The sequence below is a fragment of the Bombus flavifrons genome, chromosome 10 (assembly GCF_040668555.2).
Source record: "Bombus flavifrons isolate JBK064 chromosome 10, iyBomFlav1_principal, whole genome shotgun sequence".
Classification (NCBI taxonomy): domain Eukaryota; kingdom Metazoa; phylum Arthropoda; class Insecta; order Hymenoptera; family Apidae; genus Bombus; species Bombus flavifrons.
Genome location: NC_138451.1, coordinates 1,298,845 through 1,587,202, shown reverse-complemented (window position 1 = coordinate 1,587,202; position 288,358 = coordinate 1,298,845). Strand labels below are relative to the sequence as shown.

Genomic DNA, 288,358 nt, shown 5'->3' with positions numbered 1-288,358 from the left:
ATCCTGAGGTAAAAAATATCGGACGTTCGACTAATGGAGCGAGAAATGCTCCGTTCTTTTGAGTCGGTATGGGGTATACCTGTTCTATATCCCAGTCTGAGTCAGTTATTGTTGGGATTGAAATTTTAAAGAAGATCTTTTCGCTTTGGACAAACAGTGTGAGTGTAGAGATGTCTAAGATGTTTTGGAAGTTACCTTCCTCTGGTAAAAATTCTTTATTCATGTTGTGCTTTCCTAAAGCCTTAGCGTATTGTTTTAAGAAAGTGTGATGATTTATGATCTGGGGGCTATTCCTATATATACATTAACTTCCTCATTGTACAAATAGGCTTTAGATATTTTTTCGTGGAAAATTGCATTGTTTTCGATTGGTATTAATTTCAGGCCGAGCACGAGGGTTGTGCATGAGATAAGCATCCTGAAAAATAAGTTTTTAACCTATTACCGTGAATTTTCTTAATGACCTTATCGATTATTATTTCGTAATACGGTGTTTTGACTTGATGGATTTGATATGGCCCTAACCATTCAGTATCCAATTTGTCTTTTTTTGTGATCGTTGTGAACTAGTACGAAATCTCCTTCTTTGAAAATTGTTTGGGTTCGCACGATCTTTCTTTTTTGATCTCGAGCGTATCGTTTCTTACTATTTATTAGTGTTTGTCTAGCTAACTCCAAATATTTGTTTAACTGTTTTTGCCATAGAGAGAACATATCATTATACGTTAAGTTGGTGGTTTTTGCAATTGCGGACGGTAAATTAGCTTTTCTTCCGAACGTTAATTCAAAAGGGGTAAATCCTGTTCCCTCGTGAACTGCTGTATTATACCCTAAACATATAAAATTGAGTATCTCGTCCCATTCTTTACCGTCGTTATCCCGTAAGCTGGTACGAATTAGATCTTTAACTACTGCGTGAGTACGTTCTAACGATCCGTTGGATTGCGGATGAAAGCTAGTCGTCTTGATATGTTTAATCTTAAAAGCTTCGTCAAATTTCGTTACGAGTTCGCTAATAAAATTCTGTCCTTGGTCAGTAAGAATTGTCTTGGGTGCAGAGAATATATAAATATAGTGATTCAGTAGCGCGTTAATAATGGATTCGCTTTGTTGTGTCTTTAACGGGACTAGTATTAAGTATTTCGTTAACTCGTCATGGATCGAGAGAATGAATTGGTTTCCTCGCTTGGTTTTTGTCATTGGTCCTATAATGTCCATGGCTATTTTGTCGTTGGGGTTTAAAGGGGTGTCTGAAATTACCGGTTCTTCTTTAGGTCGTATCCTAACCAGTTTTTCCTTTTGGCAAACGTCGCAATTTTTAATAAGGTCTTCGATTCTACTCATTAAATTTGGGATCTTGTGTCGTTCTTTGATTCTTTGGTATGTCTTTTGGATTCCTAAATGTCCTATCGTACCGTTATGATTCTCCTGAATTATTTCTTCTATCTCTTTTTCGGTTAACTCTTGGATTGGGTCCCATGCAAAAGTGACAGGGTATCGGGTATCGTTGAAATATAAAAGCATAAGTTTGATCTGGTTCTTTTCTAATTCTGCAAACGTGTTGTCTCCTATGCCTATTTTCTTGTTATTTCGTAATATGTCGTTAATTTTCCGCAGCCATATTGCCTCGTCAAACTCTCCTAATTCTGCTTTAGTCAATTGATAGAAAGATTGGTCGTTAGGTTTCATTTCTAACCGTTTTGGGATTTCTGATTTCTTTTTCCATTTCGTAAAATGTTGTAAGAAATCTAGGGCTACTGTTCCTTCAGGGGTTTCTACCTTTTGAATGGCGTGAATTCTAGATAAGCTATCTGCGACTGGGTTGTCTTTGCCTTTAACATATTCGATTGTGTATTCGTACTCTTCTAGCCTTAGTTTCCATCGCATTAATCTAGACGATGGGTCCTTGCAATTATTCAACCATTTCAAAGCTTGGTGGTCCGTTCTAATAATAAATTTCCGTCCTAACACTGTCTATACGGTCTGTTTCGTTTTTCGTCTCGGTCATTTTAGGAACATGTGGTTGATTTTTTCGAATAGTGCTGGCACTAGCGTCTTCGGTTATAATAGAGTTGAATTCAGACGTAGCGATTGACTGAACTCCTAATCGTAGTTCAGCGTAATTCCTACCTAAGAGTTCGATTTCTTTAACGCGTTGTTGACTTTCGTCTTGTATTAATTTACGCAAATTATTAAAAGCTAGTTCGTTTCTTTCGTTCTGCTTCTGCATAGCGTCTAGTATGGCCCGAATATTTGGATCCATACCAGTAGCCATAGAGCTAACAGAAGATGTGTCTTCTGATTTTTTGCTCATAGTGGTTATTGAACTGTTGTTGGAGTCTGTACTAGCGAAGCTGTTGCGACGAGTACGATAATATTTAAAAGAATCCAGTTCTTTACCTGAATATTCTTCTTTTCGTGACCAGTTTCAGTTTTGGTGATGACCGTAGTCCGCTTTCCGTAGAAGTCGTTTTCACGCAAAGTGAGCTGATCTGCAGAGGTCCGCTGATCCCTCAATCTTCAATGATGCACGTATGCCGAAATGCGTAATTTCGTTTTCTCGAAGTTGATGGATCCTGGCAGGATCGCCAAAATGTCACGTAAAACGGATATTTGGGTCGCGAGAGAAAAGAAACCTGAGTCGTAGCCCAACTATTAATTCTCTTTTATCGAACTTTATTATGACTTTGGCACTTACAATAACGTTGAACAGAGAAAGGGATGTTGTACAAGAACAGCAACTGGCACGAGAACTCCCCGGGCTCGGCTTATATACACCCTGGCTTGGGGGTGTTGGGGGGTTTGGTGTGGATTCTAAGGAATCCGAAGGTCGGGGCTGGGGCCTTGTCTCTGGTGGGGACTAAGATGCGTCGCGGCGTTGGCGTCCGACAGTCGGGAGTCGATGTCTTTTCTCTGAGAGGTAATTGGTGTCACACGAGCGTCGAGCGGTTTCATTCATAATTCGAGTCGTTATTTCGTTTCCAACCGGCGCGTGCTCTCTTATACTCTTCTTAATTAATTGTAATTATTCCAGCACTTGACGGAAGGGAAGCTGGCGTTATGGAAGTATAGTGATCTCACGCGTCCATTGATATGGTAAGAGAACGAAATATCAGACGTATCTTACTTCTCTATGAAAAATGGCGGAACAGCGTGAACTTGTTCCCGTGACCAAGTAGAATCCCGAAGATCCGTGTCACAGTCTAACGGTTCTTCTCTACAAATCATCTTCTCGAGACACACCTTCCAATCGTGATCCGATCCAGTCGTGTTCCACGATTTCTCAGAGGACTCTATTCTGGATAACTCGAAGATCCTCCGGACCAGTGATTTTATTGATTCGTGAAATCTATAAAATAAAATCACTCTGCTTACTTAGCTTACTTATTGCATGTAATCGAAATTGGAAATGCAAATACTTCCATCCTGGACATTCTATATTTTCTAATACTTAGAAAATAGTAAAGTCAATGTTATATTTAACATTCATAAATATTAATTTATTTACGATAGAACGTAATCAAATTAACGTATCTACTGTATTTTCATAATTTGAAATACTCGAGTCTATTTTTTATTATCAAAAGTATAAGTGTAACGTGAAACGCAAACAAATACGATAGCGGATAAAATTCACGAATAACTGTACTCTCTCATCAATTATTTTGATTAGAATTTCTTATTCGACAACTGTAATAAGTTGCAGTTTTACTTGATACAGAAAAGCTCCTGTGACCATTCTGCTTCACCTTACAATTAGTTAAAACGCTTCGTCTAACATTTTGCTTATTTCTCAAGATATCTTAAAATATTCTGCGTTTTCTGCAGTTCTTTTTCTTTTTTTTTTCTTTTTTTTTTTTTTTTTTTGCTTTTAAGTATAGATATATTATACAGGTTGTTACGAAATAATGGCTAAATATTTTAAATTGAAGAAAGAAATACAGAAACCGTAGAAAAAAGTAATAAAACTTTAGTTTTCTCGAATGTTTCGATATGGTAGATCGAATATTTTAACTGCATAACGAGGGCAGCAATATTATGAGTCAGCATGCAGAAAAATTCACATGTTTCTGAATCAGCATTATGGATATAAGGACTATTAGGTACCAAGCAATAATTTATAGAGAAAAACGATAGAATTTGACGACAAAGGTCGATGAAAAAGAAAAAGAATTGAAAGTGAAATGTTATTGCGTTGACGCAACGTTGATTGATGAATCGTTAATTCTGGTAAAAAGAAAATGTGAAACTTGAAATCGAAAAAACGATGCAGGTGTTAAGACGTGCGTTCTACTTCCATTCTATTGTTGAATTTCGCATGAACAAAAGAGTTGTATCGTCATTAGATACTGTATTTAACAGGTTCTAACTACATATACGCTAAAGTTGAATTGTTTGCATTCTATCGATATTAGAATAGCTATTCGAGCGGGCAATTCTAAGCATCGCGGAGGCTCGAGTCGGTGAAAAATTTGGCGAGCGACAATGCTATAGAAAGCGTCGCGGGACACAGTATGCATACTGAGAGGAAGGTCCAACGGCTCGACGAAAATCGTAATACATATGGCACGGCTAGCACTTCCGAAGGCCATGCTAACAAGACAGTATGGCTCCGATTATACAAACCGGTGCCATAAGTGCGTAATTCTATCGAGTGGGACGCCCTCGATCATCCAATATCGTCACTGACGCCACAAAATTTATTAACTTCTTTTATTAAGGAATTCCACTTGACAACAACACGACTGTTAACGCAGCGACATTACCATGCACCACTCCTAATAATAATTAGAAGATGACGTTTCTAGAAAAATCGAGTTTTTTTTTTTTTATTTAATATTTCACATTCACAATTTGTTCAATTTGGACATTTGGTAAAATTTTTTAGCTGATTGATTATCACGTGAGTGGCTACCCCCAATGGGGTACCATCTTCGTGTTTGTTAAGATATATCCTTTATGAGATCTGCTGGGTGTTTCCTTTTTAGTCTTCTTTCTATGCTTGTGTTGATCGTTTCCGTTGATCGTTGCTATTCTTTCTCTGTACCTTCTTGCGCATCTGCTAATCTCTTCCTTGACCGTTGGTATTCCAAGGTCTTTCCGTATGTCCTCGTTTCTAACGTACCATGGGGCGTTTACTATTGTTCTGAGAATTTTTGCTTGGATTGTCTCTATTTTGGTTATATGGCTCATTGCTGCTGTTCCCCATAGTGGTATTCCGTACGTCCAGATTAGTTTTATGATCGTTTTGCAAATTTTTAATTTGTTTTCTATGCTTAGTTTGGATTTTCGACTTGTTAACCATTGCATTTGTCTCCTTGCTGTCTGTATTTTGTATATTATTGATTTAATATGTTGTTTCCATGTAAATCGTGTATCTAGGAGGAGTCCTAGGTATTTGACTTGCCTTGTTTGTGTTATTTGCGTGCCGTTAAGTATAATGCTTGGTGGTATCTGTTTTCGCAGTGTGAATGTAATATGGTTGCATTTACTGGGGGTTGCTTTAATTTGGTTAACTTGTAGCCACTTTTCTATTTTTGTGACATGTTCTTGTAGTAATGTGACTGCTGTTACAGGGTTAGTGTACCGGACTAGTACAGCTGTGTCATCCGCAAATGTCAGTACTTTACTATTGATGGTTGTTGGTATGTTGGCCGTGTATAGTGTGTATAGCATTGGTCCTAGGACGCTTCCTAGTGGAACCCCTGCCTTGATGTCTTTAACTTCATAGTATGTGTCTTTAATTTTTATTACATAGATTCTGCTGCTTAAGTATGATTTTAATAAATGGTATATTTGTTCCGGGAATTGTTTCCTGATTGTTTGTAGTAGGCATTCGTGGTTTATTTTGTCGAATGCCTTATCTATGTCCATAAAGAGGGCTGTGCAGCATTGTTTGCCTTCTAATTCTGTTATTATTTCATTAGTGAGTCTGTGTATTTGCTCTATCGTAGAGTGTTTGTTTCTGAATCCAAATTGGTGATCTGGTATTAATTTTTCCTTATCTATTATTGGTTTTAAGCAGGCGTAAATTATTTTTTCTAGTATTTTGGATAATACGGGAAGTAGTGTAATTGGCCTGTAAGATGCTATTTGGTGTGGGTCTTTACCTGGCTTAGGTAGCATTTTGATCTGTGCTAGTTTCCATAGTTTAGAATAGTATTGGATTCTTAATATTGCATTGTAAATTATTGTGATTAGTCGTAGTTTCCATAGTTTAGAATAGTATTGGATTCTTAATATTGCATTGTAAATTATTGTGATTAGTCGTACTGCTTTTGGAGGAAGGTTTTTTAGTATTTTGCCATTGATTAGGTCGATTCCTGGTGCTTTATTGTTTCTTGTTTTCTCGTTTATGTTTCTAATTTCTTGTGCTGTTGTTTTAGGTATGATGTAGTGTATGTCAGTTGAGGTACTAGTGGTTAACGCATCCTCGTCGGTATGACAACTGTGGTTGCTGTTATTGATATTATGTGGTGTAAATGTGTTGCTTAGATGGTTGGAAAATTCTTCAGTTTGTTCTTCGTTGCTTCTTGCCCATGTGTTATTTGCTTTTCTGATTGCTGGGACTAGTTTTATTGGCTTCTTTATTTTTTTATTGCTTTCCATAGGTAGTAGTTGGTGTTCTCGTGTGCGGATAGTGACTCTATGAATTTTGTGAACTCGTTGTTGTTGTGTTCTTTTATTTTGTTTTTTATTTCTTTTGCAAGTTTATTTAGGTGTTTTTTGTTTTCTTTTGATCTATGTTTTTGCCATTTTGCTTTCGCTTTTCTTTTTTCTTTAATTTTTTCGAGGATGTCTGGCGGAATTACTTTTGTTTGTCTATTTGTTGATTCGGGTATGGTGGTTGCCCGTGCTGCTTCCTGAATTGTTTCTGTAAGTGTTGTTACTGCTTGTTCGATGTGTTCAGGTGTTTTCAATGGGATGTTACAGTTGATTTTGCTCTCAATTATTTCTTTAAATGTTTGCCAATTGGTGGTTTTATTGCATAGTGTCTCGGAATTGTTATAAAGTATTGGTTTGTTTCTGTATGTAATTATTATGGGTGTATGATCGGAGCTAAGCTCGAGGCTGGGTGCTATACTTAGTTTATTTGCGTTTAGTCCCTTTGTAACTGCAAAATCAAGTACGTCAGGTATTTTGCTCAGGTCTGTCAGCCAGTATGTCGGTCTTCCTGTGGATAATATATTGAGGTTATTGTTTCTAATGTATTTTTCCAAAGTTCTACCTCGAGGTGTAGTGATTCTTGATCCCCATAGTGTATGCTTTGAGTTGTAGTCTCCAGCTGCGATATACTTGTCACCTAAGCGTTGAAAGTACTCTTCCCACATTTGTAATGTAATTTTGTGCCGCGGCGGTACATATACTGCTGACAACTGTAAATGGTTGCTGCTAGTTTGTACAGTGACGGTGGTTGATTATATATGTTCCTTACTGACTTGGCTGTGTAGGTGATATTTAATGTCGTTTTTTATTATTACTGCGGTCCCTCCGTGTGCTTTTCCTGAGGGATGCTTGGTATCATATATGGTGTAGTACGTTATTTTTATGTAACTTTTTGTAGTGAAGTGTGTTTCTGATACGAGTAGTATGTCGATATTATTGTTGTACAAGAATGTTTTGGTTTCTAGGGCCCTTTGTTGTAGGCTGTTGGAGTTCCAGGCTGCTATTTTAAGCATGTCCATTTTTATTTTTTGCTCAACATGTTTGTAAGTTCCGTTTGCTGTCTGAGGACTGCGTTTTGTTCGCTTATCATTTTTATTAGCATTTCGGTGTTTTTGATGGATTGTTTTAGTAGTTCTTTAATTTCTGTAGTGTCGTTGCTGTAATTGTTCTGATTTTGATTATCTAATGGTGTTGACTATTTGGCTACTTGCGCATAGCTTCGGCTACCAAAGAAGTTGGTATTATTATGGTTGATGTTCATTACATGCTGTCTCAGTTACTGTGCTATCCTGTTGTGTGTGGTAGTTATTGTACGTCCTGTTACGAAGCGGCGGAAAAAGTTTACTTTGAAGTTGCTTTCTGACTACACAGCCTTTGTAGCTGGCTGGGTGGTTTCTACCGCAGTTGTAGAATTTTACATCGTTTGTTTTTCCCGTGTATGGGCAGTTCGTTGTTAGATGCATTTCTGCGCATTTGGCACACGCCGGGTTTCTGTTGCAGTAATTCTTTGTATGTCCATATTGTTGACACCGCATACATTGCGGTATGTCTTTTTTGTGTCTGGGTGGCTCGACTGTAATTACTGTGTTTAGTACTTTTTTAACATCGAAAATTTCCTTGCTGTTGTTTTTGGGTTCGAGTTCTATTAGAAATAGCGGTAATGGTTGTTTGGTATCGTACCTGGTTATGTTGTTTATTGCTCTTACTTGATGCCCGATTTTAGCTAATTCCTCGCACATGTTATTTGTATTTGTTTTTGGGTATAATCCTTTGATTACTGCTTTATAACTTTTATCAGTTTTGAGTTCACACGACTGTGACAAAAAAGCGTCGCGCGTGTTCACCGCCCAGTCGCATTTGCATCTGGCATCTGGTTTTTGTGGGCGAGGTGTCTTGAGTCTTGAGTCTTGACTCTTGACAACCCTCGCTACTTCGTATTTTCCTCCCCTGCTCCACCCCATTCTACTGACGTCCATTGACGACTATCTCATTCATCCGTATGACGAGCTAATCATCTTCATTCCGATTGGTCACTTTCTTATGGTGCACCTGTTTTAGCCGATACGATCTGGTACCAGTGGTTCTCAGTTTGCAGAATTCCTCCCTTACGATATTTCGAGAGTTACTGAACGAAAATCGGTAATATCTAATGACAAATTAACTGGCTTCTTATTCCTTTAAGTGGCCATCGTTATACTTACTAGTTTTTTTAATTCCTTTTGTGGAGCGAATTTTTACTATCTAAATAAAGGGAGAAATACCTGGGATTTCTTAGAAATGTATTTCTTTCCATAACTGCACATATAAGGTTCCATTCACTTGAACAATTAACGGAACATTACTGTACTGCTTGACCAAGTAAAAGTCAAGTTATACTACGATTTATCATAGTACGTTCTTCAATATCGTTGCATAGCTTCTTTGCAGGTTATTACAGTTAACATCTTATAGAGATATATTCATTGGGGAATTAATGTTTGGTAAAATAGCTTTCCATTTCATATGTGTTACAAACTATAAATTGAATTTTGTTTTCCCCTAGATTTTGAGATTTTATGTACCTCTTCCGACTCGTCCCATGGATAAACCATGATTATATAAACAGATTTGCACACTCATTAGGGAAATCCGCCCGAAAACTGAGTCGTATCTAGCCGTGAAAAATCAATATTGAAAGATCAACAAAGTCCGCGTTCTTGCGAGACTGACAGAGATAAGTAGAACGTCTTTGTCTCCATTTAAGGCATTCATAGCATGTCACGCATGCACAGAACTTCTTCTTGTTTTCCACATTGACTTTTATAACTAGTCGAGATTTAATTTCCAGATTTTCCCTAGGCTTCGGTATATGAGTGTCGAGATCTTATATGACCGTGGAATAAATTATATAATAAATTCTTGTTTACGTTACCTTTCAGTTGAGGATCAGTGGCTTCAAGTCAAGTTCACAATGTTTTTTTTTTTTATTTATTAAAATTTACAATTAATTCTCGCATTGAGAATTTTCAGTAATTTTTTCTGGCGTGACGCAATGACATGGCTAATTATTTATAATAAGTTAATACTTATTATAGATAAGTATAATTTATAAGTAAGCATTATAAATAAGTAAATATTACTTAATTTAAATAACTAATTGAATCTAGCGTTTAGGTCTAGCGGGTAGTGTCTCTTCAGCCTGCGGATCTGGTCCGACGTATCAAGTAGTCCAGTGATTAGGGGGTTTCGGTGTTTGTTGACTCTTTTGCTATATCTGTCGCTATATTTTGCTATTTTCTCTTTGACTGTTGGTATCTTGAGGTCGCGATGTATTAGTTCGTTGGTGACATGCCAGGGTGTATTTATAATGGATCTTAGCGTTTTTGATTGGAAGCGTTGAAGTATTTCAATGTCAGAATTACTTGCTGTTCCCCATAGTTGGATTCCGTAGGTCCAGACAGGTTTTATTACGGTCTTGTAGAGGGTAATTTTATTCTGTACGTTTAGTTTGGAGCATCGGCCCGTGAGCCAATAGAATTTTTTTAGTTTGTCCTTTAGTTGCTTCGTTTTGTCTGTGATGTGGTTTTTCCATGTTAGTCTCCTGTCCAGGGTCATGCCCAGGCATCTGACTGAGTCCTTGCTAGGAATTGTTGTATTGTTGATGGTGACCTGGGGGCAGGTTTATTTTCGGAACGTAAAGGATACATGTGAGGATTTTTTTTCATTAATTTTGAAGCCCCATTTATGAAACCACTTTTAAATAGAGTCGAGACATCGCTGGAGAATGAATGAAGCAATTACCGGGTGTGCGTGGGAAGCTAATAGCGCTGTGTCGTCAGCAAATGTTGCTATCGTTATCTCAGTTGATATAGGTAAATCGGCAGTGTAGATGGAGAACAGCAGGGATCCGAGGACACTACCTTGGGGTATGCCAGATTCTATTGGGAATGTTGTGGAAGTGGCGTCTAAGCATTTAACCATGAATTGTCTATTGGTTAGGTAGGACTTTAGGATGGAATAGCAGGTGTGTGGTAGGATTTTTTTAAGTTTGTATAGTAACCCTTCATGCCATATTTTGTCGAATGCCTGTTGAATGTCTAGAAATACCGCTGAGCAATATTTTTTCTTTTCAAGGGTTTGGCTGATCATGTGGGTTATGCGATGGATTTGCTCTACTGTTGAATGTTGTTTCCCAAAGCCGAATTGATTGTCTATTAGGTCGTGCCCTGCTGCTTTCTTGAGATTTAGGCGACTGATTGATTCTATAATCTCTGCAGAAGTGAAGGGTTCAATAGAAGAAGACATTTGGAAGGGGGAGTGCAGGTATTCAGTAATGTCCGCGGCAGCTTTGGAGGAATGGGGTTTAAATACTTTAAACAAATATTTAGCAAACAGTTTGGCTTTTTCTATAGGGTTACGCGCCCATCCACCTTGCGGACGGCGGATTGGAGGGATTATTTGCGGGGGGCGCGTGAATTTTCTGGAAGCCTTCCATAGTGAGTAGTTGGAGTCAGCTGTGGGGACAAATAGACGAGATATTTATGAAAACAGTAATTTTTGTAATTTTTGATGATTTTGGTTAGCTTTCTAGTTGCGTTGTTTAGTTCGCGTTTGTCATCCAGTGTTTTATGGGTCTGCCGTACTCTTCTTAGTCTACGTTTTTCTGCTATTTTTTTTTTTTAATATGTAATAGGGATATTCACGTTTGCTGATAGAAGTCTTAATAGGTGTGGAGAAGCGGATAGCGTTTATCATGCTCACATTTAAGTATTCCGTGGCTGCTTCGATATCTTCATTAGTTTTTAGTGAAGTTAAAGCTGAAGTTGAGTGATTAAATACTTCTCTAAAGAGCTGCCAGTTGGTGAGTTTGTTATGAATAAAGCCATTAGGTGTATTCTCGGTAATTGTTGAACTGACTGTTGCTATCACGGGGGAGTGATCAGAAGAGAGATCAGCCGAGGAGTTGATTTGGACGTATCTTGACGAGATATTTTTTGTTATGAAGAAGTCAAGTAGGTCAGGTATTTTGTTAGTGTCAGTGGGCCAGTGTGTGAGTTCGTATGTGGTGAGGTAGTTGAGATTATTAGTTATTATGCTGTTTAAGAGATTTTGGCCTCTTACTGTGACCAGTTTGCTGCCCCATTGGGTATGTTTGGCGTTATAGTCTCCTCCAGCTATGAATCTACTGCCCAGGATGTCAAGGAAGTTATCAAAGTCTTCTTTGGCGATGGAGTGTCTGGAAGGGCAGTATACTGCTGAAGCGATGATTGTACCATGGCAGTCTTCTATTGCTACGTTTGTTGCTTGGAGGTAGTCTTTCTGGAATGATGGAAGTTCGTAATGCTTAAGGCTGGATTTGATTATGATTCCGGTGCCGCCGTGGGCCTTTCCACTGGGATGTTGGGTATGGTAGAAGTTATAACCATTTATTTTCAGATAGTTTTTGTCGGTGAAGTGGGTTTCAGATATGAACATTACGTCGATTTGCTGCAGTTTAAGGAAGAGTTCTAGTTCAAATTTGTATTGAGCTAGACCGTTGGCATTCCAAAGAACTATGCGTCTTGGCTTTATTTTGCGTCGGGGCGCATTAATTTATCCATAATGAGTGTCCAATAGTGATAGCAAATTATTTATTTGTTCAGATTGTTTTTCTATTAGCTTTTCAAGTCTAGAGACGTTGTCTGTGTTTGGTGAATTGGGGACACTATTTTGAGAATGGTCCCTGTGGCTATTCGGATTATTTTGGTTTCCCTGTACTGCTTGGGCATAGGAGATTAAAGTAGTGGTGAATTTAGGAGGACTGGGTATTTGATTGGTTAAGGAGATTGAAGTAGTAGTGAATTTAGGAGGACTGGGTATTTGATTGGTTATCTCTTTTGCTCTGGGTTTAGGGTACTTATTTATGTACAGGGTTTTGTAGGCTGAGCAGCCTTTGTAGTTAGCAGGATGGTCACCTTGACAGTGGATGCACTTCGCTGGGGTTTCCAGTGATTTAGTGCACTGGTCAGTGGTGTACCTGCACATTTAACGCAGCGGAAGGTATGGTTGCAGTATTTCTGCGTATGACCGTACCTTTGGCACCTTTTACATTGCACTATCTCTTTTTTAACAAGCGGTGGTTCGAATTTTACTATTGACTTCATTAGACGACTGATGTTGTATATTTCCTTATTGTTAGGCTTTTGTTTTATGCCAATAAAAAATAAGGATAACGGGTCTTTCGAGACTCTATGCCTTATGTTACTAACGTTGATAACTGCGTGGCCGTGTTTTAAGAGTTCGAATTTGAGTTCATCTATGTCTGCTGAGTGGTGGATGTTGCGTAGAACCACTCGGAAAGGTCTTTCGTGTTTGAGCTGGTATGTATGAAAGTTGGCGTTCATGATCTTTAGTAGTTTGGTGAGTCTTCTATATGCATCAGGGTTTGTCGGCAGGATTTTTACTTTGTTATTGTTAGTTTTTAGGTTGTAGTCCTCTTTAGAGATATCTCTCTCTCTATGGACTTAATCATCGTTTGTATGTCGATGACATCATCAACAAATATTGGTGGGGCGGGGAATTTCTTTGGGCGTGTTGGTTTGTTGGTGGGTCTGCAATTTCCATGGAGTTGTTTGTGTATTCCAATATGACGTATCTGTTGTATGTGTTTACTTTGTTTGTTGTCTGTTCGTTCTGGATGGCGTCTGTGTTTGTTTTTGATGCTTCTATTTTTCGCTTCTTAAAGTTTTTGGCGTCATTGGTACGGGGGATTTTTGCCACGGAGGAGGTAGCGCGGAGCAATTATGGATTTGCTCAGGAGAGTGTAACACCAATCTCATCCCAACCATAAGATATCGACCCCGAGTCTTAGACACATCACCACCTTATCATCATAGCGTACACCAAGGCTGTGACGCAGCTTAGTCCACATCACAGATAAAGGGTTCGACCCTTGACCTTCGAACACTTCTCCGACTACACAGAAGCTATGAGACACCTTAGTCTACATCATAGATAAGACATCGACCCCCGACCTTCGAACACTTCTCCACATCACAACCCACACCTAGCCCCTCAACATCCTAAAACCAAAATATATATAAACCGAGACTTCACCCAGCTCGGGCAGTTCTAGTTCTTGTTCTTGTTCTAGTGGCTGTACTCATACTACCTCTTTTCTCCGGTTCAGTGTCAGCTCTGTAAGTGTTGAGATTTATAATAAAGCTTTATAAAAGAAAACTAGTAGTTGGGTTACGACTCAAACTCCTTACTACATTCCAAGTACCCATTTTACGTGACAAGAGCCTGGTCGTGATTCCTGGGCCATCATCGAGTTAGTTAATTCAAATTGAATAACTAGTCGAGAGGCTATGAGGCTAGTATTCGGGTAGAGGTTAGGAGCGTAGGATTTTTTCTCTAAAAGATAGGAACACTTGGCTGTGTTCACTTTCGACGGATGGGCGACACGTGTTGTTTTACGAACTTCATAGAGCACTAGACACACGTCTGCACGCTTCGGCACTCAATAGCGAACTCAAGTTCACAATATGTAATACTTTTGTCTTTTCGTTCCATTTTCATTAAAAAAATGTTATATCTTTTACATTGGATTAAATGTTTTCTAAATTGTTTAAATTTAAATATGTGCTTTTTTTTATTGAAGATTCAAACAAAAATTAGTGTACATACATATAATTTCCTTAACAACATTTCAATTTATTTTATTCGTCAAATAACAGAGAAATAGTAACGATAATTAAGCCATAAATTAGTATTGTTCACAAATTATTAAAATAATTTAATGAAGTTTGTTGTAGAATACCATGTGTAGTAGAACTATTCTACTATAGAATGTAGGGGATTGGCAAACTACTCCACAGCCGCGGTAGTTTCGCATTTGTGAATATAAAACGTTTATAAGAGCGATGTTAAAAGTTGCGTAGAAGTTGTCGTAGTGGGGCCCGGTGTATCGCTTACACCGGTTCCCGGGCCCCTCTCGATCGCAGCCGGAACGGTCATCGTGGAGGTTTTAGTCGGTTGGAGTCCGGCACTACCACGCCGCTTTTCCCCAGAAGCGACCTGGTGTCCGTGCGGATTTCCTCCACGTTAATAATAAAAAAAAAAAGTTGTCGTAGTGAATAAACGAATTTGCAAAATATTTCTTGTTAATATTATCGCGTGTTTATCAATTACACAAAGTAAAGTGACAGGATGTCTACCACTAATCTTAATTCTGAACAAGAATACAAGAATTACCTCAAGTGAGTAATTCTAAATAATAAGTAATTCAGTTTCTAGAAACAATATAACCTACTCGATGAATATCATTCATTGTTTAACATATTATTGTATAAAAAATTCAGTTAATCTCAATTCAATTTGACTCGAAATATTGTTCAAAGTAGCGAAAGAAAATATTTTCTATTTTTATTTTTATTATGAAATAGATTAAATATTGCAATATAACAAAAGATAACTACGACTTTATATTATTTTCGTTCGATGTGAAAAAGTTCACAATTCACAATTTTTTATCGATGTAATTCTGTGATAAACTAAGGAAGTAGCTAAGTAGGTGATTTTCAAGGTCATGTTCGTTTGTCGTGTCAGGTCACAAGATCTTTCTGTCATTCATTTCTACGCATCCTGGGCCGATCAGTGTTCGCAAATAAATGATGTGATCGAAGAAATGAGCAAACTGGCCGAGTATCAGGGGGTTAGGTTCGCCAAGATTGAAGCTGAAAAAATACCTGATGTATCCTTGAAAGCTGGTATCAGTGCAGTACCAACAGTTGTTCTCACAAAAAATAACACCATAGTCGATAGAATCGATGGAGCTAATCCTGCAGTTATAACGGAAAAAATTAAGCGCCAATTATTGACCGATAAAGATTCTATTTCGTTTGATACATGTAAACCTAAAGAAAAACTCGAAGAAAGACTAAAGAAATTAATAAATCAAGCGCCCTGTATGCTTTTCATGAAAGGATCTCCTACCACTCCACGTTGCGGATTTTCTAGAACAATAGTCTCTATTTTAGACTCTTGTAAGACAGATTACCAGACGTTTAATATTTTACAAGATAATGATGTTAGAGAAGGACTTAAAAAATTTAGTGATTGGCCAACGTATCCTCAATTATATGTGAATGGAGAACTCATTGGAGGATTAGATATTGTAAAAGAAATGAACGAATCTGGACAGCTGGAAAGAATGTTGCCTAAGAAGAGCTAATGCAAAAGAAACGTGAGTTTCTGTTTACATAAATATTTAAATACTTTTAGCTTAATAGAAGTGCTTAATTATAGGATCTAATAATAATAATATAATTATTTGTAAGTTATTTTGTATCAGTTGTAAGGATTTCAATATTTGCTCTATGGAAATATGCAATAAATTAAACCATCTGTGTAAAAGGATCTTTTTGTAAGCGCTAATTTGTAGTCAACAGATTGCACAAGACAAATAAATAGTAATATAGGAATTCTTTTGCTCTATAACGAAGTCACTTTATTTTCAAACAATATGTCAATTTTCAAGTGTTTACCTGTTAATATATTAATCCACATATGTTATAAATCGTCACAGATTTTTAATTCAATGTCATTTCTTGTACATCTTTATATTATATATTTTATGTATGTACAAATTTATAGCCAGTGAAACCTAATCACAATTAGAGACTCATACCACAAAAGCATAATTTTTGAACATTTTTTTATGGTAATTTATACATTAGTTTTTCCTTTGCTTCATTCCAATTTTCGCACCTTTCTTCGCTCCTTTAATAATGTTCTGAAATTTACTCGCATTTTTCTTCTTTTTTCTAAAGATAAAAATGAATCAATTCAATGCGTATCTTCAATTTAAATCAAAATTCATGTTATCATTATTTACCTTTTGTTTAATGCTGCTCTTGACAGAGGTACATAAGCATATGGATCTGGTTTTCCTTTCCTTTTAACATCACCTCCAGCCTTTGATGCTTTATATTCCGCTCCTGGTATATATTCTGTTCTTGATTTTTTCAATGGTCGATGTATTCCAGACCCTCCTGCTATGGATACCAAAATTGTTATTAAACAACAGACCAAAATTTACTATAGATTATATATTACTATTATACCTTGATACTTCAATGTGGATCCACTCCTTACGCTAATGTTATCACAACTATCGCTATATTTACGTTTTTTATCCATTGCTTGCGACATGGCTACAGACTGAACATCATCTTCTGATCATGTAACATAAAAATTCATTGGCTTCGTTCACTTGTTTCTTTGAATTACTTTACATTTTGCTACAATTCCTAACCCCAAATCTAACCCTAATTCTTACCATAATCGTCTTCTGAATCACTGTGCAACAAAATTGCAGATTTCTTCTTTCTCTTGGGTTCTGGTTCATTATCTTTCTCATTATCTACTGTGATAATAAGACGGCCATCAGACGTAGTCTTAAATTCACGATCTTTCCGTTTTATAGCCGCTATTTTTGAATTTATAGCGACTGTAGGTTGCGTTGCTAAAAAATTATTTTGTGAATTTAATTCCAACTTCGACTAATCGAATTTTGAAAAATATCTAGACTTACTTGATATATTTCGAGCAGCCGCAGGATCAACGAGATCAACGATCTCTTCATTCTCATGAATCCAGGCTTCCTTTCGCGATGTTCTTTTCTTCCTTTTCCTTGACTCTTCATTGTCCATATCTTCAACGAACTCATCATCGCTATCCGCCAATATTTCTTCCATACTGAATTTTAATAAAGATTATAGAGTTGTTTCGGTTTAAGAAAAATTTCGATTAAAGTAAAATACAGTTACCTTTTAGGTTTTCTCTTTGCATTGAATTCAGTATCCTCGTCATTTTCTTGTTTTTTCAAGTTCCTCAATTCTCTTTTCTTTTTCTTCGCCTCTTCTGCCTTATTCATATTTCTTAATCTCTTATGTAACATCGCATTAGAAACTGGAATCATGCCAGAAATTGTTTCCATTCCGTATTTTCTTATTAACTTTACGAGAATATCTCGTACTTTTTGTCTGAAATGCCTATGGCAGTCATCGTTCATTGCACATAAAGCGTCTATCTGCAAATTCATTAATTCGTTTTTTTATTGAGCTATATGGGATTTCGTTACTAACCTTTTATTGTTATTAATTGAACGCCTTTGTTACTAACCAACAATTTTAAATTCAAAGCAGCAATATGAGATGGCATCACAGTAATATAGACTTTGATATATGCCAATGCAGCTTCTGCAATTTCTCTTGTCGGACTTGTAACAAAAATACAAGCTTGTCCCAAGATTTCTTTAACTGTCTCTATACCTAAACATCCTGTTGTAATATTTTTAATATGCTATTATTTATTTTCATACGAAATATTTATTTTAACTTTAGTTTGAAATAAACTGTACCGTTGTAATGATAAGTGATAGAAGAAAGTGCCAGCAAGGATGCGGTACAATACTTTTGTACATTTTCTATCGCACCACTCAAACCAACCATGAGCATATTAACATAATCTTTAAGATGTGTAGGATTTCCTAAAAATTTCTCGGCAATAGTGTTTAAAAGTTGATATGCAGAAGTTCGACATTTCGTATTTAAATCTTTTAAATAGATTACTGCTTCGGGCACAATGGCTTCTAAGAACTTAGTTTTCTCAAGTTGTGGATGAATTTTGATCAGATGAATTAAGCATCTTAATCGTGCCTAATTAAAAAAATGAGTAAGACTTATTTGTTAAAATTTTCATAAGAAATTGATATTATAGAGCAATGTTTGTAAGTTAGCACTTACTCCTCTGCTTGGTTTTGCGACTTCAGTAGCCGAGGATATTAATAATTTTTGTATCTCGCGTCTGTATTGAACTACAAACTCTTTACACGTTTCCTTCTCACTGCCACATATCTCTTCTAAAAACCTGAAAGAACATACAAGTAAAAAATAATTTTTGTTTTTGCAGAAAAAATAATTAAAATATTTAATTCCAAATATATTAAAAAGTTACCTATATGCTTTCTTCTGTTCCTTGGTTTTAGAAATTTCTTTAAGAAGTGGTACACACATATCGTAAAACGTCTTTAATCTATTAATGTCAGTATAATTAATAAATAATCTTATTATATCGTGAATACTTTCTTTGAAAAAATCGTCGATATCAGGTTCTTTCAACTTAAATAACGCACGATCGAATAATTCGTGTACCACTTCCTTATCCGTAATTGTAAGATACACCTGTAATTGTACAAAATATTAGTTAATCTCTTTAAAGAAAATTACTTCTTCTATTCACAAATTACTCTTATTGTATCATATGTAGCGAAGCGTTGTCCTTCTTCGTCAGTACCAACTGGCTTAGTAGTGTATAGATTTAAAAACAATGGTAAATAATTCTTTGCAAATCTAGCTAGTTCGTGTATATCTTCTTTTTTGTCGTCTTCGACTGCTTTCGTTATTAATCTTCGTAAGGCAGACATTATCGACATCCTTAAATTCTTTCTCTCGTTTAAATTTGTTCCTAACAGTTTAGCTATATTCTAAACAAGATAAAAGTTATCTCATGGATACTTGATACTATATCTTTTATATTTATCTCTGATATATACCTTGAAATTATCTTTCACATCGGTAGCGTTGTTGCATATACTTGGTAAAATAGCCCAGACTTGGCAAACGAGAAATTCGTAAGTTTTTCCGCCTACAGGTTCGGTTGCTTTTTTTCTAAAATTGAGTATAATTATCATTAAAAATATCAATATAAGATAATTTATACTCTTATAATAAAGATAGATTAAAATACTTACTCGCACAATGCAACGATAGGTAGCAATGTTTCCATGAAGAAAGTAAGTGACCCACCTAGCACACAATCTTTCAATAATGGTAGTAGCCAAGTTCTTTTTAAATTAATCGCATTGTCCGATACCTATAGAATAGAGATTTATATTACTGTAGTTATAAAATAAAGTTTTTCTTTCTAAGCATAATCCGGTTCATATAGAATTACTTGCTTTCAATGGAATCAAATTTAATACAGTCTCCGGTCCTAGCACTCTTATCGCAGCTCCAATAGCGTACTCAGCGTCATTTTTCGACGCAAAATTGTAAGAATCACGTAACTCAGCAAGACTTTTTAATATCTCTATTAATTGCGGACTTCTCGCTTTACCAGTTACCTGTAATAAAAGGGAACGTTGAATTGTACAACACTGACAAAAGGGTAAGAAGCAGAAAATCGATATTACCTGAAACAGTAGGGCTATTAAATGAAGAATATGATACCAAGCTTCCAAATATTGATAACCTAATGCTTGATGGATCATAAAAGTTATCTGATTGATAGTGTCCTTATATCTAAAAGTTTGATATAAATGATGAAATATAAATAATAGATACAAAGAATAATAATTAAATCTAATCTTACGTTTTCATTGATTCTTCGGTTTCACATATTTTACCGACGCAATCTTGTAATAAAATTTTTATCGTGTGCGAAGAACCAGATATAACTTCCGATTTGTCCGAAAGCCACAATTGCATGCATCTGTCCAAAATTCTTGGTAAAAGAACTGCGCATAAATTTAATGAATTGCTATAAAGGAAAAATACATTCAGCAATTACTATCTCTTCAATAAAATTGGATATAAGGAGTTTAAATATAAAAGTTTGTTTACTGCGCTAAATTTAAATACGCTTCTTGCATTACGGTTAGCCACGCTAAGGTTGGTTGTGTATCAGTTGCCGGAGGTTGATAATCATATAAGGCAGTAATGATTTGCCCATTTCTTTGTACTGGTAGAATAGCTTCTGATGGTCGAGAAACGAACAAACCATGAAAGGTTTGTAGACAACATGAAGTTACTAACACATTTTTCATAGTCATAAGCTTCAATAAAGATTCACTGATAGTCTGGAAAACAAAAGTTCGTAATAAAAGTTGTATAATATAAATATATGTATTTCCTTAACGAATGTTGACAAATACCTTCACATGAATCTTTGGTAAATGATGGAAAATGTCTTTTAGTAGTGTAAGGACATGAAGAACATTTGTAATACCATCGTACTCGGAGTCAAGTTGACCAATACAGAATTTTGCAATGTATGGAGTAGCTGGATGATATTGCGGTGGGTTTTCACCTTTCATGATATCACCTCCTATAATTATTAACATTGTAACATTAAAGTTTATCAAAAATTGATTTATTTGAAATTTATTTGAATAATTTCTTCATTCAAATTTGTGCTACCGTTTAATATGGCACATATTCCATGTTGTGCTGATTTTCTTAATTTTGGTTTATAGTGTATACTAAATGACAAAATAACATCCAACACTTGCATCGTAGATGAACTAGACCATGTGGCTGCTTCTTGTGCTCGAAGGAGCACAGATAAACAATGAATACACTGTGAAAAATGAAAAATACAGATAGTATGCCTTGGTGTAATATTTAAAATCATATAAAGAAATAGAATGAAAAACGATTTACATGTCGAAGTATTAAGTACTCTTCCGACGATGCATATCTAACAAGGATACGTAAGAATATTTCACTTGCAGCTCCAAATTGGATGTTTAGAATATTTTTTGGGACAGTTTTTAGGCCCATGCCTAATAACGAGAGCGTGGCTGCGATTGACGTATCCGATTCAATCGCTTCCAAAGTGCTCATCTAAGATATGAATATTTATAATTAGTTTGTCCATACCTTTCTTAACCCTTTGCGAACGAGTATCGGTATATAGCCGCCAGAGTCTGTTCACAGTTCCGGGTACTTATTTTGAGATGTCTGACGTACGTCTATTTTTCTGAGGGATAATCTTATGCGTACTTACACATGGGTATAGTAAACTAAACAGTGCTATGTTTTTAATGGGAGAAAATTATAGATCTTTAGAAATCTTATGTTCCGTTTAACGTAAACTCGCGATGCAGGATGATGGCCGAGTGAGAACGAATTTCAGTCTTTCAATGGCATTACCAGACGAATCGGCAAGCTTTTTATAAATTTTATATATTTTTTATAATACCTTATATGTACACAATGCCTAAAAGATTCAGAAAAGATTCGATAGTGACAGTAGTGATGACGAATATTATTTTGAACGTGACAAGATAGAAGACAACAACAGTGCTTCAGACATTGGAAATGAACTCTGTTCAATAAGGACATAGCTCAGACATTTCAATATTCCTAGTGATAGTCACGGCGATGATGAACTAAATATAAACCCTCAACAACGCAATCGTTCAATGTGTATATTTTCTCAACTGTGTGTGCCAATACCTCTTATCCACAGCGACATCCGCTCGTCGAGCAGCCCCGTCCGCAAAGGGTTAAAAAGTGTTTTGTAATACATACCAATGCAGCAAAATATTCTGTGCTAGACTCATTACCACCATGCTGTTTTATAATCTCTGTTACAGCGGACAACACAGCTAACATTTCCTTATGCAACAGTGATTTCGATTGAAAATGATTTAAAAACCTGTAAAATCATTATTCAATAATATTCAATTAATCGCTCAATTTAACATTTAATAATATCTTCGAATACATATTGCTGATATTTAAAACTAAGTTTGATTTAAGTACGATTATGTACTAACCTACTAAATGATATATTTGAACAATTACTATAATTGGTAGCAAAGGTATCAGCAGTGTTTTCTGTACATGTTTCCCAAGAGTAACCTTCGCTATCAGGTGTTTCTACCTGTGATTCAATCCCTTGAATAGCATTGTGTTTTTTTAAATTTTCCTCTGTTATACCAGGCTTCGCAGGGGCTAAGAGAATTACAAAATTTAATATAATATCAAAGACAAAAGAAAATTCATAAAAAAATTCTAATCATTGATATTTGTAAGTTTATACCTGTTGAATCTTTAAAGAACATCCAGGATGCCTGTTCCCGATGCTTTTTAGTTTGTGGATTAGAACTGGAGCTCTGACCCTTCGGCCAACGTTTCGCCTTTTTTCGGCTATTTAACCGCGGTCCCAATTTACCCATCTTCTCCTACCTAATTTTTGAATAATATATACTTGAAAGGTACGAAATTTATCAAGACAGATATTTCTTTCTTTTATCCACAACGATAGAGAGAGGTTAAATCCATACTGCACGTGCTACAAGTATTGTTACAACGCTATTGATGGCGTCGTATGGCAAAATGCTACGATATTCTAATGACTGTCGAAAGATGGCAGCATGTATGCACCATTGTGTAACTTAAATATAAGTGTGAGCCATCATATTCTATGCATGTACTTTTGACCTTTTGACAGATGTCATAGCAGACCAGCCAAATTAGCCTTCAAGGCAGAAAGACATCCAAGTTTCAAATTTCCAAGACCGTAAGCTTTTAAGTTTTATTTTCTCAAAATTGGAAATTTTCAAATTCTTAAGTTCGGAAATTTGTTAAGTTTCAAATCTATCTATCTAAGTTTGTTAAGTTTGTAGATCTATCAATAATAAAAATAACTTTATCTACAAATTAAAGGAGACTCGATCTTGGAAAGCAAATCGAGAATCAAGAATCTAAACGTCCGTTGCTCGGAATGATTATTCACGTTATGATCTTTATTGTAACTATCGATGATTAAGCGTGTAATTAGGACGGTCATAGTTTAGGCGATTTGCAGAGTAGCCAATCGAATACTGTTCTTCCTCGAGGCGACGCGAAAATTTTCAAATTTATTGTAAACTGTATATGACTTATGAGTCTAGATGAATCAACAGTCACGTTCTCGTTTGATGGAGATACATATGTTATTCGATCGTGAAGGAAACATTTGCCGGATGGAATCATTAACAGGTAGTAAAGAATAGATCCTCCTTGCATGAGGCCATGACCATCGTGAATGAATTGTCCGTTTCAAGAAGCGTTTGATATAGTATGTATTATTGTATTATCATTAATTATATTAAATATATTGTAATTATTGCATATTGCATATAGTATATTGTGCGTGATGGAAGAATAGAATGTGAATAATGGTATGTACCGATTTATGTCCTTGAACGTGTTAGATTGATTAGACCGCTGATTTTTATACAAATTCATATTCTTGACTTCATCTACTATATTTTGGATTTCGTATAGTTGCTTTGCTTTTATGGCGGGGCAACTCAAAAACTTTCGCATTTGCTTTTATTGCATACAAAGTTTACAGAATTTTTTTACCAGCATGTTCTATCATGTAAAGCAGCATATTTATAATGCTTCACGTCAGAGGGCAAAATTATTTCATATATCGTTATCAATTTGGCCTTACAACTATACGATAACATACGATAGTATGGCTATGGCTCAGGAAAATGTCTTTATAAATTTCAAAACACTTCCTCTTTAAAGTTTATATTTCTTGGATTGTGGCATTATTAAAACAAAGCAGAGATACGAGGAATACAGGCGAAAGATACACAGCGTAAAATACAAAAAACTCTACTTTCTTAAAGAGCGTAAAAATAACGTAGACCCGTTGCTCGTTATGCTATATCTCGGTTTCACGCGTCGAGTGATCAAAAATCCTCTCGATCTCTTTTCTAACATCCAGACCATCAATCTTCCAAACAGTCCGATCGATCAAACGATCTACTAGTGACAAATGCTCCAAACTGGGAAATTTTTCCAAAGAAGAATTTCCTGGAAGAATCACGTTTTCTTTTCAACTTCGATCCGAAAACTACGTTTGCGATTTAAGAAACCTTTCTCACCAGAGATCCACGAATGAATAGAGTGAAATTAAGGAAGAAGGGTACGATCTTGCTTGCCGTGGTAATTGAACGCGTGTTTTGTCAGTTGCAAACGACACCGTGCTCTTGGCAAATTGCATTAAAAGAACAAGTTCGACCCACAACGACATGGTACCCTCGTTTCCAGTAATTGAACACGGACAAGAAGCGATGGTGTCATTGGTGACGTTGGTGGTGAGCTGAGACTGGATGGCGTATTGATTCCGTGACGTCACGAAAACACGTCCCACGCAATAAGCGTGCCGCCGAATTCATGAGATTCCTCCTCGTTCCTAGCTAGCTTCCGGTTATCCAACCTTATCCAGGAATTTACGTTACTCGTAATTAAGGAATGGCTTTTTCGAACATTTTCGATCAATATTTGGTGGACGGGTCAGTTATTTTTTCGTGTCTCTTGTTTTTGAGATGTGGATTTTCGAAAGTTTATATCATCTCCTAGAGTTAAGATACCAAGATGGCTATGCTAATATTCAGAATACTTTGAAGATCGTTGTGATAGAAATACAACGATACAAGTTGATAGAATAATTAAAAAATTTATAGTGTTACAAAAATTCCCCTTAGCGAAGAACATTAAATTTTTTAAATAACTTTTAATTTGGATCTGTGATCTTAAAATATTTCGTAGGTCACGAGTTTCAAGTTAGAACTTGATACTAGTGCTGACTGTTTAATAATGCATAAATAACAATAAATTAATAATAAATAAAAGAATCTTTCTTTTTCTAAGCAAGCGGGCAACATTTTTACTTAGCAACGCAAACGAACAAGCTAAAAACAAGTTTCACATAATCACATCGAGGACAGTGATAAAATGCATCTTGCGTCGATCTTTCAATCATGTGCTGTAATGATCCGAGCGGCTATCGTAGAAGTATTGCGTTATCGTTTATTACACCTTGAGATACAAATCCTTCTTAATGCCAGAGGATTCTGTTGAACGAGGCCCGTTCCTTATGTTGCTACCAATTCGTACAATTAACATACCATAAATGCCAATTACATTTTTGCATCGTTAAGCCCACGTCTGCGGTGCGGAATTTCCAAATTCGGAAGTAAACTTGAAAAATTAATCGATCGATATTTCACGACGAAAGTTGCGTCACGCGGTATAGTTAATTCACGGTTTTACCAAGGAGATGTCACGTAAAATGGGTACTTGGAATGTAGTAAGGAGTTTGAGTCGTAACCCAACTACTAGTTTTCCTTTATAAAGCTTTATTATAAATCTTAACACTTACAGAGATGACACTGAACCGGAGAAAATAGGTAGTATGAGTACAGCCATTAGAACAAGAACAAGAATAAAAACTAGAACTAGGACTGCCCGAGATGGGTGAAGTCTCGGTTTATATATATTTTGGTTTTAGGATGTTGAGGGGCTAGGTGTGGGTTGTGATGTGGAGAAGTGTTCGAAGGTCGGGGGTCGAACCCTTTATCTGTGATGTGGACTAAGCTACGTGTAAGCCTTGGTGTAGGCTATGATGATAAGGTGGTGATGTGCCTAAGACTCGAGGTCGATATCCTATGGTTGGGATGAGATCGGTGTTACACACCCCCCTCTTTAGATTGATTTTGGTCCTCCAAAATCTTAGTGTTTCTTCAGTATGGAGCGATGGAATTGGACTCTGACTGGCTCAACTTGTACTTGTTCTTCGTCGTGGTATATTATGCTTTTGCTATTTCAACCTGTGAAGGTTGGCTGGTTAAATTTCGACCACGATTAATAGGGATAATTTGCGAAGTTTGACTAAATGCTGCAGTATCATGTGTTGAATCTTTTGTAGACTTTCCAGCAGCCTGTGATGTAGAATGAGTTAATGGTCTTTGAGTAATGATTTTATACTATCTTGTTGTTTCTTTATAGTTTGATTGTTATCCAGTTGTTCCTTTGATACTTGTATTTCTTTGTTTTGTTTAGCAACTTCTACAGCCTTTTCAGCATCTACAACTGGTTCTTTTTCCATACATGTAATTTTTTCTTCAACCAGTACAACTGTGCTTTCCTCTATAGTTCGTGTTTTGTGTCATTTAGTAAACTTTTCAATTCAATTTCCACAGTATCTGGAGCTTTAGATATCGACTGACTATCATCTTCTGCATTTTCAACACCCCAGTCACCAAAGATATCCTGAATTACAATTCTTTTGTTAGTTATGCGTACTTTATCTGCTTCACTTATAGATTTATTCCTTCCTTCTGTATTAGCAACATGTATAAGTACGACAATTTTATTATGAATAATTTTCTTTTCTACATTAATTTTATGTGAACTATCAAAAGATCAATCTTGCCATTTCCATTTATTGTTTCTTGTTATTCTTTTATTTAATATCAATGTCATCTGCAGTTTCTAGATCACTAATTACTCCTGAGGTAATAGGAGTTATAGAATCGTTTCTCGTCTTTGTATGATTTAATACGTCATAATTGTCATTCTGGCTACAATTTTCAGAAACTTCTTGAGCCACAATTTCTGTTGAGATTACTTCTATAATTGATTCATCACTTTCTTATGCATGATCTATCAAATTAAATTCTTCATTGGAATTTACAGCAGCATCCTTTTCATGTACAGTTAAAACAATATTTTCTTCTGTACTTTCATTCATATCATTAATAGTTTCTACAGTCAGTACCATTATTTCTAAACTACTATCAACTAGTTTAGACAAATCTGTGTCTGTATCCGTGACATGCAATGTTTGGTCTTTATCATTAAAAGTCTCACCAAGTGTTTTAATTAATGCTTGACACTAAGCGTTAGTATCACTAACTGTATCTATATTTAACACTGTACAAACGTTGTGTTTCTCAATGTTTTGTTCACCCTCATTTGTATTAAATATTTCAACATTGTTTGTACTTTCTTTATCTAAAAATGTGTCACCTGCATATCTTGAATGATCTCCAATCTCGGTTGTATTCTCTGCTTGCTCTTCTTGAAATTTCTCATCTTTTTTTACATTGTTCATCAATTTGTGGGTCCTTATTTATTATTTCTTGTTCTACTTCATTAATCGCAGCGTTCTTTATGCTCTCTGTGTTACTACTTTCCTTACTTTTAAAATTTTTTATTTAAATCTGTTACATCACATTTATTTACTACTAAAACATCTTGAATTATATTATCTGTACCTTCCTGTGACTTATTTTCTTGATTTTCTGGAATATCCTTCACATTCTTTATAATATCAGTCGTTGATTCTGATATTAGTGAAGAAGATACATCTACTTTTATCGATGATTCTACTTTATTAATGTCACTGTGCACTTCATCTAGTTGTTCCATAGTAAAACATCAAGATTGTTACAATTACATAAGAAGTCATGGATTGTCTATTTAAATATTTACTGCACTTTTCCATCAATGTAAGCCTTTATGGCAGTTTGACATTCTACAGAACGCCAATACTGTATCAGTTTATATTTTTCTTCATCATGAAGTTTTATTATATCATCTAATTCTTCCTGATGTTTTTCCCTTTTTTTTTTTTTTTTTTTTTTTGAATTTTCAAATAAGAGTGTATTTTCCATGTGAATCTTCTAATTCTTGGTTCGCCTCGCGTAAGCGATTATTAACATCTTTGGAAAGTTTTTGAACGTTTCTCAGTTCTTTTCTAAGAAAATTATTTTGTTCGTCCATATCTTTTACTTTACCTTGAATTTCTACCCTACGCAATATTTCAAATTCATTTTCATTGACAAGGATCATTTTTCTTCTTTTTCAAAATCCAGTTTCAATTTATTAGTTTCTTCTTCATATTTATATCCAAGATCATCCACTTTTTCCGAAACATTTTCAACAACTGTTTCATATTCACCCTTTAGTTCGTCTAGTTCACATCGTAGGGCACATTATTTGTCCTTGTGGTTCAAGAACTACATTTTGTCTCTTTTGCAACTTTAGCTCTAGCTTATCACGTTCCTCTATTAAATTACTAACACATGAATTAAGTTTGACCTTTTCTTGTTCCAGCAAGTCAACTTCATATTTGTGACTTATGTTATTTCTTCTAGTTTTATTGTTAGTTCTTCAATTTGTATTCCAAAAGATTGAACTCTTTTCAAACGCTCTTTTCAAGATTCAAGCGCTGCTATTCTTTTCTTTTATGTAACTCGCCGAGTTGCAATTCCAATTTTTACACTTCCTCCTTCATGTCCTCGTGTCGTCCTGTCTTTGTTGGAACATTCTACTTGAAGATCAGTGAGTTGATGCTCGGGATCGTAATTCAATTTTTGGTCGTTAGCAGTAATAAGCCCACGTGACTTCACTTTTGAACTTGATCTTGTTTTAAGCTTTGTGTTTCACTATATGATTTATTATTATTAACTACTTCAACATTATTTTCAGTAGATTTGTTTTTTCGCGTGATTTTTTACTTATTTAAATAATTTAACATGTGCAAATGTATCGTACGTCAGATATACCATTTTTAATAAATCGTCGCGTTTACTACAAATCGAGTTACCTCTAATATCCTGAATGAGTCGCATGATTGATCAATAAGCTATGAGTAATTATACAAATTCAGTTTCTTTTTTTCTCATCTATCTATCTGAATATTATAACAAATACTTTACATCGAATATTTTATTAAAAACTGTAAGTTTTTCATAAAGGCTTCAAAATCCACAGGCTATTGATCAATGCCTCTATCCTTCCTCTTTCTCCTCACTAAAATAGATAAATTCTTAATGCAGTTTGTGAAATTTTTTTTTTTTCTTCTTTTTTTTTTATAAAGTAAATCACATTTATCATCTGATATATTTTTTTGAAGTAATTTCTGTCTGTACATTTTCTTCTTTTCCCCTACTTCTTTTTCTCCTTCTAATGAATTCTTTTTATTCTGTAGAATAGTTTTTGTATCTTCAATTTTGTTAAGTGCAATTCTTATTTTTGATAACTTACTTTCATTAGATAATTCTCGTGAGTCTTCTACTACATCTTCCATATCATTTTGAGTGTGGCTCCTACCTTTAGTAAATTTAATATTTTGAACAGTATTATTAATTTCAATAGCTCTTTCGGTATTTAGTAAATCGCCCTTATTATCTAATATTCTTTTTGAATTGACTTCTGTCTCTACAGTTTCTTCTTTTGTATTTTCTTCGACTTTTCTTTGTTCTTCTAATCCACTCTTTTCATTTTGTAAGATTTTTCTCGTATCTTCATTTTTTTTAACTTCAACTTTACCCGATCTCCTAGGTCTGCCTCTATGTTTCGCTTCTCTCTTTGCAATACTAGCACCTTTGTCTTCTTCTGGTTGCTTTTTATCATCACAACTCTTCGATTACCGACTACGTGATAAGGGACTATCAAATACCATATTCATAAGTAAACGAGATATTTTATTCCTAGTACGTTGGCTTAAATTCGCTTCATCAATTGCTGTTATTCTCGTTACTGCATTATCATTTTCTACAGATTTACACCTATCGCTATCACTAGCTGTGTTTGTTAAAAGAACTTCCCTTCGTTAGCGAGCATCAGTTGTTTCGCTTTCACTATCTGAAATTAATTTTTGTTTAATACCTTTTTTTTTCTTTTAGTCAATTTATTTTCTACATTTTCCGTTGCTTTTTGTTTATTAATTATTTCAGACTAGTCTTCGATTAATTTCGTCTTTAAAGAGCTTCGCAAAATTTTATTTGTGTTTGACTGTCTTGTTTGATTGTAAACAATTTCTCCAAATTTTAGCGAAGTAGCAGACTTTATAGCAACATTATAACGGCTGCTCCGTTTACTACTATCTAACATAGATGGAGATAGACTTTTGTCTTCTTTATTTTCTAAAGACTTCTCCTGTGTATTAGTATCTAAATTTCTTGACATAAGATCTGCTGAAGTTTTTGGTTCTGCACTGTCACAAGCGTTTTTCGCTGTTATCATTTGGTCTCCTTCTATAAGCAAATTTTCATTACTGTAAGCATTATCTTTTGCCTTTTGTACGAATTCTAATGATATATTTTGTTCAACGTTGTCTGTTGGTTTTGTATCATTTTCAGCGGTTGATTTGCTAACTACCTCTAATTCCTGCATTTCAATTTTGTTTTCTTTATTTCCATCGTCGTCCAAAATATTTCTTATTGAAATATTATCCTTCTTGTTATGATCTTTCCCTGCTTCTTCTAAACTTTCACTTTTTTTATCAAACCATTCTTGTAAATTTTGAGTATCTTGTGACGAAGATTGTAACAAATCATTATACAATGCTGCAATATCTTCTTTCCTTCGTTTCAAAGGCTCTTTCTGGTATTCTGTCGAGCTATTGGCATCAAACATTAAGTCTGTTTTAACGAAAATATAATCCTGTGAAGCGGTGTCAATTGATACTTTCTTTTCGTAAGAATTTTCTACATTAGACTGCAATTCTTTTGAAAATTCTTTCAAAACCATCTCTTCATTTTCTACAGTAACTTCTTTTTTCTCCAAGCTTTTGTTCAAATTATTAGAAACTAATCTACCCTGATAACTCCAACTAGTGGGTTCTTTAATAGTCTTCTGTATTCTTAACTTGATTTCGGCAATTGTTTTTCGTAGAAATTCGATTTCTTTATCCCTTTGCTTGCTCTCTTCATCTGTTCGTTGAATTGAAAGGTCTATGCGTCTGTGTATTTGCGTGAGTTCTTCTTGTACTTGGCTTGGCATTTCAGTACTTTGTTCGTCTCTACCAGTGCATGCTTTACCTTTCGACATTGTTTCTAATTCTTTGTCTGAGTCTTGTTCAAAGCTAAATCGTCTGTCTTTATATGTAAAAATTTTACCTTGATTTGTTAGCTTCCGTAGATGCTTCCAATTCCAAAGGCCTTCTGATTTCGTGGATTAAGAATTCGTCGTCGAGGATGACCGTAGTCCAAGTTAGTCCTTCCCGTAGGTATGGATGTCCTTGTTTTCTAGACGAAGCGATGTTTCACAATCCTGCGATTTAGCGTCTGTAGATGTTTTATGCTTTACCAGTGTTTCTTCCGGTTTCGTTGATAGTTACTTCGTTGTCGCGGATGACCGTAGTCCCAAGTAATTCTATCTTCCGTAGATGATGAATGTCTTGGTTTCCGAACAAACAATTTTCACTATCCTGGCAGGATCGCCAAAATGTCACGTAAAATGGGTACTTGGAATGTAGTAAGGAGTTTGAGTCGTAATCCAACTACTAGTTTTCCTTTATAAAGCTTTATTATAAATCTTAACACTTACAGAGATGACACTGAACCGGAGAAAATAGGTAGTATGAGTACAGCCATTAGAACAAGAACAAGAACAAAAACTAGAACTAGGACTGCCCGAGATGGGTGAAGTCTCGGTTTATATATATTTTGGTTTTAGGATGTTGAGGGGCTAGGTGTGGGTTGTGATGTGGAGAAGTGTTCGAAGGTCGGGGGTCGATGTCTGATCTATGATCTAGACTAAGGTGTGTCATAGCTTCTGTGTAGTCGGAGAAGTGTTCGAAGGTCAGGGGTCGAACCCTTTATCTGTGATGTGGACTAAGCTACGTGTAAGCCTTGGTGTAGGCTATGATGATAAGGTGGTGATGTGCCTAAGACTCGAGGTCGATATCCTATGGTTGAGATGAGATTGGTGTTACAGGGACATGGTGACAGGACTACAAAAAATGCACCTGGCCTGACCTGGAACGGAGTTTCTATTCCAGACGATCTTGCACCCCTTTAAGCGAGATTGTACCCCTTTGTCTAGTCTCTGAAGTCTTTAGAACAGATCCAGCTGCTGGATCTTTTATGCCTCGACGAGTTTTCGCGTTCTAACTGGACACGTGCAACCTCGGGGTTCGTTTCCTTTTTTGTTTTTCTCATTGCTTCGTCGGAACTTGCGCGTTTTGAGGCGTTGCCTATAGTACTGGGCTTATTTGAAGACTTCTTTGAAGATTCGTCTTTTTAGACATAGATTTAATTTTTTTTAAATTGCCGAATCTTTTTATAGGAATTTTATAAGAATTGAAGTTGAAAGTTTTATATGGGAGTATTTAGATTCTCAAGTGCGCTATTGTATAATTGGTACATTCTATTATCATGATTGCATCGCCATTATTATTCTATTGATTTGCGCTTGTCAGAAATAATAATTTTTATCTTTTATTCTTTTTCAAGAATTAATACCTACTAATTTGTGTTTAGTTATTGTTACGTCGAGCGACACTCTACCTAGACCAGGCCACACACCGCGGGCAAGATGGTAACCAGATGTCCGCTCGTCCTCACTGCGTACCTTCAATAGTCTCAAGGACCCATCATAAATCTAAGGAATTTCCTAGTCGAGGTCCTTCAAACCGAACAGATATTCTTTCGCTGTATTGTTTCCTAAGGTTCATTGTCCACCATGGTTTGACACAGGAAAGTTAGTTTTTCTCACGTATGATGCTTCCCACCAGCAACTTTCTATGGAGGGCGGCTAAGGCCCTTCCTAGTCCACCAACCTTCTTATACCCAATCAGAAGCAATGTCTACTGCCCTCACTTTCCTAACCAAAATTGTCATCAACAAATCCGATGATCCCTTGCGTTAGACACACCCACGACTAGCTTTCCTCCGATACAACATCGTCACTTTACCTCACTTCTCCTACGACATTAGGAGAGTCAAATCAACTTCTACACGGCGAGAAAAGTCAACATGTCACTATCGGGCTTCTATACGTAAAACAATTACTTACTTAACTTGTACGTACGCATCAGTGTAATCATCTCTCTACAAAGTTGTTGGAATAAACATCAAGTTATACCTGTTAATTCAGTGTAACTACTCAATTAAACCACCTCTATTATCCTAACCGAAATAGGGGATCGATCATTTCGTAGCGTCGATTATCTAATCGTAACGGGAATTTACGACTCCCGTTGACGTGCTTCCTTGCGATCGCGTCTCCCCGCGAATGGTCCAAACAGTTATAACCAGTGTTCGTCGTTGCCGCACAGAGGCAAGATACGCTAGTGAACATTTTTACGGGCGTTTATGATTTTATGGAGGAAACATAACGTAAATTGAAAATTTCATATACTAGCACGCATAAATAAATAATTATTGTGCATAAACATCATGAAATCTGTGTTTAACGTTTGTGTTAATAAATCTTAGGAGCTTTATATTTTTATTTAGAATTGAATTATCTCTTCCGAAAAAATCTCAAATTTAGAAAAATTTAGAAAAAATTGGGTAACTGAATATTTTTATCGCTTTCCTTACGAAATTACGATACTCCGATTCTACACACGCATATCACACACAATACTCAATCGAATATAACAAAATACAGCTACTTCATACATTGCAAAATTCTGTATTGGTCAACTTGACTCCGAGTACGATGGTATTACAAATGTTCTTCATGTCCTTACACTACTAAAAGACATTTTCCATCATTTACCAAAGATTCATGTGAAGGTATTTGTCAACATTTGTTAAGGAAATACATATATTTATATTATACAATTACGAACTTTTATTTTCCAGACTATTAGTGAATCTTTATTGAAGCTTATGACTATGAAAAATGTGTTAGTAACTTCATGTTGTCTACAAACCTTTCATGGTTTGTTCGTTTCTCGACCATCAGAAGCTATTCTACCAGTACAAAGAAATGGGCAAATCATTACTGCCTTATATGATTATCAACCTCCAGTAACTGATACACAGAGATAGAAATCATCTTAAATAAATAAATAAGTATATAGTATGTTCAAAGTTAACTATATTTCACTATATATAATTCCTGCAAAAGTCATATTTTTGTCATAATTACAGAAATTTTCGGTCTGTTTATCTCCCAAGCTAAATTCAACAATTTGTTGTGTCAACTACGTTATTTATGTTTGTTGGAAAAAGAATACTTGAAATATTATGAAACTATAGTTACGCAAGACCTGAACTATATGGCAGTATAATGTATTATAATTAATTACTACGAAAGCTTTGGACACTGTTCTCAATTACCGCTGCTTTGGTAAACACGCGATTTCATTAACGGTAAGCATGAGAGGGTTAGGTAAGAAAGAGTAATTGAAGAAATAAGATTATGCAACTTGCAAATAGCTTATCGTGCCTTTGCATCGTATAAGGACTGAACGATCATCGATCGTATTTCCCTCATTGCACCAGAAGATCCTTACTTATTTGTGCAGTCTTAATCTCTCGAATTATTATCTAGCTGTTTTGAGAATGTATCGACAGACATCCTTTAAATGAATACTGGTTTCGTCGCTATCATTTCCTAATTTTTTCATATTTCATTATAAAATATCTTATGTATATTAAATGAATTATATAAATGTATAATTTTAGGACATTTGATGATGGGACTGTAGGAAGGTCGCCTACCCTACGATTTCTATGATTTTTTGCATATGTTGTAGAAATGTATGGGTATTTTCTACAACTTTCTTCTCCTTTGTGTACCGTAATGGGTGGACTCGCTTAGCTGGCGAGATATTCGCGAAAAACGGCCGGTACCACTGCAGTGTATTTTTGTCCATAGTTGTGCGTCCGTGGCAGCGTATGCGTCAGTATTGGTTGCCAGCTGCTTATCTTCAGTTTATAAACGAGGATTGGGCGAGCTTAAACGCCCCGTGTACAACGTGCATATGCATATGCGGGGCTGCGTCTGAGCTGCGAGAATGCAATTTGTTGCAACTATACAACTTATATTACTATTGCTTTGTTCAGTTTTGGGTCAGATTTTTCAATTCTGCCGCCACGAGGCGGCCGTAAACGTCCGCGTGAAATAACAACAAATTAATTATAAAAATTACGGACGAACGAATAAGTAATGTTATTTTATGAAATAAAATTATAGTTGTTATTTCGTGCAAGCGTTGCCAGGGTTACCTTGCTACGGTTGCATTGAAAAATCTGACCCAAACCTAAACCCAATACATTGATGATACTCGCTCTTAATCGAGTTATAACAGATACTTTTCGCAGTCTCGTATATGCAGTTGCGCCCGGGCTTCTTCGAGTTTTCTCATAGTTATAAAGTTATAAATATTTACTCGCATTTTTCTTCTTTTTTCTAAAGATAAAAATGAATCAATTCAATGCGTATCTTCAATTTAAATCAAAATTCATGTTATCATTATTTACCTTTTGTTTAATGCTGCTCTTGACAGAGGTACATAAGCATATGGATCTGGTTTTCCTTTCCTTTTAACATCACCTCCAGCCTTTGATGCTTTATATTCCGCTCCTGGTATATATTCTGTTCTTGATTTTTTCAATGGTCGATGTATTCCAGACCCTCCTGCTATGGATACCAAAATTGTTATTAAACAACAGACCAAAATTTACTATAGATTATATATTACTATTATACCTTGATACTTCAATGTGGATCCACTCCTTACGCTAATGTTATCACAACTATCGCTATATTTACGTTTTTTATCCATTGCTTGCGACATGGCTACAGACTGAACATCATCTTCTGATCATGTAACATAAAAATTCATTGGCTTCGTTCACTTGTTTCTTTGAATTACTTTACATTTTGCTACAATTCCTAACCCCAAATCTAACCCTAATTCTTACCATAATCGTCTTCTGAATCACTGTGCAACAAAATTGCAGATTTCTTCTTTCTCTTGGGTTCTGGTTCATTATCTTTCTCATTATCTACTGTGATAATAAGACGGCCATCAGACGTAGTCTTAAATTCACGATCTTTCCGTTTTATAGCCGCTATTTTTGAATTTATAGCGACTGTAGGTTGCGTTGCTAAAAAATTATTTTGTGAATTTAATTCCAACTTCGACTAATCGAATTTTGAAAAATATCTAGACTTACTTGATATATTTCGAGCAGCCGCAGGATCAACGAGATCAACGATCTCTTCATTCTCATGAATCCAGGCTTCCTTTCGCGATGTTCTTTTCTTCCTTTTCCTTGACTCTTCATTGTCCATATCTTCAACGAACTCATCATCGCTATCCGCCAATATTTCTTCCATACTGAATTTTAATAAAGATTATAGAGTTGTTTCGGTTTAAGAAAAATTTCGATTAAAGTAAAATACAGTTACCTTTTAGGTTTTCTCTTTGCATTGAATTCAGTATCCTCGTCATTTTCTTGTTTTTTCAAGTTCCTCAATTCTCTTTTCTTTTTCTTCGCCTCTTCTGCCTTATTCATATTTCTTAATCTCTTATGTAACATCGCATTAGAAACTGGAATCATGCCAGAAATTGTTTCCATTCCGTATTTTCTTATTAACTTTACGAGAATATCTCGTACTTTTTGTCTGAAATGCCTATGGCAGTCATCGTTCATTGCACATAAAGCGTCTATCTGCAAATTCATTAATTCGTTTTTTTATTGAGCTATATGGGATTTCGTTACTAACCTTTTATTGTTATTAATTGAACGCCTTTGTTACTAACCAACAATTTTAAATTCAAAGCAGCAATATGAGATGGCATCACAGTAATATAGACTTTGATATATGCCAATGCAGCTTCTGCAATTTCTCTTGTCGGACTTGTAACAAAAATACAAGCTTGTCCCAAGATTTCTTTAACTGTCTCTATACCTAAACATCCTGTTGTAATATTTTTAATATGCTATTATTTATTTTCATACGAAATATTTATTTTAACTTTAGTTTGAAATAAACTGTACCGTTGTAATGATAAGTGATAGAAGAAAGTGCCAGCAAGGATGCGGTACAATACTTTTGTACATTTTCTATCGCACCACTCAAACCAACCATGAGCATATTAACATAATCTTTAAGATGTGTAGGATTTCCTAAAAATTTCTCGGCAATAGTGTTTAAAAGTTGATATGCAGAAGTTCGACATTTCGTATTTAAATCTTTTAAATAGATTACTGCTTCGGGCACAATGGCTTCTAAGAACTTAGTTTTCTCAAGTTGTGGATGAATTTTGATCAGATGAATTAAGCATCTTAATCGTGCCTAATTAAAAAAATAAGTAAGACTTATTTGTTAAAATTTTCATAAGAAATTGATATTATAGAGCAATGTTTGTAAGTTAGCACTTACTCCTCTGCTTGGTTTTGCGACTTCAGTAGCCGAGGATATTAATAATTTTTGTATCTCGCGTCTGTATTGAACTACAAACTCTTTACACGTTTCCTTCTCACTGCCACATATCTCTTCTAAAAACCTGAAAGAACATACAAGTAAAAAATAATTTTTGTTTTTGCAGAAAAAATAATTAAAATATTTAATTCCAAATATATTAAAAAGTTACCTATATGCTTTCTTCTGTTCCTTGGTTTTAGAAATTTCTTTAAGAAGTGGTACACACATATCGTAAAACGTCTTTAATCTATTAATGTCAGTATAATTAATAAATAATCTTATTATATCGTGAATACTTTCTTTGAAAAAATCGTCGATATCAGGTTCTTTCAACTTAAATAACGCACGATCGAATAATTCGTGTACCACTTCCTTATCCGTAATTGTAAGATACACCTGTAATTGTACAAAATATTAGTTAATCTCTTTAAAGAAAATTACTTCTTCTATTCACAAATTACTCTTATTGTATCATATGTAGCGAAGCGTTGTCCTTCTTCGTCAGTACCAACTGGCTTAGTAGTGTATAGATTTAAAAACAATGGTAAATAATTCTTTGCAAATCTAGCTAGTTCGTGTATATCTTCTTTTTTGTCGTCTTCGACTGCTTTCGTTATTAATCTTCGTAAGGCAGACATTATCGACATCCTTAAATTCTTTCTCTCGTTTAAATTTGTTCCTAACAGTTTAGCTATATTCTAAACAAGATAAAAGTTATCTCATGGATACTTGATACTATATCTTTTATATTTATCTCTGATATATACCTTGAAATTATCTTTCACATCGGTAGCGTTGTTGCATATACTTGGTAAAATAGCCCAGACTTGGCAAACGAGAAATTCGTAAGTTTTTCCGCCTACAGGTTCGGTTGCTTTTTTTCTAAAATTGAGTATAATTATCATTAAAAATATCAATATAAGATAATTTATACTCTTATAATAAAGATAGATTAAAATACTTACTCGCACAATGCAACGATAGGTAGCAATGTTTCCATGAAGAAAGTAAGTGACCCACCTAGCACACAATCTTTCAATAATGGTAGTAGCCAAGTTCTTTTTAAATTAATCGCATTGTCCGATACCTATAGAATAGAGATTTATATTACTGTAGTTATAAAATAAAGTTTTTCTTTCTAAGCATAATCCGGTTCATATAGAATTACTTGCTTTCAATGGAATCAAATTTAATACAGTCTCCGGTCCTAGCACTCTTATCGCAGCTCCAATAGCGTACTCAGCGTCATTTTTCGACGCAAAATTGTAAGAATCACGTAACTCAGCAAGACTTTTTAATATCTCTATTAATTGCGGACTTCTCGCTTTACCAGTTACCTGTAATAAAAGGGAACGTTGAATTGTACAACACTGACAAAAGGGTAAGAAGCAGAAAATCGATATTACCTGAAACAGTAGGGCTATTAAATGAAGAATATGATACCAAGCTTCCAAATATTGATAACCTAATGCTTGATGGATCATAAAAGTTATCTGATTGATAGTGTCCTTATATCTAAAAGTTTGATATAAATGATGAAATATAAATAATAGATACAAAGAATAATAATTAAATCTAATCTTACGTTTTCATTGATTCTTCGGTTTCACATATTTTACCGACGCAATCTTGTAATAAAATTTTTATCGTGTGCGAAGAACCAGATATAACTTCCGATTTGTCCGAAAGCCACAATTGCATGCATCTGTCCAAAATTCTTGGTAAAAGAACTGCGCATAAATTTAATGAATTGCTATAAAGGAAAAATACATTCAGCAATTACTATCTCTTCAATAAAATTGGATATAAGGAGTTTAAATATAAAAGTTTGTTTACTGCGCTAAATTTAAATACGCTTCTTGCATTACGGTTAGCCACGCTAAGGTTGGTTGTGTATCAGTTGCCGGAGGTTGATAATCATATAAGGCAGTAATGATTTGCCCATTTCTTTGTACTGGTAGAATAGCTTCTGATGGTCGAGAAACGAACAAACCATGAAAGGTTTGTAGACAACATGAAGTTACTAACACATTTTTCATAGTCATAAGCTTCAATAAAGATTCACTGATAGTCTGGAAAACAAAAGTTCGTAATAAAAGTTGTATAATATAAATATATGTATTTCCTTAACGAATGTTGACAAATACCTTCACATGAATCTTTGGTAAATGATGGAAAATGTCTTTTAGTAGTGTAAGGACATGAAGAACATTTGTAATACCATCGTACTCGGAGTCAAGTTGACCAATACAGAATTTTGCAATGTATGGAGTAGCTGGATGATATTGCGGTGGGTTTTCACCTTTCATGATATCACCTCCTATAATTATTAACATTGTAACATTAAAGTTTATCAAAAATTGATTTATTTGAAATTTATTTGAATAATTTCTTCATTCAAATTTGTGCTACCGTTTAATATGGCACATATTCCATGTTGTGCTGATTTTCTTAATTTTGGTTTATAGTGTATACTAAATGACAAAATAACATCCAACACTTGCATCGTAGATGAACTAGACCATGTGGCTGCTTCTTGTGCTCGAAGGAGCACAGATAAACAATGAATACACTGTGAAAAATGAAAAATACAGATAGTATGCCTTGGTGTAATATTTAAAATCATATAAAGAAATAGAATGAAAAACGATTTACATGTCGAAGTATTAAGTACTCTTCCGACGATGCATATCTAACAAGGATACGTAAGAATATTTCACTTGCAGCTCCAAATTGGATGTTTAGAATATTTTTTGGGACAGTTTTTAGGCCCATGCCTAATAACGAGAGCGTGGCTGCGATTGACGTATCCGATTCAATCGCTTCCAAAGTGCTCATCTAAGATATGAATATTTATAATTAGTTTGTCCATACCTTTCTTAACCCTTTGCGAACGAGTATCGGTATATAGCCGCCAGAGTCTGTTCACAGTTCCGGGTACTTATTTTGAGATGTCTGACGTACGTCTATTTTTCTGAGGGATAATCTTATGCGTACTTACACATGGGTATAGTAAACTAAACAGTGCTATGTTTTTAATGGGAGAAAATTATAGATCTTTAGAAATCTTATGTTCCGTTTAACGTAAACTCGCGATGCAGGATGATGGCCGAGTGAGAACGAATTTCAGTCTTTCAATGGCATTACCAGACGAATCGGCAAGCTTTTTATAAATTTTATATATTTTTTATAATACCTTATATGTACACAATGCCTAAAAGATTCAGAAAAGATTCGATAGTGACAGTAGTGATGACGAATATTATTTTGAACGTGACAAGATAGAAGACAACAACAGTGCTTCAGACATTGGAAATGAACTCTGTTCAATAAGGACATAGCTCAGACATTTCAATATTCCTAGTGATAGTCACGGCGATGATGAACTAAATATAAACCCTCAACAACGCAATCGTTCAATGTGTATATTTTCTCAACTGTGTGTGCCAATACCTCTTATCCACAGCGACATCCGCTCGTCGAGCAGCCCCGTCCGCAAAGGGTTAAAAAGTGTTTTGTAATACATACCAATGCAGCAAAATATTCTGTGCTAGACTCATTACCACCATGCTGTTTTATAATCTCTGTTACAGCGGACAACACAGCTAACATTTCCTTATGCAACAGTGATTTCGATTGAAAATGATTTAAAAACCTGTAAAATCATTATTCAATAATATTCAATTAATCGCTCAATTTAACATTTAATAATATCTTCGAATACATATTGCTGATATTTAAAACTAAGTTTGATTTAAGTACGATTATGTACTAACCTACTAAATGATATATTTGAACAATTACTATAATTGGTAGCAAAGGTATCAGCAGTGTTTTCTGTACATGTTTCCCAAGAGTAACCTTCGCTATCAGGTGTTTCTACCTGTGATTCAATCCCTTGAATAGCATTGTGTTTTTTTAAATTTTCCTCTGTTATACCAGGCTTCGCAGGGGCTAAGAGAATTACAAAATTTAATATAATATCAAAGACAAAAGAAAATTCATAAAAAAATTCTAATCATTGATATTTGTAAGTTTATACCTGTTGAATCTTTAAAGAACATCCAGGATGCCTGTTCCCGATGCTTTTTAGTTTGTGGATTAGAACTGGAGCTCTGACCCTTCGGCCAACGTTTCGCCTTTTTTCGGCTATTTAACCGCGGTCCCAATTTACCCATCTTCTCCTACCTAATTTTTGAATAATATATACTTGAAAGGTACGAAATTTATCAAGACAGATATTTCTTTCTTTTATCCACAACGATAGAGAGAGGTTAAATCCATACTGCACGTGCTACAAGTATTGTTACAACGCTATTGATGGCGTCGTATGGCAAAATGCTACGATATTCTAATGACTGTCGAAAGATGGCAGCATGTATGCACCATTGTGTAACTTAAATATAAGTGTGAGCCATCATATTCTATGCATGTACTTTTGACCTTTTGACAGATGTCATAGCAGACCAGCCAAATTAGCCTTCAAGGCAGAAAGACATCCAAGTTTCAAATTTCCAAGACCGTAAGCTTTTAAGTTTTATTTTCTCAAAATTGGAAATTTTCAAATTCTTAAGTTCGGAAATTTGTTAAGTTTCAAATCTATCTATCTAAGTTTGTTAAGTTTGTAGATCTATCAATAATAAAAATAACTTTATCTACAAATTAAAGGAGACTCGATCTTGGAAAGCAAATCGAGAATCAAGAATCTAAACGTCCGTTGCTCGGAATGATTATTCACGTTATGATCTTTATTGTAACTATCGATGATTAAGCGTGTAATTAGGACGGTCATAGTTTAGGCGATTTGCAGAGTAGCCAATCGAATACTGTTCTTCCTCGAGGCGACGCGAAAATTTTCAAATTTATTGTAAACTGTATATGACTTATGAGTCTAGATGAATCAACAGTCACGTTCTCGTTTGATGGAGATACATATGTTATTCGATCGTGAAGGAAACATTTGCCGGATGGAATCATTAACAGGTAGTAAAGAATAGATCCTCCTTGCATGAGGCCATGACCATCGTGAATGAATTGTCCGTTTCAAGAAGCGTTTGATATAGTATGTATTATTGTATTATCATTAATTATATTAAATATATTGTAATTATTGCATATTGCATATAGTATATTGTGCGTGATGGAAGAATAGAATGTGAATAATGGTATGTACCGATTTATGTCCTTGAACGTGTTAGATTGATTAGACCGCTGATTTTTATACAAATTCATATTCTTGACTTCATCTACTATATTTTGGATTTCGTATAGTTGCTTTGCTTTTATGGCGGGGCAACTCAAAAACTTTCGCATTTGCTTTTATTGCATACAAAGTTTACAGAATTTTTTTACCAGCATGTTCTATCATGTAAAGCAGCATATTTATAATGCTTCACGTCAGAGGGCAAAATTATTTCATATATCGTTATCAATTTGGCCTTACAACTATACGATAACATACGATAGTATGGCTATGGCTCAGGAAAATGTCTTTATAAATTTCAAAACACTTCCTCTTTAAAGTTTATATTTCTTGGATTGTGGCATTATTAAAACAAAGCAGAGATACGAGGAATACAGGCGAAAGATACACAGCGTAAAATACAAAAAACTCTACTTTCTTAAAGAGCGTAAAAATAACGTAGACCCGTTGCTCGTTATGCTATATCTCGGTTTCACGCGTCGAGTGATCAAAAATCCTCTCGATCTCTTTTCTAACATCCAGACCATCAATCTTCCAAACAGTCCGATCGATCAAACGATCTACTAGTGACAAATGCTCCAAACTGGGAAATTTTTCCAAAGAAGAATTTCCTGGAAGAATCACGTTTCCTTTTTGTTGAGGTTATTCGATGTGTAATCAGAGAAAACCAGTGGATAAATTGTAAGGCAAAAAAAATATATAAATATAAGTGTAATTATAAATAAGAATACAATTTGAGCTGGTCCAGATCCGCACGCTAGCTGTGTTACCCAATAACTGAAAACTCCGAAACCAACGTCGCCTGTCTACTATTTATGGTCTGACTTTGTCGCAGTCTTTTGTCTACGCGCTGTCGATGGCTTCAGTGCTTGAGAAACTAAAAAGACCAGATGTAGAGTTCTCTTATAAGTGGTGACCACTTCAACATCCTCCCTAAAACTCTACATCTCCACAAACAATTATCTCAAATTTACAAATTATCTCTTAATATTTTTCTAACTCTTGTCGTAAATATCTGAAAATTAATTTGTCAATGCCTTCACAAGTACATTTGCCAGACGCCTTTCTCTTTTTCATTCAAATTAATTTATTACAAAAAAATACTAGAAGACTAAACAGATCATGTAGAGTTTTTCTTTTTTTTTTTTTTAGAAGTGACAACCACTTCGACACCCTCCCTAAAAACTCTACATGTCTACAAACAATTATCTCTTAATATCTTTTTTATTTTTCAAACCTAACTTTTGTCTTAAATATTCAAATCTTGGTTTTGTCAACGCCTTTGTACATATATTTGCCAGTTGCTCTTCGCTTGCTACATACGTCACATCAATTTCGCCTCTATTGTATAAATCTCGCAAGAAATGTTATCTTACGTCAATATGCTTACTTCTTTGATGGAATTCTGGATTCTTAATTAATTTCACGGCACTAGTATTGTCTACACATAGCATATACTTAAGGATCTCTATTTTACATTCAAGAAATATTTTCTTTAGCCATATAATTTCTTTCGCTCCTGAGGCTGCACTGACATACTCAGCTTCGGTCGTAGATAGAGCTATACATTGTTGTATACATTCGCATACTTACATACAACGCCTGATGTCGACTTTCTTGTTTCTTTGTCGCCTGCATAGTCAGCATCGCTAAAGGTTTCGAGACTGCCTGCTTTTGTATATAAGAGTCCCATGTCCGCGGTCCCTTTTATGTAGCGCAAAATTCGTTTGACTAATTTCCACTGACACTGGTTTGGATTCTCTAAATGTCTCGCTGCTATATTTATTGCAAAACTAATATCTGGCCTACTTACGGTTTGTAAAAACATTAAGTTCCCTACGGCTTCTCTGTATGGTGCGTTACAATCATTATCGCCTATGTTACTTTCGCTCTAATTAGTCTCGATAGGTGTAGAAACACTGTTTGCCTCATTCATATTAAATTTTTCTAATATGTTTTCGATATATCTACTCTGATGAATGAATATTGAACCATCTTTTAATCTATTAATTTCAAGTCCAAGAAAACTCTTGACTTCTTTCGAATTCGTAATTTTGAATTCTTTATTTAAATCATCGAAAAATTTATCAATTAGAGATTCGTCTGAAGCTGCTACCAGTCCATCGTCTACGTATATGGTCATCAACATTAATTTGCCGTCTTCTGTATAAATATAAAAACAAGGATCTGCGTTACTCTGATAAAATTTTAAGTATGAAATATATTTTGTGAAACGTCCCATCCAACATCTTGGAGACTGCTTTAAGCCATATAGGCTTTTTAGCAATTTACAAACGCGATTCGTACCATCATCATAACCTTTAGGTTGTTTCATATAAATATCTTCTTTCAGGCTTCCATATAAAAATGCGGTTTTAATGTCAAACTGTCCGAGGTGTAAATTATTTTTGGCTGCAATACTGAGCATTAATCTAATTGTATCAAACCAAGCAACAGGACTATAGGTATAAGGATATAATCTATGCCTTCTTTCTGTGAACACCCTTTTATTACAAGTCGCACTTTGTATCTCTTCGCTTCGTTAAAATCCACCAGTAATTTTTCCGCTACGTACGTTACTGGGCTACCAAAAAAGTCGGTTCGTTTGATCTTAGCTCTATCTCTCAATTGTCTCACATTGTCGCTAGTTCCAGGAGGTTGTTTTTCATGTTCACTCTCTGCACTTTCATACGTACATGCTCTATCGCTCTGCGCACACACATCTTCGCGCTCGACAATTTTCGGTAAACTTAAATTAATAAATTTCACACTTTCTAGTTCGGGCTTAAATATTACGTCACGGCTTAATATTACATTTCTTAGTGTCGGCATATACATTCGATACCCTCGTCCGTCATCTAGATAGCCTACCAAATATCCTTTGTTCGCCTTTTTGTCAAGTTTTCTCTTCTTCGCAGGTATGTGTGCAAAGCACTCAGTACCGAAAACCCTAAACTTTTCTAAATTTGGCGGTTTCCCGTACCACAGTTCATACGGTGTTTTCTTGTCTTGTCTCGTCGGCCCGGTCTTATTTATGACATGTACTGCTGTGTTCATGGCTTCGGCCCATAAAAACAGCGGTAGATTTGGTTTCGAATATAGCATCGATCGGCCTGCCTCTACTATTGTTCTATTTTCCCTTTCTGTGACACCATTCTGTTCAGGAGTGTATGGGACGTTAATTGTGTGCCTAATTCCCTGACTTCTTAAAAATTCTTTAACTTCTTTATTTTTGAATTCTTTCCCTCCATCACTATGAATTTCTTTAATCTTATCGTTGAATTGATTCTCAACTTCTAGGCAAAAAATTTTTAATTTTTCGATTACTTCTGACTTATGTCGTAAGAAGTAAATCTTTGTGAATTTTGAAAAATCATCCTTAAATATAAGAAAATACAGTTTCTTGCCTAGTGACTCGACTTCCATAGGTCCACATACATCCGTATAAATAATTTCGCGAGGTTTAGTCGCACGATTGATTTTCTCATGAAAACTCGATCTATGCTGTTTCCCGTATGCGCAACCTTCACAGATAAAGCTACTATCCTCCACGACTTTCATATTCGAATTCTTTAAAAACTCTTTAACATGTCTGATGTTTTGATGACATAGCCGTTCGTGCCATAACTGCAATGTGTCCGCGTTTGACTCTGCTCTATTGCTAAAATTACAAACTGACGGTATGATAACTCGCATATCTATTTTATACAAATTTCCGATAACAGAACCTTTTGCTATTATTTTCTGGTTTTGTAAAAACATACAATTGGTCCCTTCCTTTAAAACACAGAACATCGTTCATTGTACATGTTACCCATTTGCCGTCCACAAAAGTCTCTACTTTGATTTTTCCTTTGCCGCACGCATCCATGAACGTACCATCGCCGATCTCTATCTTCACCGTGTTATCGAATTCTTCAAAGACGCTGAACCATTCCCGTCGTCGTCGCTCCTGAGTCGATTATCCAAATATCAGGGTTTGCCGGTTGTATCGCTAAGGTGCTTCCTAATAGACCAATTCCGATGTGATCACGATTTTGATTTCTAGGTTCCTGGTTGTTTCTATTGTTGCTTCTTTTATTATTTTTAAAACAATTTTTACTGGTGTGGCCTTTCCTTTTGCATATAAAGCATCTAAAGCAATCCTTCTTTAGATGGCCAACTTTTCCACAACTGAAGCAGCTTGGTCCTTGTTTCTCGTATTCACATTTGCTTGACTGTTTCTGCTGTTCCCTTTTATAATTGTTACTCTTTGTTACCAGCGCCACCGATGTTTCCTGGTCGTCTTTCTTCCATCTGGTTTCTTCTGTCATCAGCCTGGTACTAAGCCTGTCTACGGTCTTCTTTCCTTCTTCCACCGAATCCCACGCACTGTCAAAATGGTCAAATTTGTTTGGTAACACCGATAAAAAGCGTGTTATCAGCATTTTCTCGCCAATTTCACTCCCAAGGGCTTTCATCTTCGCCGCTATCAATTCCAACTTTGATAGGTTGTAGGCGACATTTTCAGATTCTTCCCATTTAAAATCGAAGAACTGCTTCTGGACCATATTTAGATTCTCATCTGACTTCATGTCATATACTGTATTCAACTTTTTCCACATTTCATTTGCTGTTGTTCAACATAAAAGAAGATCCAACGGTTTCTTTCCTACTGAAGTCACGATTAATTTTCTCGCTAACCGATCTGCCTTCAAAAATCTTTCACGAGCGATTTCTTTCTCCGCGCTGTTACCTGGATGACACAGATTCCCTTCACACACGTTGATCAGGTCGTCATCTTCCTCCAAAAGTGTACGCATAACAAAACGCCACTGGAGCCAGTTTTCTTCGCCGCGTAACATCTCGATCTTCGCACTTGCTGATTCCATTTTAGCACTATCCCTTACTTTACTAAGCACGACACTTTAACAATTTATTCACTTTACGTTGCTGCCTTGCAATTTACATCTCTGGGCCCATAACCTGTTGAGGTTATTCGATGTGTAATCAGAGAAAACTAGTGGATAAATTGCAAGGCAGAAAATATATTTAAATATAAGTGTAATTATAAATAAGAATACAATTTGAGCTGGTCCAGATCCGCACGCTAGCTGTGTTACGCAATAACTGAAAAACCCCGAAGCCAACGTCACCTGTCTACTGTTTATGGTCTGACTTCGTCGCAGTCTTTTGTCCACGAGCTGTCGATGGCTTCAGTGCTTGAGAAACTAAAAAGACCAGATGTAGAGTTTTCTTATAAGTGGTGACCACTTCAACAATTACAATAATTTACAATGCAATATTAAGAATCCAATACTTTCCTAAACTATGGAAACTAGCACAGATCATAATGTTACCTAAACCAGGCAGAGACCCACACCAAACAGCATCTTACAGACCAATATCATTACTTTCCGTGTTTTCTAAAATACTAGAAAAAATAATTTACGCCCGCTTAAAACCAATAATAGAGAAGGAAAAATTAATACCAGATCACCAATTTGGATTCAGAAATAAACACTCCACGATAGAGCAAATGCACAGACTCACAAATGAAATAATACTAGCATTAGAAAACAAACAATACTGCGCAGCCCTCTTTATGGACATCGAGAAAGCATTTGACAAAATAAACCATGAAAGACTACTTCAATCAATCAGGAAACAATTCCCGGAGCAGATATACCATTTAATTAAATCTTACCTAAGCAGCAGAACCTTCGCAGTAAAAATTAAAGACACATACTCTGATGCTAAAGACATCAAGGCAGGGGTTCCGCAAGGAAGCGTCTTAGGGCCAATTCTATACACACTATACACGGCCAACATATCAACAACTAAAGCTATAAGGTTAAATTTTTCGGTAATGTGTTTTTGCTATAAATGAACGTGCTCCTTATCGATGTTATTGTATTGTAACACTAAGAGAGTAAGAATCTGAATCAGCATAAACTTATATATTATACTTATACCTTTATTTATTTCAGTATATTATTCTATTACAAATTCGTCCACTCGTTCTTCTATCAGTCAACCTCAACAGAATACAATATATTTTTGCCAGCGTGTCTTTCAGTCATTAACACATTTCTGAAAGCACTTTCTTCTATACTGTATAGTTCGCATAACGATTTTTGTTTTATTTTGTCATTCTGGAGAATAACAAATAATCGCAAGGGAGCGATCAGGTGAATATGGCGACTGTAAATGTTATTTTTTGCGAGAAACTGCCGAGTCAGTAGTGACGCATAAGCTGATGTGTTGTAGTAGTACAATTTCTACAAGTTATCGTGTCACAAATTCTTCGAATTGCTTCGCGCAATTCAAGTGAAACGCTCAAATAGAATAAATTTTCGGAGAGTTCAAATAAAAAGCAGAAAAGAATTATTTGTTATTTGGACAAGTTTAAAGACATTGTTTAATATAATGAGATTAATTGTTATTTACAAATACAATTTTGTTTTTTATATATTACTTTTATTTGTTATTTATGGGTCGTTCAACAGCATTGCAAATTTGTATAAGAAGTAGACTAGACATGATGAGGCTGAAAGGCTTTGAATCAAATTCATTTTTCACGGAATTTGAGAAAACGATAAATGAATTAAAGAGTGCTGGTGCAAAAGTAAGTGAACGTGAAAAACTCGACTACATGCTGAAAACACTACCAGAATCATTGAGCTATATTGGTGACTTAATCGGCTCAGTGAAAGAAAGTGATCGAACATGTGAATTTTTAAAAAATAAAATTACAATGCGTAGCAAGAGAGAAAGTGATAGGACAAGGTCAAATGCATTCACAGCTGAAAAAAGGGACATAAAGTGGCTATGGCTGTGGAAAGTACGGCCACGTGGTAAGAAATTGTACAAACACGTGCAGAGGCGGAAACAATGGTGGAAACAGCCGAAGAGCGCAATGGCAAGGAGGTGCGTATCAGCCGCAGCAGAACAGGGGTTGCGGCGAACGAGGTTTTGGCCAAAGAGGACGAGGATATGATCAACAAGGATTTTGCCAACGAGGACGAAGCAGAGGCTGGCAACAACGCTACAACGGGGCAAGTCAACACGACGCTAATTATTCACACAACGAGGGCTACGACGACCATGAAATTGGATCTTTTCTAACGAGAGTAGAGCGCGAAAATAGTAAGAATGAAATTACGGTATATAGTAGCGATATGCGAAAAATAGATTGGACATTAGATAGTGAATGTTCAGATCATATTGTAAATGATGACTCTTATTTTGTTGAATACGAAAATTAAGAAACCCGATAAATGTAAAGTTAGGAGACGGTAGAATTCTAAAAGGAACAAAAGTCGGAAAAATTTTTACTTACATTGAAGTAAATAAAAGGAGGATCAAAATTATAATGTCTAATGTACTTTATGCGAAAGAAATGAATAATAACTTGATTAGCTATGCGAGAGTAACGAATGAAAATAAGATAGTCTCAGCAGGAAATACTTCAAAGATATATAACAAATACAGGAAGTTGATAGGGATCGCATTCAAAGATGATGGTTTATATAAAATAAGTAGTTACATTGAAAGGCAAGAATCTCACGCTAAAAAAGTGAGAAAAGGAGGGACGCAGATAGAAACAGGAGAGGAGCAAGAAAGGATGACAGCAGGCCAAATTATAGAAGAAAGAAGAAAGAGAGAAACAGAAGAGAGGGAGAAAAGGATAAGGAAATCCAAGTATAATACACACTGCAGAAACATAGCCAAAGAAAAATGACCAAAGTACTTAGAAGGGAGGATGAAGTGGAAGGATAGAAGAATACTGGCAAGATTCAGATGCGGAGACGAGACCAACGCAAGGGAATACTGGAAAGAAAAGAAAGGGAAAAGAGCAAGAAAGAGAAAGGAGGGACTAGAAGAGGTGAGAAGGTCAGGACGGGAAAGAAAGAAACCCCAAAGATATGGCCAAACGAGCTCATATTTCATTTATGTGAATGTAGTTAGCGTAGACAGTCCTCAAACCTATGAAGAAGCTTTAAGTGGAGATGACAGCGTTTCATGGAAAAAAGCAAATGGATGTAGAAACAGCTTTCCTAAACGGATCTATAAAATCGGAAGCATTTGTAAAACAACCAATAGGTTACGATGATAAAAGCGGGGAAGTATGTAAATTATCAAAAGCGTTATATGGATTGCGTGAAAGTTCAAGAGCTTGGTATGAGTGTTTCGACGAGTATATAAAAAATTGTAGATTATTTTTAAGAATGGGTTGATTGACTTATAAAAGGAAATGAATATGCAGCACAAAAAATTAAGGAGGTGTGTTGAGATATGTATAATTTTCTGTGCTGGACTGAGTCAAATGCGTAGTAGAGATGCTTGTATGTGAGTGTCGGTATGTGGAGGTGTGTGTGTGCGCGGCGTCCCAAAAAAAACAGATGACTGTAAACTAGTCAGTCGGTTAAGAGTCGGTTAAGAGTCGGGTATGGAAAAAAGTGCTGAGACGCGTGTTGTACAGATTTTCGTAGTTTTCTAACCTTTACAATTTCTTACTTGGCAAGTTTTTCGTGATAATGTATCTGAACTTGGTGATAGTTTTATAGCATGATTTTCTTCCCACGATTCTGTATACTCAACAGCGAGCTCCGTAGCTAATTGGAACTAAAATTCCTCTCTTGAAATATTTTTATCTGTTGCTTCTTTATAGAAAATCCAGGCATTTATTCCAGCTAGGTCCAAAATGTTGAAAAATACCTGGAGGGGCCACCTACAAGATTTTGACTTTACGCTGTATTTCCTTGACATCTGATCCACTACATCTATTCCAAATTATGTATCATTATAAAATCTAATCGTTTCCGGTATACGTTTATTGCTTTTTTCAATTTCTATCGCTTTATGCATGGAACTTATCACAAACACTTTTTTTGTTGGTTTGCGTTTATACACCGTAAAAGAAATTTGATTCGAAATATAAAATTTGCTTGAAAACAGAGTCATTTTGTCCTTTCGATCTTTGACTATCTTTGGCAATTCCCGTTTATTTTCACGGATTATTCCAACGATTGTAGTTTTCTTTGCGAGTAGATTTTTAACCAGTAATGCACTCGTAAAAAAATTATCTGTTGTTAGGTTCCTTCCACATCCTGTGAATGGTTCCATCAGCTTCAGAGCAACGAATTCTCCAAGTGGAATTGAATTTTCTCTCTTCTCATCCTTTCCCAAATAGGGAAATCCATTTATTGTATACTTGCTATTGACATCACACGCCAACCAGAATTTTATGCCGAATTTGTCTGGTTTGTTCGGCATATACTGGGTAAATCTACACCTAGTCTTCGACGGAAACAACTGCTCACGGAAACAAACAGTAATATATGCACCAGGTTTATAACAATTTTGTGAATTCTCTATAAATCGGTCCCACACTGTAGATACCATTGCAAATTTATGCACGGAGAGCACGTTCGCGAACTCCCGGAAGACGTCGCCGTCGTTCGAGATCCCGAGACGGCTTTTGCTATTATCACGAGCTGTACCGCGAACGGGCGCAAAAATGTAGATCCCCGTGTCGGTGGAAGCAGGGAAACGGGTCCAGCCGTGCGTAAACGCGGCGAACGGTAACGGCTTGGGGACCCGCCGCATTTTCATACAGGATCAGCGAACCAATGTCGCTTACTTAATAGACACCGGTGCGGACACGTGCGTATTTCCGCGCAACAAGGTACGAGGACACGCGAGCAAAAGCGATTACGAGCTGTTCGCGACGAATGGAACCCGTATCGCGACCTATGGGACTATCACCTTGTCCCTCGATCTGGCTTTACGTCGAGATTTCAAATGGCGTTTTGTAATAGCCGACGTTAAAACGCCCATCATCGGCGTCGATTTCTTGAGCCACTATGGGTTACTCGTCGACCCGCGGAATAGACGACTACTGGACAAGACTACGCAACTGTCCACGAGGGGATTAGCAGCTGCGACTGACGTAGGATCCATAAAAACCATCGACGAGGAATCCCCGTACCATAAATTGTTAGCTGAATTCCCTGCCCTAACGCGACCACCCGTCTTTCGGCGAAGTTCTGTAAAGCACGGTATGCAGTATCATATCTGCACGACACCCGGAACTCCCGTCCACGCTAAACCACGCCTCCTAGCCCCCGATCGACTCAAGCAGGCGAATCAATTTCAGCAGGAAATCCAATTTCTCGGCTATACTGTTACCGCGGAGGGGATAAAACCTCTGGCTGAACGCGTTGACGCGATAATCAAAGTACCGCTACCCGCAACAGTTAAAGAACTGCGGAGATACCTCGGTATGATCAACTTTTATCGACGTTTCATACCGGGGGCCGCGCAAATTCTACAACCGCTCAACGACTTATTAAAAGGCACAACGAAGTGCAACGCGTCTATCAAGTGGACCGAGCATACCGAAAAGAGCTTCCATGAGTCGAAACGCGTCTTAGCTAACGCGATGATGTTAGCGCATCCGTTTCCAGGCGCGCCCGTTAGCCTCGTGGTCGACGCTTCTGATTACGCAATAGGAGCGGTACTCCAACAACGAGTCAACGATACCTGGCAGCCTCTAGGTTTCATGACGAAATCGCTATCCCTCGCGCAACCAAAGTACAGCGCGTACGACCGAGAACTACTCGCAATGTACACGGCGGTAAAACGATTCAGGCACGCTGTCGAAGGGAGAGATTTCGCGATATACACTGACCATAAACCCCTGGTATATGCGTTTGAGCAAAATCCTGACAAATGTTCGCCAAGACAGTTTAGACACTTGGACTACGTAGGACAATTTACAACCGACATCCGACATATTAAAGGGATAAATAATACCGTAGCCGATACCTTATCCCGAATAGAAGCGTTCGGGAAATCCGTCGATCATCAAACATTAGCCGCAGCGCAAGTGGATGATGCCGAGCTACGTCAAATTATTAAATCAGACTCTAGCGCGCTGAAATTGAAGAAAATACGATTTCCCGATCAGGATGTCGGAATATATTGCGATCTTACAAACGAAACCCCGCGACGGTACGTACCGGAGCCGTTGCGTCGCGCCGTATTTCAGTCATTGCATGGACTTTCCCATCCAGGAATACGTGCCACGCAAAAACTGGTGATAACACGTTTCATCTGGCCGTCCATCAATAAAGATTGTCGAACTTGGACGCCACAGTGTTTACCATGTCAACGATGTAAAAATCACCAGGCACGTATCCTCGAAAGTCGGAACTTTTAAAACGTCAGCTGGCCGGTTCGAACACGTACACATAGATATTATCGTTATGCCATATTCACAAGGGTATCGATATTGTCTAACGTGTATCGATCGTTTCTCGCGTTGGCCCGAAGCTATTCCCACAGTCAATATGGAAGCGACAACCGTTGCTTCGGCCCTCCTTACTACTTGGATAGCACGTTTTGGCGTACCCTTAAGAATCACGACCGACCAAGGACGCCAATTTGAATCGCGGTTGTTCGAAGAGTTATGCCGGTTGCTCGGCGCAAACATTTGCGCACGACCGCCTATCATCCTGCGTCCAACGGGATGGTGGAGCGTCTACACAGACAAATAAAAGCGGCGATAAAGTGCCACGACACGAGCAACTGGATCGAAATATTACCTATAGTGTTATTAGGCATTCGAACCGCGAGAAAGGAGGATGTTACGTCGCCTAAAACATCGGCGCTGCAGCTCTCGCGACCGGGCAGCCGATGGCCTGCGTAACGTCATTTCGACCCTCAATAAACCTGAGGACCAACCATAACTTTCTCTTTCATTGTGTACACATGTATCTTCAGGCGATCCGTTATCTTGAAAGATTTCTTAAGGCTAAAAATATTTTCGACGCACATCTGGTTTTTAGAGAAGTCCTTGGGTTTATTAGGCGCAATTAAAAACACGGAGAAAGCGGGTACGCGCCCATTAGGAAAAACCGAACATCTGTCTAATAGAACAGGCTGGGTTTTCCCATGCATAAGGTCACTCACGAACCACGTTGGTCGGAGGCTTCCTACTCATCACTTCTCCTACGACTCTAGGAGAGTCAAGTCGAACACTTCTCCTACGACTCTAGGAGGGTCAAGTCGCAGACTTCTCCTGCTACATCAGGAGGGTCAAATCAACTTATTTCGTCAACATCGCTAGGTCAAGTCAACTTTCTTCTTCTACATATTACAACGTCGAAATCTAACATCACAATCTCACATCTATCAAGTATCCTCAAGTGCTACGTCCACTAACATACGAAATTCGACTGTACGAACCTTGCTCTACTATTCATATCTATCTCGTCTTCGTGCGACAAGCTGTTATCGACGATTTGTATCTACTCAACAGTGTAGTTTAAGTGTTGGAAATATATATTTTATAATTCTGTGAATCACAGTGTTATATAAACTTAATCACCCCTATTATCTTAACGGAAATCAGGGGATCGATCAACTCGTGGTGTCGATTAGTATAATCGTAACGGGAATTTACGACTCCCGTTGACGTCTCTCCTCGCGATTGCGTCTCCCCGCGATTGGTCGAAATTACAGAGGACTTAAATGCAACGGCGGCCGAAATGATTTACGGCACCGGCATACGATTGCCGGCGAATTTTTTTATTGCAACCAAGCAGTAGGCCAACACGGAGTATGCGAACCGGCTTGAAGAACAGATGGGCAAGGTCAGGCCGCATCCGGCTACGCGTCATGACGCGATAGGGGGCCCTTTACAGCCCCAGTTCGACGGACTGTTCAAGGTTGTAAAAAGAGGCGAGAAGGATTTTATAATCAAAATAAACGATCGTGACGTAACAGTTTCCATAGATCGTTTAAAACCGGCGTTCGTAGTCCCAGACGACCTGGAAGAGAAGACCGCCGAACCTCGAAACATACTTATTCCGGTAGAGCAAGCGAATGCGCACGGTGAAAACAGCGCAAACAGCGAACGAACGGCAGATGGACGTAGAGTCTGTTTTCCCGACTGGTTCCAGGCAGGTCTCGATTAGGTGTCCTATCGGTATCGGCAATAAAATAGCGACAACAAGAGAAACTTCGCAGACATTTTAAAAGTTTAACTTAAACATTATCACTGGAAGGGGGGGTAATGTAACGGCACGCGAGCAGGACAATTCAAATCCTGTTGTTGTTTTGCTTCGGAGTAGCAAGACCGTTAGGTCACAAGTATTGTAAGGAGTAATGAACTCCGAGCAAAACAATGTCGCCGCTACATACAACCGTCAAACGCAGTCGAGTTCAAATTTTCCGGCTGTCCCCCGACCAATATAAATAAACAGACGCAATCACGACAGACAGAGTTCATCAAACAGAGCTAAAGAATACGGACGCATAAACAAGCATCGCAGTGATCTACGAAGTTTCTCCGAGTGTTACCGGGTATTTATTTCGTGACATACAATTTGTACCTACGGACTTCAATAATTAATTATTTATTTTGGAAATATATTATAACGGATTGCGACGGCAATAATTCGATTTCATTATTTCACTACACCAGAAATAGACCAATCCTCCACAGTTGTCTATGTAAGCGCTCTACCATCCCATTAGACGCGGGATGATAGGCCGACGTGCGTAAGTGAGTGACTCCGAGCAACCGGCATAACTCTTCAAATAGACGCGATTCGAATTGGCGATCGGTCGTTATTTTCAAGGGAATGCCGAAACGAGAAATCCAGGTCGAAAGGAGGGCCGAGGCAACGGTTGGCGCTTCCATATCGGCAATGGGAATGGCTTTAGGCCAACGCGAAAAACGTTCGATGCACGTTAGACAATATCGATAGCCTTGCGAGTATTGCATCACGATAATGTCTAAGAGTGTATGTTCGAACCGGCCTGCTAACGATTTGAACGTTCCAACTGGTGAGGATACGTGCCTGGTGACTTTATTGTGCTGGCACGGTATGCATTGCCGCGTTCACATTCGACAATCTTTGTTTACGGACGGCTAGACAAAACGCGTCGTCACCAGTTTTTGCGTGGTGCGCATCCTCGGATGGGAAAGTCCATGCAGGTGCGTCGTAGCGGTTCCGGTTACGAATGGTCTTCGGTCGAGAGATAAAAATATATTCCGACATCCTGATCGGGAAATCGCACCTTTATTAATTGCAACGCGCTAGAGCCAGACTTAATTATCTCGCGCAACTCGGTATCGTTCTGTTGCGCTGCGGCTAGCGTTTGATGATCAACTGATTTCCCGATCGCTTCGATCCGGGATAGAATATCGGCTACATTGTTGTCTATCCCTTTTATACGCCGGATATCGGTCGTAAATTGTCCGACGTAGTCAAGATGACGATGTCAAGATGTAACCGTCGAACTCCTGCCTGTTCACATTAGGGGAACAATATCCACTGATACACATAATGTCCTCGACGCTGATACCAACCACTCCTCTCTTGCTGATCAGCGTCTCACTAGACGCCTGTCGTTCATTAAGAAGAGTGACCCATAGCAATGCACGCCGGACCGTATCATTGTACCAATACGGTAATTGTTTTTACGGCTCGGATACGATCACTATGTCCACTCTGTTTTCGCACACACATTTAGCTAGAAGATCCTGCGCTAGCCTGCATCTATTCAGGTTAATCTGCAGGACCTTTATCCTCTTAGTCCCTAGTCTCCACCCTGACCATCGGGCAGGCCAGCGAGCTCATAACGTGCCTAATATTTGCACCTTCCTTTCTGGAGCACATCGCACATCTCGGCCCCTTCGTGCACTCCTTCATTGTGTGTTCTCCACCCCCACACCTCCTGTATAGCTCTCTACCAGGGCATACCACGGTGCATCTCGCCGCCGTATGTCCTAGCATATGGCACCCTTTTTCTTTTTTCTTTTTTTTTTTTTTTTGCGCGAGGAGGGGGAAATGCTGTTACGCATACCCAGAGACCTCTTCTCCGGGTTATGTAGGACTCGGCAGATGGCATCGCCATACCCACTAGAAATCCCTCCTCATTCTCCCTCTGCTACATGCTAATGTATGCTGCAGTATGCTAATCGGCCTATACGCCGAAGACGTTGCCGGGTCTCTATTTGGCTTGGATATGAGGACTACCTTAGCCACCTTCCATACCGCTAATATTCTTCCTCCATTATTAATACCGTTGAGCACGTCCAGGAACACCCTCGTTCTTCGCTCCGCCACTATCCTTCACAATACTTCTACGATAGCCGCTCGGATCATTACAGCACATGATTGAAAGATCGACGCAAGATGCATTTTATCACTGTCCTCGATGTGATTATGTGAAACTTGTTTTTAGCTTGTTCGTTTGCGTTGCTAAGTAAAAATGTTGCCCGCTTGCTTAGAAAAAGAAAGATTCTTTTATTTATTATTAATTTATTGTTATTTATGCATTATTAAACAGTCAGCACTAGTATCAAGTTCTAACTTGAAACTCGTGACCTACGAAATATTTTAAGATCACAGATCCAAATTAAAAGTTATTTAAAAAATTTAATGTTCTTCGCTCAGGGGAATTTTTGTAACACTATAAATTTTTTAATTATTCTATCAACTTGTATCGTTGTATTTCTATCACAACGATCTTCAAAGTATTCTGAATATTAGCATAGCCATCTTGGTATCTTAACTCTAGGAGATGATATAAACTTTCGAAAATCCACATCTCAAAAACAAGAGACACGAAAAAATAACTGACCCGTCCACCAAATATTGATCGAAAATGTTCGAAAAAGCCATTCCTTAATTACGAGTAACGTAAATTCCTGGATAAGGTTGGATAACCGGAAGCTAGCTAGGAACGAGGAGGAATCTCATGAATTCGGCGGCACGCTTATTGCGTGGGACGTGTTTTCGTGACGTCACGGAATCAATACGCCATCCAGTCTCAGCTCACCACCAACGTCACCAATGACACCATCGCTTCTTGTCCGTGTTCAATTACTGGAAACGAGGGTACCATGTCGTTGTGGGTCGAACTTGTTCTTTTAATGCAATTTGCCAAGAGCACGGTGTCGTTTGCAACTGACAAAACACGCGTTCAATTACCACGGCAAGCAAGATCGTACCCTTCTTCCCTAATTTCACTCTATTCATTCGTGGATCTCTGGTGAGAAAGGTTTCTTAAATCGCAAACGTAGTCTTCGGATTGAAGTTGAAAAGTGTTGAAGTGGTCACCACTTATAAGAAAACTCTACATCTGGTCTTTTTAGTTTCTCAAGCACTAAAGCCATCGACAGCTCGTGGACAAAAGACTGCGACGAAGTCAGACCATAAACAGTAGACAGGCGACGTTGGCTTCGGGGTTTTTCAGTTATTGCGTAACACAGCTAGCGTGCGGATCTGGACCAGCTCAAATTGTATTCTTATTTATAATTACACTTATATTTAAATATATTTTCTGCCTTGCAATTTATCCACTAGTTTTCTCTGATTACACATCGAATAACCTCAACAGGTTATGGGCCCAGAGATGTAAATTGCAAGGCAGTAACGTAAAGTGAATAAATTGTTAAAGTGTCGTGCTTAGTAAAGTAAGGGATAGTGCTAAAATGGAATCAGCAAGTGCGAAGATCGAGATGTTACGCGGCGAAGAAAACTGGCTCCAGTGGCGTTTTGTTATGCGTACACTTTTGGAGGAAGATGACGACCTGATCAACGTGTGTGAAGGGAATCTGTGTCATCCAGGTAACAGCGCGGAGAAAGAAATCGCTCGTGAAAGATTTTTGAAGGCAGATCGGTTAGCGAGAAAATTAATCGTGACTTCAGTAGGAAAGAAACCGTTGGATCTTCTTTTATGTTGAACAACAGCAAATGAAATGTGGAAAAAGTTGAATACAGTATATGACATGAAGTCAGATGAGAATCTAAATATGGTCCAGAAGCAGTTCTTCGATTTTAAATGGGAAGAATCTGAAAATGTCGCCTACAACCTATCAAAGTTGGAATTGATAGCGGCGAAGATGAAAGCCCTTGGGAGTGAAATTGGCGAGAAAATGCTGATAACACGCTTTTTATCGGTGTTACCAAACAAATTTGACCATTTTGACAGTGCGTGGGATTCGGTGGAAGAAGGAAAGAAGACCGTAGACAGGCTTAGTACCAGGCTGATGACAGAAGAAACCAGATGGAAGAAAGACGACCAGGAAACATCGGTGGCGCTGGTAACAAAGAGTAACAATTATAAAAGGGAACAGCAGAAACAGTCAAGCAAATGTGAATACGAGAAACAAGGACCAAGCTGCTTCAGTTGTGGAAAAGTTGGCCATCTAAAGAAGGGTTGCTTTAGATGCTTTATATGCAAAAGGAAAGGCCACACCAGTAAAAATTGTTTTAAAAATAATAAAAGAAGCAACAATAGAAACAACCAGGAACCTAGAAATCAAAATCGTGATCACATCGGAATTGGTCTATTAGGAAGCACCTTAGCGATACAACCGGCAAACCCTGATATTTGGATAATCGACTCAGGAGCGACGACGACGGGAATGGTTCAGCGTCTTTGAAGAATTCGATAACACGGTGAAGATAGAGATCGGCGATGGTACGTTCATGGATGCGTGCGGCAAAGGAAAAATCAAAGTAGAGACTTTTGTGGACGGCAAATGGGTAACATGTACAATGAACGATGTTCTGTGTTTTAAAGGAAGGGACCAATTGTATGTTTTTACAAAACCAGAAAATAATAGCAAAAGGTTCTGTTATCGGAAATTTGTATAAAATAGATATGCGAGTTATCATACCGTCAGTTTGTAATTTTAGCAATAGAGCAGAGTCAAACGCGGACACATTGCAGTTATGGCACGAACGGCTATGTCATCAAAACATCAGACATGTTAAAGAGTTTTTAAAGAATTCGAATATGAAAGTCGTGGAGGATAGTAGCTTTATCTGTGAAGGTTGCGCGTACGGGAAACAGCATAGATCGAGTTTTCATGAGAAAATCAATCGTGCGACTAAACCTCGCGAAATTATTTATACCAATTCCACGGTCAACGGGACAACTTTTTGAACATTTAGTTATAAGCTATTCTTGAAATGACGTTTGCTATGACGTTCGGTATCTTTTAGACTAATCGTTTGACGTTGTGTATCAACTCTCCAAGGTGATCATACAAATAAAAGACTGACACGATCACACTTGTCAATTGCATATTGATCAGGGTTATCAACAAAATTCCAGGCACCGTTACTAGGCTCGCGTAGAGCCGTTATTGCTCCCGCCTCGGGACTTGTTTGTTAATACAACGTGTGTCCCTCAACATTAGTACTTCTACGTTCATCCCGAGACCGTGGCTACGTTCGGTGACCGGCAGTGTCACCTCAACCTCAAGTCCACTGTTATAATACTATATTGAACAGCTTAAACAAACAGTTTAACCGAAAGTATTGGGAATCTTCCCAAAATTCCAAAAGAAAGGCCCGCCATCCCTACATCTCCGACATATACAACAATGTATAGCTCTATCTACGACCGAAGCTGAGTATGTCAGTGCAGCCTCAGGAGCGAAAGAAATTATGTGGCTAAAGAAAATATTTCTTGAATGTAAAATAGAGATCCTTAAGTATATGCTATGTGTAGACAATACTATTGCCGTGAAATTAATTAAGAATCCAGAATTCCATCAAAGAAGTAAGCATATTGACGTAAGATAACATTTCTTGCGAGATTTATACAATAGAGGCGAAATTGATGTGACGTATGTAGCAAGCGAAGAGCAACTGGCAAATATATGTACAAAGGCGTTGACAAAACCAAGATTTGAATATTTAAGACAAAAGTTAGGTTTGAAAAATAAAAAAGATATTAAGAGATAATTGTTTGTAGACATGTAGAGTTTTTAGGGAGGGTGTCGAAGTGGTTGTCACTTCTAAAAAAAAAAGAAAAACTCTACATGATCTGTTTAGTCTTCTAGTATTTTTTTGTAATAAATTAATTTGAATGAAAAAGAGAAAGGCGTCTGGCAAATGTACTTGTGAAGGCATTGACAAATTAATTTTCAGATATTTACGACAAGAGTTAGAAAAATATTAAGAGATAATTTGTAAATTTGAGATAATTGTTTGTGGAGATGTAGAGTTTTAGGGAGGATGTTGAAGTGGTCACCACTTATAAGAAAACTCTACATCTGGTCTTTTTAGTTTCTCAAGCACTGAAACCATCGACAGCGCGTAGACAAAAGACTGCGACGAAGTCAGACCATAAATAGTAGACAGGCGACGTTGGTTTCGGGGTTTTCAGTTATTGGGTAACACAGCTAGCGTGCGGATCTGGACCAGCTCAAATTGTATTCTTATTTATAATTACACTTATATTTATATATATTATCTGCCTTACAATTTATCCACTAGTTTTCTCTGATTACACATCGAATAACCTCAACAATAATTAGTTGTATCGCTTTTGGAGGAAGGTTTTCCAAGATTTTACCATTGATTAGGTCGATTCGTGGTGCTTTATTGTTTTTTGTTTTCTCGATTATGTTTCTAATTTCTTGTGCTGTTGTTTTAGGTATGATGTAGTGTTTGTCAGTTGAGGTATTAGTGGTTAACGCATCCTCGTCGGTATGACAATTGAGGTTACTGTTATTGATATTATGTGGTGTAAATGTGTTGCTTAGATGGTTGGAAAATTCTTCAGCTTGTTCTTCATTGCTTCTTGCCCATGTGTTATTTGCTTTTCTGATTGCTGGCACTAGTTTTATTGGCTTCTTTATTTTTTTTTATTGCTTTCCATAGGGAGTAGTTGGTGTTCTCGTGTGCGGATAGTGACTCTATGAATTTTGTGAACTCGTTGTTGTTGTGTTCTTTTATTTTGTTTTTTATTTCTTTTGCAAGTTTGTTTAGGTGTCTTTTGTTTTCTTTTGTTCTATGTTTTTGCCATTTTGCTTTCGCTTTTCTTTTTTCTCTAATTTTTTCGAGGATGTCTGGCGGAATTATTTTTGTTTGTCTATTTGTTGATTCGGGTATGGTGGTTGCCCATGCTGCTTCCTGAATAGTTTCTATAAGTGTTGTTACTGCTTGTTCCATGTGTTCAGGTGTTTTCAATGGGAGGTTGCAGTTGATTTTACTCTCAATTATTTCTTTAAATGTTTGCCAATTGGTTGTTTTGTCGCTTAGTGTCTCTGGATTGTTTTGTAGTTTTGGTTTTTTTCTATATGTAATTATTATGGGAGTATGGTCGGAGCTAAGGTCTGCTGGGTGCTATATTAAGTTTATTTGCGATTAGTCCCTTTGTAACTGCAAAATCAAGTAGGTCAGGTGTTTTGCTCAGGTCTGTCGGCCAGTATGTCGGTCTTCCTGTGGATAATATATTGAGGTTATTGTTTCTAATGTATTTTTCCAAGGTTCTACCTCGAGGTGTAGTGATTCTTGATCCCCATATCGTGTGCTTTGAATTGTAGTCTCCCGCTGCGATATACTTGTCACCTAAATGTTGAAAGTACTCTTCTCACATTTGTGATGTAATTTTATGTCGCGGTGGTACATATACTGCTGACAACTGTAAATGGTTGCTGCTAGTTTGTACTGTAACAGTGGTTGCTTGGATATATTCCTTACTAACTTGGCTGTGTAAAGGTGTTTAATGTCGTTTCTTATTATTACTGCGGTCCCTCCGTTTCCTGAGGGATGCTTGGTGTCATAAATGGTGTAGTACGGAATTTTTAAATAGCTTTTTGTAGTGAAGTGCGTTTCTGATACGAGTAGTATATCTATGTTGTTACTGTACAGGTATGTTTTGGTTTCTAGGGCCCTTTGTTGTAGGCCGTTAGGGTTCCAGGCTGTTATTTTAAGCGTGTCCATTTTTATTTCTTATTTTTTGCTCAGCATGTTTGTGAGTAGTTGTAGCATAAGTGTTATTTGTTCCGTTTGCTGTCTGAGGGTTGCGTTTTGTTCGATTATTATTTTTGTTAGCATTTTCGTGTTTTTGATGGATTGCTTTAACAATTCTTTGATTTCTGTAGCGTCGTTGATGTTATTGTTCTGGTTTTGGTTATCTAAGGATGTTGATTGTTTCGTTACTTGCGCGTAGCGGCTACCAAAGGTGTTGGTATTATTATGATTGATGTTCATTACATGCTGTACGTTTGTTGATGCTCAGTTACTGTGCTGTCCTCTTGTGTGTGAGAGTTATTGTATGTCCTGTTTCTGATTAAACAGCCTTTGTAGCTAGCTGGGTGGTTTCCACCGTAATTGTAGCATTTTACATCATTTATATTTGCCGTGTGTGGGCAGTTCATTGTTAGGTGCTTTCCTGCGCATTTGACACACGCCGGGTTTCTGTTGCAGTAATTTTTTGTGTGTCCATATTGTTGACACCGCATACATTGTGGTATGTCTTTTTTGTGTCTGGGTCGCTTGACTGTAATTATTGTGTTTAAAATTTTTTTAATTTCGAAAATTTCTTTGTTGTTATTTTTAGCTTCAAGCTCTATTAAAAATAGCGGTAATGGTTGTTTAGTATCATATTTGGTTATATTATTGATTGTTCTTACCTGATGTCCGATTTTGACTAATTCCTCGCATATGTTATTTGTATTTGCCTTAGGGTGTAAACCTCTGATTACTACTTTGTAGCTTTTATCAGTTTTGGGTTGGTAAGTATGATACCCAGCGTTCTTTTTTTTTAGTGCTTCTGTCACTTTCCAATAAATTTTTGGGGTATTAGTTTGTACTTTTACCTGATCCAATTTAAGTTGTTTAATGGTGTAATTTTCTTTTCCTGCCGTGATGTTTAGCAGATCAATGAGAGGGTCTATTATTTTAGCATCCATGTAGATAGGTGGTGGTTTGGGAATGTGTGTTATTGGTTTTTCAGCTGGGCCTAAATCCATCTCTTCTGGCAGTGAGCTGAAGGAGTTTTGTAGAGGAATTTCCTGTAGCCATTGTTGCCTTTCTGTTTCTATAGCCCTCCTAGCATTTGTGTTTGAAGTTATTTTCCGTTTTTTTGCTGGGAGTTACATTCTTCCAGCTTATGTTCTGATGTGGTAGATCATTGTTGATATTATTCTTTTCGTCATTATTTTGAATAATTTCCATTTCTATTTCATTAATAACTGAGCAATCCTGAACTTCGCTTGTTTGTTTATTTGGGTTTGTTTTATCTACAGCTCTGTTTATAGAATATGTTTCGCCTTTATTTAGAATTTTTATTGGTGGTATTTTTTGCATGCTTTCCATCATTTAGCGATTGGTTCTATTATATATCACTTTGTTTTCTCACTTGTCGCACTTACGGAAGCATTGATTCACACGACCGTGTAGCTCGACTGCTCGGGCAGAACTGTAAAGTAAAAAATGATATGCAGCTTAGTAGAGGTTCAGAAGAAAAGTCTGAGGAAATTGTCTGAAATAAAATGTGATGATTAAGAAAAGAGTGGGATATGAAACATGTTATATAAAATATACTTTATTTATTCTATTTTGGTTCATATATATAATATAAAAAATGTATATGTAATACAAAACGAGTGTAGAAGATAAGTATTAATGTTTAATCAGAGTTTCTGTAATTTTGATAGTTTTGTATCTTTTCATTTTTATATTTTCTATATTTTTTTGTACTTTTGTATTTTTTAACGTTTTCTATAATTCTATATTCAAGTAATTATATAAAAAGAAGAATACGAAAAGTGTGGAAGGACAACGCATGTAACGGTACGTGAATGTTACGTGTGCGCAAGACAACCAGGAGAGGTTGTATAGGAAACGAGAGTTCGTTGGACAAGGAGAACGTTTTTTTAGGAATACGTCATGTTTATGTAAACTATATACCAAAGAATTAAAAAATAAATAAATAAATAAATAAAATCGAGTAACTAATTAGTTACCTAATACCATACCATACCATAGCATAGTTAACTAATTAGAAGAGAAAAAGAAAAACATTCGCTAAACGAAATGGCGCGATCAACCTCCGCAAGCAAGGTTGCGATGGTGGCGTTAACAGTTGGGTCGCACGACACAAACAATTTAAAATTGGAGTTCAACCGCTAATCGTGACAAGGCCACGGTGATTTTTACTCTTTTCTATAAGCAGGCGGCACGTTATCAATAGAAATCTCACTCCGCTGGTCCGATGTTTTTAATTATATTTTTAATACACCGCTTATCGCATCGAGCAGCATCATGGCCATTTGTAAACATTCATTGGTAAAGACACGCAATACATCATTTAAGTCCGTCATAATAAAATGGAGAACGCATGATTACATGCATTTCGTAATAAAGATAATAAAAAAAGACTCGCCATACCAACCTAAGAGAAGATTTATAATGATTTACCTTACAGGAGAATAGGTTCAGTTGAATAACACGAAATCCGTACATTGGTTTCTGGAGATCCAAAGACTTTGAGCACCCTGAGAAATTAAAGCAAGTTAGATAAATGCAGAAATTAAAATTGAGACATGATTATTTTATAAGAGTATCATATTGAATTACATATTTGATGCATACAATTAGGTTACAATATTTTGTCATTATTTGTTTGAATTCCATCAAATGCTTTTAAATAAGAAAATTTTGATAAAAATTAATAACATAGTGTTAAAATATAAAATTGTATTATCTTTATAGCGTAATTTATTTATAAATTATAAATAAATTTATAGCTATAACATTCAGAATTTCGCAAAGTATTCTCAGGTATTTTCACTTGCTAAAACTTTTTAATGAATTGTTATCTAACATACATGATTAAAGCACACTCCTCAGTTAATCATTGATCAATGAAATTGGTCTTGATCTTAAAATCTTAACGAATTCCATAATCAATGTTTCACAATATATAGAAAAAAATAATTTTAAAGCGATCTGATCTACATAAAAAGAGAACATTCTCAAGTTTAACATTGCAATGTTGTAATATTTTTACACTTATAAAAGAAATGTTGACATATTTAAGCAAACTAATCCATCAGCGCTTCACATATTTTGGATTATTAAAATATAATTTCACTTGATACTTGATAAATAATTTTAAAGCGATCTGATCTACATAAAAAGAGAACATTCTCAAGTTTAACATTGCAATGTTGTAATATTTTTACACTTATAAAAGAAATGTTGACATATTTAAGCAAACTAATCCATCAGCGCTTCACATATTTTGGATTATTAAAATATAATTTCACTTGATACATTTGGCGTGTTAAAAGTTTTTACAATTCATGAAGGTGTACATTATTGTACATTTGATGATAATAATAATCGTACATATAAGTTATGACAAAGAGTAGAAAAGTAAATAAATGTTCAATAATTCAATGCTTGCTTATCATGTATTAATGTTAATACAAATAAAGATAGGTTTTAACATATATTAACGCATTGAAAAATTGTTGTTTGTATAGCATAAGTATGGTTTAAAATCTATGTACCAATATTAATGGTTTCCTGCCTGTTATTTCATATCTAATACAATTTTATATCTATACTCACAATTTAACTTATGAAAAGTAACAGTGATATATGATCAATATGGATGTCATTAACTACTGCTGAAATACATTTGAAACAGTCTTGGCAGTTCAATTTTCTGATTCCATAAGGATCTATACATACGTCTATATATGGGTGCTACCTTTATTACTTCTGCAACATAAACAAATTGATACTGTAATTTTACTGTGAAACTTTACAAGACCATGATATAAGAAGAGCATATAAACTTGTATATACATGTTTGCAAATATATACAATTTTCATATACACCTGAAATCTAGCTCATACCGCTTTCTGACTTTAAGCACTGTTTGAACGTATTTCCTGTTAATATAATATTTACATTGCGATGTCTTTTCATTTTTTATAGACAAGAAATTTTGTTGCTGTTACATAGTATGACGAAACGTGGTAAAAAGGTACTACGATAATATGGCAAATTTGTAACTTTTAATTAAAAAAGGAGGAAAAAGAAAATATTTTACATTTAAAAATGAAACTTTGAAACCTATTACCTTGTGCAATAAGGATAGAAATTAAACAAATTTCGTATATCGCATCGCAAACTGAACTATGAAAATTGCAAAGTTAAGCGTTATCGATCGTCACGTAGGCCCATACCAATAATCCCAAATAGGTATTTTATTGCTTAATTTTCATCAGTTCTGTACATATTCCTAGGTAGTCGTGTATTAGTATTAGATAAAAAAGTACGAACCTATCTACACAGTTAATAAAAATATAATTGAATTAAGAACTTTTAATACATATTCCACGTTTATTTCTCTTATCTACGATCTAGATCTATGTCTAGATCGTCTAGATCTACGATTTCTTCTATTTATCTTTAATACAGGGTGGTTGGTAACTGGTGGTACAAGCGGAAAGGGGGTGATTCTACGCGAAAGAAGAAGTCGAAAATATAGAATAAAAAAATTTTTTTTTTTTATTTTTTTTTTAATTTTTCCATCGAGACACCGATCTACAGTGAGATCCGTTATAACGAGACGTGATAAAGTGTACGCATACCGAGCGAAAATTCAAAGTCGATTTTCTCGAAAACAAAGCCTCAAACGAAAAATTTTTTCTACTACCAGTTACCAACCACCCTGTATATATGGTTTGATATGTTTGGTGTACCGCAATAATATATGTTAAATTATATAAAACGTATCTGTTTTATATAAGAATAACTTAAGTAAAATCTTTTATTGTATAAACATATATAAAATATTTACCTTAAATAAATCAATGGTCGATCAAGTGTTACATCTTTTGTATTTCTACATTCTCTTCTATCAAAATTTAGCAGATTAACTTTGTAATTCTTTGTTTAGCATTCATTACTAACTGATATATATCCACATTGTAGGCAACCTTGTAGGACTCGTGTCGGTCAACCGCTATTATTTAGAATTGCTTACAGTACTGCTCGTTGATTGGCTACAATTCAGCAGTGCAACATGGTACCTGCGCACATCCTTGCGCGATTATATAAGAATACAAATGTATAATATTTGTACTTTAAGAGTGATTAAATAGATATGTAATTACTGTTGAGAAAAGTTAGGTCGGCATGATTGCTAGTTACTACAAGCTAAGTTGGTACGACTTCTAATGACGCTCTTTTGTCTTAGAAGTCGACCACGTGTTAATTGACCAAGCGTATTCTGTGAGTTAAGACGTGTTGTACGAGGTGGAGAAATATATTGGAGAAAATCGAATCTGTGTGAATCGATTAATTATCAACCCTAAACCCACATCAAATAACAAGTACAATTTTAACAAGCCGTCTTAACAAGATCTTTATGAACACATCATACATCAAATATGATACATGCAAAGTATGTATAACATTTAAGATACATGTATGTATGTATAATGAAAAACAAAACTGTTCTTACAGTTGGAATGTAAAAATAAAAAGAGCAATATTTCCTACAGTATTCAAATATATGTACTTGTACACCATAAGAGACATTTATATAAATAATGTAATTGTATAATAAATGTATATAAAACATTGACATTATTTATTGTTAGGGAAAAATCGATATAAATTTCCTTTATATTGTCGCTTGTAATGATGGAGTTTATTTTGTTGACTAGTGACTCATCGGCTTATTCTGTTTTTGCCGAGCACACGCGTTTTTGTGTCTTGCCGGCAAACTCGACCTAGGCAGTTTTTGCATTACCTTGGTCTAGGCTTTAGAACACAGACTTACTCATACAAGAGCCCATCTGCTTTTGCTGATCGACTAAAAATCTTCAATTGTGTGTGAATACGGTTAATGCTTCTGAATCATTTTATCCTTCTCTCACCTACGAGTAGCCGCAAGTTCAGCTACTTTTACCCCACGGACGCTCTTCTATGACTGACTATGAAGGACGTGATTTTTCGCCGGTCCGACTCTGTAAATCTAACGACACATACGTTCATTAGTAATCAATTTTGTAATTTCGATCGCTATATTGTAATATCGTAAAATAGCTTCGATTGGAAATCGGCTGAAACTAGAAAAACACCGTGTACGTCGTCCTTTTGGTTTGTTTATATCTAAGAGCGCCTATCTGACTAAAGTGACCTAGTTCTTGCAGAGGTATGCAGAAAAACGATAAACAGCGTTAGAACAAAAAGGACGGTTTCGGGTTCAAGGAGCGATGACCGAGAGGTCAGAGTGTGCGAGTCGAAAAGCGAGTGTGTTGCGAAGGGCAGAGTTGATCGAGACGTCGAAGAGTAGAGTCGGAGTTGATCGAGACGTCGAAGAGTAGAGTCAGAGTTGATCGAGACGTCGAAGAGTAGAGTCGTGAGTTGATCGAGACGTCGAAGCATAGAGTCGTGAGAGTTGAGCTGTTAGTGTTGCAGAGTTGTTAGAGTTGCTAGTGAGAGAGAGAGAGAGAGAGAGTATTACCAAATAGCTGTCGAGTTATTTGATGCAAATACGAGCGTTGTATTTAGTTTTCCTGTTAATCAAACATCGTTTTCTGTCTAACTAATATCTGTAATTTCAATCCATTATTAATAAATTATAATAAATCGGACAAAACTATACCTTTAATATATTCCGATATTACAATATACTATAAACAGAAGATAAGGGATAATAAAAATTTAAGTTGGATCTTGCCAACCAATACTGATCTATACGCTGCAGTGGTTCCGACAATTTTTTACGAAGATCTCGGAAACTAAGGCAAACCACCGCACTGACTATATGTATAGGAAAAAGTAGAATATATATATACGAATTATATATATACAAAATAGAGAATTGGACACGAGTTACTGTGTTAGAGATGAAGGCATTTACACTGTCCCACGTTCAATAACGTCACACGCTCAGAAGCAATAATAGAGCAGAAGAAACATCCTGCACGCCACAGCTACCGAAACAATAACCAGATAGTAACGGATTAGCTGCCTTTGATATATACCCGACGATAACCCCTCCAGACGGACTAAAACCTCAGTATAAAAACCCTCCCAAATTAGCGTTTGACACCTTTTTGTTGCAACACTCTGAACCGTTACTCTGTCGGATTCGCATGATAAATTCTATTACTATATTTAAAGTTCAATATATTCACCTTATTCGTGAAACGTTCGAACTGCGACGCGAGGAGATCACCGGTGATCTCTCATTTTCGTGATTTCTTGTGTCTCCTTCGTGACAACAGCAATGCTACTAGAAATGGGAATTACAAAAAATCCAATATATGTTCGTATTGAACCAAAAATTCACGGAACATACCGTGGTTCCGAAAAATGTTTCCAAGAAACAGATTTCAACAAATTTTGAAATATTTTTGCCTGATTGAGAATTCTTTACGTTTCCTACCGGCTCACGAGAAAAACGATCCCTGTACAAAATTTGAGTCAATTGTTAGACACGCTAACAGAGTCTTCAAATTACATTATACACCACATAAAGAATCATCAATTGATGAATCGATAGTTGGAACGCTGTGTCAATCTAGCGTAATCCGATACTTGCAAAATAAGAAGCATCATCGCTGAGGCATAAAATTGTGGATGCTGCGCGATGCAGTTTCAAAGTATTGTTTGACGTTTTATTGCTACAAAGGCGCAAAATTAAAAACTGATAGCGATAGAAGAATATAGAAATAATGGATATGATGTCGTGGTAAATTTATTAAAAGACAGTAATTGTTTGAATAAGGGATATCACATTTTTTTCGATAACTTTTTTAGTAGCGTTGATTTTGTTAGATATTTATATTCTACGGAAAGCTATTTAACTGGAACTATTAGAAGAAGTAAAAGATGTATTCCCGATTACTTGAAAAAAGCTAATATAAATGAAGTAAAATAATTTCGAAACAATGAAGTGTTGTTCTGTGCGTATCGCGAAAGGAGGAGTGTAAAAAATCCTGTATTACTAATTTCAACGAAGATAGCGAATCAAAATGTGATGATAACAAAAAGACAACACGGTAGAAAAATGCATTTGACAAAAGCCGCTATTATTCAATCTTACAATACCTACATGGATGGTGTCGATGAATTAGATAAAATCCTGTGTACCTATCTCGATGAACCAAGAACAGTTAAATATTGGAAATAGGTGAGTTTTAGCATAATCAACCGCATGACTTTAAATGCATATATAACTTACGAGGAAAGAGTCAACGGTCAAGCAATGAATCGGTTAGATTTTATTTCGAATATTATTTTTGAAATTGAGTGTGATGAAGGAAAAGAAAGCACAAGTTTTTCAACGTGGTGATGTAAGAGAAAAAACAACTGGTTTAGTAAAGTTGCCACAACGTAACATGCGACAATGTATAATCTGTAGGACTAAAAATAGCTTAAAAAATCTCACTTCATTTGTGTACAATGTAAAACAGGATTTCATCGGATACGTTTTGATAAACACCCCTGTATCTAGTTGCGAGGGCTGAGTAGTTGCAAAGGATCAAGTATTGTTATCTTTGGTAACGGGTACTTTCCTTAGCGCAAATTTATCGCCATACAGTACCCGGGCACCCCTAGGGCCATAGGAGTTGGGGTTACGCCCAACCATCGCACAACGCACCTAATACCTTGCTACCTGGATTAGCAAAGCCTGGCAGGGGCTGTCGCTCGTCTCAGGGTCGAACGGGGCGTTTTCTAAGCCCTACCGTCTCTCCAGAACGGTTCCGGAGCAGGTGGGACGCTGCTCACCCGCCGAAGGCCATTCGAGGGAGACAAGTACCCCTTAAATCGGCCCTCTTGCCAGCATCTTGGCCATCAACCACTGCCACCACGAGTCCAAACCCATAATTGGTCGAGCAGAGGGGTCACTACCCCCTCCGGGCTTACACTCGACCCCCGTGGTACCATCCTAAGTCATTGGTGGGACTATCGTGTGGATGTACGATCACGTCACTGCCAGCTAGCGATCTACTAACAGTGCTCGGCAGTTCCAGATAGGACTCACATAAGCGGGGGCCTCAAGGTACAAAGTACCCAGGAACTTATCCCGACGGTCCCATCCTTGGCATCAAGATCGTGAGTGCGATACTATCTAAGGCCACGTAGAGAGAGTGTAACCCTACTTAAAGGCCTTACACTTCTGGCGACCTTCCCTGCGGTGTACATAGAGAACTCACGTAAGCGGGACGCTTGCCCAACGGTCCTCCCTGGCTGCGGGAACGTGGGTTTGCCAGCCCCCATAGACTTACATAAGCAAGTCCTCCCTGCGGGACCGTTTACAATGTCAGGCAGTTGGCGCCATATTGGGGTGATGAATTCCTCCATTATCACATAGCGACCTGCTGAGATATAGTCACCTTGCAGTAAGTTCCGCCGTTAAACTTTTTGAATCTGATATTGCCAAGATAGGATGAAACCTTTTAACACGTTCGTCGCCACGTCGCACATATCGGTGCTGTTACGTCGCCTAAAACATCGGCGCTGCAGCTCTCGCGACCGGGCAGCCGATGGCCTGCGTAACGTCATTTCGACCCTCAATAAACCTAAGGACCAACCACAACTTTTCTCTTTCATTGTGTATACATATGTCTTCATTCAATCCGTTGTCCTGAAAGATTTCATAAGGCTAAAAATATTTTCGACGCACATCTGGTTTTTAGAGAGGTCCTTGGGTTTATTAGGCGCAATTAAAGACACGGAGAAAGCGGGTACGCACCCATTAGGAAAAACCGAACATCTATCTAATAGGACAGGCTGGGTTTTCCCATGCACAAGGTCACTCACGAACCACGTTGGTAAGAGGCTTCCTACTCATCACTTCTCCTACGGCTCTAGGAGGGTCAAGTCATCACTTCTCCTGCTACATCAGGAGGGTCAAGTCAACTTATTTCGTCAACACCGCTAGGTCAAGTCAACTTACATCTTCTACATACTACAACGTCGAAGTCTAGCATCAAAATCTAACGTCTATCAAGTATTCTCTAGTGCTACGTCCATTAACATACGGAATTCGACTGTAAGAACCTTGCTCTACTATTCATATCTCATCTTCGTGCGACAAGTTGTCATCGACGATTTATATCTACTCAACAGTGTAGTTTAAGTGTTGGAAATATATATATTTTATAATTCTGTGAATCACAGTGTTATATAAACTTAATCACCCCTATTATCCTAACGGAAATCAGGGGATCGATCAACTCGTGGTGTCGATTAGTATAATCGTAACGGGAATTTACGACTCCCGTTGATGTCTCTCCTCGCGATTGCGTCTCCCCGCGATTGGTCGAAATTACAGGTGCGACGGGTATACTTCCGTGGGGGCCCCGTCACCAACTTATGGTGACGCTCTTCTTGTTCGAGTTAATTAAATATACGATATTATATATAGGATATACAACATAAAAATATTAAAAACACATTATACCATACTTTTTATTAATTTATATTCTGGATATTATATTATATTATTCTATATCGCATGATATTTGTTAAAACATTCCAAACACATTTGGGGTGATTTTGGGCACTTCGACCAATAGTTGTAGACTCCGTCATCACTACTTTCCTCACTATCAAATAGGGTGGTTGGTAACTGGTGGCACAAGCGGAAAGGGGGTGATTCTACGCGAAAGAAGAAGTCGAAAATAAAGAATAAAAAATTTTTTTTTAATTTTTTTTTTAATTTTTACATCAAGACAACGATCTACAGTGAGATCCGTTATAACGTACAGCACGCGTACGAACGAAAATTCAAAGTCGATTTTCTCGAAAACAAAGCCTCAAACGAAAAATTTTTATACTATATTTTCGACTTCTATTTTCACGTAGAATCACCCCCTTTCCGCCTGTACCAGCAGTTACCAACCACCCTGTATATTTTCATACTGTTAACTGAACATTTTGAGGATGAAAAAATCACTGATGTACGTCTCACAATTATGCTTCTCGACTAAATGAGAGATCTCAGGTATCTGCCATGAGACCCCTCGAAATACTTTAGCTTATTGCTTTCTCCATTTCAGAATTAAATAATCAGTTCCTTACAATGAATCGAAGGCAATAAACAATGAATCGAAGGCGATAAACAATGAATTACCGCTTGTCGCTCTTTTTACGTTCTGCGTACCGGCGGTCGGATTTGGGCCCCGCAGGAAACAGCCGAATCACGCTGGGCGACGAACGTGTTAAATAATGTTCGAGATGCCGGTGCTGGTATGGGCTGCAACTGACAAAACTGAGAGTTTTTATTTATGCTCATGCTAGTTGTTTAGCGTTACTTTGGTCACTGTACTGACTAACGTTATGTAATTTACTGTGTACTGAACGGGGCAGATTGCTGATGCGTACGATGGTTAAAAAAAATGTGAAACAGCATTAGTCTCGTCCGGTTTCGGCACGGTCGAACGATGCATAAAGGGCGTTGGAAGCTCGGTGGTGTGTTGAGTTTTTGGATCACGTAGGTGGAGGTTAGCACTCACTTGGCACGGTAGGTCTCCTTATCGTGAAAGCCAACGGTATTGTCACGTAAAATAACAAAATAAAACAAGAAATTTGAGGTAAAAAATAAAAAAAAGAAACTTTATTTTTTTCTAACAACAATCCACTTTACAATCCACTTCCGAACTCTAGGTATGACTTTCCAAGACTGAAACTCTTACAATTTGACTTTCGATCGGATCCGATTACTTTCTTTTGTCATCCCCACCATCCATGCATTTGCTAGGCGTCCGCGACCATTGCCACGTGCTCTTTCTTCTAGAACCTACGGTGGAAGGACTGTTGGGATGTTGATGGTTCATTAGGCACTTCAGCGATATACATTGTCGCCGAGTGCCGCTACATCTTTATGCCGGTCGTGACAGTATCAACGTAAAGAAACGCGCACGGGTCTGTCAGGCAATCGCCATCTTGGTATGGGTGCCCGGTTACTCAGGGCAGGGCTATAGAATCATCAGCCTGGTGCCGATATACGAATTGGTGGTGCCACGAATACGCTGTACGTACAAGTTACGATATGTAGTCTTAGACGAGTATACGGAACGTGCCGTGCCATCTGCGGATTATTGCTAATCACGACAGTTAGGTATTCGAGTACCGAGTGACACCTATGGAGCTGAGAGCGTATTACGGTCTATCGAGAGCCATATAACAAGCTGCATTGTTAAGAGTATTATTCTCTTCACTTTTTGTTATTGGCCTATCACCCTGTTATTTTCAGATTGGGAGAGTGAGTCCATTCCAATCACAAGGGTTAATAGCATGGAATAAATTGGAATAGGAGGAATTTACTAAGCGAAAGTTCCCGACAAAATGGCTGTTTGCCAAGTTTGGTTCTCGAGACGCCATGTCGCTATGTCTTCAGGCGCGATGCTCGAGTTCCACTCGCAACCTCGAGTAGAGGTCGTCACATTACGGATCACTTGTTTGTTGACAGAAATAGGAGCTGCTCTAAGTAAGTTCCATTGTTGGGCTGTTACTTTGGAGATGTTTTTTGGGGATTTCCGAATTTTTCTCGCGGTTCAAATCTATTTTAGATAATGCCTTATAGTGGCAGCTATCTACTTGCCAAGTCGTGTTCTAGGAAAAACCTGGAAGCACGGGTAATTACTTTGAACTCTGAGTCAGTTGGCCTGATATAGTCGGCTGCCCGAAAGTTCCATTATGATATTTCATTTATAAGGAGAGGCAAGTATTGTTTTCTCTTAAATTTTTTGGTTGATTTAAAACATTGTCAAGGAACAAGACATAGCTTAATAATGGATATACAGATGTAGCTTCCTATTGCGTATACATGGCTGTAGGATATGTTTAGAAATCTTGAATGCTGCGAGCGATGCTCTGTTCTTACTGTCGAGTTACTGGACTCGTCTAGGGGATCGTCGCCCTATTATTTAGTGAAGTGAGAGGAGCCGGTTCACTGTTGAGCTATGTTGCTGCGGTATAAACGTGAAGATTTCCACTATAAGTTTAGAGTTTGAGCTTTGTATTGTAGTATTTAGCCGTCTCTCCAAGGACAGCGTTAGGGTTGTGGTTCATATTTAGCCATCAGATATATCGCGATGAAATAAGAGAATACAGAGGTTAGGACAATTATCTAGTTTATTATTCGATGGAATTTGACTGCAAGTAATTTTTGAGTCACTTGTTTCACGAACGAATCGTATTCATTTGTTTCGCTCTTCGTTAATATTCCAAATTCTCTTTTGCCATCGCCTTTTTAACATTAACAATAAGTGTTGAGTGCAATCTTGATGTGAACAGAATGACCAAAATTTTTACGTGACACGCAACAAGGTTGATTTGTGTTATCCTCGCTTTCTTCGGTACAGGACTCTGGATCAATACTTGCATCTAGATCGTAATTCATCGTTGAATTTAAGGCTGCGGCAGTCTGTTGCAATTAGAAGCAACATGGCCTAAATGTTAGCAGGTCTTACATTGCATTTCGTTTTTCACATCTAATTTCTGGTGAAAAGTGGAAGGCAAAATACTGAAAATCAGCCGAAGATCAGGAATTGAAGAAAATTTCAGGCTGGCTTTTGACACTAATCTCACCAGGCCCGGTTAAATAACTGTTTAAAAGTTGAGAAATCAATTAATAGGAGAATATAAGAATTCACATAAAGCTAGATGAACAAATGAAATAACGATAAATGTACAACTTTAAATTAGATCTTTAAACCAGTCATTTGGCTAGCCCTGGTAAGGTTAGTTTTTATTAAATAGTTTAGTAGTCGTTGCGCGACATTTTGAATATTCATTCGTATAATAATTAGCAAAGTAACTTTCCTTCGTTGATTCCTCCGCCACAATTAATTTTCATTATTTACATCCTTCACTATACATTTCTTAATTCTCCGTATTCAAGATATTTCTAAGAATAAAAATCATTGGATTGGTTAAAATTTCAGATACTACGTCGTGATAATAAAAATGTTATAGAGAAAATATCAATGGACTTCAAATTCTCAACCATGCGAAAATTATTCTCTTACTACATTATTCGCTTAGTAATAAATGACGTTTCTCTTTCATTTTTTTTATATTAGTATTAAAAGTCAATACGCACTTAAAAAGCACTTAACCCTTCATCTGCATACTGGGTCATTGCCGACCAGTAGTTTTAAGCAATTTTTCATTTTCTCCATGCTGTTGTTTAAATCTTGCATTGTTTAACGAAATTAAGGTTATAAAGTAAGGCAAGTAAGGTAATAAGTTAGACAAATATATCTGTAATGTTGCCAGTAGGGCTACGAATTACTGTACGATGTTTGTAAATATCGATGTAGAGAAAGATTCGTGCTGCGCAATTCGAAAGATTCCTGCTGCGTAATTCGAAAGGAAGTGCTTCGTAGAAGATGAATGTTTTTGTTGATGTATACATTTCTTTGTCTAGTAACGTGTAATTGTTAACTGCGTAGCTGCTTGTGCCACCGGCTCATGTGTCCCCCCTTCTCTCACCACTTTGAAAGTTGCTATGCGAAACTAGGGTACAAGGAGTCGTTTAGTCGTCTCATTTCGTACCGATAACGTGGATAGCGTTGCGTCAGGTTTGTAACGTATTATAACCTATTTTTGGCGTCGGTTCTTTATTACTTCCATTAGTGTATTTTTCGCATTATTCATTACTATATTTTTTACCATCGTTTAACTTTGTAACTTATATTTTTTTTTGATAAAGGTGACGCGCAAGTAAACTCAAGTACTTCAAAGCAAGATTTCGCATGCGTTTCTGTAGCATTATTTAAGTATATTTAGTTGTGAACTTTCGAATTCTTGCAATTATTTTTCACTATTTATAACACGCGACTATAGTGTATTAGTGGAGTGTATATCTCACATTCTAGTAACGAACATTCATAGTATAATTCTTGCAAATGCCCGCATTGCATTCACGGTATTCGTAAACATTTGTTCGATATCGAGAAATATCTTATAATTTTAAATTAATATTTTTCATATGTAAAATAAAAGTAGCAATATTTTCTAAATAAACGTTTGATAGAGAAAAGAAGAAAAACATCAAAACAATATTTCGCTTCTTTTCTACTCCCCATCCCACCCCACCCATAAACAACTCTATTTTTAGGGAATATTTGTGACCGCGTGCAATGCGGTTTTTAGAGTCAGTGTTTGGTCCGCAAAAGTATTTTTCAATATTTTTAAATCATGGTCGTTTTGATTAAATCCAATTAAATAATCACAAGCGAAAGTAATACAATTTTATCAAACAATTTTGTATGCGACATCAGAGCTCTTGTTCGCCCGTTATAATTTTAGCGGTCTTGGTAATGTGGTCTTATTTTATATTATTTTGAACATTCTTTTTCAGTACTAGAGTCAGTGTATCAAGAGGACAAAGCCTTTGCAGGAGCTCAAGAATGTAAGTAGTTTTACATATTGTATTTCAATTTGTTCTATTTATTATATTTTGTTTGAAATATTGTTAATTATACAATAAAAATGATTGATAATTTAGGAAGCTGTAAATGTCTTTTTTAATTGAAATAAAGACTTAAAGTCTCAACATTTAAGTACAATAAAACTGTCTGATACGCACAAAAATTACTGCATTCTCAATGTTATGTTCCCAAACTTTTATGTTAGAGTTTCAATTTATATACTTATTAGAGTTTAGTCTTTATTATTGTTAAATTTCCATGTTTATTATTGTATATTAACGATATTAATGATATTTTCTGTTTTGTTATAGACATATCACAGCTTGAACTTCTTTGTCTTCTTTGGGAATGCTCCAACGATGGCTCAAAAGCCAAGAATGTAAGTAACTTTACATATCTTACTTGAATTACGTGTATTCTGTATATTTTGCTTTGAATACTATTGATTAAGAAATACAATTTGATTGAAAATTTCATAGGTTAGGGTTTTCTGAGTGGAAAAGATGGCGGCATGCAGAGAGAACTTGTTTAGGTCGCTCCGTACTTTGTAGACTAAATTATACTGAAAATAAGGAAAGGTGACAAAAAAGTGGACCGGAGTGTTGTACCAGTGCGTGTGTGCAAAGTGCGCAAGAAAATTGGCGAGGAAAGGACTGGATGGGACAGGGAAGCGAGAAAAAAAATTCAGCCTTGTCGACGAAGCAGTAAGGAAGACAGGTAAGGACGCTCACCGGCAGCGTCGCACTTAGACTGGGGTGTAGACCGGGAGCAGTTACGCCACAGGTGCGGAGGCATCGGTCATCAGGCCAAGAGCTGCCCTGCTTGCGCGCCCAGGTGCCCGCTCTGTGAGTCGCTTGGTGTGCCCACCACCCACAGAATGGGAGGGGCGGCATGCGTTCCGCCAAGAACTAAAGAGACGAGCCGAATTCGGGAGCCTGCTACGGACGGAAGGTAGGGTGACAACGCGAGAGATATACCGCAAGAAGAGGAAGGGATGACGAGTGTGGCAGATAGCTCAGGGGAGGACATGGATATGGACTTGGTAAACTAGATTTATGCGGCTCCCCCAGACTAACTTGGGGCGATCGTATACTAGCTCTATCGTATTCTAGACACCCTTAACTAGGTCGTAGACCTGGATGGTTTAGTCGCTATAACGTGGACGTCAGCACCGGGCATACTCGCCGCAAGCATCCTGTTCTAGCAGGGCAAGGGGTATGCCGCGATCGAGTTTGCCGGCCTGTGTTTGGACATAAGAGGAGAGGAGGTTGAGGTAGGAGCTCAGATGAAATGCTTGGACCTCATCATCGATAGAGATTGGACGTTCGGGCCGCACTTCAATTTCCTGGTTCACAAAATGACGAAGACAGCCAACGCTCTATGTGGTCTGCTGCCGAATATCGGTGGGGCAGAAGTCGGAGTGCGCCGACTGTATGTGGGAGTCGTCCATTCTTGGGCCTTGTACAGGACCCTGGTGTGGGCAGAGGATCTGATGACAAATTGACACAGTCTACTTTTGCTCAGGAGGCTTCATCGAGGAGGATCGTAAGCGGATGCCGGACGATGTCATATGCGTCGACGACTGTCCTGGCAGCGTCTCCTCCGTTCGAGCACCAGGCTTTAGCGCCCCGACGAGTGTACGAAGATCAGAGGAGCCGAAGCTCAGGCGGGGACTCTCCTCCCGCCGAGCAGGCGGCCCGAGACGTTCGGGGGGAAGTTAGAGGAGAGGCGTGGAAGCGGTGGCGCTCCCACCTAGTTATCGAAGACCAGATCTGGGACCACCGAGCCGGTAGATTGGTACTGCGAAACTGGGAGGCTTGGAGAGACCGCAGAGGGCTTCCACTGTCCTTCCGGATGACGCAGGTGCTCACGGGACATGGAGTATTCGGGGAATACCTGAAGAAAATCGGAAGAGAGATGACGAGTACCTGTCATCACTGCGGCGAGGGCGAGGACATGGTCCAGCCCACGTTAGAATTTTGTCCGACTTGGGAGGCCCCACGTCTTACTTTACGGCTGATGATTGGCGAAAGATAGACCCCTCGTTAGTTGTAAAAGCGATGCTGAGGGGGCGACAAGAGCTCCTCGCAGTACGCTCATATTGCGAAAGCGTAATACTCGTAAAGGAACGAACAGAGCGGAAGAGGGTGAGAACGTACCACCCTTGCAGGGTTCTGCGCCGAAGGACGGCCCTACGCCGTCCTAGGTGGTCATAGAGGCCGACACGACGTGGAGAATCTGAACCTTCTCAGACTTGCACGACGGCCCATGGGATAGCGTAGGGTCCCAATGCCAGAACTAATCAAGTAACGACTCCCTCAGACAGGAGAAGACGCAGGAGTGCTCCGGCAGTAATTCGAAAATTTTCTGGTTTCCTGGCATTCCAGCCAAGCGGGGGGTGGTCCATCGTGGAGTTTTAGTCGGTAAAGTCCGACACTACCCCGCCGCTTCCAAGCTGGGTGGTGTCCATGAGGATTTCTCCACGTATAAAAAAAAAGATTGGGGGTTTCTAAGACTATTCTTCTATTAAAATAAAAAAAGTTTTAAAACCAAATTATAAAACAAATGACTAATATATGTAGTAACTTATGGATCTTAGAGTAAGGATAAGTAATGATGATTTAATTAGAGTTTAGTGTAGTTTAATAAGCAATACTCAGTAACAAAAACCGATTACAACATCGTCGTACGTATCATTATCACACACGCCTTGACTTCCTGATTCACACTCCGTGACCTCTCAACTCAGACTACACTTCTCCACTCGCATTCTGTCCGTTCTAGCATCCCTTTGTCTTTTTCTAGGCCCACCATACGCGTGTTCCGCAGACGCTCGTGGTCAGGGTCACGTAGGCCTTTTCTACGAAACAACACTTGAAAAGACCGATGACACATTTATGGACCCGACGGCGCCTCGGCTCTCGCGACATTGTTCATGGTTAACTCGATGTTTATTAGGCCCTTTTCCCGATACTACATATATTTAAAAATCATTAGTTTCTTGATTTCTGGATTAAAAATTTTTTTATTAGAGTTTCAGTTTTTACATTTATGGATTTTTATTAGAATTTCAATCTTTATTATTACTAAAGTTACAAATGTAATAAATTTCATTTTTCATCTCCAATTTTCCAAATAATCAGTGATCATTTATCCTATTTTGATTTGTACCAGATTTTTCACAACCTTCATTTTCGCCATTGAATTTTCGACAGTTCCTGCCTGATGTTAGTCTTTGAAATGATATTTGTTGAGATAGTGCAATATCGATGGCAACGTTTTCCGTTTCTCCGCTTCTAATGGTTAGTCGCATGCATCTTTGTTCCTCCGGTCACTCAATCATGTCGTAGGATGAAAGGTCCGAATCGGCACGGGTGACTGGTTGTATTATGTATAATTTTTTGCGAGCATAGTGACCGCGGGTACTTTTTATACCCGTGAGTAGTAGCATTATTTTCATATCATTATTTATTAGTTCAGGATTGGTCTTCTTGCACATCGCGATTGTAATCAATTTTTTAATAATTAGTTTAAACATATAAATTTGAGAATATATTCGTGGAACTGACAAATATGTATAATAGTATTCGGTATAAATATTTGCAAAAGGCAAATATCTAGACGAATATACCTCTATGATATAAATACACTTAATCTTAAGCAATGAATTTTAGTATAAATAAGAGATACCGAAGCGTTGGAATGAAAGATGCAATTTTCACTCAATGATAATGCCGATACATGCAATACACGATACATACATTTTGTGGCAATATTAAGTCACATTCTTTTATTTGACTTCAGATATTATAAACGTAGGTAGAATTTAAAATATGAATTAAAATTCATTTTTTTTCCGTACAAGAATGTGTGAAATTTTATGTGTAAGAAGAAACTTCACGACAGGCAGATTTTTGAAACAAAGCAATGATTTTGGACACTGTTTCTGCATTTTCGGAAATGTGCTATGACGAAGAGGTTGTCGGAAATTATTTCTATCTTGGTAATACATTTAGAGACAATTATTCCATTTCATCGAGTCTTAGTCTTTTTATTAATGCTACTTTTTTGATAATATTAAAATTTCAGTAATTTATTAAATTAATAAAACAGAGTTATTATAATCCGAAACGAAGTAATAAAATGTAAAATCAAAGAATATTAGTCCGTTAAATACAAATGAGACAAACTAATCATGTTTTTAGATTAGGATTTCCAGATTTGACAATTTCCGTGCCCATTGTCAGGATCTCGTTCACGTGCCCAGGTGCTACTTGAATGGGAAAAAGAGATTGGGCACGATGACTATTGTATTTTCGACCAATCGCGGGGAGACGCAATCGCGAGAGGAGACGTCAACGGGAGTCGTAAATTCCCGTTACGATTATAATAATCAACACCACGAGTTGATCGATCCCCTGATTTCCGTTAAGATAATAGGGGTGATTCAGTTAGTATAACACTGTGGTTCACAGAGTTGTAAAATATATATATTTCCAACACTTAAACTACACTGTTGAGTAGATATAAATCGTCGATGACAACTTGTCGCACGAAGATGAGATAGATATGAATAGTAGAGCAAGGCTCTTACAGTCGAATTTCGTATGTTAGTGGACGTAGCACTAGAGGATACTTGATAGACGTTAGATTTTGATGCTAGACTTCGACGTTGTAGTATGTAGAAGAAGTAAGTTGACTTGACCTAGCGGTGTTGACGAAATAAGTTGACTTGACCCTCCTGATGTAGCAGGAGAAGTGATGACTTGACCCTCCTAGAGCCGTAGGAGAAGTGATGAGTAGGAAGCCTCTTACCAACGTGGTTCGTGAGTGACCTTGTGCATGGGAAAACCCAGCCTGTCCTATTAGATAGCTATTCGGTTTTTCCTAATGGGTGCGTACCCGCTTTCTCCGTGCTTTTAATTGCGTCTAATAAACCCAAGGACCTCTCTAAAAACCAGATGTGCGTCGAAAATATTTTTAGCCTTAAGAAATCTTTCAGGACAACGGATTGAATGAAGACACATGTGTACACAATGAAAGAGAAAAGTTATGGTTGGTCCTTAGGTTTATTGAGGGTCGAAATGACGTTACGCAGACCATCGGCTGCCCGGTCGAGAGAGCTGCAGCGCCGATGTTTTAGGCGACGTAACATAAAGCTTTAATGGATAATGCATTCTGTAATGTTATCAGTGCTAATGGCGCATTGCTGGTTTCCCTTTGAATCGTATTTTTACTTTAATCATTGACTATAATAGGATTCCATCTTTTCAAGCAAACGCGAGTACTTGGTAGGAAACTGTAAATGAATGCTTTCTGCTCCACTGTTTCATTAAGCATATGCGTTTTGAAATCGGAAATCGTAAATCCAATCGCATAATGCATAGTAAACTGCTTTAAATTGCCGGTTACGTGTATTACTATCGCACCGAGTCTCTAAAAATTCCAGAAGAGGTTTATGCAATTAGTGGAATACTCGATGAATATCTTTTTTTTTCTTTTTTTTTACGTGGACAAATCCTCATGGACACTCCGCTGCTGCAGTATTCGCGTAACAGCAGAGTAGTGTCGGACTCCTACCGACTAAAACTCCACGATGACCATCCTACGCGTGTGACAGGGGTGCTCCAGGAACCTCTTATGAATTAACTTCCGTTGCATCCCCTTCTCGCATCCTCTTGTTCGAGCCAGTCCTAATACCTCCCGGCTATTGAATTGGCGTTAAGGGGGGGGGGTCATTGCCCCCAGCGCTGTCGCTCCTTCTAGTTGTGGTCCGTTGGGTCGGCGATGGGGCGTCTCTAGGTCGTCTGACTGACATTCTTCTCTATCGTCTTATCCTGCAAGGGTGAGAGTTTTTCTTTCTCTCCCTTTCCGCTCGCTCCTTCGCAAGCATAACTCGCTCGCAGAAGAGGCGGACGGCCTCGTATTCCTGTGACCCTCTCAATATCGCTTCTACAATCGCTGAGGAAGTCAGCGATTCTCCTATGGCGTGCCGAAGAATGCAGCGGGGCAGTTCCCACGCCGGGCAGAGCTCCAGGGTGTGCTGCGCTGTGTCCCTGCCCTCTCCGCAGTGGTGGCAGATGTCTGTCGTCTCTCCGATTTTTCTTAGGAACTCGCCGAACACGCCGTGTCCGGTGAGCACCTGGGTCATCCTGAATGTGAGCGGGAGGTCGTGGCGGCTTCACCATGCCTCCCAGTTTGGGAGGACCGCCTCCGCGCCTGGATGTTCGCATCCCTCGTTGATCAGCTGGGATCGCTGTTACGTACTCGTTTAAAGTCAAATTCAAACTTTTGATTTTAATTTGATTTATTTTCTGTTTGGTTGAAATTTAATCTGAAGGGAAAGATTTAAATGATTTGATTGTATATGAAATATTGCTTACATGGTAGTTGCTGCCACCAGAAGCAGTCTGAGGACTGTTTCGAATAGAGAAATTTCTTTATACTTCTTTCCGAAATAATTTATTGATAAGTTAATTACTATGGGTAGCGTTGACTAGCGTTAGGCTACTGATAGATAATTTCCACGTTTTCGGCTAACCTGCTATATGCAGGGATACTGGCACGGGAGAGGATTAAAGTTGAGTAAAATAAATATTCGATTTCGTCGCACGGAATTTATTTAAACTTGAGTATGGAATTATTTAAATTGTTATATGTATATATATATATGTATATGTATGAATTGTTCGAGAAGAAGAAATTTTTATAAAATCAAGTTTCTTACCTTAAGGAGTAAGTACCGTCGGGGGCCATCACCTCGTCTGCGGTAATGATCGTCGGTGTGTTTATTATTGGATTTTATTATTCAACTCGAGTATAATTATTATTAAAACCTTTAGTTTTATTTATTTATTTTGATTAAAAATACACACTGAATAAAGCTTGCAGTTTATTATTCGGACTAATGTCGCGGATACAAATATATTTATTTATAAAGATATTTTGATCTCGCCAACGAAATCAACACTTAGAAGATTTCTAATTTAATTGTGACTTAGACTGAACAAGTAATGAGAGACGGTCGAAACGCAATGCACGATAGACGACAAAATAATAGCGTAACGTAGAATTGACGACAAAATAATCAGCCGAAACGTAACGTACAATTAATGACAAAATAATGAGCCGAAACGTAACGTACAATATAATGAGCCGAAACGTAACGTACAAAAAAATGAGCCGAAACGTAACGTACAATTAGCGACAAAATAATGGGCCGAAACGTAACGTACAATTAGCGACAAAATAATGAGCCGAAACGTAACGTACAAAATAATGAGCAGAAACGTAACGTACAAAATAATGAGCAGAAACGTAACGTATAAAATAATGACAAAATAATAAGCCGAAACGTAACGTACAATTATAATAAAAATATAACTTGTCTGTTAAAGTATAGTTTCGTATACGTATTTTTATTTTATTTATGTTTGTTAAGTTATGTATATGTGTATACATTTTTATTTTTTTATATATACATTTATATTCGTATTTCATAATGTAACTTCATATAGAATTTATTTAATTTTAAAATGTTTAGGTTTTGATAACATATATATGTATATATATGTATATATATATATATATGTATATATATATATATATATATATATATATATATATATATATATATATATATATATATATATATGTCGGAGTGGCGTTGCGGTTAGGATTGTGGGTGTTTGGTGAGTCTTCATTGAAATTAGCCATCGTTGCGATATAATAAAGACACAGTTTATTAGCACAGGCACGGATGATACAAGTTTAACAATCGACTATGGTGATTAGGCACCCGCGATACTAGTAACAATGGTCTCGGGTTCGATAACGAATCCGCGGTCAACGGGATGATGAACGAACGTGCTCGCGAGGTCTAAGTCTGAACAATAATAATTCGTAAAGACGTTACTCCTTTAGTCGATGAGATCGCGTGAAAGAATGCCTTTTCCGTCCCGATGATGCCACAGAGGAAAACTATATCGGGGTGTGTCTAAGGGCACGAGATCATCGGATTCGTCGAGGATAGTCTTCGTTCAGGGAGTAAGGGAAATTGGCGTTGCTGCTAATTGGTCAATTTCCATATCGGTGGTTAGAAAAGATGCTAGCCGCCCTCGAGGGAAAGTTGCTAGTGGGAGACGCCGTTCGTTGAAAGAAATAGATCTCCCCTATCTTCCCGTAGTTGGGACAAAGACTGTTTATCTGTTCGAAGGACTTTAGGTAACTAGATATTAGTGTTTATAACGGCCCTCGGGCTAGCTGGTCACGTACTGTGGAGAGACATCGACATCTGGCAATCATCTTTCTCGAAGAATAGGAACTGCGTGTGGCCACGGGACAGAGACCGTTGGAATGTTTACTGTCATGTGTCGCCAGAGATATTTCTTTTAAGGAGAGCTATAGAATTACTTCATACCTTTGTTAGGCAAAACGTTCATCCCTTGACCGCGGCTACGTTCGGCGACTGGCTATCGCCTCGAGCCCAAGCTCATTATCACAAATCTTGAACAAATACAATCGGATCGAAAGACGACAATTGTTTAATTACGCCTATGATAGAATCTAGACTACGGTGTTAAGGGATTTTCCCGGGGTTCCAAAGGGAGGACTCCGATGTCCTTTCATCTCCGACATATATATATATATATATATATGATTATATATATATATATATATATATGTTGGAGAGGGAAGAACACCGGAGCCTCTGGAACGCTGGATAATCCCGCAACATTGTAACCTAGAGCCTACTATAGCTGTAATTAAACAATTGTAGTTATTCAACCTAATTGTAATTGTCCGAGATTTGTGATAGTGAGCTTGGGCTCGAGGCGACAGTCGGTCGCCAACGTGCCCGCGGTCAAGGGATGAACGTTTTGTCTAACAAAGGTATGAAGTAATTCTATAGCTCTCCTTAAAAGAAATATCTCTGGCGACACACGACAGTAAACATTCCAACGGTCTCTGTCCCGTGGCCACACGCAGTTCCTATTCTTCGAGAAAGATGATTGCCAGATGTCGATGTCTCTCCACAGTACGTGACCAGCTAGCCCGAGGGCCGTTATAAACACTAATATCTAGTTACCTAAAGTCCTTCGAACAGATAAACAGTCTTTGTCCCAACTACGGGAAGATAGGGGAGATCTATTTCTTTCAACGAACGGCGTCTCCCACTAGCAACTTTCCCTCGAGGGCGGCTAGCATCTTTTCCAACCACCGATATGGAAATTGACCAATTAGCAGCAACGCCAATTTCCCTTACTCCCGGAACGAAGACTATCCTCGACGAATCCGATGATCTCGTGCCCTTAGACACACCCCGATATAGTTTTCCTCTGTGGCATCATCGGGGCGGAAAAGTCATTCTTTCACGCGATCTCGTCAACTGAAGGAAGTAACGTTCTTACGAATTATTGTGCGGACTTAGACTTCGCGAACACGTTCAACCATCATCCCTCTGACCGCGGTTTCGTTATCGAACCCGAGACCATTGTTACTAGTATCGCGGGTGCCTAATCACCACAGTCGATTGTTAAACTTGTATCATCCGTGCCTGTGCTAATAAACTGTGTCTTTATTATATCGCAACGATGGCTAATTTCAATGAAGACTCACCAAACACCCACAATCCTGACCCCAACGCTACTCCGACATCAGAAGTGGGATCAGAACCGTTTAAAGCGCTACAAGAGCAAATGGCCCTTATGCGCGAGTTAATTCAGACGCTAGCGCACAAACCGGGGGAGCAAAGACCGAGTGCGGAATCTAAGAATGCAACGTTACCACGTTTTGACCCCGAAGGCACAGGCGCCGATCCATCTGCGTGGTGCGCGCATGCTGATCTGATTTTGAAAGACCACCCGATGCAAGATAGTGCGTTACTCTCCGCTCTAAATCGCGCCCTAAAGGGTTCTGCTGCGCATTGGCTTTCGCAAGTGGTGCGCGGTGGAAAGCTTACCTGGCCAACGCTTAAGGAACAATTTCTCTCGCGTTTTGGTGGCAGAGAGACAGCCGCTTCGGCGTTAATAAGGATATCCAGAGAACGACCGTCGGAGACTGAATCTCCGGGAGCGTACGGTAGTCGCCTCCGCTCCATGCTGCAGATGAAGTTGCAAGATCTAACGATGCCCGAAGTGATCAACGCCCTCGCCCTTTATATACTGAGCTCACAAGATCAACGCTTTCAACGACTAACGCTCGCGAATAATATCAGGACGGAGGACCAATTTCATGATGAAATGAGGATTCTCCCTTACAACGATCAGCCGACATTTTCGTCAAGAAATCCACCGGCGGAACCCGAAGCCAAAAGACGCAAGCTGTCGGCCCACCACGTGAAGTGCCTCTACTGTGGTAAACAAGGACACAGAATAGCTGAGTGCCGCCGTAGGATGCAGAGAGAACAGCGAGGAAATACGCAACGCCCGGAAGGAAGACAACCGGCAACATCGCCCCAGGTGGTTTGCTTCAAGTGTAAGGCGGAGGGCCATATCGCACCAAACTGTCCGCAACAACAAGACGGAAAATCCAGCCCCAAGAACAAACTCCGAGTCGACGTCTGTGTGATGAAGCCGCCAGTTGGTAGTTTGAGTCATCTGGGTGAGTCGTTTCCGTTTTACTTCGATTCCGGAGCCGAGTGCTCATTAGTTAAAGAATCTGTAGCCTCGAAATTTTCCGGTAAGAGAACGACAGATGTAATAGAAATGCAAGGAATCGGAAATACCTGCGTTAAAAGTACGTCCCAGATTTTGTCCGTCGTACGTATTAGCGATTTTACATTGGAGATAGCTTTCCACGTCCTTGACGATAGTCATTTAAAGTACGATATTATGATTGGTCGCGAGATAGTAAGCCAAGGATTCGATGTAATCATTACGCCCAACGGCCTCGATATCCGCAAAACGAAGACAGTCAATGCTTGCCATAAAATCGTCGAAAATGGGATTGACTTTAATAAAGTAGACACCGAAGTATGTGGTAATGATAAGAGCCGATTGATTTCTATTCTCCAAAATTTTAAAGAGTCATTTATTACGGGCTTCCCGCGTACTCGCGTAAATACGGGCCAGTTAGAGATTCGATTAATTGATCCCAACATCACCGTACAAAGAAGTCCCTACAGACTCAGCGAGGAAGAACGAAGAACAGTGCGAGAGAGAATCAGCGAGTTAATCGAGGCAAAAATCATAAGGCCCAGTAGTTCGCCGTTCGCGAGCCCCATGATACTCGTGAAGAAAAAGGACGGCTCAGATAGACTGTGTGTAGATTTTCGAGCGCTAAACAAAAACACGGTCGCGGATCGGTATCCCCTACCCCTCATCGCGGATCAGATCGCGAGATTGCAAAAGGCGAGATACTTCATTAGCTTAGACATGGCCAGCGGGTTTCATCAGATTCCTATTCATCCTAATTCGACGGAGTATACGGCGTTCGTTACACCCGACGGACAGTACGAGTACCTAACCATGCCGTTCGGATTGAAAAATGCACCTTCCGTTTTTCAGAGGGCCATTCTCAACGCCTTAGGCGACCTTGCGTATTCATACGTTGTTGTCTACTTGGATGACGTTCTAATTATTGCCGACTCGATAGATCAAGCCCTAGAAAGATTGAACACCGTATTGGATACCCTCGTAAAAGCCGGATTCTCTTTCAACTTTTCAAAATGTTCTTTCCTAACGACCTCGGTACTTTATTTGGGGTATGTAATCCGTGACGGAGAAGTTCGCCCTAACCCGGGTAAAATACACGCCTTGAGCTCTTTACCTGCGCCAACGACCGTCACACAGCTCAGACAATTCATAGGGCTAGCCACTTACTTCCGAAAATTCGTCCCTAAATTCTCACAGATAATGAAACCCTTGTACGCGCTTACTTCCGGTAACAAAAGCATAGCTTGGACGGATAAACATGAAAAAATAAGGCAAAAGGTAATTTCCGTCCTGACCGAAGCACCGGTGTTAATGATATTCGACCCCAACTACCCGATAGAACTACATACCGACGCTAGTTCTGAAGGATATGGGGCCATTTTGATGCATAAGGTCGAAGGTCAAAATAGAGTAGTAGAATATTACAGTAAAAAGACTAGCCCCGCGGAATCCAGATACCATTCCTATGAACTGGAGACGTTGGCGGTTGTAAACGCCGTCAAACATTTCCGTCATTACCTACACGGACGAGAATTCCTCGTTGTCACTGATTGCAACTCCCTAAAGGCATCCAGTAATAAGGTACATTTAAGTGACAGGGTTTACAGATGGTGGGCCTACCTGCAAACTTTCACCTTCGACATTATGTATCGGGAAGGCAAACGAATGGCTCACGCCGACTTCTTTTCGCGGAACCCCGTAGACTCGGATCACCGTAAGATCGACAAAATCGCCGAAAAGGAAATCAATCTGGCCGAAATCTCCGACGATTGGCTCTTAGCGGAACAACGTCGCGACCCCCAAATCACCGAAATTGTTGATAAGTTGCGGAACGACGAGCTTGCGGAAGACATCGCGAACACCTACGAACTACGATCCGGCACCCTGTACCGTAAAATACAAAGAAGGGGCAGAACTCTCTGCTTGCCCATTGTCCCAAGGGGCTTTAGGTGGTCCGTGATCAGCCATGTACACCAGTCAATCATGCACTTAGGATGGGATAAAACGCTCGAGAAACTATACGAGTATTACTGGTTCGAAGGAATGGCGAAATACGTTCGCAAATTCGTTGAGAACTGTCATGCTTGTCGAGTTTCTAAGGCCAGTTCCGGCAAAATACAAGCCGAACTACACCCCATACCTAAGACCAGCATACCTTGGCACACGGTTCACATGGATATCACGGGCAAACTAAGCGGTAAAAACGACGCGAAGGAATATGTCATTGTGCTGGTCGACGCCTTCACCAAGTTCGTATACTTGCACCACACCCGTAAGATAGACTCCCTTAATACCATTAAAGCACTCAAGTCCGCTATATTCTTATTCGGCAGCCCCTGTCGGGTAATAGCGGACCAGGGAAGATGTTTTACGGGCAAAGAATTTCAAGACTTTTGTAGAGATAAAAATATTAAACTCCACTTAATAGCAACCGGTGCTAGCAGGGCCAATGGACAGGTAGAGCGTATCATGGGTACGCTAAAAAATACGTTCACAACAATAGAAACGACCGGACGGTCCTGGCAAGACGCGATCGGGGAAACACAACTGGCTTTAAATTGTACCCCCAACCGCGTGACTAAGTCGAGCCCATTGGAACTGTTAATCGGTAAAACAGCGAGACCCTACGGCTTGTCCGTACCCGACAATATCGAAGAAAGAGAAGTAGATATCTCCCACGTACGGCGACAGGCGATAAAAAATATAGAAGCAAGTGCCAAATACGATAAGGATAGGTTCGATAAAAATAAGGCTCAAGTAGTTAGGTTTAACCTTGGTGAGTTTGTGTTACGTAAAAACGAGGAAAGAAACCAAACGAAGCTAGATCCGAAATTCAGGGGTCCATTTAGGATAGCAGAGATTTTGGAAGGAGATAGGTACACCTTAGAAACCTTGGACGGCAAAAGATCATATAAGGACAGACATGACAGACTGAGGAAGATGCCAGACAGCAGCGTTCCCGCTGAGTTAGACGTCTACGATGATGACAACGACGGTGATAATAACGATGCAAGTTCACGGACCTCAGAGGATCATTAATACCACGTTGCGGCTGTGCATCCAGTGTGGTGCTCTGCGCCTTTGTAATACGTCCAGTGGGACATTCTGCGCCTTTGTAATACGTCCAGTGGGACATTCCGCGCCTTCGTAATACGTCCAGTGGGACATTCCGCGCCTTTGTAATACGTCCAGTGGGACATTCTGCGCCTTTGTAATACGTCCGGTGGGACACTCTGCGCCTTCGTAATACGCCCAACGTAGTAACACGATCCAACAATCTGAGACTCACCCGTGTACGGAATCGAAAATGATCTGTCGTGTCGTTACGGTCTGACTGATAACTCACGGAATGCAACTAGCACTTTGAATATAAATTATAACGCCACTAATTCTAGTTCTCTTTCATTTCCTTGCTTGTCAAACCCCTGAACAGAATCTCGTTGCCGAAATGGACCTTTGACTTATTTGGTACATGTAATTGAATGGTAAATAATATCAGCTACGTCGAGTCTAATGTAAAAAAAAATACAATATTTTAGCTACACACGAGGACGTGTGATAGTCAGGATGGCCGTGTCGGAGAGGGAAGAACACCGGAGCCTCTGGAACGCTGGATAATCCCGCAACATTGTAACCTAGAGCCTACTATAGCTGTAATTAAACAATTGTAGTTATTCAACCTAATTGTAATTGTCCGAGATTTGTGATAGTGAGCTTGGGCTCGAGGCGACAGTCGGTCGCCAACGTGCCCGCGGTCAAGGGATGAACGTTTTGTCTAACAAAGGTATGAAGTAATTCTATAGCTCTCCTTAAAAGAAATATCTCTGGCGACACACGACAGTAAACATTCCAACGGTCTCTGTCCCGTGGCCACACGCAGTTCCTATTCTTCGAGAAAGATGATTGCCAGATGTCGATGTCTCTCCACAGTACGTGACCAGCTAGCCCGAGGGCCGTTATAAACACTAATATCTAGTTACCTAAAGTCCTTCGAACAGATAAACAGTCTTTGTCCCAACTACGGGAAGATAGGGGAGATCTATTTCTTTCAACGAACGGCGTCTCCCACTAGCAACTTTCCCTCGAGGGCGGCTAGCATCTTTTCCAACCACCGATATGGAAATTGACCAATTAGCAGCAACGCCAATTTCCCTTACTCCCGGAACGAAGACTATCCTCGACGAATCCGATGATCTCGTGCCCTTAGACACACCCCGATATAGTTTTCCTCTGTGGCATCATCGGGGCGGAAAAGTCATTCTTTCACGCGATCTCGTCAACTGAAGGAAGTAACGTTCTTACGAATTATTGTGCGGACTTAGACTTCGCGAACACGTTCAACCATCATCCCTCTGACCGCGGTTTCGTTATCGAACCCGAGACCATTGTTACTAGTATCGCGGGTGCCTAATCACCACAGTCGATTGTTAAACTTGTATCATCCGTGCCTGTGCTAATAAACTGTGTCTTTATTATATCGCAACGATGGCTAATTTCAATGAAGACTCACCAAACACCCACAATCCTGACCCCAACGCTACTCCGACATATATATATATATGATTTTAAGTGTATCCAAATGTTGATTAGTTTCGGTAGTATAAGGTCGTGTATTTTATTTCTTTTATATTTGTTAAATATTTATGTTTGTATTTCATAGTGTAGTTTCATATGGAATTTATTCGATCTTCATCAAGTAATTTCATGTATTGTATTTTTCCTCTTTTTTCAATAGAGTGGTGTCGTGCATTTTATGTTTGTTAGGTTATGTATATACGTATACATTTATATATATAAATATATATATTTATTTTTGTATTTCATAATAGAATTTATTTAATTTTAAAATCTTAGTTAATGTTAATAGTGTGTTTTTATGATTTGTATTTTTATAATTACTAGGTTATTGAGTGTTCGATTCAATAATATAAAGCACACATATATACATATTTCTGACAGTGTAGTTTTCATATAAAATTCTTTAAGGTTATGCGAATGTTAGTTACTTTCAATAGTGTTATGTTGGGTGTTCTATTTCTTTTATGTTATTTAGATTATTAGTAGTTTGGTTTGAAATATAGATTTCATATACATGCATGTTTCGTAATATAGTTTTCATATATAATTCTTTGCTGGAATGTTGGCTAGTTTTAATTATGCATTTTATGTTTACTAGATTGTTAACTTGATTTAATAGTATAGAACACGCACACATATACATATTTCTGACAATGTGATTTTTATATAAGTTCTTTAATAATGTAGTATTGTGTATTTTAGGTTATGTATTCATTAGACTGTTAATTATTTGATTTCATATATGCATATATATTTGTAATTTGATAATCTTGGGTTTGTTACATAGTATTGAAAGTTTTGTTTCTAATTTTTACTAGGTTATTATGTGTTTAATGTGATTTACATATATGTTTATACTTGACGATGGAATTTCTGTATGTAATTCTCCAAGCTTGTTGCGGTGTTGATTGTTCTTAATCGCTTGATTCGTTAACAGGTTTACTTAGTCGGTAATATTTTATCCATTTTATTCCTTGTATTTGTTAATTAAAAATATGTATTCCTGTTGTTTCAATTATTTTCCTTCTGCTATTATGTCATATGTAGTCATTCTTATTTTGATTCATCAGGACAGTTTACGGCTCGTTCAGTTTATTAATTAGTTTCTTCAATCATTTTGTATATTTTATACTTGTAGATTAATTAAAATGTGTCCTCCTATTGTTCCATTTATTCTCCCTTACTATTATGGTGTATGTAATTGCTCTTATTTCTTGATTTATTTGTTCGGTTCGCGACTCGTTCAATTCATTAGTTAGTTTTATTCGATGATTTTATATTTTGTTTTGTATTTTACATATTCCATCTTCGTTAATTGATTGTAGTATATCTTCCTGTTGTTCCTTTTCCTTTATTTTGCTAATTTGTCGTATATAATCCTTCCTATTCTTGATTTATTTGATCGGTTCGTATCTAGTCCAGTTTATTAATTGATTTTATTTACTTTATTTTATACTGATTGTTATTGGTTAGATTTTCAAATCGTACTGCGACATTTCCATCAGTTTATTAATCGATTTTATTTATTTTATTTTATACTGATTGTTATTGGTTCGATTTTCAAATCGTACTGCGACATTTCCATCAGTTTATTAATCGATTTTATTTATTTTATTTTATACTGATTGTTATTGGTTAGATTTTCAAATCGTACTGCGACATTTCCATCAGTTTATTAATCGATTTTATTTATTTTATTTTATACTGATTGTTATTGGTTAGATTTTCAAATCGTATTGCGACATTTCCATCAGTTTATTAATCGATTTTATTTATTTTATTTTATACTGATTGTTATTGGTTAGATTTTTGAATCATAGTTTATTCTTCGTCGAGTTGTCGAATCATAGGTTATTCTTCCTTAATTGTAGTATTACATTATATGATATTGAGCCATAGGTTTCAAATCGCGAGTCGGTTATTGGTAGGTTTATTTAATGTTATATATATATATATTTTGTTTATTGGTTGATTTATATGATATTGAACCATAGGTTTTCAAATCGCGAGTCGGCTATTGGTAGTAGCGCGTGTTCATTTGTGTATTCGAATCCTTACTCGCGCGATGTGCATATAGTAGTTTTGTATCTTCATTACGCACGTGCGGAGCGCGGAACGTGACAATCGCCACAGGTCCCACGTGTCCTTCTCGGCGGTTCCTGGGTCGTTTGGAGCCGCCTGCTCTGTCAGATTCTCTCCCGGGTGTCATTCTCTCCGGTGGGTGTATCTCCTTTTGAGCGCCAGCGCCCGGAGCTCCCACGGGGGGGGGGGGGGGATGCGGCTAGAGTGGTCGCCGACGTGTGGAACACCGTCCGGTATCCCCTAATGATTCTGATGGCAGTTACCCTGTGCAGCCTCCTCAGGAGCAGGATGCTGCGACGTCTCGCCATCAGATCGTCCGCCCAAACCGGGGCCCCGTACATCACTCGGGACCGAACGACGCACCGCGTCTTCCGCCCCGCCGATGTTCGGTAACAGGCCGCACAAGGCATTAGCAGCCGCCGACAATTCGATTTCGGAATCAGGGAGTCGAAATGTGGCTCGAACGTCCACTGGCTGTCGATGATGAGACCCAGATATTTCATCTGCGATCCCACCCGGACGGTTTCGTCTGCCATGTTTATGCATAGACCGAGCGGCGGGGTCCCTCGCCTCTTCTTATCGTAGAACCAGATGGCCCCCGATTTCGCCGATGCGCAGCGTCTCATGCCAGCCACGACCCCCGACCAGGACCAGAGTGTCGTCCGCATAGCACACCATGGCCGCGCTTGGGGGCAGCGGGCATCGCAATACCTCGTCATACGCAACGTTCCACAGGGTCGGTCCCAACACCGAACCCTGCGGGACACCGCGCTCGACGGGTCGCCTTTCCTCCCCTTCCTTGCTGGCGTAACATATCCACCTGTCGTCGAGGTAGGCTCGGATCAGCCGGACGAGGTAGCTGGGAACCTCGAAGTGCTCCAGGGCCGTCACTCTTCTGTCCCATGGCATGGAGTTAAACGCGTTGACGATGTCCAAAGAAACCGCCAGCGCCACGCCGTTCCGAGAAACTATGTCCTCTGCAAGTGTCCGCACGCGTCTGACCGCGTCGATCGTCGAGCGTCCCTTCCGGAAGCCGTACTGGCTTTCGTGCCACTCTGGCACCTGACCCGTTATGTGTCGCTCCAAGCGGGTGGCGACTATCCTCTCGAGTTGTTTGCCGACCTCGTCTAGCAGGCATATCGGCCGGTACGCTGTCGGCGAGGTCGTCAGTCGGCTCTCTTTGCGGAGCAAGACCAGTCTCGCCGTTCGCCATGCCCGGGGGTAGGCTCCCTCTCTTAGACATCTTATGTAGAGGCGCCGAAGTCTGCGGGCCATGACCCCCATCACTTCCCCCCCAGATCCGACCCGAGATTCCGTCCGGGCCCGACGCCACGTCGCTGGAGGCCATTCTTCTGGTCGCCTCCCATATCTCTTCTTTCTTGACTTCCCAGTTGTCCCTCCAGCCGTGTCGTTTCCCGTGATCGTTCTGCCGCACTGTCTTCTTGTGGGGGGAAAAGCATCCCGATGATCCGCAGCAGCAGTGCAGGTTCCATCTCTCCCGTTGCCAGGGGTCCTTTTGCGGGAAGTTTTCGCGTCACCATCCTTTATGGCCTTCCCCATGGGTCAGACTCGACTGTTTCGACCAATTCGGACCAGGCACGGTCCTTCGCGTTTTTAATCTCCTTTTGCAGCGAGCGCCGTAGCACGCGGTAGCGCAATGGGACTTCTTCTCCGTCGCGTCGTCGCCAGCGGCGGGCCCTTAGGTACTGTTTTCGGGTCCGGACGCATCTCGTCCTCAGCTCCGCGATGTCAGGGTTCCACCAGTAGACTGCTCTGCTTCGCACCGTGCCTGGTGTGGCACGTGGCATGGATGCGTCGCAGATTGCTGTCATGGCCCGGCGAAGGTTCTCGGCCTCCTCTTCCACGTCTGTTTCGGTCGTCGTCGTCGAGGCCTCCCAGCTCCAAGCTGTTGCTATAGCAGCCGCCCGGAGTAGATCTCTGTTCATCTCCTTCAGCTTCCATCTTGGCGGTTGGCGCGCGCGTCCTTTCCTCGGCGGGTCGCGACCATCGCCTGCAGTCACCGTTCCAAGTCCAGGTGTGTCCACCTCCATGAGTACGTAGAGGTGGTCCGAAAGTGTCTCGACCCCTTCGCCTACTCTCCAGCCTGCGTTCCGCCTGAATGCATCGGGGGAGGCCCATGTGATGTCGACGATGGAGCTCCCGCTCCACGCCACGCAGATACTGGTCGAGCCCCTGTTCACCAGCAGGAGTCCAAGTCCCGCGGCCCAGTTTGACAGCGCGTGGCCGCGCGCGTTGGTCCTGGCGTTCCCCCATTCCGTGCAGTGCGCGTTGAAGTCTCCCAAGACGAGCACTTGCCGAGGAAGTCGTCGCCTGAAGCAGTCGCCAACCCCGTCCAAGAATCCTTCGAACGCTGCCCATCCGCTGTCAGGTGACACGTGTGTACACCCACCACCACCATCCCTGCCCACTCGACCGCGACATATCCGTTGCCGCGTTTCAGCAAGGCTCCGTGGGCGAACGCCCCCGGCGTTGATGTCCAGGTGACAGCAACCATTTCGACCGTATCTCCAGCCCCTTCCGGAGCATCCAGAACTCTGTATGGTTCTGCCCCCACTGCTAGGGCGACCGTGCTCTCCCGAATAACCATTCGAGGTAGAGCAGGTCTTGCGCTCGCCTTGACTTTCCCAGGTTAGTCTGGAGGATGCGCATTTTCAGTCCCCTAGTGTCGTCACTTCTCTGGCTTCCTCCGCGCCAGCTTCTTTGTTCGGAGGCTTAGGGTCGCCTTGCGACGGGGAGCCTTTCTCGTTGCCGCCTGCAACTGTGGATCTACGGGTGGCTCCCTTTGTTCCTTTCTTCGGGGGGGCCGCAGGCAGGTCCACCTATCCTGTGCACAGATGGTGCTCCAAGCGCCTCGCAGAGCAGGCATTTCGGGCTTGCGGCAGTGCATGCTTTCGATTGGTGCACTGGTTTGCCGCATCTGAAGCATGAGTACCGCTTGTCCTCCTTGGCGGTGCAAGACTTTCTTATGTGTCCCGTCTCCAGGCACCTGTAACACTGTAAAGGTCTTCGCTCGATGGCTTCGACCTTCGCTGTGGACCAACCTATGGCGACCTTGCCAGCCTGGGCCAGTTTCCTCATTGCACCGGCCGGGCCTCGTATCCACACAGATCCAAGGCCGTTTCGGGCGGGCGGATTTCTCCCAGTCGGACGTCCTCCGGCTTGCAACCGCTCTCCTTCGCCAGGGTGTTCTGGATTCCCTCTTTGGTGGCCGATATGTTTATCATGGACACCCTTGCTTCCGCGGCTCGGAAGGGTGTCGCTACGCGGACCTTGCTCGGATCCAAAGCCTGTGTCAGGCGTGCTGCGAGCGCTGCGGCCTTCTTCCTCTCCTGATCCTCGGGGACCTCCAGGATGACGCCTCCTGTGATGGTCTCCCGCATCCTTATCGTGTTGATGCCGACCTCAGCTAGGGAGACGCTGTCCCTGGCTGCAGCCAACACCTCCGCGTAGAATTGGCCCGAATTATCTTTCAGGGTAATCGTTATCGCCGACGTTCGTGGTGTATGTGGGAGGGGCATCTTGCTTCCCCCTCGTCGCGCGTTCTCCGATCTACTCTCTGGGGTTTTCCTCAGGCTCTTCGCCCCTGTTCCGGGGGTTAGTTCCGCCGGTTGTTTCTTCTCTGTCTCCTTCTTCCTTCTACTTTTTTTCTTTTCGACGGTCTGCCATTCCGTAGCAGCCGCTTGACCTTCATTGGTCACTGGAACGTTTGGAGCTCCAGGCTCTATCCTTTGTGTGCTCTCGTCAGGAACGACCTCCTTTTCTTCCCTCCTTTCTATCTTTTGAAGGCGTTCTTCCAGCCGGTGCAGCGAGGGTCTTATCTCCTCTATCTCGTGTTCGACTGCGGCGAGACGCGTCGTGTCACTGCTCTTCTCTGCGATGGGGCGCGAGGCCAACTCCTTTCGGAGCGTCTCAACCTCCGCCTCTAGTGTCGCTATGCGTCCTTGCGCCATAGCGAGGGCGCTGGCGGCGGGGTCTATTCTTTTCACCAACTCTGTTGTGCCCGCAGCGATAATCCTCGCCGCTTCTGTTAGTGCTTTCCTCTGCGTGCCCATGTAGTTACTAGATGTCTCGGCAGCCTTGGTCACCTCTGCGTCTCGTTGGATCAGTTCCGCTCCTATGTCCGCCGTGCGAGCTGTTCGCATCTCCTCGGCTAAGTCCTTTTCCTCTGTCGTTTCTTCCGTCCGTCGGTTCTCCGGGTCCAGTGTGGAGTGGAAGGACCCCTCTTTTGGCGGGGCCGCCTTCGTCATGCTCCTGGTGCTGACGTGTGACAGCTCAGCAACCAACTCCACTCCAGCCCCTCCTCTGGCGATTTCCTCTACCTCCTTATCTTTCGCCACGGTTGCGTCTTTTTTCCCCATTGGACGTAAAAATGGCCGCTTGCTCCGCACTTGTTACTCCACCAGTTATCGCCAATTTCGAATGGTCCGCGCGGCGCGCTTCGACGCACGTGCCAATATGGCTGCGTCCGTGTAGTTCCTCGGATATCTCGTGTAGGGGCGCTGTTGTCACGTGTCCTAATATGGCTACCCCACCGTCATAACCTCACACTCGGTTTAATTCAGTCTTTAACACCTTTCCAAACCAGATTTCATTGGTTTCTGCACCTGCTTTACTTTCACAGGCACTAATCCTTTACTCTGGTTCCTTTCCTTGCCTGAATTATCCAGTTTTCCGGAGATTTCGGTTACGCCCACGGCTCCGTCCTCTCTACGTCTGCTCCACGCCTAGCACCACCATGAACTCACTCGATGAATATGTAGAGATTTTGCTTTATTATTTAAAAAAAATGAAAAAGGTAGGATTAATTAATTTACCAATGAAAATAGAAATAGATGTATTATATATTCGTTAATTCTGTTATTAAACACGAAACTATTTGACAAATTTAATTAAAGGCTGTAAAGAATCATGTGTCGCAACCATGAAGTTTAGACGTGCATTGTTTCAGGAGTGCTTTAAGTGAGATAAAATAAGTCATAGATAGGATTATTTATCTAACGACAAAGTAGGTTAGCTTTATTCACAGAATCGTAGATTTTATAAATTCATTCTATAACACATCATGGTTGACATATGTGGTTCATTGTGTGTTGTCGCTTTAAATTTGGCGAGTCTCGAGCAATTTGGCTGTAAAAAGGAAGATTAGAAATATCAAGTTCGGATTAATTTTTAATATCGACTCTCTAATCGAACAAAATCAACTATCATAAAGAACGACATGCACGAATTTAGCAAATACATACGAATTTTCATTTGGCATCAGAAGTACATAGAATAAAATTCATCTGAAATCTTATTAAAGTCATACATCCTCTATTAACACGATACTTGGAGTGAGTAATTTTACCCGGATATTTACCAGGTTGCGAAGCAGTGTAGTAGGTGTGCATCAACGAGGTAAAGCATCCTGAACAGACGGACGTACTCGTACAATGAGCACTCGAATGTTTTTCCAGTGGTCCCTGAATAGGATCGCCTATCTCAAAGGGAAGAGCCTCGAATGCACGATAATTTCACTAAAATTTACATGAGAAAGGGGAAACGGTTAAAGCAGCCGCTAGAACTGCTCCTGTTCACATTCTCCTTGTTAGACCCTACTACAGTCATTGTAATACTATTTTGCCCTATGTTCGCGGTTCGCGGAACTTAGAGAGCGATGCAATCGCTTAATTTCTTTTAGAACCTTCGAAATCGGGTAGAAAACAACGTGCGAGCGATTAACAGCCCGCTCGGTTCGTTACGACACCGTTTCAACCCCTCCCTTTTTCCCTCCCACCCTGTCTGACACCCTTTGTAGTTGGTGAAAGGAACAGAAGTTTGAGCATCGTGACGTTCATTTTGCCGCGAGCGCGCGAAACATCTCGACCTTTGATCTCTACGGAAACGGAGACGGTGAACGTGGAATTGGACTTGATTTCTTCCCTCGCCTCTCCAGCTTTAGGAGCTGCTATATAATGATTCGCTTCTTTTTCTGCCTCGTATTTGTTGATCCAGTTTTGAAGATAATTGAGAAATTGAAGTTACGAAGAAATGAAGGTAAATGCCAAAAGTAAAAATTTTTAATAAAAACAAAAGCAGTGTTTCGATATCGATCTTCCTCTTTATCAGTTTTCAAACATAATGAAAGATTATCTAAGCCATTAAAATCTAAAGAACACGAAGAAGGGGCCAATAGCCGGCCCTATGGATTATTTTGATTTCAAAAAAATTACAGATTCTGTACGTGAAGCTGCGATATCTCGGATCGTGGCGGAAAAATTGAGATCCTAGTAGTTTAAGAAAATAGGGACTCCATGAGGCTGGTTAGAAAATAAAGAGAGGGTGCTGTTTAACGAGAAGGAAATAGCTATTTCGAAAGTAGATGCGTGATAAGAGCGGTACAAGCGGCCAAAAGTGCGGATATCTACTCGACGTGTCGTGAAAATTACGTCGGCTCGAGATCATGATAAGTTTCGAGAGCCTAATAACAATAGCAAGTTTGCCGATACTTCCGGGCTACGCTAAGGATAGTTTAGATTACCGTGGTTTGGTAGATAAGCTAGATTTATGCGCCGAATACAGAAATTTAGGTTTAAAATAGCTTAACTTTCGATTGATTATATTGGTACAATGCAATTACGTTTCCGGAGTTTCGGGTTGACCTGTACGTTCTATCTGTTATGTCGCGTAAGACATCTGCACTCCATCCCGCGTTGCTTCACAGTCAACGGTCCACGTACCGTCATTCCGACCCTCAATAAACCTATAAACCACCATAAAACTTTAACTTTTTAACTTCATTGTTTTAACACATGTTTTCCCGTTAATATACTTGTCCTGAAGGATTTTCTAATTCTAGAAATGTTTTCGGTTTATGGCTGGTTTTTAGAAAAGTCCTTGGGTTTATTATGCGCTCTTAAAAATTACGGAGAAAGCGGGTAGTGACGTAACGGAAAAAGCGGATATTTATCTAACGAAAAATCCGGTTTTTCCCTTAAACAATGACACCGACTAGCAACATTGGTAGGAGGTTTCCTTCCCCTCTCATCACTCATTAACATTGACTAGAACCAATGGACATCGCAGATCGTTGCCGTCACCTTACTAACGAAAAGTGTGAGCAACGAATCCGCTTTCTTCGTTCAAAAAACCACACTCACACCGAGCTTTCCTTCGTAATTGCATGAGAGCGGAACATCAGTCTATTCAATTGCTACTTCTGCTACGTCAAGAAAGTCACCTTCGTCTTATATTCAACTGTAAGAGCCTTGGTCTACTACGAAAGAACATTGTGTTCATCTATCGGAGTTTCATACGTCAAAGTATCGTCTACGATATTTATATCATATGTAACGGTGTAACTATTTACTGTATTAAGTTACTGGAAATATGAATTTTATAACCTTGTTGATCGCAGTGTTATACCACATCAATCACCCCTATTATCCCACAAGAAATAAGAGGATCGATCTGTTCGTGGTGTCGATTCTCATAATCGTAACGAGAATTTACGACTCCCGTTGAGGCGCTTCCTCGCGATCGCATCTCCCCGCGACAGATCGAAAATACATGGTCCTTCGAGCTGGATCACGTGCCATTGAAAAGTGCACTTGCCAGTGACCATACTGTGTCACGTGATATCAACATTTTATCGACTTAATCACCACACGAGCAGCCATCGGAAAGGAACTCCTTCCTCGCTAAGCATATACTCGATCCCACGCCGCACAATGACGAGTGGCAACCGATTCCCGGACCAACGTCCAGTTCTTCAAGATAAGCTCGTTCAATCTATCAAACTAAAACATGGCCCACGCTGAACAGATCAGTACATTGCGGCGGAGACGAAGCGCTTTAATCGGTCGATTGACAATCACGAAGTATCAACACGACGAATATCAAGAGGACGGCTAAGCAAGAACTACCTAATATCTTGCCGCAAATCGATGAAAATAATCGCGGTCCAAGACGAATTTGAAGCGTTAGACCAGGAAGAAGCTGGGCGTGTAGTATCTTTAGCGCAAGAATATAACAACGTTGACACACGAATACTAAAACTCCTTGACTAACTACAACCATCAACCCAGTCGATACTCAAAAAACGCGATTCCAGCAATGAGCTCGAACCGATATCGATTAAGTTACCGGAGATGCCCTTGACTAAGCTTGACGGCTTCATCGAAGAATGGGAATATTTTTACGACACATTCGTGTCTACAGTTGACTGCAATGTGAATCTAACATCGGTCCAAAAGTTCCAATCTTCGAGCATCCGTAACTGGAAGGGCCGCACGTAGCATTCCGGCATTGGAAGTCACAGATTCCAATTATTCGATCGCTCTTAACGTGCTGAAAGAAAAATTTGACTGTCACCGTCGAATCTGTATGCTGCACTGGGAGTTGCTACGAAACTATCCTAAAATAACGGAGGGAACACCAAAAGCCGTAGAAGACTTGCTTGAAACAGCTCAAGGTGAGTCTTAAAGCGCTAGAGAAATTGGGCGAGCCTATTACCTTAAACATAATACTCATCGAGTTGCTTTCATCGAAACTACCTTCGTCCATGACAGCGCACGTTGCCTAATAAAAGAATACCATCATACGCACATTTGATGGAGTTTCTTCAAACCCGGGCTAACGGTGATGACCTCCGATCGAAATCGAATAAAACCAAAAGGCATTCTACCAATCTCCCCGTCACCGAAAACACTTACCGCGAGGGCAAACATTCACCACAACAAACAGGACGTTGGTGTGTTCGACATGCCAAGGACCCCACGAAATCAAGCATTGCAAGGCCTTCAAAGCCAAATCGGCAACCAAACGCTTTGAACTTGTAAAAAGGGCATCACTCTGCACAAATTGCCTAGGCAGAGCACACTCTCTTACCTAATGTTCAGCTGTTTTGTGTCTCATATGTGTACACCGACACCACGTATATTTACATCGGGAACATACCAATGTCAGTTCCCGTGTATCGAGCGGTCGATCGTCGAGCGGACAGTCGTCGAGCGGTCGGTTGTCAAGCGGTCGGCCGTCGAACGACCCATCCCCTCACAGATGATCATCACCTGGATCGCTGATACCGCATTCTTCACATCGTTCGAGATGTACCACAGAACCTTCGCGAAAATCTCCTCCGTCATCTCCAAGGAGTCGGAAAACTCCTCAATATGAATCTCAGTCATCACGGACCAAATGCACCGACCAAAACTCCTCGTCCAAACCCCAATCGGGGAAAAGTTGACTAGCTAAACCAAAGACAAAAAAAAGGACCGAGTTGTAAATACCTCTCCAAACGTCACACTGCATTATGATCTGTTGGTCACAGCACAGATCAATATTTTATATAATAGAGCACAACCAATACGAGTCAGAGCTTTCCTAGACACTGGGTCTCGTATGAACTTGATGAACGAAAAGTTCGCAAACTCCCTCGGCATAAGGCAAAGGAGAAGTGCGGCCCCAATCGGCGCTCTCAATAACTTAATCACTACCGCGAAGCGCCACATCACAGTCACCCCTACTTCCATGGAGGGCACATATAAACGTACAGTGACATTTTTAATAATACCGACCATGTTACCATTGGTCCGAGATCAACCAATCGATCGTTCAACCATACAAGTACCCAGGAATCTACGATTAGCCGATCCAGCATTTCACAGGCCAAGCCCAATGAGCTCAGGACCAACCTTAGCCTCATTATGCGTCGGGTAGATCAAGATAATGTATTCTAATGATACCGAGTTGTGCTCGCACAAGATTCGATTCGGTTGTGTCAGCGGGGGGAGCCCAGCCGCTCAATCGACTATACATTCATTCCACGCAATCACGACAGATATACAAACGGATCTCGCCCGCTTTTGGGAAATCGTCGAGAGACCGCCTACCATACATCTCTCGGAATTGGAACAACTATGTGAGGAGCATTTCCGAAACCATGACTAACGCATCAAGGAAGGGCGATACATCGTCGCCCTGCCATTCAACGAGAAGCGTCCCACACTTGGGACGTCGAAGTCCGTTGCAGTGAGCAGGCTCGCCTTTCTTCATCGCCGATTCCAACGCGACAAACAATTTGAAACCGCGTATAGTACGGTGAGTCAAGAATATTTAGACTTGGGTCACATGACGAAGATCACGACTGATCACCCCTCAAGCAACTGGTATTATTTACCGCATCACGGCGTGATCAAGGAATCAAGCGATATTACCAAACTTAAGGTTGTGTTCGGCGGATCCGCACCCAGCACCACCGGAGTATCTCTACGATACTCTTCATACAGGATCGAAGTTACAAGAGGATCTATTCGACATTCTAATGAGATTCCGCTCACATCAATTTGTCCTAACGGGCGATATTGAGAAGATGTGTCGACAAATCCTAGTACGCCCAGAAGACTGGAAATATTAACTACTTCTATGGCGTAATTTCAACGGGGAGAAGAAACATATTAACTCAACACCGTGACGTTCAGACTATAAGCAGCCCCATACTTAGCCCTACGGTGCCGAAAACAGTTGTCAGACAACGAGGGACACCGATTCCCGCGAGCGTCATCGGTTTTACAGCGCGAATTCTATGTCAATGACGCCCTCACCGGAGCTGATACGAAGGAAGAGGTACTATCGATCAGACAAGAACTTACTGAACTTCTCCGATCGGTCGGCTTAAACGTCCGAGAATGGGCTTCTAACGATGAGGACATACCTCGAGGGCTACCCGAAAAGGACAGTAATCGAAGATTACAATTGGATGAGTCGCAAGCTCTAAAAACTCTCGGCATTTTTTGGTATTCCCATGATGATGCAATACTTTACTCGGTCGAAGCCAACGCCCACACCTCTCGTGTGACAAAGCGATCCATCAGTTCCGTGATCGCCAGAATCTATGATCCTCTAGGATTGCTCGCATCAGGGATTGTTAGAGCAAAGATCATACTTCAACGAATCTGGTCGTTGAAAGTCGACTGGGGTGAGTCCCTCCCGGGAAACTTGCATTCCGAGTGGAACCAATATTGTGCCAAATTGCCATTACTTAATGATATTCGGTTTCCTCGCAAAACAATAATAAAATCAGCCATTGAGATTGAGCTCCACGGCTTTTGCGACGTCAGCGAAAGGGCGTACGGAGCCTGTGTTTATCTACGTACATTCAATTCTGACGGAAACATCCAGACACGACTACTCACGGCGAAATCAAAGGTAGCTCCACTCAAATCGCAAACCATTCCACGACTTGAACTGAGTGGAGCCCTTCTACTCACATCTTTAACCTCAACAATACGATAAGCATTACCGGTCAAAATAAATCGGACAGTTTATTGGACGGATTCCAGTATTGTTCTCCATTGGCTCAATTCGTTACCACACACACTCAAAACCTTCGTTGCAAATCGTGCAGCAGAAATTCAAAATAAGACTAGCTACACCGATTGGCGTCATGCCCCACCAATGATAATCCTGCGGACCTAATTTTTTCGAGGACAATCACCCGAAGATTTTCTGCAGCCGAACATTTGGCAAACTGGACTACAGTGGCTGCAGCAATCTGAAGAGTGTTGGCCTATGCCCAACACCTTTGGCCAACATACCAGAACACAAAACAGTGATTTTTCTAGCCACAACTCCTGTCGACCTTAGTCTCCTAGACAGATTTTCATTCTGGCCTAAATTAATCCGAATTAGTGCTCGCTGTCTTCGGTGGAAACATAAACAAAACCGGTCGTCACCACTAACCACAGAGGAACTAAGTGTTTCCCACGACAAACTCATCAAACTATTGCAATCCAATCACTTTTCTGAAGAGATAGCAACACTCCGGAAGGATCGAAACATGCCAGTCAATAGGAAACTCCAACGACTCAACCCTTTCATTGACAAGGAAGGAATGTTGCCCGTCGGGGGCCGACTGAGTCAAGAGCCGATGGCCTTCGCCCAAAAACACCCGATCATATTGCCTAAATCTCCGGTTACATCACGAATAATAGATTACGAGCATAAGGTCAGTATGCATTCAGGGACACAGGCTACTCTATACGCAGTGAGACAACAATACTGGGCCATCGATGGCCGAAGTCAAGTATGGCGTACGATTAAAACTTGCGTCCGTTGCTGTCGTGCTCATCTACCACCAGTAGACTACATCATGGGTAATTTGCCGGAGGCTCGAGTAACGGAGTCTCGACCATTTACAAACGTCGGTGTCGATTATTGTGCTCCATTTTACATTAAGGTCAAGGTATACGTAGTGATCTTCGTATGCCTGGCAGTCAAGGCGGTGCACATTGAACTCGTTGGCGATCTCACACACGAAACACAAACACCACTTTAGACGCGTCGTCGGCAACGAATTACTTACCTTCGAACAATTTAACACACTCATCATCGAAATCGAATCAGTTCTTAACTCCCGACCACTCACTCTCATATCCGCGGATCTCAAAGATCTCCTCGTCCTTACTCCGGCCCATTTCCTCATTGGCGATTCATTGAGGAGTTTGCGGGAGCGAGATTTCAGGGACACTCCATCCAATTGGCTCTCCAGATGACAGCATATCCAACAAATCAAACAACATTTTTGGAACCGCCTGCATAAGGAATATCTCAATGAACTGATAAACTGCAGCAAGTGGAACAAGGGCGGACACAACATCCAAGAAGGCACAATCGTCATCCTCCGGAGGACAACGTTCCATCAATTCAATGGCCCTTATAATACGAACAGCTACTGTGCAGACATAATCGAGCCTCCCGGATCGCGGCGTCAAACGACTGGTCCCCCTACCATGTCAATCAGATCCAGATGAGTCCGGTCAATCAGGGATAGTTAAGGACGTGGATAAGACAAGTGTCTAACCCATATTTATAGAGTTATGATCGGGGTCCTCTCAACGGGGGGAGGATGTTACGTCGCGTGAAATGGTCCGTGCGACGTCCTTGATTGTGTGACCGTCAAGGCCCAAGCCCCCTTAGACAGACCCTCTATAAATCAAGGCCCCACCATAAACCGAATCTTATTAGCTTGCAGGAACCTTTAATCCTGCAAGTATTTTCGGTTTATAGCTGGTATTTAAAACAGTCCTTAGGTATACTGCACGCTCTTACAAACACGGAGAAAGCGGGTATTTACCTATTGGGAAAAACCGAATATTTGGCTAACGGAAATGCTGGTTTTTCCCATAAACATTGTCACCTACGCCACGTTGGTAGGAGGTTTCCTCCTCCTATCTTCATTTATTAACTTGGACTATAACCAATTGGCATTGCGGATCGTTACCGTCACTTTTCCTAAAGTAAAGTGTGAACAACTTATCCGCGTAGTTAGTTCAAAGGGACACAACCACACTGCCCTTTCCTCCGTAATAATACGAGAACACCTAGTGTTACGTCGCCTAAAACATCGGCGCTGCAGCTCTCGCGACCGGGCAGCCGATGGCCTGCGTAACGTCATTTCGTCCCTCAATAAACCTAAGGACCAACCATAACTTGTCTGTTTCTTTGTATTGTGTCAACATGGGTCTTCAGGCGATCCGTTATCTTGAAAGATTTCTTAAGGCTAAAAATATTTTCGACGCACATCTGGTTTTTAGAAAGGTCCTTGGGTTTATTAGGCGCAATTAAAAACACGGAAAAAGCGGGTACGCGCCCATTAGGAAAAACCGAACATCTGTCTAATAGAACAGGCTGGGTTTTCCCATGTACAAGGTCATTTATGAATCACGTCGGTAGGAGGCCTCCGACTCATTCCTTCAGGTTTCGGCATGGGTCACAGCCAATCGACATCGCGGATCGTTGCCCTCACTTTTCCTGACGAACAACGTGAATAACGAATCCGCGTTCTTCATGCAAAGGGCACACCCACACCGAGCTTTCTTCCGTGCTAGCCTAAGGGCGACAATTAGTAAGAAAAACAACGTCGAAGTCTAGCATCTAACTCTCCCGTCCACTAACATACGACATTCGACTGTACGAACCTTGCTCTACTATTCATATCTATCTCATCTTCGTGCGACAAGCTGTTACCGACGATTTGTATCTACTCAACAGTGTAGTCTAAGTGTTGGAAATATATATTTTATAATTCTGTGAATCACAGTGTTATATAAACTTAATCACCCCTATTATCTTAACGGAAATCAGGGGATCGATCAACTCGTGGTGTCGATTAGTATAATCGTAACGGGAATTTACGACTCCCGTTGACGTCTCTCCTCGCGATTGCGTCTCCCCGCGATTGGTCGAAATTACACCTAGACAGAAAAAACTACAAACTCTCATCAGTCAACATATCTTTACCTGTCTCTATCCTTGTAACAGTCACGTACTTAACGTATTAGTGTAACTAGGTTCTATATAACGTGGTTGGAGTGAATTGTGATTTATGTTAATTCAGTGTGTATTACATTGTGATTGCTGAATTCATAATAAAGTTTAATTAAAACAAAATTAATAGTTGTCTCACGACTCAGCTATTTTTTTTTTTTTTATTATCATCCAACCCCCGAGTTTACGTGACAAGGCAAATGTTTGCGATTCTGGAAATGATTCTGATTTGGGAATCGGCTTAGGGATCCTGTGTTTCGGAGGATGCCACGGTTGACAATTCTCGGCTGGGCCACGAAGATTTTAGACAAGGGTCGTATAGATCGTAACAAGGACACGGAGAATTTGGATGTAAGTAGAGGCTGAATGATTGACTGGTTTTGGGGAGAATATTCGGATTCGTGAATGGTAGATATTTCTTGAGAAACATAGAATCTGAGTTTGGAGAGTTTAGTTTCGCGTTAAAGTTTGCCTTTGAAGAATTTTATTCAGCTTTCTAGATTTTCTTTATCTAGATTTCATAGAAAATAATCAGGAGATATTTTTTTATAAAATGCAAGAGATTGTTACCAAATAATGTAGCTAAAGAATAAGGTAAAATAGGTTTGAAAGATGGAATAACAGTATAAAAAGGATCAAAGTATACAAAATACGGTAGCATGACTACTACTAAAAAGAAGAAAAATAACATTCAGTCTTATAAATAAAAGTCGGGCCATAACTAAAACTACGAATAAAGAATTGTCGTATGATTATTCGTTTTACATTCTTTGTCGGAAAGCAGCAGCAGGAGAAACCACGAGAGCACCACAAATTTATTACAGAGCACCACAAATTGCAGATTACAAGGTTATAATAAGAAATTACGAGCGTATAAATGCTCTCATTGTAGCAGTGTCAATTTAATAAAACAAATAAAGCTTTACACATTAATTTTACAAATTAGAAACCATCTTATTGTTCTATTTGCTGTAAAACAGCATAATTGTGCAATAGAAATTTATAACTTGGATACAATTTATCAATCCGTGAATAGTATTAGTTATTGTATAAGAGAGCCCACCATTGCATTATAATCCAAACAAACAAGGATGCTGAGTTGTTCAGATTCAATATACTGAAATAAACAATTATCCTTTCCCTATAAATTAATAAGGTAAGTATACAATACCTTTGGCGTTTATTTTCACAATATATATGAATAATCATCGCTAAGTTTTCGAGTAACTGATTCAAATAACGGGCTATCTCAAGTAACTCTATCGTTGGTTGATACAATTATTATCTGCGCAAGCAAAAAACCACAGAGTATCGAGTTCCCAATCGCCTTCCACGGTCCGAGAACAGAAAATCGTTCAATTATCGTAGAATTCGATCCTGCACGCAGTCTCGCTAAACCAACGCTAAGCAAGGCCGGAAATGAGTCTGCGATGTCGATCGTAGAAACACAAAACTCTAACTAACCGCTGCGCGATTCAAGTTTGGCAAATCGAACGACACGAAAACCTCGGGCTCGCGTCTGGTCGTCCCGCAGAATTCACCTGCGGGTCGTAGCCGTTCGTTGAACACTACGAACGTTGGCGGAGGAGAGGTGATCGATGGTCCAGAATGAGCGGTTGAAGAAAAGAGGAGGATGTCACGTCGGAGACACAAGAAATCACGAAACCGATAGATCGCCGGTGATCTCCTCGCGTCGCAGTTCAAACGTTTTACGAATAAGGTGAAGAAATTGAACTTCGTATATGATAATAGAATTTATTATGCGAATCCAACAGAGTGACGGTTCAAAGTGTTACAACAGAATGATTCAAAGTGATAAGAGACTGATTCAAAATGTTTTAACAGGCTGGGACGAGCTTATTTTGGAGGGTTTTTATACTGGGGTTTTAGTCCCTCTGGAGGGGTTATCGTCGGGTGTATATCAGAGGCGGCTATTCCGTTACTATATGGTTATTGTTTCGATAGCTGTGGCATGCAGGATGTTTCGTCTACCGTATTACTGCTTGTGAGCGTGTGACATTCTTGAGCGTGTGATACGCGCGTGTATATTTAACTTGCGCGCAGGGTGCCAGATATAACGCGAGCGTTGGGGTCGCTGAGGCAAACTTTTGTTTCATTCATGAACATTCCAATTTTTCGGACGTAAAGTGCAGATGGAAAATGTATACGGAATGTTTATGGAATTGTTTTACGTTGAATATGGATTTGGCTGGAGGGAATAAAATTGTTTTCCGTACCGTGCTATAGGTTTTCATATAGATACATTCCTCGTCAAAGAGATAGCCCATGTGAGCTATCTTCAATTTCTCAATGACGCGTGTAATGTTTTTCGTCTGTAACGTATAGTATCAAAACATTATAAGCTTAGGATATGCGGTTCGTTGAAAATAATTAAAAATATTATGAGATTTAGTGTGTAACAAAAAAAAAAAAAAAAAAAAATGAGTACATCCCCCTTAATTTTCTATTACTTCTATTGTACGATTTGCTATCGATTTATGTAGTTTCTGAATATAATTTTGACTCAATGTATCCCATTCGCGTACAATTGCATTTTTTAATTCTTGTACGTATTGTCACTGCTTTCCATTCGCGTATACGCCGTAAACAAGTTCTGCCCAGCAATTTTTAATAATATTAAGGTTCGGGGAGCGTGCTAGCCACGGCAAAACAAATATATATTTGCATTAAAGTATGATTGGACCAATCCTGATGTGTGTACAGGTGCATTATCTTGTTGAAAGATGTAATCAGGTCCAGAAACGCGTTCTGCATGATTATTTATTTGTTCGTTGATTAAATTTATGTACCGGCCACTATTCATTCTCCCATCGATGAACTTGATACATGTCTTGCCGAAATAACCAAAGCCGGCCCAAACCATCACGCTGCCTCCTCCCATTTGTCTTCGAATTGCCGACATTGTCTCTTTTCTTATGTCATGAAAATAATATTGGAACCCATCAGGACCATCCAAGTTGAATATTTTTCGCCTGAAAATAGTACTCTTCTTCATTTCTTTTCCAATGCATTCTTTCTTTTGCAACGCGTAAACGTTCTATTTTGTGTTTCGTTGTTAACGAAGGTCTCTTTTCCAACTTTAGCCTCTTAACATCTTTGTAGTATAGTAGAATTCGACGAACACTTGAAACACTGGCACTAACACTAGATTTTTCATTATTTGCGTCGTTGTTAACTGCGAGTTCCAACTTGCTACACGCAAAATTGTTCGCTTATCACGATCGGATAACGATGACGACCGACCAGTGCATTACTTTTGTTAGCATTAATTGCAGTTGCAGTGCATTAATTGTGTATTACTTCACGACTTCTTCTTATTACTTTCAATATTTTTGCTACTAATAATTGTTGCTGTTTTAGTTCAAGAATTTGCTTTTTTTCAGACTCGTTTAATTTTTTCCGCATCCCATACTTACAAATCTATATAATATTGTAGCGACACACGAGCTAGAGGACAAATCGAGCCACGTGTGGTCTTACCTCGGAGTATCAATAACGTTAGGACATACTGTAAGAATATGTAAACTTCGGGCAAAAGCAATGTCGCCGCTTCGTGGAACCGTCTAACAAACGCGAATGGAAATTTACCAGTACCCCCTCGACCAGCATAAATAAACGTACGCGATCGTAAGGTGACCAGTTTTATCAGTCTCAGTCACGTGCGATCTCTTTAGCGAGTTACACACAGTCTTAGCGAATTAGTACCGAGCGTCTTAGCGAACATTCTTTTAACGACCAGTATCGAGCAATCTACGGTTCTCTGTATTTATAATTACTTTAAAATATATTTGACGGTTTCAATATCGAGTAATCTCGTCATTAAACTACCACACGTTTTACAACATGTTCTTTTAATAAACATTGTGGGTTTTAATATTGTTTAAATGTTAGTGTTTTATTATTATTTATCGTTGTTCGTTATTAATGTTCTAATTTGTGACTATTAATCATTTATTAATTATTGATATGTTTCAGGTGCGTGCCATGATGCATCGATGTCCTGACGTTTTATGTAAGTAAATAAAATTTTATTATTGTAATTATTCTTGCAAAGTCATCGAAATACGTCATGGATATTCATTTGTTATAATTAATTTAACTTCTCGTGTTACTTTCATTCTCTGTATTGATGCGCCCGTCAACATGAGCGCTTGAGATAAGTTATCTCCGTTTCGGGTGTCGCTACAAAACTGTTTGTTATTTGGATTCTTGAATTTATTATTTTAATTCAGACTCGTGTCATTTGACTTGTATAATATACATGAGGTGGTGTTTGGTGTAAGGTGCCCAAGAAATACTCGGCGGTGTTCAACAACATAATTTATTTAATAATCAACAATCCTCGACTATCACTGACTTTCTTGCTTCTCGACTATGCTTTTATCACGTAATATTCGTGAGAAGAAAATAAAAAAAAGATGAGATGAGGAGGATCCCCAACTCTTATATTTTCTTTTACAATATTTATTGATCAAGTATAAGAACATGTATTTCAATTTCCTCTTTTGGCATAGCTATATATTGGTTTTCAGCTGTTAATGGAATGAAAGTTATAGGTTCGATTTTATAAACGGCAAATTTACAAATGTTTATTCTTTTGTTAAAGTTTATTATTTCTCACAAACTGTCGTGGATAGATTTCTTGTCATGTGTCGCTTGAGTTTGTTTGCACATTGTAATTCCTATTTTTATATTAGAATTATGATCGAGGTATTCATTATCAACGTTCATGTATGTATACTGTTGTGTAAAAAATATTGGATGTTCAAATACTGGTGCCAGAAATGCTTGGCCTTTTTTGGTTAATATGAGGTATACTCGCACTATATCACATGCCAAGCCCGTTAATAAGGGTACAGTTATTTTGAAGAAAACTTTGGTCTTGATAGCGAATACCGTCAATTTCGATATATCTAATGTGGTGGATGGAGTAGAGGATTGTAATATAGAATAACGAGAACGAGAGATTGCTGTCGCAACCCGTCAAATATATTTGGAATAAATTATATAAATTGATAAATATAAATACTGTCGAGAGATGCTCGTACAAACGTATTCGCAAAAACAGTGTATGATTGCTCGCGGATGATTCGATAACTCGTATAACTCCGTTAATTACCGTTAATAACTCGTGAAACTCGAATAATAACTGACTCGCTCGCGACTGCTTCCTCTTATTTATACTGGTCGGGCGAGAGTCGGAAAATTCGAATTCGTCTTTGATCGACGGTTGCACATACGGCGACATTATTTTGCCCGGAGTTTATTTATCGTTACGTTTCGTGCGTTAAGGAAGTGTCAACCTCCGTTTGGACTGTACGTTCGGAATGACTGTTAGTGTATACAATTATTCATCCAATATAGTAAATAAGTAAATAGTAAATAATAAATAAATAGTAAATAGTAATAAGTAAATAACTTCATAATATGTAACCTAATTACTAATCTTACAATCCACTCTTACTGTTGCTAATAAATCTAATAAGCCTAAACAATTTTATCTCTTATATTATTAATTTCACTCTGCTAAATGAATCACTAAACTACATATTTGATTCCAACTATCTTACTATTTTATCCATACTTATCATCAAATACTATATATAGGCACTCTCACCAACGATCCGACTTCCTATTATTAAAATTTCTACACTCTATGTTACGCCACGAGGCCTTCCATAGGCCGTATTCTTAATCGTCCCTCGCTGTCCTACAGAGTCGCAGGCAGATCGTCTCATTTGCCCGGCGGATCATATACAATGTATCGATAAGCGCATAGTTGTCGCCAAGCAGCGAGCTCTAGAAACGCCGAATTTTGTCCGTTACGTTTCCACACAAGAAGGTGACACGCGTGATCATGGCGTGATCAGTGGCATGACCCGAGCATAGTGGGGGTCATCTTCCAAACAAGACAAAGGAATGATCGAAAGGCGATCAGTCCCTTCTGACGAGTCGAACGATACATATCGAGAGATCTGACGAGCAAAATAAAAATCACAAAGTCTAACGAATTCATAGAAAGCTATTGTACAGTCGAATCAACTTTCTATGGTATATTACCTGATTCAGTGTAAAACAATTTGTGGCTTGTTCATTATATTATTGTTAAATATATTATTTTATGTTAACCTGTTAATACAGTGTTACATTCATTGAACCACCTCTGTTATCCTAATCGAAACAGAGGATCGACTATTTCGCGGCGTCGATTAACAGAATCGTAGCGAGAACTTACGCCTCTCGCTGACGTGTTTTCCTAGCGACCGCGTCTCTCCGCGAACGATCGTAACACTATATAAAACATCAAGTACTAACCATCGATCCTATTTACATTGAGCTCGATCCATCAATACTTAGCCAAAGTTCTCTATTAATAATTTAAAATTAAAAATACTATCAATTTCAAGTCATGCTATATATGAAAATCATCATACTATCTCATTATATTATTCGTCAACCTATATAAAGTTAATATAAGGCCGTCAATCAAACATAAATAGTTGCTCTTTTACTAAAAATCCTACAAAATATCTATCTACTTATAATTTTAAATTATAAATATAATGACTATGTAACTACCTCAATTAAAATGTACAATCTAATCAATTATTAATTCTATAGCCGCGCCCTCGCCGGTCAGTCCTCTCAGGGTGAGAGTACCGCACCCTCACCCTCTCCGCAACCTCTTTTCGAAGCATGACTTGTTCACAGAAGGAGGTCACGGCCCTCCTTCTTCTCTCGCTTACCAACAATGCCTCCAGGATCGCCGGCGGCGAAAGATCCCAACCGATTTCCACGATGAGGTCGTGGCGCGGCCGCACCCACGCCGGACAGTGTTCCAGCGTGTGCTGCGCCGAATCCATGCTCGCATCGCAGTGGTGGCAGCGCTCGGTCGCCTCCTTCCCGATTCGGTGTACTCACCGAAGCAACCGTGTCCGGTGAGCATCTGCGTCATCCTGTAGGTCAGGGGAGGCCCACCGCCGTCCAACCAAACGTCCCAGTTTGACTATCCCGAGGACCCTTATCCCCGGCGCACCCGCTCTCGTGTCGAGGCTGGCGCGCCATCTGTCGAGCAAAGCTCGCCGAGCCCGAACCCTGACGTCGCCCGCCCCGTCCGACAGACCCCGAGTGTGGAGATAAATCTCACGGCACCTCAGGGCCTGCAATTCGAACGGGGAAACCCGGCGAGCACCGCCGCTGCCGCCGCCGAAATGGTGCGGAAGCCCCTCACAACCCTGATGGTCACCGTCCTGTGCAGCCTCCTGACCACTAGGAGACTGCGACGATTGGTCATCAGGTCCTCCGCCCAGACCGGAGCCCCGTAGAGGATCCTCGATCGCACCACGCCGGCGTACAGCCGGCGCACTCCGACGTCGGGCCCGCCCAGCCGAGGCAGCAGGCGTCCTAACTAACGTATCTTTCCTGCCCCGATAGCTGCAGATCCATCGCCGCTGCCCGCTCCTCGCATGGATTTCCTTCCCGTGCGGGGGCGCACCGAAGGCCGAGCGGCCGCCTCCGCGAAAGTCCTTGCCCTCGTTCCACCACATCCGATCGCCGTCCCGGGCGCCAAGGCCCCTGTTCGCAATGTTGACGACGGAAAAGACGACGATACCCGTCCCTTGGTTCTTGCGTCCTCGGTCGGCGCATGGACCGTTGGAAGAGGTTGCACCGTGGTCTTCCTGTTTCGTGCTTGTACGGTTCTTGCGGCGACGCCAGTGTCCGTAGCCGGAGGGATCGCTCTCCCTGGCATTATTTCTCTCCGACACTCCTCCAACTTAGAGATCCTCTAGTGGATCTCGAGGTCCTGGACCACCGAATCTATCCGTTTTCTTTGTTTGTTTATTATTACTCCCCGACCCGTCGAACGGGTGTGTGGGGGAGGTGGGGGAGGGGGACCCATAATCGTTCCCGTTGGGGCCGCGGGAGCATTTTCTTTCGTCCTCCTCGTAGAGGTGATCTCCACCTCTTGTCCTTCACCGTCGTTGTTATCATCTTTGACTGCCCTTTCCGTGTATTCCTTGGTCAGCCGTTCCACCGTCTCTTGGAGACGACTGACCTCTCTCTCCAGAAAGCCCATCCTCCTTCGCAGGAATGCGACGTCCACCTCTTCCTGATCGTGGGTCGGTTCCGCGTCCTTCACGGTTACTCATTTGTCGACCGGTCCGATCCTCGTTTCGTCACTCCGCGTGTCGTCGCCGCCGTCGGCACCACCGCGGATGGTAGTCGGCGTCGGTGTCGGTGTCGGTAACCGTCCCGTCTTCTTCCTTTTATCGGGAATCGGCAGTAGCGCGGAGTCCGGATCCCCCGCGGACGCGTCCACCGCTGTGTGCGGCGTCCCGCGCCTACGCCGCGACCGTTGGCGCCCGGTAATCCTGCGGTACGACCGCTTGCCGAGCGTGCCCGCAACAGTCGAATAGGAAGAGCGCGACGACATTTCGTCGTCGGCCCCCCCCCCCCCCGGCGCCACGCCGCCACCGCATCCCACTCCACGAAGATCCCGGGCCTACGGTCATAACGTCGGGTTCCTCCGACTCTCTCCGAGACCCCCCAATTCGCGTGTCTCCTTCGCCAGACGCATGAGCGTGTCCGGGGGCCTGGCGGCCCACCCCCGGGTGGCCCCGGTTGCTCGATGACGACGCAGCGGGGCTTGCTTTACAACCCGCGTCTGCGCTGGTACTGGAGTATCCCTCCCCTGCACCGTAAATGATTCTTTGATTCGTTTTTCTATCCATTGTAATTCTAAGAAATCGCCGAGGTCGTTAACAAGGGTTTCCATCCTGGTGCCGCTCACTCTTTCGCCCACTGCGCCGGTCGAGGCTGGTGTAGGGTGACGGGTAGCCCTACAAGAAGGTGAGGTGAGTGTTCTTGGCAGATACGGGCCCACCAACTTCTCCGAGGTTCCCCGCACCGGATCGCCAAACTGGCGGGGGCCAAGGCGCAGACCAGTCACCATCCGGCTATAGGAGAATATCAGATTCATCGGGGTTTTCCAGGGCGTGGTCCTACGCCCTGAGAACCCGTAGTCGCCTCGTGCTCTCCATAGTCTTGTAGTAGCTGATACTTGTATAACAAGATATTATAGTATGGATGGTTTAGTCAGTAAATTTCATAAGTTTGACGTATAAATGTAATGGAACTTTACTATAGTTAATTTGTTAAGAGCAGGTTTATACTCTTAAGTAGGAGTTGTTACGCCGGGCGACACTCTACCTAGACCAGGCCACACACCGCGGGCAAGATGGTAACCAGACGTCCGCTCGTCCTTACTGCGTACCCTCAATATTCTCAAGTACCCTCCATAAATCTCAGCAATTTCCTAGTCGAGGTCCTTCGAACCTAACAAACATTCTTTCGCTGCATTGTCTCCTAAAGTTTATTGCCCACCACGGGTTGACACGGGAAAGTTTCTGTTTCTCACGTATGAGGCCTCCCACCAACGACTTTATCTTGAGGGCGGTGAGCATCCTTCCTCACCCACCACCATAGCAAATAACCAATTAACAACGAAGCCTATTTCCCTCACTCTATTAGCCAAAATCGTCACCAACAAATCCGATGATCCCGTGCGCTAGACACACCCATCCTTAGTTTTCCTCCGTCTCAGCTTCATCGTCGAAGCTCACTCTTTTTCTCTTCTTCAAACCGTCAACATCTTGTAACCGGGTTTTACACCGCAGATCAATCAACTATTAACTTGTACATTCGCATCAGTGTAATCATTTCTTTACGAAGTTGTTGAAATAAATATAAAGTTATACCTGTTGAATCAGTGTAACTACTCAATTAACCACCCCTATTATCCTAAACGAAATAGGGGATCGATCATTTCGTGGCGTCGATTATCTAATCGTAACGGGAATTTACGACTCCCGTTGACGTGCTTCTTCGCGATCGCGTCTCTCCGCGAGTGATCGAACATTTTTGGTCCTTCGAGTCGGATTACGTGTCTGTGTAAAGTGCACGCCAGTGACACCCACTACCATACAGTGCCACGTGAATCCAACATAACCAGCAGCGGAAGCGTTACCACTCCAGCGAAGTCAGTAACGCCAAGGGCCGCCACCTTTGAAGAGGCATAATTCGGTGGTTGAAACGCAACCAGGCAGCCTCCCGCCGCAACTGGACAATCGTCAACATAACGACATCCAACAACTTCGTTCTCACTACAAAACGCGTCACTTTAGAGAAGGATCACCTTCCTCACGAAACGTACGCCACAATACTTCGCTACACAGTGACGAGCGATTACCGCAGCCGGAACAACTCCGCATCGGGAATCCCAGATCGCAACATCACAAGTATCACCTTCGTCAACAGAAGTAAGTTCTAACCATTTCAGTCTCTATCATATAATAAATAATGGCAACCGGAAATGAACTTGCCGCCTTGCGTCGACGCCGAGGCCAGTGTATCAGTCACTTTACACGCTTATCAAAAAAGCTGGACGGAATCGAACAATCCAGCTGTCCGCAAGAGCACGAGTTAATCCAAATTAAAAATCGTCTGGAAACATATGAGACGGAATTCCGCGCCATTCAAAACGAGATTACAAGTATAGATGAAGAAGAGATCGCGCGCGGCCTTGAAATAGCAGACGAGTACGAAAGATTAGAGCTCCGAGTAATTCATCAATTAAACAATCTACGAGTAGTTACGCCGTCGCAATCGACAAACGGCGAATCAGCCGCTGTTCGCGAGGCTGCATCAATTAAATTACCGGAGATTCATGTGCCTATTTCGACGGTACCGTCGAGAATTGGCATTTATTTTACGACTGCTTCTTGTCCATCATAGATCGAAACGAGCGACTTACACCCGTGCAAAAGTTTCATTATCTCCAATCCTCCCTGACCGGAAAGGCCGCGCGAAGCATACAATCGCTAGACATCACAGAATTAAACTATTCAATTGCTATCGACATTCTTAAAGAAAAATTCGACTGCCACCGTCAAGTCTGCATGCGCCACTGGGACTTGATTTTTGACTATCCGAAAATAACTAAAGAAACACCCGAAGCCATAGATGATTTTCTCGAGACGGTCAAGGTAAACCTCCAAGCCTTAAAGAAACTCGGCGAACCAGTCGCATCAAACGTCGTTCTTCTCAAAATATTCACATTGAAGCTACCCGCAGCCATCATACGCAAATGGCACCGCACATTGCCAGACAAGAAAATGCCGTCCTACACGCACTTGGTAGAATTTCTGAAAACGCGTACGAACGGTGACAGAACAAATTCAGCATCAACCGTGATAAAACGGGGGTCCGATCGACATAACCGTCAGCAACCGAACGCCCCGCGAGTTCACGCATTCGCGACTACACACAAGCCGTCGATGTGTCCGAATTGCCGAGGACCACACGCAATATGAAATTGTGAAACCTTCAAGGCGCAGTCGCCCAAGGAACGTCTTGAAACGGCCAAAAGGACGTCGCTCTGTACCAATTGTCTAGGCAAGGGTCACACCCTTACTCAATGTTCCGCCGGTTCATGTCGCATCTGCAGACAGCGACACCATACATATCTGCACCGAGACCATGATCATCGCAAAATCCGAACACGTGTAGACCGAACATCGAGCGGTCGATCGTCGAGCGGTCGATCGTCGAACGGTCGATCGTCGAGCGGTCGATCGTCGAGCAGCCGGGCATCCAACGGTCGATCCTCGCCCAGTTCACCGACCCCGCGTTCGTCACATCGTTCGAGACGCGCATCTACGTCTCCCCGAACGTCCCCCCGAACATCTCCCCGAACATCTCCGCGAACATCTCCGAAACGCGAATCTCGGCTATCGCGAACGACGGGATCGGGACCAAATATATCACCCGGTTCTAAACAACAAAAAAAGCAATGACTTCATCAGACGACCTTGCTAGGGACCGAACCACAGAAAACAGACTCATTGACCTCGCTTCCCTCCGAACCATTGCAGCACGATTTGTTAGTCACAGCGCAGGTCAACATCTTGAATAATAAAATTCAACCATTCCGTTGTCGGGCTTTGCTAGACACCGGTTCTAGCATGAACTTTATTACAGAAAAGCTCGCTAATTCGTTAAAACTCAATCAACGGAAATGTTCGGTCCCAATCGGAACACTCAACACGTTATCGACGACCTCAAAACGCTACATCACGGCCACGATCACCTCCATTGACGGTAGATACGAACGCACCTTGACGTTCCTAATCATACCGACAATATCGTCTTGGATCCCAGATCAACCCATAGATCGCTCAACGATACAGATACCTCGGAATCTCCAACTAGCCGATCCAAGATTCCACATACCCGCTCCGATCGAAATATTGTTGAGCGCCGGGCCAACACTAGCATCACTCTGTGTCGGCCAGCTTGATATCAGTCAAGCAAACGGACCCGACTTGCGTCTGCAAAAAACGCAATTCGGATGGGTCATCGGGGGGAGCCCAACCTCGCAATCACCAGCACACGCATTTCACGCCTCCACGACGGCTTTACAGGCGGATCTCGCCCGGTTCTGGGAAATCGACGAAGGACCTCCCACTGTACACACTTCGGAAGTGGAACGACAGTGCGAGGAACACTTCCGAAACCACGTTCAGCGCAACAACGAAGGGCGATACATTGTCGCTCTCCCGTTTAACGAAACAACCCCTTCGCTTGGATCCTCTAAAGCCATGGCGATGAAGCGACTCACATCCCTATGCCGTCGGTTCCAACGGGACAAACAATTCGAAGCCGACTATCACGCCGTCATACAAGAGTACCTAGAATTAGGACACATGACTAAGATCACCACGGACCACTACACGGACGATGGATATTTTCTGCCACATCACGGCGTGATCAAAGAGTCCAGCCAAACTACGAAACTCCGAGTTGTGTTTGACGGATCTGCACCAACCACCACCGGAATTTCATTGAACGACGTACTTCATACGGGACCGAAATTACAAGACGATTTATTTTTCATTCTTCTAAGATTTCGCTCTCATCAATACGTCATTACAGGAGATGTTGAAAAAATGTACCGACAATTTCTTGTGCGTCCAGAGGATCGGAAATTCCAACAAATTTTGTGGCGCAACTCTGATGGAAGGGTTGACACTTATCAACTCAACACAGTGACATTCGGGCTGTCAGCGGCCCCTTATCTAGCCATTCGGTGCCTCAGACAACTGGCGGACGACGAGGGACATCGGTACCCTCGAGCGGCGACAGTCTTAAAGCGAGACTTCTACGTCGACGATCTTCTCACGGGAGTTGATACAAGGGGCGAGGCACGATCATTGAGAACAGAGCTCACAGAATTGCTCAAACTAGCCGGCTTAAACATTCGAAAATGGGCATCGAACGACCGGGAACTGCTACGAGGACTTTCCGAGCAGGACATAAACGATAAGCTGCTGCTAGGCGAATCGCAAACGTTCAAAACTCTGGGTGTTATCTGGAATTCCTTTGACGATTCGATCCTGTATTCCGTCAAAATCAACCCTACCGCCTCTCGAGTCACGAAAAGAACAATCAGCTCCGAAATCGCCAAGATCTACGACCCTCTTGGATTACTGGCACCAGTGATCGTTCGAGCTAAGATGCTGCTCCAAAGACTTTGGACATTAAAAATTGACTGGGACGAATCCCTACCGGCCGACTTACATACAGAGTGGAACAAATTTTATACACAGCTACCATTGTTAAACAACGTAAGGTTCCCACGTAAAACCATAATCAAGGCCGCAGCGGAAATTGAGTTACACGGGTTCTGTGACGCCAGCGAAAGGGCGTATGGAGCATGCATTTACCTTCGCACCATCACTCCGGATGGTCATGTCTGGACACGACTTCTCACTGCAAGGTCAAAGGTGGCTCCGCTCAAGTCACAAACCATTCCAAGGCTGGAACTGAGTGGAGCACTTCTTCTCACATCACTGGCCACCACAGTCCTTCAAGCTTTACCAAGCAACATTTCTAGGACTGTTTATTGGACTGACTCCACAATCGTTCTGCATTGGATTAATACATCACCCCATACGCTGAAAACCTTTGTCGCTAATCGAGTGACTGAAATTCAACAGAAGACTCACACCTCAGATTGGCGTCACATTCCCACTACCGACAACCCTGCAGATCTCATATCTCGAGGCCAATCGCCCGAAGACTTCCTACGACCAACCATTTGGCAACATGGACCGGTATGGCTCCAACATCCTGAAGAATACTGGCCGACGTGGAACCCAGTACCATTGACCGAAATTCCGGAGCAGAAGAAGGCAACCTGTCTGTCCGTGACTCCGGCTGACCACAGTCTACTGGAGCGATTTTCGTCTTGGCCCAAGCTGATGAGAATTACCGCTCGTTGTCTTAGATGGCGACAGAAACAGGATCGACGGGGACCTCTAACCACGCATGATTTAACCAATGCGCATAACAAATTGATCAAATTACTACAGTTCTGTTATTTTTCAGATGAAATCCATATTCTCCGAACAGACCGAAATTCTGCAATGAAGGGGAAATTACGACGACTCAACCCGTTTCTGGACAAGGTCGGGATATTGCGAGTCGGAGGTCGACTCGGTCACTCACCAATGCCCTTCAGTCAGAAGCATCCAATCATTCTACCGAAGTCCTCAGTTACAGCGCTCATAATCGAGCATGAACACCTCCTGAATCTCCACTCCGGAACTCAAGCCACCTTATATGCTCTAAGAAGAACTTATTGGCCTATCGACGGCCGTAGTCAAGTTTGGAGCACGCTGAAGAAGTGCGTCCGTTGCTGCCGAGCTAACCCACCTCCCGTGGACTACGTGATGGGTGACCTTCCAGCTGCACGGATAACGGAATCTCGGCCATTTACCAACGTCGGAATCGACTATTGCGGACCTTTCTACATCAAAGAACGAAAGGATCGCAACCGACGTAAAATCAAGACATATGTAGCAATCTTCGTATGTCTGGCAGTTAAAGCAGTCCACATCGAGCTGGTCAGCGACCTCACTAGCGAGGCCTTCATTGCTGCTCTGCGAAGATTCATCGCTCGCCGAGGATTCTGCGCAACAATTTACTCCGACAACGGTACCAACTTCGTTGGCGCCAACAACGAACTACGAGAGCTTCGAAACCTCCTGCAGGCCGACGATCATAAGGTAAAGGTTCAGTCCTTTTTGGTCGACCGACGGATCGAATGGCGCTTCATTCCTCCCAACTCACCTCACTTCGGCGGGTTGTGGGAGGCTGCAGTGAAATCCTTCAAACGACATCTCAGACGTGTCGCAGGTAACGAGCTCTTAACCTTCGAAAATTTCAACACACTAATCATTGAAATCGAGTCCATCCTGAACTCCCGTCCGCTGACTCCAATTTCATCCGACCCAAACGATCTCCTTGTCCTTACCCCCGGTCACTTCCTCATCGGAGATTCATTAACCAGCATTCGAGAACGAGATTTCAGGGACACTCCAACCAATCGTCTCTCCAGCTGGCAACATATTCAAAAACTCAAGCAGCATTTCTGGCGCCGCTGGCATCGGGAGTATCTGAACGAACTGAGCATCCGAAACAAATGGAACAAGGGCAATCACGACATACGAGAAGGCACCATCGTCATTCTCAGAGAAGATAACGTTCCACCGATGCACTGGCCCTTGGGCCGTGTAGTCAAGATCCATCCCGGAGCCGATGGTATCATTCGAACAGCGACGGTGCAGACATCATCGAGCCTCCTGGATCGCGGCGTCAAAAGACTGGTCCCCCTGCCATGTCAATCAGCCCGAGTCGAGTCCGGACAATCACCGACATCGAAGGAGGTGGATCACACACCCACCTGACCCACATCTAAGGTTGATCGGTGCCCTCTCAACGGGGGGAGGATGTTACGCCGGGCGACACTCTGCCTAGACCAGGCCACACACCGCGGGCAAGATGGTCACCAGATGTCCGCTCGTCCTTACTGCGTACCCTCAATATTCTCAAGTACCCTCCATAAATCTCAGCAATTTCCTAGTCGAGGTCCTTCGAACCTAACAAACTTTCTTTCGCTGCATTGTCTCCTAAAGTTTATTGCCCACCACGGGTTGACACGGGAAAGTTTCTGTTTCTCACGTATGAGGCCTCCCACCAACGACTTTATCTTGAGGGCGGTGAGCATCCTTCCTCACCCACCACCATAGCAAATAACCAATTAACAACGAAGCCTATTTCCCTCACTCTATTAGCCAAAATCGTCACCAACAAATCCGATGATCCCGTGCGCTAGACACACCCATCCTTAGTTTTCCTCCGTCACAGCTTCATCGTCGAAGCTCACTCTTTTTCTCTTCTTCAAACCGTCAACATCTTGTAATCGGGTTTTACACCGCAGATCAATCAACTATTAACTTGTACATTCGCATCAGTGTAATCATTTCTTTACGAAGTTGTTGAAATAAATATAAAGTTATACCTGTTGAATCAGTGTAACTACTCAATTAACCACCCCTATTATCCTAAACGAAATAGGGGATCGATCATTTCGTGGCGTCGATTATCTAATCGTAACGGGAATTTACGACTCCCGTTGACGTGCTTCTTCGCGATCGCGTCTCTCCGCGAGTGATCGAACAGGAGTAATTGATGGTAATATGTGGTAACTTGACATCTTGGGGCGTTAAACAGAGGTGATGGTATTATAATTGACTGAGTGGTAACTGTGAAGGTTTTTTAGGATGAAGAATGAAGGGGAATAGTAATTTAGATGTAGAGTTGACGTTATGACTTAATTGGATAGTTAAGTGCTTTAGGTTATAAGTATTTTTAGTATTTGTATGAGACTTGCTTAGGATACGAAGTGTCAAATTATAAATATGCAAATAAGTTATTTATATAAATATGTGTATTAATAGTGTTGAATTACTAATTTAGTATGTAAGTTTTAAGGCTAAGATGATGGATTGAAATTTGTAATTTAATTATAGATATAGTATTATAAGATGCATGATGGATGGTAGCTCACGTGCGTAAATTCAAATAATCATGTGTATCACGTACTCACGATTACGTCGATTGCAGTGCTCAATTGTTGTTCATAACTTCGTTTTTTACCAACCTTTTTACTCGTTCGCTGTCGGACTCGGACAGGCTTCGTATTAAGTCATCTTTTAGTTGGTCATATCGTCCGGTGGTCGAGGGATTCAATGCAATGTTGCCTATTAGTTCTAAATGTCCTGGGTCGAGGCACCCGAGAAGGGTGGTGGATTTTTCTTCGTCACCCGTGACGCCCGCCGCCGCGAGTTGTCTGTCGAATAAGGAGAGCCAGAACACGATCTTCTGCGTCTTCAGCGGAGGCACGTGGATCGTTTGACTAGTTGTAACCGTTGTGTTCTTGCTCAACATCGTTACCGCGCTCAGACTCACAATACTAAATTTCGCTAACTCAAATCACGTCAGGGTCACCAATGTGGAGAATTGGTCGATGATAGGTTGTGCGAAATAACGAGAGCGAAATATTGCTGTCGCAGTCTGTCAAATATGTTTCGAATAAATAAATAAATAAATTATTTACAGCCGAATACGTGAGTCGTTGGTACAAAATACAAGACGCTGGATAACTCGATAAATACTCGGAGATACTCTGTAGATAATATTCGATACTCTATATGTACCGTTCGATACTATTCGATACTTTTCAATACTCTTCGATACTCTTCCACACTAAAACGCACGCGATCGCGTCCGTTTATTTGTACTGGTCGGGGGAGAACCGGAAAAGTTTGACGGCTGTATGTAGCGGCGACATTGTTTTGTCCGGAGTTTATTTGTTCCTACATTACTTGGAACCTAATGGTCTTGATACTCCGAGGCAAAATAACAACATGATTTGAATTGTCTTCTGACTCATGTGCCGCTACAGTGATTACGGGAGAGAGTGTAGGGCGAGCGAAGAATGGTGGATAAGAATGGGAAACGGATTAGCCGAATGACTGGCAGTCGGAATAATAGGCCTGGGGGATTGTAAGTGCGCCGCATTTTCATGTCAAAAACAATGCACGTAGCACAAGGGTAAATAGAGAAACGACTTTATAAATGATTTTTTGTCTATTACACGCCTGTCAGATTTCTTTACGAGCAGAACTATAGCAAGTACTATTGTAGCAGAATACAAAAAAATGATGCGTGCCTATGTGGGTGTCACGTTTAACTGCAATTACGAAAATCTGAACTTTAGAAAAAGAACGTTGTTGTGGAAGTAATGATAAGTAAAGTGCTGGTGTTTGTGTAAATTCATATTTTTATAAATTGAAAAAATGAAATCTGAGTAGACGATTGTTTTATTATAAATGTTATAAGGAGTATTATATCTTGTATGTTTCATACTTCGTTCGGTCTAATACTTCATATATGAAACCTATAGTAGTCATTGTTATCTATATTTATTTAATTAATATTTATTCTTAATATTTATAATGAAACAATTTGTGTTTATGTCTATATATGAAGCATAAAAGTTTCAGCAACTATATGGTACGTGGCATTAGCATTATGATAAGCATTATTTTACATTAGTCTTTGATTCCCGCTCTCTCGCTTGCGTGAATGAGAAGGATTAGACTCTTACTTCGTTGGAATTGAAACTTATATAACTCAATTTAATATTCCTTCGAAATTACTTAACTTGTGACTTAGAGAGTACACGTAGATACCCCGACCATTACATTAAACGATTGTACGTGCCAGTTTATAAAATATGTACGTTGTCATTTACTATAAAAGATTTAAACCTGGCGACGTGGTAAATGTGAAGATTACAAATGTTGATAAAGTGAATGGTTTCGTGAATGTACAACTTGGTATATTTAATGGTCAAATTCCACCAGATCATATATCTGACGAAAGTTTAAGTGCCTTAAAAAAGCTGAAAGTAGAAGCAAGAGTCTTGTTCGTTCATGTAGGCAGAAAAAAAGTATATCTCACTTTGAAAAGGTCTTTAAAAACGAGTGACTTGCCCATTTTAGCAAACATACAAGACGCAAATATTGACTCGCAACACCATGCAACTATCGTTCAAATACATAAGCGTGGGATATTGGTAAAGTTCTTCTGGGATGTTAAAGGTTGGATTCAGCATACTGCCCTCGAGATGGAAACATCTAACGTAAATTGGAACTATTCAATTGGACAAACAATTTTGGTAAAAATTCAAACAGTGAACACAGATTCGGGAAAAATAACTCTGAATGTGGCTAATCAAGACATAAGGGTTGAAGAAGCAACATTCGATATTGGTGAAAAAGTAGAGGGCACAATAATAGAATCATCCACTCAGGGATTATATTTAAGAATCAGTAGATATAAAGGACAAACTGCTAGTACAGGATTTTTACCAGCTGGTCACATGTCACCTTGTATGGAGATTGCAGCTCTACTAGCATCAAAATATGTTCCTGGTCATACACTTTCAGTTCTTGTATTTGCTACAGTACCTAATTTAATTTTAACTAGGACTTTTGCAACTCAAGGAAGGTACAGGAATTTTGAAAAACTGAAAATAGGAGACTGTATACCTTGTACGATCAAAGATATGGGGACAGATGGTATAAGACTTATTTTACCAGTTGCAGAATGTACGCCATTCGGATATGTGTCCCATAGTAACGTTAGTAATTTTAATCTACTGCACACAAACCAAATTTTATTGGCAAAAATATTTTCTATTAACAGGAAAGAACAACAATTAGGACTAACATTGTCGCTAAAGAAAATATACGATGATGCATCCAATCCTAAAAGTAGAATAGTGGCAGCATTGGATCCATTGACCCTGTATTTTAATAAATTAGTAGAACTTTCAAGGAATTCATATTACAAAAACAGACCCATTGCATCTGTCAAATTAGGGCAGAGAGTTATTGGAAAGATTGACAAAATTACGCCTGATTGGTTGGTTGTTCAATTGCAGAATAACTTGCTAGGTATAGTGTCTAAGAATCATTACTCCGAGAATAAAAAATGGGAGACAAAATTTCTGGGACGATTATATGGAAAAATTACGTACACGAGCTTGTCGAATTGACCACGTTATCGTCAATAATGTAATATCGTAGAATAGCTTCGGTTGGAAATCGGCTGAAATTAGAAAAACACCGTGTACGTCGTCCTTTGTGGTTTGTTTACATCTAAGAGCGCCTATGTGACTAAAGTGACCTAGTTCTTGCAGAGGTATGAGAAAAACGATAAACAGCGTTAGAACAAAAGACGGTTTCGGTTTTCAAGGAGAGGTGACGGAGAGGTCAGAGTATGCGAGTCGAAAAGCGAGTGTGTTGCGAAGGGCAGAGTTGATCGAGACGTCGAAGCATAGAGTCGTTAGAATTGAGTTGTTAGTGTTGTAAAGTTGTTAGAGTTGCTAGTGAGAGAGAGAGAGAGAGAGAGAGAGAGAGAGTTACCAAATAGTTGTCAAGTTATTTGATGTAAATACGAGCGTTGTATTTAGTTTTCCTGTTAATCAAACATCGTTTTTCTGTCTAACTAATATCTGTATTTTCAATCCATTATTAATAAACTATAATTAATCGGACAAAACTATACCTTTAATATATTCCGATATTACAATAATGCATAAAATAAGTGCCAAATAAAATAAGCAAATACAATTTCCTGACGGTAAATTGCTACGTGGTAGAATCTTAATGGTGACAAATTGGTTTATCTTGATATTCCTTCAAGGTATTGGTAACGGAACTTTAGCTGCGATACCTCTACGTCGTCACATAAATAGTTTACTGCCAGATCTAACATCTTATACTATTCATTCTAAAATTAAATGTCACACCGCATTAAATTCCAAAAAATCCGATATTATGCCTCTCAGCGTCATAAAATCTGCATTTGAAAAGAAGTGTTGTGTGAGAGAGAAATCAGATGATAATAATAACTTAAAAAGAAAGAAACAAAATCAAGAGTACGTGGCACTCGCCAAAAAAATAAAAATTGAAAAGTTACGGGAAGACGAAACATGAAAAACAAAAGGAAACGAAACAGAGAAAAACCAGAGAAAGATTTAGAAAAGGAATATTCAAAGAGAATGTGTGTTGAACAAACAGGAGAAGAAAAGATTAAACTGGAAGATACCAAACCTTCCGAAAAAGATTTGAAATATGCTGACTCAACTCTCCTTCGGGATAAAGAGTCATCTTGCGATAGTGAAGATGAAATAGAAGAAAAACCAAATCTGAGAAATAAGAAATTATGTGCCGTTGAACGTCGAGAACAAAAAAGACAGGAGAAACGTGAACTACGTCAAAGAGAAGAAGCAAATTCTGTACATCAGTTCGACAGATTAGTTTTAGCTAGTCTAGACAGTTCAATAGTATGGTTACAGTATATGGCATATCATTTACAAACAACAGAAATCGAGAAAGCAAGAGCAGTTGAAGCAAGAGCGGTGAAAACGATTAATTTCAGGGAACAGAAGGAAAAATTAAACGTTTGGAAGGCTTAGTTGAATTTAGAGTCTAAATACGGAATTCTTAAAGCACTGAATGATGCTTTTCAAGAGGCAGTGAAGTCTAACGAATCACTGAAAGTATACAGTCATATGTTGACTGTTCATGTCGAGGCTAGCAGGCAGATGGAGCTAGAGGAAACAATTAATACCATGATTGGAAAATTTAACCATATTCCCGAGATGTGGTTTAATTGTGGAGAAGGGTTGCTAAAAATGGGTTTGAGGGACAAATCGAGGCATATTATGTAGAGAGCATTCCAATCTTTGCCGGCATTTGAACGTATGTACACAACAGAAATAAAGAGAGAGCAGTAACTCTGTTTGAGCAAATTCTAAGTTCTTATCCGAGTAGATATATGGTCTTGTCATGTTGATTCTCTAGTTAAATCTAATGATACTGATATAGCAAGGTAAAAATATTTTTTCAACTATATTTTGTCTTTGTAATTTCATAGAGAATTTACCTTCTAATAATTTGTATTTACAGGAAAGTTCTAGAGAGAGCAGTTGTTCAGACATTACCGCCTAGAAAGGTGAAGATTCTCTTTAAAAAGTTCATCAATTTTGAAGAACAGCATGGTACTGAGGAAGACGTGACTCGTGTTCAACAAATGGCTGTAGAATATGTAGAGAAGCAGTGTACAAAATGTTTAAAAATAATAAAACATTTTGACACATATGTGGCGGATCGGTATCAACAGGACGCCGACAGGTCGAGAGGCATCAATGCGGCGCAACACCTCCCGGGCGATTCGCGGGTACCAACCGCCAACACCAGAGGGCTACTACGACGACGAGTCTGTCTATCTCGTTAGCGGTCGAATATACGGGCGCACGATACAATGACCGCACCTAGCGAAACTCCCTGTACGTCTAAGGCAGGAACTACCGGTCATAGCCTTACTGACGAGTCCACCGGTAGTCCCGGGACGAAACGCTCATTCCCTTTTCACACGGCAGTGCCATAACATATTTCATTACATCATGCGAGCAAAACCTTTGTTACGTCGCGCAAAATGATCCGTGCGACGTCTTTCATTGTGGGACCGTTAAGGCCCAAGCACTATTAAACAGACCCTCAATAAACCTAAGGCCCCACCATAAAACTTTAACTTTTTAACGTCATTATTTTAACACATGTTTTAAGTTAATCCTTTGTCCTGAAGGACTTTTTAAGCCTAGAAAGGTTTTCAGTTTATAGAGGGTTATTGGAAAGGTCCTTAGGTCTATTAGGCGCTCTTAAAAATTACGGAGACTGCGGGTAGTGACCTAACGGAAAAAGTGGATATTTATCTAACGGAAAATCCGGTTCTATCCCGTAAACAATGACACCCCCTAGAAAGGTTGGTAGGAGGTTTCCTTCTCCTCCCACCACTCATTAACATGACTAGAACCAATAGGCATCGCATATCGTTACTCTCACCTTACTAACGAAAAGTGTGAGCAACGAATCCGCTTTTTTCGTTCAAGAAAATACACCCACACCGAGCTTTCCTCCGTAATTGCATGAGAGCGGAACATCAGTCTCCTCTATTGCTACGTCTATTGCTACGTCAACTACAACACAAACTCAACTGTAAGGGCCTTGCTCGATTACCAAAGAATATTGTGCATGTGTATCGCATCTTCATACGCCAAATCATCGTCTACGACATATATCATACGCAACGGCGAAAGTTAGTTGTATCAATTTGTTGAAAATATGTAGTTTATAACCCTATTAATCGCAGCGCTATACCACCTCAAGCACTCCTGTTATCTCAACAGAAATCAGGAGATCGATCTATTCGCGGCGTCAATTATTATATAATCGTAACGGGAATTTACGACTTCCGCTGACGTGTTTCCTCGCGATTGCGTCTCCCCGCGATCGGTCGAAAATACAACCTTAATTACACAATACCTAAAACAGTCCAGTTATGTAAAGTTTTCTATCACATATGCATATTACTATTAATATTGATACATATAAAAATGAAAAAAGTAATAATAAATTGACATATTTACAATTTCTCTGATCTCAAGTGCGTCCTTTTTATTGATTATTCTGTAATGACAAAACTAGGAATATGTCTAATCAAAAATCTTTTAGTACGTTTGGGACGCAACTGCTCCATTGTGCAACAGTAGTTTTAGCTAACCGATCGTTACAACCACGTCCACGCTATGGACTTCTTCAGAGGTCTCGGCGACATTTGAATTGTGCCTGAAATTGTACAAGTTGGTTTTGTAGGTACCCAGGTAGATACCCTTGCCCAACAAGTCCTCGTTTTTGTACTTCCCGTTCGTGGTTATTACGTTTTGCGTCTATCTTCTTAAACATATTTGTTGAGGTAATCCATGCTGCATTCTGAAGACAGTAAATACTGTAGATTTATATTGTTTCGACTCGAGATCTCTACCCGATTCATTTATGTGATGCTCTGTATGAAGTGTATCGTCGATCAATTTGAGGAGGGCCAATATTTGAATTTTTGGACGAGCTACAAATTTGTAATAATTAGTAGCCAAAACTGAGAAGCTACATCAAAAACCGCACGGTCGCCGTCTACTTTTTCATAAATGTAGTCATAGACTATGTACATAGAAATATGGATAGTACCATAGGTCTATGGTCTATTCATTTCTGGATATAATATTCGTGATTTGTGATGTAGTCGCACGTGGCTTGCCTCGTTGCTTATTGCCCCGGTGTAGCCGGTTCCTCCATCTGGTTTAGGATCAGTTGCCTGCAGCTTGTGAAGCAAAAAAAAAAAAAAAAAAAAAATCAGAGACTGTTGAAGAATTTTGAAGATAAATCTGTCTTATACTGTTCATTCTAAAATAAAACGATATATCTCATTAGGTTCCTCAGAATAAAATATTATGCCTATCTGCATGGTAAGGTTTGCTTTCGAAAAGAAATACTACGTAGAAGACAAGTTGTGCGATAATAATAACTAAAAAGAGTTGATATTTCTAATTTCATAGAGTGCTTACTTCATAAATGAAATTGTAGGAATGTCCTGCAGAAAGTACTTGTTACGTTCAGATGCTGGAAAAGATTGCAATGCTTTCTGCGTAATGTGCCTCGATTTGTCCTTCAAACCCATTTTTAATAATCCTTCTCCACCATTAAACCATGTCTCGAGAATATGTTTAAACTTCCCAATCATGGTATTAATTATTTTTTCTAATTCCATCTGCCTGCCAGCCACGACATGAACAGTCAACATGTGACTGTATATTTTCAGTGAGTCGTTAGACCTCACTATCTCTTAAAAAATATCATTTAATGAGTCAGGAATTGCAAATTTCGATTCTAAACTCAACTAAGCCTTCCAAACGTTTAATTTTTCCTTCTGTTCCCTGAAATTAATCGTTTTCACCACTCTTGCTTCAACTGCTCTTACTTTCTCTATTTCTGTTGCTTGTAAATGGTATGCCATATACTGTAACCATACTATTGAACTGTCTGGACTAGCTAAAACTAATCTGTCGAACTGATCTACAGAATTTGATAACTGGTTATTGACGAGTGCTTCTTCTCTTTGACGAACTTCACGTTCCTTCTGTGTTTTCTGTTCTCAACGATCAGCGGCACTTAATTTCTTATTTCTCAGTTTTGGCTTTTCTTCACAATCGCTAGATGACTCTTTACGCTGAAGGAGAGTTAAATCAGGGTTGTTATCTCAGTAAAATCCATACGCAATGTTTCGACCAATCGCGGAGAGACGCGATCGCGAAGAAGCACGTCAACGGGAGTCGTAAATTCCCGTTACGATTAGATAATCGACGCCACGAAATGATCGATCCCCTATTTCGGTTAGGATAATAGAGGTGGTTTAATTGAATATGACACTGATATAACAAGTTATACATCACAGCTTAATCCAACAACTTTGTAAAGAAGATAGTTACACTGGTGCGTATGTATAAGATAAGTGAATGACTGATCTACGGGTAAACCCGGTTAACAAGATGTTGACTGTTTGAAGGAGAGAAAATCAGTGCCGTTCGGTGACGATGCTGTGGCGGAGGAAAGCTAAGGATGGGTGTGTCTAGCGCACGGGACCATCGGATTTGTTGGTGACGATTTTGGCTAATAGAGTGAGGGAAATAGGCTTCGTTGTTAATTGGTTATTTGCTATGGAGATGGGTGAAGAAGGATGCTCACCGCCCTCGAGATAAAATCGTTAGTGGGAGGCCTCCTACGTGAGAAACGGAAACTTTCCCGTGTCAACCCGTGGTGGGCAATAAACTTTAGGAAACAATGCAGCGAAAGAATATTTGTTAGTTTCGAAGGACCTCGACTAGGAAATTGCTGAGATTTATGGAGGGTACTTGAGAATTTTGAGGGTACGCAGTAAGGACGAGCGGACATCTGGTTGCCATCTTGCCCGCGGTGTGTGGCCAGGTCTAGGCAGAGTGTCGCCCGACGTAACACGCAAATATCCTTGGCTTCTGCTCGTTATCGTCACCATTATTAACATTGTTAAGCGCATATCTCAAATCATTTTTGGAAGGTTTGGTATCTTTCAGTTTAACCTTTTCTTCTCCTGTTCGTTCAACACACGTTCGTTTTTCTCTGTTTCGTTTCCCTTTGTTTTTCATCTTTGGTACTTCTTGTAACTTTTCAATTTTTATTCTTTTGGCGACTACCATATTCTCTTGATTTTGTTTCTTTCTTTTTAAGTTATTCATATCATCCGATTTCTCTTCCACACAATAATGGAAGATAGTGTTACGTAGAAGACACAGGAAATCGCGAAATTAACGGATCATGTCGTGTGAATTTGATGTGTGTAGGACGTGATAGGTGCCAAAGAAACACTCGGAGATATTTAAACAGTATATTTATTAACAATTCTCTCTTTCGACACTTTGCGTAGAACTCGCGATTACACTTGACGATTCGCAATTCTCGGTTACAACTGATAGACTATGAGTTAAGATGGCGATTGAGCAAAGTGCGCGATATAAGTTAAGATGATGACTACTCAAGGAACGTAGAGGAACTGTCTTTCTGTGACGATGACGCTAAGGGTACGAGATAATCTGATTCGTTAAGAAAAGTTTTCCTTAGGAAAGTGAGGGAAATGGACGTCACTGTTAATTGGTTAATTTCTATGTTGGTGGTTGAAGAAGGATGCTAACCGCCCTCGAGAGAAAGTTGCTAGCGGGAAGCGTCGTCCTTGAGATAAGCAGATTTCCCGTATCTTCCCGTAGTAGGTGTTAGAAATTTAGCGACTGTTAGGATAAAGACTGTTTGTCTGTTTGAAGGACTTTACTTAATTAAATCTTAAGATTTAACGGGTCCTCAAGCTAACTGAACATGTACTGTGGAGATGCATCGACGTCTGGTAATCGTCTTACCCGGAGAATAGGGTCTGCGTGTGGCGAGTCACGGGACATCAACCGTTGGAATGTTTACTGTCGAGTGCTGCTACAACTATTTCTTTTTAAGGAGAGCTATACTATTACTGTAATATCGTAGAATAGCTTCGATTGGAAATCGGCTGAAACTAGAAAAACACCGTGTACGTCGTCCTTTGTGGTTTGTTTATATCTAAGAGCGCCTATGTGACTAAGGTGACCTAGTTCTTGCAGAGGTATGAGAAAAACGATAAACAGCGTTAGAACAAAAGACGGTTAGGGTTTTCAAGGAGAGGTGACGGAGAGATCAGGGTATGCGCGTCGAAAAGCGAGTGTGTTGCGAAGGGCAGAGTTGATCGAGACGTCGAAGCATAGAGTCGTTAGAATTGAGTTGTAGAGTTGTTAGAGTTGCTAGTGAGAGAGAGAGAGAGAGAGAGAGAGAGAGAGTTACCAAATAGTTGTCAAGTTATTTGATGTAAATACGAGCGTTGTATTTAGTTTTCCTGTTAATCAAACATCGTTTTCTGTCTAACTAATATCTGTAATTTTAATCCATTATTAATAAACTATAATTAATCGGACAAAACTATACCTTTAATATATTCCGATATTACAACTTGGGGGCTCAGATGGGATTGAATAAGACAGAGAACGACACGTTTTAACGGAGCTATTTGTGCTTGGGTAGAAAACGAATAAAAATGGCAAACGTTGAGGACGAACGATTGTCGGGTGAAGAGGATTTGACGCTGGAGGAGCTGAGGAGTAAGCTCGCACAGATGAATCTGCCTATATCTGGTGCGAGATTGGTGCTGGTCGCCAGGTTGAACAGAGCGTGCAAGCCTGGTCGATCTACTCGTAAGGATTCGAAGCGTGGTGAAGAACCAACAAACCAGCGAGGTCTAAGAAGCAAGCAGAGAGCCGAACGCAGTCAAGAGGGAGAGGAAGACCTCGAGAAGCTGAGGACGAAAGAGTTGAGAACGCGTCTCGCTAGCTTGGGGTTGAAGGTAACGGGAAGAAAATCCGAATTACGCGCACGGTTGCAGGCGGCCCTAGAAGGAAACGATGTATCGTCGGAAGAAGAGAGCTCCGACGAAAGTGAAGGTGAGGACGATAAACGAGGCGCGCGAGAATACAGGAGAGGCACGCGCACGGTGTATCAGGACCACGATGAGTATCACCAGAAGGTATGTGTCGGCTCGACGTTGAGTCTTAAAGACGTAGAGGGCTCATTAGAGAAATTCAGCGGGGATGATCTGCTGAGTGTAAATCAGTGGGTGGAAGACTTCGAGGAAATGGCAGAAGTCAGACGCCCACATGGTGGCCTATGCTAAGAAATTGCTCGCAGGCTCCGCTCAGGCCTTCGTACAACAAGAACGATGCGCGAAATCCTGGGCAAAGCTAAAAACGGCGTTGAGGAATGAATTTGAAAATGTAGTAAGCGACCAACAGATACATCGCGAGTTATCCCATAGGAAAAAGAAAGCAGATGAGAGTCTGCAACAATACATGTATCACATGTGCGGGATTGCAAAACAAGGAAGGGTTGATACGCAATCCTTGATAGACTACATTATTCAAGGCATTCCCGACGAAGTCGCGAACAAGACTGTGCTATACGGAGCCAGAAATATTGAGCAGTTAAAAGAGCGTTTCAGGCGCTACGAAGCGATAAAAAGAGATATGGAGGTGAGGACGAAATTTTAGAAGCCGAAGAGTAACAGGTTAAAGCCGGTGGCGAAGCTGTCCGAAACCGAGAGGAACAAGGAGCCCGGTCGATCTGGAGATGCGAAGAAGGTGCGATGCTACAATTGCGGTGATGCGGAGCACGTGTGTGCGGAGTGTCCGAGCAAGTCGAGAGGGCCTAAATGCTTCAAATGTAGGAAGTACGGACACGTCGCATCAGAATGCGACAGTTTGGGTGAGTCCTTAAAAAAAATTTCTAGCGCGTTTCGATTATTACCGACGAAGCGTGGTAAAGACGTTAAGATCGGAAATTTCAAATTGAGCGCGATGATAGACACCGGTAGTGAGTTGACTCTAATGCGAGCAGATCAGCATGTGAAAATCGGAGCGCCCCGATTAAGTCGGGAAATCGTTGGATTTCGCGGTGTCGGTTTCGGAAGGAATTTTACGCTCGGGAAATTTTCGACGAACATCATTATAGACGATGAGTCGTACTGTATAACCGTACACGTAGTTCCAGACACAGTGATGCAACATTCGCTTATTATTGGCACAGACTTTTTGGACACTGTTGAAATAAGAATAAAAAGGGGAGAATCTTTTATTAGTAGAATAAAGGACGAAAATCCCGATGAGTGTCCGGAAGTCCTCAAGATAGATGTAGAGACACAGGCGAGTGAGATAGATTTGTCACACGTTAAGGACATGCAACATAGGCAGGCAGTGGAAAATCTGATCCGAGAATATAGACCACTGAAAACACGCGAAGGAGGAATCGAAATGAATGTGATATTACGGGATGATATTCCAGTTTACGAAAGGCCGCGAAGACTATCTCCACAAGACAAGGTCGAAGTCGATAAACAAATCGAAATGTGGCTGGAGGACGGCATAATACGCCAGTCACATTCCGATTATGCCAGTCCGATCGTTCTAGTCAAAAAAAAAGATGGCTCGACTAGAATTTGTGTCGATTATAGACGGTTAAATCAAAAAGTAGTGAAGGACAGATACCCGCTGCCCTTGATCGAAGACCAATTAGATTCGTTACAGGGCTCGAGAGTATTTAGTACTCTAGATCTCAAGAACGGATTCTTTCATGTTCCTGTTGGGGAAAGTAGTAGAAAGTATACGGCATTCGTAGTCCCCACGGGCCAATACGAATTCCTTAAGATGCCATTTGGATTATGTAATTCGCCAGCCATCTTTCAAAAATTCATAAATGCAATTTTTAAAGAGCTGATCGCGACGGGGGTTGTACTAACGTACATGGACGATCTAATTGTGCCGTCGACTGACTTTTCGAGTGGAATCGAAAAATTAAGGTCGGTATTGCGTGTTGCTAGCGAACACGGACTACTCGTAAACTGGAATAAGTGCCGATTCCTACAAACAAGGATAGAGTATCTGGGCCATATTATCGAAGGTGGTAACGTTCAGCCATCGGAATGCAAAACCAGGGCCGTCACTAATTTTCCGGAGCCCCGGTCCGCTAGAGATGTTCAGAGTTTCCTTGGTTTAACAGGATATTTTAGAAAGTTTGTGCCCCGATATTCTATCATTGCGAGACCATTGTCGGATCTGCTGAAAAAAGATGTCCCATTTAGGTTCGAGCTGCGCGAGCGAGAAGCGTTCATAAGACTGAAAGCAGCGCTGAGCGAGAAACCGGTGTTGAAGCTATACTACATGGGGGCGGAAACTCAGCTGCATACAGATGCGTGTAGTATGGGATACGGTGCAATTTTGTTGCAACGCGACAGTGAGGACAACGCTTTTCACCCTGTGTACTATTCGAGTGGAAAGACTTCGCCGGCTGAGGAGAAATACACCAGCTACGAGCTTGAAGTCCTGGCCATCGTGAAAGCGTTAAAGAAGTTCCGCGTTTACCTGCTAGGTATCCCATTCAAAATCGTTACAGATTGTCAGGCATTCGCATTAACGATGCAGAAAAGGGACCTGTGCGTACGTGTTGCGAGGTGGGCGATCCTTTTAGAGGAATTCGACTACAAGGTGGAACATAGACCCGGGAGCAGTATGATGCATGTTGATGCGTTGAGTCGAAATCCGCTACCTGAAGTCATGCTGATAGACGAGGACGAGCGAGGGATTGTTGCACGAATAAGGAACGCGCAGCTGGAAGAAGACGACCTGCGGCAGATCCGAGGCAACGTGGAACAACATGAGGCCGACGGGTACATCGTAAAGAACGGCATTTTATACCGAGAAATAAGGGATACACCGTTGTTGGTCGTGCCAAAGTCAATGCAAACTCAGGTGGTTCGACGAGCTCACGAACGCGGTCACTTTGGCATCACCAAAACAGAAGCATTATTAAGGAGGGATTATTGGTTCAGAGGAATGCGCGAAAAAGTAGAAAAGGTAGTGCAGAGTTGCATCGACTGTATCCTTGCAGAGAGAAAACAGGGAAAACAGGAAGGGTTGCTAAATACCATCGACAAGGGGGAATTGCCGCTCGACACCTACCACGTCGACCACCTTGGGCCATTACCCTCCACAAAAAAAAGCTACCGACATATCTTTGTGGTGGTGGACGCGTTCACAAAGTTTGTATGGTTGTATCCCACTAAGTCGACGGGTTCTGCCGAGGTCATTAGTCGCCTGAGGAAGCAGTCCGTGAACTTTGGGAACCCAAGGAGAATCATCTCCGATCGCGGAACAGCGTTCACGGCCGGCGCCTTCGAAGACTACTGCAGAGAGGAAGGCATACAGCACGTTCGGACTACAACTGGGATCCCGCGGGCAAACGGACAAGTGGAAAGAGTGAACCGGACGCTTATTCCACTGTTGACGAAGCTATCTGCGCCAACGCCGGACAAGTGGTTCAAACACCTGGAGACAGCGCAGAGGTATCTAAATGCAGCTCCCAATGTAAGTACGAACGCTGCCCCGTTCCAGTTGTTGTTCGGAACACGAATGAGGCTGCGAGACGATCCACAGATCAGTCAGCTAATTGAGGACGAACAGGCCGCGGTGTTCCAAGAGGAACGAGATCAGCTGCGCGCAGACGCAAGAAGACGGATTGAGGAGATCCAAATCCGAAACAAGCGGGCGTATAACAGGAGACGCAAGAAGGCGACAGCATACAGGACGGGAGATCTAGTGGCAATCGAAAGGGTGCAGAGGGGTCCCGGGATAAAGCTGTATCCGAAGTTTCTTGGACCGTATCGGGTGATAAAAGTCCTGCGTAATGACCGATACATAGAGCAGCGAGAGGGGGAGCACGAAGGGCCACGTACAACTTCCACGGCAGCCGATTACATGAAGTGGTGGAATGCCGACGATAGTGATGAAAATACGAGCAGCGACGATGAGCACATCTGAGGGCAGATGTGATTGTCAGGAAAGGCCGATTGTAATATCGTAGAATAGCTTCGATTGGAAATCGGCTGAAACTAGAAAAACACCGTGTACGTCGTCCTTTGTGGTTTGTTTATATCTAAGAGCGCCTATGTGACTAAAGTGACCTAGTTCTTGCAGAGGTATGAGAAAAACGATAAACAGCGTTAGAACAAAAGACGGTTAGGGTTTTCAAGGAGAGGTGACGGAGAGGTCAGGGTATGCGAGTCGAAAAGCGAGTGTGTTGCGAAGGGCAGAGTTGATCGAGACGTCGAAGCATAGAGTCGTTAGAATTGAGTTGTAGAGTTGTTAGAGTTGCTAGTGAGAGAGAGAGAGAGAGAGAGAGAGTTACCAAATAGTTGTCAAGTTATTTGATGTAAATACGAGCGTTGTATTTAGTTTTCCTGTTAATCAAACATCATTTTCTGTCTAACTAATATCTGTAATTTCAATCCATTATTAATAAACTATAATTAATCGGACAAAACTATACCTTTAATATATTCCGATATTACATTACCCCATACTTTGTCAGGCAAAGCGTTCATCCTTTGACCGCGGCTACGTTCGGCTACTGGTTGTCGCCTCGAGCCCAAGCTCATTATCACAAATATCGAACAATTGTAATCGAGTTAAGTTATAGAGGCTAAAATATTGGGGGTTTTCCAATGAATTCCAAAGGAAGGCCCCTGTGTCTTTTCATCTCCGACATATATATTTTGTGGCATGCTTGTAAAATCTAGACATCATTTTTTTGATAGTTTTTCATGATTGTATCACAATTTTAAGATTAATTAAACGAATATTTAATAATGATTTTAATATCGAAAGTAACGATTATTATACTACGAATTTTTATATGAATAGAGTATGTTAGAATATGTGAAACATAAGGTCCGGTCAAGTAATAGGAACAAACGAAAAACAGTTTTGTACGAAGAAAAACAAGAAAGATATAAAGAATAACAGGTTTTGTTTTCGAGAAAATTGATCTTGGAAATCGGTTTGAAACATGTAAATTTGGTTAGTTACCGATTAAGCAGAGAGAAGTTATTCTACGTGCAAAAATAAGAGAAAAATGTGGAATAAAATCTTTCCGTATAAAGCTTCATTTTCAAGAAAAACGAATTTCTTCGTGCTCAGTTGATAACACTGTTCAACACGTAATTTTGCAACCTTCAATTTCTTTTACTACCGTTCCTGGTATGCCATCTACACCAACCGCTTTATTCCGGTTCATCTCAGCTCCGGCATCCAGTAGCTCTTCCTTCGTGATCAAGCCCTCGTTTGACACTAATACTCCCGTGGATTCTACTTATATTTCTCCTCGGTCTCGTTAAGAAAAGCTCATCGACAATGGCTCGCACTTTGTCTACGTCACGATAGCCCTGTACGGCCTTCCCTATGGATTCCTGTCCAACGAGGCACAGAACTCCTTTCAACCCTTCTCCTTGTTGGCTCGAATCAGTTTCCTCATCTACCTCTTCTTTTTCCGCAACTCCTATACCCACTGCGCCATTGCTCTCTGAGCTCTTCTCCTCGTCGTCATCACCTCCTTTCTTAACTTCATCAACTGCTCACACCGCCAATAATTATGATTTTTCTTGCCCGTCGGAGGGTAAACCCTTTTTAATTCGGAGGTACATGAGGTTTCCACCGTAATAGCATACATCGAGCCCTACTGCATAGATGTCCCTCGGTACTTGTTTACTAAGCTTTCCTAATTAACCATTGCCACCAGGTGGCCCACTTAGCCAGATTGACACATACCATTTCATATCGAATAATACTTCACTACATACATGTAGATGGCACCACTCCTTCATGTATCATAAAGTCCCTAAAGAAGGGGCCCGCTTACCAATATGGCAACCGTGTGACACGTGCGCATCTCATCACGTCGTTCAAACTATTATGTGATCCCTACTTCCTACACTCCACTGCATATATGCATTTGCATTTGCATTTCCCCTATCCCATCAACTCAGAGTTGACCCTAGTGACAAGAAAACCCCACCGTGCCCCAATGAGTGCTACAACCCACATGTACCTTCTTCAATTCATCGATCTACTTATATATTCATGTGTCAATCCAGCAGGTATTAACCGTGTCGAAGCCACCCAAAGGGTAGTGTTAGTGTACTATTGTGTTCCATCGTGTGCAGTTGCATTCTCTATCATACTTCATAATCTTACACCATTTAAATCTATTATATTAATTATCATCTCGAAGCCAATATTAAATACTGTTGCGTTGTCAATTAATACAAAACCATTCTCGTTATTCAGTTAAAAGTAAAATAAACAGCGACTAAAACAATAACAAAACACGATAAACAGGCTTAGCATGATGAGTTATTGTTATTAAAGGCCTTTTTAATCTTTCACTTTTTATTTAGCTAAACTTTATTTAGTTACATTTCTTTACTTTCTATATTCTGTCCCATATAACGTAGCTTAACGTAAAAAATTTGAATTGTGTCAATTCTTGCCCTAACTATTAATTTAATAGTTTGTAATTAATTAATTAATTAATTTGTAGTTATGGAGCTATAATAACTCATCAATAAATGCGAACAACCAACGTCCTTTCGAATTATCTACAACAACGTACTCACGCATATTAAACATTTACTAATACGTTATATACATTAATTTATTACTTTTTAAATTATCTACTGTTTCCTACTAATTCCTTTCCTTTTTAGTTTTGAAAATCAACGATATATACTACCACTCTCTAATTTTACCATTGTTTATCATTATGAACTGACTTTATCTGATGAATCATTATAGTTCCAAACATATTTATCCTAAGCTATTGTATTTAAATTACTTAAGATTGAAAATAAATTTCTACTTAAAAGTTTATATTTATATAGTTCTTCAATTATATTACGTAGAATACTCCTCCATTATATTACCACTCTTTATTATATGTTATTTAACTAAAATTTTATCATTTAAATTGAGATTCCTAATTGCATTTTCTATAGATACTCAACTTTACCAACTCCTCTTCATATTTTAATTCAATAATTCAATAATTTATTGCTTTTTGTTCTTTGGTATTGTTCACGTATGACTCATCACACCACGATTATCGAGCGTTACACTTCTTGTTTTTCTCACATTTAACATTAGATCCTCCAATTATTCCATTTATTTTTGTTCAGCGAGGATATTACATTACATATTACATATTACTCCCTTGTAACATACACCCTGATATTCACTTAATACTATTCCACTCACACCAATTCTCCTATCACCTCATCCTACTTCACACCCCTTACAATTTATCGTAATAATTCATTGCACTTCCTTCCCCCTTTATAATCCATTGTAATCCATTGCAATTCTGTTGAAATTCGCACAAGCATACTGTAGTTTCGACCAGTCGTGGGGAGACGCTTTCGCTAGGAAATGCGTCACCGGAAGTCGTAAATTCCCGTTACGATTGTAATAATCGACGCCGCGAACAGATCGATCCCCTGATTTCCGTTGAGATAGTAGGGGTGGTTGAGGTTATAAAATATGTATTTCCAACAACTTTACACAAGATAGTAACGCCGATGTGTAAGAGGTAAGTGAAGAATAAATGAATTGCTCTTAGATAAGAGAATCAGTGTAAAGACGATGACTAATCTGAAGACAGAGCTCGAGTCCTGGTAGATATGTTGTCGTCGACGAAGTCTTGAGGTGTTGAGTATGTTAGAATTGAGAGTTAACTGAACTTCCGCTCTCATGTAATTACGGAGGAAAGCTCGGTTTGTAGGTATTTTTTGAACGAAGGAAGCGGATTTGTTGTTCACACTTTTCGTTATGAAAAGTGAGGGTAACGGTCCGCGATACCGCTTGGTTATGACCCACGTTAATGTATGAAGGTATGAGGAAGAAGCCTCCTACCAACGTGGCTCATGGGTGACCTTGTTCATGGGAAAAACCAGCTTTTTCGTTAGACAAACATTCGTTTTTCCCATTAGGTGACTACCCGCTCTCTCCGTAATTTTTAACAGCGCCTAATAAACGTGAGAACTTTTCTAAGAACCAGCCATAAACCGAAAACACTTATAGGATTAGAAAATCCTTCCGGATAAGCACATTAACTTGAAAACATGTGTTAACAATTAAACTAAAAAGTTAAGGTTTATGGTGGGTGCTTAGGTTTATTGAGGGCCGGAATGACGGTACGTGGACCATAGGTTGCCAGGCATTGTCGTGACCAGTTTCGACAATCTTTGTTTATTGACGGTCGGACGAAACGCGTCGTCTCCAAGTTTTGCGTAGCGCGTATCCCAGGATGGGAAAGTCCCTGAAGCGAATTATATACGCTGTGCCGCTAGGATTTCGATACAAACGCTCGTACAATATCGCCTGATACGTCGTAATCAGGAAAACGTATCTTCTTTAATTGTAATGCGGATGTATCGGACTTTACGATGTCGCGTAGCTCGGTGTCGTTTCCTTGCGCTGCGGCGAGAGTTTTATGGTCCACAGATTTCCCTATCGCTTCGATGCGAGATAGAGCGTCGGCTACATTATTGTTCAAGCCTTTAATGTATCGGATGTCGGTCGTGAACTGTCCGATGTAGTCAACATGGCGAAATTGTCGCGGCGAACATTTGCCTAGATATTGATTGAACGCGTATGTGAGAGGTTTGTAATCGGTTTATATCGCGAAATTTCTCCCTCCTACGGCTTATCTAAAACGTTTAACTGCGGTGCACATCGCAAGAAGTTCGCGGTCATATGCTCTATATTTTTTTTACACGCGTTGTTGTAATACTGCTCCTATGGCATAATCGGATGCGTCTACCGCGAGGCTGACGGGCCCGCCTGGTATCGGATGCGCTAGTGTCACACGCTCAGTAATGTCACACGTTGAGAAGCAGTAATAGGGTAGACAAAACATACTGCATGCCACAGCTATCGAAACAATAACTAGATAGTAACGGAATAGCCGCCTCTGATATACACCCGGCGATAATCCCTACAGAGGGACTAAAACCTCAGCATAAAAACCTTTCCAAATTAGCGCTCGATATCTTTTTTATTATAGCACTCTGAACCGTCACTATTTTGGATTCGCACAATAAATTTTACTACTGTTAGGTAGATGATACATTTACACTGTACATGTGAATGTGTGCGTAAGCGTCAGAGGGCGTCCAGGTCTCAGTTGAGACAAAAGACGATTCTGGTTGGGAAAGAAGAATCTGGTGGGGTCGGTTGACAACAAGCGTGCATGCGAGAAGGTTATCGAGGTCTTCGGAGTGTAATATATTTATATTTCTGAATCCTCTCCATACCTTAACAACTTCCATATCTAAAGTTCAATTCTTCACCTTATTTGTGAAACGTTCGAACTGCGACGAGCGGAAATCACCGGTGATCTGTCAATTTCGTTCTTTCCTTGTGTTTCCTACGTGACAAAATTGGCGATCACTGCCAGGATCCATTCAACGCATCAAGAGGAAACTTCAACCACGGTCACCTCCTTCATCAGAAGAAGGATCCACAGAGAATCTCAGTAAGCTGGCTTTCGTACATTATCGTGAGGTGGTATTTGATGTAAGGTGCCCAACAAATACTCGGCGGTGTTCAACAATATAATTTATTTAACAATCAACAATCCTCGCCTTCAACTCGTTTCGTAAATCCTCGATTACCACTGATGTTCTCGCTTTTCGATTATGCTTGTGTCACGTAAAATAAGAAAGGAAATCTCAGATGAAAAGAAAAATAAAATATAAAAAAATAAAAAGAGAATTTATTTTTGAACACTTGGTTTACACTAATTACAATTTGGTTCTGAACTCCAGCCGTGACTTTCCAAGACGCTCTTCCAAGATGCTCTTACAATTTGACTTTCGATTGGATCTGTTTCTTTTTTCTTCGTCATCCCTCAATATCCCACTACCCGCGCGTTTGTTAGGCGTCCGCCACCGTTGCCACGCACGTCTTCATCTAGAACACGTATACAGGCTGTACATTGATTATTATTTTAAATATACTCGACGATTTCAACAACGAGCGATCTCGTCCTTTAAACCACACGTACCAACCATCCTTTACACATAAACCTTTACACCTCTAACCCAAAGAGTTTCTTGATGGAAAATGACAAGCACACGACAGACAAAATTTGCAATCTAACCATGCTTAAGAAGAATAACCAATTTCACGCAGTCTTTGACAACTGTCCTCTAATCGAAGATGGAATAATCGGACTCCTATTCCATACAAAATATCAATATAGCGTCACTAACGATAAACTAACCCTGGACGAAATTATATTACCCTTCCAGAACAGCAACAACAAGATGGGACAAGGTAAAACTCTAATCTCAATTCAATACGTTGAAGGAAAGCCTACACCAATATGTTTTATCAACACTGGTAAGCAAATCTGTCATATTACAAACGAAATAGAAAAACCCGACAAATTAAGTCAAATCAATAAATTTGCAGAAATAATACGTACCAAACATATTGATCCAGAACTTCGAGAACCCTTTGAGAAAATCCTTATCAATTACCTAGACGTTTTTAACATGGAAACAGACTCACTGCCATGCACTGACCTAACCAAATCTGCAATCGCACTCAAAACAGAAAAACCTATAAACATCAAATCTTATGGATCTCCCGAATGTCATAAAAAAGAAATTGAAACTCAAATGAACGACATGTTAAACAAACAAATCATAGAACCATCGGATAGTCCATATAACGCGGTAATTTGGGTAGTTCCAAAGAAGTTGCATGTATCAGACAAACAAAAATGGAGAATCGTTATGGATTTCAGAAAATTAAGCGAGCAAACAGATCAAGTTTCTTCTACCATATTCGGACGAAATACTCGATCACTTAGGCAAAGCAAACCTTTTCTCAGCCCTAAACCTCTCGTCAGGATTTCACCAAATAGTTATTGAACAAAAATCTAAAAAATATACTGCATTTTCAACGCCACAAGGACACTTCCACCATAATCGCTTCAGTTCTGCCTGAGCAGCCGAAATAGGCAGACGTGAGAAACTGCTGTAGTGAAAGTGTGACAAGCAGTGTATTTGGGTGAACGGAAAGACAACAAACACTGGCAAATGATAAAGCTACAACATGCAACAGCAAATACTACGAATCAAAATAACAAAAAAAGGTGAAATACAGTACATAAATAAAACTACAAAAGAAATGGAAACGATGCAAAACCAAAAAGAAAACAGCTACGATGACAAACTATCCTATTGTAGTATGGTAAATATAATAATTAGTTTATTAATAATAAATGGATTAAACAGAAAACAATGGTTATTTAACATGAACTAATCGTAACAACGTATTATAATTAATCAACAACTCTCGTCAACACAGATTCGACTCTCTCTCAACAACGTCAGAACACTATCTCGACAACGCAATCCGCACTCTCTGGCTTCTCAACTCATACTGCCATTAATTCGTTTATGTCCCTTAGCAACCCTTTGTTTTTTGGCTTAGCCTCATATCTTTTGTTTAAGCCCCATCATGCACATGCTCAGCAACCGCTTGTTTATAATTCGCACGACCCCCCCCCCCTCCCAGGATCCTCGACCACGATACTACAATATCAAGATGAACACTGGAAGATAACAACAGCGCACAAAAAGCGTAAAATAATACCAAGCACAAGCGCCATGAAAATTATCAGATACAGGAAAGCAACAATGGCTGCAAGACATCCCACTCCGAAAGTCATTCGGCTCGCTAATAGAAGAAATAGATACGGACCCAAAAGAAAAGGTCACAACTCATATCGTTAAACCACCACCGATCTACATAGATGCCCGAATAATAAATAATCCAATTATCGAATTATTCGATAATCGAATTACTGAACATCACTGCTGGAAAAGAAAACTACAGTATAAAGGAATAAAAACCAGAACAAGTAAAAGTACAAACAAAAACTCCAGAAATCTTTAGAAAAGTGCCGCAAGCATTAAAGGAGAAAAACACTGGGTATTATACATACCAGCTCGAAACAAAAAAAAAGCTACAAAATAGTAATTAGAGGAAAAATCGGACACCAAGCAAGAACAATAAATAATATAACCAGATATGATACAAAACAGCCATTGCCAATGTTTCTAATAGAACTTGAACCCAAAGCTAATAACAAAGAAATCTTTGACATTAAAAAAAATCCTAAACACAATAGTAACAATTGAACCACTTCGTTATAAAAGGGTATACCGCAATGCATACGGTGCCATCAATACGCACACACGAAAAACTACTGCAACAGAAACTCGGCGTGTTTCAAATGAGCAGAAAACGACCTAACAACAAACTGCCCATACAAAGGAAAGATAGACGAAGTAAAATGCTATAATTATAATGGAAACCACCCAACAATAGAGAAAGAAAAGTTAATACCAGATCACTAATTTGGGTTCAGAAATAGACACTCCACGATAGAGGAAATTCATAGGCTCGTCAACGAAATTTTACTAGCAATAGAAAAGAAACAATACACGGCTGTACTAGTTAGGCACATTAATCCAGAAACGACAGTCACATTACTACAAGAGCACATCGCAAAAATAGAAAAATGACTACAAGATAAACAAATAAAAGCAAACCCCAGTAAATACAACCATATTAAATTTACACTAAGAAAACGGAAACCACCAAATATTCAATTGAATGACACGTACATAACACAAACAATGCAAGCTAAATACCTAGGACTCCACTTAGACACACAACTTACATGGAAACAATACATTAAATCAATTATAGATAAAATACGGATATAAAGAAGGGAGATGTACTGGCTAACTAGTCGAAACACTAAATTCACCATGGGAAATAAACTAAAAATCTACAAAACGATAATAAAACCAATTTGGACGTACGGAATACCACTATGGGGGACAGCAGCAATGATCCACATAAATAAATTAGAGTTTATTTAGAAGATATCGTGCATACTGAGAACAACAGTCAACGCCCCATGGAATGTCAGAAACGAGGATATACGTAAAGACGTCAAAATACCAACGGTCAAAGAAGAAATCGGCAGGTACGCAGAAAAATACGTAGAAAGAAAACTAAAAAGAAAACCCCCAACTGACCACACTAAAGAAGTTAAACTCGAAGATGGTATCCCGCTGGGCATAGCCATCCACGTGTAATTTAGCAATTAAGTTAGAAAAATTTACCAAATGTCTAGCTGGACAAATTGTAAAATACAAATTAAATAATAAAAATAATATATAATCGCATTCCGGCAACGTTCCAACGCACGATGGATACCGCGCTACCGGGATTAGTAGGAAATAATTGTTTCGTACACTTAGACACCATAATATTCTGAAGCACCATCCACGAACATAACAGAAATCTAGCTATTGTATTAGACAGATTACAAAATTTAGGGTTAAAGATGTTACGCCATGCGGCTTGCCATAGGTCATATTCTTAACCGTCGATCGTGACACTACAATGTCGCAGACGGATCGTCGCGTCTGCCCGGCAAATAAACATTGTAGTGGCAAGAGCATGGTTCATTAAGCAGGGCGCCTTCCAGAAACGTCGACTCGTGACCGTTATTTTACCTCGCGTAAAAGGATGTGGCGTGATTCGAACATAGTGGGGGTCGTCTTCCAGAAAAGACGAAAAAGATCGAAGGGCGATGAGAACTTTTCGAGGAGTCAAACCAAGAAATCGTTTACGGTGCACGGGGGGAAATAACCCAGAACCGGCGCAGCCGCGGGTTGAAAGCGGGCCCCACTGCGTCGTCATCGAGCAACCGTGGCCGTCTGCGGGTGGGCCGCCAGGTCCCTGGACACGCTTATGCGTTTGGCGAAGGGGACACGCGAATTGGGGGGTCTCGGAGAGAGTCGGAGGAACCCGACGTTATGACCGTCAGCCCGGGATCTTCGTGGAGTGGGATGCGGCGGCGGCGTGGCGCCGGGGGGGGGGTGAGTTCCGACGACGAAATGTCGTCATTCTCTTCCTATTCGACCGTTGCCGGCACGCTCGGCAAGCGGCCGTATCGCAGGAGTACCGGGTCCACAAAAAGCACCGCCTCCGCCGCCAACGGTCGCGGCGGAGGCATGGGACGTCGCACACGGCGGGGGGACGCGACCGCGGTGGATCCGGACTCCGCGCTACTGCCGGCTCCTGATAAAAGGAGGAGGAGGGGCGCGAGGCGCCGATGCCGAGGCTGCCACCGAGACGGCCGCCGCCTCTACCATCCGCGGCGATGCCGACGGCGGCGACGACACGCGGAGTGACGAAATGAGGATCGGACCGGTCGACAAGCATGCGACCGTGAAGGACGCGGAACCGACCCACGATCAGGAAAAGGAGCACGTCGCATATCTGCGAAGGAGGGTGGGCTTTCTGGAGAGAGAGGTCAGTCGTCTCTCCAGAAACGACTGTGGAACGGCTGACCAAGGAATGCACGGAGAGGGCAGCCAAAGATGATAACAACGACGGTGAAGGACAAGAGGTGGCAATCACCTCTACGAGGGGGACGAAAGAAAATGCTCCCTGGACCCCAACGGGAACGATTATAGGTCCCCCTCCCTCACCTCCCCTACACCCCTGGTCAGCGTCGCGCCGTTTCCGCTGTCACGACCGGTCGGGGAGTAATACACAAACCAAGAAGACGGATAGATTCGGTGGTCTAGAACCTCGAGATTCACTAGAGGATCTCAAGATCCTGTTCCTCCGCAAGTTGGAGGAGTGTTGATGAGAAATAATACCAGGGGGAGCGATCCCCCCCGGCCACGGACACTCTCGTCGCCGCAAGAACCGTACAAGCACCATTGCGGTCGGCGAGAGACACCTCGCGGTCGACCGTGGAGTCCTCGGTCGACGAGGCAGGATTTACTACCGTCATAGGAGCAGGAAGAGGGAGAGCGAGGCGAAAGAACAGGAAGCCCACGGCGCAACCTCTTCCAACGGTCCATGCGCCGACCGAGGACGTAAGAACCAAGGGACGGGTATCGTCATCTTTTCATATTCGTCATCGGTAGGGGAACCGGACTGCCTGGCACGGCGGCTCCGGCGACGAGGCGCGGTGTGATGTGGCCACACATCGCTCCATTAGGGGACGTATTGAGCGTTGGGGGGGGGGGGGGCGGTGTGTCGTTCACACCGGTTCTCGGGCCCCTCTCTATCGCAGCCGGCATGGTCATCGTGGAGATTTTAGTCGGCTGGAGTCCGGTACTACCACACCGCTTTTCCCCAGAAGCGACCTGGTGTTCGTGCGGATTTCCTTCGCGTTAATAAAAAAAAAAAAAAAAAAAAGGGCACTTAGGTATACACCGCACCGTGAAACGAATACAAGAGCACCATCACTGGACAAATCTAGAGCAACGCGTCACAGAATTAATAGAAAACTGCGAAACTTGCCAAGGAGAGAAATTGAACCGTATCAGAGCAAAAGAGCAACCTTAATAACTGACACACTCGTTAACCCTAATGACAAAATCGCAATGTATATATTCAGACCTCTCACAAAAACCAAACGAGGTAATCAATTTATCCTGTCTATTCAAGACTAATTGATCGAATACCACGTTCTCATCCTTTTAAAAGACCAAACAGCCAACTCGGTTATCAACGAATTTTTGGATCACTATGTGTACATATTTTCCGCACCTAAAAGTATCCTCACGGATATGGGACGAAATTTCGTGTGTCAACTGATGGATACATTTGGAAAGGCTTTGAAGGTTTGGACATATAAAAGCTACTTCTTTCCACACGCAATTTAACGGATTCCTCAAACGAACACATGCTGTGATAAAAGACCTTATTCGAACTTGTACGATCGACCGACAAAACGACTGGAACGAAAACCGGAAACGAATATGTATGGGATATAATACTTCTGTACACGAAACAACCGGATATACCCCTTTCGAACTGATATTGAGACGACAAGCTAACATGCCATCCTCAATATCAAACACTCCCACCCTAACTAAAGAACAATTATTTAACCCTTCGGAAAAATCGATATAACGCCTATATAGTCAAAGCAAGACAAATCACCGAATTAAACAAAAAGCAATATCGGAGAGATTAGATATGAAAAGTCATTAAAACACAAACGATATTCCAAGAAAAATGTAAAGTATGGGTACATAACGATGACAAAACCAACAAACTAGACTACGAATGGCTAAGACCGGCAGAAATCGTCTCGTCCAATCCACCCACTTATCTTATTGAATATTGCAATGATTAAACGCAAAGAATCCACGGTAACAGATTAAAACCTTATTTTTCATGAAGGTGACCATAACATGGATAATTCTAACTCTCGAATACATTCAAAGCGATCTAGTGGTAAGACCACTAAGTTATGCCAACGTTTTCTTAGAACATATCGACGATTGCTATCTGTATAATGAACAAGTAGATATCACTCTTATAGTGGACCTTAATAACCCAATCGATCGAACCAATAGATTACAACATTGAGCTAATAAATCGTTAATACAAACCACCTTGCGCTTACATACCAGAGATAAACAATCTAAAAATCAAGTATAGAAATCTCGAAAACCTAACGCATCAACTTAAAATTGTTATTACACTATAGAAGCAAACGCGGACTGCTCAACGTCATAGGCTCAGTATCTAAAACTCTATTCGGAACTCTCCTCGAAAAAGACCTAGAACTCGTTAACGAAAATATTGATACATTATTTGACTCCAACAACAAAATAAAAACGATCCTTAGTAATCAAACCGCACTTATCAAACATGTACTAGACTATGTTAAGACGAATCAACTCGAAAACGTTACCAACGTCATAAGCAAGATTGAAAACCATAACGAGAAAAACGAAACATTGATCTCTTTACTAATTCAGACTGAATCTACTATATCGGAGCTCCATATTAACATCGACGAAATTTTTAACACTATCGTATCAGGAAAACAAGGAATCATAAACCCGCAAATTATGGAACCTAAACAATTCTTAACAATACTCGACCAAATAACGAAACAAAACTTTATCAGTAATCATATCGATCTTTCAGTTCAAAACTTTCAACTAATTCTAGATCTAAGTGAACTAAAATTATGGACAAATGATAGCAAACTTATATATACGATAACTGTATCACTTTCAGAAGACAACGAATGGAAAATAACAAAAATTTATCCGATACCTTTCAAGCAAAACTGTATTTATCGCACCTGTAGTAGAAACTGGTCTAATACTAATCAACTTAGAATAATACACCTTTGTCGATATCCACTACTTAAATAAACATTGCAAATGAACGACAATCATCAACATTTGTAAGAGAACTCAACCAAGTCACAATAGAATTAGTTCACCTGAATGTAGAATCGGATTAATTAGTAACCAACAGACAGTCAAAACTTGCCCAACTGCTGTATTCAAGCTGAAGCAATTGATGTTCGTACCTTTACAGACTGAAAATCATTATATCATTATTCTTACGAATAATGTGCAGATCGATGTATCATGTAAAAGACATAAAATCTTAGAAATCAGACAACCGAGTTTAATTAGCAGCAAAACCGAAGTTCGACTCGAGACGCCGTTGCTTGCGGACGTGTTGGCCGCGAGCTCCCGCTCGTGAGCATAAGGCTAGTTGTAATAGTAGTTGGTTTGGGGTTAGATTTGTCATATCGTGAGTGGAATTATTTTAAAGGAAACATGAGAAATACTAATTTTTAACGAGCTAGATAGTGATGGATAATTCCCATTTGAGATGAATTAGGTGTCATGGGTACGTACAGTGATTTTAGTTTATTATTGATTTGAATAAGATTAGAGGGTTTAACGGATGCTAGAAGTCGCAGACTAAATTGGAAGGCGTAGCGGGGTTAAATTCGATATAACAATTAATGTTATTGAGTGAGTAGGCGTTTAGTGGATTTTAATTAAAGTTAAAGTGAGCTAAATTAATATTAAGTTAATCTATTGGCTAAATTAAAGGAAATAGAAATTAGAATTTGACTAGGATAGGAATTGAAATGAAGTGCAATTACGGTTCGGGAACTATAACGAATGAATAACTACGAGTCACATGTTAAGGTGGACGTAGGTCATAGACAGAAGTCTGGTTCGTAACGCGGTTGAGAGAGGACGTGTTGGCGGGTCGCTCTCGCTAGCTAGGTGTTTGACAATATACGATGATACATGCGTGTAAAAATGCAAGCAGGATTGCTAAGGATTGTGGTGAATTACTAGGGGGTGTGAGTGAAATAGTATTGAGATGTTATCAGAGGGTATGTATATGGAGGCGACGAGGATTATAATCATATGATATTTTGAGTGCATTTAAAGTGGGAGAAACATGAAGTGTGGCGGTCAATATTGGCATGATAACTCGTAGGGGAATAGCTGTTTAACTAACTTGAGTACAGCAGCAGCAGCTTAGGATAAAAAAGTGTGTGAAGCATTAACGGCATTAATGATGTTTATAATGGATAGCGGTGAATAAGTAAGAGGAGGAGTAATATAACATGTGAGTGTTAGCATACGCTGGTGGTCTTCAAACCAAACAAGGGAAAAAGAACGAGTAGCATACATTATATGAATAAATAGATAACATGAAATTCTCATACCTATTGAAGAAGCATATAGGTATAATTCATAAATTAAAGGTTTGGGCAAGGATTCACACAGTTAAAATTTAAATTAAAGTTTAAATTTGTTTACTTAAGCTAAGTTTATAGAGGACGAAATACAGATAGTCAATCATACTAAGACTGTTTGTTTATTATGTTTCGTTTTTATGTTAGTCATTGTTTATTTTGCCTTTATCCGAATGACGTAATTAACGTTTGTATTATTGGACAACACAATAGAATTTAATATAACTGATTTGATGGGCGGGATTTATAAAGTCATCATACCTGAACCGAATAGACCGCTCCCTTTTTGGTACAACCAGATCTATTTAGGTAACCAGATTTAATGGCCTCCACCCCAGCGAAGATACACTGATCGAAGAGGAGGGGTATGTCGGGATCAAGATAGGGGAAGTGTACTGCGTGAGCGGTTAGTGCTCGCCCAACATTAGTATAATCAACTATGATCAGTACATTGAGAGGCCCGATATGTATCCATCGAGACAGCTGCGAGTAGATGTAATGTAGAGGTGTAATTGTGATCATTTTGATGCGATTTGTAATAGAGCGGATGCGATTATAGGAGCTATCAGAGAGCTCCTGCCAAATGTGAAGGGCCTCTCCGACGCCTATAGGAAATTATACCATCAGGTGTGAGAGTCGGTCGTGCTATATCCTTCACCGGCCTGGGTGGATGTGCTCAGCAGGATTAAGACTGTGTAGGCAAACTCTGCAGGGCAAGGAGTGCCCTGATAAGTACCTCAACGGCCTACAGGACGGTTTCGCATGCGGCGTTGTGCGTGTTGACAGGGACTATGTCTATTCATTTCAGGGCTCAGTGACGAGGAAAAATCTACGTGGTTAGGCAAAAACTAGCCCGACCTGACCTTGACGACTTAGAAGCATTCCTAAATCAGCTCCATCTGTACGAAGAGGAAACGGCAGAGGAGTGGAGAAGAGAGTGGGTCGGGTCCAACACGAAAAATTGGACAAGGAGGCTGATCGAGGATGCAGCCAAATTTAGAAAAAGGATGAGAAGTATGAACCACTACACCATGCAGCTGTTGACTGGGCATGGTATCTTTGACACGTATAGGGTCAGAATAAACAAGGAAACTGTCGACAAATGCAGGGATTGCGACGCGTGCCCAGATGATGCGGAGCACGTCTTATTGAGGTCTCCAAGATGGGCAGACCAGCGTACTACTCTGGAAAATGTCGTTGGCGACACACTCACAATGGATAACATAATCGTATTGGTGTCGGTCGACGACCATACTTGAAGGTTGTTCCGTAGTTTCTGCGGGACAGTGATGAGAACAAAACAGGCACCAGAAAGGTACAAAGGCGGAGCGATTCGAAGATGAAGAAGAAGAGGATGAAGACTATATCCAAAGAAACGGAGGCATTTGTTTGATAAGGAGTTGACGCGCTGAATGGGGTCTCGTCGAAGTAATGTGCTATTAACAGTGGCGTCGAGACCCTCCGCTCGAAGAAGGATTGGAAGAGGAGGGGTTTTTAGTGGGTATGGCACTACGATCAGCCGAGTCCCACATAACCCGGCGACGCGAGTCGTCTGGTATGCGTAATGCATTTTCCCCTACTCGCGAAAAAAAAGGTCACAGCCAGAAAGATAGGGTAGATAATAAAGTCAACGTGCAATTAAAATAAATATATAATTTTATATTAAATATTAATTATGTATACAGTTTGAATATTCTTGCATTAAGTGCCGATGTTTAGAGTTTAAATAATCGTAGTTCGTTGTTAAATAAAGGTCAATTTGGGCAATGACCATGTAGAATGCGATTTTGATGGAATTGGGTGGGAGTGGTGGTCCGGGCCTAAAATAAAAATAAAATAAAATAAAATATATATGTCGGATCAGAGTTCGAATTTTGGGCGCAGGACGACTCTTCATGTGGACTAGCCATTGTTTCACAAAGCCGAGATTTTATTCACACGTATATACAGGTCTATCACTAAGCTTAACAAATAATAAGTACAACTAATAATAAGTCTAACAAACACTAAGCCTAATGAATAATACGATCTACGAATAATTAAATTAAATAATATTATTAGCAATGTTTGAGTTCAAACGAATCCACGGTCACTGGGATAACTAAGCGAAACTAACTTAGACGCAAATGCGATGGTCGAAACTGCTCTATGTGTCACTCTCCAAGGCAAACGCAAGAATGCCAGCCTCGTGGAGATTTTTCTCCCTGTACGATTGTATATTGTTTCTATCCCCGTTTGGAAGCACCGAGAAGGTTCCAAACGCCGTTGCTAGGCACACTCGTTAGAAGCATCGAGAAAGTTCCAAACGCCGTTGCTAGGCAGTTTCTGCCTGGAGTTTTGGTTACTAATACAATGTATGTCCCATTGCATCGGCACCTCCGAGGCAACATCACACGTGGCTAGGCCCGCTCTCGAGGCCACATGCCGCCACAACCACATTTCTCGGAAAACACATACAACCACTCCAGACCTCCGTTAGATAAAACATCCATCCCGTGACCGTGGCTACGTTCAGCGACCGATTGTCACCTCGAACCCAATCTCGCTTATTACAAATCTTAAGCAATTACAACTATAATAAAATCTAGGCTAAGACGATCTAAGTACTAGAGGATGTTCCCAAATTTCCAAGGAAAGGCTTCGGCTTTCCTTTCATCTCCGACATATATAATAAATATAATAAAGATAATAAATTGATAGTTGTAGAAAGAAGCTGTAGTTAAAGTATAGTAAGGTATTGTAAGAATAATGGGATCATAATAAATTAATCGCTATATAGAAAATTAATAAATAAGATTGGTACTTATTCTAATAGATTAGCTTGCCAATGGTATGGGGAACCAGAAAGTTAGGTGTAGATAATCATCGGCTAATTCGTCTTAATTAGGTAATAAAATGAATTAAATTAACCGTGGTATATGTATGTCGGGTTTACATTGGAATTAGGGTTAGGGGCGTGAAACGAATCTTCGTTTGGATTACACATTGTCGATATGCAATAGAGAAGACATTGACTAGTGCAAATACGATTATTATAGAATTGGACAAGTAACCGTGGTAATTAGATACTCGAGAAACTAATGACAATGATCCTAGGTTCAATAACGAATCCGCGGTTGACGGGATGATAGATGAACGTACTCACAAAATCTAAGTCGGACTTTTTGTTAATATTCACTGATCGTAAGGCGTTACTCTTTTCATCGATGAGATCGCAAGAAAGAATGAGTCGGGCAGAACTCTTTCTCCACAGTGTAGCGGTCATTCCGCATTGTTCGCAATACCCGGTATGGACCCAAAAATCTTCCTCCGAGTCTTAAGGGGGTATTCTTGTCTAGAGGCATGAATTTCGGGCGATTTTTGAAGCACTGTACAAGCGAAACAAAAAATATCTTTGCTATCCTTCTTTTTAGCATTTGTTTATTGATATTTCGAGATTACGTAAAATTCACTGAAAAAAACTCAATATTTAAAAAGTTATGAGCTGGCAAAGTGGGTGCTGCCAAAAAAGTGGGGTGTCGTGGCGTGCATGATGTCAACCCTTCTGGTCGTCTGAAACGAAAAATGCGAACGGATTCTTAATTAGTATGGATGCCGCTATCGTCTGAACCTTGAAAAAGTCAATACGTCATTTTTTCACAAAATGACGGCCGTTTGAAAAAAATTCCTTATTTCGCACGGTTTTTTTTGACAATTCCGAACGTTTAAAAAATAGTAATATTAAAGACTTTAAGCTGAGCGTGGTCCGGGCGATAGAGGAGTATATAAGGAATATTCAGACCAAATTTAAAATAAATCGGTTTATTAGAACTTGAGATATCGTGCACGCCAACTCGAAAAAAGTAGTTTCGAGAAAAACGCGTTTAAAGTTTTGAGACAAGTTTACTCGGACAACGTCTACCGTCTACTATTCATTTGTTCTGGTCAGACCAAAGCAGATGCCGCGTCACAAAAATGGCTGTAACACATAAAATAATTGAAATTTTGAAAAATCCTTTTAAGGGAATATTTTTGAATGTCTAAACTTTGGAAATATGAAAACAAAATTTTTCAATTTTTTCAAATTTCTAGACCACAATACCCCCTTAAGGAGAGCTATAGAATTACTCCATACCTTTGTTAGACAAAGCGTTCATCCCGCGACTGCGGCTACGTTCGGCGACTGGCTGTCGCCTCGAGCCCAAGCTCATTATCACAAATCTCGAACAAATACAATCGGATCGAAAGACGACAATTGTTTAATTACGCCTATGATAGAATCTAGATTACGGTGTTAAGGGATTTTCCCGAAGTTCCAAAGGGAGGGCTCCGATGTCCTTTCATCTCCGACATGTATATATCGCTACATAATAGAAATACACAGAAAGTTAATTATAACTGAATTAAGATTAAGGTTATTCGAAATAAATTTAGCATAGAACAAAGGAGGTAAAGTTGAAACAAATGAGGTTTATTAATAAATAAAAAACAGGATAAACCGAATTAGAGTAAAATGACTTTGTCGGTCAAAATTGGTTGTCGTGGTTGGGTTATGAAATAATAAGCGTTAATAAGAAATGCATATGTAGGACTAGAAATTGGGAATTAATTTGAAATAGTGATTTTGTTTAGCAGTATTATTCTGTCAAAGGGAAAGTGGATGAATCATTGGTATTGTTGCGGTTTGCGCCATCAAAAAAAAAAAAATTTTTATTATAATATAATGATTAAAGTGAGTTAGAAAGAGTAATAAATATCGAAATAAAGTGGTAGTCATTGGAGCTCATGTATAAAGGAGCGGTAATTGTTAAAATCGGAAACATATTAGGAGGATTTGACAATTGTGAATAAAAGAAATAGTTGTTGAGAAAAGTTACGTTGGTATGATCGCTATTATTATTATGTCGGAGATGAGAGGACACCGGGGCCTCCCCTCTGAAACTTCGGAAAACCCATAAAAGATTGTAATTAAGATTTGCAATTGTAATTAAACAATTTACCGTCATTCTGCCCAATTGTATTTGTGCAGGATTTGTGACAATGAGTTTGGGCTCAAGGCGACGATCAGTCGCCGAACGCAGCTGCGGTCACGGGATGGACGCTTTGTCTAACAAAGGCATGGAGTAACTCTATAGCTCTCCTTAAAAAGGAAATAGTTGCAACACTCGACAGTAAACTTCCCAACGGTCTCTGTTCCGTAGCTCGCCATATGCAGACCCTATTCTTCGAGTAAGATGATTGCCAGATGTCGATGCACCTCCGCAGTACATGTTCAGCTAGCCTGAGGGCCCGTTATAAATCTTAAGATTTAGCTAACTAATGTCATTAAAACAGACTAACAGTCTTTGTCCCAACTACGAGAAGATAGAGGAGACCTATTGTCCAACGGACGGCGTCTCCCACTAGTAACTTTCCCTCGAGGGCGGCTAGCATCCTTTCTAACCACCGATATGAAGATTAACCAATTAGCAGCAACGCCAATGTCCCTCACCTTCTGAACGAAGGCTATCGTCGATGAATCCGATGACCTCGTGTCCTTAGACACACCCCACTATAGTTTTCCTCTGTGGCATCATCGGGACGGAAACTCACTCTTTCTTGCGATCTCATCGATGAAAAGAGTAACGCCTTACGATCAGTGAATATTAACAAAGAGTCTGACTTAGATTTTGTGAGCATGTTCATCTATCGTCCCGTTGACCGCGGATTCGTTATTGAACCAAGGATCATTGTCATTAGTTTCTCGAGTATCTAATTACCACGGTTACTTGTCCAATCCTATAATAATCGTATTTGCACTAGTCAATGTCTTCTCTATTGTATAACGACACTGTGTAATCCAAACGAAGATTCGTTTCACGCCCCTAACCCTAATTCTAATGTAAATCCGACAATTGTATTATTATTTTTGAGCTGTTTGTGTTTTCTGAGACTATCCAAGAAGAGTCCACGCCATGGTGGACCAGGAGGGAGTTGGTGATGTGGACAAGGATATGAATCCGATCCTGAGAAAGGGCAATTGTGAATATTGGAAGACGATGACGGAAGCCTCGTTGGTTTTCCTGGGCTGCTGGGATGCAGTAGAGCCAGGATTTACGGCAGCAGAAAGGTTGAGACCAGACTGCATGAAAATGGACAACAAAGCACGTGCGTACATTTTCCGGCATGTTCGCCCCGAGTATCTCGGGGATATTAGGACCTTCAAAACAGCGAAGGAATGCTGGAACGCACTAGAAGACGTCCATGGGAGATCCACGTCGATAGACATCGTTTTATGCATGCGGGAACTGGGAACTATGGAGAAGACCCCCAGCATGGATATCTCCACGTACTGCGGAAGGATCCAGGACCTGTGCGATAAGTTGTCCAGTGTAGGTGTAAAAATTGAGGACCACGTTATGGCATGTTTCCTTTCGGCCGGCCTCGTGGCGGATCCAAATTACGCGACGTACCTCAGAGCAACAAAGATCGATAAAGATCTAACCGCGAGGGTCGTGAAGTCCGATCTTCTACTCGAAGAAAGAAGGATCGACGCGGCCGCGGACTCGGCCGAGAAAAACAGCGCAATGGCGGATCAGCTACGCGCACTTGAGATAGGGCATGATGTGTGGGAATCAATAAACAGTGGAGTGTTAGAGCCTGGAACCGTCCTACTAAACGCTCGTGGTAGTGCTGCTTCCATCAGTACTACAACCCTCTACACTCGTCGTCCTTGGGATGAGCCTAACTTGAAAAAGTTGGAAAGCATCCGCGAGCGGGCGGGAAACGGTGTAGCAGTTCGTGTCCTACCCAACGCGGACCGGTTAGAGCAGATAGCTCAGTTGAAAGCGGAGTTAGCTGCACTAGAGGAGATGGGCAAGGTAGCTCCCAGTTCCGATACTGGCATCCGAACTTCCGAAAGGGCAAAGGTGGAGGTGGAGAAGGAATCGGGCGGTGGAAAGAAATTGCCTCCTACTATCGGGAAGTTGTTAACGAAACCATCAGAAATGGAGGGCAGACCACAAGGGGAGAAGAGTACCGCCCCCAAACCGGCGGAGAAAACAAAGGAGGGCACGACGGAAGGGGAGAGGAAGGACAGGAGTGCGCCGAAGAAGGACGGCAGTGCCGGGGCGGCGGAGAGCAAGGGCGTAAAAGATGGAATGAAGCCGACAGCCTCGGTCACTTCTACAGTGACGAACAGGCCCGAGGTGTTGGAAGAGCACGGAATCAAAGATCAACAGAAGAAGCTGGATACTGCAACTGCGAAGCGTGCTTTTTCAACGTGGAGGGTTGGGATCCGCACCAATCTATAAGTCCCGAGAGTGAATGGGCCGAGGAGAAGTTTGAGTCAGTATTAAAGAAGAAGTGGAGTGATGTCCAGCGAGAATGGCCTCTCGGCGACTGCGGATGTGGTCAGCCGGGGTGGGGTCTAGAGTACGATGACTTTCTTACTATGTTGTGACGCGATGAATTGCCCCCGCGTGATCACTGCGACGGTTGTGACTTGGGCAGCGGCGTACTGGAGAACAATCTACACATGTTCATATTTATCTGCGCACCGCATCTGAGGCGTAGTCTGTACATGAAGGCTTGCACTATTCGTACCCTGACGGCCAAGGCTTGCCGCCACGGTGTACAAAAATATCTGAAGGCCAGGACCGGATTGCTGAAGATGGGAGGAGAGAGAATAAGTGTTAGTTGGCGTGCGGAATGTTATTGGGAGTTGGGTTATGGTTATCTACCTTATAAAGATGTCAAAGACTTGATTCCGGAAGTAGTAAGTGGCTATGTTCACCGATAGATCTTGGGGGTCCTATGGGGCGGGACAACTACCTGACGTTAATAGAGGAGGAGGTTACTCGATGTATGGAAACTGAATGGCAGGTACCAGACAACATCCCGACCATAGACGACAGGGTAAGGACAGGTAAATGGTTAGAGGGAAAGAGTGGATCGGAGATGAGTACAGTGGTGCACGTGGATGGAAAGAGGGTGAAAACGGCGAAGATGAAAGGGATAATGGACATTTACTGGTGCGACAGCGATGCGGCTAGAGATTTGGTCACGACGAGCAGGGAGACTATGGACGTCCTGCAGAAGAGCGAGGGTGGGAAGATAAGGCCTGTCACCAAGACCGGCAACTCGGTCAACTGCAAGATGAGTTCGGCTCGGGACGTCGTAGGGTGAGGACGTGTCTTGGCGCGCTTCTACCAAGCGAACATTTATTTGTGAAATATGGTATAAATGTGTGATGTGTGTGTTACTAACAATATAATAAAGGGAAATATTCGTGATGGAATGTAAATTTTGCAAGAGAAATAGGGGAGTGTGGGGTGATAATAAATAAATGATAGTGTTTTGGTAGTAACGGATGAGGAGAAAAAGTTTGGTGAATAAATTTCGAATGAGACGATGAATTTGATGAATTTGCGTGATTATCGCTTAGTGGAGTGTTTTAGCTGCCTGCAACTACTAATATTCGGTAAAAATTAAATTTGGTAGTTGAGGTTACAGGTGGTTAGTTCGATGATATGTACCGTATAATTTAAACGATGGAGAAGGTGAGCTTTCCGTGGCTGCGGGAGTGATTGAGATAATATAGAGTGCGTGTAAATTTAAAATTTTTACATGAGGGAGGTGTGTTTTTTTTTGCGAAATTACCGCGGATTTATAATTAATACCCTACGGGGAAGCGTTGGTGTCAGTATTTAAATTGAGTGATGGAGGATGTTTTTTGTGTAGGTGGATAGATAGTGGAGTTGTATGTATAGGGTGTAAGCCTTTAGGGCGGAGTGGTGCGATAAAATTTATAAAAATTTTGATTAAGGTATGTAAATAGTTCGGAAAAATTTTTAGGTTATGTTGTGCTTGAAGTCGAAGAGTCGTTATCTGTAAAAGAAGAAATGAGTTTTGACGATTATTTATAATGTTTTACGATGACTGATTTTTTCATTTAGTTTGTATGGTATATAGAAAGGTGTACGTACCCTTACGAGGTAAAGATTTGTGCGAAGGTTTCGATTTTAGGAGATAGAACAGGATATCCTGAGAAGTAGAGTTTTATATTAATTTATATTAAATTTATATTAAATTTATAATAGTAATTTTATTATTATGGTAATAACCATTGTGCAGATATGATGGAGTTTAGTATTTTTTACTTATTTAACAGCAGATAGTTTATAGTAATTGACTATGGAGTTATACGATTAAGTGTTTTACTATATTGACTAGAGAAGGTGTTTTAACTCTCCATTTACCTGACAATGTTTATGCGTCGATATTAAATTTTTATTTAGTGGGAGTATATATGAGGGATGCACTTACTAGCATTACTTATTTGCACTTTCTCGATAGCAAATTCTTGCTTGGTAGTATTAGAAGAACGAGGTGTAATATCTGTAAGGTAGATTGGATTACTATATATGAAGCAAATTACATTATGATATCTATTTCTAATATAGTAATGGACTTTCGTTACTGGATACAAAGGACGAGTTAGTATTATTTTGATTTGTCTATTTATCATATAATGACAATGAGTTATTATATTTTATGAAGTATGTATACATAAAGTACTTACTTTTGGAGATAATGATAAATCGATGATGGCCATGGGTCATGCGAAGGAGGTCTTGATGCTTGTAATAGGTATCGAGTTAGGTTCTATGTAGAGGATAATATATTTTTGCTCTATTTTGATTAATAGACATTACGTTGTACATATTGCTTATTTATTTATTATATGTATGTAGGAAAGATTTAGTTCTATATAGTTGATTCTGCTTATAATATAAAGACTAAGTTTTATATTTATATATTATGCATATGAGGCATTTACTTTGAGTGATAGTGACATATTGATGATGGCAGGTGTCAAGCGAAGGAGGTTAATGCCTGTAAGCAGGCATCGAGTGATTTTTTGCTAAGAGGATTATTATATTCTCTTGTTTCATGTCGACTAAGTGATTGTTAGGTGATGCTTTATGCTTTATATTTTATATCGTCTATTTAAATATATGTGCTAGGAATGATGTACTTACTTCGAATAGGTGCGTACTCCTACAAGGCAGAGAATTGGGTTATGAATGTGTTGAGAATAGGAGGAGGAAGGAAGCCATTCTAGTCAAAGTGGAAGAAGGTTGTGAATGGCTTCAGGTCTACAAGAGGATAATGGCGGTGAGGAGCACATTGGAGGGTGTCACGGGGGTCCGTAGGACGAGAGCGGGCCACATCCTGATCGAATTTGACAGGACGGTGGTGGTTAACGAGGCGGCGGCCAAGTTGGGTACCGCTTTGAGGGATACCACGGAGGTGGCTGCCTTGGTGAATAGAACGACCCTCCAGATTAAAAATATCGATCCCCTCACTAGCAAGGAAGAGCTGGTGAGCGATATTAGGGCACAATGGGGGATCGAGGACAATATCGACATTACAATGAAATCTATGAAGATGACACCATGGGGCGCGCAGGTGGCGGTCGTGGTACTCCCTGCGATCGGATTTCCCAGTAAGGAGAGGGACAGGAGGCTAAAAACTGGTCTGGCAGTAGCCTCTGTGAGACAATTGACAAATGTGCAGCGTTGCTATAGGTGCCACATGTTGGGGCACGTGGCGGCGAAGTGCACGGTAGCATGTTCCGGCAGGGAATTGTGTAGGAGATGTGGAAGTGCGGAGCATGTTAAACTTCCAGCCTATCACCCGGAGGTGTATGGATAATTACTCACTTACTGTTACCAGTTACTTCAACTCGCTTATTAAAATATCTTCGACCGTATCATTTGTCAAAACTGTTATTACAATGTAGATGAAATGCCAAAAGCAAGAAGAAATCGTAGACGTAGAGGCTATAATCCAGAATGATCGAGCTCTGTATACGACTGTTAAACCCGATATTTCGTTATCGAACTCACGATAAGAATAAATATAATGACCGAGCCCTTCTCGCTGGGATATTCGATTGTTGCATATTCACTACCGTAATCTCCAGGTCGCAATATACATTGACAAATTTTGAACAGATGTTACGATAATAAAATAAGCCGTGATACTTTTACAATTTATGATTTTACAATCCGCGGGAAAATAACATACTCAATATTCTGATTTGTGACTCAACAAAAATAAAGAAACAAATTTATACGTTCTCTGTACTGCATATCTCGTTGAACATGTGGAAAATCGCTAGTAGCACATAGATTATGAAGATACATTTTGCTTGTTATGATATATTAATCCTAGTTTTTCAGTACTGTATCATATTTGGATTTAGGCTTGAAGAACACTTCTTCTTCACTAGTGTACCTGTTTTTAAGATCTATTTCTCCATCTCCTTTTTCTCCTTTTTCCATCTACTTAGGCACTCATTTCTTGGAATCCGCGGACACAGTACGTAATTGATCTTCATCGAGCAATCTTGTCAATACGCATCGTCATTTGCCACTCGCTCATTTGAAGAGATTAGATCTCGATAGTATTCGTATTACAGCATGTATATATTTCATGATATGGAGTAATATCATATGATGGTAATAAAAACATACATCGAGTTCAGCAGACGTTCATATAGATCAAATTTTTAATATCCAAATTTACTACAGTGGTGCAGTGCGACATATGATTAAGTAATTTCACAAAACGACCTTTTTTTTTAATGAGGAGGGGAAAATGCCGTTACACATACCCGGTGACCCGTGTCACCAGTTTATGTGGGACTCGGCAGCTGACTTCGCCATACCCACTAAAAACCCCTCCTCCTATTCCTTATATTGCGGTACTCGAGGTACTAATCCGGTACAATCATTCGAATTACTTCGTAGAGCCTCCACCTCCCTCTCCTTATTAAGCCAGTTTGTCATAATCTTTGTACAAAAGTTACAAAATTTCATCCATAGCCGCTCTTCGGCGGCCATCTTCTCCACGATCTGGTTCTCTATCCTGCATTCTTCCCCTAACTCGGCCTCCAACTCCACACGCTCCCCTGTCCATCTGGGGCACCAGAAAAGCACATGTTCGGCATCGTCCTGTGACGGTACCAATTAAAGGTTACCGTGCCCAGTAAGGATCTGCATGGCATGGTAGTTGACGCCCCTCTTCGTTCTGTAGAAAATTAACGGATCCTCAATCAGCCTCTTAATCCAGTTGTAGGGATTGTGGAACGTCCATTCCACCCTTCATCTGTCCTCAGCTTCGGTCTTCAGCTTCTCCATCTCTTCGTACGATGCGAGCGCCATTCCATCTGGGTTTTCAACAATCCGCCTCTTCACACCGTAACCACGCCTTTATGTGTGTAGGCATGTTACCCGTCACCATACACAAGACTCCATGTGACACTGTACGGTAGACGTGCGGATCATCGCCGCCCTTTGTGCCCTTTTAATGATCTTCCTATTGATCACCTTAACAAGGGATGAGGCCCATATAGGTGCACCATACAGGACCACAGACGCCCACACCCCGTAATAAAGTCTACGAACCGCGTCCTTAGGACCATTCACATTGGGAAGCAGGCCCCGTATGGCACCCAAGAACCGTTCCGCCTTGTCGCACGCCGATTCGAGGTGGGGGGGGGGGGAGATCCCCTAGCATTATCCAACCAAACTCCCAAATACTTCACGGTCTTGCTAGTGGAGATCTCCCCCCCCCCGCCCCCCCACGTCAAAGTTAAAACTTTTTGGTATCCTCTTCCTGGTTAAGAGGATAACCTCCGTCTTCTCTCTTGCCAGATGCAGCCCCACGTCGCTGCACCATCTGGTGGTCGTGCTGATAACCGCCCGTATTCTGCCCTCGATGCCAAGGGACTCTCTGGACTTAAGGAGTACCGCCAGGTCGTCGGCGGACTACACAGCTTCAATGTCCTTCTCCCAGTCAAGCGTCTCCAGTATTCCGTCATACACGGGGTTCCACAGTAGCGGTCCTAAGACCGACCCCTGCGGAACACCCGCACCGCCATTCCTCCTTACGACGCCGTCCCTTCAGTGCGCTATAATTCTCCTATCAGCCAGGTAGTCCCCGATCAGCTCCTGAAGTCGTCCCGGCAACCGTCTCCTTCGCGCTTCCTCCAAAATGCTCTCCACCCTCAAAGTATTAAACGCGTTCTTTACGTCGAGGGCGACCAGAACGCATACCAGGCCCTTTCTTCTACAGTCTTCTGCAACCGCGACCGTCCTATTCGGGGCTTCAAGGGTCCCCCACCTCCTCCTGAAGCCAAACTGGTCCTTGTGAAAGGGATCTCGCCCGATGCTCCTCTCGATGAGTATCTTCAGCGTGTGCTCTCAGACGTTGCTCAATGCCGGCAATATACTGATCGACCTCTAAGTCGATGACATTGTCAGGTCTCTATTGGGCTTGGGTATCAACACCACCTTAACCACCTTCCATATTGCCGGTATCCTACCGCAGTTGTTAAGACCATTGATCACGGCCAGGAGCACGCTCGGTCTTCGTTCCGCCAACAATCTGATTAAAGCACCGTGGATCCCATCCACCCCTGCAGCCTTCCTGGGATCACATTTTCCGACGGCCGTCTTCAAATCTTCTTCTTTCGATATATAAATCCTCTTCTCCGTTGGATACCACAGGTGGGGCCGGTCCAATTCCATGCCTCTCCGGTCCAATTCCATGCCTGCCCGGACGCAATTGCTGCCACGTATCGAAGAGGTCGTCCAGGATACTCGCCACCCTGTCACTTCCAAGGGGCTCAGGTGGCGTCGACCGCATCAATCACCACCTGCGTGCCCCATAGTGCCATCTTCAGAGATTTGACCTCCACATTCACGCTGCCCTTAATCCCCCATTGTGTTTTTATCTCTTCCACCAGCTCCTCCTTGCTGGTGAGGGGGTCAATATTTCTAATCTGTAATGTCGCCCTATTAACGAGCGCGGCCACCTCCATGCTATCACTTAACGCGGCTCTCAATTTATATATAGGATAGGACACCGTCCTATCGAACTCAATCAGGATATGTCCTGCCCTTGTTCTTCGGACCCCAGTGGCTTCCTCCAAGGTGTTCCTGGCCGCCATTATCTTCCTATGGTCCTGGATCCATTCAGAGCCCTGTTCTACCTTTATTAGAAGCGCTTTCCTCCTTCTTCTAACCCTCGATGCAGCCCTATCCTCCAAGACCACCTCTCGGTTATTTGCCGGATGCACTTTGGGAGCCTCCTTTATCAAGAGAGCTCTCCTCTCCCTTTTTCTCCTTTCCACCTTCATCCATCCCTCGGAGTCGTCACTATAATCCTCCTCAATGCTGGCCTTCCTGAATACATCCACGCAGGCCTCCGCATAAGAGATCTCTCCTTTTCTAGGCCTCTTGCGCTTCTCCGTCATCATTAACTCAGCCGGCGATGTCCCTTTTCTCTTGGGATATCCACCTTCATTGGCCGTCGTCACCCTATTGGCTGCTCCGCCAACTGGTTCATTCCTCCTCTTCCTACTCCTGTCTTTATGCTCTCCGCACTGTTCCAGGGACGACAATATACCTTTTATAAGGTTTTCTACCTCCCTGATGTCTTCGCCTTTGTCCTTGTGTAATTTAAATTTTTTTACAAGGACACTCAACATTTGAACAGCGCCAGTGAGGGCTTACGTAAGCCCATTAAGCTCCGCCCTCGATATCATGACATCTTCCTCGTCGACATCGCTAGTCATCGCGTCGTCCCTGACGCTGTCCTCCGCTTCGCCAGGCATGATTGTACTCGCCTGTTTCGTCCTAGCATTTTTCTCCGCCACTCTTATCGCCAACTGTTTAGCATAGGCCATTCCTCTCGTAGTCACCGGCGTACCGAGATCGCTGTCACTCATCCCTACGGAACCCTCCAATCCTTCAACTACTTCAATATCAGGCCTACCACCACTCGTGGGGCTCCTCTGAATCTTCCTGCTAGGCTTAAAGGGATCACCCTCCTCGTCCCCCCTAGTCCTTGGTACAACCGATATGGTGACGTTGTCACTTATTCTGACGTCCGACACCATCCTTGGTTTTTCCCTACTGCCACCCAACCTCCTGCTGCTCGCCTTTGCCCCAGTCGCTGTTACCGTACGAGGGGATTCCTGGGGTTCCACCTCCCCGCCCCGCCGTTTTTCCAGTAGCCGGATAACCGTCGGGTCGAGTCTGGGAAACCACTCTTAATCCCGACGGGGTCACAAAACGGCCTGAGTTAAAAATTTGGCAGGAGTCCCATTTCAGGAATAGGTTATTCAGAACAATAAACTCCATACATTTAAAGGCAGTCCATATGAGATGGTTGTCCCAATAGACTCAAATGTCAACAAGGACATCTTACAGGATTTTCAAATCCAAGTCGAAAGTGCATTCATAAGCAGTTGCAATTTTCATATAGCTGATTGATTTTAGTCTCCTGTGCAAGCACTAAATATGTTTTCACTTGAAACCTTTTTGACTTTAGGTGTTTTCAGGTTTTTCTTTGCATATTATCTATAGACAGTCTTGAGTGCAGTGACGTTGGTTTGAAAATTTTGGGTGGATTCGACACCCGTGTTTTGATGAGAAACATAATTGTTGACAATATATCTGTTCGGTTGGAATGTACTACCGCACTGATACATTGTATTAATTGTATTGTCACCTACACCATGACTATAGCCAGTTTTCAATGGTCCGAGGAGTATTGTAACTCGTACAAGAATGACTGTAACGACATAAAAGAGGAAATGACTGAGTGCGTTGCTTGCAGTCAAAGCAGTGAAATTTTGTGCTCCTGTTTAGCAACTGGAGGTCAAGTTACGCGAATTGCATTTTTCTGTACAAGAAAATGCAAATACGTCTGTAGTAAATAGCGCATATTTATCGAAAGGTAGGTTGATCATAAGATTTTCAATTTTCAAATATTTTTGAGGTGTTCATTCGTTCTCTTCAAGAAGTTTTTGCATCTTACAACCTTTTCCATCGATTGCAACCTCACTGCGTATAGTTGTGTTTGTATTACATAAGCAAATGTTTCATTTGTTCGTTTATCCAAATTGAAACTTGATATTATGTTATATTATTGTTGCTATATTACATTGCACAATCCTTGTATTAAGGGAAACAAGTTAAAATTCTGGATATAGTTTCCTTACAGATAAAGCATGATTCTACATTCGAAGTATACAAATGTATTCGTTTGTGAAATAAGGATCTCGTTTTCGTGATTAGAAAATTGATGTGCTGCATCGCGTATCTGACAAAAATAATTGGGTCCATTTCCTTGAGTAAAGTTGTTACAAAACTGTGTGCTGTTCACGCGATCATGTGATTTGAGTGCACAAACGAAAGATTGGAATCGTTATAGTTTTCTTCTTTATATATATGTATCTGTATATAATTTTGCGCGTTTTAAGAGAATCACGTTGTTCATCTTTTTCCCGATACTGTGTCAAACTTCAAACCGCAAATTTTTGTCTTTTATTTTTTACTAATAATTATTTACGAGTCTGCCAAATTATTCAAATTCTCCGTCACATAAATATATATCACAATGTTGCGTCGGGCAACACTCTACCTAGACCAGGCCACATATCGCGGGCAGGATGGCAGCCAGATGTCTCCACATGCTTACTGCGTACCCTCGATAGTCTTAAGTACCCTCCATAAATCTCAGTAATTTCCTAGTCGAGGTCCTTCAGACCGAACAAATATTCTTTTACTGAAGTATTTTCTAAAGTTTATTGTCTACCACGGGTTGACACGGGAAAGTTGGGTTTTCTCACGTACTAGGCATCACACTAGTAATTTCATCTCGAGAGCGGTTCGCATCCTTCCTCACCCACCATCATAGCAAATAACCAATTTACAACGAAGCCTATTTCCCTCACTCTCTTAGCCAAAATCGTCATCAACAAATCCGATGGTTCCGTGCGCTAGACACACCCATCCTTAGCTTTCCTCCGCCACAGCATCGTCACCGAACTTTACTGATCTTCCATCTTTCAAGCAGTCAACATCCTTTTGACCGGGTTTACACCCGTAGATCAGTCACTCACTTATCTTATACATACGCACCAGTGTAACTATCTTCTTTACAAAGTTGCTGGAATAAACTGTGATTTATAACTTGTTATATCAATGTCATATTCAATTAAACCACCTCTATTATCCTAACCGAAATAGGGGATCGATCATTTCGTGGCATCGATTATCTAATCGTAACGGAAATTTACGACTCCCGTTGGCGTGCTTCCTCGCGATCGCGTCTCTCCGCGAGTGATCGAACACACAAGTTCAAAACGTTGCTGTGTCATTGTCCAATCTGCATAGAGTTTTCGACGATATGATGACCAATATCTATATGTTTAGATTTGTTATAGATATCTCCAACATATGTCGATATACGATAAATTACAATATAGTAGATAATACATTGTTGGCTAGGAACTTCCTGAATATTCTACAATTCTGTTCAACTAGACGGATTGCATTTCTTCAATGTTTTCTACATTGTATACTGTACAAGTATCTTTATGAACTCTATACGTTTTTCTTTATGTTGAGATGTGAATGATATCTAAGGTCGTAGCATTGCACCTTATGTCGCTGCAAAATACATTGTACGGTTTATCGCAAGACCTACTATTTTAGCGAATACTTTTTTGCCAATGAAACTGCTCTCTGCTCCTTCTTGTTTTATATTTTGTAGCACTTCTAAGCAATTACGTTGCTATCTTTCCATTTCTACTAACATATTTTGTAACTTCTATGACGGTGTAATTGTTTACTGTAATAGCAGAATTCTGTCAATTTCATTATTATTTAAAAAATTTTCCTTGAAGGGACACTTACTTGCAAAATTTAGTGAAAAATAAAAGAATGAAATTTTGTGTAGACTTGTACTCTATTAGTTTGCTTTCAAAATACCTCAACAGTAATTAATAAAAAATGTAATAGGATTCCTTCTATAACTTTAGATTTTCTTCTATAACTTTCATAATTAATTACAGCGATTTTCCATATGCTTTGCGCGACACACATAACTTATAGAATATAAACTTGTAAAACTTATATAAATATTAAGTATGTTCTGTATCAATTGTAATGCCATTTTATAACATAACCAAGAAAAGTGTGTCGAAAAAAAAGAATGGGAAATGCAAATGAACAATGGAAAAAGGTAAGATATCTCTTGTAAATACAACACAAACCCTATACGTAATCTGCTGTTTCAGTGATCGTGCTTTTACATATGAGAATCAGTTACGATTAATTGCAACCCGTTAGAATGAAATAATTACATAACCATACCGAATGATTTATACAGAGACTCGCATCTAAAATCGTCCTGTGTGATGCAAAAAATATTTCTAATTGTTTACTCACAAAATATAGTAAATGAATGTAAAAGGCAAAATGAAGACTTAAAAACTTAAATACATGGCTTAAGTACTGCATGGACCATATTAATTAGCAATAAAGTTAGAAAGATTTGCCGAATGGACATATTGTAAGGTACAAATTAAATAAATAAATAAAAAAAATATATCTGTAGCGGCACATGAGTTACAGAACGATTCGAATCGAGGGTGACTCATGTTGTTTGTAATTTCGACCAATCGCGGGGAGACGCAATCTCGAGGAGAGACGTCAACGGGAGTCGTAAATTCCCGTTACGATTATACTAATCGACACCACGAGTTGATCGATCCCCTGATTTCCGTTAGGATAATAGGGGTGATTAAGTTTATATAACACTGTGATTCACAGAATTATAAAAATATATATATTTCCAACACTTAAACTACACTGTTGAGTAGATATAAATCGTCGATAATAACTTGTCGCACGAAGATGAGATAGATATGAATAGTAGAACAAGGCTCTTACAGTCGAATTTCGTATGTTAGTGGACGTAGCACTCGAGGATACTTAATAGACGTGAGATTTAGATGCTAGACTTCGACGTTGTAGTATGTAGAAGAAGTAAGTTGACTTGACCTAACGGTGTTGGCGAAATAAGTTGATTTGACCCTCCTGATGTAGCAGGAGATGTCTTCGACTTGACCCTCCTAGAGTCGTAGGAGAAGTGATGAGTAGGAAGCCTCCTACCAACGTGGTTCGTGAGTGACCTTATGCATGGGAAAACCCAGCCTGTTCTATTAGATAGCTATTCCGTTTTTCCTAATGGGTGCGTACCCGCTTTTTCCGTGTTTTTAATTGCGCCTAATAAACCCAAGGACCTCTCTAAAAACCAGATGTGCGTCCAAAATATTTTTAGCCTTAAGAAATCTTTCAGGACAACGGATTGAATGAAGACACATGTGTACACAATGAGAGAGAAAAGTTATGGTTGGTCCTTAGGTTTATTGAGGGTCGAAATGACGTTACGCAGGCCATCGGCTGCCCGATCGCGAGAGCTGCAGCGCCGATGTTTTAGGCGACGTAACATTGTTGTTTTGCCTCGGAGTATCAAGACCGTTAGGTTCCAAGTAATGTAGGAACAAATAAACTCCGGACAAAACAATGTCGCCGCTACATACAACCGTCAAACTTTTCCGGTTCTCCCCTGACCAGTATAAATAAACGGACGCAATCACGAGCGAGAGAGTTCATCGAACAGAGTCGAAGAGCATTAACGTGTAAACAATTATCGAAGTGATCTACAAAGTTTATCCGAGTATTTATTTATTCAAAAATATATTTGTCGGACTGCGACAGCAATATTTCGCTCTCGTTATTTCGCTCAATTAAATAACAACTAATCCTCCACATTTATTATAAAAATTTTTAAACTTCACGATTCATCGTATATTTAAACTTTAAAGTTGACAGCTATATTTTACAAAAAAATAAAATAGAGAATCACTTCCTCTACAGATTTACACAAAATTTTGTACGAAGATCCAGACTGTGCCAATATTCCTGTTATATAACAGCCTAACTTCGAGTTGACTTGACAAAAATCGAACGACTAGCACAAACAACTAGCGACCGCTTATTTTCCATAGCACGGAATATAGTTATGGACATTAGGACGAAATTGTTACCGGAGAAAATACAAAAGTTATGTAGTTCAATATGACAAGATTTCTACAGGTTTTCCACATGTTATGTATATAGAAATCAAAAATGTAATAAAAATAAAAAGCGACCTAAAATAAGAAGATTGAATATATTTGTGTTCACTTACCTTTATATGAAGAATAGTTTCCTGTCCGGCTACTGCATTACCCTATCTATTATTGAACAAATTTTTAGGTTACAATTATTTACACAAAGCTAGTACGCGTGCGAATATCTTTTCATTTTATAAACCTTTATGTATAAAAACTCTATCCACCTTAAATCAATCTCTTTTTATAGAAACTTAATATAGAAAGTTAATTTTCTGGATAAAAAAATTAAAACTTTTAGTAAATTCCTGTACTACGCGCACTCTACCTCGTCCCGGATACGTATGACGAGTGAACGTTATCGAACTCTACGGCGACCGCTTACATAGTGACGACGACGGATTAGTATTGCTCAGTGATTGGCTAAGCTTCGAGCCTATATGCGGTATCTGTACGCGATCACTGCGTAAAAATCATTTCGTGGCATGCCCCCCTCCCTCCTTCGCTAACCATTCACTCAGCCCCACAGGACCTAAAAGTAGGCCACCGTCCTGAAAAAAAGAAAAGAAGAAAAAGAAAGAAAAGAAAGAAAAGACAATATCGTATAAAAGTACCGCTTCTGAGCAGCTTAAATTAAATTACAAACTGTAATGTTAAAAATGTAAACCCAACACAAAATATGGTATGACTACGTCGTACCGTCGCGTAACGATACTTTTACCAAAACCACTTTCAAACAGAAATTCGTTGTTTATTGTGACATATGTAATTTATATTTTTCTTGAGCAATAAACATTATATATATCGGAGATGAGAGGACACCGGGGCCTTCCCCTTGGAATTCTTCGGAAAACCATCAATATTTTAGTCTCTATAATTTAACTCGATTCTAATTGCCTGAGATTTATGATAGTGAGCTTCGGCTCGAGGCGACAACAAGTCGCCGAACATTTTTACCTAACATAGGGATGGAGTAATTCTATAGCTCTCCTTAACAGAAATAGTTGTAGTGGCACGCAACAGTAAACATTCCAACGGTTTCTGTTCCGTGGCTCGCCACACACAGACCCTATTCTTCGGGCAAGATGATTACCAGATGTCGATGCATCTCCACAGTACATGTTCAGCTAGCCTGAGGACCCATCTTTATCCTAACAGTCCCTAAATCTACCACCTGCTACGGGAAAATACGGGAAATCTGCTTTTCTCACGAACGACGCTTCCCGCTAGCAACTTTCTCTCAAGGGCGGTTGGCATCCTTCTTCAACTACCAATATATAATAGAAATTAACCAATTAATAGCAACGTTAATTTCCCTCACTTTCTGGACGAAGGCTTTTCTCGACGAATCCGATGATATCGTGTCCTTAGACACGCCCCATCATAGTTCTCTGCAGCATCATCGCGACGGAAAGTCATTCTCTCGTGAGGTCGCATTAGCGAGTTACATAACGTCTTTACGCTCGGTGAATATCTACGTTTTAACAGAGAGTTAGTTCACTAATACTTGTACCGTAGACAAGCAAGTAGAGTACAACTTTTGGACTTTGGAAGAAAGCGCATTTTTGTTATTCCCTTAACCGCGGTTTCTTTATTGAACCTAAGATCATTGTCATTAGCATCTCGAGTATCTAATTACCACGATTATTTATCAAATTCTGTAATAATTATATTTGCATTAGTAAATATCTTCTCTATTGCATAACAACAATGTCTAATCCAAATGAAGATTCGCTTCACGCCCCTAATCTTAATCATAATGTGAACCCGACATATATATATATATATATATATATATATATATATATGTAAATTCTATAGAATTTAGAATACCAACCGACGGTTTGACTTTCCCTGTGTTTACTGGAAGTCGGTCAAAGGATATAAATAGAGAAGGACGGAGACTTAGGATAGAGAACAAAACAGGACTTCGAGAAGCGAAGATTGAACAAAGAAAAAAAAGCAAGTTAAGAGCTAGAAAGAGAAAGAGAAGAGAGATTAGAAGCGGAGAGTTCTGAGGAGATGCGGAAGAAGACTTCGAAAATCAATTCTTGAGTTTCCACGAATCGATCGCCTGATTTCCAAAAACATTTCGTTACATATATGTCGGGTTTACATTAGAATTAGGGTTAGGGACGTGAAAAGAATCTTCGTTTGGATTACACATTGTCGTTATGCAATAGGGAAGATATTGACTAGTGCAAATACGATTATTATAGAATTGGACAAGTAACCGTGGTAATTAGATACTCGAGAAACTAATGACAATGATCCTAGGTTCAATAACGAATCCGCGGTCAACGGGATGATAGAAGAACATGCTCACAAGATCTAAGTCGAACTCTTTGTTAATATTCACTGATCGTAAGGCGTTACTCTTTTCATCGATGAGATCGCAAGAAAGAATGAGTTTCCGTCCCGATGATGCCACAGAGGAAAACTATAGTGGGGTGTGTCTAAGGACACGAGATCATCGGATTCCTCGAGGATAGTCTTCGTTCAGAAAGTAAGGGAAATTAAAGTTGCTGCTAATTGATCAATCTCCATATCGGTGGTTAGAAGAAGATGCTAGCCGCCCTCGAGGGAAAGTTGCTAGTGGGAGACGCCGTTCGTTGAAAGAAATAGATCTCTCCTATCTTCCCGTAGTTGTGACAAAGACTGTTTGTCTGTTTGAAGGACTTTAGGTAACTAGATCTTAGTGTTTATAACGGCCCTCGGGCTAGCTGATCACGTACTGTGGAGACGCATCGACATCTGGCAATCATCTTACTCGAAGACCCTATGGTCTGCGTGTGGCGAGCCACGGGACAGAAACCGTTGGAATGTTTACTGCCGCGTGCCGCTACAAATATTTCTTTTAAGAAGAGCTATAGAATTACTCCATACTTTTGTTAGGCAAAGCGTTTATCCCGTGACCGCGGCTACGTTCGGCGACTGGCTGTCGCCTCGAGCCCAAGCTCATTATCACAAATCTCGAACAAATACAATCGGATCGAGAGACGACAATTGTTTTTATTTACGCCTATGATAGAATCTAGATTACGATGTTAGAGGATTTTCCCGAAATTCCAAAGGGGAGGCTCCGATGTCCTTTCATCTCCGACATATATATATGTCGGGTTAGCGTTAGGTTTAGAGGCGTGTAACGAATCTTCATTCGGACTAGCCATCGTTGTTGTACGATAGAGATTATATTTACTGGTATAAATATTGATTTTTACAAAGTTTGACAAATAAACGTGGTGATTAGACACTTGAGATATTAAAGACAATGTTCTCAGGTTCAATAACGAATCCACGGTCAACCGGGTAACTCTTTGTTAAACGTAGAATATATTTTGAAGCACAAAGTAACGTTTGCTGTGACACTCGGTATAATACTGCACGTAAAGACGATGTGAAAACTCTCCAAGGTGATCGCAAGAATAAAAGACTGATGGAAATTTTCCTCTCCTTAAGATCGCGTTTGTTCGTTGCATATTGACCGGGGATATCAACAAAATTCCAGCCGCCGTTGCTAGGCAGACCCGCGTAGAGCCGACATTGCTGCTGTCCGGGGTTTGATTGTTAATACAACGTGTGTCCCACAATTATTGGCACTTCTCTGTTAGGTAAGAACGTTCATCGCGTCACCGTGGCTACGTTCGGCGACCAGTTGTGTCATCTCGAGCCTAAGCCCACTGTCACAAATCTGGGGCAAACATAATCGGATTTGTGGAGGATTGGACGATGATTGGTTGAGCGAAATAACGAGAGCGAAATATTGCTGTCGCAGTCCGCCAAATATATTGTGAATAAATAAATAAATAAATAAATGAATTATTTACAGCCGAATTCGTGAGTCCTTGGTACAGATACAAGTCGCGGTATAAATACTTGATAAATACTTGGAGAAATTCTGCAGATACACTTCGATACTGTTCGATACTCTCTCGCTCGCGATCGCGTCCGTTTATTTATACTGGTCGGGAAAGAACCGGAAAATTCGAATTCGTCTACGTTTGACGGTTGCATGTAGTGGCGACGTTGTTATGCCCGGAGTTTATTTGTTCTTATATTACTTGTAACCCAACGGTCTTGATACTCCGAGACAAAACAACAACAGGATTTGAATTGTCCTGTGACTCGTGTGCCGCTACAGATTGAATCATAACAACTACCTCTAAGTTTTATTATTTAAGTATAGCTATAATAAATAGTTTAGACTAAAGTATTGGGGATCTTCCCAAAAATTCCAAAAGAAAGGCCCCGATGTCCTTTCATCTCCGACATATACAGGGTGGTTGGTAACTGGTGGTACAAGCGGAAAAGGGGTGATTCTACGCGAAAAAAGAAGTCGAAAATATAGAATAAAGATTTTTGATTTTTTTTTTTTTTAATTTTTCCATCGAGACAACGATCTACAGTGAGATCCGTTATAACGTACCGCACGCGTACCGAGCGAAAATTCAAAATCGATTTTCTCGAAAACAAAGCCTCAAACGAAAACTATTTATTCTATATTTTCGACATCTTTTTTCACGTAGAATCACCCCCTTTCCGCTTGTACCACCAGTTACCAACCACCCTGTATATAATTCATGACACGCTTGTAAAATCTAGACATGATTCTTTTGTTAGCTTTTCATAATTGTATTACAATTTTAAGATTAATTAAACGAATATTTAATAATGATTTTAATATCGAAAATAACGATTATTATACTGCTAATTTTTATATGAATACGTTATGTTAGAATATATGAAACATAAGGTCCTGTCAAATACGGTCAACAAACGGAAGACAATTTTGCACGAAGAAAAACAAGAAAGATATAAAGAATAACAGGCTTTGTTTTCAAGAAAATAGATCTTGGAAATCTGTTTGAGACATGTAAATTCGGTTAGTTACCGACTAAGCAAACGGAAGTTGCTCTACGTGCAAAAATAAGAGAAAAAAGGGAATAAAATCTGTTCACTGTTCGATACGTGTCTAATTTTTTAACCTTCAATAGGCGATTCTTGTAAACTTTTGCGAGCTACACTCGAATTTGCAAACCGTTTTTCCCTATAACTCACAATTTTCGAAAAAATCAATTTTGAAGAGAATTGCAAATTTTCAACTTTGGAAATATTTTATGTTCTTATAGTAGCAGCTATTGAGTTACGGTTGAGACGAAAAAATTCTGTGGACTCTCCCGAATAAAATGATATGTATTGTTATTGCATTGTGAACATTTAAACATGTCTAAATAATGATTAGAGCGAACAGGTATCTCAAACGCAACATTTCTTCCTACATTTCTCAGTTTATTGAAAAAGCTAAAGGTCTAGGAGAAAATCCAACTACAATACGCGATGCAACAAATATTTCTGCTAATGCAAGCATCATCTACCGTATTTCATTGTTATTAGCACCTCGAGTATCTAATTACCACGGTTACTTATCAAATTCTGCAATAATCATATTTGTACCAGTAAATATCTTCTCTATTGCATAACAACAATGTCTAATCCAGATGAAGATTCGTTACACGCCCCTAACCCTAATCATGAATCTGCATTGGACTGTACATAAAATTAATTCAACGATTCCACATGACCAGATTGAGTAAATTTTTTATGTATTCAAGAATGTAAAACACACATAAAATATATCAAAGCATACGTAATGTAGATATTTTTGCATATTTTGTTATATTTTGTTGAAGTGGTCACCACTTATAAGAAAACTCTACATCTGGTCTTTTTAGTTTCTCAAGCACTGAAGCCATCGACAGCGCGTAGACAAAAGACTGCGACGAAGTCAGACCACAAACAGTAGACAAGCGACGTTGGCTTCGGCGTTTTTTTTTCAGTTATTGGGTAACACAGCTAGCGTGCGGATCTGGACCAGCTCAAATTGTATTCTTACTTATAATTACATTTATATTTAAATATATTTTCTGCCTTACAATTTATCCACTAGTTTTCTCTACATCTAAGGTTATACATCGAATAACCTCAATAGGTTATGGGCCCAGAGCTGTAAATTGCAAGGCAGCAACGTAAAGTGAATAAATTGTTAAAGTGTTGTGCTTAGTGAAGTAAGGGATAGTGCTAAAATGGAATCAGCAAGTGCGAAGATCGAGATGTTACGCGGCGAAGAAAACTGGCTCCAGTGGCGTTTTGTTATGCGTACACTTTTGGAGGAAGATGACGACCTGATCAACGTGTGTGAAGGGAATCTGTGTCATCCAGGTAACAGCGCGGAGAAAGAAATCGCTCGTGAAAGATTTTTGAAGGCAGATCGGTTAGCGAGAAAATTAATCGTGACTTCAGTAGGAAAGAAACCGTTGGATCTTCTTTTATGTTGCACAACAGCACATGAAATGTGGAAAAAGTTGAATACAGTATATGACATGAAGTCAGATGAGAATCTAAATATGGTCCAGAAGCAGTTCTTCGATTTTAAATGGGAAGAATCTGAAAATGTCGCCTACAACCTATCAAAGTTGGAATTAATAGCGGCGAAGATGAAAGCCCTTGGGAGTGAAATTGGCGAGAAAATGCTGATAATACGCATTTTATCGGTGTTACCAAAAAAATTTGACCATTTTCACAGTGCGTGGGATTCGGTGGACGAAGGAAAGAAGACCCTAGACAGGCTTAGTACCAGGCTGATGACAGAAGAAACCAGATGGAAGAAAGACGACCAGGAAACATCGGTGGCGCTGGTAACAAAGAGTAACAATTATAAAAGGGAACAGCAGAAACAGTCAAGCAAATGTGAATACGAGAAACAAGGACCAAGCTGCTTCAATTGTGGAAAAGTTGGCCATCTAAAGAAGGATTGCTTTAGATGCTTTATATGCAAAAGGAAAGGCCACACCAGTAAAAATTGTTTTAAAAATAATAAAAGAAGCAACAGTAGAAACAGCCAGGAACCTAGAAATCAAAATCGTGATCACAGCGGAATTGGTCTATTAGGAAGCACCTCAGCGATACAAGCGGCAAACCCTGATGTTTGGATAATCGACTCAGGAGCTACGGATCATATGACAGGACGACGGGAATGGTTCAGCGTCTTTGAAGAATTCGATAACACGGTGAAGATAGAGATCGGCGATGGTACGTTCATGGATGCGTGCGGCAAAAGAAAAATCAAAGTAGAGACTCTTGTGGACGGCAAATGGGTAACATGTACAATGAACGATGTTCTGTACGTACCAGGTATGAAAAGAAACCTATTTTCCATTAGATCTGTTGCGAGAAGGGGCATAGATTTCTGTGTTTTAAAGGAAGGGACCAATTGTATGTTTTTACAAAACCAGAAAATAATAGCAAAAGGTTCTGTTATCGGAAATTTGTATAAAATGGATATGCGAGTTATCACACCGTCAGTTTGTAATTTTAGCAATAGAGCAGAGTCAAACGCGGACACATTGCAGTTATGGCACGAACGGTTATGTCATCAAAACATCAGACATGTTAAAAGTTTTTTAAAAAATTCGAATATGAAAGTCGTGGAGGATAGTAGCTTTTTCTGTGAAGGTTGCGCGTACGGGAAACAGCATAGATCGAGTTTTCATGAGAAAATCAATCGTGCGACTAAACCTCGCGAAATTATTTATACGGATGTATGTGGACCTATGGAAGTCGAGTCATTAGGCAAGAAACTGTATTTTCTTGCATTTAAGGATGATTTTTCAAAATTCACAAAGATTTACTTCTTACGACATAAGTCTGAAGTAATCGAAAAATTAAAAACTTTTTGCCTAGAAGTTGAGAATCAATTCAACGATAAGATTAAAGAAATTCATAGTGATGGAGGGAAAGAGTTCAAAAATAAAGAAGTTAAAGAATTTTTAAGAAGTCAGGGAATTAGGCACACAATTAACGTCCCATACACTCCTGAACAGAATGGTGTCGCAGAAAGGGAAAATAGAACAATAGTAGAGGCAGGCCGATCGATGCTATATTCAAAACCAAATCTACCGCTGTTTTTATGGGCCGAAGCCATGAACACAGCAGTACATGTCATAAATAAGACCGGGCCGACAAGACAAGACAAGAAAACACCGTATGAACTGTGGTACGGGAAACCGCCAAATTTAGAAAAGTTTAGGGTTTTCGGTACTGAGTGCTTTGCACACATACCTGCGGAGAAGAGAAAAAAACTTGACAAAAAGGCGAACAAAGGATATTTGGTAGGCTATCTAGATGACGGACGAGGGTATCGAGTGTATGTGCCGACAGTAAGAAATGTTATATTAAGCCGTGACGTAATATTTAAGCCCGAACTAGAAAGTGCGAAATTTATTAATTTAAGTTTACCGAAAATTGTCGAGCGCGAAGATGTGTGTGCGCAGAGCGATAGAGCATGTACGTATGAAAGTGCAGAGAGTGAACATGAAAAACAACCTCCTGAAACTAGCGACAATGTGAGACAATTGAGAGATAGAGCTAAGATCAAACGAACCGACTTTTATGGTAGCCCAGTAACGTACGTAGCGGAAAAATTACCGGTGGATTTTAACGAAGCGATGAGTTCCGAAAAGAAAGAGTTATGGGAAACGGCTATGAACGATGAAATGAAATCGCACCATGAAAATAAGACGTGGATTCTTGTAGAAAAACCTAAAGATCAGAAGGTACTTAGTAATAGGTGGGTTTTAACGGTAAAGCTAAATCCGGACAATTCGGAACGATACAAAGCGCGACTTGTAATAAAAGGGTGTTCACAAAAGGAAGGCATAGATTATAAGGAAACCTATAGTCCCGTTGCTCGGTTTGATACAATTAGATTAATGCTCAGTATTGCAGCCAAAAATAATTTGCACCTCGGACAGTTTGACATTACAACCGTATTTTTATATGGAAGTCTGAAAGAAGATATTTATATGAAACAACCTAAAGGTTATGATGATGGTACGAATCGCGTTTGTAAATTGCTAAAAAGCCTATATGGCTTAAAGCAGTCTCCAAGATGTTGGACGGAACGTTTCACAAAATATATTTCAAACTTAAAATTTTATCAGAGTAACGCAGATCCTTGTTTTTATATTTATACAGAAGACGACAAATTAATGTTGATGACCATATACGTAGACGATGGACTGGTAGCAGCTTCAGACGAATCTCTAATTGATAAATTTTTTGATGATTTAAATAAAGAATTCAAAATTACGAGTTCGAAAGAAGTCAAGAGTTTTCTTGGACTTGAAATTAATAGATTAAAAGATGGTTCAATATTCATTCATCAGAGTAGATATATCGAAAACATATTAGAAAAATTTAATATGAATGAGGCAAACAGTGTTTCTACACCTATCGAGACTAATTGGAACGAAAGTAACATAGGCAATAATGATTGTAACGCACCATACAGAGAAGCCGTAGGGAACTTAATGTTTTTACAAACCGTAAGTAGGCCAGATATTAGTTTTGCAATAAATATAGCGGCGAGACATTTAGAGAATCCAAACCAGTATCAGTGGAAATTAGTCAAACGAATTTTGCGCTACATAAAAGGGACCGCGGACATGGGACTCTTATATACAAAAGCAGGCAGTCTCGAAACCTTTAGCGATGCTGACTATGCAGGCGATAAAGAAACAAGAAAGTCGACATCAGGCGTTGTATGTAAGTATGCGAATGCGGCCATCACATGGCAATGTAAGCGACAACAATGTATAGCTCTATCTACGACCGAAGCTGAGTATGTCATGCAGCCTCAGGAGCGAAAGAAATTATGTGGCTAAAGAAAATATTTCTTGAATGTAAAATAGAGATCCTTAAGTATATGCTATGTGTAGACAATACTAGTGCCGTGAAATTAATTAAGAATCCAGAATTCCATCAAAGAAGTAAGCATATTGACGTAAGATATCATTTCTTGCGAGATTTATACAATAGAGGCGAAATTGATGTAACGTATGTAACAAGCGAAGAGCAACTGGCAGATATATGTACAAAGGCGTTGCCAAAACCAAGATTTGAATATTTAAGGCAAAAGTTAGGTTTGAAAAATAAAAAGGATATTAAGAGGTAATTGTTTGTAGACATGTAGAGTTTTTAGGGAGGGTGTCGAAGTGGTTGTCACTTCTAAAAAAAAAAAGAAAAACTCTACATGATCTGTTTAGTCTTCTAGTATTTTTTGTAATAAATTAATTTGAATGAAAAAGAGAAAGGCGTCTGGCAAATGTACTTGTGAAGGCATTGACAAATTGATTTTCAGATATTTACGACAAGAGTTAGAAAAATATTAAGAGATAATTTGTAAATTTGAGATAATTGTTTGTGGAGATGTAGAGTTTTAGGGAGGGTGTTGAAGTGGTCACCACTTATAAGAAAACTCTACATCTGGTCTTTTTAGTTTCTCAAGCACTGAAGCCATCGACAGCGCGTAGACAAAAGACTGCGACGAAGTCAGACCACAAACAGTAGACAAGCGACGTTGGCTTCGGCGTTTTTTTTTCAGTTATTGGGTAACACAGCTAGCGTGCGGATCTGGACCAGCTCAAATTGTATTCTTACTTATAATTACATTTATATTTAAATATATTTTCTGCCTTACAATTTATCCACTAGTTTTCTCTACATCTAAGGTTATACATCGAATAACCTCAACATATTTAAGCATAAATTAATATTTCAAAACATAAGGAAAGCTAATAATAAGTGAGTTATCGTGCGTCAATATGTTTCATAACAAAATAACTCTGATTCATAGATACTCGTTGACACGTTTTCAAACTCTCCTGCTAATTATATTTTTCTCACTTTTATACATCTTTTAACACTTGTATTAATTACCACATATACTGCTGCGAATAATTATAAACTCAACCATATTTTCAGATTTTTTATGATACTAAAACAAAAATTGAAAGAATCGTTTGTATAATTTCATATTACGATATAAAACAAAACTGAAGATAGAACAAACAAAAATTATCTCCTTTCGAACTCTGGAAAAAATTAAATTTTCTCTTAAAATTGTGTTTTTGGCTGTGAAACAATATAAATTCAATGTTAATTTTGTGATCCTTTTATTTAATATTTAGTGGATTTTCCCTTATTTTTTATTGCTTCTATCAATCTGTGAGGTACACTATGCATTGATTTATTTAAAAAACAGGAGAGATGTTATCCAAAGAAATTATTGCCTTTTTTTAGAATTTAATGTATATATTAATTTATAAGTTAATATATGTATTAAAGAATAATATTGTCATAGTCAAATGGAGAGATTCGTGAGATTTATCAACAAAGCTCACTTCCATCATGGTACCAAGTACAAGAAATATTCGTAACATTCATGCTGCTTTTACGAGGCAACAGTCATCTGGAAAATTGAAACCACTAGCTGCTCTTGCATACAATAAAGTATAGTATAGATTATTCGGATCAAATCTTTTCTTATGCCATTATAATTATAAAAGGACTCAAACGATACTGCAAACTTGGCATTCAGTTTCTTCTGGGAATTACAGAAAAACGCTTTAATAGTTTACAAGATTACGATAAAGAAGAATAGAAATAGAAAATTTAGGGAATTATTAGTTATGAAATTATTAGGGCTGACTGATAATGTAATGAAATCTTCTGTTTAACGTAGATATCATAATATTGTCATCCGAAAAAGTGCTTCTGGACTGTTGAGGTTATCTGATAGAGGAACGCGTGGATAAATTTCTAATAGAAATATATATTGAAGTAAGCTTAAGTACAGGTATAGTATATGCTGATCCAGATGATGAATTTAGCAGTGTTACATTACAATAGAATATGATAGGGAGCACGTTGATAAATTGACAGCAATGGACGTTACCAAAAAATTAATCTTGGTATGTAACTCTAGCTGTAAGTTACAAGAAACAGCAATAAAAATCTACTTATAGCTCTTTTGTTTTTAGACCTTGTGACCCAAAAACAACATTTATATTCAAGGACACAATAATATGGACCTCTCCTTTTCGTTAACTTTTTTGCTTCACTAAGTTCTATTTTCACCGTAACAGCGGTGTCCAGGTCGCGAGTATACAAAAGAAAAAGATGTAGAGTTTTTCTAGAAGTAAATACTTCATCATGGACAAAACATTACATTGTAAATAATTTTTAAATAAACCATGTTTCTATATTACTTTTATAACAGTTTAATAGTCTTATTATTGTTAAGGATTGTGGATCTTAGTTGCCAAAACAAACGTATAGCAACACTCACATTACATATAGAAATGATATTAAAATAGTTTCATATTTATTTAATATGTGATTTACAAGATATTCGTAGATACACACTGAACGTGTCTCAGCACTCTTTTTGTCTCACCATCATTTTCTCCGTTCTTCTGTTCTACGAGATGCTGCGCACGCACATACTCCCACACACACTCATACTCACATATATGTGTCACTATACGCGGCTAATTTGTGAGTAGCACACAAAATTACACATATCTGTAAAATTATATCCTGTGAAATATCTTTCCAAATAACTTTCCTACTAACTTATCTCGTAAGTACTCAAATAAGCGTTGTTCGGGATTTTGATGGTAGGAAACACATCACTCGCATACGAAGAATTATCCCCTAAACTGATAGCAATTGAGGCGAGTTTTGTCCGTATAGACAGTACTGGTGGAGTAAATGGGATAAAGAATATTCTTTCAACCGACTAATGATTAGGAAAAAATGGTATCAGCATGGCGCAACAAATTCCAAGGAAAGCATGATGGTCGTATCAAGGGACGATAACACGACAATACCAGTATTCGCCCTAAGTAGCCTCCTATCCACTCATAACAGCAAACGAAGTAATTCGTTATTCGGCTTGCCGATATTTCTGACTCTGCCATTTATTTTCCGACTAGATTTAATACATTGTTACATTTTATTTTATAAAATACGGAAATTCACGATCAAATACGAGATACAATTGGATAATTCTAACGCGAAACAATGTATTGTGAGCCTACTCTAGAAATACGAGAGAAATTTATCATAAATCCATTTTGTTACTTAACTTTATTAGTTTGCATAACGAACGAATGAACATATTTAAATCTGTATTTAATCGCAAATTTAGACCACGATCAATGATGTTCGGTTAGAGATGTTTGTTACGTATAATAGTTGTATTATTATGATCGACTTCCTGGTTTGTCAATGAAAGAGGAAATAAGAGAAAAGAGGAATATGGTTGTGTAAATGAAACTAGCAAGCGTGTACAGTATGCACGGCTTCCTATTAGTCTAGCTGTTCAATGTATGTATATTAAGATGCGTACGATAATTTTATATACCCACTTGCGTTGTAATAGTCGACTTTCTATCAGCAAGTTGGGAAAAACCATCGACGAATGCATCGAACGAATGACCATTTCTCCTATTTTGCTGATGTGGAGAACCGCCGTAAGAAGATTGTCATATGCCATTTGTGAAGCCATCTGTAAAGAGAAGAAGCTTTCCCTTTAATTATAATCATTTATAAATTTCGAGCACGCAGATAACACGGACAATTATTATAACAGTGTACAAATTGCAGAGGAATTATTAGATTGTCCGAAAAGATTATTTCGTTTCATAAGGTGATAATAGATGAACAACAATTTCTCTTTTATACTATTTTATTAAATTAGGCATGATCCATTTCGTTACATCTCTATTATTATGTTCGTGCATAATTCAATAAACTAATATGAAACAAAAAACATTGTGCGTCTATTATTTCTTTATAAAACGAAAGAAACTTTTCGGACAACGTAATATTTGAAGAAAAAAAAGGTATGCGTGAAACATTAAGAAAAAACGGAAGTGTGCCAGCTTGTCTGAAACATACAAAACTAAAGGAGAATGCAACAACCTTTCATAGGAGTTATAATCTTCTACTACAAGCATAAAAAACAAAACAATGATTAAATAATTAATATAATTAAGAACTGGCAAATGTAGTTTACCTCTTATGAATCTCTTCCACTCAAGAATAAAATGATATATTTGGGAATAACTTGGAACAAAAAACTTACCTAGAAGCAACACATACGTCTGCTTGGAATGAAAGCTCAAGCTGTACTTGGCAATATCTAATGGCTACCATGGCACACATCCCAATTAAAAATATGTCAAACAAAACATTACTATTTACAGATATGATCAAACCACTATGAACACGTGGTATGACATTATGAAGCACAAACTGCTAAATCCAAACGAGCAAAACTTAGACGATTACAAACTCTTATTACGAAGAAAATATTAATTACTCTTTGGGGAGTTAGAACTGATGACATGGAACCTGCTCCCTGTCCAGATTCAATTGGCTCCGAAATTATCAGACACTGTTGGAAATATCCTACTTCGACTACAACTGTTTTCAGAAACTTCCCAATGAAAGAAGAATCTGGGAGAATTATCCATTGAATAGAAAGTACTTGTCTGCGTTTTCGTCAGTGGTCTCCGCATTGGCTTGTTGAACAATAGTGTTCGAAATTTTGAGTGGCCGTCAGTTTATAACTCGGACAACAGATCTCCTTTTTTTGGGAAAGTCCTAAGTGCCTGCCTCCCCGAACTGTAGACCTTACGAAGCGGACCTCATTAAGAGGCTAAAAAACATCCGAGGTGCTCGGTGGGTCAGGACAAAGGTAAGCAACTGGCAATACTAGAAGATATGCATCCCCGAGAGTACAGGTAAACCAGAAAAAACCAGGGACGGGAACTTAGGATGTACGGAGACGAAGCTGCTCGTGGGAGGAGCAAGAACATCCTACGACAGTTTTCATCAGAATGATGTACCGTTTATGTGATACCACATCGTATTTAATTTCAACAAAATCATACAACCGTCGTGATCAGAATGTCAAACTCTTCGTGTATACTAAAAGTGTCAAATAAGGTATCAAACCATATTAACACTCGATATATTCAGTTTACCTCCACATTAACTCATTCAAGGTTCGCTGTATCAACCGATTAGTTGAATCTGACCGATCGCTATTTAGTTGAGAATTCGCATCAAGTAGCGTTCCAAATTCCAAATATTGTATACATCATAGTGAACAATACTTCAAAGAAAATAAACAACGGCAAATGCAGTTGATGTTACAGATATCCAAAGAAACAAAAGGCCAAACAAACCAATATTTTTTTTTATTTATTTAATTAGCATTTTACAATTTGTCCAGCTGGATATTCAGTAAATTTTTCTAACTTTATCGCTAATTAACATGTGGATGGCCATGTTGTATTTTTTTTGGGTATCTCCCGACTTCTTTAACCTTTGGTTTTTTAGGCTTTTGCGTATATTCTTGTTCCTGACATACCATGGGGCGTTGACTACTGTTTTTGAGTATTTTCGATTGTAACGACTCTAGTTTATTTATGTGGTTTGTTTACGTTACACTGGATTTTCACCAATTAATGGGAAACAAGAGCGCCACAAACATTGTATTTATTGGTACAAGGGGATGTCATGTAAATTTAAGGGTAGGTTGATGAAATAAAGTAGCTGATTCGTAACACAACTACTGTCTTTATTTTCTAGCACAGGTTTACACTGATCGGAGAGATATTCACTGTTCGATGGTTTTTTCTATTTCTCTCCTAGGTGTTCTCGTCTCATTACGGAGGAAAGCTAGGTGTGGGTGTGCCCTTTTTAATTAACAACGCAGATTCGCTGTTCGCACCTTCCGTTAGGAAAAGTGAGGGTAACGATCCACGATGCCAATTGGTTATAGGTCATGTTAATAAATGAAGATAGGAGGAGAAAGCCTCCTACCAACGTGGCTAGTAGGTAATATTGTTTATGGGAAAAACCAGCTTTTTCGTTAGTCAAGTATTGGGTTTTTCCCATTAGGTAACTACCTGCTTTCCCCATAATTGGTAAGGACGTATAACAACCTAAGGGCTGTTTCAAGGACCATCCATAAACAGATAACAGAAATAATAAACTTAAAAAGTTTATGTTTATGGTGGGTCCCTGGGGTAATTGAGGGTACGCGCTGAAGACCTGCACACATCCGGCCTCTAATATGAATTGACGTTACAGGGACGTAGTCTGCTGTTTCAAGCCCTTCGTCTAGACCATATGGAACAACTAGAAAAGACCGGAGAGGAAACAAACATTTTTTCACAGCCACTGATGTGTTCACAAAATATATCAGGTGATATCTGTGCAAATCAACTTGGAGATAGTGATTAACTGTATTTACCAATATTTTAGAACGTCTAGCAAACCCATACTCTGAAACTGATAATTTTACCCGCCATATTTTCAAAAAATACGTAAAGGATGAGAAGATCGAACGTGTTCCATTACTGTAGAAACCACATACACGAACAGGCAAGTTGATCGATACAACAGGGTAATAACTGTGAGATTGTCTGTATTGAGAATGTTGACAATGTGGAAAAGTGTATGAAGCGTGAGACAGCTGTATGAGTGAATGAGAAGCATAGGTTAATAGGACGTGCGAACAGTTGAAACAATGTTCGAACATGGTCGAGAGTTGTGACGAATTGTGACGAATTCTGTATAAATAGTAAGTTGTAGTAAATAGTAAGTATTAGTGTAGGAGAAGTGTCCATGTCAATTTACACTGTCACCCTCTCTCACGATGATGAAATTGTGTGAATCGCTGCAGAAATGAAATCACGTAACAAAACTGGAGTTTCCCCTGAGTGACACTAGGGAAAACCGGAGCACACTTGTATATGGAATGTTCTCAATTTGCCGTCTTAAAAATATCTCATGCAGCTGTAATATCAGCAGAATCAATGGTAGGATAATTGTTAGGTAGATGATACATTTACACTGTACATGTGAATGTGTGTGTAAGCGTCAGAGGGCGTCCATGTCGCAGTTGAGATAAAAGACGAATGGAAGTTGTTAGAAGAATCTAGTATAGTCAGTTGACAAAAAGCGTGCGTGCAAGAAGGTTATCGAGGTCTTCAGAGTGTAATATATATGTGTTGGAGATGAAAGGACATCGGAGCAATCCCTTTGGAACTTCGGGAAAATCCCTTAATACCGTAATCTATATTATACCATAAGCGTAATTAAACAATTGTCGTCATTTAATCTGATTGTATTTGTTCGAGATTCGTGATAATGAGCTTGGACTCGAGGCGACGACCAGTCACCGAACGTAGTCGCGGTCACAGGATGAACGCTTTGTTTAACAAAGGTATGGGGTAATTCTATAGCTCTCCTTAAAAAGGAAATAGTTGTAACACTCGACAGTAAACATTCCAACGGTTTCTGTCCTGTGGCTCGCCACACGCAGACCCTATTCTTCGGATATGATTGTTACCAGATGCCGACGCATCTCCACAGTACATGTTCAGCTAGCCTCAGCGCCGTTATAAACATTAAAATTAAGTTACCTAAAGTCCTTCGAACAGACAAACAGTCTTTGTCCCAACTACGGGAAGATAGGGGAGATCTATTTTTTCAACGAACGACGCTTCCCGCTAGCAACCTTCCCTCAAGGGCGGCTAGCATCCTTTTCTAACCACCAACATGGAAATTGACCAATTAACAGCAACGTCAATTTCCCTCACTTTTCGAACGAAGGATATCCTCGACGAATCCGATAATCTCGTGTACTTAGACACACACTGTTTCGACCACTCGCGGAGAGACGCGATCGCGAGGAAACACGCCAACGTGAGTCGTAAATTCCCGTTACGATCAGATAATCGACGCCACGAAATGATCGATCCCCTATTTCGGTTAGGATAATAGAGGTGGTTTAATTGAATATGACACTGATATAACAAGTTATAAATCACAGTTTATTCCAACAAGTTATTGACTAGATAGATATAAATTGATAAGATATAATTGAGTGTCGATTGTTAGCCGAAGTTACAATGTGTGGTACGTGACGTATACTTAGATGCTGACGGTTTAAGGAATGCGTAAAGACTGACTTTCTGTAAAGATGATGCAGCGGAGGAAGTTTGCTATGGGTGGCTCTAATGACGCGAGAAAGCTGATTTGTTAAGGAAATGTTGTCGTTGGACGAGTGAGGGAAGGACTTCTCTGTCAATTGGTTATTTCTTTAGGTTGGTTGGCGAGGAAGGGTGCTAACCACCTCCGAGAGAGGGTTGCTAGTGGGAAGCATCATATGTGAGACAACTGACTTTCCTGTAGTAACAATAAACCTTGAGAAAGCGATTTAGTGAAGAGATGTTTGTTCGGTCTGAAGGACCTTCCTAGGAAATTCCTGAGATTTATGCTAGGTGTTTAAAAGTATTGAGGGACGCAGTAAGGACGTGCGGACATCTGGTCGTCATCCTGCCCGCGGTGTGTGGCCTGGTCTAGGTAGAGTGTCGCCGGACGTAACACACCCCATCATCTCGTGAGGTCGTATAGCGAGTGTTAACAGAGAGTTAGTTCACTAATACTTGTACCGTAGCCAAGCAAGTCGAGTACGACTTGGGGCTTTGTAAGAATTCGCATTCTGTTATCCCGTTGACCGCGGATTCGTTATTGGACCTAGGAACATTGTCATTAGCTTCTCGAGTATCTAATTACCATGGCTACTTGTCAAATTCTGTACTAATCGCATTTGCACTAGTCAATGTCTTCTCTATAGCATAACAACAATGTGTAATCCAAATGAAGATTCGTTTCATGCCCGTAACCCTAATCATAATGTGAACCCGACATATGTATAGCTGTTGTGTGTGAAATAAAGCAAACTATTTGTATTTCCGAATCCTCTCTATGCCTTAACATGGTAGCGGAGCGTAGTTATTAGTTTTGAAAGCTATTTAGTGCGTGGTTTTTAGTTGTGCGAGTTAGTTCGAGTGAGTTTTAGTGAGGGAAGAAACGTTCGAAGGATATAAAATAAAAAAAAAAAAATACTTCGAGCACGTAGGAACGCTTGAGTAAAGAATAAGAAATCAATTAAAATGGAGAGATCAGTAGTTATGATACCGATATTTGATGGTGAGAATTACGGTATGTGGAAGGAAAGAATAACGATGTTTCTGAGGTATAAAGAATGTGAGATTGTTATACACTAGAGTGAAGACTGAGACAATCCAGACTGGGATAAAAATGATCTGAAGGTAACAAATATAATTTACAGTGCTATCACGAATAGACAATTAGAATATATTAGGGAAGAAAAAACAGCGTATGAAATAATGAAAAAATTCGACGAAATGTATTTGAAAGTGTCTACGGCACTACAGATCGCGTGCGAAAGGAGATTGGAGAAGATAAGTTTTGATAAATACAGTGATTCAGCATCGTTCTTTAGCGATTTTGAAGAATTAATAAATGAATTAAAAAGTGCGGGCGCACAAGTGAGTGAGAGGGATAAGCTGAATTACATGCTAAATGCGTTACCCGAAGAGTATAGCTACATAGCGGACATAATAGATGCAGTGAAAGAAGAGAATCAAACGGTAGCGTACGTGAAGAACAAAATAAAAATAGAGGAGAAAAAAGATAAATCTAATCGAGGAGAAATGAAAGCTAACGCTTTTGCTGCAAAAAGGGAAGGATGCTTTAAATGTAGAAGAGTAGGACATTTTGCGAGAAAGTGTCAAAATAGCGTCCTAGCGGGAAGCAGTAACAGTTATCGGCGTGGCTCAACACGTGGTCGCAGCAGAGGAAAAGGAAACAAAGGCAATACGAGCAGGGGACGTGGAAACTTTCATCGTCAATCAGCAGCCGGTACGAGCGAGCATGGAAACTCAGGAGCAGGCACATGGATGGCAACGGCGCACGCAGCACACAGCAGCAAGATGAACGAGGTAAGTGATAACGAAGTAATGTGGCTATTAGATAGCGGTTGTACCGATCACATAATCGACCTTGTAGAACCGATAAATATATATTTAGGCAATGATAGATCGATAAAGGCAACAAAAGTAGGAAATGTTATAAGCTATTTTGAAGCATTTGGAAAGCGAAATAAAATAAATACGAATAAAGTTTTTATGCGAAAGAAATGTCCGCACACTTGATTAGTTTAGGCAAGTTAACGGATAATAATAATATTTCAAAAGGAAATGTTGCAAATATAATAGATGAGAACAATAAAGTTACAGCTGCAGCGGCCAAGGAGAATGGAACATATAAAATGAAAAGTATATTGAAAGGGAAGGAGCACTTAGCAAACAGGGCCGAACATAGTGGTATGAGTAAAAAGGAAAGATAGCATAAGATGCTAGGACACGTAAATTTTAGATGCTTAAATATTTTGGATAAAGAGCAGCTAGTGACAGATATACCTCATAAATTTGAAAAGGAATTTTTGAAATGTAAGGTGTGTATAGAAAGTAAAATGCATAATTAACCTTTCAAAAATAATCGAACTAAGGCTACGGAGATAATGGAAATTGTTCATACGGACGTGTGCGGCCCCTTTAAGACTATCGGATTAAATGGAGAGAAATATTTTATTTCATTTATTGATGATTATAGTAAAGTAGCTAGGGTCTATTGTATAAAATAAAAAGATGAGGTTTTTGATTCTCTCGTACAGTTTGTAAATGAAGTTGAGAACTTAACGGGCAAGAGGTTAAAAATATTGAGATGCGATAATGGAAGAGAATACTTAAACAATCGAATTTATAAATTTGCTAGGGATAAAGGCATCATAATAAGTAATTGTCCAACCTACGTACATGAATTAAACGGGACAACGGAAAAGTATAATAGAACAGTGATGGACATGGCGCGTTGCTTGTTAACGGAAGCGAAAGTACATAAAGAGTACTGGCTGGAAATGGTACGGACAGCGGCATACATGAAAAATCGAATACTGGCAAACACTGTAGAGAGAAAGACACCTTTTGAAATATTCTTCGGGAGAAAACTAAGTGTTGAAAATATATGTATATATGGAAGTTAAGTTTTTGTAAGAAGGCCAGAACAAAAAAGAGTTTCTAAATGGGATAAAAAGGCAGATATGGGAATTCTGTTAGGATATAGTGAAGTAGGTTACAGAGTCCTATTAGGTGGAAAAATAACAGTAGCTAGACATGTAGAGGTCATAGAAACAGACACAAAATGTATCAGTCTTGAGAAGAATTCATTCGATGGAGATAGCGATGAGAGTATAGGTAATTATTTATTGGATAGTATAAATAAGGAAGAGTTAGAAAATAGAGAAGATGAAAATGATAGTAGTTCTGAAAGCTTAAAGATTCCTAGGAGATCTACACGTAATAAGAGAACTCCAATAAGGTATCCAGAAAAGGAAAACAGTAGTGAGATTCATGCAAATTATTGTAGAGTAGATATCCCTTGTACATTTGAGGAGGCGATTTGTTGTGAAAATAGTGAAGATTGAAAACAGGCTATGGATAAAGAAATAGAATGTCTCTATAAGAATAAAACTTGGTAATTGGTAGAACGGGTAAAAGGAAAAGTATTAGATGTAAAATGGGTTTACACGAGAAAATCAGATGACAGGTATAAGGCTAGATTGATGGTAAGAGGATTTCAACAAAGAAACGTAGTCGATGACATATATTCTCCAGTAGCGAGTAATCAGACCCCTAAGATATTGCTATCATATTGTTGTCAAAATGGATTAATCATTGAGCAAATGGATGTAGAAACTGCCTTTTTAAATGGTGAAGTGAGCTCGGAGGTATATGTAAATCAACCAAAGGGATATGCAGACGGAACGAATAGAGTTTGTAAATTATCGAGAGCGCTTTATGGGTTAAAAGAAAGTCCGAGGGATAGGTATGTGACGAGATTAGGTTTTAAGAAGAATAACATAGAATTGTGCCTATATACTCATGGAGAGGGAGAAAATGTTTATTTGCTAATATATGTAGACGATTTGTTACTCTGTAGTAAAAACAAAAGAAGGATACAAAATGTAAAGAAGTTATTAACTGATAAATTTAAAATGAAAGATTTAGGTAAAGTAAAAGAATATCTTGGAATAAATATAGAGTATGATTATATCAAAAATGAAATGAGACAAAGTCAAACTAAATACATTGAATCATTAGCAAACAAATATAAATTATAAGACAGCAAATTGTACTGTACACCTATGGAGACAAATTTAAAAATTGAAAAAGCTGAGATAAATAGAGAGGACATTGGATACAAGAATTTAATTGGTGCATTGCTGTATATTAGTACAAAAACCAGACCCGATATAAGTTATAGTGCGAATTTTCTGAGTAGATTTCAGGATTGTTGTAGCGAGACACATTTTAAATATGCTTTGCGAATATTGAAATATTTGTACCGGACTAGAGATTTAAGGTTACATTATAAAAGGAATGAAAAGTGTGAAACGATAGATTAGGGACGCTGATTAGGGAAAAGATCATGTAGATAGGAAATCTACTTCTGGATATGTAATTAAATTGTATGGAAATGTAATCGGTTGGAAGTCTAAAAAACAAAGGTGTGTGACAAAAGCCTCGACGTATACAGAGTATGTAGCTCTATGGGAAGCGGTGAGTGAATTAATGTCTATTAGAGAAATTATGAAGGTCTTCAATGTAAAGAATCTAGACGATAGCCCTGTAAAAATTTATGAGGATAACTCTAGAGTGATAAGTATAGCAAAAAATTCCAAACACATTGAAGTTCATTACCACTACGTTCACGAATGCTTAAAACAAGATAAATATAATTAAAGTAAGTACGGACGAAAATACTGCGGATATTTTTACGAAGGCACTATGTAGGGAGAAATTCGAAAGGTGTAAGTCATGGATGAATGTAAAATAAGAGGAATGTAATTAAAGCAATAAGTGTTAAATTTTCTGTTAATTAATTCGACAAGCATGTAAATACGATTAAGTGTACAGTATAAATGTAAGGAGGCGTGTTAGATAGATGATACATTTACACTGTACATTTGAATGTGTGTGTAGGTATCAAAGGGCGTCCAGGTCTGAGTTGATACAAAAGGCGGTTGAAAGCAACGGCTTTCAGGAATCTGGTGAAGTTGGTTGACAACAAGCGTGCGTGCAAGAAGATTATCGAGGTCTTCAGAGTGTAATATATATGTATAGCTGTTGTGTGTGAAATAAAGCAAACTATTTGTATTTCCGAATCTTTTCTATACCTTAACAGTAATAACAGGTAATAAATTTGGCAATAAACGAATAGCGATTGAGCGGTATGATTAGTTCGTAATGTAAGAAAAAATCAAGCAGTTGATGAGTTTGTTGGACAAGGTAAGCTTAATTGAAATTATTAAAAGTTAGAATGTAGGCTAAGCAATTGATGATGCATATTTTCATGGCCTGGACTTCGGCTTAATGGGCATAAAATTATTGCTTTTTGTTTTATTGCAACTTAATAACTTTCAATGCGCAGAATAAAAGATGCAAATCTTAGGCAGTCGCCTAACTTAAACTTGAACGGTTTCATTTGGGGGGGGGGGGTTCCATTCCACACTCTGTCAACTCGGAAAAGTGCCGATTTTCGGGAAGGGACGACCGAATTGGTAGGAGAGTGATGCAACTTTTCCTTATCAGCTATGTTAATTTATCCGTATAAGCGGATCCCTAATGAAATTTTACTTCGCGAATCACCTTCGTTAAACCTAGATCTAGGGGTGTTCTGCCTTAAATCCAATGACATGGAAAAACGCCTCAGGCGCGTGCGCGTTATGGAAAGCGATTTTCCTTTCCTAAGAAAAGAGAAGAACCGCATGTAGAACCTGTTGAGTTTTCGGAAACAGTGATCGAGTGTAAGGAGTAAGGGAAATATAGCTTGTTCGATCACTCGCGGAGAGACGCGATCGCGAAGAAGCACGTCAACGGGAGTCGTAAATTCCCGTTACGATTAGATAATCGACGCCACGAAATGATCGATCCCCTATTTCGTTTAGGATAATAGGGGTGGTTAATTGAGTAGTTACACTGATTCAACAGGTATAACTTTATATTTATTTCAACAACTTCGTAAAGAAATGATTACACTGATGCGAATGTACAAGTTGATTGATCTGCGGTGTAAAACCCGGTTACAAGATGTTGACGGTTTGAAGAAGAGAAAAAGAGTGTGCTTCGACGATGAAGCTGTGACGGAGGAAAACTAAGGATGGGTGTGTCTAGCGCACGGGATCATCGGATTTGTTGGTGACGATTTTGGCTAATAGAGTGAGGGAAATAGGCTTCGTTGTTAATTGGTTATTTGCTATGGTGGTGGGTGAGGAAGGATGCTCACCGCCCTCAAGATAAAGTCGTTGGTGGGAGGCCTCACACGTGAGAAACAGAAACTTTCCCGTGTCAACCCGTGGTGGGCAATAAACTTTAGGAGACAATGCAGCGAAAGAATGTTTGTTAGGTTCGAAGGACCTCGACTAGAAAATTGCTGAGATTTATGGAGGATACTTGAGAATATTGAGGGTACGCAGTAAGGACGAGCGGACATCTGGTTACCATCTTGCCCGCGGTGTGTGGCCTGGTCTAGGTAGAGTGTCGCCCGGCGTAACATAGCTCATATATGTACATAATTACAGAATTGTTATCCAAAAGCCAACCTTCGTCCGTACGACTTCTAAATCGTGTGTGAAATGTACTCAGACTAAAAATAAATAGATAATTAATTCTATTTCCGCAAGAAGCCAAAGAAACTATTATACCAACGCTCATCGCCACCTTGCACCAACACGCAGTCGGACACTCATTTCCGCTAGAGTCGCTACATGCTACATATGTAAATACTGTAAATAATTAAATATAATGTGGTGCAGCGGATTTCTCCGGCGCAGCAATATTTTTTGTAAGTACGTGATTTATGTAGAAATTAGAAGCTACCTCTGCGCACAATTACTGAGAATGATATTTATAAGAATTGTAGATTGCGCGTTAAGCATAATCTACAGCATAAAAATGTAATGCAACATACTACTTCGATTTCGCACTTGGCCAATCTGAAAAGCAAAGGAGAATTGATTCTTCGAAATTTGCGCTTTTTAAATTTAATCAGATAGAAAACGCTTGAAAGAACCTGAAAGGAAAACCGAAGGTATCGTTGAAGAAACTGCAACAGCAATACAGAAACATTCAGCGTAATTCCTGCAATAAAATTGTAACACGCTTGTCCGTGTCGTTTCCTATTAGTAGCCGATCTTCAGGAGCCGGACCATACAGCGTGAAAGCTGTCGTTACGTCGCGTGAGATGATCCCTGCGACGTCCTCTGTGGTCTGGCAGCCAAAGCCCACGCACCGTTATACAAACCCGCAATAAACCTAAGGAACCACCATAAACAGAATCTTTTAACTTAATCTATAATCCTGCAAGTATTTCCGGTTTATGAATGTGTAGTGGCACATGAGTCATTAGTTGATGCGGATCGAGAGCGACTCATGTTGTTGTTGTGCCTCGAAACACGGACACCGCCTTGACACACGAAACATATCGATAAACAAACTCCGGACAAAACAAAGTCTCCGTTATGGGCAACCGTCGCTCTAAAACGAATTCAAATTTCCCGACTGCCCCCTCCCCCCCGACCAGCATAAATAAACGGACGCGATAGCGAGCGAGACAGTTATTATCCGAGTCCTTATCCGAGTTATAGTTCGAATTAACACACGAGTTATTTCTCTGAGTTATTGGAGTCATTAATGGAGTTATTCAATCACGTCATAAACTAATAGATCTGAATCGACATGAATAACTGATGTTATTACGCAGAATTTTTGAACAGAATCACTGCTGCTATTTACTACACTCATGCGTGTACTGAGTGTAACTCGAGTGTACACTTTCGATTGGTGAGGTAGTGATTATGCATTGGCCTAGGTCGCATACTTACAAGTGTAAACGCGATCGGCGACACGATAAATCTAAAGAATGAACGACGAACCAATAAACTCTGAGAGTAAGTCTCATTCTCTTCATCAGTTTTTCCTTTTCTTTGGTACTGTAAATGAAAGTGTACTCCTATCCATAGTAGCCGAATCTCTCTCTCTCTCTCTCTCTATGTATCTATCTCTATCCCCTTTGCACACTTTTCAGGTAATTTAGAGTGAACGTAACCTGTATACGACCGATGAAGTTAGGATCTAAAGTAAAAAAGATAAAGATAAAACCCGGGCGTTTCTCGCTCGGTAGCTATGTAGTATGTGTGTACATATGATTGGCGATTACAGAACATACACATATTCATTGTAATTATTTGTAGAATCAAATTATACTAAATATGACGACTATTTACAAAGATTAAAAATCCATATAAGCATATGCATGAATATTGAAGTAAATAGCGAAATGATGTTGTTCAGCCTACGTCTAAACCTTATGTTACTAAGATAATATCAATTAGGATGAAAATGATTACAGTACTATTGATGACTATATTTAATGTTTATATGTAACTAATTTGAATTTTATAAAAGAAAATATGAACTGGGATTGGAAAGAGTGATTATGATTCTTTTCTTTTTCTCAAAATTATAATAAAACTCCCTCAAAAATGTTTGATAACAATTCGTCTATAAATACCATTGTCATGACTTCAGAAGAGAAAAGAAGTATTCTCCAAAACACAATCTAGGAGGAAGTTGTGTCATGCGCGTGCTTCTCAGTTCCCGGCGAGAGCTCTGTCGCTTTTACATCAAGTAGAATAATATTGACTATTTTCAATTATGATCAAAATTAGTAGAATATAATATAAAATAGTAGAATATAAATGATGACTTTATTACACTTTATCTTCTATTCTACGATAGGGTGAAACAACTTTATTATTTGAGATACATGTGGTAACTTATATGGATCTTAGAGTAAGGACAAGTAATGATGTTTTATTTAGAGTTAAGTTTAGTTTAATAAGCGATACTCAATACAAAAAACTGATTGCAATCTCGTCGTACGTCTTATTATCATACTCTCCGGCTCCTCCACTTACACTCTCTGACTTCTCGATTCACACTCCGCGACTTCTCAACTCACACTGCGCCCTCTCAACTAACATTCTGGCCGTTCTGGCATCCCTTTGTCTTTTCCTAGGCCCACCACACACGTGTTCCGCAGACGCTCGTTGCCAGCACAACAAACAATACAACTGAAAAGACCAACGACACATTGATGGCGCCTCGGCTCTCGCGACATTGTTCATGGTTAACTCGATGTTTCTTAGGCCCTTTTCCCCGATACTACATTCGGCCATCCTCCAGTAACATCTGCCCTCAGATGTTGTCTTCATTCTCGCTGTCATCGGATGCGTCGTCGTCGGCGTTCAGGACCCAAGGCTTCATGAAATCGGCAGTCGTCGATGTGTGCGCAGGCCCCTCATGCTCCCCTACTTTCTCCACAGTTTTTTTTCTATTTATTTATTTGAATTTTACAATTTGTCCAGTAGGACATTTGGTAAAATGTTATATCTTGGTGTTGTAATAATATAGCATGTGGGTGGTTACCTCCAGCGGGGTACGATCTTCGTGTTTGTTAGGTTGTGACCTTTGTGAGATCTGTTGGGTGCTTCCTTTTTAGTCTTCCTTCTATGTTTGATATGTTGATCGTTTCCGCTGCTAGCCGATTCGGGTGCGTTGCTACTCTTTCTCTGTACCTACTTGCGCATCTGCTAATCTCCTCCTTGACCGTTGGTATTCCAAGGTCTTTCCGTATATCTTCGTTTCTGACGTACCATGGTGCGTTTACTATTGTTCTGAGGATTTTAGCTTGGATTATCTTTATTTTGTTTATATGGCTCAATGCTGCTGTTCCCCATAGTGGTATTCCGTACGTCCAGACTGGTTTTATAATCGTTTTGTATATTTTTAGTTTGTTTTCTATGCTTAGTTTGGATTTTCGACTTGTTAACCATTGCATTTGTCTCCTTGCTGCCTGTAATTTTGTATATTATTGATTTAATATGTTGTTTCCATGTAAATCGTGTATATAGGTGGAGTCCTAGGTATTTGACTTGCCTTTATTTGTGTTATTTGCGTGCCGTTTAGTGTAATGTTTGGTGGTATCTGTTTTCGCAGTGTGAATGTAATGTGGTTGCATTTATCGGGGTTTGCTTTAATTTGTTTATCTTGAAGCCACTTTTCTATTTTTGTGATATGTTCTTGTAGTAATGTGACTGCTGTTACAGGGCTAGTGTGCCTGACTAGTACAGCTGTGTCATTCGTAAATGTCAGTATTTTGCTATTGGTAGTTGTTGGTATGTTGGCCATGTATAGTGTGTATAGTATTGGTCCTAAGACGCTTCCTTGCGGAACCCCTGCCTTGATGTCTTTAACTTCAGAGTATGTGTCCTTAATTTTTACTACGAAGGTTCTACTGCTTAAGTAAGATTTTATTAAATGGTATATCTGCTTCGGGAATTGTTTTCTGATTGATTGAAGTAGGCTTTCGTAGTTTATTTTGTCAAATGCTTTCTCAATGTCTATAAAGAGGGCTGTGCAGTATTGTTTGTTTTCTAATGCTAGTATTATTTCATTAATGAGTCTGTGCATTTGCTCTATCGTGGAGTGTTTGTTTCTGAATCCAAATTGGTGATCTGGTATCAGTTTTTCCTTATCTGTTATTTGTTTTAAGCGGGCGTAAATTATTTTTTCTAGTATTTTGGATAGTACAAGAAGTAGTGAAATTGGTCTGTATGATGCTGTTTGGTGTGTGTCTTTGCCTGGCTTAGGTAGCACTTTGATCTGTGCTAGTTTCCATAGTTTAGGATAGTATTGGATTCTTAATATTGCATTGTAAATTATTGTGATTAGTCGTACCGCTTTTGGAGGTAGGTTTTTTAGGATTTTACCATTGATTAGGTCGATTCCTGGTGCTTTATTGTTTTTTGTTTTTTCGATTATGTTTCTAATTTCCTGTTCTGTTGTTTTAGGTATGATGTAGTGTTTGTCGGTTGAGGTACTAGTGGTTACTGCATCCTCGTCGGTATGACAATTGAGGTTGCTGTTATTGATATTATGGGGTGTGAATGTGTTGCTTAGGTGGTTGGCAAATTCTTCCGCTTGTTCTTCATTGCTTCTTGCCCATGTGTTATCTGCTTTTCTGATTGCTGGGACTAGTTTTATTGGCTTCTTTATTTTTTTTATTGTTTTCCGTGGGGAGTAGTTGGTGTTCTCGTGTGCGGATAGTGACTCTATGAATTTTGTGAACTCGTTGTTGTTGTGTTTTTTTATTTTGTTTTTTATTTCTTTTGCAAGTTTGTTTAGGTGTTTTTTGTTTTCTTTTGTTCTATGTTTTTGCCATTTTACTTTCGCTTTTCTTTTTTCTCTGATTTTTTCGAGGATGTCTGGCGGAATGATTTTTGTTTGTCTATTTGTTGATTCAGGTATGGTGGTTGCCCATGCTGCTTCCTAAATAGTTTCTGTAAGTGTTGTTACTGCTTGTTCGATGTGTTCAGGTGTTATCAATGGGATGTTGCAGTTAATTTTGCTCTCAATTATTTCTTTAAATGTTTGCCAATTGGTGGTTTTATTGCATAGTGTCTCGGAATTGTTATAAAGTATTGGTTTGTTTCTGTATGTAATTATTATGGGTGTATGATCGGAGCTAAGCTCGAGGCTGGGTGCTATATTTAGTTTATTTGCGTTTAGTCCCTTTGTAACTGCAAAATCAAGTAGGTCAGGTGTTTTGCTCAGGTCTCTCGGCCAGTATGTCGGTCTTCCTGTGGATAATATATTGAGGTTATTGTTTCTAATGTATGTTTCCAAGGTTTTACCTCGAGGTGTAGTGATTCTTGATCCCCATATTGTGTGCTTTGCATTGCAGTCTCCTGCTGCGATAAACTTATCACCTAATTGTTGAAAGTACTCTTCCCACTTTTGATGTGTAATTTCGTTTCTCGGCGGTACGTATACTGCTGACAACTCAAAATGGTTGCTGCTAGTTTGTACTGTGACGGTGGTTGCTTGTATATGTTCCTTACTGACTTGGCTGTGTAGGTGATGTTTAATGTCGCTTTTTATTATTACTGCGGTCCCTCCGTGTGCTTTTCCTGAGGAATGCTTGGTGTCATAAATGGTGTAGTACGGAATTTTTAAATAGCTTTTTGTAGTAAAGTGCGTTTCTGATACGAGTAGTATATCTATGTTGTTACTGTACAGGTATGTTTTGGTTTCTAGGGCCCTTTGTTGTAGGCCGTTAGGGTTCCAGGCTGTTATTTTAAGCGTGTCCATTTTTATTTCTTATTTTTTGCTCAGCATGTTTGTGAGTAGTTGTAGCATAAGTGTTGTTTGTTCCGTTTGCTGTCTAAGGGTTGCGTTTTGTTCGATTATCGTTTTTTTAAGTATATCAATATTTTTAATTGATTGTTTTAGTAGTTCTTTGATTTCTGTAGTGTCGTCGGTGTTGTTGCTTCGACTCTGATTGTTAATGGGCGTTTCTTGTCTGATATTTTGTGTTACTTGCGCGTAACTTCGGTTTACTTGGATGTCTGTGTTTCTGGTTGTAGATTTTATTTCATTTTGAGTTTTCAATGTTGCTTTGTTTTCCGTTGTATTTTGTTGTTGTTGGTAGTTATCAACTGATCTATTGCGAAGTGGTGGAAACAGTTTACGTTGTAGTCGTTTCCTGATTTCACATCCTTTATAGCTGGCTGGGTGGTTTCCGTTACAATTGTAACATCTAACTTCCTCGATTTTTCCTGTGTATGGGCAGTGTTTTGTTAAATGGTTTTTTGCACATTTAACACATGCTGGGCTTCTATTGCAATAGTTTTTTGTGTGTCCGTATTGTTGGCATCGCATGCATTGAGGTATTTCTTTTTTGTAGCGTGGTGGTTCCACTGTTACTATAGTGTTTAGGATTTTTTTGACCTCGTATATTGCTTTGTTGTTAGTTCCCGGTTCTAGTTCGATTAGGAATAATGGTAGTGGTTGTTTGGTGTCATACCTGGTCATATTATTGATTTTTCTTGTTATGTGTCCTATTTTTTTTAGTTCTTCACTTAATTTTTCTAAGTTGGTTTTTGGATGTAGTCCTCTTATCACTACTTTGTAGCTTCTTTCTGTTTTGAGCTGGTACGTGTGGTATATGGCATTTTTCTCCTTAAGTTCTTTTATTACTTTTCTATAGCTTTCTGGGGAGTTTGTTTGGATTTTTACCTGTTTCAGTTTTACTTGTTTCATTGTGTAATTTTTCTTCCCAGCTATGTTGTTTAATCTATCGATAAGCGGGTCTATTATTTGCGCTTCGACAAATATTGGTGGTGGTTTTGTAACGTGTGTTGGTTGAGTTATAGTTTTGCTTGTTGGGTCATTGTCAATTTCTTCCGTTAGCGAGCTGAAGGAATTTCTTAATGGTAATTCTTGCAGCCATCGCTGCTTTTCTGATTCTATATTACCTATAATTTTTCTTTTTTTATTATAGGTCGCCACCTTCCAGCTTCCATCCTGTTGTGTTGTTTCTTTGTTCGTTTCCATTTCCACTTCAGTTGTATCTGAGCAGTCCTGATCTTGATTTATTTGTTGACTTGGCTTTGTTGTGTCTGTTGTTTTGTTTATATAATATTGTTCGTCTTTATTAATTATCTTTATTGGTGTAACTTTCATTTTGTTTTTCTTTATAGTCTTCTTAATGGAAAACGCAGGTTTCCAACATTTAGCTATGGGCGTAGCCGTTCGTGTATTTATTTTAGTCACTTTCCGCACTTTTATGACGCACTATACCACCGCTGCTTCACATCCTCTCAGCTCGGCTGCTCGGGCAGAACTCTTTCTCCACAGTGTAGCGGTCATTCCGCATTGTTCGCAATACCCGGTATGGACCCAAAAATCTTCCTCCGAGTCTTAAGGGGGTATTCTTGTCTAGAGGCATGAATTTCGGGCGATTTTTGAAGCACTGTACAAGCGAAACAAAAAATATCTTTGCTATCCATCTTTTTAGCATTTGTTTATTGATATTTCGAGATTACGTAAAATTCACTGAAAAAAACTCAATATTTAAAAAGTTATGAGCTGGCAAAGTGGGTGCTGCCAAAAAAATGGGGTGTCGTGGCGTGCATGATATCAACCCTTCTGGTCATCTGAAACAAAAAATGCGAACGGATTCTTAATTAGTATGGATGCCGCTATTGTCTGAACCTTGGAAAAGTCAATACGACATTTTTTCACAAAATGGCGGCCGTTTAAAAAAATTTCTTATTTCGCACGTTTTTTTGACAATTCCGAAAAAAATAGTAATATTAAAGATTTTGAGCTGAGCGTGGTCCGGACGATAGAGGAGTATATAAGGAATATTCAGACCAAATTTAAAATAAATCGGTTCATTAGAACTTGAGATATCGTGCACGCCAACTCGAAAAAAGTAGTTTCGAGAAAAACACGTTTAAAGTTTTGAGACAAGTTTCCGGCAATTTTACTCATAGAATGGTACACCATACTTACATATTTTTAATCGGCGATTCCTGCTCCATACAAGAAACCTTCCTCTACTTCAACATACTTATTCTCCGAAGTGTGGTAAAAACAGAGAAAAATTCTAAAATACAATAGCCGTAATTGTTATTAATTAAAACTTCTTCATCTTGCGAACTTCTCAGTTTTGCTGCAGATGCACTAGCGAAACTGGTATCTTCTTGATTAAATTGATTACCCGAAAATCTTCCCTTCTTCACTCTGCATGCTCGTTTAGAGCAGAATTTTGAATGCTTTCTATCCATTTTACTGTAAAATCTCAATATATAAAACAATTTTTACTTTAAATATTTATAAAACGTTGTCAGAGTTAACACGTAATGTTGCTTGAAGGCTGGCAAAAAACTAACTTGAAATAAGTACTAAGACGAAAAATTCCGACAAAATACGTTTTTTTGGCCTTAAATTAAGAATACGTTAAAAAAGGTATAAAATACAGTAATGATTTTATGAGGGTTTTCATACGTAGGTACTCGGGCAGCGTCTACCGTTTATTGCACATTGGTCCCGGTCGGATCGGAGCAGATGCTGCGTCACAAAAATGGCTGTAACTCATAAAATAATTGAAATTTTGAACAATCCTTTTAAGAGCATATTCTTGAATGTCTAAACTTTGGAAATATGAAAAAAAATCGATTTTTTCAAATTTCTAGACCAGAATACCTCCTTAACCCTGAGCCGAACTTGGTTCTCTTTATGGCCACTAAATCCCCCCTTCGGTACTGTTTCGCATTGCTTCTTCTTTTATTGTAATTTCTCCGATTCTCTTCTTGAGTTGCGGCGATCTTCCTCTTGCGTCCCCACGTAGCTCGCGAAAGTCGACACAGACCCTGATGGAGCCATCTTTCTTTCGGACTACAACTATAGGACTTGCATACTCCGAGTCTGATGCTTTGATGACGCCTTCGTTTCTCCGCAACTCCATCAAATCGTCCACTTCCTTTTTCTCAGACGGCGCTAGTCTTCGCGGTCTTCGTGCTACGGGTCCCGCCACAGAAGAGAAGTCTTCTGCCTTTCTTTCCTCATCTCTTTGCCACTCTGGTCCCTCTATTTCTATTTCCAACGGCATATGGTCTGACTCTACTCTTTTTCCTACCTTCATGTCTGTTATTTCTTCTATCGCTTCCTGATTGCCAATCACGTAGTCTATCACTGATTTTCCCCTTTCCCCCACATAGGTCCACTCATCTCCAAATTTGTCTCGACCATTAATTATCGTCCAGCCTCTTTCATCCAGCAACCTTAACAGCGTTCTTCCTTCCGTATTTATTGTTTTGTCTTTTGATCTTTGATGTCTTTTTCGTGTCTCGATTGTAAACCACCACTATTCTGTAGGCCCTCTTCTTGTACCTTATTTTTCTCTCTACAATGTCGTCACTTATTTCCTTATACTCTATTTCCCTCAGGTTTTTGTTTACGCCTGTTATTATACCCCCTTTTGCCCTTCCCTTTTTCCTTTCTCTCCTTGCTGCCCTGCATTTCCAGTCGTATTCCTTGGGTAGTCTATCCCATTTTAGTTTTACCCTTTCCCATTTGCTTTCCTCTGTCCATGTTTCCGTGAGGCCGATACGTCAAAAGTCCTCAAATATTCCCATACCTCTTTGTCCTTGTTCATTATCCCTGCTACGTTCCAGAAGCACATTTTCACCCCCTTTATGTCCCCACCTTTTCTTTCTCCTTATCTCATCCTCTCGCCTCTCTCCTTCCTTCTTCTTCAAGTCTCTCCTCGCTTTCATTCCACCTATACCATTTGTCTTCTATTTTCAGCTTCTATAACCTACTTTAACGTGTTCCCCCCTCGCCCTTCTTGCTGTAGCAATTCTTCTTAACCTTTGTTGTATTTCTCTTTCTTTCTTCGTTAGATTGTTATCTATGTAGATCCCCTTCCCCAATTTACCTTTCTCTCTCATTACCTTCGTCTTCTCCTCCCATGATTTCAACGTCGCAATTACTATCGTGTTCTTTTTTCCCACCCTTACCTTCAGTGTCCTTTCTACTTCTACTTCTAACCTCATATTTTCCTTTATGAACTCTGTCACCGTCCCATTGTTGCTTTCTTCCCGCCATTCCTCGCCTTTTATTACAATATTCCTCTTTCTTCTCTCCCTTTCTGCCCTGTCCTGCTCCTCCTCGAACCTCCTGATTCTGTCCTCTAACTCTTTCTTCTCTCTTTTCCATCTTTCCCACTCACTATCCCTTCTTTCTCTTTCTGCCTCCGTCTCCTTCCTCCACCTCTCTCTCTTCCTCTCTCTCCGTTTCCCATCTTTTCCTCTCTTCCTCTCTCTCCATTTTCCATCTTTTCCTCTCTTCCTCTCTCTCTCCTTCTTCCACCTTTCCCTCTCTTCTTCTCGTCCCTTTTTCCATCTTTCTCTCTCCCCTTAACTTTCCCTTCTCATCTCCTCTACCATCTCCACTATCACCTCCAACTCCCTCTCTATCTTCTCCATCTTCATGTGTTTCACACTTTCTCCTGTCTTCTTTGTCACTTTTTTATACTTTTTATACCCTCTCTTTGGGCTTTCACCCTTTTCTTTCCTTTCTTCTTTCCCCTTTCTCTTCTTCCTCCTTTTTCCCCTTCACTTTTCACTTTTTCACTTTTCACAGCGCTCACTACCCACGTGTTGCCTTCGCCTGCGTCCAAATCGGAAGTCCTACATGTGATACATCTATTTCATCAGTCTATTCTACTGTGTTAACTCTCAATATATCCTGCGCGTCTGCGTACCGCCAGTCTGATCGTCAAGTTGTAAAAAGGTCACCTCGCCCCGTTTAACCCGTAACTCTGCCTGATCAAAGAAATCAGTACCTAACAGCAGGCTGTGTCTTGCCATTATCTTATTCGAGACAACATGCAACGTGACCGGAAATTCATACCCATCGACCGACATTACTTTTTTAAACTCGCCCCAGGTCTCATTGTCAGTCGAACCCAAACCTTCAAAATTAAGCTTACAATTACCTAGAGATGGTAATCCTAACTTCGCATACTCGTCTGATCGTATAAGTGTGAGATCGCTATCCGTATCCACTACCGATATAAATTTACAGTCATCTATCGACACTTCTTTCTCGTATTCCTTCTTCTCGGGTCTTGAAATGAAGTCAGTCTTTTTTGGTCGCGCTGTACACTTCGCCGCCATATGTCCAAATTCGTTGCATTTAAAGCACTTAGCACCTTTTTTTTTCTCCGGACACTTAGCACTTAAATGATCCGCACTGCCACAACTGAAACATCCTCTTTTGTCACTAACTGTTTGCCTTGACTGATTTCGCACTTCTGATCGTCTTCCCATATTATCCTTGCGTTTCCCAAATTTTGTTTCCGCCTTCATATCTCTTTTCATCGCTTCGTACTGCTTAAAACGTTCTTTCAGCTCTTGCATGTTCCTAGCTCCGTATAACATAGCCTTATTTATGACCTCGTCAGGAATACCTTGAATAATATAGCCAATTTGCGACTGTATATCGACTCTTGCTTGTCCCGCAATCTTACGCATACTATGCATGTATTGCTGTAGACTCTCATCTGGTCTCTTCGTTCTACGCGCTAACTCCCGATGTATCTGCTGGTCACTTACTACATGCTCAAATTCGTCTTTCAGCGCCTTTCTTAGCTTCGCCCAGCACTTCATGCCTCGTTCTTGTCGCACGAAAGCTTGAGCGGAGCTTGTGAGCAGTTTCTTCGCGAAAACTACCATGTGCATGTCTGACCAACCACACACATCTGCCATTTCTTCGAAGTCCTCGATCCACCGATTTATACTCAGCAGATCATCCCCGCTGAATTTCTGTAGCGAGTCCTCTACGCCTTTTAGCGTTAACACTGTACACTTATGCTTGTCTTGCCTCGATCGTCTTATCGCTGGAGTTACCCGAACTCCGCCGTCTTGATTATTGAGATTGCGATTTCCTGAACCGTTAACGTCTAAACGATCCCCAACCACTCCAATCTCATCGTCGTCGTCGTCTTCTTCTAAATCGTCGTCGTTGTTATCATCTGGATCGTCTTCTTGCGCACCGTGTTCCCGTTCTAAGCGTAACGCAGCAAGCAGCGCTACTGTCACGTCCCGCGCTGCGCACGCGCCGTAACGTAGACTAAAACTACCAATAGCGCGAGTGAGCGTTTCAATTTGAGATTCAAATAAAATTTAACAATTTGTATAGAAACCAAATTCGAGTCTCACAACCCCCACGGAATAACCCGCCACACGACGACTCCTCCATGGTAGACCTAATTATGAATAAGCGTAGCGACATAGAAGACACTCAGAGATAGACGGAGAGATAATTCCTTAGTTCAGAGTAGTTAATTCCTCAGTTCTGTGTGATTAGTTCCTCATTTCTTGGTGATTAATTCCTTGGTCGATCAGTTCCCCAATTCTTGGCAAGTAATTTCTTCGTTCATAGCGATTAGTTCTCAATTCCTTTAGCTCTTAATTTCTCAGTTCCTTTGCCTTTCAATTCTCTAGTTCCTTAGTTTTTCAACTCTTAGTTCCTTTAGCTTTTAGTTTTTTGCTCTTTGTTCTTAAGGTCTTTAGTCCTTTAGTTCTTTAGCTTTTAGTTCTTTAGCTTTTAGTTCTTTGTTTCATTAGTTCCCAGTTCTTGTCAGTTTTGTTAATCGACGTGTTAGTATTTGTCAAATTATAAATTATTGTAAATCAATTAAATTAAAATCTTGTAATTAATAAGAGTGAAAACGTGTCGCAAACGATTGTAACTTGGAGTATTCGAAATCTCAACGACAATTCTGTCAATACCCAATTAGAATTAGAATAAACATTTGTTGTGGAAAATATTTGTCTAATAATGTAATAGAATTAAGCGAACATTTATTTTCACCAACCTTAATCCTCTCCCGTGCCAGTACTTCTGCGCGTAGCAGGTTAGCCGAAACGTGAAGTCTAATTGCCAATCGCATTAAACATCAGACAGCGCTACCATTTAATCTAAATTTAAAAATTAACGGCAACACAATCAAAACAAATCAAACAAAAACGTAACACTACCAGCTTGCGTTTTCTGCCCGCTAGTCTCAGCTGTCGTCTTCTCAGTTCGTCTTTTAGCTGAGATATTTGCATCTGGGCCACCTGCTCGTCAGTCAAACCTGCTTCTCCTGTATTGTAGCCAGACATTGTTCTGAGATATCACTTTAACGAAAACCAGTCACTTAAACCCTTCACTTGTCACTTGGCACTCTAAATCCCGAACGAGCCCCCCAAAATATGTGGTAACTTATATGGATCTTAGAGTAAGAACAAGTAATGATGTTTTATTTAGAGCTTAGTTTAGTTTAATAGGCGATACTCAATACAAAAAACTGATTACAATCTCGTCGTACGTCTTATTATCATACTCTCCGGCTCCTCCACTTACACTCTCTGACTTCTCCATTCACACTCCGCGACTTCTCAACTCACACTGCGTCCTCTCAACTAACATTCTGGCCGTTCTAGCATCCCTTTGTCTTTTCCTAGGCCCACTACACACGTGTTCCGCAGACGCTCGTTGCCAGGGTCACTTAGGCCTTTTCTACAAAACTATACAATTGAAAAGACCGACGACACATTGATGGACCCGACGGCGTCTTGGCTCTCGCGACATTGTTCATGGTTAACTCGATGTTTCTTAGGCCCTTTTCCCCGATACTATATGCATATTCAAAATATTTTCAGTAAAAGTTGAAATATGATGGTATTAAAATCTAAACCTATCCATTCGCTATGATGTATCACATTTCATGTACAAGAACATTTTATGGTAGAAAGGTTTTAAGATGAAAACTGGCTTTGAAATGTTTATTATGTTTCAAAGACCTGTTTTGATCAGAGAATCGACTGAGGACATACCTACTAATATTCCAGTCACAGTTATTGATATAAAACATTATATGGGAATTAACAGAGAAAAAGTATAGAATCAATAAAGTTCAAATAAAATGGAACCATTATCCCATTAGATGTAAAATGTAATACACTTAAATATAATTGGTAAAATAATATTTAGGCTAAGATTTTCAGGTTTAACCCCTTTCAATGAATATAACGACTAGTTTATAATTTTAACAATTTTTCATGGTCTGCCGTTACGTTAGTATATTGTGCACGACGTATTTTCGATTGTACGTGATTATGCTGGTTGGAAAGTTTTACATATTACATATTATGATGATATTGTTATGTTTTGGCATTTAACTAACGTCTAACGAATGTTACGTAACATAAGAATTGTTTTTATTATCAAAAACATATGTGCAATTACGAACGGGGGAAACCCGGCGAGCACCGCCGCTGCCGCCGCCAAAATGGTGCAGAAGCCCCTCACTACCCTGATGGCCACCGTCCTGTGCAGCCTCCTGACCACTAGGAGACTGCGACGGTTGGTCATCAGGTCCTCCGCCCAGACCGGAGCTCCGTAGAGGAGCCTCGATCGCACCACGCCGGCGTACAGCCGGTGCACTCCGACGTCGGACCCGCCCAGCCGAGGCAGCAGACGTCCTAGGGCGTTCGCCGTCGCCTCAACAGGCGGCGTCAGGCGCTCGAAGTGAGCGCCGAAGGTACAGTGGCTGTCGAGGGTCAGGCCCAGATACTTTATGCTCGTTCCGACCCCGATATCAGTCCCTTCCAACCTCAGGCGGTAACCCGCTGGAGGCGTCCCGTGATCGGCCTTGCGGCAAAACCACATTGCCTCGGACTTCTCAGGGGACACCCTCAGTCCCAATCCCTTGATTTCGGCGACCACGCAGGCCACTGCCAGCTCCTCCAGGCGGACGGTTCTACCCCATGCCGTACCCCAGACCAGCACCGACGTGTTGTCGGCGTAGCACGCCAGTGCCGAGTTGGGAGGCATCGGCGTCCGAAGCACTGCGTCATACGCGATGTTCCACAGCAACGAGCCCAACACCGAACCTTGCGGGACCCCGCGGTGTACAGCCCTCCTGGTCACCCCTCCGCCCCGGACGGTGTAGACGATACTCCGGTCCCGGAGAAACGCCCGGACCACATCCCGCAGATATACGCCCCTAACTCTAATGATAACCCAACATATATATATGCAACGAGCGTAAATATCTTGTCTACAACTGTTGTTGGAACAAAGAGTACATTATAACCTGTTACCTCGGCGTTATAATCCATTCGACTAGCTCTATTATCTTCAACGAAATAGGGGATCGATCAATTTCGTGGCGTTGATCATATTATCGTAACGGGAATTTACGACTCCCGTTGACGCGCTTCCTTGAGATAGCGTCTCTCCGCTAATGGTCGACAAAACAGTAACATTTAAATGTTTCAATCGTGAATAATATATTGGACATGAGATTATTTACATATATTATAGATATGTGGCGGCACGTTTCACAGAACTTTCCAACGGCTTCGTGATACAAAGCGCTACGCCGTCAAAGCGCAACACCGACGTACCCAATGTGCTGTCACGTAATAATAAAGAAAATGAGGTTTTTTAAGTAGGAGAATGAGCATTTGCCCATTCATATGCTTTATTAGCTGCAGTTTACAAACTGAGGTTACTGACTAAAGGACCGGGGTTTTTATTTCTTTATTATGACTCATATCTTATGGGTGGGGGTCTGGCTATTGTCTTCTCTCTTAGTTATCACAATACTAGGTGTTATCGACATATCCGATGTAAGTGGATGCCTGCCTTTTGGGTGGTCGTTACACCTGCCTCTTGGGTGGTCGTTATACTCCCCCCTTCGTAGAGTGAACTTAGTCCTCTAAGTTCTTGCGTTTCTTTAAAATCGATGGATGGAATTTTTCCTTGGGCGGTGTTGATAATTCAAAACTTACTCTTGATTTCTTTTCTGTTCCTGGTTGCACAGGTGATATCGGTGCTTAAATGTTTATAGGGACGGAAGGTGTTGCAGGACTAATGTTGGGTGTATTATTAACGATGTTTTCTTAACTTTGCAGCAAAATATGTGAATACATAATTTTGACAGTCCTATCTTATTGAGCAGATACAAGCATATGAGTTCAATGGATATATATCCTATTACCGGCAACGTAGTGAGACCCCAAGTTTTAATTCGTGTTATTCTGTGAGAAAAAGTTAATTGATTGGCTCTATTTTCTATTTGATTCAGGGTATCAGTATAGCCGTTTAGGTTGCTTATTATTTTAAGAGTTTTTTCTAAGGTGTCAAGCATTAAGAATAAGTCTACATTATCAGTTATATTTATCATTTTGGTCTTAATATCGTAAAAAACGCTCTTGGGGTTACCACTGATTCTCATACGGTTGTCTCCATACAATATGTCTACAGTTATTTTAGTTTTCAACAGAGAGGGTTGCTTCAATTTAACAATTTGATGTCCTTCTTTAGAGAATATATTGAGTTTTATTGGTTTTTCTGGTGCAGCTATGTAGTGATTTTCGCTTTTGAGTGGTATAAAAGTTATTTCTACGATCTTATAGACTGTGAATTTACAAAATCTCATGGTACTGTCTACACTAATTATTCCAGATGCGCAATCGTGTTTTGGACGTCTATCATGTATGGGTTGAGTTTGTTTGCAAATATACAATTCGTGTTTGATTCGACATTGCTTGTCCAGATACATCTGATCTACATTCATATAAGTTAATCCTGAGGTGAAAAATATCGGATGTTCGACTAATGGGGCGAGAAATGCTCCATTCTTTTGAGTCAGTATGGAGTATACCTGTTCTATTTCCCATTCTGAGTCAATTAACGTTGGAATTGAAATTTTAAAGAAGATCTTTTCGTTTTGGACAAACAGTGTGAGTGTAGAGATGTCTAAAATGATTTGGAAATTATTTTCTTCTGGTAAAAATCCTTTATTCACAATGTGATCTCCTAAAGCTTTAGCGTATTGTTCTAAGAAAGTGTGATGATCCATGATCTGGGGGCTAATAATTCCTTGTTTTCCTAGTAAAACTAAATTAAGTATTTCATCGAGTTGAAAGTGTAGATCTGACAAAGCGCTTTCCATGGAAATAATCTTGACTACTAGAAGTTCTTGCCTGTTTACTTGATTTACTTTTTCAAATTGTTTTAGGCTGTCGGTGTTTAGGATTTTCCTAATTAGAGCGGTTTGATTAGCCACAATGGTTTTTAATTCGTTTCTTTCGCTAAATAGTTTGTCGATATTCTGGTTTATCAATTGTAAATCGTCAGAATCTAAGGTTCCGAAAAGTGTTTTGCTAATTGAACCTATAGCGTTTATTAATCCTCTCTTAACTTTGGAACGAGTTAATAATCTCAAATGTGTTCCTAGTGTTTTGATGTTATTAAATTTGTTGGTTAAGGAAAGTATCTCTGGTTCTATTTGACATGAGGTGGTACAATGTTTTTGGGTCTCTGTTATATGTTCTCCTAATGTATCGATGTAGTTAAATATGTCGTTTACATCTATTCCTATATATACGTTAACTTTTTCATTATACAAATAGCCTCTAGATATTTTCTCGTGGAAAATGGCGTCACTTTCGATTGGTATTAATTCCAATCCTAGCACGAAGGTTGTGCACGAGATGAGCGCCCTGAAAAGTATGGTTTAATTCTGTTACCATGTATCTTTTTAATTTGGTTATTGATTAGAATTTCGTAATAAGGAGTCATAGCCTTTTCGATGTGGTAAGGACCTAACCATTCGTCGTCCAATTTATCTGCTTTGTGATCATTATGTACAAGAACAGCGTCTCCCTCTTTAAATACCGTTTGTGTCTTAATGATTTTTCTTTGTTCGTCTCGCATGTAGCGTTTTCTACTTTTTTCGAGTGACTGTCTAGCTAGTGTTTTGTATTTCTCTAATTGTTTTTGCCATAGTGTAAACATTTCTTCATATGTGTAGTTGGGGGTTCTGGATATTGAGGATGGGAGGTTAGCTTTTCGCCCAAAGGTTAGTTCAAAAGGTAAAAAACTGGTTGCATCGTGTATTGCTGTGTTATATCCTAAGCATACGAAGTTTATTACTTCGTCCTATTCTTTTCATATATTCTATTTTCGTTGCAGGCTCCAAAGCTTGTGTCTTGTCACAACGTCTTTGCCGAAGAATGAGACGCGCTTTTCGAAAAACTCTATCTGTGCGATACAATTGTTTTATCCTCGGTGGTGGTTATAACGCGAGACACGTTCCCTGGTGCAGCACGTTAAATAATGACAGATACGAGAACCTGTGACACTGGTTTAACGAGTAACAGGTGGATCTGATCCTCCAGTTCAGTGACACTGATTTTGATGGCATTTGATTTGTTAAGGCGCAGTCGTTCTTGGATTTGATACTCTCGAAAAAGCTGGATATTTTTCTGTACCAAGCTGCCAGAATTTGATATCTCTGTCCACGAGGATAAGAACACTAAGACAACGTTCAAGAAGTAGAGATCGTCCTCCAGACCATAAATAATAATATTCTTTCGGCCCTAGAAACCTCCGTTCCAGCTCTCACATGGGATTTCAATTGCGTTGAGAGATATCTTTATTCCCGCTTCTGAGGTATGTTACATGACAAACACAGAATCTCTCGCATCTTAAATCGGCTGGAGAAGCGCTTCGGCACACTATGTTACTTTATCGCATCGTTCATGGAACACGGCAAGTGCTATAGAGCCATAAAGAGGCGTATCAGGAAGGCCCCTGACGGATTCACGAGTTCTCTGGATCCAAAGAATTAAAGATTCCAAAAGCATGTTTCCGCAAGTTAGACGAGTGCTAGGCAAAAGGGCTAACCTCGCGATCTTTGTCCTCAAATTTTCTTCAGACGATTCTCGCCGTCTTCCATAGTTGAATATCCTCCTGGCTTAGTGCGACAGGGTAGAAGATGCATTGATTACTGGTACCAAGCCGACAAACAAGTTGAGATCATGACGTCTCCGTTGCCGCCGGCTCCCCATACTTAATAGTAACGCGATGAGACGCCAAGAATAAACGTGTACGCAACACGTGCTTCTGTTATTCAGAATTGTGCAAAGTGACTTCCTTTCACATTATAAACTGTTCTCTATACAGATCTTTAATTTCCATTGTGCTCGCGTGCTATTTCATCACTTTAAACTTGTTAAACTTTTATCACTCGTTACAATAGCACTTGTTATTTGTATGCAGGGAAGCATTCTTTGTCCGGTCTTCTTTCTATCGCGCGGTATGTTTCGTGAATCCCGCAAGACCACTGGGTACAAATTTTGAATGTGTGCGCCGAAATGTGTGTGATGGTTTCTCAGATCCCAAATTTCATAACCTTGAAGATTCAGACCTTCGTTGAGTCGGGGCCGCTGGAACAATGTCTGCACCTTCACCCAAGGAAACAGGGCTAGTAACCGCTCCGGCTCCGATGTCACAGGGAATTATTTCGCACGGGTAGATTCATTAACGATTCAATATATGTTTCTGAATGGGAAAAGGTTATCTGGCTTCGATATCTTCAACGCAATACCAATATAGCTCCCGCAAAGATACACATTCCTTTTCACCTTGATCTTCATAGATCTCTTGAACCTGCGTATTTTTTTAAGATATGGAAGATACGGAAAATGGTTTTTTTTGCTAGGAAAGGCTAAGAGCAAATCAAATCCAGCCAGGTACAGATCAATGAGTTTGCTGTTTGCAGAGTATCCATTAGTAAGGTCTTTGAGAGTGTGGCACAGAGACTCATACTGTTTCATTGTAAAGAGGCTTCCATTCTTCCCAGCCAGCAATTTGGCTTCCGGGTCAAATACAGTAACACAGCTGATACGATACGGTTTCCTTAAACATCTAGTTCAGGTGATTTGGTCCATAATCTCCGGAAGGTGTTTCATTGGATGGCGCAAGCTATAATGTCGTCTTCGGGGTGGATGGCGGGCTGCAACGTTCAACACCTCCACCCTATTTAATTTGTATTTTAGTCGTGTTTTGAGCCTCTTCCATCTCAATAGCAATCTTAACCTATGCGCGTTGGTATTTGCTGATGACCAGCTGATTTACGCGGCGGCAATGTATACGTCAAAAATTAATTCCAAGTCACAGAAAGTTTCCGATCGAATTATGGTTTACTGTGGTAACTGAAAGTTCCGTATAAATACTAGCAAGTGCGAGTCTATCCCTTTTGGTGTGTGCATGTCTAGACATTTTAATTTCAACCGTGATGTGTCTCGACATTCTCGCTAATTTCTTATCACCAAAAATAGCCCCTATCCGTTCCGCATAAGAAAATGGTCAAATATCTCGGTATATATTTGTATTGCAAATTACAGATTACACAGCACATTAAAACGCAAATGTACAACAAATCAGAAAAGACTTTTATAGTAAATAATGGTTCGTTCTTCTCGAAGCATCTCTGCGTGAAGTGTAGCCTTCTGTTGCACAAATTGCTGGCAATTATCCCGACTTATGCCTGTCCGATTTGGTTTAACGTCACAACGAGCCAGATGGTCCAGCTTAGGCGTTTCAAATGGAAATGTCCGAGGCATTGCATGGGACTGTATCGCTCGAGCTATTTTACAAAGCAATACAAATATCTTACATAATTTTATGTAATCTGTAGGACGCGGTGAGAGTGCCATGGACTCTCAGTTGACCTGTTCATGTTAGAATTAGCGAAGAATCATAGAGCCAAAGTACGTCTAATCGTCGATCAACTTTGATGAAGATTTATCTGATCCAAATCATTACTTATATAATTTTTTAAAATGAATTCAAAGTAGAGTATGCACCATCTATTTTCCTCTTCAGCATTAATATTTCAATAAAACCGCGAACATGTATACACCACGATAAATAATTTACGATTGCAACTATAATACATTTTTATATGCTACTAAGAACACCTACACCTGCTTATATGCAGTGTGTTGGATCCTCGAGAAAGAGATGGCATTTGTCAGTTATTTGTTACTTGTATCGATATAGAAGTGTAACAACACTAGTGGTTTTGGGCAACTTGTCTGAAAGTTAATTTTTCTACGATTTGGATGATATTGAAATATGTTGCAAGGCTCAACGTTGTGGACAATTTTTTCCTATACATATGACTGGCGATCGTTAGTTTACAAATTATGTAAAAAAAATGTACAAACGAAACTTTGGGTCAACTTTGCTAATAGGTTACATTAACCCTTTTGCTCCTAACGCCCTATCTATTCGGCATGTACGATGTGACGCAATAAAATCGTTTGTTCTTTGTAACTGCAAGACAGGTTACATTCAAGACTTTCTTATTTATACTGAGGCTGGTACTACCACAGGGTCCTAACATAAGGACTGCGGTAAATCAGGAAGTATTGTAATGTCCCTCCTAAAACCATATTTAGGTAAAGGCCACACCCTTTACGTCGACAATTGGTACGCAAAACCCGCATTATTTGATATATTACACAAAAATTTTACAAATACGTGTGGCACTGTAAAAGAGAAGAGAGAAGGAATACCAGAAATGAAAAATTACAAAAAGGAGAAGTGTCCTTTCGCTCGTCAGTAAATATATTAGCCATAAAATGGCACGATAAAAAAGAAATTTTCATAGTTTCAACAATACATACAGAAGAATTTGTGGATGTATCAAAACACTACAGTGCACACAGAATTTTACAGAAACCATCTCGGGTACACGACTATAATAAATTGATAGATGTTATATACAGGATCGACATGGTCATCAGCACTATAAATTTTACTCGCAAAACAACGAAATGGTACAAAAGAATATTTCTTCCATTATATTGATATGTGTTTATGGAATTCATATTGTTTGTACAAATTGAAAACCAACAGAACAATATCAATTGAGAAATTTCAACTGAAATTAATACGACGTCCTATTACATCCGGAAATAATCACTCATCAAAACTCAACGGAAGACATTTCCTTCACTTTATGAAGCTACAGGAACAAATAGATCACGAAGATGTGTTGGGTGTCCGAGAAACGATAAAAGACGAGAATCTCGTTGTCAATGCCAAGAATGTGATGTTGGCTTGTACGTGTTTGCATGTTTCAAAACATATCATACTGAATTAAATTATTAATCACTGTATATTATTCTTTCGCTATTTTCAATCGTTAATCAGACTCTTTATACCCATTAAATAAGTTTATATCCTTTATGTAGAAATTATGGGTATATTTTTTTTAAAGAAAAGTCCCTTCTCTTTCCAGATAAACTATCCACGCGCAGTGCGTACACTTTCATACCCAAGTCGCACTCCTATCTCCCTGTGGTACCGCTGGTAACATGTACGTCGCGTCGGCGTGGGGAATGATCCCTCGGATGCGGCGTCCATGGCTAAATGGGGTGCGGCGACGAAGGAGCGGAAGACGTCATGTCGATAACGGTCTTGCACCGTGAATAAATAGATCGAAACACCTAATGTTTAAATAAAGGAATCCGTTCCTTTTGTATCTGTTGACGACTTGGCAATGAAAATAATAATGAAGCCTCGGACGCAGCGCTTCTCGGTCCTAGAATCATGGCGCCGCTGGTGGGTGGCAGGGTTGCTTGCCCGGTCTGTGAGAAAAGGGAAGTTCACCTTTTCTTCATGACGCCATCAGACCTGGACAGGCACCTTGGTCAACATCACACGGATGCTCGCAACTAGGGGATGTTTATTTAGGGGATGTTTTAGGATTTAATCGAAGGCATGTGTAACGAGGACAAGACCAAAATCAAAATAATAGATAATATAGGGGTCGAGATCAAGATCCTTAGAGGAGTGAAGCAGGGTGACCCCCTGTCGCCGCTGCTATTCAATCTATGCCTAGAACCTCTGCTGGAAATAATAGAGGAGCAAACCAGAGGCATTAATGTCAGTCATGTGAGAAAAGTACCATTCCTGGCTTTCGTTGACGACATTGTTCTATTTGGTGAAGATGAGAGGGAGGAACAACATCAAAGGGATATGCTCCATGATTACTTGAAGGGCCTAGGAGTAGTGACCATATCAGGAGAGAAAAGCCAAACTTTCCAGGTGGTTGCGAAAAAGGACACCTGGTTCGTAAAAGAACCACGAATAAGCCTCGAAAATACCAACATACTAACTGTTGATCCAGGTGAGGCCTTCAAGTATTTAGGCGCCAAAATGGAGACTTGGAAGGGTATCCATTGTGGCATTATAGTGCCAGAAATTTCGAGCGTGGTCAGAAGAGACGCTCTCTCTGAAACCATTCCAGAAAATTGAACTACTAATTAAGCACATCTACCCTCGATATATTTACCATCTGCTGATAAATCCACCAAGCGACAGTGTGATAAAACTGTTGGATAGCGAAGTCAGGCAAGAAATAAATGCCACATTATATCTGGTGCCTTCGACAGCCACTGGTTTTTTCTATGCTATGCTCCAAAAGCTAATGGGAGACTAGGTTTATCGAGGTTCGAACACATTATCGAACTCGGTCCCCAAAAATGTGCGATAAATCTTAAGAACTCGATCGATCCAGCAGCATCTAGTCTGATTAATGAAGAGAGCGATAAGAAATTAAAGAAAATAGCGAACTCCCTGAGAATCAATTGATCGGCCACTTCTGAGGACATAGAAAAGACCAGAAAGAGATTGAAGCGAGCACATGTCGGAGCAATGGTCGGAGTTAAGAAATCAGGGCCATGGAGTTAATGACTTCTCAAGGAATAAAACCGGCAACGTGTAGCTTGAGAAATATAGTCTGCTCAAGCCCTCGAGATTCATCGATGCCATAAGACTTAGGGACAAACACCTTTGGGACGCGGGCTGTATTGGCACGGGCCGACAAATAAGTAGACGTAGCTTGTAGAAGATATCGTGCCCAACCGGAAACCCTCGGACACATCTTAGTGCGGAGCCAATACCCCAAAGGCCTAAGGATTGAGTGGTACGATGAGGTGAAATCAATCCTTGCCGACAAGCTAATGAGAAATAACGAAGTATTTGTCGAACCAACATTGAGAGTAGGGGGCAATCTGCTCAAGCCGGACCTCGTAGTTAAAAACGAGGAACGGAATCTTGTGGTCGACGTCACCATCCGCTACGAGAATAAAGATTACCTCCTTAAAGTGGAAAAAGAAAAGATCGACAAGTAAATACTTCCCACGCCTAAACTATCTACGATGGAGAGGTTTTATTCGTGGTCCTGGGCAGTAGAGGGGCGATAACGCCGAATACAGAAATAAACATAAAACATATGGGGATTACTGAAAGTGAAACCAAGACAATTGTGACGAACGCCTTGTGAAGCTCCATTGAGATATGTAATAAATTTTTAGATGGGTCTCAGGGAACTCATTTTATTTTATTATCTAAATTATTTTATTCGTGTATGTTATTTATTTATCCTTTTATATTCCGACATAAATGAATTCGGACAACAATCTTTTATCGAATGACAAATCTCAAATTATTTATTTATAGGTTATTTATTTATTTTTTAAAAAAGATAACGTCTACTATTTATTAATTAACTATATTTGTGTATTTATTTATTATCTATTTGACGTGTTAATTGATTTATCCATTTCAAGGCAAATATTAGTTGCAAATCCCTAGGAGTGGGTACCTCGGAAGTATGGGCCTCGTTTTCGGGGTTCCACAGTTTGGGTGTAAGCAGCGCGCAGCTATTTAACGGTCGCGCTATGGGTTCCTTGGAGAATCATGGTTACTCGGGGGCAGGAGAGACTTCGGTCTCCCCTGCTGAAGTCGTTCATCTACCTCACCGTGGTACCGCCGGTAACATGTGCGCCGTGTCAGCGTGGGGATTTGTCGCCCGCACGCGACGTTCATGGTTAAACGGAGTATGGCGACAAAGAGCGAAAGACAAATTATGTTCCAATTATAAATCGACTTTCCGATATAACGGTTCTTACAGTGAAGTTATGAAACTTAAACATCTAAACAAAGGAATACGTTCCTTCGATGGGAATCTGTTGACGGACTGGCTTTTATTGGATAACGGAATGATTGGATGTTGGTACAGAATTCAAAATTCATGTTCTGCAATTATTAATAATAGCAATGCAATCTCGGACGCAGCGCTTCTCGGTCCCGGAAGCGTTGTAGCGGATTCATCCGCTTTGGAGGGGACCACGCTTGATAACGTATGCACGACCACGAACTCCGAATCAGTATTCAAAGTTATGGTCCCATTGGTGGGGGACAAAATAGCTTGCCCAGTCTGCGAGAAAAAGGAAGCCCACTTTTTCTTCCTGAACTTAACAGACGTAGACAAGCACCTCAAAGAACATCATTTAGTAACCCCCATCCAATGGGAATGTGTTACTTGCGATAAGCAGTTCCCTAAGCTCCTTGGGCAAGATGCCACATATCATGGTGTAAAGGCTCAACGCAAAGTAGTGAAGGTTTATTTAAATGTGATGCTTGCCCCATGAGCTTCGGGACTCAGAGAGGGCTATCGACTCACGAACGGTATGCGCACCCTGCCGTTCGCAATAGAAAAAGAAGGGAAGTGACAGACACTGAGTGACTTCCCTGAGTCGAGACCATATCAGTAGGCTATGGTCAGAAGAAGAGGTTATCCTCTTGACAGAGTTCGAGCAAAAATATAAAGATTATACACCCTAACCTAGAAATATGCAAAATCTTAACGAGCAAAACGGCTGAGCTGATCACAAACAAAAGAAAAAGGCTAAGAATGATCAACGAAAAAACGAGCCCTCAGAAGGGTACACAAGAGACAGAGGGCGGGTGCGATCATGCTGACCAGGCAGCGCGCCACTTGGATCGGATAAAGCCATAACAAGTGAAGAATCAGTCCGCGAGTGGCGACGTGGCTTGGAGAATGAAATAGAAAAGTCTACCGAGGTTCCTTTTCCGTTGAGAGACATTTATGTCTTATTAAGTAATATTCGGAGGGATGATGCGACACACAACAAACTAGCGACCAGTCAGGCACAACTGATCGGTTGGTATCGCGAGCCTTGAACGTTATTAGCGTCCAAGGTGGAGAATTATAATAAATGTAAAGAGCGAGGTTTAGTTCACCTTATTTATTCCACTCAATACTCAGAATACAACTGTATTTAAGTTCACTGAGTTCCACTTAATACTCTGAATACAACTGTCTTTGATTCACTGGCTATCCTGTTAAATATAATGGTCACTGACTGAATACTGTTATATGTTAACTCTTAGAATACTGGTGCAAGAGTGTCTCTTGGGGATGTTGCTGTCGTAGAGGAAGGTTCGTGGTGGGTGTGTCTCAAGTCTGTTTCTAACTGATCATTGGGTAAAGACGTATGTAGCATTGGGGAAAAGGGCCTAAGAAACATTAAGTTAACCATGAACAATGTCGCGAGACAGTTTACCTCATCTTCTTGTAACATAGGGTGCACATCCTTCTTATAGGCTTGCCCTCCTGATTCTTACGTATCTCCAAATGGTGGGCCACCTTCGTCGTTTTCTTCGGATGGTTGTCGGGCGCAGTATTTTCTGAGGACCATTCGGAAACGAGAATTTCCCGAAATGCTAATTTCCGATACCACTTGATGCTTTTTCGTGTCGTAGTGGCATATGAGACCATCTGGTCACTTCTGTCGATACCAATATTTCCATTATTATATGCAATTACTGCCAAAGGTTTCTGTTTCGAAGGACATCCGTGATATGTAGAATTTGAACTTGAAATCATAATGCGTGCATGTTTTGTTGATAATATTCTAACATTTCGAACATCTCTCCATTTGAGGATCACAATACCGTTCTTATCTTCTCGTGCTATCATTTCATCTTTCTTCAACGGGTATGACGTTACGGAATGGGGCATTTATTTTTTGTTGTGCCGTACGGTTCTAACGACATGCGTCCTAAAATTTCAAAATTTCACTGCTAACTGATAGCTCGCATAAAAGTTATCGACGAGCAAAGTTCGTCCTTCATTTAGCAATTTATCTGCAAGTTCAATGCAGACGTTTTCAGTTATGCCAACTTGCTTATTTCCGGTGATTTCTCGTCCAGAATATACCTTTACAGTTACACTGTTGCGTCGGGCAACACTACCTAAACCAGGCCACATACCGCGGGCAAGATGGCAGCCAGATGTCTCCGGATCCTTACTGCGTACCCTCAATAGTCTCAAGTACCCTCCATAAATCTCAGGAATTTCCTAGTCAACATCCTTCAGACCGAACAGATATTCTTTCGCTGAATTGTTTCCTAAAGTTTATGGTCCACCATGGGTTGACACGGGAAAGTTGCCTTTTCTCACGTATGAAAGCCTCCCACTAGCAACTTTATCTCGAGGGCGGTTAGCATCCTTCCTCACCCACCATCATAGCAAATAACCAATTAACAACGAAGCCTATTTCCCTCACTCTCTTAGCCAAAATCGTCATCAACAAATCCGATGGTTCCGTGCGCTAGACACACCCATCCTTAGCTTTCCTCCGCCACAGCATCGTCACCGAACCTCACTGATTTTCCATCTTTCAAACAGTCAACATACTTTTGACCGGGTTTATACAAAGTTGTTGGAATAAACTGTGATTTATAACTTGTTATATCAGTGTCATATTCAATTAAACCACCTCTATTATCCTAACCGAAATAGGGGATCGATCATTTCGTGGCATCGATTATCTAATCGTAACGGGAATTTACGACTCCCGTTGACGTGCGTCTCTTATGTCGAGTTTGACCGGTCACTTCATGTTGGTGTAATTTTTGCTCTGCATATCTATTAGTCTCTGTGGCTTATCACATTTTCATTAACGAATAACGAAAACACTTCACTTGCGCTAATGTCAGACGGCAAATCCATCAGAAGTTTGCTTTTTCCCGTGAACGGAAATGTCTGTTGCCTGTTAGCGAATTCATTCCATTCAATATCGTTCAACGAATTATCAATAGAGTCGAATTTCTCTTCTTCGTTTATACCAAGTTCTTTCAACATGTCTTTGAGGTCTTCGCTTGCATATACTTCCTCAATATTCGAACTCGATGAAATTCTATTTATGATTTTTTTTCTAAAATTCACTACTTCGTCATCACTACTCTCCTCACTTTCAAATATATTTTCACGCTTTTTACTGAACACTTTGAGGATGAAAAATCACTAATGTACGTCTCACAAGTATGCTTCTCGACTCAAAGATCTGAGATATCTGCCATGAGATCCCTCGGAATACTCTAGCTGGAAAGTTTATCGCTTTCTCAGAACTAAATATGTTCTTTACAATGAATCGAAGACAATAAACAGTGAATCGAAGGGGATAAACAGTGAATCGAAAAAGATAAACAATGAATTCCCGCTTATCGCTCTATTTACGTTCTGCGTGTCGGCGGTTGGATTTGGGCCCCGCAGGAAACAGCCGAATCACGCTGGGCGACGAACCTATTAAGGGAGGTCTATACCCGGTTGGAACAGATCCGGGCCGAAGAGAGAAATTATAGGGAAGCGCTGAATAAAAAATTAGAACATTTTGTATGCACATCTCTACGTGGAGCACTAGCGAAAAGCATGAGTGAGGAGGAGAGCATGAAACAGTCGAAGCCCCGAAACAGAAAAGACGGAAAAGATGGAAAGAATAGTGGAAATCGGAAGAAGAGATACTTGTTGAAAATGACAACGTGAATTCGTGCTCGCCATCCATATGCAGATGCGTTAGTTATAAGAAATAGTAACTAGAAGATAATCTTAGTTACAATCGATAGATTTAATCGATAGGCTTAAGATGCTTTTTTGTTTTTATCCCTAGTTCTTGTAAGCGCGTGCAGTAAAGGTTTTTTTGGCTCACAATGGTCAGATATATATATCCATTCAATAAAATAATAACTATTGTGATCCTACTCCTGAGTATAGAAACAACAACGATACTTTTACGCACGTTGTCAAGAGATCTCTAAGAATGTCCGAGAAAGTTGGTCGACGCTGTCGTGAACAACGACCTGGTATACCTGGTGCCGGCCAGGCAACCGCCAGAGGCAAGAGAGGTGAAGAGGCTCTATGAAGATTTATGGGGTCGAAGCAGGTCCATCCAATCCCATAGTCCCAGGAGATAGAGCCTCCAAATTCTTATCACACGATGTGTTTCTGCCGATACCGCCGAGGATATAAGCGGAAGATTGAAAAAGATGAGAAATAAAACTGCGGCACCGCCAGACGGATTACAAAAGGAGCACTTGATGATACCTGACATGCTTGCAATAATAACAAAAGTGTATAATATATTTTGCTTCAGTTTCTATTTTCCAACGACATGGAAGGAAAATAGGACAACGTTGATACCTAAAACAAATAAGGATATCAGCAAGGTCGAGAATTGGAGTCCTGTAATTATAGGCCCCATTCTCGGCCGAATCTTTTCGTCAACCCTCGACGGCAGGATAAGGAGGGGTATCGTGCAAAGTTTAAGGCAGAAGACGGATGTAAAATAAATATTGAATTATTTAACACTGTCTTAAACTATAGCAAGAGAAACAATGTGTGGAGGGAGGGGGCGGGGGTATTCACTATTGTGAATATCTCCAAAGCGTTTGACACGGTACCCCATTCGGCGATAAAACCTTGCCTGGAGAGGAAAGGTGTTCCGACCCCTATAATAGACTTAATAGAAAATATGTACTAGAATTGTAAAAGAAAGATAAAAGCTAAAGATAATATAGGGGTCGAGATCGAATTCCTTAGGGGAGTTAGGCAGGCTCACCCTCTGTCACCGCTGCTATTTAATTTGTGTTTGGAACCGCTGTTGGATGAAATAGAGGAGAAAACCAGTGGCATAAATATAAATGATAAAAATATAGTCCCAATCCTGGCTTTCGCTGACGACATCGTTTTGCTGGGTGAAGATGAGAGGGAGGCACAATGTCAGGTGGATACGCTCCACAAATACCTGAAGAGCCTGGGAATGTCAATCTCGAGAGAAAAAGGTCAAGCGTTCTAGGTAGTCGCTAAAAAGGGCACCTGGTTCGTCAAAGACCCTAAAATAAAATTAGAAAAAGCTTTGGTATCAATCACTGACACTTAGCAAGCCTTCAGATATTTAGCTGCCAAAATGGGGCCTTGGAAGGGTATCCACTGTGGCATAATAGTGCCGGAAATTCTGAGCGCAGTGAGAAGAGTCAGAAAGCTCTCTTTTAAGCCATGCCAGAAAATAAAGTTAATTGTGAATTACATCTTCACTCGCTACATTTATAATCTGTTGAATAATCCAGCAAGCGACGGTGTCTTGAGAATATTGGATAGCGAAGTCAGGCAAGAAATTAAGGCCATGCTACATCTGGTGCCTTCGACAGCCACTGGTTTCTTCTATGCTCCGAAAGCATGCGGAGGATTAGTAAACATGTGGTTGATGGAGTATAATTTGCTCAAGCCATCAAGGTTTATAGATGTACTGAGACTAAGGATGAACACCTTTGGTACAAAAACTGTATTGGCACGAACCGAAAAAAGAATGCACGTAGCTTTCAGGAGGTGTCGCGCCCAACCAGGAAACCTAGGACACATCTTAGGTTTGTGCCAATACACCAAAGGTCTAAGAATAAGAAGACAAGATGTGGTGAAGTCTCACCTCGTGAATAAATTCAGTAAGTAATGAAGTATTTGTCAAGCCTACGATAAAAGTAGGAGGTAATCTATATAAGCCGCACTTCGAAAACGAGGAACGGATTCTCGTGGAGATTGCTTCCTTAAAGCGGAGGAGAAGGTCGACAAATACTTCCCACACCTGAACCACCTAATTGAAAAATACAGTGTGGACGATGGAGAGATTTTACCCATGGTCTTGGGCAGTAGAGGGGCCATAACGCCAAAAACCATCGAAATTTTAAGGAAACTTGGCGTCACGAAACGTGAAATGAACGCGATTGTTATGAATGTTGTAAGTAGCTCTATAGAGATGTGCAACGTATTTTTAGATGGATGAGCAAAATATTATTATTTATTTACTTGTTTATTATTATTTATTTTAAATGTTAAATTATTATTGTTATTTATTTATTGACTATTATTTATTTATTTATATATCATTAACTACTATCATTAACTACTTCTAACTACTAATAGCTGAAGGCGCAACTATTCAGGAACTGAGCAAGAATAACTGCGAATATGCTCTGCTACTTCCAACTTTACCTTTCAAGAGATGCATTTGCCTCACCGACCATCGACTCTTAGTTTGACCAATTTCAGTCGAACGATCCACTCAAAACAAAACTCACGCAGCTACCAGAAAAAGAAATCCACTTCAGATTCAGACGAACATGAGAGAAGATTTGAAAATCTCCGTGATGGACGATCCACACAACCAATACTACGGTACCTATATACGGTATTTACCGGAAGCAGGCTCGATATTTGGATGACACCAGACGGTATCTTACGCGTCAAAAAACTTCTTTTATAGCCAATGGCCTTAAAGTTCATTTTCTTTTCGAATTCTTACATCTATTTAAGAGTATTCGGAATAGTTCACTAAAAATGATTTCTTAATTGATGGGACCTTAGTTTTGTGACACGATGGCTAATAATAGAGAAAAGACATCCGCAATTTTACTCCCTTTGAAGCCTCACGTGGATCACAGTAAAGTTTGTATTTTTTCACGAATTTTGAGCTTCTATGTCTTTATCTTTTTTTGAACTCCAGACCATTTTTTAAAAATTCGAATTCGAAAATCTATTGGACTTGCACATAATAATGCAACTATTGTGTAGAGAACCAATAGAAAGAATAGAACTGAGTTGCTATCAGTTGCTGTGCAAAGTGCAAAAATTGTAGAAATCAGGATCAAATAAAACGCTGTTTTATTCGCTAAATAACTTTTGCGAGAACTAATAAACATTTGAGGCTAGATTTTTGCACACTTTTCAAAATTAAAAAAAGTCATATTTCCACAAAGCGTCAAGTTCGTATACTGAATTGTATATAAATATGTAGCGGCACATGAGTAGAGGACAATTCAAATCATGACGCTGTTTTGCCTCGGAGTATAAACATCGTTAGGACACAAGTAATGTAAGAACAAATAAACTCTGGACAAAACAACGTCGCCGCTACGCATAACCGCATACCTTAAAGCCATGCCAGAAGATAGAATTATTGACCAAATATATCTTCCCTCGATATGTATATTATCTGCTGATAAATCCCCCGAGTGAAGGCGTTTTAAAGCTTATGAATAGCGAGTTCAGGCAATAAATAAAAACAATGCTACACCTGTTACCATCTACTGCCAGCGGATTTTTCTACGCTCCAATGAACTGTGGTGGATTAGGGCAACCGAGATTCGAACATATTGTGAAGCTCGGCACCCTAAGGAGCGCTTTAAAAATCAAAAGCTCAATAGATCCAGCAGTGGCAAGTTTAATTGGAGGCAACGAGGAGAAAAAATTAATGAAAATTGCTAACTCTCTGAGAATAAATTGGCCAGCCAGCTTGGAAGATGTGGAGAAGGCAAAGAGAAGATTAAAAGCAGAGCACATTAAGGAGTGGGCAGGATTAAAAAAAAAAAACAAAAAAAGTCAGGGCCAGGGTGTCGCTGACTCTGCGAAAGAAAAAGTGAGCAACGTAGGGAGTACCATTTGCTAAAGTCATCCCGCTTCATCGATGCCCTGCGTTTGAGAACGAACACCTTTGGTGAACATGCAGAAGGTGCTATGCCCGACCGGAAAACCTGGCACATGTGCTAGGGTTATGCCAGTTTACAAAGGGCCTACGCATCAAAAGGCACGATGAAGTAAAGGACTTTCTGGCCAATAAATTAAGAGAACAGAATGAGGTATTTGCCGAACCAACAGCAATAGTGAGGGGTAATCGTTACAAGCCGGACCTCGTAGTTAGAAACGAGGAATGATTTCTCGTAGTCGACGTTACCGTCCGCTACGAGAATAGAGATTACCTCCAAAAAGCAGCCAAAGAAAAGGTGGACAAGTACCCTTCTTGTCTAAAAGAATTAAAGAAAAGATATGGCGTCGGTAAGGGAGCCGTTCTGCCGGTGGTCCTTGGCAGTAGAGGAGCAATAACGCCGGAAACAGTTAATAATTTAAAAATGATGGGAATTCCTAATAAAGATATAAAAACGATAGTTTTGAATGTGTTGAGAAGCTTTGTGGAGATGTGCAACTTATTTTTAAATGAATGAAAAATAATCATTATTTATTTAATTATTTATTTACTTATTATGTATTTATTTATTGTTATATGGATTGATGCAAATGGCAATTATATTGAAAAATAATTAACACATTTTATAGGTAATGAATTGAATTTTCATTTCCTTTCTGCTTCATTTCAGTCAACCGAGTTCTGCCCGAGCAGTCGAGCTATACGGACGTGTGAATCAATGCTTCCGTAAGTGCGACAAGTGGGAAAACAAAGTGACTCATAATAGAACGAATCGCTAAATGATGGAGAACATGCAAAAAATACCACCAATAAAAATATTAAGCGAAGGTGAAACATTACCGTTACCACCGTTACACCGTTACACCGTTACAAACATTACCACCGTTACAGTACAAACTAGCAGCAACCATGTACAGTTGTCAGCAGTGTGTGTATCTTCGCCACACAAAATTACATCACAAATGTGGAAAGAGTACTTTCAACATTTAGGTGACAAGTATATCGCAGCGGGAGATTACAATTCACACGCTATGGGGATCAAGAATCACTACACCTCGAGGTAGAACTTTGGAAAAATACATTAGAAACAATAACCTCAATATACTATCCACAGGAAGACCGACATACTAGCAGACAGACCTGAGCAAAATACCTAACCTACTTGATTTTGCAGTTACAAAGGGACTAAACGCAAATAAACTAAATATAGCACCCAGCCTCGAGCTTAGCTTCGATCATACACCCATAATAATTACATACAGAAACAAACCAATACTTTACAACAATTCAGAGATACCATGCAATAAAACCACCAAATGGCAAACATTGAAAGAAAGTCAACTGCAACATTCCATTGAAAACACCTGAACAGATCGAATAAGAAGTAACAACATTTGCAGAAACTATTCAGGAAGCAGCATGGGCAACCACCATACCCGATTCAACTAATAGACAAACAAAAATAATTCCGCCAGATATCCTCGAAAAAATTAGAGAAAAAAGAAAAGCGAAAGCAAAATGGCAAAAACATAGATCAAAAGAAAACAAAAAACACCTAAACAAATTTGCAAACTAAATAAAAAACAAAATAAAAGAACACAACAACAAAGAGTTCACAAAATTCATAGAGTCACTATCTGCACACGAGAACTCCAACTACTCCCTATGGGAAACTTTAAAAAAATAAGGAAGCCAATAAAACTAGTCACAGCAATTAGAAAAGCAGATAACACTTGGGAAAGAAGCAACGAAGAGCAAGCTGAAGAATTTTCCAACCACCTAAGCAACACATTTACACCACATAATATCAATAACAGCAACCTCAATTGTCATACTGACGAGGATGCAGTAACCACTAGTACCTCAATTGACAAACACTACATCATACCTAAAACAACAGCACAAGAAATTAGAAACATAACCGAGAAAACAAAAAACAATCAAGCACCAGGAATCGACCTAATCAATGGTAAAATCTTGAAAAACCTTGCTCCAAAAGCGGTACGACTAATCACAATAATTTACAATGCAATATTAAGAATCCAATACTATCCTATGGAACTATGGAACTATGGAAACTAGCACAGATCATAATGTTACCTAAACCAGGCAAAGACCCGCACCAAACAGCATCTTACAGACCAATATCACTACTTCCCGTGTTTTATAAAATACTAGAAAAAATAATTTACGCTCGCTTAAAACCAATAATAGAGAAGGAAAAATTAATACCAGATCACCAATTTGGATTCAGAAACAAACACTCCACGATAGAGCAAATGCACAGACTCACTAACGAAGTAATAACATCACTAGAAAGCAAAGTATACTCTATAGCACTCTTTATGGACATAGAGAAGGCATTCGATAAAATAAACCACGAAAGCCTTCTACAAACAATCAGGAAACAATTTCCGAAACAAATATACCATTTATTAAAATCTTACTTAAGCAGTAGAACCTTCGTAGTAAAAATTAAGGACACATACTCTGAAGTTAAAGCATCAAGGCAGGAGTTCTGCAAGGAAGCGTCTTAGGACCAATACTATATACACTATACACGGCCAACATACCAACAACTACCAATAGCAAAATACTGACATTTACGAATGACACAGCTGTACTAGTCAGGCACACTAACCCTGTAGCAGCAGTCACATTACTACAAGAACATATCACAAAAATAGAAAAGTGGCTACAAGTTAAACAAATTAAAGCAAATCCCGATAAATGCAACCACATTACATTCACACTGCGAAAACAGATACCACCAAACATTATACTGAACGGCACGTACATAATACAAACAAGGCAAGTCAAGTACTTAGGACTCCACTTACATACACGATTCAGATAGAAACAGCATATTAAATCAATAATAGGCAAAATACAGACAGCAAGGAGACAAATGTATTGGTTAACAAATCGAAGATCCAAACTAAGCATAGAAAATAAATTAAAAATATACAAAACGATTATAAAACCAATCTGGACGTACGGAATACCATTAAGGAGAACAGCAGTAATGAGCCATATAAGCAAAATATAAGCAAAAAAAGAGACAATTCAAGCTAAAATTCTCAGAACAGTAGTAAACGCCCCATGGTACGTTAGAAACGAGGACATACGGAAAGACCTTGGAATACCAACGGTCAAGGAGGAGATTAGCAGAGAAAGAATAGCTAAACAGGAAACACCCAACAAATCTCACAAAGGACGTAACCTAACAAACACGAAGATGGTACCCCGCTGGGGGTAGCCACCCACATGATAATCAAACAGCCAAAAAATTCTACCAAATGTCCAAATCGGACAAATTGTGATTGTAAACAACTAAATAAAAAAAAAAAAAAAATTTCAGTCAACCGTCGTAGTTCCCATTAAGAATAGAACTGCGGCTTCGTATCTCGGAAAATAATGTGAAAAAGAATTGTTTGTGTTAGTCGATGATTCCGTTAAACGAAATAATAGCATCCATATATCTTTTGTGCGTTTATGTCTACAAAATGCTAATTACATACATTAAAGGAAGGGGTTTAAAACAGGAGGATTATTATACTACAATATAAATATACGTAACAATAAACATAGTTAATAACTATATCAGAACAATATATATAAACAATATATACATACGTTCACCGTGGAAAGTATGCTCACATCCTACAATATGACCTGTATGATGAGAGATTCGGAGGTAAACGAAAGGTTCGTTCTTCCGAATCGGTTCTTTCTTGTTATTATTCTTTTCTTCTATCTACCAATCAGTCGAAACTCGTGCTTTGTAAGCAACAGTGGTATAACCGATATCGTAACGTTCCATATCATATACAAAAGTATTAACCTATTTATGTCGAAAAACTGTTAGTTTAAATTATATCTTAAGTTTAATTTTTCGTATGAAAGATAAGCGGTATTGTGTTTATGCTAAAACAAACGAAAGACAAGGAAACGTAAACACAGGAGTACCGTTTCGCGTCCTTACCTGTTTTTCATACGACGAATTTAAGTTAAGATATCTGGTGAACTAACAGTTCCTTTTAATTTTTTCATAAAAAATACGAAGATAGATCGATGAATGTATTAAAAAATATATGGTTCCATTTGCAAAAATGAAGTTGAAATGGGACCCTACCACTGGATCTACAAAAAAGTAATTTGCACCGTATGTAATGTCTTCTTTCGAACTAAATAATTTTTGTTAAAACTATTTTTGATGGCATCAATATTACGTCAGATATTCTACCGCTTATTGTTTCGCCATTGGTTAAATATTGAGATTAGGTTTCCTTGTATAATAAATTTCTATGTGTAATAAAATATCTATACATAAAACACATAGAAAAATAGAAAGTTTTAGACGATTTTGTAGATATCAGACTCGGTATATTATTTAAATCATGTCCATATCTAATTGTAATGACTTGCAACAGAATCTGAAAACTGAGATTTTTTTCATTCATAATTTTTGGTTAATAAATAGAAAAGATAACGAATGAATATACTGTATCGCGTTTCTTAAATGAAACAATACATTTTGCGATTAAAATGCAGACATTACAGCAAATAATACAGTAATAGTAGATAATCAAAAAGAAGTAGGGAAAAAACTTGCCTTAACAGCATGGAAACGAATTTATGAAGAATTGTGTTACTGTAATAAGCTTCTTTGTGTATCACGAAGTGCATCAGGGAAGGATTCTTAAACAAATTTCGTAAAAAATTACTATCTATCAGATAAATACAATACGAGATTCGAACAATAATTAATATTAACAAAAACATAATTATTTTATAAGAACATAATATTCAATTATAGAAACAATTATACGTTAAGTTCTGTAATTAGTAACCATTATCGATGATCGACATTATTCTTGGTTCTCAATAAGCATTACCTTTGATGAAAACATTTTTTAGCGGAAGAAAATAAAATAGGAAGAACGACCTCACTTTTATACAGAAAATATAATCAATACGTTTAATTAAAACTAAAATTATAAATATGTGTATCATCGCTCTTACGTTAATATAAATGTATCAATACAAGTAGTACATTAGAGACGAAAAATATAATAAAAATAAGAAAAAAGAAAAATAAATAAGAAAACTGTATTGATTTCTACGACTTACTTCCACATGTATTATAGAATAGTCCATCTGGTTGCCGTATGACCCATCCTAGGGACAGAACAAAGTTATTAGATTAAAATAATCCACAGAAAGTTTTTAATTGATAAAATTTACAGGTATAAAGTGTTTATCCCGAATAAATCCTTTTTATAGAAAATTGCAAGTCAACTTTCGAATAACGAGATTTTATATTTTATCCAACAACTAGCACTTCTTACCAATTGCACAAACACTTGCTAAACGCAAAAATTGTAACGTTTAAATAGGTAACTATTCCGTAGCACGTCCACACTCCCGCGTTTCGAACATGGAAAACTGTTGAACAATACCGTCCCTATTAAAGACAGATTCGTACTGCTTGTTCATTGTCTACGCTTCTGGACTGTAAGCGAATCCTGTACGCTGCGCAAATGTCTCTGCGCCGATTATATAAGGTTGTCCGAAAAGTGTCCTTCCTTTACAGTCACGTCTTTTACAACAACACATCTTTATACAAACATGAAACCTAATGTCTCAAACGTTGTGAGTTTTATCGTGATAAAACAAAATGGATCGTACATAATTCGATAAAATAATGTAAAACGAAAGATGTTGTGCATCCATTATTTCCTTATAAAACGAAACAAATTTTTCGGACCACCTAATATGTCAATTTTACTACAATACAGTAACGACTTTACATTTCGAAAATTGTCACTATTACGCGGCTGATTTTTATATAGATGTTATCTATCAAAGTGGATAAAATATGTAAATGCAAAATATATTCAAACTATGTAATAATTGTACAATATTTTATAGAAAATAGTTAATTTAATGATTGTTCTCCCGTGAAGCGCAAGTAATGCTAGAGATATTTGGCAAAAAATGGAGGCTATATCTGCAATCGCCACTTTTTTTTTTTTATTAACGTGGAGGAAATCCGCATGGACACCAGGTCGCTTCTGGGGAAAAGCGGCGTGGTAGTGCCGGACTCCAACCGACTAAAACCTCCACAATGACCGTCCCGGCTGCGATCGAGTGGGGCCCGGGAACCGGTGTAAGCGATACACCGCCCCCCCCCCCCACGCGCTCAATACGTCACCTAATGGAGCGATGTGCGGCCACGTTACACCACGCCTCGTCGCCGGGGTCGCCGTGCCAGGGCAGTCCGGTTCCCCTACCGGGCTGCTTTGCGGCCCCGGGACGCTGAGCTGCCAGCGCCTAAGTTTGCGCCCCACCGGGGGACGCGGTGGACCTAGTGCGTCTCACCGAAGCGCGTCCATGACCTCTGCCGCGCCCTCGCCGGTCAGTCCTCTCAGGGTGAGAGTACCGCTTCCTCACCCTCTCCGCAGCCTCTTTTCGAAGCATGACTTGTTCACAGAAGGAGGTCACGGCCCTCCTTCTTCTCTCGCTTACCAACAATGCCTCCAGGATCGTCGGCGGCGAAAGATCCCAACCGATTTCCACGATGAGGTCGTGGCGCGGCCGCACCCACGCCGGACAGTATTCCAGCGCGTGCTGCGCCGAATCCACGCTCGCATCGCAGTGGTGGCAGCGCGCGGTCGCCTCCTTCCCGATTCGGTGCAGATACTCACCGAAGCAACCGTGTCCGGTGAGCACCTGCGTCATTCTGTAGGTCAGGGGAGGCCCGCCGCCGTCCAACCAAACGTCCCAGTTTGAAAGGACGGCCCCGAGGACCCTTATCCCCGGCGCACCCGCTCTCGTGTCGAGGCAAAGCTCTCCGAGCCCGAACCCTGACGTCGGCGCCCACCGGGCCCGCCCCGTCCGATAGACCCCGAGTGTGGAGATAAATCTCACGGCACCTCAGGGCCTGCAATTCGAACGGGGGAAACCCGGCCAGCACCGCCGCTGCCGCCGCTGAAATGGTGCGGAAGCCCCTCACTACCCTGATGGCCACCGTCCTGTGCAGCCTCCTGACCACTAGGAGACTGCGACGATTGGTCATCAGGTCCTCCGCCCAGACCTGAGTTCCGTAGAGGAGCCTCGATCGCACCACGCCGGCGTACAGCCGGCGCACTCCGACGTTGGGCCCGCCCAGCCGAGGCAGCAGACGTCCTAAGGCGTTCGCCGTCGCCTCAACAGGCGGCGTCAGGCGCTCGAAGTGAGCGCCGAAGATCCAGTGGCTGTTGAGGGTCGGGCCCAGATACTTCATGCTGGTTCCGACCCCGATCTCAGTCCCTTCAAACCTCAGGCGGTAACCCGCTGGAGGCGTCCCGTGATCGGCGTTGCGGCAAAACCGCATTGCCTCGGACTTCTCAGGGGACACCCTCAGTCCCAATCCCTTGATCTGCAATCGCCACTGAAAATTGTGTAACTGCTACACACATACGTAAGTATATTACATAGCATAAACCGCTACAATGCTTATAGCTATATCGAAGAAGATACTCTATACGTAACTATTCTTTAATCTCCACATGACCAAACAATGAGCCTGGGGAACAGTGTATACAAAGCTGTATTATACATGTACGATGTATATATACATATTTTGCTCACTGTCAACAATATACAAGAAGAGTACTTTTACGTATACCCACAACAATTTTTTAAAAGCAATTTTTTTATGTTTATCTCAATACTTCAGATAGAGGTGGTAATACCAGAATTCTATGAGATATTTTGTTGTACGTAACGAATATAGCAGGGACAGATTTAGCAAACAAGAAAAGAAGCTTATATAAATATACATATACGTGATGTGATCTTATTTTCGAGTTATTTATGGTTTATTCTGCTACTATTCGTCTTTACCAGTTGTAGAGTGATATATTGAAATCAATTCATAAGTGAGAATTTTTTATTGCATAAAGACGAATAAAAATTTTCTCTATAATGTATCGAACATAATTATTTAGAAAAAAAACGGACAAATAAATGTTCTTTTTAAAGAAAAAATTAATGAATAATGAATAAGAATGAGAATAAAATTTTAAATAATAAATTATTTAAGAAGTTGCCGACAGCTTGAATTTCCATGATATGCTGTAGAAATCAACATTTTCAACTTCTTCCTTGGCATTTTACCGCCGCTCGGTCTTAGTTTCCGAGATATTCGCAAAAACTGTCGGTAACACTACATGTATATCTGTAACAGAGTCGCAAACATAGCTAACACGTTCGCCGCTTTATTCGTCGTATTGTTTGGCGATTTGTTTATTTACATTCATTAGATATTGATGTTTTTGTCTTTGAACTCTACTTTCCGAATCCAACAATATTTAATTATTTACAACTGCGTATTCGAGACTGTAAGAATCATTGTTGATATTGGCTGAAATGTATTTAATTTGAAATAAGAACAATAAAATATAAAGCTCGATATAAACTGTAATTTAAAAGACTTCGATTATTCTAAACCTAACTCATACCATTAATAATGATAATTTTTATTACGCAGTTCTGCAAGCGGCTATAATTCGAAGGATCTGTGGAATACCAAGTTCGCCCAATCTTCTTCTATATGTCGGATGAGCACAGGGATTAAGGTTGTGGGCGTCAAATGAATCTCCACGGGAAATAGCCATTGATGCGGCACAACACAGGTGTAGTTTACAGTTTAGTTTAGTTTAGTTTAAGTTTAGTTACAGTTCTGACAATTAATCACGGCGATTAGGCACTCGCGACACCAGTGACAATGGCCTCAGGTTCGATAACGAATCCGCGGTCAACGGGATGATAGATGAACATTCTCACAAAATCTAAGTCTGACTCTTTGTTAGCAAAACGTGAAATAATCGCTGATCATAAAGACGTTACTCTTTAGTCGATGAGATCACAAGAAAAAGTGACTTTCCATCCCGATGAAGCCACAGAGGAAAACTATGATGGGGTGTGTCTGAGGACACGAGATCATAGGATTTGTCGAGGATAGCCTTCGTTCAGTAAGTAAGCTATTGACGTTGCTGCTAATTGGTCAATCCCTATATCGGTGGTTAGAAAAAGATGCTAGCCGCCCTCGAGGGAAAGCTGCACATGTACTGCGGAAACGCATCGACATCTGGCAATGATCTTACTCGAAGAATAGGGTCTGCATGTGGCGAGCTACGGGACAGAGGCCGTTGGAATGTTTACTGTCGGGTGTTACGACTATTTCCTTTTTAAGGAGAGCTATAGAATTACTCCATGCCTCTGCCAGACAAAGTGTTCATCCCGTGACCGCGGCCTCGTCCGGCGACTGGCTGTCGCCTAGAGTCCAAGCTCACTATCACAAGTCTCGAACAATTACAATCGAATTGAATAACTACAATTGTTTAATTACAGCTATGGTAGACTCTAGATTACAATTTTGTGGGATTATCCAAAATTCCAAAGGCTCCGGTGTTCTTTCATCTCCGACATATATATAGTGTAAAAAATGTATATGTAATACAAAACGAGTGTAGAATATACCATAAGTACTAATGCTTAATCTGAGTTTCTGTAATTTTGATAATTTTTGTATTTTTTTATTTTTATATTTTTATATTTTCTATACTTTTGTACTTTAGCGTTTTTAAATGTTTTCCATAGTTTTATATTCAAGTAATAGCATAATAAGAAGAATACGAAAAGTGTGGAATGGCAACGCATGTAACGGTACGTTAATGTTACACGTGCGCAAGAAAACCAGGAGAGGTTGTATAGGAATCGAGGGATCGTTGGATAAAGAGAACGTTTCTTAGGAATACGTTACGTGCATGTAAACTATATACCAAAGAATTAAAAAAAAAAAATAAATAAATAATATCGGGCATCTAATTAGTTATACGAAAGAAAAGGAATACATTCGCTAAAGGAAATGGCACGATCAACCTCCAAAAGCAAGGTTGCGACGGTTGGCGTTAACAGTTGGATTGCACGACACAAACAATTTCAAATTGGAGTTCAACTGCTAACCGCGACAAGGCCACGGTAATGTTTACTCTTTTCTATACGCAGGCGGCACGTTATAAATAGAGATCTCACTCCGCTAGTCCGACGTTTTTAATTATATTTTTAATACAGAGTTTATCGCATCGAGCAGCATCGTGGCCATTTGTAAACATTCACTGGTAAAGGCACCCTAAGAAATTAAAGGAAATTAGATAAATGCAAAAATTAAAATTGAAACATGATTATTTAATAAGAATATCGTATTGAACTATATATTTAATGCATACAATTAAGTTAAAATGTTACAATATTTTGTCATTATATGTTTAAATTCCATCAAATGTTTTTAAATAAGAAAATTTTGATAAAAACAAATAACTTACAGCGTTAAAATAAAAAATTGTATTATCTTTATAACGTAATTTATTGATAAACTATAAATGTATTTATAGCTATAATATTCAGAATTTCGCAAAATATTCTCAGGATATATCTTGTTTCACTTGCTAAAACTTTTTGATGGGTTGTTATCTAACATACATGATTAAAGCACACTCTTCTGTTAATCATTGATCAATCAAATTGGTCTTGTTCTTAAAATCGTAACGAACTCCATAATTAATGTTTCACAATATATAGAAAAAAATAATTTTAAAGCGCTCTGATCTACATAAAAAGAGAACATTCTCAAGATTAGCATTGCAATGTTGTAATATTTTTACATTTATAAAAGAAGTGTTGACATATTTAAACAAAATAATCCATCAGCCCTTTATATATTTTGGATTATTAAAATATAATTTCAGTTGATACAATTTTTGGCGGGTCGAAGGTTTTTACAATTAATGAAGGTGTACGTTATTGTACATTTAATAATAATAGTAATTGTATATATAAGTTATGACAAAAAATAGAAGAGCAAATAAAGGTTCAATACTTCAGTGCTTGCTTGTCACATATTAATGTTAATACAAATAATGATACGTTTTAACATATATTAACGCCTTGAAAATTATTCTTTGTATATGTGGGATAGTGTGACATCAGGGAAGGACGTGGCGTGAGGGGTAATTGTTTATTAGCGTTGTCAAGATAAGTTAACGTTGTCAAGGAGTGTTGTGAACGTTTCCAAGGTATGTTAAGGAAAAAGTGAGCATAGAAAACATTGTAAACGAGATTTGAGAGAGTCAAAGTTGAATTTATCGTTGTCGTGTGAAGATCGTTGTGTTGTTGTGTCGTAGAAGTAATGAGTAACGAATACGTGAAATGGGGTATTATATTCGATTTCGTGTGAGTGCAAACGATATTGTATAAATCATACTGTTACCTACAAACTAATAATGTAACATTCCTACATATATACTAATGAGTCTTTTTTACTATTTGAATAACTTCTCGGATTTTTGTGAGTGGGTCATTAGAATTATTATTACTGGAAAAATGTAGATTTTTAGCAATAGATAGAAATCGACTACGGCCCATAATATTCTTAAAATATGGTGTTTCTATGTGTAAATTTGACCGGTCGTGGGGAGACGCGTAAATTCCCGTTACGATTCTAAGAATCGACACCGCGAGTCGATCGATCCCCTGATTTCCGTTAAGATAATAGGGGTGGTTGTTGTGGTATAACTCTGCGATTAACAGTGTTGTAAAATATATATTTCCAACAACTTTGTACAACAAGACAAGTTAGTAGCTCCGCTGCTTAAGATATAGGTGACGAAGAAATGGATTGCCCTGATAAGAGAGAATCCGGGTAGATATGTTAATTGATCTGAAGACCGAGATTGAGTACGGGTAGTTAGGTGGTCTTCGAAGAATTCTTGAGGGTTGAGCGTATTCGAACTGAACTGAACTGAACCGATCTCAAACTGGAACTGATCTGGAACTGAATTGGCCTGTATTGTTACTGTCCGCTCTTATATACTTACGGAGGAAAGCTCAGTATGTATGTAATTATTGTTCGAAGGAAGCTTTTCATTATGAAAAGTGTGATTTGGCTATGACCAGCATTGATAAGTGAAAATAGGAGGAGTAAGCATCCTACCAACGTGGCTCATGGGTGACCTTGTTCATGGGAAAATCCAGACATTTCCATTAGGTAAATGTCCGGTTTTTGCCATTATATAATTACCGGTTTTTCCCATTATATCATTACCAGCTGTTCCGTAATTTCTAAAAGCGCACAATAAACCTAAGGACTTTTTAAGTACCAGCTATAAACCGAAAATACTTGCAGGATTAACGGTTTCTGCAAGCTAGTAAGATTCAGTTTATAGTTATGGCCTTAGGTTTGTTGAGGGTGTACATAACGGTCAGCGGACCCTTAGCGACCCAATACCGAGGGACGTCGCACGGTTCCAATCACGCGACGTAACACTATGCTTTTATTTGTGGTCCAATAACTCTGAATATTTGGCTTAGAAACTGAACTCATTAAAATGTTTAAAGCAATAAATACTTTCAGTTCATTTTTCTGAAAGAGGCATAAAATTTGCGTCGGCTTCTCCATGTTTATTAGTTTCTGTAACTAGTTTTGTAACTAATTCTTCGTTAGAAAATAATTCACAAACTGTTCTCCTCAACAGATATTGCGTATTAACAGTTGCACCAACCACACTTGAAAAGTCATGTATAATTGGCGTATAATTTTTTGCTTTCCAGATGTAGTCTTCATCTCTAAAACTGCCGCACTGATCAACTTCGCTGTCTTCGCTTGATGAGATCCTACGGATACGTTTTCGAGTATGTCCTATTGGCATACTTTAATCCGAATCATCAAGATCGTCAAAATCTATTGGGGCAACCAAATTAGTTTACATTATAAAATCAGAATATTTTTTAAATTTGAATTTGTTAAATTTAATTAAGATTGACAGTACTTGCTCATAGTGGCAGTTAAAAAGATTTTCACAATAAAAGTAAGACTTCTTTAGAAAACAGTAAACTGATATAGGGTTAAACGTGATCTCTCACATCTGAAGAATACTTAGCGACTGAAATAAAAAGCAGTCGCAGCGCGCGGAATAACCCGCGCTTGGATACAAATGGGTTAATCTCGTCGTTCTTCTCCTTGTCGGGGTTCAGTTTCTTAACCAGTGCATTCAACGTTTGCACCGTCCCCGACAAGGCTTGCGTGAACCCCTTCATCTCACTCATCGTGAACATTATCTCTTCTGCCTCGACCTCACTATTCTCAGCGTCGATATTCTCCCTCGCGCTATCCTTTGCCTCACTGTCCGCAGGCAACCTAACCCCAACCGTTCTTTTTTTTTCTTTTTCCCGAGGAGGGGAAAATGCGGGACGACCCGCGTCGCCGGGTTATGTGGGACTCGGCTGATGGCAGTGCCATACCCACTAAAAACCCCTCCTCTTTCAATTCTTCGAGCGGAGGGTTTCGTCGGCACTGTTGATAGAACATTACTCCGGAAAAACCCCATTCGACGCGTCAACTCCGTATCTAACAAATGCCTCCATTTCTTCGGAGATAGTCATCATCCTCTTCTTCCCATTCTTCGAGTCGCTCCGCCTTTGTATCTTTCTTGTGCCTGTCTTGCCTTCATCACTGCCCCGCAGATACTCCGGAACAATCCCCAGGTATAGTCGTCGGCCGACACCAATGGGATTACATTATTCACTGTAAGCGTGTCGTCAGCGACATTTTCCAGAGTAGTACGTTGGACTACCTCATCTTGGACACCTCAGTAAGGCGTGCTCCGCATCATGTGAGCACGCGTCGCAATCCCAACATTTGTCGACGGGTTCCTTGTTTATCCTGACCCTATACGTATTGAAGATAATTTGGGGAATAGGAGTTGCTGCCTGGTGAAAAGAGAATGCGCGTTTCGTCCCGGGACTACCGGTGGACTCGTCAGTAAGGCTATGCCCGGTAGTCCCTGCGTTAGACCTAGGGGGAGTCTCGCTAGGTGCGGTATTTGTATCGTGTCACCGTATATTCGACCGCTAGCGAGACAGACAGACTCGTTGTCATCGTAGTAGTCCTCTGGTGTTGGCGGTTGGTACTCGGATCGCCCGGGAGGTGACCGCATTTCATGCCTCGACCTGTCGGCGTCTTGTTGGTACCGATCCGCCACAATATCATGCCTAGTCAACAGCTGCATGGTGTAGTGGCCCATACTTCTCTTCCTCTTCCTGAGGATGGCTGCATCCTCGATCAGCCTCCTTGTCCAGTTGTTCGCGTTGAAGCTGGTCCACTCACTTCTCCACTCGCCCAGTCGAGCTAGTTTCTTCCTAAGTTATATTTTCATTCGGAGTCGAATAACACGCCTAGGTATTTAACCCTTTCGCGCGTGTTGAGCACCCCTCCCGTCAATATTACATTAAATTTCTTCGGAACTCTCATTCTCGTCAACAATATTATCTCCGTTTTCTCCTTTGCTATCTGGAGACCCGAATTTTCGCGCAAATTTAGTATCGTCTTCATGTGGAGGTTCAAATTGACCTCCACACTTTCCTTCTTCTGCAGACCCACCAAGATAGCAAGGTCGTCCGCAAATGCAATAGCTATTAAATTAACACGGTTGTCAAATCTGGCCAAATCGTAAACTAGATACCACAAAAGCGGGCCTACCACAGAGCTCAGTGAGACACCCGCAAAAATTTGTTTCACGATAAGACCACTCGGGTTATCAAGAACTACGAATCGGTCTTTGAGGTAGTTCACGAGAACCCTCGTCAGATTGTAGGGGAGACTCCTGCGCTTCGCCCCTTTCAGGATTACCTCCCACCGCAGAGAATTGAACACATTTTTAACATCGATGCACATCATGACGCAAACAATGCCCTTCTTTCTGCAAGAATCGGCGAACTTGCAGACCTGCGAGATGGCACCGATGGTACTCTTCCTCTTGCGGAACCAAAATTGATTTCGGTAGAACGGGTCCAATCCCAGTTCCTTCTCAATGGCCGACTTGAACGTGTTTTCCCAAACCTTGCTCATCGCCGGTAGGATACTTATTGGTCGGTACGACGTGACCAACCTGGGATCCTTCCCCCGGTTTGTTTAGCAAGATCAGCTGGGCCACTTTCCATTTCGCTGGAACTCGTCCCGTCTCGTAGGTAGAAATCACCATGGCGAGCAGTTCCTGTGCTGCTCCTGTGCTAAATATCAGTTTAATGACTGATCCCGGAACCGCATCGATACCAACGGCCTTGTTAACATTCAGCTGGCCAACCGCTGCTCTTAGCTCGTCCATTTGGACCACATTACCCGCTCCGGGGGTCCCACCGCCATCATTCTCTGTTACGTTCTCATTCGCGACGCCCATATCCTCGATTAAGAAGAGTTTACCGATAATGTTCTCAGCCTGCACCCTCCCCAGGCTCACATTCTGCTTGCTCCTTCTAAGCCTGGCTATGACTCTTTTATAAGGCAAGCCCCACGGATCATGGTCGATGGTAGCTGTGAATCCCTTCCAAGCCAGCCTCTTACTCGAATAGATAGCTAACCTGAGCTCATTCTTGCTCTTCCTATAATCGGCTCCCAGCTTTCTACGCCTCGATCTCTGAGTTAATCTTCTCTTCTTCTCGGGGTCTCTCCCCGCGCAATCTCATCGTTCCATCAATAATTCGGGTTTCTACTCTCCATAGGGGGAACACTTTCTTGAGTGAAGCTTCACAAGGTTCTTAGATAATCCGTTGCAAGTAATCCTCTTGTTTTGTCATCTCCCCCAACTGTGCTTCCAATGATTTATTTTTTGTATCGTCAGAACTTCTTAGAAACGTCTTAGGTACAATGTCCTTCGTCGAATATTTAAAAAGTCCATTGCTTTTAAACCTAGCCCTTCCTCTGAACTCTTGCAAAACGTATCTGTGGTCCGATGCACTACAGTCTTCAAGAACCCCAGAACGCTTATGACTCTCAAGGAACTTGCTGCTCGCACTCATTATATACAGGAAACTCCTCTTCGAGCCTCTCTGAAATGTGAAGCGATTCTGGGTCCCAATAGGAGCACGGTGGTTCCTGTCTAGAACCTCCGTCAGCATATTTCCCCTTCTGTCAGTCTTGGGGCCACCCCATGCCTTGTATTTCGCATTGAAATCACCAGCCACGATCACTTCATTGTACCTCCTCGCAGCTGCCCCGATGGATATGTCGAGCCTCTCAATGTACTGATCATAGTTGGGCGAGCAGTAACTACTCACGCAGTACACTTCCCCTATCTTGATCCCGACATACCACTCCTCTCCGATCAGCGGATTTTCTCTAGGGTGGGGGCCATTAAATCTGGTTGTCCGCCAAAATCCTCAAACGCGGCCGGCCGCTGTTAGGGGAAACATAGACCCCCACAAACACCAATCCAGCCCACTCGACGGCGACATAACTGCTGTAACGATCAAGCAGGACGCCAGGGGGACCAATCACCGGTGTCCATGCTACAGCTATCAAGCCATTCAGGTCTCTGACACAGTCGGGGACGTCGGGAATACAGTACGGCTCAGCCACCACCGTCAGGTCTTGTGCCCGTCTCGGCCATCCCAGATTAGTCTGGAGAAGGCGCATGAATTCACCGTACCAAATTCATGGCACCTCCTTCGGCGCATGCTGGATCTGCTACGCTCTTCCTCGCGGCAGAGTCACGAGTTGATGGCATCCTCCTATTTTCCTTCTTCGACGGGCAGCACACCGTTCCTCCCATCCGATGGGCCGCAGGTGGCCCGAGCGACTCGCAAAGGGGGCACTAGTGTGTCGAGGCAGTACAACCTCTAGCACGATGCCCAGATAGCATTTCGCCACACCTATAACATAGCTGTGATCGGTCCATCGTCGATACGCACGTCGCCCTGACGTGCCCTAGATCCAAGCATTTAAAGCACCGCAAGGGCCTCTTGGCGATGGCTTCGACCTTTGCAATGGACCAAGCCAGTGCAACCTTTCCTGCCTGAGCCAGCTTCCTCGCTCCGACTAGTGGACAACGCACCCAAGCCAAGACGATACCGTTTCTAGTGCTCCCAATCTCTCCGGCCTGCACCTCCGTGCCGCCGCATTCCGCAGCCAACGCCAAGGTGTCCCGCAACTCTTCCTTGGAGACGAAGACGCCTATCTCGACCATACGTAGCTCCGTTATTCTGGCTGTAACCGCAACTCTGACCGTGGTCGGGTCCCAGATCTGCGCCAGACACGTCGCCAGCGTGGACGCCTTCTTCCGGTCTTTATCACCGGGGACCTCCAAGATGATAGCGCCGGTCATAGCCTTACGCATCTTGACCGCCTGTATGCCAACTCCTGCCAGCAAGATTTTTCCCCTTGCCGACGCCAGCACCTCCGTCTTCACCCCCTCACCCAGGGTTAGAGTCACCAAGGATGATCGCGGTGAGCGAGGGAGCACAGCCTTCTTTGGCGCTTGCACCGGCACATCTTTCGGGGTTTTCACCGAGGTTCCCGTCGATGCGGCAGGCCTGGATTTCGGACTGTCCCTTGTTCTCCTCTCAGCCTGAGCGTCTGTTGCAGATAAAGCCTTGTAGACTTGGCTCTCCACCGTCCTTTCTGTGACTCTCTTCACCTTTTCCTACTTCTTTCCCTTTTTCCTTGGGTCGACCACATTCCGCTCTCCACCCTGCCGCTCCCTCGGGAGCGATGGTAATTGGGTGGCGCTGCTGATGCGTGCCGAGGCCACCGAATCCTGTCTGGCTCGCGCCTCACGACTGTGTCGCCGTACCTCCGATGCGCTCTTCAATGGCCCTTACGATGGAGGGTCCCAGCTCCTCGACCTTCTTTTCCAGGGCAGTGAGACGCGCGTTGTCGCTGTTTCCCTTTCTCGGAGGACACTCCGACTCGGAAGCCGAGGCGCCGCACCGAGAACAGTCCTGGGGCGCGCTCACCGCCATTCTCGCAAGCTCTTTCCGCAGGGCCTCGTTTTCCTCCTCGAGCAACGACGGCCTCGCATCCGCGAGTCTTGAGGCCTGGGTAACGCAGGCGGGTCCAATGCTCCTGGACAATTCCATCGTCCCGGTGGCAAGAGAGATTGCTGAGAAGGATCTTGATGTAGGTTCCCTTAAGGTTGCTCGATGTAATCGCCACCCTGATTACCTCTTCGCTCTTACCTTCCCGCGGAGGACGGACGGAATCGGACGCCGGGCCGCTGCACCGCGGGCACTCGTGAGCGCAAGCAGCCCTTCGAGGTAATTCTTGGCGAAGGGCTGCATTCTCCTCCTTCAACGCAGACAGCCTTGCCTCCGCAAGCCTCGTAGCCGCGGTGCCGCTGTTGTGCGTTGGTTCTGTCCTTCTTGACGTACCTGGTGCGAAAGGAAGAAACTCTCCCTGTCTGCGGAGAAAACCGAGATGCTACTAGTCAAAGGCAAGCTGGACACCGAAAGACCACCGATTATCAAGATCAGGGGCAAGAACATCAAGATGGGACAGGTGATCAAGTACCTGGGAGTGCTCATTGAAAGATGCCTGAAGATCAATCGGCATGTATATGAAACAACGAAAAAGTGCCAAAAACTGTTTAACAGCCTCGCAAGAGTGGCTAAGACGAAATGGGGACTTGGACACGCGGCCATGAGTATCCTGTACTCATCCTGTACTGATGCGCGCATCGTGCCGCGCCGGCTAAGCGAGCTGCCGCCCGAAAGGGCAGGTTCAACTTGTCCAATGACCCGAAAGGGGAGGGCAGGGTTTTTCCAAGTCGCGCGCCGACCATCTGCGCGCCGTTCCCTTGGCATTGGACGCCGGGGAGTAGAATAAAAAAAAAAGAAAAAAAAAAAAAAGTAAAGCCAGTATGAGTTTTACACTCCAGGTATGGCGCGGCCGAATGGCCTGATGCTTAGAATACTTGTCCTTCTTGACGCCCAGAGTCGACGGAAAGCGAGATAAAATCAAGCGAGGAAGCACGGGAAGTGGTCTTCACACTGGTGAAACCGCGTAAAAAGGGAATTCAAGTTATTGCATTCAAGAAAATCAGCGGGAACGGCTTGGCCGTAGAAACGACGAAGCCCGAAGGCCTAAAAGCGTTCACGGAGATGGCGAAGTTAAAGGAGACTGGCCTAAAAACCAGAACGCCGCAGAGAAGATTGCCCCGTGTAATACTCTACGACGTACCACGGGAAATCCTGAAGAAGAAGTTGCTGGTCTGCACCAGGAAGTAGAACCAGGATAGATTAACAGAAGAAGACGTTGGAGCCATTAGATTCTACTTCAGAACTGGCCGCAAGGATTCCCAAGAGACCAACTGGGTACTGGACTACCCCGCCCCCCAGGAAAGGGATAAATTAATAACCAGTAAAATATTTATCTCGTGGAATGCCTGTAAGGTTAGTGATTACGTAGCCGTTAGTAGATGCTTTAAATGCAAAGGCTAAGGCCACGTGGCAAAATACTGTCGATTAAACTACGAAATCTGCGCACACTGCGCAGAAAGCGGACATAGCACTAAGCAGTGCACAAGTAGGGATAAGAACGCCAGCTGCGTAAACTGAAGAAAGGCTGGGAAAAAAGGAGATCATGCGGCCTCCAATGCGGATTGCTCCATGTACAAGAAGGCGCTGGAAATAATTATCGCGAGAACCAGTTATGAGTAAAGCACCAAACAAAAACGAAAGGGATTATGGCAGAAACAGGGGAATACGGATTCTGCAACATAACATGCAGCGATCCAAAACAGTCTCCTACGTGATTAGGAGGCAGATGAAAGCTGATGGCGATGAAATCTTGCTGATGCAAGAGCCATACAGCATCAATGGGAAGATACCTGGACTCGGTACAGGGGTCGCGATCGCCTCTCGAGGATCGAAAAACGACCCGCCAATGGCAGCCGTGGGTGTGAAATCAGAGCACCTAACGCCACTCGAAGTCGCCGAGCTCTGCACAACACACTGCGTATGCGTGCAGATAAGTGACGGAGAAACGGAACTATACGTGGTAAGCCAGTACATTCCACCGACTGAAGACATCGGAGTCGGCATAGAACAGCTGGAGAAAGTATTGAGGAGTCTCAGAGGTAAGAAGACCATCATCGGCCTGGACTCTAACGCAAAGTCACCGTTGTGGAACAGCAGGTGTATAGACGACAGTGGAGAAGCCCTAGTGACCGTCATGGCACAATTCGGCCTCTGCGTTCTTATCCAACCAGGACAGGCCTACACTTTCGAGACAACTCAAGGGCGGTCAAATATAGACATAACCCTAGCGAGTACAGAGGCAACGCCGCTCGTACGATAATGGAGAGTTCAAGAGGACGGAACCTCCAGCGACCACAGAGTCCTAGAGACGTGCCTGGTTCTCGGGATAAGAAGTACCGATCCGCAGCTTCAGGAAAAACGATATAATACACGAAAAGCCGACTGGGAGGTGTTCCAAAGAATCGTCATAGAAAGAGAGACACTCCGAGGGACCACCCTCCAGCAAGCTGAAGACGTAGAACGAATGGTCGAACAAATGCAGGCTGTCCTCATAAGAGCCTGCGACGCGGCTATTCCCAAGAAGAAATGGCATTACAGGTCGGTACCATGGTGGACGCCCGAGCTCACACGAGCAAGGAGAGACACCTGCCGAGCAAGAAGAAGGTACCCGGGGGCTAAGGACCCCGCAACGAGGGAAGAGGAGAAGCTGCGGTACAGGGAAATTAGAAAAGAATACACGAGGAAGATCACGAGAGCCAAGATCCAGAGCTGGCAGGAGTTTGTTACAAAAGAGGGTAATAAAGAACTCTGGGGAATTGCTTACAGAACGGTCACGGGTAAACTTAGGGGAGAAGTGGCAGTATCGACCCTGCGGACGCCACAAGGAGATACCTCCAACTGGCGAACGACCGCGGCAGCGATGCTGTCCGCCCTCTTACCCGACGACCAAGAAGAAACGGACACGTCGTAGCAGACAGAGATCAGGAGGAGTATGTCAACCCCTCCAGGCGAAAAAGACACCCCAGAGTTCCGGTTCGAAGAACTCGGCGGCACCGTGAAGCGACTGAAGAAAGGCAAATGTCTTGGCCCCGACTTGATCGAAGCGGAGATAATACAACGTGCCTGGGGGGGGATCCACCAAGAACTCCTCAGGCTCTTGAATGGCTGCCTCACTTGGGGAGTCTTCCCAAGAATATGGAAAGTGGGGAACGTCATTACCATCCCTAAAGGACCAGATCGGAATAGAAGTAGTCCGAAGTCCTACAGACCGATTTCCTACTATCTATGGTGGGCAAATTGCTGGAAAGGATGATGGCTACATGGATGGCGACCATCTTTCACACGCACGAGATGTCCTCGGACCGTCAATACGGCTTTCGTCCCGGACGATCAACGGTGGATGGGATCATTAAATTCCGAGAAAAGGTCGAACAAATGAGCGATAAGAAGTACATCCTCGCCATAGCACTTGACATATCAGGAGCCTTCGACAACGTCTGGTGGCCGAACGTAATGTACGAGCTGAAGAGAAGAGGCTGCCCCAACAACCTCTATCGGCTGACGTGGAGCTACTTCTCGGCTAGAACCATGCAAATCACTGGGAAAAACGAAACAGTCAGCAAGCCCGTCACGAAAGGATGCCCGCAGGGATCGGTACTGGGTCCAAGTTTCTGGAACCTAGTATTCGATGACCTGCTGGCTGATATAACGACAAGCGCGATAGAATGCGAACCTATCGCGTACGCGGATGATATTGTAATATCGGAATATATTAAAGGTGTAATTTTGTCCGATTAATTATAATTTATTAATAATGGATTGAAAATACAGATATTAGTTAGACAGAAAAACGATGTGATTAACAGGAAAGCTAAATGCAACGCTCGTATTTACATCAAATAACTTGACAACTATTTGGTAACTCTCTCTCTCTCTCTCTCTCACTAGCAACTCTAACACTCGACACACTCGCAACTCAATTCTAACGACTCTATGCTTCGACGTCTCGATCAACTCTGACCCTCGCCAATGCATTCCTGCTCGGTCGTGCTCGCTCTTGCTCTCGTCCTCTCTCTCTCTCTCTCTCTCTCTCTCTCTCTCTCACACACACACACACACACACACACACACTTTTCGGCTCACATACTCTGGCCTCTCGATTGCCACTCCTTGAAATATGAAACCGTACTTCTGTTTTGACGCTGCTTATCTTTTCTCGCGTCACTGTTACTAGGCGCTCTTGGATGTAAACAAACCACAAAAAGACGACGTACACGGTGTTTTCTAATTTCAGCCGATCTCCAATCAAAGCTATTCTACGATATTACAATCGGCCTTTCCTGACAATCACATCTGCCCTCAGATGTGCTCATCCTCGCCGCTCGCACTTACATCACTATCGTCAGCATTCCACCATTTCATGTGATCGGCTGCCGTGGAAGTTGTACGTGGCCCTTCGTGCTCCCCCTCTCGCTGCACTATGTATCGGTCATTTCGCAGGACTTTTATCACCCGATACGGTTCAAGAAACTTCGGATCCAGCTTTAGCCCGGGACCCCTCTGCATCCTCTCGATTGCCACTAGATCTCCCGACCTGTATGCTGTCGCCTTCTTGCGTCTCCTGTTATACGCCCGCTTGTTTCGGATTTGGATCTCCTCAATCCGTCTCTTTGCGTCTGCACGCAGCTGATCTCGTTCCTCTTGGAACACCGCGGCCTGTTCGTCCTCGATTAGCTGACTGAACTGTGGATCGTCTCGCAGCCTCATTCGTGTTCCGAACAACAACTGGAACGGGGCAGCGTTCGTACTTACATTGGGAGCTGCATTTAAATACCTCTGCGCTGTCTCCAGGTGTTTGAACCACTTGTCCGGCGTTGGCGCAGATAGCTTCGTCAGCAGTGGAATAAGCGTCCGGTTCACTCTTTCCACTTGTCCGTTTGCCCGCGGGATCCCAGTTGTAGTCCGAACGTGCTGTATGCCTTCCTCTCTGCAGTAGTTTTCGAAGGCGCCGGCCGTGAATGCTGTTCCGCGATCGGAGATGATTCTCCTCGGGTTCCCAAAATTCACAGACTGCTTCCTCAAGCGACTAATGACCTCGGCAGAACCCGTCGACTTGGTGGGATACAACCATACAAACTTTGTGAACGCGTCCACCACCGCAAAGATATGTCGGTAACTTTTTTTTGTAGAGGGTAATGGCCCAAGGTGGTCTACTTGGTAGGTGTCGAGCGGCAATTCCCCCTCGTCGATGGTATTTAGTAACCCCTCCTGTTTTCCCTGCTTTCTCTCTGCAAGGATACAGTCGATGCAACTCTGCACTACCTTTTCTACTTTTTCGCGCATTCCTCTGAACCAATAATCCCTCCTTAACAACGCTTCTGTTTTGGTGATGCCAAAGTGACCGCGTTCGTGAGCTCGTCGAACCACCTGAGTTTGCATTGACTTTGGCACGACCAATAACAGTGTATTCCTTATTTCTCGGTATAAAATGCCGTTCTTTACGATGTACCCGTCAGCCTCATGTTGTTCCATGTTGTCTCGGATCTGCCGCAGGTCGTCTTCTTTCAGCTGCGCGTTCCTTATTCATGCAACAATCCCTCGCTCGTCCTCGTCTATCAGCATGACTTCAGGTAGCGGATTTCGACTCAACGCATCAACATGCATCATACTGCTCCCGGGTCTATGTTCCACCTTGTAGTCGAATTCCTCTAAAAGGATCGCCCACCTCGCAACACGTACGCACAGGTCCCTTTTCTGCATCGTTAATGCGAATGCCTGACAATCTGTAACGATTTTGAATGGGATACCGAGCAGGTAAACGCGGAACTTCTTTAACGCTTTCACGATGGCCAGAACTTCAAGCTCGTAGCTGGTGTATTTCTCCTCAGCCGGCGAAGTCTTTCCACTCGAATAATACACAGGGTGAAAAGCGTTGTCCTCACTGTCGCGTTGCAACAAAATTGCACCGTATCCCATACTACACGCATCCGTATGCAGCTGAGTTTCCGCCCCCACGCAGTATAGCTTCAACACCGGTTTCTCGCTCAGCGCTGCTTTCAGTCTTACAAACGCTTCTCGCTCGCGCAACTCGAACCTAAATGGGACATCTTTTTTCAGCAGATCTGACAATGGTCTCGCAATGATAGAATGTCGGGGCACAAACTTTCTAAAATATCCCGTTAAACCAAGGAAACTCTGAACATCTCTAGCGGACCGAGGCTCCGGAAAATTAGCGACGGCCCTGGTTTTGCATTCCGAAAGCTGAACGTTACCGCCTTCGACAATATGGCCCAGATACTCTATCCTCTTTTGTAGGAATCGACACTTATTCCAGTTTATGAGTAGTCCGTGTTCGCTAGCGACATGCAATACCGACCTTAATTTTTCGATTCCACTCGAAAAGTCAGTCGACGGCACAATCAGATCGTCCATGTACGTTAGAACAACCCCCGTCGCGATCAACTCTTTAAAAACTGCATTTATAAATTTTTGAAAGACGGCTGGCGAATTACATAATCCAAATGGCATCTTAAGGAATTCGTACTGGCCCGTGGGGACTACGAATGCCGTATACTTTCTACTACTTTCCCCAACAGGAACATGAAAGAATCCGTTCTTGAGATCCAGAGTACTAAATACCCTCGAGCCCTGCAACGAATCTAATTGGTCTTCGATCAAGGGCAGCGGGTATCTGTCCTTCACTACTTTTTGATTTAACCGTCTGTAATCGACACAGATTCTAGTCGAGCCATCTTTTTTTTCACTAGAACGATCGGACTGGCATAATCGGAATGTGACTGGCGTATTATGCCGTCTTCCAGCCACATTTAGATTTGTTTATCGACTTCGACCTTGTCTTGTGGAGATAGTCTTCGCGGCCTTTTGTAAACTGGAATATCATCCTGTAATATCACATTCATTTCGATTCCTACATCGCGTGTTTTCAGTGGCCTATAATCTCGGATCAGATTTTCCACTGCCTGCCTATGTTGCATGTCCTTAACGTGTGACAAATCTATCTCACTCGCCTGTGTCTCTACATCTATCTTGAGGACTTCCGGACACTCATCGGGATTTTCGTCCTTTATTCTACTAATAAAAGATTCTCCCCCTTTTATACTTATTTCAACAGTGTCCAAAAAGTCTGCGCCAATAATAAGCGAATGTTGCATCACTGTGTCTGGAACTACGTGTATCGTTATACAGTACGACTCATTGTCTATAATAATGTTCGTCGAAAATTTCCCGAGCGTAAAATTCCTTCCGAAACCGACACAGCGAAATCCAACGATTTCCCGACTTAATCTGGGCGCTCCGATTTTCACATGCTGATCTGCTCGCATTAGAGTCAGCTCACTACCGGTGTCTATCAACGCGCTCAATTCGAAATTTTCGATCTTAACATCCTTACCACGCCTTGTTTGTAACGACCGAAACACGCTATAAATTTTTTTTGAGGACTCACCCAAATTGTCGCATTTTGATGCGATGTGTCCGTACTCCCTACATTTGAAGCATTTAGGTCCTCCCGACTTGCTCGGACACTCCGCACACACGTGCTCCGCATCACCGCAATTGTAGCATCGCGCCTTCCTCGCATCTCCAGATCGACCGGGTTCCTTGTTCCTCTCGGTTTCGGACAGCTTCGCCACCGGCTTTACCCTGCTACTCTTCGGCTTCTCAAATTTCGTCCTCACCTCCATATCTCTTTTTATCGCTTCGTAGCGCCTGAAACGCTCTTTTAATTGCTCGATATTCCTGGCTCCGTATAGCACAGTCTTGTTCGCGACTTCGTCGGGAATGCCTTGAATAATGTAGTCTATCAAGGATTGCGTATCAACCCTTCCTTGTTTTGCAATCCCGCACATGTGATACATATATTGTTGCAGACTCTCATCTGCTTTCTTCTTTCTATGGGATAACTCGCGATGTATCTGTTGGTCGCTTACTACATTTTCAAACTCATTCCTCAACGCCTTTTTTAGCTTTGCCCAGGACTTCGCGCATCGTTCTTGTCGTACGAAGGCCTGAGCGGAGCCTGCGAGTAATTTCTTAGCATAGGCCACCATGTGGGCGTCTGACCAACCCCACACTTCTGCCATTTCCTCGAAGTCTTCCACCCACTGATTTACACTCAGCAGATCATCCCCGCTGAATTTCTCTAATGAGCCTTCTACGTCTTTAAGACTCAACATCGAACCGACGCATACCTTCTGGTGATACTCATCGCGGTCCTGATACACCGCTCGCGTGCCTCTCCTGTATTCTCGCGCGCCTTGTTTATCGTCCTCGCCTTCACTTTCGTCGAAGCTCTCTTCTTTCGACGATACATCGTTTCCTTCTAGGGCCGCCTGTAGCCGCGCGCGTAGTTCGGATTTTCTTCCCGTTACCTTCAACCCCAAGCTAACGAGACGCGCTCTCAGCTCTTTCGTCCTCAGCTTCTCGAGGTCTTCCTCTCCCTCTTGACTGCGTTCGGCTCTCTGCTTGCTTCTTAGATCTCGCTGGTTTGTTGGTTCTTCGCCACGCTTCGAATCCTTAGGAGTAGATCGACCAGGTTTGCACGCTCTGTTCAACCTGGCAACCAGCACTGATCTCGCACCGGATATAGGCAGATTCATCTGTGCGAGCTTACGCCTCAGCTCATCCAGCGTCAAATCCTCTTCACCCGAAAATCGTTCGTCTTCAACGTTTGCCATTTTATTCTATTCTTTTCTACTCCCACACAAATAGCTCCGTTAAATCGTGTCGTTCTCTGTCTTATTCAATCCCGGCTGAGCCCCCACTTGTAATATCGGAATATATTAAAGGTGTAAGTTTGTCCGATTAATTATAATTTATTAATAATGGATTGAAAATACAGATATTAGTTAGACAGAAAAACGATGTTTGATTATCAGGAAAACTAAATGCAACGCTCGTATTTACATCAAATAACTTGACAACTATTTGGTAACTCTCTCTCTCTCTCTCTCTCTCTCTCTCTCTCTCTCACTAGCAACTCTAGCACTCGACAACACTCGCAACTCAATTCTAACGACTCTATGCTTCGACGTCTCGATCAACTCTGACCCAACTCTCTGATCAACTCTCTGATCAACTCACACACACACCCACACACCCACACACACACACACACACACACACACACACACACACACACACACACACACTTTTAGGCTCACATACTCTGGCCTCTCGATTGCCACTCCTTGAAATATGAAACCGTACTTCTGTTTTGACGCTGCTTATCTTTTCTCGCGTCACTGTTACTAGGCGCTCTTGGATGTCAACAAACCACAAAAAGACGACGTACACGGTGTTTTCTAATTTCAGCCGATCTCCAATCAAAGCTATTCTACGATATTACAATATAGTGATCCTAGTCGCTGGAAACGCAAGGATAGAACAACAGAAGAGAGGACAAGAAGTAGCTACACGCGTTTCCACGTGGTGCACCAGGAAGAAGCTATCGCTATCGGCGGAAAAGACGGAGATGCTCCTAGTCAAGGGCAAATTGGACGTGGAGAGGCCACCGATCTTCAAAATCAACGACAAAAGTGTTAAAATGGGAAAAGTGATCAAGTACCTGGGAGTGCACCTTGAAAGAGGCCTGAAAATCAATCGGCATGTGTACGAAATAATGCAAAAGTGCCAGAGACTATTCAACAGCCTCGCAAGAGTGGCCAAGACGAAATGGGGATTCGGACACGCGGCCATGAGTATCTTGTACAAAGGGTTGTTCGAACCGATAACCACTTACGCCACAGCCGGCTGGAGCGACCTGTTGAATGGGAAAACGGTAAGCATGCTGACAAGATCACAGAGAATGACACTCCTCCAAGTAATGAAGGCATATAGGACAACGTTAACGGAGGCACTACAAGTCATTGCAGGTGTAATACCCATCGACCTGCTAATTGAGATCAGGGCGAGAGCCCACAAGATGAAAAGAGGACTGGACAAAGCAGCCAACCACAGAGCCATCGTCAGGGAAGCCATTGAAAAATGGCAATAACGATGGCAGACCTCGCTGAAGGGCAAAGCAACGTACGAGTACTTTGACAGTGTCAAGGATAAGCTTGAGAACCGCTGGGTAAGACCTGACCACTACATGACACAGTTCATCAGTGGTCTCGGGGACTTCAACAGTAAGCTCAGGACATTCTGACTGAGCGAGGTAGACACGTGCGATTGCGGGGAGATAGAAACCCCTCATCACATCTTAGAGGATTGTCCAATCTTCAACGAAGATAGGCAGAGACTGCGGAACGCAATAGGAGAACTGGAGAATTTGCACTGGCCGGAGGAAAAGTGGGAATTCGTATCCAAGGACATATACCCACACTTCCGCCTGTTCACGAGGAGTGTCCTGCAGGCAAAGCAGCAGAAGAGAAGGAGAATCCAACGAGAGAGAGAGGGCACCCCGCCACAAGAACGACCTTCAGGGAGGAGAACAACACAACTTGGCGAACTGGCACACCGGCCTCCAAGACGAAGTCCAAGGCTGGCACGACGATCACCCGAACAGCACAGAGGGGGAGAAGAGGAAGGAAAAGAAGAACCCGCAACACTGGGCAACACAGGATCCAGTGACGACGACGACAGCAATAACAACAACAACAATAACAATCACGGAGAAGACAAAAACTAATAGCAGAAGAAGAAACCCCACAGAGAAGAAAACCTGGAACAACAACAGCATCGGACTCAAAATAGGAGAACCAGTATAAAAGAACCGGAAATAACAAACACAGAAAGAAAGCACGGGAAAGGAAAAAAACGACAAGCAAGAACCGGGGAGGAAACCCTGCGATCGTCAGTGCAGGCGGTACTCATGCAAATGAATACTGTGACGGTGCAGGGAATAATCGGCTGAAAAGCCAACCTGCTGGGATCGAGCTACACGCTGGTAGCTTCGCCTCCTCCTGGCCCCCGCTGGTAACGGCGCGGCGCGATGCGCACATCTCGCCGCGCCGGCTAAGAGAGCTGCCGCCCGAAAAGGCAGGTTCAACTTGTCCAATGACCCGAAAGGAGAGGGCAGGGCTTTTCCAAGTCGCGCGCCGTCCACTTAGGCGCGCCGTTCCCCGGGCGGTGGACGCCTGAAAGTGGATGGTAATTAACGAACATCTATTTAGCGAAGCCAGTATGAGTTCTATACTCGAGGAATGGCGCGGTCGGCCTTAAAGCCGAGCCCTTGCACGTTCAAACTACTTGTCCTCCTTGACGATTCATTCTTCCATGCGGCGGTAATGTAACTCGCCGCATCTTTTAGGGTTTTGATGTATGTCCCCTTTAGGTTGAACGATATCGTCGCAACCCTCATAATCTCCGCGACATGCCTGGTAAATTCGGCGCTGACATCCGCCGCCGAGCTTCTAACCTTACTTCTATCGCCAGCTTTTCCGAAACATCCGGGGTTGTCGACATAATTCGCCTTTTCTTTCCCCTCGACACCGTCGAAGCCAGCGATGAGCGCGACGCGAACGAAGCAACCGACTCATCGTTGCCGGACATGGCTCGCGTCCGGAATCCTCTTACCATTGACGACGTGGCATCGACTACCATGACCAGAGGGAGAAAAGCGCTCTCCGACCCGTCCGCGGTTTTCTGAGAACTCCTCGTGACTCTTCTTGGAGATTCCTCCGCAACCTCCATTCTGCTGCTTCCCACCTCGAGAGGCGCAGAAACACGGCCGGGGGCCTGGCGGTCCACCCTCGAACGGCCGTGGTCGTGAGATGACGACGCACTTGACTACACAAGACTGCGCCGGTACTGGGATCTCCCTCCCCTAGATCGTAAACGTGCTTCTTTTGGTTGACCAAATCCATTGTATTTTTATGGTTGTCGCCATGTCGTCAACGAAAGTCTCCGTCCTGGTGCCACTCACTCTTTCGCACCCTATCCCGGTCATTGCCGGTGCAGGATGACAAGGGGCTCCACGAGAAGGTGAGGTGAGTGGTACCATCAAATACTACGTATAGGCACTCTCGTCAACGGACCTACTTCCTTTTATTAAAATCTCTACACTCTATATAAAATAACAAATACTAACCATCGATACCATTTGCATTTAGCTCGATCCATCAATATATAGCCAAAGTTCCCTGTTAATAATTAGAATTAACAATGCTATGAACTTCGAGTCATGCCTTATAAAAATCATCATACTCTCCTTACATTCTTTGTCCACATATATAATTAATAAGATCACCAATCAATACCGAATCAATACATAAACGTTACTCCTGCACTGCAATCCTACAAATACCTGTCGACTTATAGTTTTAATTTATAGAAAGGAAGAACCAGATCAGACAGCGAACCATCTGGATTCATCCATCTTTAATTTAACCGTCCATATAGATATAATACAACGGGCGATATCACTGGTAATAATGAGAGGCATCTCCAGGTGAGACAGCAGGCGAGGAGGAGGATGGCAGTCATGGTCAAGGTACCTGATGGCGCCAGGTGGCTCCCGACATACAGGATTATGGGTGTGAAGGAGATGATTCAGGAGGTGGCGGAAGTGCGCAAGACAAGAGGCGGCCACGCCCTGATCGAGATTAGCGGAAAAGGGACGACTAGTGTGGTCGCCGAGAGGTTGAAACCTGCGATTGGACAGGAAATGGAGAATATTCCGCTTCTAAACAGAACCAAGATTGAGGTCAAAAACATCGACCCTTTTTCCACTGGGGAGGATCTGGTCGGTGACATCTGTAGGGACTTGACATGCAGGATCTCAAAATGGTGGATATTAAAACCTTAAGGAGGGCACCGTGGGAGACACAGTCTGCAATTGTCACGGCGCCTACTAATAAAGCCCGCGGGGTGATGCCCCAATTAGGATCAAAACCGGGTGGACCATCGGTAGTGGTAGGGTTGTGCTGAATATTATCAGATACTTTAGGTGGCATGACATAGGGCATGTAGCTGCGAAGTGCACAGCTGTGGAGCCAGGCAGGGAGAACTGCCGCAGATGTGGTTCGTCGGATCATAAAAAGTATGAAAGTAGTAATGAGCCGAGATGCACCCTGTGCGTGAAGTACAACGGAGTTAATATCAGGCACGTCATAGGTTCTTTGGCGTGCCCTCTCATAAGGATGAATAATAGGGAGAGTAGACCGGGTAAAAAACCGGCGGTCATTAAATTTGGTGAAAGGAATAGGGGATAACTCTGTCTAAGGATGATAGGATGAGGAACAATATGATTGCGAGGAACAATAATTGATGAGAATGTATGAGCATAGTTATACAAGGAGCTGATGCATCGACTGAGGTCTCGTCGTAATAATGCTTATTTAACGGTGCCGGCAAGACTCTCCGCTCTACGAAGGTTTGGAGAAAGAAGGGGTTTTTTGTGGGTATGGCGCTGCTTTCTACCAAGCCCCACATAACCTGGTGACGCGGATCACTGGGTATGCGTAATGCATTTTTCCCTCCTCGCGCAAAAATAAAAAAAAAGATTACGGTTACAGAACGCGGAGCACGAAGAGAGTGTAGCAGCACACGAGCTAGAGAACAATTCAAATCATATTGTTTTGCTTCCGAGTATCAATATCGTTAGGATACACGTAATGTAATAATAAATAAACTATGGGAAAAACAATGTCGTCGCTACGTGCATCCGTCAAGCAAACTCGAATTCAATCTTTCGGACTCTCCCTCGACCAGTATAAATAAACGAACGCGATTGTAAGGGTTTTATTACCAACGAGTTATCAGCGATTATATTAGCGATTATATATTGTCTTTAGCGAATCGGTTAGTATGAGCGTCTTAGCGACATTATCCGTATTTATTTATTTAATAAATCATTTTAAAATACACTTGACGGTTTCAACTTCGAATTATCTCGTCATTTAAAACAAAACCACACAGCCATTCTCCACAAGAGTATGGGTGCGCGAAGGACCACGCATCACTCGGGCACCTGTCATCTTGCTGATCCGGTGCGACGCATTTCGGTGAAGATGGTGCTCCTATTCTTCATGACCAGTCATCTCAGCTTCACGTTGGTACTCTCTATCAGCTTGCACCGGCTTCAATCGGAGTGGGTCACGAAAAATTGAGTGGTTATAGGGATCACGCTGACAGAGTGGCGAACCAAAAACAAGTAATACAATATTATAGTGTCATGGACGAAGGGCCTAGAGTTTGTTGTGCGGATTGTAAACAAGCCATTGCTGAGATGTGAATTATAAACAAGCAGTTGCTGAGCATGTGCGTAGTGGGGCTAAGACAAAACACAAGAAGAAGCTGGGGACGATAAACGAATTAACAAGAGTATGAGTTGAAAAGTCAGAGAGTGCGGATTGCGTTGTCGAGATAGTGTTGTTAAGAGAGAATTGAATTTGCGTTGACGAGAATTGTTAATTAATTATCTAGTTGTTTTAATTATTATACATTTGTTTCAATTAGTTCATGTTTAATAACCATTGTCTTCTGTTTAATTAACATCTGTTTAATCCATTTATCATTAATAAACTAATTTTAACTATTAATAAACTAATCATAATTATTTACGATACTACAATTGGGGGCTCATCCACATGATTGAACAAGACGGAAAACGAGACGTTTAACAGAACTATTCGTGTAGTAATTGTGACATTGTGTTGAAATCGAGTTGAATCATTATCCATGATGGCAAGCGTTGAAGATGAACGATTGTCAACAGAGGAGGAGTTGACGCTGGAGAAATTAAGGAGTAAGCTTGTACAGATGAATTTGCCTATATCTGATTGCCAGGCTGGAATGAGCATGTAGGGCTGGGCAATCGAATTCTAAGGAAACGACGTGCGGTGAGGAGTCAACTGACCAGCAAAATTGAGCTGAGAGCTGAGCGTGATCAAGATGAAAAGGAAAATCTCGAGAAGTTGAAAACGAAAGAGTTGAGAGCGCGTTTCGCTAGTTCTGGGGCTAGAAATGACAAGGAAAAAAGCCGAACTACGTGCGCGGTTACAGGCGGCCGTGGAAAACAACGATACGTCGTCAGAAGAAGAAAGTGATGATGACGTTGAGAGCGAAGACGATAAAAAAAGATATGGGAGAATGCAATCAAAAGGCACGTGTTAGTTCAACATTGAGCTTTAAAGATGTTGAAGACGCATTGGAGTAATTCAGTGGTGATAAAAGTGAAAATGTCGAACGATGGTTCGGGTCGTTCGAGGAAATGCGCATAGTGCATGTGGGCGGAGGAACAGAAGACAATCTACGCAAGAAGACTATTGAAAGTATCGGCAAAAATATTTGCGAACTTCGAGTTCCATGCCAGAACTTGGCACGAGCTGAAGAGATGACAGATTAGAGAATTCTCTAAAAAGATTAACAGTCGACAAGTGCATCGGAGACTGAGTGAAACAAAAAAGAGAAGTGACGAAACATGTCTGGCTTATATGTACCGTATGCTTGAAATAGCCAGCCATGTTGATATGGAAGAGGAGGCGAAAGTGGAGTATATTATAGAAGGAATAGTAGATGAAGGAAACAATAAATCTGCACTATATGGTGCTACATTCATTAAAGAATTGGGGAGAAGGTTAATTAATTATGTACGAGGAACAGAAGTGCCGCAGAGCAAAATCGACTGTAAAATTGGCCAAAACTGAGAAGAACAAGAAGCCTGATCAATCTAGAGATGTGAAGAAGACGAGATGTTGTAATTGAGGTGACAAAAAAAAAAAAAAAAAAAAAAAAAAACGAGCGTGCAGAGTGTCCGGATAAGATGAAAGGCCCTAAGTGTTTTAAGTGTAGAGGGTACGGACACGTTGCATCGAAGTGCAACAGCTTAGATAAAGAGGTTTGTAATGCGCAGCAGTTGTTATATACGAAGTGCTGTAAAGACGTGAAAATGGGAGATTTCAAATTGAGCGGCCATGGAAAACAACGATACATCTTCAGAAGAAGAAAGTGACGATGACGCTGAGAGTGTCACGTTAACTTGAGGGTTGGGTGATAAAATAAAAATAGCTGAGTCGTAACACAACTATTAATTTTGTTTTAATTAAACATTATTACGAATTCAGCAATCAAACTGGAATACACACTGAATTAACATAAATCACAATTCACTCCAACCACGTTATGTAAAACTTAATTACACCGATACGTTAAGTACGTGACTGTTATAAGGGTAGAGACAGGTAAAGATATATTGACTATTCTAAGGATACAGAATAAGTGAGTTTTACTGACGATACTGTGTCTGAGGAAAGCTAGAGATGGGTGTGTCTAAGGACACGGGACTATCGGATTTGTTGATGAAAATTTTGGTTAAGGAAGTGAGGGCAGTAGACACCGTCTCCGATTGGATAATAAGACGGTTGGTGGACCAGGAAGAATTTTAGCCGCCCTCGTGAGAAAGTTGCTAACGGAACATACCAGACGTGAGGAAAAATTAACTTTCCGTGTTAACCAGTATTAAACAATAAACGTAAAAGGAAACCTAAGACAAGAGATACTCGCTTGGTCCGAAGGACCTTAACTATGAAAATTCCAAGACCCCTGGTGGGTACTTAAGAGTATAGAGGCTACGCGCCAAGGATGTGCAGACATTTGGGTGCTATCCTGTCCGCGGCGTGTGGCCTGGTCTCTGATGTGAATTGACGTTACAAGAGCGTAGATGATAAAAGAGATATGGGAGAATGCAATCAAAAGGCACGCGTTGGTTCAACATTGAGCTTTAAAGATGTTGTTACGCCATGAAGCTTACTATAGGCCGTATTTCTAACCGTCGCTCGCGGTCCTGCAGTGTCGCAGACGGATCGTCGACGGAGGGTATACAATGTATCGACGAGCGCATGGTTGTCACCAAGCAGCGAGTCCCAGAAACGTCGATTTCGATCCGTTATTTTTTCCACACAAATAAGGCGGCATACGTAATATCATAGGCGCGAACGGTGGCATGACCCGAGCGTACTGGGAGTCATCCCCCAGAGAAGACGAAGAAAAAGATCGAAGGGCAATTAGTCCCTCCTGAAGAGTCAAACGTTATACATCGCTTAGTCAAACGCATACATCAAGAGATATAATAAAGTCGGGTTGAATCCTGTATCAAACTAATTATAATTGTTAAACAATTTATGACGTGTCCATTATATTATTTTTAAATATTGTTAAATATACAAATTTATGTTAACCCCGTTAATTCAGTGTTAAACTTCATTGAACCACCCCTATTATCGTAACAGAGATCAGGGTATCGATCAGTTCATGGCGTCGATTATCTAATCGTAACGGGAATTTATGACTCCCGTTGACGTGCTTTCTCGCGATCGCGTCTCTCCGCGAGTGATCGAACAGTATATGTGACAGCAATAATTGGATTCATTTCCTTCGCGTGTTCTATTCACGTGGTCATCTGATTTCACATATAATGTCTGTTAGAATTTAATCTTGGAATTAAGATTAATAAACTGTGGAAGACACAATGTTTGTGTTGAAACAATACTATATGATTTTTATTAAACAAAGTTATAGTAAAATACAAGTAAACGTTATGAATGTTGGCAGTTGGCTAGTTATTCTCAGACTGACTAAGTGATCCATGGCCCTTGAAAAGATTTTGAACCCCCACTCTCTATGCAGTAATGAGTGTGACCTGTGTAGATGTCTTTGTGGCGGCACGTGTCACGGAACCTTCCAGCAGCTTCGCGATACAAAGCGCTATGCCGTCAAAGCGCGACACCGACGTGCCGAATGTTCCATTCATATCCTTATACTTCTTCCGCCGAATTCTCGGAAGAGCATGCACGCGCTAGCAGCCGCGGTACACCTAACGAACGCACGCTAGTGGGGATAGCGCTGGGCAACGAAGGGAAGAATCCGATCGATCGATCACCTCATCTGTACGCGATTAATATCGTTGTATTCCAACAATATTACATGCCTCTTCTTCCCGTTTCCGTCTTAAACTTTAAAACGCAAGTTTATCGTTTCTAATCTTTTCCCTTTTATGTTTTCTTCATTTTCTTTTACTAATGTTCGTTTTGTACTGCACCATTTATTTTTATTGCCTGATTACTCTGAGTACGAGCTCTTCAAACTATTCAAATTCCTCACCGTATAAATAGATATTGCAAGTTCAAAACACGTTGCTGTGTCATTGGCCAATCTGCATAAAGTTCTCGACCAATATCAATATCTTTAGATTTGTTATAGATTTTCCAACATATGTTGATATACGACAAATTACAACATAATATATAGTACATTGTTGCCTAGTAACTTCTTGTATATTCTACAATTCCGTCCATCTAGACGGATTGCCTTTTCATCGCTAAGTACAATTTTTCTTTAGTGTTTTCTGCATTGTATACTGTGCACGTATCTTTATGAATTCTATACATTGTTCTTTACGTTGAGACGTGAATGATATCTAACGTTGCTGTGTTGCAAATGTTTATATCGCTGCAAAATATGTTGAACGGTTTATCACAAGATCTACTGTTTTAGCAAATAAATTATTGGCAAAACGATTGCTCTCTGCTCTTGCTTGTGTTATATTTCGTAGAACTTCTAAGCAATTATACTGTTATCTTTCCATTTCTACTAACAAATGAAGGAAGACTTATTTCCAAAATTCATTAAGGAATAAAACAATAAAATATTGAGTAGACTTGTACTTTATTACTCTGCCATCAAAACACGTCAATAGCAATTAATAAGAGATATAACAAGATTCTATTAGGTTTCCCTCCATAAATTTCATACAATATTAATCATATAATATTCTACAACATATGACAGCGATTTTCCTAGTACGTTTAGCATAATATATATAATTTATAAAATATATGTAACATTTCCCCTTGTAGAGCATATTAACATTTCCCCTTGAAGTCCTTAACATGCGTCATGATGTAGTCTGTATCAAATGTAGTGTCAAATTGCACTATAACGAATAATAATAATATTACTGGAAAAAATGGAAAATACAAGTAACCAATGTAAAAAAGTAGGATGTCTCTTGTTTAAAGCAACACAACCTCTACACATCATCTGTTGTACCAGTGCTTTTAAATATGAGAATCATTTACAATTAATTACAACCAGATAGAATGAAATAATAACATAACTATCATACAGAATTATTTATAACACTGAGAGTAATTTAAAATTGTACGATACGATGCGAGAAATATTTTTATGTATAAAATATCGCAAATAAAAGTGTAAGATAGTTTATATCAATGTAATCAGTAATTGAGCGATACTATATACTTCATTTGTTTTGGAAAAAAATTCTCATACTCGTAAAGTCAGAAATGTAGAAAGAACGAGTTCCATCGTCGGAAGATAAGTCAACGATTGCATAATTCTTGGTTTTTTTGTAAAGAACTATTGCAATATTTATTGTGAAACTGTTTTTTTAAATATATCAGAACACTTGCGCTACTTTCATCGGTATTTATAATCTAACATGGAATAATAACGGCAATATTTGATTGGTTATGGTAAGAAGTAGAGAACTAAGAGAACTATAGAGATTGAGGATCTGTCAGCGAAGAAAAAAAGGATATTCCTTGTCTGCAATGCCTGGAAAATTTAAGCTCTTGAAAATGGGAGTCAGAAAGATGCTTTTTTTTTATTATTTAATTTGTAGTTTGAGGACTTTCGGTTTGGTATGGGGCTGGAATATGGAAGAAAGACTGGATAGAATACAAAGAAGATATGTGAAATGGATCTTAGGTTTAGATATGACAACACCTAATTATATGTTGGTAGAAGAATGCAAGTTAACATAAATCAAAGAAAAAGCATTAAAAAGAGCAGCAAGGTATGAAGAGAAAGCCTTAGAATCAAAAAAGGAACTAGTAAAAGAGTGCATAAAGAAAAGAGGGAGCAACTGGGGAAATGGCCAAGAAGAGAAAAGAGCAAGAAAGAGAAAGAAGGGAGTAGAAGAAGTGAGAAATGGAGGGACACAAATGGAAGCAAGAGAAGAGTAAGAAAGGATGACAGCAGACCAAGTTATAGAAGAAAGAAGAAAGAGAGAAGTAGAAGAGAGGGGGAAAAGGATAAGGAAATCCAAATATAACATACATTACAGAAAAATCGCCAAAGAAGAGTTACCAAAGTACTTAGAAGGGATGAAGTGGAAGGACAGAAGAATATTAGCAAGATTCAGATGTGGAAACGAGACCAAAGCAAAGGAATACTGAAAAGAAGAGGGAGAAAAAAGGTGCAAACTATGTAAAAGGAAAGAAGAAGACCTGAAACACGTAATAGAAGAATGTGAAATAACGGGAGGACCAAAGGACATAGAAAAAGCACTAAATGAGACTGGAGAAGGACTAACAGAACTAAAAGCAATAATAAAGAGGAGAAGGGCAATACAAGACGGGGCGGAACGACAAGAAGGAGGCATAGCAAGGAGGCAAAAGCGCAAAGTTGCAATAGTTTTTTAGTCATTAATTTTTAGTTTTTTCCAGTTTTTTAGTTTTTGGAGATAGAATAATTAAGGGAATGCAATATAATAGAATGGATAAGAGGGGAGGTAGATATATAAGAAGCGAACTAAGTATAAGGGATGTAAATCCGAAAGTTTGTCCAAAGCCGAAGGGCGCGGACTAAGCAATAGTAAATAATAAATAATTTGTAGTTTACAATTTGTCCAGCTGGACATTCGGTAAATTTTTCTAGCTTAAAATAAAAAGAAAGCCGTGTGATTCAGTCAAAGAGAGATGTTTCGCTGAAGATGTGCCAAGAGCGGGTAGAAAACGCAAAACGACGCTGCGGCAAGATATTCGTATCGTTCGCGAAATAAAGCGCAATCCATTAATTACAATTCGTGAAATAAAATGAACAGCGAACTTGAAGAAACGTTCCATTCTCTGCAATTTCGATGATTTTGAAACATGTTATCGAGATCGAAGGAAAGTGAATTCAAAATTTACGGGAATACTCCAATGCAATTACAGATTTAAGATATCAAACTAAGATAACGAGTGTTTCAGAGAAGCACGACCGCCCTATGGAATAAACTAGGTAGCACGATTAGTAAAAAAATACAATCATACAAAAATATAACAATAAACACTGAAGAAATTTAATAGAGAATCATTTCATTCAGAATTTCATTTAATAGAGAAATAAATTACAGCATCGATTATTAATAAAAAATAATCTTCAACATCTGGAAGATCGTCTACTAACACATTATTGAACAAAAGGGGTATCGGACAAAATATTGGACTTTTATGAAAAATAGTATTGCCATATTAGTTTTTCTAACATTAATTTATAAGGTGTTCAGATATTTTTATAACACCAAAATTCACATTTTTCAACACTTCTTATATTTAAAAAACGCTTTGTTTTAAATCAAAAGTTTTTTACTTCGAGACCTATACAATATATTATAGTTCAGTATACTGCAAAATGTTTCTGTTGTTTTTTTCGTATTTATTTCAAGTACAGGGCAGAGAAATCAAAGTTGTGCTAGTGTCCGAAAATTTTTGGGCCTGACTCTATAACCGGGGATCGGCCTTAGTTCTTGAGATATTCGTAAAGAATGTCGGTATCGCTACAAAGTATATTTGACTACAGTTATGCGTATTTGGCAATGCGTCAGTATTAGTTGCAGGTTACCTTTCGTTTATAGACGAGAGTAAGGCGAGCAAAGGCTTAAAATAATGGCACAACATATACGATAACGATAACTACATATACGATGCTGCAGCATATGCCTGCTATAACTTATCTACTATAACTTATATACAAGCTCAATAAAAAGAGAATATCAACATTTATTAGGTTTAAGTGTGGATTAAAGTTCTCACCGACCGCTGCAAGGTGGGCGCAAACGGTTGCGTGAAGTAATAACAAATTAATTATAAAAATAGCATGCGTAATGTATTATGAAAATAATACGTGAATGAGTAATTGATATTATTTTAGGAAATAGAATAATCGTTATTGTACACTTAGTATAGGCGGATGATTGAAGGATTGCAAACTCAAGAGTGTCTATCACAAAATAATAACGTGCAATCCTGGACTCTTAGAGATAAAGCAAACCTATATCTTTTCAGAGCAGCCCTTCGATCAATATCGTGCTATTTTATATATTTTTCATTACTGAGTTAAACATTTTATTTTGGATATAATATTAAAGTTTAATATATTGCTTATAGCCACATACTCCAAAGTAGCGATCTTGTTCTGTCAGTTATGCATTAGAATTGGCAATTGTATTAAAAAATGGGATTGAACTTTACTGTAGGGAACTAAAAATCATTGACTTTTTATCTGCAGTCTTGTAGTTTTAAATGTGTGGAATCCACAAATCCAAGTTTGAAATTGCGGAATCCAATATTTCATACCATATGACTATGCAAAGCAAAGCATGTTCAGAATATTTTACATTTCTCTTTGGCGCCAAATGGGCTTATGTCGATTATATCGTCCAATGAGTTGACGTCGCCATAAAAATTCGCACAATTCTCATCTTTGTCCCCTTCCTTAGCTGGTCTCTAATTGAATTCTATTTCTTGAGTATGCGTACATGTTACATTGAGTATATTATATTCGCAAAAAATTAGTTCGTACTAACATAATTGGCCGTCTAGCGGCAACCGGAAAATTGTTGAAAATGACAACGTGAGTTCTCGCTCGCCATCTATATGCTGACGGCTAGTTACAAAAAGGAGTAACTAGAAGATATTACTAGATAGAATCAAAAACGTCAGAATGAAAAACTAAATACATGTAACCAAATACATGTATACAAAATACATGTAATCAACCACGTTTGACTCAATAGGTCAAAATGATTACCATCCATGCGCAATCAGTGGCTCCATAAATTGTACTCATTGAAAGATCCAGAATCCAATTTATTGCTAAAATAAAGTGTAAAATACCACACAAATTTTACATAAATGTTACTCTGTACCACTGGATCCCAAAACGAAAAACTAGGATTTTCGAATTCCCCGTTTTGAAAACTGATAGATTGCAAAATAGTGATTAATTCTTGATTTTGCCCTAAAGCAAAGTTCAGCCAAAAACGATAATAACATAGATCCAAAATTCGTCCACATTTTCCAATTTGGGGCCGTAAACGCCATAAAAGTAGTGGTTTATTTCGTCGTATCCGGAAGCAAGTAACATTTTTCTTTTTTTATTAATCTTGTGATTTAGGTTCCATGTGAACTAAAATCCCGATTAAAGCAGCACATCAATACTGCTGTGTACAACTGAAATGCTGAAGCAAAATCAGAAGACTTATGTAGTGGCACATGATATAATAGTATTTCAAAATAACGTTTATACTGATTTATGCGAAGTAATGGTAATGGTCCATAGGTGTTTAAATAACGTGATATTGGTAAATTTTTTGAAACAATATGCAAATAAAAATATTCTTAGCAGGTCAACGCTAGAGGAAGATATATTTGGATTTGAATTGATGCAATAATCGTTGGATAAAGTCGGATGTTGCATAAATAAACGTGATGGTTAAACATTATGTGAAAGAGCAATCTTCAACGCCTCATTCATTTGTTTATAAAGAATTGCAAAGGAAACAAAATCATGCGACCGTTACACGATTTGTGAATTCCCCCCAAAAATGTGTTATTTTTAATGTGCACTTGCTGCGAACTATTGTTCGTAACTAATTCGATTTCGTATATGTTGGAAGCTGGAAGAAGTTTAAAATTATTTTATCCTAACATGTTACGTGTAACATGTATAACACAGAGCTTGTGTAAAATATCCGAGAAAATGAGACTATTATTCCCTTCGATCAATGTTTCTATGAAGCAAATATTTTTAAAAGTTGCACACATTGTGTTGGAACTTACAGAAAAAAACTATCCAATGTGCTGATATGTGATCTTACAGGTAACTTCTGCATCACACAGGGTATCCAAAAAATTGTAGTACAAGCCGCCGAAAGAGATAAGATTCGTTCATCCGAAGCCTCATGTGCAAGAAAATCGAATTGGAATTTCTGTCAAGTATCGTACTGAAGAGACCGAGCATTGACTGAATGTGTTCCGTCGTACGCTGCTACTTTGTTCGTGTTTACGACTTGGCATGGCCTTAATTACTACACGAAGATTCGTGATCACAGAAGTAAACAAGGTCCCGGGGGGCTTTATTTACAAACTCTGGGTAAACAAAATAAAAATACAAAACTACCAAGAAAACAACAAGCAACTCACGACGAAAGAAACAAAACATAATATAGTTTGATCCTTAAAAATAACGACAACAGAATTACTGGAACCGGGAGACAGCAAGCAACATGTGTCAGCACTGTGTATGCTCACGGGCACTATGTCGATATATTTTAAAACAGAGCTGCGGGCGGAAAACTATGAGATAAGAAGGGTAGAACAACAGGAGCGATATAACACCAGTTCTAGGTCAGGAGCCGCCTCAATTTTTATAGAAAGGATTAAGAAAGTGGAAGAACGTATGGAGAAAAAGTGGAGAGAAAAATGGAGTTATTATAGGGAGGATAATTGGACAAGGAGACTTATAAATTACGCTTGTATTTTTAAGAAGTACAGAAGGAATATTGAAGACTTTACCATGCAGATCTTGAGTGGACATGGAATATTTAACGTATATCGTAAGACGATTAATAAGGAAGTCCACTCAAGATGCTGAGATTGTAATGCTGAAGAAAATGATGCGGAGCATGCGTTGTACCACTGCCCTACGTGGATCAATGATTGAACAGTGCTAGAAAATTACTTGGGCATGCAACTCTGTTAAAGTACCTGGAAGAGAGAGGCTAGATGATAATCAATGGAAGAGATAAAGAAGGGGAGGTGTGAACATATATCGGGGAGAGAAGAAATTCAGTAATAGATTATGTGATTGCAAATCAGGAGGCGACAGAAGAAATAATCGACATGAAAGCAGGAAAAAGAACAGAGTCATAGAAGAACAAAAGAAAAGAACAGAGAAATAGGGGGCCGGAATTACAAAAAGTGAGGAAAAGAAAGAAGAAAAGGAGGAGAAAAGGAAATGAACAAACTAAAGTGTGGAAAAATACCTGGAGGAATGTAAAGACTGGACCTGCAAGGGAAGAACAGTAGAGGAAATGTGGACTGAAACCAAAAAGAAGATAAACGAAGCAATGCCAAAGAAGAAAGTGAAGATAAGGAAATGGGGCATGGCAGAGAACGTGTGGTACGACAAGGAGTGGAAAGAAAGGAAAAGAGAGATGAGAAGGAAGATGACAAAGTTTATGAAAGGAAAATGCAGCAGAGAAGCGCTCACAGAGGGAAAAAAGGCATTCAAGCAGTGGTGTAAACAAAGAAGGGAAAGACACGAAGAAGAAATGTAGAAAATAAAGAAGATCAAAACAGAATAAAAAGCGTGGAAATACATAAATAAATACAGAAGAAGTAGAGAAGGTATAGATGAGGATATAAGCGAAGAAGAGTAGAAAAATCACTTCATGGAAATTTTAGAACGGACAGAGCATAAAGAGGGCAGAAAAACGGGGGAGGGCATAGAGAGGAAGAGAAAATAACGGAGGAGAGAGAAGATAATATAAAGAAGGAAGAGGTGATATACCAGCTAAGAAATTTGAAGGAAAAGAAAGCAACGGGGGAAGACGGGTTAGAAACTGAGGTATGGAGGTACGCACCGAAGGAAGTGGGGGAGGCGTTATAAGAAGGGGGACAAGATAGTAGCGAAGAGTTACAGAGGAGTAACACTAATGGATACAGCATACAAGATCTATGCAGGGATACTGCACGAACGACTGAAGGCAGAGATTGAAAAGAAGCTGGAAGAGAGCCAATTCGGATTCAGAAAAGGAAGAGAAGTGACCGATACGGTTTATGTGATAAACCACATCATAGACAAGCAGCTAGATATGGCGGCACTCGACCAGGAAAATTTCCAACGGCTTCGCGGCACAAAGCGCTATACCTTCAAAGCGTAAGGCCGACAGGCCTAATGTACCATCGATATCCCTACTCGATATTCGGTAGAATGCATACGCGGCAACCGTCGCGGACTTCTAATAAACGCGCACGTAGTGGGGATATCGAGGGGCAACAAAGGAAAAAATCTGTTCGGTTTTGAACCAAAAAGATTCATTCTGTCCCGAGCCGCGAAATGCGAAAGGTTAAGAGAAGCAAACACAATTAGAGAAACGAGTCGTCTACTCTTGAGAGTTCAGTTTTAATCGTTGCTTGTTATTAATTGTTGTTAAACGTTAACCGTAGTTAAACGTTATTTGTTGTTAATTGTTAAGAGTCTAATAAACGTTATTGTTGAAAATCAAGGGTATTTTCTTGCGGGCACCATCACGGACGATGACCTCATAAGTGTGAATAAATATCTTGGTTGTTAAACATATTCGAATGTTCCTTCAGTACCTATCACGACCTATCCACCTCATAGGTAAAGAAAGAGGGAAATTATATACCTGCTTTGCGGACCTAAGAGCGGCGTTCGACAGACTAAACAGAGATAAACTGGAGGAGAAAATGAGGAAAATGGGGATTAGTACAAGTGTACTCATCGAATAACTGTTAATAAATATTTATTGTTGAATACATCTGAGTATTCCTTCCGCACCTATCACGACATCCCACCTCATGGCCATGAAGGGAAAAGAGCAAGAAAGAGAAAGAAGGGACTAGAAGAGGTGAGAAAGGGAGGGACGCAGATAGAAGCAGGAGAGGAGCAAGAAAGGATGACAGCAGAAGAGAGGGGAAAAAGGATAAAGGAATCCATGTATAATATACACTACAGAAACATAGCCAAAGAAAAATTACCAGAGTACTTAGAAGGGAGGATAAAGTGGAAGGACGGAGAAATACTGGCAAGATTCAAATGCGGAAACGAGACCAAAGCAAGGGAATACTGGAAAGAAGAGAGAGAAAAAAGATGCAGACTATGTAGAAGGAAAGAAGACCTGAGGCATGTAATAGAAGAATGTGAAATAACGGGAGGACCAAAGGACATAGGAAAAACGCTAAATGAGACTGGACAAGGTTTAACAGAACTGAAGGCAATAATAGAGAAGAGAAGGGCAAACGGCAGGAAAGATGCACAGCAAGGAGGCTAAAGACCAAAGTTGCAATAGTTTTTTAGTCATTAGTTGCTAATTTGTAGTTTCTAGTTTTAGTTTCTAGAGGTAGAATAAGCAAGATAGAGCAATACAATAGAGTAGAAAAGAGGTGTAAGAGATGTAAAACCGAAAGTTCGTTCAAAGCTGAAAGGCACGGACTAAGCAATAATAAAATAAAAGAATAATACAAGAGGATCCAACGGACCAACAGGCGATCAACATTGTGCAGTATGCCCTATTATCATAAGACGTAGAAACGCTACTATTCACATCTAAGGACATAGGAAAGCTATCAGTGACGTCTAAGGATGCAAAGCCTCCAGCATTCCTATTTTCCCCCAAAATAATCAAATCTATCTGCCAAGCAAAGGAAAGAGTAAAGAGAAGAACAAAGAAAAGAGGGAACACTGTAACAATCATCTTGGAACAAAAAGCCAGGTCGAACAAGAAATTACTCAGGCTGGAAAAAAAGACCGAATGAAAAAAATCTTTCGAAACCAGGAGCGCACTTAGCAGAGATGAAGAAAATGTAGCAGTGGAAAAATGAAAAATGCAAAATTCTTCGCTCGGGCTCGTATATTTTGTGATGAACTCTTTATATCACCGAAATCTAAGAAAAAGATGGATTCAATGTATTATATGGCATAGATGGGTACATGAAATTTGCATAAATGTTGAGGACTGATGGTTTAACTAACTAGCATTGCTCATTAGATTAATTATATGATCTCTTACGTCGTATCGCAACTTATTCCGATTATGTCCATGAAGCGTGAGTTATCTGTAAAATTTAATCGTAGCGTTTAGCTTCCCTTCATAGACTTAGCTTATTGTAGTTCGTATCGTTGTCGTCTGACTTAGAGTCTACATATTCATGCACTGATAAGGCGTCTTTCACCAACACTCACTGCTGAAGTCACCAGGACATGGATTGTCCCGCGGCCTACTCTAAGAGAGCGTCGAACGGTGACATCGCGCTCCTTTCTATCTGGCTAGTCGTCAAGTCACTTCAAGTCCGTTCGAATCTAACAGTTTAGAGAATCGATGCCAGTGCACTTCGCTGGGCGTGTGTTCTCGTTCGCTTTCGCGGGACATTCTCTTTATATTAAACATTGTAGAAACAAACTATGTGTGGACACGATTAGCCTATCGTGCAGATAGCTAGAGAAAGAGAAAAACAAAAAAAAGGATTAAAAAATTTAAAGGAAGGAAGAAAGCGATTTGGGAAAGAGAAAAAAAGGGCTACAAGCCGAAAGAACATTTCTTGACTTGGGCGAATTGGAACGCCCAAAGAACAAAAAAGAATGTAAGACAATTACTGGGGAAAATTAATTTTTATTATAAATTTATAGAAGATGCCTGAAAACTCCTGGAACTACTTCATAACTTATTAAGAAAAAATGTCAAATTCATCTACAATGAAGAATGTGAGAAATCATTTCAGAAGATCAAGGAACATCTCTGTTCAAGTCCGGCCCCAGCAATATATGAGTTTTAAAACAACCCCAAGATAACGGTATGTTACACCCGGTTGCGTACTTCTCGAGAAACCTGAAACCAAACAGAATCAAAGAAGAAAGCAATCTATCTCGAATGCCTTGCTATTAAAGAAGCGATTCAATATTGGCAACATTACACATTACTGTTGCTTCGCACAGAATGCTTGATATGAAATGAACCTTATAGCGACAGCGTTCGTGATGAGAACTAGCTGCAGTGCGTATATAGCAACAGATGGGTTCACGAAAATTGCGTCAGGTCTAATATGGCGTTCTACGTGTACATCAACTGTAACTCGAATGATACACGTTGCTGAACCGAATAACAAGCGTATCAACTAAAAAATTCTAAAATAGAGATAACAATGAAGTGTTCGCAAGTGAACTTAGTTAATATATCTTGAACTTTGTTGCTGCATTTTCGATGATAGCAACTAGTGTTATTTGCAAGAATTGCAAAAGAAAAATTCAATCTTCTAGAACCAGAAACCGCGGCTTGGGTTCCAAAATTGCAATTAAGTGTGAGTACTGGATGAAATTTTTCAACTCTAATCTGCACTAATTGGCAATGCCAATCCATACCAAAAGTCATCTAAAATAAATCACAGGATTGTGTTGGCGACTTTTAGAGAGCGGAATGGGAAAGATAAATTTATTTTGTGGCCTAATGGATATTTTTCAGGGATTGGCTATCGATAGATACTATGGCTGTCCGGAAAATTTACATTCAGCTGTCTTACGAGTATATAATCGTCCAATTTCGAGAGCTACCGAAAAAAACAGAAGGAAAGTTGGCGTTTCGGAAGAGAGAACGCCAGGAAAATGAGAGAATTGAATTCTTCGTTCGGGCTTGCTACACTCCTCGGGAAACACAGTAAGAAAGTGCTTGATATAATTGTAAAATCTAGGTTTTCCAATCTTACAACGTTGCATGGGAAAATAAAACGGGCACAGAACAGTACAATGATTAGTATGAAGGCAACAAAGATAATTGCACTATAAACCATATCAGTGCTGATAAAGTGGAAATTGATGTCACCACAGAAATATTTATAAGATCAGGAAAGAAACATCATGCCAAGTATAGTACATGTATTGGAGATGAAGATAGCGAAACGCATAAAGATATTAATCCATATGAAGACATTGTTGTTTAAAAGAAAGAATATGTTGGTCATGTATAGAAACGAATAGGCACAAGGCTAAAGGATGCCAAATAATGTTAAGTAAACTGTTTTCGAATAATTACAATAGCGTTTTCACAAAAAGGGGAATTTCTAACTTGAGAAGGACAGACATAATAATTTGTAAATGTCCTTGGAATAGCAAAGAGTATAATCCATGCATGTTTTAAACCAGTTAAAGCTGGATTCCAAGTCACTTTACACAAAGTTCATCTAAAACAGAACTTTTGTTTGTAATTGCTTTTGTTTGCATTTGCTTTTCAGATGAATATAATTAAGTGCTGTGGTCAAAACCTGAACCCTCGTCAACATTTTATTGCCGACCTATTAAATTTGTATTTATGAAAGAAAATGAGGCATTGGTTAGGGAAGAAGGTAATAATGGAAGTAAATAATCTTTCTCCCAATACATACAATTCAGACAATGATAATATAAAAGTTATCTTTGCATTGCGCTTAGCCATGTTATACGGTAGCGTTGGTAATATTTTATCAAATATAAATGGAGAATCTTCAAAGAAAATGAATTCGATAGAAATTATTCAAAAACCTCGCGTGTGCAGATATTTCGACGTTAGCACGCGAGCTAAGAATTTAATCGTACTTCGACCGTGCCAGTTTGTACTTTCAGGAAGAAAACAACCTTATTGACCGGGCAGTTCTATGTAAATATTTATAAATCGCATATTAAGCGAACTTGTTTACGAGTTAAAATCCAAAGGTCTCAGCTGTAAGAAACACAAGAAAAGATAAAAAAGACGTACCTTCAGAATTTCAACCTCATAAACGTCGTGAGGTAAACTGTTTTCTTTTTGGGTTCACTCAAGACAGAATATTGGTATCTTATGATCCCAGGAATTACGATCCCATTGATACAAATGTGTATATAACAAAACAAAAATGAAACATATTCTATTCATTTGTAATTTTAAATAACGCATAGAAAAGATAACGCATACATGGAGTATATTATGGAGTTTAAATGGTATAATGCATTCCATAATTAAAAGCGAATAAAGAAACGAACTTACCAAAGCACCATAGGAAAGAATTTATGAAGTTTTATCTTACTCGGGAGTCAGTTTGCCTGAATATCACAAAATCCATTCACCTTAAATTTCTGGCAACGAGAACTCTTGAAATTTCCTAAAAAATGAAATTTAACAGACTTTTTTTTCAATTTTTTAAATTTTAACAGGCAATTTAATATTTTAACAGATAATTTAACATTCTAACAGAAATAGTAACAAGGGAAAGATAGCATGTGCAAAAATGCGTGAAAGGGCATTTAAAAAAATCGAAATAATTGGAAATATAATTAAAAAGTGAAGAGAAAATATCATGGGTTTCATGCCTGGAGCATAAATGTGAAAAATTTCCGCTTTTGTGACAAATTCTACATCCTTTTCTTTTATTGTTTAAATTGAGGTGTGCATTGAATTTCATGACAAAATAATATATATTCATATATAAATATCAAAAATAATAATCATTTTCCTTAGCTTATTTATCAAAATGTCATTTCCTTATATTATTATAATACAAAGAATTATATATATATATATATATATATATATATATATATATATATATATATATATGATATATAATGCAAAATAAGGATATAAAAATTAAAATTGATTTCATAATTACACTTGAATATGGTATGAAAAGTAAGGTTTGAAAGAAAATTTCAGATACATTGATTTCTGGAGTTATTTAATTGCTTTTCATGTTTAATTGTAAATTTCCACAATTGGCCAAATTGCAAAATTCATGCCATTGACATTAAGGAAACAATATAGAGTGTAATAAAAGGAAAACAAGAAAATACAAATTCTGACAGTGAATTTAGTAAAAAATCAAGAAAAAATAAGACAGACATTAGGAAACTATAGCAAAATAAAGGAAACTCAAGAGGGTAACGGTAACCATAATAATAAGAAAAAAACACAAGAGAAAAGTCACTAAAATAAATTACAAAGTGTAAAATAGCGGTAGAAGACAAAAACAAACAACAAGTAGGAGCAAAGAAAATAAGTTATACAATAAAGGAAATGAAGGAATGATCTTAAATCAAACCTTAAATCCTACAGAAAGTACATATAATGTTGAAGGGAATGAGGAATATGAAAGACAAATTAAAGAAGGTAAGAAAAATTTATCATTAATTAAGAGAGATTTTATATTATAATAGAAAGATACCAGAATATAGAAAAAGATAGGAGAAAAGGAAAGAAAATGAGCAGATGAACAAAGCAATATGGGCAGAAGGAAGAAGCAAACAAACAAAAAGAGGTGAGGTACTAGAAGAGTCAGACAAAATTAAAAGAAGAAAAGAGAAGGAAAACTAATATTATAAAAAGATTGTAAATAAGAGATAAAGTAGAAGAACCCAAAATGAAATTGAATATAAATAGATTAAACTTTGTCTCAGGGCATCACTCCTTTCTGGTCATTGTTTGTATCTTCTAATGTTATTTCATGAATATGAAAATGAATATGAGAATGAAAAATAACAGTTTTGAGTTTAGCGATCAATTGTTTCACATGTAGTGATCAATATATAAATTGATTTGGCAAAGGCAACTTTTGGTATTTTGTACAAGAAGGAAAATATATAACCCAACTTATATTATAGCGAAAACATTCATGGTGTGGACAGAAATTAATGCTTTAATGGTAATCTGACATAAGGACAAAGTCAATCATACACAGTATAGGTATATGGTATAAGAATATGGGTTCTCCACTACTCAACAAGAATAGATAAAACACAAACACATTTCCTAAAAAGAATATTATACATACTAAAATGCCACGTACTCCCAGATTATGTGATTAAAAGCAAGAAGAATAGTCTTGGAATACAAAATAATAAAATGAGGCATAAACTACATGTTAAAACTGGCAAACATGGGAGAACACATAATTAGACAAGAAAACATTGCAAAAAGTAATACACACATAATAAACTCAAATAGAGTTATAAAGCCGATGATACAGAAATAATAATAAATTTAAACTGAACAATAATAGAAGAAATAACAGAAATACTTTGTGGATAAAAGAAAGAATAGAATAATGTACCTATAGCGAAGTATATAAATATGCTAAAAATATAGAAAAAAATAATTAAAGCTACTTACTTAGATATGAAACTGCTATTAATAACTAAAAGGATAATCAAAGTTAGAGTAGCCGGGAGACAAGAACGATCAGTGAATGCAGAAAACAGCATAAAATACAAAACAGATGAAAACAAAATGTATAATATGTGTAAGAAAAATAAATTGGATAGAATTTACAACAAAATTCACTAAAAAACACCAATAGGGTGGTCATTTCCTTTTCTGACAAATAAAAATAGTTATGAGGACTGATAAATTTTATTAAAAAGCAAAATCAGCATTAAGCTAAGATCATTTTACCATAGAAGAATAGCAATTCAGACAAATTCACAAAATATAATAATCTAAGAACAACTCAAAAACTTTGTTATGTTTGTTTTGCAGTAACCAACAAATTTAAAAACTTTTAACCCAAGTATAAATATACCACAAATAATTTTATGTAGAAATAAACATAAATAATATTAAATAAATAGAATTTTTCTTATTGAAATATGACAGTCTGTAATAAAAGACAAATTAAAAAAGAAAAAATAACTTTAACAAAGAAGAAGTTTATAAAAATGTATTCTTAAAAAAATTGTGACCAATCAGATAAGTGAAATAAAAGTACAAAGAACAACTTATATTAGAAGAAACATGATTAGTTTACAAGAAGATCATACAAAAGGAGAATTGAAACATGTATTTAATGTGAAATGAAATACTCTCAACATACGATTGCGAAGAGGTTTACTTACTCTATATTTTATTTCCGAACTTCTTCGTTTCCACGCAGTCATAGCAGTTCAGAACTGTTTTATGAAAATTAAGAATTTCCTACATCAAATTATTTGATTTATAAGACCTCATATATTTCTAAATTACTCACACAAAATTATTACAGCCTGTGAACAATGCAAACATTAAAAAGAAATCAGCGATACAGTAGCCCAAACAAGGACAAAGGTTGAAATAAGACATCAAAAATAGCAGTTATTATTCAAATTTGTATGAAAAATTCTTGAGAAATTAAATTCATTAAATGAAAGACGGTTATGTATATGAAAATCAAAAATGTAGTGAAAATACAAAAAACATAAAAGAAGAAAACAGTGTTTGTTATTACGACTTACTTTTGCATGTAGGATAATTCCTATTTCGGTTACTGCACCACCCCTGTTATTAAATAGGTTTTGGAGTTCGATATTTAATTGATTCACACAGATTCATTTTTTATATTCTGTATTTCACCATCATGTACAACCCCATGAACACACCGGATACTCTCAGATAATTAACACGTGGCGGAATCTAAAACAATAGAGCGTCGTTAGAAGTCGTACCAACTTCACATGTAGGAACTAATGATCATACCAACATGACATTTATCTCAACAGATTAAACAGTACTGAACTCTATGATGATACGCTATACTTCAATTTTAGGATTAATTAAACAAATATTTAATAACTGTTTTAATATCGATTACTATAAATAACGATTATTATAGTGCGAAATTTTATGTGTATATAATATGTTAAAATATGTAAATGTATGTAAAATGAAATATATAAATATGTGCATATGCAAAATATATTACATGTGTGTGTGTACCTACATTCAAAATACGTAACAGCTATACAATATTTTAGATTACGAATTTGGTTTTTATCGTTCATTATGTTCTTTTATTACAATTTAGTTGTCAATTGCAAATCGATTCATAAGATTCATAAGGGAAGGATCTTTTTATTGCAAATAGACTAATGGAAAGTTTTTCTCTAAAATCAATTGCAAACAATAATTTTGAATAAAAACGAAAGAATAATTCTCTTTCCTAAAGGAAGAAAAATGAATAAGGTATGAAAATTTAATAGCTGATAAAATTTTATTCATTATTCCTTATTGACTGTCGATATTAGGCCTTGATATTTCGTGTCAGGTATCCCTATCTCTGACATTCAATAAGAAAGGAGAAGATTTGTTTAGAACCTTAAGTCCTCGAGAATGTTTCTAGTCTCATAAGAAACAGTTTTTGTAAACAAAATCTTATTTTTAAAAACACAGCCGCAGCTAGAAACTATTTTTTTTTTTATTGACGTGGAGGAAATCCGCACGGACACCAGGTCTCTTCTGGGGAAAAGCGGCGTGGTAGTGCCGGACTCCAACCGACTAAAACCTCCACGATGACCGTCCCGGCTGCGATCGAGAGGGGCCCGGGATTCGGTGTAAGCGATACACCGCCCCCCCCCCGCGCTCAGTACCTCACCTAATGGAGCGATGTGCGGCCACGTCACACCGCGCCTCTTCGCCGGGGCCACCGTGCCAGGCAGTCCGGTTCCCCTACTGGGCTGCTCTGCGGCCCCGGGGCGCTGAGCTGCCAGCGCCTAAGTTTGCACCCCACCGGGGGACGCGGCGGACCTAGTGCATCTCACCGAAGCGCGTCCATAACCTCAGCCGCGCCCTCGCCGGTCGGTCCTCTCAGGGTGAGAGTACTGCACCCTCACCCTCTCCGCAACCTCTTTTCGAAGCATGACTTGTTCACAAAAGGAGGTCACGCCCCTCCTCCTTCTCTCGCTTATCAACAATGCCTTGAGGATCGCCGGCGGCGAAAGATCCCAACCGATTTCCACGATGAGGTCGTGGCGCGGCCGCGCCCACGCCGGACAGTATTCCAGCGTGTGCTGCGCCGAATCCACGCTCGCATCGCAGTGGTGGCAGCGCGCGGTCGCCTCCTTCCCGATTCGGTGCAAATACTCACCGAAGCAACCGTGTCCGGTGAGCACCTGCGTCACCCTGTAGATCAGGGGAGGCCCACCGCCGTCCAACCAAAAGTCCCAGTTTGGAAGGACGGCCCCGAGGACCCTTATCCCCGGCGCACCCGCTCTCGTGTCGAAGCTGGAGCGTCATCTGTCGAGCAAAGCTCGCCGAGCCCGAACCCTGACGTCGGCGCCCACCGGGCCCGCCCCGTCCGACAGACACCGAGTGTGGAGATAAATCTCACGGCACCTCAGGGCCTGCAATTCGAACGGGGGAAACCCGGCGAGCACCGCCGCTGCCGCCGCCGAAATGGTGCGGAAGCCCCTCACTACCCTGATGGCCACCGTCCTTTGCAGCCTCCTGACCACTAGGAGACTGCGACGATTGGTCATCAGGTCCTCCGCCCAGACCGGAACCCCGTAGAGGAGCCTCGATCGCACCACGCTGGCGTACAGCCGGCGCACTCCGACGTCGGGCCCGCCCAGCCGAGGCAGCAGACGTCCTAAGGCGTGAGCCGTCGCCTCAACAGATGGCGTCAGGCGCTCGAAGTGAGCGCCGAAGATCCAGTGGCTGTCGAGGGTCAGGCCCAGATACTTCATGCTGGTTCCGACCCCGATCTCAGTCCCTTCCAACCTCAGGCGGTAACCCGCTGGAGGCGTCCCGTGATCGGCCTTGCGGCAAAACCACATTGCCTCGGACTTCTCAGGGGACACCCTCAGTCCCAATCGCTTGATTTCGGCGACCACGCATGCCACCGCCAGCTCCGCCAGGCGGACGGTTCTACCCCATGCCGTGCCCCAGACCAGCACCAACGTGTCATCGGCGTAGCACGCCAGTGCCGAGTTCGGAGGCATCGGCGTCCGAAGCACCGCGTCGTACGCGATGTTCCACAGCAACGGGCCCAACACCGAACCTTGCGGGTCCCCGCGGTGTACAGCCCTCCCGGTCACCCCTCCGCCCCGGACGGTGTAGACGATACTCCCGGAGGAACGCCCGGACCACATCCCGCAGATACGCGGGTACCCGATGAAATTTG

At 40.2% G+C, this 288,358-nt stretch overlaps 5 protein-coding genes, 3 long non-coding RNA genes and 2 pseudogenes across 18 annotated transcripts; 3 read left to right on the top strand and 7 right to left on the bottom strand.

Annotated features, from left to right (window-relative positions):
• The first annotated feature begins 14,747 nt into the window (after positions 1 to 14,747).
• On the top strand, positions 14,748 to 15,935 carry LOC138183810 (glutaredoxin 3-like). Its single transcript, XM_069121238.1, has 2 exons — positions 14,748 to 14,885; positions 15,235 to 15,935. The coding sequence occupies exons 1-2, from the start codon at positions 14,836 to 14,838 to the stop codon at positions 15,857 to 15,859; spliced, it is 675 nt and encodes a 224-aa protein (XP_068977339.1). The 5' UTR covers positions 14,748 to 14,835; the 3' UTR covers positions 15,860 to 15,935.
• A 262-nt stretch (positions 15,936 to 16,197) lies between these two features.
• Positions 16,198 to 22,796, bottom strand: LOC138183808 (RRP12-like protein). 4 transcript variants are annotated; one of them, XM_069121230.1, is made up of 23 exons: positions 22,519 to 22,796; positions 22,253 to 22,430; positions 22,005 to 22,131; positions 21,132 to 21,314; positions 20,889 to 21,048; positions 20,624 to 20,796; positions 20,313 to 20,548; positions 20,062 to 20,229; positions 19,883 to 19,991; positions 19,649 to 19,813; positions 19,442 to 19,563; positions 19,244 to 19,358; positions 18,938 to 19,174; positions 18,646 to 18,872; positions 18,435 to 18,558; positions 18,050 to 18,347; positions 17,812 to 17,969; positions 17,457 to 17,719; positions 17,222 to 17,385; positions 16,967 to 17,152; positions 16,752 to 16,862; positions 16,523 to 16,682; positions 16,198 to 16,451 (listed from the first exon to the last, which is right to left on the bottom strand). In XM_069121230.1, the coding sequence occupies exons 1-23, from the start codon at positions 22,652 to 22,654 to the stop codon at positions 16,361 to 16,363; spliced, it is 3,891 nt and encodes a 1,296-aa protein (XP_068977331.1). In that variant the 5' UTR covers positions 22,655 to 22,796; the 3' UTR covers positions 16,198 to 16,360. The 4 variants fall into 4 exon arrangements, with proteins under 4 accessions (XP_068977331.1, XP_068977332.1, XP_068977333.1 ...); XM_069121231.1 differs by having other exon boundaries at positions 16,523 to 16,679; XM_069121232.1 differs by having other exon boundaries at positions 16,815 to 16,862.
• Positions 22,797 to 30,796: 8,000 nt separating this feature from the next.
• On the bottom strand, positions 30,797 to 41,769 carry LOC138183980 (RRP12-like protein). 2 transcript variants are annotated; one of them, XM_069121574.1, is made up of 23 exons: positions 41,488 to 41,769; positions 41,222 to 41,399; positions 40,974 to 41,100; positions 40,101 to 40,283; positions 39,858 to 40,017; positions 39,593 to 39,765; positions 39,282 to 39,517; positions 39,031 to 39,198; positions 38,852 to 38,960; positions 38,618 to 38,782; positions 38,411 to 38,532; positions 38,213 to 38,327; positions 37,907 to 38,143; positions 37,615 to 37,841; positions 37,404 to 37,527; positions 37,019 to 37,316; positions 36,781 to 36,938; positions 36,426 to 36,688; positions 36,191 to 36,354; positions 35,936 to 36,121; positions 35,721 to 35,831; positions 35,492 to 35,651; positions 30,797 to 30,830 (listed from the first exon to the last, which is right to left on the bottom strand). In XM_069121574.1, exons 1-23 carry the CDS (start codon positions 41,621 to 41,623, stop codon positions 30,812 to 30,814), a joined length of 3,819 nt encoding a protein of 1,272 aa, XP_068977675.1. In that variant the 5' UTR covers positions 41,624 to 41,769; the 3' UTR covers positions 30,797 to 30,811. The 2 variants fall into 2 exon arrangements, with proteins under 2 accessions (XP_068977675.1, XP_068977676.1); XM_069121575.1 differs by lacking the exon at positions 30,797 to 30,830 and having other exon boundaries at positions 35,487 to 35,651.
• A 24,817-nt stretch (positions 41,770 to 66,586) lies between these two features.
• LOC138183822 (uncharacterized) lies at positions 66,587 to 68,411 on the bottom strand. Of its 2 annotated transcripts, none has more exons than XR_011174178.1 (4): positions 68,276 to 68,411; positions 67,553 to 67,759; positions 67,275 to 67,361; positions 66,587 to 67,187 (listed from the first exon to the last, which is right to left on the bottom strand). It is a non-coding gene; the product is annotated as an uncharacterized LOC138183822 (long non-coding RNA). The 2 variants fall into 2 exon arrangements; XR_011174179.1 differs by having other exon boundaries at positions 67,553 to 67,714.
• Positions 68,412 to 77,578: 9,167 nt separating this feature from the next.
• LOC138183819 (uncharacterized) lies at positions 77,579 to 195,172 on the top strand. 2 transcript variants are annotated; one of them, XR_011174172.1, is made up of 4 exons: positions 77,579 to 78,859; positions 79,190 to 79,257; positions 82,053 to 82,180; positions 113,979 to 114,882. It is a non-coding gene; the product is annotated as an uncharacterized LOC138183819 (long non-coding RNA). The 2 variants fall into 2 exon arrangements; XR_011174173.1 differs by lacking the exons at positions 82,053 to 82,180; positions 113,979 to 114,882 and adding an exon at positions 195,082 to 195,172.
• LOC138184353 (protein RRP5 homolog) lies at positions 129,246 to 133,267 on the top strand (annotated as a pseudogene).
• On the bottom strand, positions 134,919 to 136,376 carry LOC138184352 (protein RRP5 homolog; annotated as a pseudogene).
• A 16,882-nt stretch (positions 195,173 to 212,054) lies between the features above and the next one.
• LOC138184351 (uncharacterized) lies at positions 212,055 to 214,704 on the bottom strand. The gene is made up of 2 exons (XM_069122235.1): positions 214,365 to 214,704; positions 212,055 to 213,419 (listed from the first exon to the last, which is right to left on the bottom strand). The coding sequence occupies exons 1-2, from the start codon at positions 214,485 to 214,487 to the stop codon at positions 212,055 to 212,057; spliced, it is 1,488 nt and encodes a 495-aa protein (XP_068978336.1). The 5' UTR covers positions 214,488 to 214,704.
• A 2,140-nt stretch (positions 214,705 to 216,844) lies between these two features.
• LOC138184350 (uncharacterized) lies at positions 216,845 to 219,174 on the bottom strand. The gene is made up of 2 exons (XM_069122234.1): positions 218,987 to 219,174; positions 216,845 to 218,879 (listed from the first exon to the last, which is right to left on the bottom strand). The coding sequence occupies exons 1-2, from the start codon at positions 219,172 to 219,174 to the stop codon at positions 217,217 to 217,219; spliced, it is 1,851 nt and encodes a 616-aa protein (XP_068978335.1). The 3' UTR covers positions 216,845 to 217,216.
• A 51,019-nt stretch (positions 219,175 to 270,193) lies between these two features.
• Positions 270,194 to 285,987, bottom strand: LOC138183816 (uncharacterized). Of its 5 annotated transcripts, XR_011174163.1 has the most exons (6): positions 285,696 to 285,987; positions 285,321 to 285,467; positions 282,804 to 282,857; positions 282,481 to 282,595; positions 282,214 to 282,361; positions 277,365 to 278,167 (listed from the first exon to the last, which is right to left on the bottom strand). It is a non-coding gene; the product is annotated as an uncharacterized LOC138183816 (long non-coding RNA). The 5 variants fall into 5 exon arrangements; XR_011174162.1 differs by lacking the exons at positions 277,365 to 278,167; positions 282,214 to 282,361 and adding an exon at positions 270,194 to 270,609; XR_011174165.1 differs by lacking the exons at positions 277,365 to 278,167; positions 282,214 to 282,361 and adding an exon at positions 281,538 to 281,662.
• Positions 285,988 to 288,358: the final 2,371 nt, after the last annotated feature.

Coding starts and splice junctions, on each gene's coding strand:
- LOC138183810 (XM_069121238.1), top strand. CDS start 14,836: ATGTCTACCACTAATCTTAATTCTGAACAAGAATACAAGAATTACCTC. Junction 14,886..15,234: donor GAATACAAGAATTACCTCAA/GTGAGTAATTCT, acceptor TTGTCGTGTCAG/GTCACAAGATCTTTCTGTCA.
- LOC138183808 (XM_069121230.1), bottom strand. CDS start 22,654: ATGGGTAAATTGGGACCGCGGTTAAATAGCCGAAAAAAGGCGAAACGT. Junction 20,230..20,312: donor GCGTATTTAAATTTAGCGCA/GTAAACAAACTT, acceptor TTTCCTTTATAG/CAATTCATTAAATTTATGCG. Junction 17,386..17,456: donor GCAAAGAGAAAACCTAAAAG/GTAACTGTATTT, acceptor ATTAAAATTCAG/TATGGAAGAAATATTGGCGG.
- LOC138183980 (XM_069121574.1), bottom strand. CDS start 41,623: ATGGGTAAATTGGGACCGCGGTTAAATAGCCGAAAAAAGGCGAAACGT. Junction 36,689..36,780: donor CTTTGAATTTAAAATTGTTG/GTTAGTAACAAA, acceptor ATGAATTTGCAG/ATAGACGCTTTATGTGCAAT. Junction 36,355..36,425: donor GCAAAGAGAAAACCTAAAAG/GTAACTGTATTT, acceptor ATTAAAATTCAG/TATGGAAGAAATATTGGCGG.
- LOC138184351 (XM_069122235.1), bottom strand. CDS start 214,487: ATGTCTGGCTACAATACAGGAGAAGCAGGTTTGACTGACGAGCAGGTG. Junction 213,420..214,364: donor TAGCGGGCAGAAAACGCAAG/CTGGTAGTGTTA, acceptor GCAGCGCGGGAC/GTGACAGTAGCGCTGCTTGC.
- LOC138184350 (XM_069122234.1), bottom strand. CDS start 219,174: ATGTTTACACTATGGCAAAAACAATTAGAGAAATACAAAACACTAGCT. Junction 218,880..218,986: donor GATAAATTGGACGACGAATG/GTTAGGTCCTTA, acceptor CATACTTTTCAG/GGCGCTCATCTCGTGCACAA.